At 34.4% G+C, this 288,358-nt stretch overlaps 8 protein-coding genes across 10 annotated transcripts; 3 read left to right on the top strand and 5 right to left on the bottom strand.

Annotated features, from left to right (window-relative positions):
* Positions 1-18,930: 18,930 nt before the first annotated feature.
* Positions 18,931-23,549, top strand: RpS4 (ribosomal protein S4). Its single transcript, XM_089634627.1, has 5 exons — positions 18,931-19,010; positions 19,814-20,072; positions 20,251-20,348; positions 21,575-21,876; positions 23,376-23,549. Exons 1-5 carry the CDS (start codon positions 19,008-19,010, stop codon positions 23,500-23,502), a joined length of 789 nt encoding a protein of 262 aa, XP_089490753.1. The 5' UTR covers positions 18,931-19,007; the 3' UTR covers positions 23,503-23,549.
* Positions 23,550-54,142: 30,593 nt separating this feature from the next.
* Positions 54,143-78,789, bottom strand: Rsph3 (Radial spoke head protein 3). The gene is made up of 10 exons (XM_089632628.1): positions 78,588-78,789; positions 77,795-78,488; positions 71,835-71,901; positions 70,416-70,565; positions 65,543-65,671; positions 59,705-59,908; positions 58,959-59,121; positions 55,692-55,778; positions 54,755-54,886; positions 54,143-54,347 (listed from the first exon to the last, which is right to left on the bottom strand). The coding sequence occupies exons 1-10, from the start codon at positions 78,787-78,789 to the stop codon at positions 54,316-54,318; spliced, it is 1,860 nt and encodes a 619-aa protein (XP_089488754.1). The 3' UTR covers positions 54,143-54,315.
* A 13,408-nt stretch (positions 78,790-92,197) lies between these two features.
* On the top strand, positions 92,198-100,004 carry LOC149426990 (transmembrane protein 115). The gene is made up of 3 exons (XM_089634652.1): positions 92,198-92,713; positions 95,197-95,569; positions 99,398-100,004. Exons 1-3 carry the CDS (start codon positions 92,203-92,205, stop codon positions 99,681-99,683), a joined length of 1,170 nt encoding a protein of 389 aa, XP_089490778.1. The 5' UTR covers positions 92,198-92,202; the 3' UTR covers positions 99,684-100,004.
* Positions 100,005-100,523: 519 nt separating this feature from the next.
* NaPi-T (Na[+]-dependent inorganic phosphate cotransporter) lies at positions 100,524-128,208 on the bottom strand. 2 transcript variants are annotated; one of them, XM_089634638.1, is made up of 12 exons: positions 127,990-128,208; positions 127,458-127,564; positions 113,105-113,334; positions 106,207-106,440; positions 105,272-105,356; positions 104,554-104,774; positions 104,082-104,228; positions 102,726-102,858; positions 102,425-102,580; positions 101,219-101,304; positions 100,982-101,119; positions 100,524-100,891 (listed from the first exon to the last, which is right to left on the bottom strand). In XM_089634638.1, the coding sequence occupies exons 2-12, from the start codon at positions 127,546-127,548 to the stop codon at positions 100,769-100,771; spliced, it is 1,644 nt and encodes a 547-aa protein (XP_089490764.1). In that variant the 5' UTR covers positions 127,549-127,564; positions 127,990-128,208; the 3' UTR covers positions 100,524-100,768. The 2 variants fall into 2 exon arrangements, with proteins under 2 accessions (XP_089490764.1, XP_089490769.1); XM_089634643.1 differs by lacking the exons at positions 127,458-127,564; positions 127,990-128,208 and adding an exon at positions 115,662-115,774.
* Positions 128,209-139,802: 11,594 nt separating this feature from the next.
* Positions 139,803-228,371, bottom strand: cdi (serine/threonine kinase). Its single transcript, XM_089634618.1, has 9 exons — positions 227,181-228,371; positions 156,785-156,906; positions 149,980-150,175; positions 149,538-149,626; positions 148,740-148,869; positions 147,919-148,044; positions 143,698-143,819; positions 142,993-143,213; positions 139,803-142,627 (listed from the first exon to the last, which is right to left on the bottom strand). The coding sequence occupies exons 1-9, from the start codon at positions 227,820-227,822 to the stop codon at positions 139,809-139,811; spliced, it is 4,467 nt and encodes a 1,488-aa protein (XP_089490744.1). The 5' UTR covers positions 227,823-228,371; the 3' UTR covers positions 139,803-139,808.
* A 1,097-nt stretch (positions 228,372-229,468) lies between these two features.
* Positions 229,469-231,472, top strand: mRpL55 (mitochondrial ribosomal protein L55). Its single transcript, XM_089634606.1, has 2 exons — positions 229,469-229,728; positions 231,151-231,472. The coding sequence occupies exons 1-2, from the start codon at positions 229,537-229,539 to the stop codon at positions 231,301-231,303; spliced, it is 345 nt and encodes a 114-aa protein (XP_089490732.1). The 5' UTR covers positions 229,469-229,536; the 3' UTR covers positions 231,304-231,472.
* A 117-nt stretch (positions 231,473-231,589) lies between these two features.
* Arl8 (ADP-ribosylation factor-like protein 8) lies at positions 231,590-241,855 on the bottom strand. Its single transcript, XM_089634597.1, has 5 exons — positions 241,641-241,855; positions 241,373-241,453; positions 241,087-241,160; positions 240,051-240,212; positions 231,590-235,512 (listed from the first exon to the last, which is right to left on the bottom strand). The coding sequence occupies exons 1-5, from the start codon at positions 241,761-241,763 to the stop codon at positions 235,389-235,391; spliced, it is 564 nt and encodes a 187-aa protein (XP_089490723.1). The 5' UTR covers positions 241,764-241,855; the 3' UTR covers positions 231,590-235,388.
* Positions 241,856-248,086: 6,231 nt separating this feature from the next.
* On the bottom strand, positions 248,087-288,033 carry cwo (transcription factor cwo). Of its 2 annotated transcripts, none has more exons than XM_089634580.1 (5): positions 287,430-288,033; positions 263,064-263,163; positions 254,016-254,193; positions 252,939-253,106; positions 248,087-252,088 (listed from the first exon to the last, which is right to left on the bottom strand). In XM_089634580.1, exons 1-5 carry the CDS (start codon positions 287,549-287,551, stop codon positions 250,911-250,913), a joined length of 1,746 nt encoding a protein of 581 aa, XP_089490706.1. In that variant the 5' UTR covers positions 287,552-288,033; the 3' UTR covers positions 248,087-250,910. The 2 variants fall into 2 exon arrangements, with proteins under 2 accessions (XP_089490706.1, XP_089490712.1); XM_089634586.1 differs by having other exon boundaries at positions 254,016-254,190.
* Positions 288,034-288,358: the final 325 nt, after the last annotated feature.

Below are 288,358 nucleotides of genomic sequence, written 5' to 3'. Positions count from 1 at the left end.
TATTGCGCCCATCGCTCAGCCACAAACATAACGCCAACTATCCAGCCGATACATCAGCTATCCCGGCCACACCGTCAAAAACCTCCGTCAATTAATTTCTCATCGTATTAAATCCTTTTACCATTTTGGTTATCGGCATCTAAATACTCGTCCCTCTCTCGCGCACGGCTGCTACCTCCCTCGCTCGACAAATCGTACGGCATTCCGCTGATCTTATCCGATTCTTATCCAACGGTTGCTTTTTATAATCGATCTAATTACATATCTGCTTAATCTGTCTGCACGCTCCGTTAGTCGACATCCGACTCGGTGTGATAAAACAATTGGTGGAAGCACCATACTAACTGAACCGTTGGCACGGATCACCGGAATCTGAGCAATGGGCATCCCTAAGAAGCCACGTTTCCATTATTCCTGCAAATGACATATCGTCCCTGCTCTGCCAGTGAACCGTAATTCCAAGAAGTTTATCCTAAAAGATCGATTCAACTAATTATCTTTATAAATGGCTTCTGTTAATCTGAAAAGGTTTGACTCGCATAAACTTGTGGGAAACAATATAAAGCACATCAATTCTCCTGAGATTTGAATAATACATCTCCACGCAATGCTTGCGTTATGTAAATACAGGAAGAATGTCAACAAAGTGATGCTTCCCGCGTCAAGAATAGACCCTAGGAAACGAGATATGTGATGCGATGTGACTAGATCAGATATTATAACTATTTACGATAATGAATTATGTATTGTTTATGAATTCGGTGTTTGTTTACTCCGTCAGAAGCCGCTACTGTGTCGGGTCGTCACTGGGAGAGTCGTAACAGATCAGTTGTTGAGTTTGGAATAAATCAAAATTCAAATTTTTGACTTGCTCGTCCATGGGAGCAATAAATAGTCAATGGAATCCACGACTCGAACAAATCAAACGTCAGATCGGCGATTATATCAACTCCTGTCTTCGCCTGTTGGTAATGTTTCATCGCGTGTTCATGGTGTTACTATTTTATTTTTCGCAATTGATAATGGAAAGGCCCGTAAGACCAGCAGTAAGCCTAAGACTATGTCAGAAGAACTGTGTTATCACAGATTATTTAAAGCATATTATATATTATACAATATAAACTAAATCAAACTTTCATTACGCATGAATCAAATACATACGTTCCGATTTATGGTCATAACATAATAATCTATGATGATACTATAACTTCAGACTATCATAATTATGAATGTTTCTACCATTCATTGAATGGTATCAACTGAGATATCTAATGTAACTTTTGGCTAAAGGAATTTTAGATACTCAGCAATAAAGTTATACAATGTACTTCCACTGGACAAAACACAAATTATTCGAAAGATTAATTTGACACCAAGTCATGGGTCGTCAGCCAAGACAGATCAAACATCTACGATTTTAATGAAACCTGTTTATTAGTATATATTTCCAATAGTACGATGCTGACTGTATTTTATTTTAAATATAATATTTTTTTATTAATGACTATTTTATAAGAAGTAGCTTTTTCACAGTCCTCCTCAATAGGTATTCCTGTTCCGAGACGGAGTGTATGTTGTTGTAAGGGTACATTCACGGGTATTTTGCAATTTAGGAGCAAACATTAGATTAAAGATATATTCCCCAAAAACTGTCCGTTTATGAATTGTTAAATAGACATAAGTTAATCGTTCATGTAAATAGCACCAAGAAGTGTTGAGATACAATCGTACATTTAGTATTAATACCGGTGCAATACAGAACAGTGTTATCAGCATCACACTCAGAATTTAGTTTTAATTTGCCAAGAACACTGTGTACATTTGACTATATTATTTAGTTCCCAAGAGAATGTGTTGAATGAATAATTGAGTAGGTGCCGATAAGTAGATGTATCTACATCGTGTTGTCGAATACAAATTTGTCTCTGTTAACATACATTAACTTTATCGTCATCCATTTGAATACGTTAACATAAAAATACTGAAAAAACGCCGTGATACCATTTTAAATCTCTCATGAATAATTCGTGTTAACGTTCTACATCCTTACTTATATTTTATGTGGTCCATTTCAAACGTCTGAAGCGGAATGGCTTCCGTTAGATCAGAGAAATAATATATCACCTATTTTTTTATATCTAAACCAAATCGATTCTAAGAAACAGAATTCATTAGAATCACTAACGTTTAACATTAACATTAACATAAACCCTTTTTGTATGAAATCGACGACTCGATCTAACTATGTTAATGTTGCCTTTTGTCTTTAAAGAATGCTCTGCTGTCAAACATGGTTCCTAGTTGTCATTCCCTAATAAAATCACATGGCAAAGTCAATTTAAAATCAATTCATCAATGGAGAACACCCTTAAAAATAAGAATCGATTGAATAATCGTTTCCCTCTTAGCCCTTAAAAGGCGCTTCAAATAACACTATGGATTTTGAACAAAGGGTTGCAATGAGACGCCGTTCATCAAATCGGATCACATGTCAATAAGTACAACGACGTCGCATATAATTAATCGTGAAATAAATGTGTTTATTAGCGCGCGGTACGGGTGGGGTGTAGCGACGCCGGCGCCATCGCTTCTAGAGCGGGCGTCGAGAGCGTCGCGTGTCAGTTTTGTTTTTGTTTTTACGCCTGCTCAGTTATGAGTTTTGAACCAGATTTGACAGACGCAGTGATCCGGAGCGCCGATTGGATGCGAGAACGTGACATTGAATAAAGCCGAGAAAATAAACAATAAACTCCCTCGCGGAAACTTGAAAGAAGCGCCCGCCACCCCTTGTTATTCTATTATATAGCGATATGGATGAGAATAGATTACCTTTTAAACAAATTGCCTACGTAATGTTCTCAATCATTTAGTCAAAATTTTATTAGAATTATTATTTAGAAAATATATTTATAGAATCCAATGTCTTACTTTTCTTGCTGATGTTATAAGATTTACATTTTACTCATGAAAATCCCAGTGAACCTGGTATATATTACACTGAATTCTCCAAATAACGACGTTAAATAACAATAAAAATGATACTCGCAGGTTGTGTATGGATCATGACTTAAAAAGCCCTGGACAGAACCTTAGTTCGATATTGTATGAATGACATTGAAACCAAATCTATGGTGAGGGGAAATTGCGTGGCAGCCATCTTGTATGATTAACTCTTGAACTGATTTGTATGCAGTACGTAGTGGACTATTATTATTATTTTATTTTTGTGTTGTTTTTGCAGTTATAACGGCTTATGATTGATTTTTGGGGTATTTGATGAGATAAGAAATGGAAAAAGTCATTAAAAAAATCAAGTAATTTTTGGCATTTACCATGCATCTTCCCCCTCACCCCGCGGCTTCAAATTACTCCACCCGGGGCATATTAGGTCCATGGTACGGGTAAATCACTGAATGTTATTACAATATCAGTGACATTTATTTAAATAATAATATTGTTACAATAATAAACACATCTACACAATAGTATAAGTGGTCTGTTTTTTAAGGACTAAAAAAATCATCTTAGTAAATCTGTTAAGAGTTGTTTGGCGGGGACACTGCGTAAAGGTTAGTTAGTTACTTCAAGACATCCCTTCTTAAATATAATTATTGTGCATTTGTTATTCGAAACGCCGCTCGCGGTTGCTTTGTTCCTTTCCCGTAATTCGTGGCTCGGCTCGCAGAAATGTTGTCATTTGAAAGAAACAAGTTTTTTTATTACATATTTTTATGCCCAGGGCCGGCCCTGAACCAAACAGCGCATGGCGCGAGTAAAATATCAAAAGCCGGACCCGCCTAGGAATGTGATAAATGTAATCAATAATTTTCTAATGATTTGTATTTTTGCGTAGCGCCGTTTTCACGAAAAATAATCTCAAGGGCGATATTTTTGGACTGTTAGGAGTGTTAGGTGTCAGATATATCAGCGCCTTGCACGGAGAAAAATGAGTATAGATAATTTATTAAGAATCCCTTTAAATTATTCGTAATCCGATCAAACACGGGATTTCGGGCCTTTAACGATTGAATTGATAGGTTTCTTGATAAAGTTTTAGCAAAACACGAATGTATTAACAACTTGTCGGCACATGTGCTCATAAAAATTATAATATTTTCGCATTTCGTCATTATATATTATCAAGACAAATGCAGGTGCATAAACACGTCTTCCGATATATTAGGAATTTACTAAAAGTTTATCAGAAAACGGCCACCAACCCCGTGTTTAACGTGATCACCAATATTTTGAAGAGATTTTTAATAAATTAGCAATACTCATTTTTCTCCTTGTGACAATTCGGCGCCCAGAGCAGACTTCTCCAATATCACCCGCGGAGGTCCGGCCCTGTCCATGCCTTAATGATAAAGTTAGTTTTGATTGTTTTAATATTATATTATCTTTGAATTTTTGCAATATTGAGCATTATATATCAATTTTTTGACAAATTTTGCTGATTGAAATGTATGTGGTTTTTTCAGTAGAAAACACCTTTAAAAGCTTTACAATTATTCATCCGATAAAATGTTCAGTCTAAATTGAAGAGTGGACTTACACGATTTAATAAATATGCCTATTTACTAATTCGCTTAATAAGCTCACATAAATATTTGTCCCTTTCATTTCATATCATGTTGGTGAATAATCAATTGGGTTGAAAACAGTTTAACTCGAAGTTAAAAGTATTCAAGAACTAAATAAAAACAGTTTTTATTCAACACTTCGCAATAAAACTTCAACCAGTGAAACTATGCCTTTTTTTCAAGAGAATAAATCATCTGTAAAAGTAATCAAAGCCGTTACCATAGTTACTACTGACCAGTGACCTTATATTTCAACAAGTGCAATTAACAAATTGTAGCTAGTATCTCTACTTGTAGATAAAATCCATCCCACGATCGTTTATGTGTGAAAATACTTGGCTAAAAAAGTTCTTAAAATCTGTAATAGACAATATCAAATATGTAAAGGACATTAATGTAATCTAAAAAGCCTATTCAAAATGAATGCTTAGGTACATTAGATGAAAGAAATTTAAAGAACAAGGTAAGGTTATGTAAATAAGATGATTAATATCATTGACAAAGTCAAGGGTGCCGATTTAATTTAAGGAGTGTGATAAGATGCAAGATTTGACAAATTTGAATGTCAGCTTCGGGACTAAGGATCATGTAGAGATCTGGTATCTCCGCACGCAGCGGCCGATATCTCGCATCTCCTGCCTGCCTACCTGCAGTGCCCACTACCTCACTCACTACCTGGCTAGTGGCTAGTGGCTAGTGGCTAGTAGCAGTGGCTCCTGGACCCAGAGAAATTAATGTCTCCGAGGCTGATTCCTGTAAACACGTCTTATCGGCCAGTTCCCATCTCCTGGAAGTCTGCTGCGGCTGCGGCTGCGGCTTCGATTTGGATTACGTAAGTTTTGGGAGTGGGTGTTGCAGTGTAACGATGGCAAGCTAATTCTCACCTCGAGGAATCAATTTACGATTTACTTTTTGTTCTAGCAGTTACATTGGTAGAGAGAATTTAATTTCCACAATCCACTGCAGTATTCCCTCAGTCAGAATTATGCTATTTGTTGTAACAAGATTCAAAGCTTTTTATCTAATCCGACGCAACTTGACGTGGGTGTCTTTTTTTTAATTCGTAGTTTTTTTCTGATTATTATCAATAATTCAATTTTCTATTTAATTAAAAACTTCAACTCAATTATCAATAACTTAATAATAATACTATTATACAGTACCTACATGCTACATTGAATAAAATCATCTGTGATTGATTTTATTTAAAATTATACGTTACAGAAAAACTGAAAAATATCTTCAGAGATCAAAAAAAATCATTGTTTCTACAACATATAAAATGACTAGATTATTATTATTTTTCATTATACGTTCATTTTAATAGTCTACGTCAAAGAAACCAATGACGATTATTTTTATTAAATAAAGCATTGATTTTGAAACATGACGTTATTTTGATTAAATAGTGGTACATACAAGGAGATTTATTTTAGAAGAAGTGTAAAAATGGTGAGATTGTATAACTTTATTACATTCACTGAATATTGGCATTAGTTTAATATTTAGTGTTTTCAATGCTCCTGCATAAAGTTAGACTTTTTTATTTAGTTTTCCAGGTTGTCTCGAAAACTCGCCCATTATCTATCTATCTATGTTTTTTTCAATTCAATGCCGATAAATCGCCGTTTATTTTTATACAAATTTTACATTTTACCATAGTGTTTTTTTTCTATATTTATTTAATTATATCATTTACATTACTTACCTCGTTAAATATTTTATTGCCATATAATTGATAGATTTTGGAAATGTTAAATTTAGATTAAAATTGATGCAGAAAAATTACAAATGTATGTAGTGTGTAAAAGAAGAAAATAATAATAAATATGAACCCTCTGATATGAAAATATCTGGAGTCGACGAATTATTTTCCCATTTGATCTCTGGTGAGTTAACGTGTTGTTCTTGTATTGTTTTGTATTTATTTTGCTTACATAATGCACTTGCATAATGTTGATTGACTAGATGATCATTTGTGGAAAAGTGTGTGGAAGGGTTTAGTTTTTCCTATGGGGAAGATTTAACCCGGACATAAAATCGGAAAATTAAAAAAAATATATATTATTATAAAAATAATATAAAAGCGCTGGGCCCAGCGCTCACTCAGGAGTGGCGTTTGGTGCTGGTAGGCTGCGGTCACCAACGTGTTGGCGGAGGCCATTAGCCGCATCCTAGCTCCAGTGACCCGGTTTCTCATCAGGCCGGCAAATCCATTTAGTCCTAATTCAGCAGAGATGTGCAAAATGGGTACCCAAAACCATTTGAAATGCAAAATGGAAATGGGTCAAAACTTTTACATTTGAAAATGCAAAATGCAAAATGGTTTTTAGAAAAGCATTTCAAATGCAAAATGCAAAATACCTATTTTCAAAATGCATTGAAAATGCAAAATGGTTTCTCAGGTTTAAAATAATTATTGAAATTTTAAACAACTTTGTCATTTAATAATGGACATCAATGTAGAACAACTTGTGGAATAACAAATCATGCATACTGATATGTACTGTGTAAAAAACAATTGAATTTGAGTGGAATATAATATAATCTATTATTAACTAAATATTGTCATTTTTAATGATTTTTTCCTAGGGCCATCATCATTCATGTAGTAACTCTCTAATGAGGGGACATCCACCAGTGAACAATAAAGAAATACAGGACAGTAATACAATCAGACAATATAAAATGTTGTTTTCTAGTGCGCACCCATTATTTGACCATAGATTGTCACAGAAAACTCCAAGCAGGCGCACTAGAAAACCCACAGATAATATAATACAACTTTGAGAAAACCAATATACATTCTATATTATGTAGGTATTATGTAGCCTTAGCCATTATTAGATTTTAGATGTACGAGCTTCTCAAAAACATCATCACTCATCTTTCTTCTATGAGGTCTCATGATTATACCTCCATATGAAAAGAGACATTCAACTGGTGCTGAACTTGGAAGACAAGTATTGCATTTGATGAACATGTGCTTAACAGTAGGGTAGTCATGAAACATTTCAAAATCGGTTATTTTGTCTTGAAGGTATTGCAAGGCTTCTAAATCCGGAGTTCCTGCTGTTGCTGCGGAAGAATCAGATGAATCTTCATTATCTTCGAAAAAAATAAGATTCATCTTATACAAGATTATTAGTTCCACTTTGTGGATTTACATAACATTTTTGGTACTTTCTTTTAATTTCCTTATTTGTAGTAAAAACACTGAACGGACTCTGTCCTTCTGTTCTTTAGGTGTCCACTTCATTTTAAAAAATGGATGTGACACTCTAACGCAAATTTTACTTGTAGTAGCGACCATGCTTCCTTTTAAAACCTTTGAACAAGTTGAGTAAGTGGCGGAAAAATTTCCATTCTCAATGCTGCCAATGATGGTAATATCTTTGAAGCAAATACTTCATATTTGTGGTAATGTATTGATATCTCTCACATCCCTGAAAAAAATTTTTTGGTTAAAATGCAGTTCGTACATATATTTATATAATGAAATAAGATAAGCAATGCCATACAAATTATCCATCTAAATCCATCTTCACTTGTATATTCTTAAACTACTGAATATACTAACATAGCATTCTACAATTCTAGCATAATATATTGGTTTTCTTCAGGAAGCGTGCATAGATAGATAGTTCGATATGAGATATAATAATATTAATTACAGTACTTACATGATTTTAAATTCAAAAACACCACGACCACAGATTATGAAACCATTGAAAACACTAAAAATTTGCGCGGGAGAATGTTAAAAAAAAATAGAAACTGCTATCTAAAATTTAATATTATAGCGTCATGGCCCCGTGTTCACTATTTGAATCTGTATTTTTTTAATGGCTACACTTAATTGCCAGGGCTCCTACCAGGTAGCTTGACAGACGTAAATTATCTCTCATAGCGAGGTTGAGGACCGACTGATATACTGGGCCTATGATGAAAAGATGAACGGAGATAGTAGGAAGAATGTTGCAAAAAAACATTTAAAATGGAAAATGCATTGAGAAAAGCATTTAAAATGCAAAATGGTTTTTAGAAAAGCATTTAAAATGCAAAATGGAAAATACCCATTTTGCATTTTGCATTTCCATTTGAAATGGATTTATTTGAAATAAAGCACATCTCTGTAATTTAGTGAACATTTTCGATGAGCTGCTGTATCTTCGGTATCCAAATATGGTTCTGCAGGCGTCATTATATTAAATTCGGAGTCGTTCCATCGAGCAAGTTCGGTAGTGACACCATGTCTCACACTTATACAGGCCAGTGCAGAATGCGTTAAACAGTATTTTTTAACGGTATTGCTGCATTTGCGAAATCTGCGGGCAATCATATTAGACACTATGCTTAGGCTTCTCCTTTGTCGTTCGATATCGCCATCGTCCGATAGGTCTTGTTTAATAATGTGCCCCAAGTATTTTACGTTCGAACATGTATTTATTCTTGCCTCGTTAAGGTATACGGGGAGCATCTTACTTGCATCTGGATTTTTTCCGTGGTGGAACGCAATCAATTCCGTCTTCTTCGGGTTATCCATGATATTATGTTGTTTTCCATATTCTTCACAAATGTTTAGAAGTAATCTTAATCCCTTGATCGACGGAGCTAGGAGGATCATTTCAAATCGTTCATTTTTAGATATCGTTAATAAGACGACGATTAGGATACATAAAAATAAATTAAATCACATACAGTGAAAATGCAAGACAGCCCTGTAAGAAAAGCATAAAGATAACAAGTTCTATCACATAAGGTCTTCAATTTACTTGTGATCTTTTCTCATTAGCCATAGCCATTCAGCGATGTTTTTCTTAAAGGGATACATATTTATTTATTACACGCCCTAGTGGGCTTTTCTTTAAAAAAAATACAAGCATTCTGTATCAGAGTAAACACTTAAAAATTAATACAATAAAGAAGAATGTAAACATAATGGCAAAAATGAATCCTCACGCATATAATTGAGTTTAAAAGATTTAAAAAAAATAGTAGAAGCGGAGAAGTTATATGGGTACATAGGTTTATTTGTGTCTAGAAGAATAAAAGTGATAGAATATACAATATTTATACTGATTAGTTTTCAAATGAAATATATCACACAGATCAGAATATTTGTTTCCGAGATTGTGAAGTCTCGGAATCGGAGAATTTTGGTAAGCTAGTGTCCTGGTGTTATTGAAATAAAAAGGTAAAATGTTATTAATATGAAATACAAAGGTGAGTATACTGTCGAACATAATGCCTAGATCAATAATTTTACGAACACAAATAAAATTTTCATCATTTAATGAATATTGAAAAAAAATAGGATTACTTATTTTGGAAAAATGAATGAACTGGCATTTATTTATGTTTAGTGCTAATTTGTTGATTGAGCACCATTCAAAAAGATATTTCAAGTTAGTTTGAAGTGTAATACAATCATTAATGTGGTTAATCTCTTTATAAAGTTTCATGTCATCGGCAAACAGTAGAACGTTTATATCAGTAAATACATCAACAATGTCGTTTATGAATACTATAAACAAAATAGGCCCTAGATGAGAGCCTTGCGGCACTCCACTTGTCGCCATAAATTCGTATGAATTCGTGCCATTTATTCTCACACAAAGACTTCTTTTGAACAAATAACTAGTAAACCAATTTAGTAAATTACCGTGAATTCCAAGTTAAGCTAATTTATTGATTAATATTTTGTGACACACCTTGTCAGTGACTGAGTCTACCTGACACCTGTTTGCTAAGGATGTAGATATAAAATTTTCGTATATTAGTAAATTGGTTAATGTAGATTTATTTGAACAAAAGCCATGTTGGTAGGGAGTTATAATTTTTTTTATGTTTGTAGATATTTTATCAAGTACTAACCTAGTAAGTATATATTAGTTATATCTACGGTCTGTAGTGGCAGTTTGTTGTATGCGTGTTGTTATCTACGTGAGCTTTCGAAAAACCACCCAATTCCCTTTTCCCACCCTTTAAGGCAGAATAAAGCCCGGATAACGCTGAGTATTTCAGCTAGTTCCCCATAAGGTAGGCAGCACATTACGCTATACGCATCATGGCTTGGCGTATTTCAGCATATCGCTCGCCATAGACTACCAATGGGAATATATGGCGTGCGATATGCTGAAATATAGCGCGTTTATATCGTGGTCTGTCACAGGCTTAAAGGTAAACTATTCTCCGCATTTCTCTTATCCCCCTCCGCACCCCCGCCAATCCTCGCCCGGCCGTGTCTCCTGGTCCATCCGTCCATTTGTTTATGAGTCCGGATCACATCCCCGAACGCGTTCAGCGCTGCATTCATCGTGCCTCTTTAAGTAAAATTAATTATGGCCATCGTGTTTGGCGATTGTGTTTGGTCCCTGAAATATGTTCATCATTCCAGAATGCCTTTTTTCCAAGATGATATCTGATAAGAAGCTGGATAGATTCATCACATGAAAGTGGGATAAAAACTAAAATACTTGTGAACAATAGTCCCTGAGTAATTTAGTCAAAGAAACGGAAAATTAAAATAATATTGGGAGATTTCAGATAAATTATTGTTCGGAAAATAATGACATGGGTAGATGTAGATTTTTTTTTTTTGGTTGGTAGGTAAGTACATGATATTGTCATAAACACTCTAAAATGCTAAGAATTAGGGTTAACATTGAATTGAACCTCTACCCCTATCTATATATAGGTACAGTATGTTAAGGTAACTTGACTTACAATACCAATGTTTTTTTGTTTCAAAAACGTACAAAAAAATTATATTTCACGTGTCATCACTGATCACTCAGACGAGTAACTGTACAATTCCTACTGATTTTCTATGAATTTAGTTGGAAAAAATAAAACCCATCGAAAATGTCATAGGAGATCCAAATTTAATTTTTTACTCCAAATAATGTCAGGGATCACTGGATAAAGTAAGTCAATTACATCTTTTAACACCCTGTATATGTTTTCCGGTGTTGGGTTTTGTTCATTTTACAATCTAATTCAGTGGCTTGCATTGCTCCACGACCAATGAATGGGTATTGGGTAGGTTGCAGTTTTTTCGACGGTTCATTTAAAATTTAATATTTTTGTGACCTTATAAAAAAAATTTCAATTTCATTTTATGTCTCCTGTAAAAATCTGCAAATATCTGTTTTCTTTCATAAATTTGAGTTTTCATGTCACAAAATTTCCTTAAATAATAATAATAATGATGTGTTTATTCCGGAACGTGGGGAGGTTTCTGCGATCCTACACACCCCATAAAGCGTAAACAACCTTGTTGTATTTTATGTTATTTGGTTTTACGCCCAGCCGGGCTTTTAATGGATTTTAAGAACAGAATATACCTAGTGAGCTATCGAAAATTATACAAAAAAACATTAAAGCGTGATATAAAAGTAAACTGATAAACTGAATACGAAACAATATTAGTAAAAGACGTAACAGAAACATAAAATAATATAGAAACTAGAAAAATACTACATATAAGACAAATCACTAAAACTACATTACCAACGTGACTATAATTTATAGGATTCATCAAAGTGCAGGTATAGTTTACGCTTAATTGTATAAATGGAGTAAATCAATATATCAAAAGTAAACCCAAACTTATTGTCCAAAGCATGCATCCTATTGGTTAGTGAGTGTGTCTGATAATTAGTTGTTTATGTATTGCAGAAGAATGTTACATTTTGTCTTGTGTTCCTAGTGGGCCCTTGGAATTTAATGGTGGCAACGATGGCAGGACTTTCAATTAAGTTGTTAATGACTCTGTGTCCCACATCCGGGTCTGACATAATTCTACTGTCAGACAGTGTTATTAGATGCAGTTGATTCATCAAACTGACATAAATAATCTATAATTATATTCCACTACACTTATGGCTAATGAAAATATAGGGTTCTCATAAAATCTAAGGAATTAAAATCAGTTAAAGTTCTGCAAAGGAAGCCAGGCATCTTTAAAGACTTATTAGTTATATGGTTAATTTGTGCTATGAATGTCAAGCTGTTATTGAATAATACACCCAAGTCACGAATTTGTGACACTGGTATTAATTTAATATTATTTAATGTATATTCATTTAAGATATTATAATGAGTTTTGTAAAATCGTATTACTTAACATTTCTGAATCTTCAAAATTAAACCATTTGTTCACAGCATTTATGAAGTTGATCCAAGTTAGTCTGAAAATCTGGCAATCGTATATCTATTTATTTTTCGTATTTTTTTATATATTTTTAAGTCGTCAGGAAATAGCAAGGCACACATCATTTAATTGGTCAACAATGTCATTGATGAATAGTAAGGAACATATTGGGCCGAGGTGGAACCCCACTTCAAATATGAAAATGATATTATCAATAATACACATAATATGCGTAAAAAGTAAGAATGTACTGGCCCAGCTTTTGTGAATTGAACGCCACCGATCAGATTCTACTAAGAATTCTTGGTTTTATTCTAATTTGTATATTATAAGCAAAGCTATATAAGCTAATTATATAGGTATTTTGTTAGATAGATAAAACTACCTTATTTTCTTATTTTTATTTTTGGATTAAATTATTGAGTAAAACCTCAATTTTCCCGTTTTTTTTTCTTCTAATTATAGTCGCATAAAAATATCAGTCGACCCATAATAAAATGATGTCAAAAGTCAAAACCATTTTATTTATCCATAAAACTTATTCGGTTAAATAGCAGTGGCGGTCCGTAAGTATTCAGTGAGCTAGAGTGGTAAGATGAAAGATGAATATATGTATATATATATATTTATTTTTTAAATTGAGATTTGAAAAAAAAAGGTTTTTGGCCTCTAGAAAATTCCCACCACACTTTTCAAACTCAAAAATATGTATTATAACCACGTCTTAAATCGGTTAAAATAATATTAAAATCATAGAAAAAGTGAAAAAAATTAAGATGTTCACCCAACTTATCTCTTATATTGTAAACATGAAAGTAATTTCCACAGTGTTATGAATTTAATTTAAAAATAAAACATGAAAACTCCGACCGTAAATACAGGCTTTGGACAAAGACACTATGAATACCATGCTATAAAAGCATTCAACAGTCTAACACTAGAAAATAAAATAGAAAACCACAATAAGTTCAAACACAAAATTACAAAATGGATTTAAGAACAAAAAAAGTCATTATAACCAAAATTTTATTATATAAAATAATAAAACCTACACGTAACACACAAACCAATATAAAACACACATCATTCACAAACACACAACATATTATATAAATATACCGATTTTAACTTTATTTGATTTTATTTCATTTTATTTTGATTTTATTTTACTATAATTCTAAATCCATATTTTTACTTTAAATTTTTATTAATCTTGAGTTTTTTTTCTTCACCAACCTTATGTTTATTTTTTTTAATGTATTATGTATATTTTTGTATTATAAAATGGAGCCTCGGCACGGGTAAGCCACCCAGTGAGGCCAACATTACTGGATTGTACTATGAAATGTAAAATATTGTATCAAAATAAAAATAAAAATGTTAAGTAAAAAGTAATCTCTCCAATGTTATTAATTTATTGTTATGTATCTGTTTTACATTACCTACTTCATATGAACTAAACCTATCCATTTGACTGTCCTGAAACGGGAAATCTTCCCAGTTGGACAGTCAAAACTCAATTATTCTGTAATTGTATTTTTTTGCTATTTAATAAATTAAAATAAAAATGGAAATGACAAAATAAAAACTTTTTTAAATATATATTGGTCTTTTAGATATACTAGTATTCTTTAATAATTTATGAAATCAAAAGCTTCGGCGTGATTTCCAGCATCTCATCTTCATGCCCCTCGATAGTTCAATAATAATAAAACAAAACGGAGAACCCTGACAACACCCAAAGGTACAAAATACAAAACGCCTGAATTATGGAATGCTGTTCAATTAATCACCGAGTACCTGTTTTACAAATATGCATTTATCATTGGCCTTTTATTGGCGGGGGCAGCCCGTGTCCCAGTGAGGCCGGGCCGCGGGGGGCCAGCCAGCGCCCCCAGCCCTTCGTCGGTAGGTACCCCCTTTGTATCCCCAGCTCATTTAGCCGGCTGGCAATATTGATATAGGTCCATCTTCATAATTTATCATCAGTGAATGTCCACGTTTTTATTTAAAATGTTAGAAATTGAGTGCCGATAAAGTGGATGCTACCCTTTTTTGACTTTATTGGGGAACACGTATTTTAATAAAAGATACTAATTTCGGTTTTGGGTATGTCAGGGAGTGATTGAAACTCTTGTTCAATAGCTTGAATAAGTGTTGAATTTAATCTCATTTTTGTAATTGGAACAGATCGTGTAAAGATTTCAGACAAACGATAGAGTAGGTACCTACCTGCAATTCTATATTTTAAAAGGAAAATAATTCTATTATCATTTTCAAAATTATAACTGATGTGTTAAGAATTCAAACTATCCAGTGTTTTTGTAATGGTCTGCGATATTGGTAGAACATATTCACATAAATATGACCGGGCGTCCACATTTTATAATTTTTTCGAGTATTTTATCTTTTTTTCTATCATGCGGAAATACGTATTTTTTTGACGTTGGAAAGAGAAATAATATTTCTTTGCAGTTTGTCTCAAATATTTATAATGAATGTCATTAATAAAATCCTAAAAATATTCAAAATGAATAAGTCAAATATCAAAAATGTCGTTTTAACTTTTTTTTTAAATATATATTATTTGAACGAGATCAAAGTGAAGTAAGAGTTTTCTTACAAATTCCCCAAACAAAACGAATGTGTTTTCGAAACATCGAATTCTCTCAAAATTTCTACGATTGGAGTTAAAAATTAGGTAAAAATGTTGTTAGCGTTTGTGACAAAATTTTTCATGTTTGATTTTGTAATTTTATTATTTAGAAATAGTAATGTTTATCTCAAATGCGTACACCGGATGGATAATTTCATCTAGTTTCTAAAACAGCATTTTTTTTACAGAAAATTACAAAATAAAATGTATATAGCGCATTTAAAATATATAGAAGAAATTGCAAACTGAACAAATTTGTTGAAAGTACTGCCAAAAATCAATTTTGTTAACCTGCTTAAAGCCCAATGGAGTCATATCTTTATCATGTAAATTATTGAAATTAGTTAACTTTATACTTAATTTACATCACACTTGGAATTTATTGTGTGGTCAGTGCAAAATAACCACAAACATTTATTTCTTTACCTCAACTAAAAAATCTATTGCATAATCTATTTCAAAATTATTATAAATCTATTTTTAAATGTCCCAGGCAGGAACTCGAGTCGACAATTCTACTAACCTCGCCAAATTTAATGTCAATCGGGTAAGAACAACATTTATTTCGTATATTAACTGCTCTAATGTCTTCCGATTTCAAAGAAATGTATTTGTCCGCGTGTTCGTGATTGCCGCCAAAAGTTGAAAGTCCCTTCGATAACGAGTCTACCTGTCGAGTTTCAGCTCGATCGGATGCCTTTAATTTCAGCTTCCAAGATTTACAATTAATTACCAAAAACAAAAGTGAAATTCAAATAGATGTACCTATTTAAAAAGTGCCAAAATGATTATATTCAACATTGGACGTATTGTTACGAAAAAAATGTGAAAAAACCCATATTATCTCATGTCCTCTGCGTAACTATCGTTCAATGAACTCTAGAACTAGGATTTGCGGTGTCATTTCCAAAATTGAAACTATTTGTTTGAAAAATTCGGACAAGCTATAAAGTACATACTTATAATATGATATTTTGAGCTGTTTAAATATTGGATTAGATTTTTCAAGAATTCAGACTATCCCGTGATTTTTGGTTCTGCGCTAGTTGTCAATAACCTACAGCATAAATTACGTAATATATTTATATCCAATAACGTTTTTTAAATCTCGCCGAACGTCAGATTTTATTACTGCCACCTGTGGGCACAAAGCCAAAGCTTTTGTCGTTCTACTACGGAACAAGTCTATGTAAAAAGAAGTGGTGAAGAACTTGGCTTTTGAAAAGTTTATAATTTTGGACACAAATTAATTTGATAATCGGATTTATATAATATTTTTACCATTTATAAATATAGTTATTCTCATAAAAAAATTTAATTATTTTTTTAATTTAATTTATAGTGATTTATTTGGCATATCCGCCCTGATGATGGACACTGTAATGCTGTCCGAACGTTGGATAAAGAAGGAGGTAGCGCAACACGGCAAAAATATATCACTTTTGGCCATGAAAATTTTATATCAAACCTGATAAAGAGATTAGGATTGTCTTTGGCGGGCAGGCGGCCTGGATTTGATTTTTTATACAAATCTACAATTTAATTCGGAGATTGATGAAATGTTGCACATTTGACCATCAAAATCAAGAGGAAGGTCACTGATTTCCAAAATTCTATATAAAACCCGGGGGGTGAAATGCAGATCACGCCAAACTCTGGGAATTGAATAAAAATGCACTTTCTAGATGAGAAAAGTGGGTAACGCTGGACAGTTTTCAGCTAAGTATGATAAATTAACACGAAGAAAAGAAAATAAACAACATGGTCCGACCATAAAAACCACTCACCTATGTAGGTATATTGACACGGTTACGATTGTCATGTGGAGATGGGATGTTCTTAAAATATCCCGGTAGTCCTATTTATATCTTTGATTTTATTTTATTTTACTACTTTATTCGATCGTCTGAAGAAATCTCATGTGTGTTTTCACTTTTGGTTTTAAATCCACGCGGATTACGAAAATGTTGACCTAACTTTAAAATGTTACCACTCCAAAAACAATTTATTCCCATGTGTCGGTTTTAAGAACCGGGGCTAGTAGTTTATTGATTTTATGGCTATCATCGTAAACAACTAGTTTAGTTGGTTTAGCGACTGCAGAATTATACGGCTTACAAACTTAACTTGAAGACGAATCATAAACTTCTCAGGTAATACCAAACTCTAAATTCAATTCAAAATTCCGTTTGTTTTAAACCATTGAAATGTATTATAAGGCAAAAGTGGAGTAAAATATAATAAGTAACTCCCGTGAAAAATATTATGGCTTAAAAATATTTGTATAATATATGTTTATATTTATATAGACATTGATCAATAAAAGCTAATTCTGAATGTGAAAACTGCAGAAGTTATACCACCCGGATCTTTCTTTTGACCTAAATACCCTTTTTCCATATAAAAATCTGCTAATGCTGACACGTTCTGACATCACAACTAGTCAATGTGAGTAATATTTCTGTGGTCTATACGGTCCACAGTCATCCCATTTATTTAATGCAGGTTTTTGAACTCACTTGGTTCTTTGTATCAGGTGCGGTCATGGGTGTAGTTTTGTCCTTTGGTTCAATACAATTACATTAGTGACGAGATGCTAATATTTTGCCTTGAGTTCTTAATTTTTAAAAACGGGTAATCTAATGAATAAAAAAACAACTCATTCACATACAAAATTTTGAATTCACTATATAATGCAATCAATGACCGGTCGGTGGCCAAGTTGACATCGCGTTTGGGTCCCACCCAGGCGTAGTGTGTTCAATTCCTCGGCTGGCTAAGTCCTCCATCACAACACAAGCAACATTTTCAGCTTACTGTGGTGGTAGTAGGAGATCTTAAAATATTGTCAGGTTATTCGTAACCCAGGAATGTTTGTCTTTATTTAAAAAAAAAAAAAAAAAATCATACTAGTTTTATGTAAAATTCTGATGAGTAAAGAAATAAAATAGCTTTCGTGAGACTGGTGGCTGGACTTTTATAGCTTTGGTGCGATTTTGGGAAACCCAGAATTTTAAAATTTTTAAAATTATTTTAACTGTTAAAACTAATTATCCCAATAAACAAATTTAATGTATTTAAAAACTGGTGTATACGTTAGAATGTCATTATAGATTTAAAAAAATATAGTAAGAAAGGACTAGAGTTCCCCATGCTACCGACCTCACAAAAATGGTAAATCTGAATGCCATGGCATACAAATAGTTTTAAAATCAACTTCTTGAACATGTTATTTTTTTATAAAATAATATCGTTCATTTCAATGAACTTAACTTTTCAGACAATAACATATAAAACGAATTATCCAACGTTTCAAATTACACCAGCTAAGATAGTAGATAATATTACAAGACCAGTGTTAAAACAATAATTTTATAATACTTTTATGTGCAAAATCCGTTTTATTTGAATTCTAAAAAAAAACAATTAAAAACAAGTAAAACAATTTTAAATATTAAAGTTTTCTGATTTTGAGACCGCTTCGCATAACACATTCTCCGTCTATGGACTAATTTGAATTTAATAAATTTTTGTACCGTGGCAATACTTTTTTTGTATACAACACTCTGTTTCCGTTTTATCAAATCTCTTTTCCGTGTGTATTTCCAAGATGGTGAGTGACAGTTTGTTATTCGGAAAAATCTAATATAATCCTATAAGTATTTGATAGTATGAAACTATAAATATTTTCGCAAAAATATTTAAGATGTGATCCGCCATCGATTTTTATAAATTAATTGTGTTTTTGTGAAAAATTACGAGTTTTGACAGCATGTAATTCCTTGTGTCATTTTCGTGTAAGCTAATGAAATTCACACCGCGAAGTAATATTTTGTGCTAATTCGAACTTAGAACGTCACTGTTAATTTACTTTTCGGGTAATTTGTGTAATCTCTTGCCGTGTTCATGTCGGAAATTACACTTATTTATATTTTGAGGTTAAGAAACAATACTCGGCCGATGTGTCTTGTGTCCTTATTTTATAACCTCTCCGACTTAACTACGCCGGCAATGATTACGTATACAACTCTCGTTTATCATTTATTCGGTGCTTGCACCATATTTGTGACAATTCAGTTGCTTTGTGGTAGTTTTCTCAGTCTTAAATTTTGATTAGATTTCGGAATAATCCTTCCAAACATTGAAGTGATTTTCCCCTTTGTTACATTACAGCTCTAACTCTAATAGAATATATTGCAAACAGGATTTATTGTAGTAGTGAATTGCAATTTCTAGCACAAATTAACTTATCATAGTTACTTGACTGTCAAAATAAATCTACCAATACAAATGAAAACTTTCTTAGTGTCAATTACTTGTCGACGATTATTATTGCAGAGTAATTTACTTTATTAGTGTATCTTTCGAACAAGAAAAGTTCACAGTTGTATTTTTCATATTTGTGTTTTATTGTAGGCGCGAGGCCCCAAGAAGCACTTGAAGCGTCTGAATGCCCCCAAGGCGTGGATGTTGGACAAGCTGGGGGGTGTGTTCGCTCCCCGGCCATCCACCGGCCCCCACAAGCTGAGGGAGTCCCTCCCTCTGGTGATCTTCCTAAGGAATAGGTTGAAGTACGCCCTGACCAACAGCGAAGTAACCAAGATTGTCATGCAGCGCCTGATCAAAGTTGATGGCAAGGTCAGAACTGACCCCAACTACCCAGCTGGATTCATGGGTAAGTCGACAATTCATATTAATCATGGTTATTCATCTACTTACAAAGCAATGCGTTTTAAAAAGCATCACAACATAGACTTGAATCGTCTAAAAGCAAAGTCGTTAGAATCTCATGTTTACACATTTAACCCATAACGAACTTCAGCCATAGTAATGAATGTGGTTGATTATTTCAGATGTTGTCAGCATCGAGAAGACCGGAGAGCTGTTCCGTCTGATCTATGATGTCAAGGGACGTTTCACCGTCCACAGAATCACCCCAGAGGAAGCCAAGGTAATTAATATACAATAACAAAATGTGCTACAATGTTGATAGTTCGATCCTTCAGTATTCCAACCTCTTGTTGGAGTTGAGTTTGTATTTTGAAAAAAAAAAAAAAAAACTGCTGTTAAATTCAATTGTATTTATAAGCTGAGTGAGGTATAAGTAGTTATAAAACTTTGAATTCTTATTTAGTGAATTTGAAGCAATACATTATTGTGCATTTTCTTTTTTTTTTTTTTTTGCAAAGATCTGAATACGAGTCGGCTTGCTGTTGTGAAATCTGACTTTCCACAATGACCACTGTCTAATTAAATAAGTTTGTAAAAACCATCATTATCAGAACGTGTTCAGTTACAACATCCTTGGTGTTTCAAGATTGATTTACATTCACTAGTTGCATTACAGTACAATGCTACTGCGATAGATAGAGCCTAATGTACAAAGCCCTTGAGGTGCTATACAAATTATTATTACCTTTTATGTGAAACTGCACAAGAGTCTCAACTTCTCCGAACTGTCTAGAGCCAGTAAGACTATGGCATCACCAAATTGGGGTATGTTGTGAGGCTGAAGACAGTGGGGAGGGGTAGTACCTTATCACAGGTGATTCTACATGATAGTAAAAGTAAACTAAAGTTTTAGAAATTTTAACAATCTAAGGTAGTTTTCAGGTACAAAAGTAGAATTGTTTGTATGGATAGAATAATATTCTATGGAAAATTATTTTTCCTTTTTAAATTTTGTGCACTTCCCCGGACACCACCCTGAATATTATTTTGAATGCGTGAATTGTGAAATAATACAAATTAATCAAATAAAATTAACTTGGGCACAATCGGATTTGAACCTGTCGAACACTGCAATAGTAATACTGCTGGAACAAAATTTTCATAAAGCATCTTGTCGATTTATTTACACATCCATATTTGTGCCATTCATAAATATGTAGCATCAATCGAAGAAAGCCAGAAAAGATGGTGATATCGCATTCGTAAAAGCATTTTCGGAGTGCGTCAAAGATTTCCAGTAGTGCCACATGCTATCATCTTACAAACAACTTTAATGCTGATAAATCAGTGTTTATTAAGAGTTAATTCCTATAAATTGATAAAATCACCATTGGCACTGTTCAATGGGATTTCAGGTTTCCTTGTATGGTGTTGTGATGGATTCTCACTGAATGTTGTGATTTTTCAACAGGAATGCATTGTTTAATGTTTGCGTGTTGTTTACAGTACAAGCTGTGCAAGGTGAAGAAGCTGCAGACCGGGCCCAAGAATGTGCCCTTCCTGACCACCCACGACGGCCGCACCATCCGCTACCCCGACCCACTCATCAAGGTGCACGACACCATCCGCCTAGACATCGCCACCTCCAAGATCATGGACTTCATCAAGTTCGACACAGGCAACTTGTGCATGATCACCGGAGGGCGTAATTTAGGGCGTGTTGGCATCATCGTGTCCCGGGAACGCCATCCTGGATCCTTCGACATTGTCCATGTTAAGGATTCACAAGACCACACATTCGCCACCAGGTAAACATGCTCTGTCTTACTTTTTACTTAAACAATTACATGCTAATGTATTTATTTTAGAATGATTGTGGGCATTATAGTTTGCGTGGTATTATCTAGTCGGCTAGTCTCACAACTAGTGCAATTTTTTTTTATTTTTTAATTTAACGTAACCTAACCTCTTGCAGTTACTTCTGCTGGATCCGGTCGCGTTTAAATCAACGGCTGAATTCCCTCAAAAATGCACGATTGGGTTGAATGTTGCTAAAATTTTTTCGAAATTTGTTAAAATTTGATGTCGAAACATACTTCTGTTATAAAAGAAATAAAAAAATTATGTTTAGCCAATTATAATAGAGTAACCATTGGAAACAGTTAATTATTTCTGTCCATGCCATACAGTGATAACCACATCTCTTAGATAGTTCAGTATTCCAACTACAATACTACTTGACCAGATTCATAATTTAAAATGTTTGTTGAAAGTATAATATTGTAATTTTAACACAGCATATGAGCCAATAATTTCAAGATAGGTTTTCTTTTTGAACAGCACAAATTGCATTATTGATTGGTGCTTTCGAATTTGACCATTAGACTGCTTGTACTTAAAGTCAATACCGCGAATGAACCATCCCCATTACATAAGCAAGCAAGATTGCATATATCGCTAGATAGTTTAGTCAATACTGCAAATAAACCATCCCCGTTACATAAGCAAGCAAGATTGCATATATCGCTATATAGTTTGCAAATGGTTTTTCCGCAGTATTGGATTTACACCAATGTTTGACGGCAATGAGAGTGTCCATAGTGAGAGTTGGCCTATTCCAACTCTCATTTGTTTCTATAAACACTGAAATACTCAACTTCTAGTTTCAATTGCAGAAAGTATAATTAGTGAACATCACAACCTTGAAATTTTTCCTGTAGTGAATGACTTATATTGCAATATTTTTAAATGGTCAACTTGATATACGTGCTGTTTTAAATTACCTCAAGGGCGCTCGAACAATGTTCAGTTACTTGTAAACACAAGTTATTAAAAATTACAGATTGCATTTCTTGAAAAATTTGGAATTCCTCATCCTTAGAAGAGTAAAAATGTTATCAGTTAAACCCAGATATTTGAACTCCCATAACTAGAACATTTCACCACCTAGGATTCTGGCTGCAGAGTCTCCATCTTCTATCTTCGTGTCACCTGTTCCTATACTTCATTTTACTTAACTTAACTTTTGTAATATTTATATTTTCTGTAATACCTGCATCAACTGTAAAGCGCCCCTGAGGTGATATCTCACAAAAGCGGCGCTATACAAATTATCCAATAAATAAATAAATAGAAATCACTGTGGCTATTAATCCCGTTCTTGGTCCTTTGACAACCTGATGACAGCATGACGGCTGATAAAACGCTGATTAAATTAATGCCCAAGAATGAAATGGTTCCAATTAGCAATTAGGAGTACATTTATTATTTAAAAATATGTTGCTAATTTAATTTTTTTCTTTCCCAGAATGAACAACGTGTTCATCATCGGCAAGAGGAAGAAGGCGTACGTGTCCCTGCCCCGCGGCAAGGGAGTGAAGTTGTCCGTGGCTGAAGAGCGCGACAAGAGGCTGGCCGCCAAGAGCTCCGCCTAATTATGCTAAAACTTTATTTACATAAATAAAAAAAAAAAAACAATAAATCTCAAGCTTTTTTTTCATTCGCAAATGCCTTGATCATTTATTTACATAATAATATAGTATTTGCTTTATTGGTATAAATATTTGGCCTGTTATGGCGGGTCAGCTGTGACATGTATCATTCAGAAGCAGTTCCTCGGTATGTGCATCTGCGTTGCACTTGTCTTCTGTCTTCACATAACTTGCAACCACAACTGTGCCCCAGTCATCAATATACGAAAGTACGCTCATATCATTATTTGAGCTCTTTTTTTAAAATGTGATTACCGCACAAGAGTCCCAACCGTCTGGAACCAGTGAGACTATGGCATCCACAACTGGTGTATATTGTGAGGCTGAAGGGAAGAGGAAGGTGGGGGAGTACCTGGCTATTCAGATCTGGTCACCAAACACGGCTGAATCCATTTCAAGCAATGTTTCAATTCTGAATGGTGGTCTTACACCAGGGCAATATAAGAGTATCTTCCGCTCTCAGTATCGCCCTGTCTTCTAGTACAAGGTCCCCGTGCAAGTGTAAACGAGTCACAATACTTTGTTTTACATACTACAGGGCCAGCGGGTGGTATCGAGACAGCTCGGCCCGCCGAAATGGTGACATGAGCGAGACTGAATACAAATTACACTCATAAGGCAAATCACATGTTGGAGCAGTGCAGATATATAACTCATCCCATGCACTGTAGTTATAACACATGTAGTTACACCAATTCTGAAAAAGACAACTAGACGCCAATCTGATAACTTAGGTAATTATCGACACGTTTCAAACTTACCTTTCATTTCAAAAATCCTGGAGAAAATTGCTGCTGCACAAATAACACTTCACTTGAATTCAAATAAATTGTTTGAAAATCGTTAATTTACATACAGGGAGTTCCACCCAACCTAAACCGGACTACTTCGTATGCTGTCAGTCATTCAACTCTTGCCATAGAGCACTTATCTCACTCTTAGACATGAGTGCAGCGTTTGACACGATTGATCACGACTTCCTCATTGAGATAAGAGTAAACATTTGGTTTAAATTCCGAAAAAAGTGGCTGGCATCCTACCTGTCCAATCGCTTACAAGACGTGAAGGTTGGAAATAAAATGTCTAACTTCACAACACTTTCTTCAGTAGTACCCCAAGAATATGTTAGGGGTCCACTTCTCTTGATACTTTCGCCAAAATAATTGAGTCATTTGTTCTCTTGTCTCACTGCCAGGCTGACGATCAGCAAGTTTGTTTCCACCTGCGCTCCAAATGAAATCAATAGTCTCAAGATCCGTATAGCTAAATGTCTATAAGCAACTCGTTGGATGTCTTCAAACAAGCTGAAGGTGAATCATCTAAGACTGAGTTTCTCTGGGCGGCCACAAACAAACGTCAACATTTCAACGATTCACCTATTTCTATTTCCGGCAGCTATATCATCCCAAAAACAACAGTCAAACTTCTGTGTCAATTTAGATTTGGACTTCTCGTTTAAAAGTCAAATAAATAGGACTGTAAGCACCGGTTTTTTCAACTAAGACAACTCAAGTGTGTTCGAAGAAATCTTCCTAAAGAGGCAACAAAAATACTTATCAACTCTTACGTAGTCTCATGTCTCGATTACTGCAATGGCATTTATGCCAACCTTCCAAAATATCAAATTGACAAAATCAGTTTTTAATGTTAAGCATGTTCGTTTCACCGGGGTTTATAAATATTCGCACATTTCACCTTCGTAACCTTCACTGGATCTTCAATTGCCCTGAAAGAATCCAGTACAAATTGTGCTGGATGGTGTTTAAATCCATCAATGAAATGGCCCCACTGCAAAGCACTGGTCTGAGGCAGTCAACTCTTAGATCAGCAACATCATCAGCTGTAGGCAGACTGGTGGAACCTAACTGCAAGCCAAATACTAAGTTTGGTGATCGCGCTTTTGGAGCTTCTGGGCCGAAGGCTTGGGATAAACTCCCCCGGTACTAAGATGCATAACAAATTGATGTCTAAACTAAAAATCTTTTTAAGCTCTCATACACAGACATAGGAATTAATAGACGAGAAGATGAAGGCGAGGGGTAAAATCAACTGTTGAAGAACGAAGGGAGTGAAGCTGACTGTGATTCGTCAATAAATCAATCTGACAGTAAATAGGCATCTCGCAATATAATATCACCATTTACTTCTTAAAAGTAAAATCTGCTTTGGAATGAATAGACATTTTTACATGGGAGCGCAAATTACTCGCCACGTTATGAACAAATTTGCGAAGTCCAAATTCGACAAAAAATTCGGTTCATTTTCAGAGTCGAATATTTCGTTTAAGTATTTAGTTAAGACACTTTTATAAATGTTCATAATTTACTTCCCAGCAACCAACCAGCTTTGTGTTTCGCGTCCAGACGTTTCTCGATGTGATAGTAACAACTGATTCATATTATACGATGTGAATATGCTTAAAATAAAGTAAAATAATGCTTATATATGGAATGTAATACGACAATTGGGTTTATTCTCTTTTTCACATCTATTTTTACAAGTTTTCATAGTACAAGTCAACATTTTGCCGTGTTATTTCGTAAAATGAACCGATGATGCCTCGACCATAGTTCGCACAAGAATGATGACGTCACGTTTTCAAATTTCACTTGAGGCCATATGCGAACCCAGCCGGCTCAATGGAACCGGTATGGGGAGTGGGGATAATACGCTTTTAATCACTTAGGGCAGGTCTACTAATATTCATATGTCTATGCTCTCATATTAGTAAATGCTCTCATATTATTCATAATGAGGTGAGCAATTATAGACCGATCTTCCTTTTATCAACTATTCCAAAAATGTTTGAAAAACTTCTTTTAAATAAAATCATTCACTGTATCAAGCCAGTAATTTCTCCTAACCAGCATGGTTTTACTTCAGGAAAGTCTACTTTGTCCAATCTCTTAATTTACCAAAACTATATATCAGATTCCATGTCTAAGAAGTTATAAGTTGATTCAGTCTATACTGATTTCAGCAAAGCATTTTACAAGGTTAATCACAATCTGTTGTTAAAAAAGCTTCATAAATTAGGAATAGCAGGGTATCTATACATGTGGTTTAACAGTTATTTAAGTAACAGGCAATTGGCCGTTAAAATTGATGGCTTTATTTCTTATAAATTTAAAGCTACCAGCGGTGTCCCCCAAGGGTCACATTTGGGACCAATTTTATTTTTGATATTTGTGAACGATGTGCTCACTATATTCAACGATGTCGAAGTTTCAATGTTTGCGGACGATATGAAAATATACAAAGCTATAAGAAATATGAACGACTGTCAAACATTGTCAAATAACTTGCGTAAACTATTTGTTTGGTGCCAAGAGAACTATCTAGAACTAAATATAAACAAATGTCTAATTATGAGATTTCATAGAATAAAAAATCCAATTATTTATGATTACTCCATACTCCATCAATGATGTAGTTCTAACCGCTGTAACCGAGGTAAATGATTTAGGTGTAAACTTTGACCAAAAACTGAATTTTATAAATCATATTGAAATTACTTCAAATAAAGCTTTGAAAATGTTGGGTTTTGTTATAAGAATTTGCAGCCAATTAAAAAATATTCAAACATATAAACATTTGTATGTGTCATTGGTTAGGAGTCAAATTGAGTACAACTCGACAGTGTGGGCACCTAGTTACGCTAGTCATTCACTCACGATAGAAAGAATTAAAAAAAAATTCTTAAGATTTATTAATTTCAGAATGGGTATTACAAGGGAATGCGTCAACTATGTTTATCTACTATGTCAGCTTAATTTATTAAAATTATCTGAACGTAGAATAGTAAATGACTTAAATGTTTATATAAATTCAATAATTGACAGCCCTGAACTATTATACTTGATTTCCTTACATATACGTCGCAAACCAACATTGCGGCATTATCTACCGTTCTATTGTGATTGATAACTCCAACACAGAATTTCAATTCTATACCCCCGTTCGTCGTATACAAAATTTGGGTAATGACTATAAAGATGTTGTTGATATATTCAACACATCATTCACCACATATAAACAAGTCATTACCCAATTTATTTTGGAAAAAAGAATATCAAATACAATATAATTTAACTACAGAAACTAAGTAGCTTCATTTTATTTCGTTTTTGACATTATTTTTGTTTAAGAGGTTGTGTTTTATTATTTATTCTATTTCCTTTTTTTATTTTGTTTTGTGATTTTACTTTGACTTTGTTTTATTTTTGATTTGTTGTGTTCTTTGTAAAAAATAAGAAAATAACATGTAAAAGCCCTGCCGGGCGTAAATTTATAAATAAATATTCTTAAATTAAATATACCTGTCTTAGAGCATGCTTTTATTACCTATAATTAGGGGTACGCAAATTTCGTTTTTACGAAATAGATGCGATAAAAGCGAAATATGCATTTTATTTGCGATAAAAGCGAAATTTGAAAATTAAATACTTTCGCACTTTTTTACGTTACGTGCTTTCAAATGTTGATCAGACGCGCTAACAATTATTACAACTCAGTTCAAAACAGACAGAGACGGCACGAGTTGTTGCGTAGATGAGGAGCGAGCGTATTGCGGGATCGTGTTTTAGTAGGCGCGAGTCAATTGCGCCTTTAAATTCGATTTCTGGTTTGCTGCTTAGCTAAGAAGTAGTGTAGATTGCAGGATCGTGTTTTGGTAGGCGCGAGCAATTGCGCCTTAAAATTCGAGTTCTGGTTTGCTGCTTAGCTAAGAAGTAGTGTAGATTGCAGGATCTTGTTTTGGTAGGCGCGAGCAATTGCGCCTTAAAATTCGAGTTCTGGTTTGCTGCTTAGCTAAGAAGTAGTGTAGATTGCAGGATCGTGTTTTGGTAGGCGCGAGCAATTGCGCCTTAAAATTCGAGTTCTGCTTTGCTGCTTAGCTAAGAAGTAGTGTAGATTGCAGGATCTTGTTTTGGTAGGCGCGAGCAATTGCGCCTTAAAATTCGAGTTCTGGTTTGCTGCTTAGCTAAGAAGTAGTGTAGATTGCAGGGTCTTGTTTTGATAGGCGCGAGCAATTGCGCCTTAAAATTCGAGTTCTGGTTTGCTGCTTAGCTAAGAAGTAGTGTAGATTGCAGGATCGTGTTTTGGTAGGCGCGAGCAATTGCGCCTTAAAATTCGAGTTCTGCTTTGCTGCTTAGCTAAGAAGTAGTGTAGATTGCAGGATCTTGTTTTGGTAGGCGCGAGCAATTGCGCCTTAAAATTCGAGTTCTGGTTTGCTGCTTAGCTAAGAAGTAGTGTAGATTGCAGGGTCTTGTTTTGATAGGCGCGAGCAATTGCGCCTTAAAATTCGAGTTCTGGTTTGCTGCTTAGCTAAGAAGTAGTGTAGATTGCAGGATCTTGTTTTGGTAGGCGCGAGCAATTGCGCCTTAAAATTCGAGTTCTGGTTTGCTGCTTAGCTAAGAAGTAGTGTAGATTGCAGGATCTTGTTTTGGTAGGCGCGAGCAATTGCGCCTTAAAATTCGAGTTCTGGTTTGCTGCTTAGCTAAGAAGTAGTGTAGATTGCGGCATCGTGTTTTGGTAGGCGCGAGCAATTGCGCCATAAAATTGGTTTGCTGCTTAGCTAAGAAGTAGTGTATGTTGGCGTCCGTCCATCTCTTGTCTTTCAAGCAGTCACTCGCTCATGCGCGTATGGTATAGTTGTGTTACTAACGTCAATATGGGCCGCCCGAAAGTAGAATTATCTGAACGAGTAAAAACGTTCAAAGAGGATGGCTTGTATTTAAGCGATACTAACATCGTAACGTGCAAATACTGCAACGTGCGTTTGGAAGGAAAGAAGTTAGATACTTTGAAGAAGCATACGACTTCTGTTACTCATTTAAGAAAGAAATCTGATCCTGATCCTCAACCAGGGTCCTCTGGAATAAAAAGGCAATCCACAATAGTTGGTGCTTTTGAAGTGCAAAAGCGTGCCAAAACGGAAAAAGAGGAATTTGTGCTTGGCACTGTAAAAATGTGTTTAAAAGCAAAAATTCCGTTGAATAAACTAGATCATCCAGCTGTTCGCAGTTACATGGACAAATATGTGCCTGGCTCGGGTAACCTGCCTTCTGGAGATAATTTGAGACGTAAGTACGTACCACAGTGCGATGTTTCGGAGAAAGATGAAGTGAAACAAAAACTAAAGGATCAGCCTGTAGTTGTGGTGGCCGACGAAACTTCTGACAAACAAGGCAGATGTGTCTTTGCACTTTTACTTTAAACTGTCTCTTCAGAACCACAGTAGTCTTGTTTCTTAGCAAGTGTAAATTTTTTAGACACTGCCAATGCTTCCACTTGTTCTCAAGCAATAATTGATACTTTGAAAAATACGAAATTCAATAAAGTATATGGTTTAGGACGGGTTGTTTCTGAGAATTTGGACAATTCATCAAATTTCAACGTTCATTTTTCAGTTCTGTGAAAGATTTTTTCAAGTTCTGTTTTAATTTCAGTTTTATCAAGCAACTAGCCTATAATGATATAGTAACAGAACTTGAATAGGACTTTAACAGAACCCGGAAATGAACGTTGAAATTTGATGAATTGTTAAAATTCTCCGAAACAACCCGTCCTTAGTGTCTGACTCTGCAAGGTACATGGGTGCATGTTTCAACTTGCTAAAAATACTACTGGATGACCATGCACTGCACTTTCAATGCTGGGCGCACAAAGTGAATCTTGATTATTATAAACATGAAAAGTTCCTATTTAAACTTTCTACGACAGCATGCTCCACAATTAACTCCAAAACTTTACCCTACGCCTGTTGTAACCAGGTTGAATTCTTGGTTTAAATCTGTGATTTATTTGAATGAGTATATGCAGCAAATTATCGATTTTCTTAGACGACAATTCTAGCACTATTTACCTCAAAGAATGTTTTGAAAATGACATTCTAACCAGTAAAATTCAACTTACATTCGTATCAGAATTCTGTCCGAAAATTATGAAACTAATTGACAATTTAGAAGGTTCAAACTATTCGTTTGCACACATTTTGTGGAGTAAATTAGAAGATTTGAAGTCCTCTCTTCAGCGTCAATGTGAAGGCTCTTTTGACGAAAAAACAATTAATATTTTATCAACCGAAAATTCTATCGATCACAGCATGATGTTGAAGACAGCAGCTCAAAAGAGCACATGGGGCCGAATCCAACAAATGAGTGCTACAAGCACATTGGCAGATTATTTTGTCCATCGAAAGCAGCAAATGTGCCCTCTTCTTCTGTCAATTCATATTCCATAGTGAAAAGCTTCGCAAAAATTCCGTTTTTCAAAAGTGTACCACAAGAAGAACTAATTGACGGGTACTCTCATTTTCACAGACAATTACTTCGATTGGTCGGCCAAGAAGCTCCTGTGGATGTAATGCAAGTTTTAGTTACATCAAAATCTTGCTATCCTGGATTTGCAAAAGCAGCTATTCAATTGCCCTGTCAATAGTGTTGATGCCGAGAGGTACTTTAGTATCTACAACATTGTCGTAACTGTACTTTTTTTGCGAAATAAATGCGAACAACTGTATTTTTTTTTGCGAAATAAATGCGAAATTTTCTATTTTGAGTTTTTTTAAATGCGGAATCAAGATTTTTTATATATTTACATATTTTCCCATATTTCCATCAAATCTAAATGCAACGCTGCTAAATTTCTTATCGGCTTAGTGTAATTTACAAATTTGTCTTATTTCTGAAAACAGGACATGTTGGCGTCCCGAAACTCTCCTCTGGAACAGGAGAGAACAGTACCGAAAAATAGGAGTTATGGTGAGGTTGGTAATACACTACTTTGGATTTTTTTGGTTATTTATACCTTTTTAAATTGCCAAAAAAATACTCTATTTAGAATTTTGTCTAGCTTGGTTTTTTTTAATCGATTTGCGAGACCATATTTTCCGCAAATCAGTTTATTCAATTCAGCTAAGCGCACTAATGCCAGCTCCAGACACATGTATGGTTTACTGTCACATGGATGGTGCTATATCGCCATGAGGTAAGCATGGCGACGATCACACTGGGTGTTGTCGGTTTAGCAGGCCTTAGACTCATCAATAATGGATGAAACCAGAGGCAACTCATGACTGATATCGCCAGCAGTGAATTTCACTTTTAAAATGTATCTAGTACAGTACCATACTTACCTGGTCACTGAGATTTACAACGTTTATTGTTTATTAGAGAAATTTAGATACGGTTCCCACGCACAGGACATAATTGGATTTTCTGGTATTTACTTTAATAATATATATATATTTATGTTCTGTAATGAGCGTGTTTAGAAAATGAAAAGCATATTTTATGCTGGGCGCTACTGCAGTACAAGGTTTTGATCAGAATTCATCATCCTAAACGTGATTCGTCCCTCGGTATAAGACAGATTTCGATTAATGTAAATCCAATAAGAAAAGTGTGATTAGGTTGTATTATAGGTAGGGGTACGTAAATTTCATCAAATATATATTTGATGAAAATATTCCCACATGGGATGAAGTACAAAATTAATGGATGTGTTAATTGAACTAATTGACGTATTACTATTTTAAGGAACTCTAGTGCCTGGTAAGGGAGCCAAGATTCTTACTTTGAATATATATTTGAACAGTTTATTTCGACCTGCAGTTGTATTTGCGATTAGGTAATTTTGTAATTTAATCATGACATTATTTTATAATAAGATGGAAATGCTTTTTATCTATACGCCATTATTTGCATTTTGTAGTTTTTCTAAACATAAGATGATTTTGGCATGTTTATGTATTGGTGAAATAGAAAAAAACGCCACACGCATCATGGCTTGGTCTATTTCAGCATATCTCTCCATACACTACCAATGTGAATGTATGACAAGCCACGACATTATAGCGCGCTTATAACGTGGTCTGTCACAGGCTTAAAACTTTTTAGTAGATGCAAAATGATTAACTTCTAAACTATGCAGTTTGCGGAATTTGTATTATTCGGGCGTTGGTCGAACAAACCAAAATAATAATCTCGGGTTTGGATTCACTAATTAATAGGTACATAATCTCTTCTGCCTAATAAGCTATCTAATCGTGTTGGTTGAATTGTTTTTATTTTGCCAAATATCTGATTACCTAGTAAGTACTTACATCAATATTTTTTTACATATTGTAAAAAGCATTAACTTTGTGGCTCTCCATAATTTACAATATAAACACATACCTACATTTGTGTTCACCACTTTATAATATAAATAGAAAACTAATTTATAAGTTAGTTTTAATATTCTCCTGGTTAAGGAAGGGTACTTCTGAAAACGGTTCAGTGTAATTAAAATAAATTGGTAAAAAACAAATTTGTGTTTATATTGTCAATTTTTTTTAAATGTTAAATTTAAGGGTTTTTTACTGTCGTAAATATATTTATTATTATTTAAATTTTATGCTCCCACATTTTAATATACAAATATTATAAAACCTAAAAACAATAAAATAGACTTATTTTTTATTAGAAATTATCACAGAATGTTTTCTCTCTTTATTAATATTATTTCGGCATTTTACTTTCTCGCTCCTTATTTAGAGTTAGTATTATTATTATTGTTTTTATTATGGTCTCTAGTGATTACTCGTCAATATCAATATTATCGTCACTGGAACAGTTGTTATCTTCGCTTCCGTGCTGAGACTTCATGTGCCTATCGAGGTCTCGTTTTCTAACCAACACCTTCCCGCACAGGGAGCACATGTAGGGGGTTAGGCCGGTGGCGTGCAGCCGCACGTGCTTGTTCAGGTTGCTCGGGTCCCCGAAGGGACGCTGGCAAAACTTGCACTTCAGGGGTTTGTACCCCGTATGGGTGCGAATGTGTATCTTTAAGCCATACTTCCTGGAGTAAACCTTCCCGCAATACACGCACAGGTGGCCTTGTTTCATCTTGCCCCAGTTGCTTGCGAAAAGTTCCACGTCTGCCGCGTAATTGCTGGATAATTCTTCCAGAGATTTTGATAGTCGAAGCTCCACCGTATTGTCTATCCATGAGTGTTGTGTCGCTGCTAACTTGTAATTTTCGTTGATCGGTTGTGACATGCAAAGATTGAGAGGTTGTGCAAGAACTGGAGAGGAGGTGGCGCTGATGTGTCTTTTGACGATCTCATATTTTGGTGAAAAAGCGGAATCTCTTTTATACGGAAGAAATGCAGATGTCGGTGGTTCTGATAAGCATCTTGCGCTCTCGGCAACTTTTATAGATATCTGAGGCAGGTAAGCGCTTGTTGGCCTCTCCAAGGTATTCAAGCAAAACTGTTCGGCTAATTTATGTTGTCCAGCGCGGAGGCTGGATACATTGTACTGCTTCCATATGGTTTTGGCAATCTTCTGCCATAGTTGCGCCATGGACTCCCGGCCGCAAGACAACAGCAGATGAACTTTGAGCGGGTTCGGATACTCGAAGCTCTCGTTGCAGATGTGGCATGAATATTTTTTGTGGCCTGCGAAGAAAACAAATTTAACATAACTAAGTCACGCAATAACGTGACATTGGGACAAATGATTTATGATTAGAAATAATTGCTGAGACTGTAATTATCGGTAAACAATTAATCAAATTATTGTGGAGCCAAATTCAAATTTGACTATTTCCATTTGCTCACTTTTCAGGAAGGAAAAAAAGCTGTATCTTGGAAATCAAGCGTAAATATTTGATGGTTTTATTTTTATTTATTTAAGTTTTTTCATCGCTTTATTGGAATTGGAAATAATTGTCATTGTCAGGAAACGTATTTTAAGACATTATTGAAATAATGGGAACCTATACAAATTAGTTCCCTTAAATGTTGGAAATAGTTCTTCTTGCATTAAATAATTATTTTAATATTTGAAAATGAACCGGATAAAGGTACTTTTTTGATAAAAAAATAATAACAGATATTCAGGATCCTAAATAAGTGCGAAATTATTGATTGACGTAACTCATTTGCGTCAAATATGTATATAATTAATTTTGAATTACAGCCCAGCGTAGTCAAATGTAGTCGTGTTGCAATATGTTTCGAGAGTGCGTATAAGTATAATATATGTAATTTTAAATATATGATATGGCTAAGTCCTCTAACACGGCACAAGTAATGTTTACCGCTTACTGTGATGGTAGGTTTTAGATTTTAAAATATTTTCTGGTTTACCTGTAATATTTTTCGGCGTTAAAAACGGCATGTCAATGATGGCCAATATTTCTTCCGAGAACCACAAGAGCAGTTCTCTTCCCAGAGGAATGTCCTTGGTGACCTTCAGCGTGAAGCTGTCCAGCCTCTTGTCCAGCTCGCCCCCAGCTGCCTGGTTGGCCTCGAGGTGGATATTGGAGCTGTGGATATCCGGAGCCAGGCTGGGGAAATTCCGCCAGACTCTGGAGGAATGTTCGCTGGTGGAAGTCATTATTTCCAGGTATCCTCGAGAGTTGGTGCCGACGTGAACCTACAATAATAATGTAAATGAACGATTAAAAACATATTCGAAAAGTTTTTTAAAAATCAAATCTATACAGTAATTTTTCTCTTAGTTTCAAAAAAAGTGTGCAAAATTTCATCAATAAGTATCCACATTCGGTTTTAAGAGGTGGGAAAAGAGTATGGGTGGTTATTATAAATATCATATAGGCCTTCCTGTTTTGAAGGTGCAAAAGTTTTGGTTTTAAACCTCGTGTATTGGTGATGGGTAGTTCGTTTTTCGCATTTGCTTCGGCTTTTGATAGTTACCTAACTTTAAGATAAGTGATTTTTTGGCTAACCTACTTAAGTAAAATATTTCTTAAAAAAATATTCAAATATTGATTATTATCATACAGAATAGTAGGGCCTTAATCCAAAGTAACGAATGTCTTCGAAAAGATGAGAAAAGCTCAACTGGTCCTGTAATAAATAACAGAAGAATAAGTACAGGCAAATAATTTTAAAAGGTCCTTTGCCTGTGTAGTAATTTTTGATTTTGTTTGGAAGCTTTTGTTTGGAACAGAACTTTCTTAGAACTTGAAGATTAATTTCGAAATTTAACCAATTGTTCTAATTCTATGAAACAACCCGTTCTAAATTTAAACAGAATTGGTCAGAAAGCATTACTACGCATCAAATATTTTTGGGAATTTGCGGGGTAAGAGGGGACTGCGGGCCAACTAGTTTTAAAAACTTTTTTGAGACTTTCTTCACAAAATGTTTTGCCTGTAGATTGCTCGAGTAAGATCTACAATACAAGAAAGGATTTCTTCCACCAAAATGAAATATCTTTATCACGCTCACAGTCCCCTCTTCCCCGCAAATATACAGAGATACTGGGTACGTAGCGACGTTTATCAATTTCGTTAAAATCTTTAAAGATTAAAGAAAACAAAATCATATCATTTTATTATGTATCATGTGTACCTATATAATATGTCGAGGATTTTATATTTAAAGTACCTTAATAAATACAAGGAAAATTTAAGGTAGTATGGAAAACTGAAAAAAATGTACTTACATCTTTTGTAAAGTCTCCGATACGACTGTTCGCCAGTTCACTGATACTGAACGGCTTCGACTTGGTTCCATTCCGCAACTCCTCGGAGGCTATCACTCTGCACTTCAGGGGTGGGCCACTACCCCTCACTCCCGGCGGACTACGCAACACTTCCCTCTTTACAATGTCGGACACCATAAACGACTTCTCAACCATACTGAAGGACATAGTGCAAAAATCGACCCAATTAATTACCAGACTTTATCCCAAAAGACGTGACAATTTTGAATTTCTGTCTATACTGAGAGAGCAAATAATGAATTATTATAGAGGTAAGTAGGTAGGTACTAAAGAACTTTGGAATACTGATATAATTATGCTTTATACCATGAACTACCGACATGAACCTGTTCGTCTGCAGGTTCAATTAAAACTGCAGTAGGATATTGTGATGCAGGAGATATTTATAAGTTGTGGGGTGGACGGAATGCCTACCGAATTAGAGTGCGGACATATCGCTTTACAATGTGATTAGGGCATTGTTATTGAAATTGTCCGCGGGGGATGCTGCGCGAGGGGAGGTACCACCCCTAACCCAGTGCCCAGGACGGCCGCCACACATCAGGAGTTCAGACTGAGAGATAAACATTCTGCAAGTCACTTTAGAAGAAATCTATATTTGTTTTTTATCCAAAATTAAAAGATGAGGTTGGGTTGAATATCTCGTCACACCTGTTGTACCTTTTGTACAAATTTTCTCAAAATTTAAATATTTTTTAAATTCTTATTTCGCCGTCTTATTAGAAGTACAGTTACAAGGGGAAATCCATAATTGATTTTATTTTGGCTGTACTACACGTGTACAAATTGATAAAATATGAACTGTCGATTTCCCGAAAATAAATAAATTCATCAAATCGTTGATCAGCGCCATTTTCAATTTTTTTCATTTTTTAAACGCTGATCGGTCCGTTTCAGCTTTTTGACAAATTGTAAACGTGGACCGTTCAAATGTCGAAAAATCAAAATGTCGCTGATCGTTGATTTGACGACCAAAGAGTTAACCTAAGGTACGTGGTAGGCACCTACATATATTCGATTTTACAAAAAAAAACGATTATTATACTCGTATTTTTATTAAATCATGAAATATACTTTGGTTTTTTAATCAAATCGTACCTAGGTAATACAACTAACTTTTTCGTGATTATTATATTTAGTACAGAAGTAAATAAAAGCAATTATATTTCAATTTTGTTAAAATCTTCCTTGTGATAAAGAAATTATTTTGTACTACTTTGTATTCATTGTGGTTGTTCATTACAAAAAAAAACTCTCAGTAAAACACGAGACTTTAGGAGTTTAGAGTTTATTTGACTGGTGAACCACCGTACCTTTATCAGGGTTAAATATGTACTGTAACAGGTTCTTTCATGAGGGTTAAATATGGACTGTAACAGGTTCTTTCATCAGGGCAATATTTACTGTAACAGTTCTTTCATCAGGGTTAAATATGTACTGTAACAATTCTTTCATCAATGTTAAATATGTACCGTAACAATTTTTTCATCAGGGTTAAGTATGTACTATAACAGTTCTTTCATCAGGGTTAAATATGTACTGTAACAGTTCTTTCATCAGGGTTAAATATGTACTGAAACAGTTCTTTCATCAGGGTTAAATATATACTGTGGCAGTTTTTTCATAGGGGTTAAATATAATTTTGATTCAATATGGGGTTAAAATATTTTTTATAAGCAAACGCTCTTCTAAAAGAGGCGGAGAAACTAAGTAAAGCCAAGTAATGTTAATTTTTATTTAATATACAGTAAAAATATGAGAATGAAACGGTGGTTTTGAAACCGGTCCGAAAAATACTTTTAATGAAATGGTGCTTTACTAAATGATTTTTTTTTTAAATTTAATGTATTGGCGTGTAGTGTGTGGTGGCTCCATGATCCCCACCGCGAATCATCTGCTAAATGTCCCACAATATTATAAAAGTGTTTGTCTAACAAGTGCCGCCTCTCGGTCACCGTGTCACGCGCACGTGCGCGTTCCCGCCACAACCAACCAGGCCCAGGGCTGCTCACTTTATTATTAAATTAATTTTTGCCATAATTTCTCTCCACTTTTAAGAATGTTATTAGAAACATAAGGCACTACCCGATAAACTGAAGAAATTGAGAAAAATTACAGATTTATTTGAGTTAATTTACAACTCGGCGTTATTACGCGTAAATCCACTTGTTCTGAAAATGTCTTAATTAATTAAATTCAATAAGAACACCGAAAAACTATGCTCCAATATCACTCATTCAACTGGGTTTTTTCTCCATTTAACCTGTCGTGCGCCGCAGTAGCCGATAGGCACAATCAAAAATCATTTCTCTGAATATAAGTAGCTCTTCTGTTCCGGTGGAAATAGTTGTTTATGATAGATTATTTTTTTCAGAAAGCAAGTTAGTTATTACGAAAATAAAATCATCTGGCCCACGGGAAAAAATTTTGCGTCGGCACACTATTTGCTAATACACACGCTGGTAATGTAATTAATGAGATAATCGAATAACGCATATTAATTATTCGATGTTGTTGACATTTTAGGCATGAAACCATCTTTACAATTAGGAAATAACTTTAGGAATCTATTACACATTCATTGGAATAAATTTTAAACGATTATTAATGAAAGAAGTTAAATTACCTACTAAGCCAGCCGACAAAACATGCAACCATTACACAGATCAATATATTAGGTAATCAACTGTGCCAAAAACTATTCTTAGTTCTATCGTTTTGAGATATCGATTTCAATCTTGATATGGTTATATTTAGGAGGTAATAAGAAGTTTTTTAAATTTGTAATTAATTCAAATTCGTAATAATCATATCATTAAAGTATCGTGTTTTGGCAACCCTGGCGATACGCAACAGCGCGATGTGTGGGGTACAGTGCGTACCCCCATGTTGTCACCTCACCCCTAACATTTGTACCGCGAACAAAACTTAATGTTCATTTGATTTGCGCACTATAATGCGCACTGAGGTACCTTTCTATTTGGACGCGTGTGCAACAACCAGGGGTGCGTAACATTACATTTTCTCATTCAAATGTTTATTTCAATTTTACTGCAAACACGTTATTTAGAGTGAAGGTCTGTGTGTGACGGCTATCATTCTAAAGGCTAGATTAACTAAAGTTCCAACTTTTTTATTAATCTAACACGGATGTTATTTATGTATTAAATTCATGTATATCGTTTTCTTTTTTAGAGGAAAACCATTGCTATCAAATTTAACTTTTTGTAATTTTTTATATTACAATCCCCTTCAGACTAATATTACATTATATACTAACATCCTTGTTCTTAACAGGAATGCTCGATTTCAACACCTTAGAAGCACGTCGAATAATATTTTTAAGTAAACATTTTTTTTAAACTAATCACTCGAACTATAGGTACTTAATCCACTTTTATATATAGTACTTATACTTAGTCAAATAAAACGGTAAGAACATTCGAAACGATAACTCAACAAGAAACTGTTGTTATAATACAAAACCTAAAAACTGAGTCCGCACCAGGTTTTGATGGGATCACCGTTGAAATTCTGAAAAAAAAACCTTAACCTTTTGAAAAAACCTATTACACATATCATAAATAATAGTCTTAAAAAGGGAATCTTTCCATCTATATTCAAAAAAATATTATTTCACCAATTTTTAAATCAGGTGATACTAAAGAAATTAATAACTACCGACCTATATCAATATTATAAAATATCTCAAAAATTTTTGAAAAGGTAGCTAAAAAGCAACTACTAAAATTTATTGAAACTAATAATATATTGAGTGACCAACAATTTGGATTTTGCGCAAAAATAAGCACACAGGACGCAATCATAGATTTAACAACAAAAATACATCAAGCACTCACTAGACAAAGGCAAAAAATCTCTTGCAGTGTTCATAGACCTAAAGAAAGCCTTCGACAGCATAAGTCATAAAAAAAATATTGTACAAGCTTAACAAAATAGGAATTATAGATATTGCTAAAATGTGGATAGAAAGTTTCCTGAACTCTAGAAATCAATATGTAAAAATAAATAACACTCTCAGTGAACCGAACACAAGTGACTTTGGAATACCACAATGCACCATTTTGGGCCCTCTTCTATTCATATTATATGTTAATAATATCTTTCAATTGCCATTAACAGGAAAACTCATTTCATATGCAGATGATACTGCAATTATATTTCAAGCGAATTCATTGAATGAACTTGTAATAATTGCTAACAATGATATCAATACGTTAAATGAATGGTTTGATAAAAACTTATTAACATTAAATATTGAAAAAATATATTAGGTACATAATTTTTAGTATAAACAAAAAAACCTTTTATTACCTTAAATATTAAAATACAATAAAAAAATGCACATAAAAAAAAATTACTTGCCAAAATAATGACTGTTTATGCATAGCAAATAAAAATGAAATTAAATATTTAGGTGTAATAATAGACAGTAACCTTAAGTGGAAAACTTAAGTAAACATAAATAGATTAAAATTAAAACTAATAAATATGTAAATGAGTTTTACGGAGAACATGAATAAATAAGTAAGTAAATAAATTAATGTATGATTATTTTTAAATCGGTTCTATTTTGTGATTCAACGTGGTTATCTAATTATATCCAATAACCGCTGGTTGTTCGCACCTGACTTTTTTCCGCAGTTTTCTTACGGCGCGTGCCGACGATATGTTTTCAGATGCACTTGACTTAAAGCGACATAAACACGTTGAACTTTTTTCTGTGTGTTGGAGCTTCAATTGTTAGGTGTTTACTGATATGTATTAAAATAATTTTCATAAAAATCGTAAACGTGGATGAAAATACCGATTTCATGTAATTTGATGTTAACTAAAAAAGAATTATAAAATTCTCCGGAGTTACCTATGTAACGGAATGGCTTATTATTTTTACTAAAATATTTATTATAAGCGATGGTAGATTCTCTCGCTGCAGCAGCTGGTCCAGTTTCTTCACCACCTAGGATTGTTGCTGTAGAGTCTCTATCTTCTATCATCGTGTCACCTATTCCTGTTCTTCATTTTACTTAACTTAACTTCAATTTATTTTTGTAATATTTATAATATTTATATTATAGTGATATCTCACAAAAGTGGCGCTATACAAATTGTCCAATAAATTAATAAATTTATTATTATTTATACGGGATTGTCGAGATTTCCTAAACCCTAAGAAATTTAAACAACCAAAATACATAATTCAAACATAGAACTAAAATAATTATGTTGTAAAATATAATATGTTACAGGTAGGTACTTAATCGTTTGTACGGATTCTTGACACATCTGCTCATAATCCAAGGTCATTGAACCAGAGTTACAATTACTCGCAGACAGACCCACAACCGAAATTAGTATGTTTGATAATAATTTAAATGATTAGGATATCTGAAGGTGCTAACTTATTAAATACATAATTTGCTTAAGATTTTTATCTCAGCTGGCTAGCCAAAAACTTTATAATACGTGGAAAGTAGTTCGAAGTCACCTCGTTCTACGGTAATATTTATAAATAGTAAATGCACACCGCAAGTAGTTTAGTGTTGTGACAGTTTAATAGTGGTATAAAGTTGAGTCTATCGAGCGCAGAACACCAGCCCCGAGACCCTTCCGTGCAGCAGGTAACCTAGTTTCCGTGGAAAATATTCTGTTATTCCCCGGGAAGTGGAAGTGGGCACGCGCTTCCATTGCGACCTGCGAACGATGGTCGGTTTTGTAGCTGTAAGTGGAAAAAAGTGTTTTTCGCGCTTATTTTTTTTATTTTTTTATTTTTTAAACACAGCAAAAGGACATAATTTGTCAGTTATAAAAAATTAACACGAAAATACACAATATAGAATACACTATAAATCTAGTTTTATGATAAAGTTTTGACCGGAATTAAAAAATAAACAAAATGATTACGAATTTTGCACGTAGAATATTGACATAAAATATTGCTAATTTATTAAAGAAAATCGAATTCCTGTTAAAAACGGTACTGCAGGCCTTAACGAATGATTTTATTTTTTATGTGACACCTCACAAAAGCACCCCTGTCTGTACAGTGTGGATGCAGGTGATCTATGGCGCCATCCGGTTAGGCAGCGTTGTGAGGCAGAATTGACGGAATTCCTAATAAACTCTCAGTAAAACACGAATGCGTTATGGCGATGTCGGAATACGTGTTCTTAAAAAAAACTAATATTTTCGCATTTTGTCATTATTATAATAACAGGATAAACGCTGCCGCAATGATACGCGTTCCGATATATTATGAAAGTACTAATAGTTTATTGGGAAATAGCCTGATATCACATATTTAACAGGATTTTAATAAATCAGCAATACTATTTTTTATCCGTGTGGGAACATTTTTTTTCGTATTCGAATAAAGCATTCACATTATGGCTTGCTATAATTACAATATTTATAAACGCATATTTTTTTAAACTATTTTATTTACCCAGTTCCTGAAGTGCTGTTCCTTCGTGAGGAGAATATTAAAACTAACAACATAAAATAAATATTCTCCTGATTTTTCTGAGTATTTCTCCGGGTATTTCTGAAACCAGCAGAGAAATGTGTTAGTAAGCGGCTTTAAACAATTTTTATGTTTATGTATTAATTTGTTTTCATTTCATGTGAACATTATTTATCTTTTCTCGTACTTATTTCAGAAACAATTGATTGATGAACTACCTTGGATAAGTAGGAGCACATTTTATCGATGGTCAAAATGAATATTTAAAAAAAAAATTATTTACACTTTGATGATTTGCATAATTCAATATGTATCAATTTCAATCGATTTTTTAATTATTGACCCTGAAGCCTACAACAGCGGTAAGAAGAGAGGTTTCCCTTTGATAATTCAATATGTATCAATTCCAATCGATTTTTTAATCATCGACCCTGAAGCCTACAACAGCGGCAATAAGAGAGGTTTCCTTTGACAGTAAAGTTGTCGGAGGTATTGCTCATTTTGAGATATTGTCTTCACCTGGGGGGATTTCCCGAGCACGGTCGCGCTGTCGATAGTCAGACTGATATTGAGAATGCAATAAATTAGAAATCTGCTGGCCAGCTGGCAACGCTGGAGACATTCCTAAACGTTAGACGACTACGTAAAAGTACAAAAGTACTTATTAATTAACAGTGTCAAATTGAAATAATAACTTTAATTTGCATTGGCAGTCCGCATGTACTTTTAACATTAAAAAGGAAGTTAATTTGTTCATGAGGTATTTAGTAATAACTAACTACTTTCGTTTTTTCAGACTGGAACGGAATTAATTGATATATGAATTTATTAAGTCTATGGATGGTGTATACCATCATTAAAAAATATAAAACTAAGCTGGGGTATGACTCACCTTTACCAAGAATGTGCCGTTATTTTAACGAGACATATAAAAGTCATCCCATTGATTTGTCAATGTCATCACTGGCCACCTTCAAATCAAACGTAAACAAGACTTAAAGCTACCTATCGTGTTGATCTATAAAATAATTACTGTTGCTGTTATGAAATGTATATGTAAGTGTATGTATTTGTGTATACATGTATGCATGTAGGTGCATACATGTACATTATTCTTTACGTATAGTTTTGTGTTCATCAATGTTGTGTTTGTCTGTAATTAGTGATAGTATCAACCAAGTTTAATTAATGTAATTGAATTTCGAGAGCTTTGATATGAATCACTGTTGACAAACCTAAGAAAAAAAAAAAAAAAAAAAAAAAAAAAAAAAAAAAAAATTATCCAAAAAGTTTAACATATTCACAGCTTATCCTTGGAGGCCCCGCTAAAAGCAGCGCTTTTGTCTACCGACTGTCCGAATTATATTCTGATCGTGTTGCAAATATTGCTAACTTTCCATAGATGACGGATTTCGCCTTTATCGATCTACCCTGCTAGATACCCAGGTTATTATATTGACCAGAATTCTTAACCTGTCATGTTAACTGGTTGTGGTGTACTTAGTTCCGCGACTCGCAAAGGTAAAAATAAAATAGAATAATAATTAATTTTGGTTTTCGCACATTTATTGCTTTTAGGGCGAAAATTAGTTCTAAATTAAAAAGTAATATCTCTCCATCACAGCTAGTGGGCGGAGGGTGGAACAGGGTTGGCACACCAGATGGAGCTATAGGCAGGGACTGGCTGCACCTTGCACCATCGCACCGCATTGGCTACGCGGCTCAATCGGACACGGTTTTTATTCAATTAATCCACCGTGTCACGGGGAATGCCGCATTATTGCAATGTGACAATGGAATCAGCCGCCATTATTCAAAATGCCCGCCAAAACTGCACACACACCACACATTATAAGTATTGAATTAGAATGGTATACGATACGGCCAGTAGGGCCAGTATCGATGCGGGGAGATGCAATCTTCACGGGGGTGAATTGATGATGATGATTTACTTAATGTCCGAGTTAGTTAAGGTTCGTGCCACGTGCAACCCCCACACCCCCTCACCAGACCCGGGGTGGGTACTACTGATAGTGACTGGGTGACTCCTGACAGGTTTGGAGACAAGTGTTTCATATACAACTCGTATGAGAGAAGCGAAACAAATTGTGTATCATAAATTATTATTTCTTTCACGGTTAATATTTCTGAAAAATATATTATAAAATCTATGTGTTGTATACCATTACGTAAGTACCTACCGAAAATGGGGTTTATATATATACTTCCTATTACAATTTTTCCTTTTTTTAGCATGTTTATATATTTAATCCATCTGCTTACACTTCATACTAAATAACTATATTTCATTGGTCACCATGAAACAGGCAGACGCCTAACATGGCGATGTATAAATTAAATACCATGTATTTTATAAATAAATAAAAAAGTATATTATACTTGTTTGTGTTTTTTTTAAATTTTTTATATACGAGAGTAAATTAAAAAAAGTGGGTGTGTCAAGCCTACGCAAGACAGAAGTGAAACTTCTAGTATTCCTCTCTCTCTATTTTCATTTCATCATCTCTATTTTCTCTCTTAGGTTAGTTTGAAAATTAGAGGTTAAATAATTCAACGACGAAGCATGGATTTGCTTTTTCTAATATTTTCTTATAGATGAATGACGTTCGATTAATGTATAGTTCCAAAAATTTTCAATTTATTCACAAGTATACAATATTACATAAATAACAATATTACAATTAAAAATTACAAAGAAATTACAATGACAATGATGTGTTCATCACCTCTATCTCGTCACTACTCATTTTTAACACTGAAATTCTGTACCAAACCGTATGAACCACAATCAATTACGTATTTCACTCGTATTACACTCACGACGCAGTATACTAACCAAGCAGCTGATGCTTGGCGTGGCGCAGTTCGCTGGTGTCTGAGAGAGAGGAAAGAAGAGAAGAGAGAGAACGTTCGTGAGCGGCTCCCCCACCTCAACAAGCGCATATGGTGAGAGAGGGACAGTGAACGGTGAGCGGTGGTGGGGGTACCCGCATTTTCGTGTCGATCCTGACTCGGTTTTACTCCGTCCCCGAAAATCCATTACGCGCCTAAAGAAGTTTCACTTCAAAAAAACATTTAAATTACCCATATAAAAAAATACAAAACAATTCACGGTCCTCCTCATTAGCGATGACTGTTCCGAGGCGGGGACTGTACGTAGTTGTGTTGGTATTACATGTCATTGTGATTTCCTCATCTTCATGTTAATTGTCTCATTTTATGTTTGTTGACTATGTTTTGTTGATTCCACATCTTCATAGTATAGTATTTTTAGAATGCATACTCTATTTTGTGACTGTTTTGAACATAATACATACAAATCATTCACTGTGTATAAATTTGTACTAGCGCAGACTCTCAGATCATAGAATTATATTATATTAGACCAAAATGACCCGTGAAAAATCTTTAAAAAAAATTATAACAATGAAAATTTTCATAGCCGAGAATTGAAACCCCATCAACTGCTTGGAAGAAAATTAGGCTGCTTTTTACTTCACCAACAATTTTATATATAATTTTAGGCATAAATTCATGATATTTTCTGAAAATAACATATTTTTTATACTTTTAAAATTTATTTTCACATTTTAGAAATTCACGTAAATAAAAATAAGAAATTATACTGTTTAATAATAATTAATAATGAAACATCTTTCTATACAAAACAAAGTGCGACCGTAATTTTTACACGAACTCTTAAATATTTATGAATTATGATTAATAAAACTGTGTACAAGTAAAAAATATTTTGCCCAAAAAATAATTCATGTATATAGATTAATTGCATTCTTTTGAAGAATGTTAAACAGAACAATTATTATAATATGTTTGTTTTCTGTGCAGGGGAAAATTTAATTAAGTCTACGGGTTATGGTAAGTGGTAGAATTATTTTTAAAATCTTTTTTGTGTAGGCCACCCCGCCACAGCTACGGGCGTCACGCGGTGGAATAATCCAAGTGCTATTGTATTGATATCTGCCATCCAGGGTTCAAATCCCCGGAAGGGGTATCGAAAAATGGGGGACGAACAATCGCCGATTTTTTTCTAAATTTAATTTTATTTACCGCCCTCGTATTAAAATAATATTTCAAACAGTTTATTATAAACCTCGCGATTTGAATTAGAGCCGGACGAACAATTAGAATTTTATTGGTGGGGTGGTCACGTGCCCTACTTAAAGTTAAAATCCACCTTGCAGAACTTGGAATTAGAAGGTGTGAGATTAAATGCAGTTTGTACATGTATGTGTTCTTTTTTCACTGAATTAAAAAAAATCTTGTTTTTCAACCTACCTACTTAAAATATCTACAGCTATCCGAAGTCGACAAATCTCATTCAGTCAATTTGATTGATAACGATAGCAACTTGTTTGTTTTTTGCCGACCACGAATAAAAATCTACAAAAACTTTTATTTATTTATTAAACTCAAAATATTATCACGTCATGTGGTATAATACGAACATCGGTACATTTTTACATTTTAATTTACAATTCTAATACTTTGTACATGGTAGTTGTTACCACAACATGTTCAAGACACTACACGGCAGAACAGAACACAGCATAGCTGTGAACGAAATTGATTATTGAATGAAAGTTTTAAAACAGTAGATTATTTAAATAACATTAAAAAGATTTTGCTTAACTATCTCAAAATTTATGAAGTTTATAATTTATGATTAATCTGTAGTACAATAAATTTTTTAAAAATTAACATCAAACTTACTCGTAGTTAATTTTCAGGGCTTAATGCGCTCGTTTCATATAATATTTATTTTATCTTCAGTGCATACTTACTAAATTTACCTTTCTGAGTATTGTCAATGGAATAATGGTCTATGTAAGCACGGAGCTAACCTGTTATTTTAGAGTAAAAAGTCCTACCCTCCCAACATGATCCCTGTCCTTATACCTAACCTATCCCTAATACCCAGCTGCGTCAACAGTCAGAACTGGGGACTCCCGACCTGCCCTCGCTAGACCTGTGCCTTTGGCCTGCAGGCTGTGATCAACTCTAAAGCTTTACAGGGGTTACCAATCTGATAGACATTATTAGATAGTATAAGGGAAGAGATGATTTTAAAATGTTTTAGGGGAAGATTCTAAGAATCGGAGGGTGGCCGAGTTGACATCGCGTTTGGGTCCCACCCAGGCGTATTGAGTTCAATTCCTCGGCGGACTAAGTCCTCCATCACAATACAAGCAACATTTTCAGCTTACTGTGGTGGTAGTAGAAGATTTTCAAATATTGTCAGGTTATTCGTAAACCGGGAATGTTTGTAAATTGTAAAATTCTTTCAAAAAAATTAAATTAAAAAAAATCTTCTTCTAAATCATAAGTTTTTTTTAATTTATGTGAAACTGACACAAGTGCCCAACTGCTCCCAACCGTCTGCAGCCAGTAAGGCTAAATCATCCTGTGACGGCTCGTGACTATTGTGTGAACTAAAGTGTTAATATCAGTTGATTTAGGCGAAAACGCTTTTTTAAGAAAATTCGGTTTTTTCTTTCAAGATTTTCAGGAAATAAAATTAAATTCCCTGAAAATCTTCATACGAAAACCGATTGAAAAAAACTTGGTTTTCGTCAATAACAACATGCATAATGCATTTTTTTTTAATATTAGCACTCTGCAACGAACTTGTTAAGTGTGCGAAAACAGAAATAATCTGTCGCATAATTTTCCATAAGTCTGGACAATCGCGATAAAAAGCAATTAATGAGAAAAATAAATCTTGACCCGCGATTAAACTGAATTCCAAAGGGCTCACAGACGTAATTGAATGAACGATTGTCGATCGATTTTCAAAAAATATTTAAAAAAATATATTTAAATTTGACCTAAAATTGTTTCTGGCTTGAGATCTTAATAGTCAGCAGTTAATGATATTACGGTAATAGCGGTGGTGGAAGTTTCACACCAAATTTTAGAATTTTTATTTCATTTTTTATTCCACTCAAATAAATATATTTACCAGTTCTAGATGTAAACTCAAGTAGTGGGTATGCATAGAATAAATAAGAGAAGTGCCTTCGGCTTAAATTTGACATGAAACAAATTAGCATTTAGCCCATTTAACGCGACCTTTCTCTCACTTACATCGTAGCCTGACATCGTAGATCTCCATCCTATACTTGTTGATATCATTTATCTATGATAAATTCTAGCTCATGCACAGATGAACTATAACTATGCAAGTAAAATTTCTTTCGAGTAAATACCGCACAAGAGTTCTAACTGCTCCCAACCGCCTGGAGCCAGTGAGACTATGATATTCCCATTTGGGTATGGTGTGAGGCTGAATGGAGGAGAAAAAGATGCGGAAGAGGTAAGTGGAGAATTAGCTAGCTTATTTTGGTCACCAGATACGGCTAAAGCCATTTCAAGCCATGTTTCAATTATGAATGGTGGTCTTATCTTATCTTTCACTCTTGAACGTGCCACAAAAATACTTTATATAATTTTTAATTGATTCATTGTGAAATAAAACAGATTAATCGTTTTTTGATATTTTGTTATCACTGTAAGCTGTAACTTTTCTTTTTACACTAGCGAGCACACCTTTCCTAAAACACAAGTACCAGCTTACATTATGAAATAATATAACAAGGCACAAAATTTTACCATGCAAAATCAATTAAAAAAAAAATACAACCCAATAAAGAAAAATAAAGGTAGGTAACAAAACACTTGTCGAATAATATAAGTACGATAGAAGTAAATCATAAGAAATTATAAAAAATTGAAACTGACAAGCTCTGTGATATTAATACCATAATAATTGAGTACCCCTGCCCCTGGCACTTGTGCACCCTGCAGCAAGCTGGACCTGATGCCATCTCTCCCGGGCCGAGTGTTTGGATTAGGGTTATCAGATTTGCAGGGAATCAAACGATTGTTAGTTTTATCGTATGCACTCATCGACACACTCAGTCGAGCGAGGAGGTTGGATAAACCAATTAAGGGCCAAGTGAAATGTAATAAGTCCCAATTGTATGACCATGTGTTTCCAATGACTGATATCTCATACACTTCCAACGCTTCGTTAAGTGCTGCAGATGAAATGACACCATCCATAGCATCCATTGTTTTTTTTTAAATTTTGTAAGCCCTTTCACCAAAAACAGCTAACGCTAAGTCAAGTAAAAAGAAAACACACACACACCTAAATTAATGTAAAATATACCACGAAAAGATAATTCTGGAAAGGAAAGAAAAATCTAAACTATTATTAAAACTTTACTGCAGAATAACAAAACCACACAATAGTGAATAGATAAGATATTTAAAATTTGCCTTAAAAATACTCATGAACAGAGTTCTGACATCGTAGAATCGGAACAGAAATATCGAATTATAATTATTTACTATTTATTGGATATCCAACACCATGGTATTTGGTGGTTTGGTATTTTTAGCAGGGGTGCCTGCCGGGCACTAGCCTTTTTTATTGTCAAACTTGTGTTATTATAAATTAACAATATTTTTGTGTGGTCTTATGTTATTTCATAATGAGTTCTGTTACTCATATTTTACTATATTATTGATATATGTATATATATGTTTTATTTGCGAGACCATAAAAATGATATATTTCTTGTAAGATTTTTTTCAAATTATCATTATTTAGGACAGGTTGTTTCGGAGAATCTGAACAATTCATCAAATTTCAACGTTAATTTGCGAGTTCTGTGAAAGATATTTTCTAGTTCTGTTATTATTTCAATTCTGTCAAGCAACTAGCCTATAATGATACGCGGCGCTTCTCGTCGGCAATTGCAGATAGTATACATCTGATGACCAGACTCGGGTCATAAACCAGGCTCAAGGCCGGCTTTACCGCATCAAATATGTATAACGGTTTGAAAATTGTATAAAATTGTCTGCTCGGGTTTATCGGGTAAGTTGTGTTCAGGATGCGCATGCCCACCAGCTGAGTGGTATGCCAGATCGGGAAAGGCTCACCTGGGCAACCCTTTGACCTCTCCTAGTACTCTCTCTATCTATCGCCTTGCGCCGCAGCAGGAGGAATATATTTGGATACACTGATCCCTAGATTCCTACCCACCCCTTCATCATACCTTTTTTCTTCCCAGAACTTCCTTTCCTTAAAAAAGACCCGCAACATATCCAAAGATGACATGGGCCCTGAGGGAAATTATTTTCCTCATTCTTATGTCTAGGACGAAGCATGCGTGTTGGAAGTGATTTGACGGTAGAGGGCATCGGGGCGAAGCTGGCAATATCAAGCGGTATGCGTGTAGCGACCTGATTGGGTTGCTTTGAACTAGTAAAATTGATAAACACCCATTCGTATCTTGACTTCTGGACCGAAAAGACGCGCGAAAGCGTTCAGTTTGACACAAAATTCAAGACATAAGGCCTCTGAAGATGAACAGTGAGATCTGTAGTAGAGGTGAGGAATTAAAAAGTCCTTTTTAAGGACTACGTTACGCGGGTAAACCGAAAAAAATATTTTACATCTTACCCCCATGAAAGCCTTAACCATAACATATATATAATATTTATTACATAATCACATCAATATTTAATCAAAAAAACTTTTCGTTAAGCTAAGCAGGGGTAAATAAGAGCGATAAGTAGGCACCTACATCAAAAATACAAATTTTACTCTATGGATATACATTTCGCACTCACTTTTAAGCGTTCAAATAATAATCCCACCATCGAGTTTCCTAAATGGCGCTCTGAATACTTTTTGATACTCTATTAATGCCTTAAATCCCCTTCAGTTATTTACTCTCGTATTAATGTCACTCTTCCCAACACGTGCACTGTGCAGGCTGTCACGTGGTAGAACCAATTCACGGTTCGAGGTAGTAGGTAATCACTATACATCGAACTTATTTGTATGTATAAAAATGAATGTTTCTTTGTTTGCCCCTTACAGGTTCTTAACTCCTACACCATTCATCCGATTTTCGCTGAAAATTTTAAAGTTTGTTCGTATTAGTGCCAGGAGTGTTTAATTTGGTTGGTTTTAATGGTATAAGAAGTAGGGGACGCTCTAAAAAGACCTAACGCATTACCTCTGCACTGTAAAGAGATACAAAGTTGAATTAAAGCCGACATAATTTAGTTTTTTGAAATCATTCTCATTCTCTTCGTGATGATACTACACGAAGAGAATGATAGAAAAAGTCGGGATTACCGAGGAAGATATGAATCAAATAATTATTTGTGGTAAAATGAGACAAGTAATGAACGAAGAAAGAGGTATAAAATGTAAAAATGTATGAGTTATAAGTGAATGGTTGAAGAGTTCGAGAACGCCCAAGAAAAACATGGCACGACCAGGTGAAACATTTGTTTACTTATGACGATAGAATAATATTATTTCTACCTTTAAATTAACTCAGTTGTCAGGTAATCTAGAATTCACAACCTCAAAACTTTACCCAAAACCATTTATAAGTCCCCGAGCATCGCCGGATACGCTAGTTGCTTATATAACCGGTGTACATCAATAATCAAAACGAAAACATACTGTTTTTGAAAAAACCAAAAACTTTTTTCTATCGTCATTCTGAAAACCAATTTATGAACCTGTAGATTTTTCAAAGAAAACCTATAATCCCTTGGTACTTCTAAATGTGTTTTTCTTTTTTTTCTTTTTGGGTAGGTACAATAGTAAAGATACAACAAATTTTAACAAAAAAATAGATAATCATTTATTTAATGCTCTACGCAATTAATAATGTCGATATAATGCATGAAATTTTATACATATCTAGTTATAATCAAATAAAAGTTTCGTATTATTATACTTTATTAAAACTGTACAAAATTGAAAAACATTTGAAACATGTTTACATCATATAAATATATTTTAGTAGTTTGATAAAATTTTCACTGTAATATTTTGTGTCACTAAAAATTTAATTCTTTTGGTCTTATCGCAGATTTGGTATATCGGATCGTGATTTTGTAAAATTGAATAACTTCGTTTGTATTGGAAAAAATCATTAGTTAACAAAAAAGAATTTCACAAAAACGATATGTTCCTTTAAATTCACACATTATATTTTTGTAATGGCTTCGCCGATAAACACATCCCTCCAAAGGTAGGTACTATAATAATTTTAAAATTGCGCTAAATATCTTATATTATTACTTATGTGTTTATAAATCCATAACTCCCTAAAAAGGCACTCCGATTAAACCGATTTTCCAAGGAAACGTCTGAGAATACACAAGAAGATATGACAAAATTGCACATTGACCATTAACAAAATTCTGTTTATTGTAGAACTCATCCAGTATTTTTGTTATATTTTCCACTTGGTCAATGTGAAAAAATGCTCGTGCAAACTGATCACTAATTAATTTACAATTGAAGAAGAAGGTAAAGATTATAAATCTAAACGAAACATGAAACAGAACAAGACACAGAAAATAAAAAGAAGATAACGGTCTCAAATGGGAATCGTACAGGATCTCTGTCTTACACACAACGTCTTTATCCACTCCACCATTGGGACCTAATTATTGGACGTCATATTTGTCGATCTCATATTTTAAATTCAGAATTAACAGTATAATATTGCAACTAATTTTTCCCATATTTTTGGCAGCTATCTTTTTGAATGATTGAAAGTTTTAATGAATCGGTCTGTAACCTAGATAGCGTCTCGTATAAACATATCCGATATTTATTTAAATGGGATACCTATTGACTTTTCGTAAAAGTCTAAATGAATATTTGATTTTTTTAAAACAAATTTTCTTTAACGAACAAAACAAGATACGGAAAATAAAAAGATAACTTTATTAATGGTATGTTAAGAAGTGACTATAGGGTTTTAATATTCACCAAGAGTAAACAGTATGTTAAGAAGTGACTATTGGGTTGTAATATTCACCAAGAGTAAACAGTATGTTAAGAAGTGAATATTGGGTTGTAATATTCACCAAAAGTAAACAGTATGTTAAGAAGTGACTATTTGGTTGTAATATTCACCAATAGTAAACAGTATGTTAAGAAGTGAATATTGGGTTGTAATATTCACCGATACAATGTTGTCAGTGCTTTTAATGGACAGTAAGTTTGTAAATGAGGTTTTTATTAATTTCGGGGACAAATTAATCTAACAGTGTATCCCCATGCGTAATAGAAAATCGGTAGCACTTTGTTATCAATCTCCACCTAAACTTTTTCATAATTATTTACTGATATCATAAGTTTTAATACTTTTATAAATAACTACACAGAATTCTACAGAATGAGAAACAATTTTAAAGCAAATAGTATATTCATGATTCAGTACCTACGACTGTAAGACGATTATTGAATCATTATAAATAGTGTAAATAGATACTTATACAATTTACTTGAATGTTCATAAAGATAACATAGAAATTTCAAATTTAAAGTATTCAATATGATTTAATTTTGATTATAAAAATATCTGGTTTTAACATTATAAATTCATATGAATTTACTTAAAATGTTCACAGTTCATTGGTACAGGTAGTTATTGCGAAAGTTTGATGTTTTAAGTTTTAATGCTAAACTTTCCATTTTTATCACTGATATTATTTCTCGATATCACCTGAGGCTTGCTCCATAAACGAACGATGAATCAATTTGTATTAACCATGGTCACTGATTTGGTGGATGAAGCACTTTTTGGTTGGACGGAAATATTATGAAAGAACGTTTTGATCCATTTACCCTTTAACCGCTTTGATCGCACTTGAACGTCAGACATCGGAGGCGTGTCCTGATTGATCGCCTGAAAAACATTGCACAAGTTAGTAAACAGAATGACAATAATTGCTTTGTAGATTTATATTTTGTTTACTGTTGTCATTTTGTTAACACGCTATTAATTGCACGCATAAACGACTATTTCGCGAAACAGCTTGTTTTTCGGATAGAGTTACTGAAACCTGACTAAAACTCGTGTAAACAAGAGTGTAACCTGCTATTAACAGTTTCATTGAAGTATCCGGACCAATTTTTACGTCATATTTGAGTTTCACTGTAGCCACGACTTCACAACCTAGTGACAATATGCATAAGACATCAAGACATGATTCTAGATTAAAATAAATTGGTATTTGTCCGTATTTCACTGAGAATGTCGCTATAGCAGGATTGTACTGTGTACAACGTAGAGTGTAGTAGAGGTTAGGTTACCTATGTCGTTGTAGTGATGGCTCGCCTCCTCTTCGCTGCTTGCCCTAGTGCTGCTTCTCCCGCTGCTGCTCTGGCCCTCGCCCATGGCGCGGAATACCTCCGCCCGCGTCTCCAGTACCTCTCGCACGATATCTGTACACATATTAAGGTGAATTATAGTGAGGGGGTGCCTAGGTTCACATTTAGCCAAGGGAGCCCCTTGGCTAAATGTGAATAGGACAGGCCGCAGAGTCACAGAAAGTGGTTTATCTATGAAAATTAATTCTTCCAACTAAGCGCAAAGACGTCTGTGATTTGTATGACAATATACACAAGGCGTAGGAGAAAAGACAGATGCAGGTGGTTATTAACAGCAGACAATAAACCTTTACGAATATTTATTTATAAATAAATTTAAAGGAAAAGAGAAAGTGTAGTCTTCCCTACCTACTATGTCAAATTAATGAAATATAAATAAAAACATCGTAATGCGTTTTTTTGGTGGAAATTTTAATTAATGAACGACATATTATATAGTTATTTGCCTAAATAAAGCTCATCAAAAAGCACGTTTAAATTATGTATTTTTTAAATATTACATATAGTAGGTAAGGTAAATTATTAGTTTTAATACCTACCATAAGCTCACAAATAATTGCCAAAGTTGCCTCTAAAATCGAAAAAAAAGTATATTTTACAATTTAAATCACAAATAAATAAAATTGCTTATACCCTTTCTAGATATATTCTACACCTTGTGATTTTAAAATAATAATTATTCATTTCGGTTGGGTATATTCACATCAAATCCAAATTTTAGTATTGTTAAATTTGAAAGAGGCAGAGCAGCCGTTCCTCTTAAGTGAAGGTAACGCGACGTCGCGTTACCTCCACATTCTATTTTCGACGCGATATCACATAGCCACAACATCATAAAATAATAATATCGAAGGTTCACCTGCTAGCACATCGCGACTGGTGATCATGCTCTCCACTTCTTGGGCCACTTCACTCATCAGCCAAGGCATGAATCCTTCATCCACACCTGCAAACCATTAACACAACATATTCAATTTAAACAATGGTACCATGTCTGATTCATAATTCCTTCACAGTATACCTCTAGGTAGCTATGGTTAAGTAAAGTTGCATGTTTTGTGCATGTAGGATCACCTAAATAGTTAACAATTCAACAGTCAATAGTCACGAATCACTTAACGTCGATAATGATAGCTTCTATGCAGTCAATTAATTATATATGACGATTGTCATGTTTGCGGTAAACCGTTATCGAAACGCGACTAAGCAAATATTATTACTCGTATTGCTTTATGACATAAATATTATTTTGACGTAGGTACTCTTTACGTACTTCTACGAACAATTATTACTATCCCAGACGATATTTTTTCCATCTTCAATAAATATTATCATGATTTCCCACTACAACTGCGGTTCCACCAATTACCACATTAATATGTACAAAAACGTGTTCCTGAATTGCAATTATTTCACTCTATCTGTTGTCTACTGCAGCAAATATCATAAGATTGTATTTTTGCATTAAATAATAAATAATTTGTATTTTCTTAAACACCTTTGCTTCATCGATACCTAAAAACATACTAAGAGGTAAAACCAAATATCAGCTCGAAAAACTTTATCATCAGTCACTAAATCGAAATCCTCCCCTTTATGCACGTAATAGATTTCGTAAAAAAATATATCCTAGGGCTTTTAGATACAATATTTGTTCTGATTTTGCAACGATCCCCGTAATAGTATTATTCATTCGCCTGTAGCCCGTAGTCCGTGGCCCACAGCCCAATGATTACACGAGAGGTACAGCGGGGGCTAATCAGAAATAAATCATATTATTATCTTGCAATGATCAGTCCTGGCGGGGGACTAGTCACGCGATGGGCGACAAGCGGCAAGCGGAAAGCGGCAAAGGACAAGCGACAAGCAACTTTCCGTGACGATGATAAATATATTTCTTTATACCTACTCCCACATCCGAAACACCCATTTGTGCGACAATGTGCGAATAGCTGATGGCAAAGCGATAGGAAACTACCCATTATTACTGTTCCCGAAATAGCACTGCTACTGAAACATTTGAATGTCTTTTGTAAAAATATATGAATTGTTTTCTGCTATCTTTATGTCTTTGCTAGAGCTAACAATGTGCGCTCACCTTGACCTGTCACACATTTGTCAACTTATTGCATTTTCCTTCTTAATAAATTGCATCGTGACAGCTTGTAGGCGATGGCGGCATGTGACTATTTTTAACGCTAGACGACTAGAAAAATAAAGCTGATAGGTGTTGAATACATCAAACCTTTTGATACAATATCCTTTAACAATTCGATTAAAAAATTCCGAGAAAAACGATTTGCATCTAGAAAGATTTCTTTCATTTTCATAATTTTAAAATTAAGTCCAACTTTGCTGGCTACTCGGTAAACATACCAACAGTCATCTACTAAATATTATCGACCCGAGTTCTTAGGGTCAGGAATATTTAAGTTTCTACGAAATGCTGTTACGAACAAATTAATTCTAACAGCGTTCTAATGGAAATAATGGTATACAAAACTCTCTCCGTAAAATAACGAAAATACATTGTGTTGCGTTAGTAAAAACATGAATAAATATTTTTATACGGTGTTACGTGCTTGAAGAATGAAGGCCATGAAAAATCTACATATTGTTGAATATTCAAATCATAGTTTTCAAAGTTATGTCTGTTTTATATACTTTTAATAGGATATATTATATCAGAAAGAACCAATCTCGACTTCTCAATAAAATCACGTTTCCAAATTCTAGGTTTTAGTTTTTAAATCAATGTTGATGACGCGTATGAAGTGTAGTTAGAGCCAATCATGAAATGTTTTAATAAAAAAACTGACAGTTTAGCAGGAATTACATCAAATTCCAGCAATTCTAGCAGTCTTTATCACTAATTTGAATGATGTCATTCGATGGCATTTGTCATTTTTCATTTTAGTAAACCTAAACATACTAGGGTAGTTTAGTAAATCCTACTCTACGATAAACCGCTAAGTGCAAAATGCACATAGGTACACATACAGAATGTACATATTCCTCGTTTTCATGCAATCATTTATTTGGTTTTGGCTATATCAATATTTCTGCTTGATGTGGAAACATGAACCATTAAAAGACACGCTCGATAGGCCTAACCGACAAACGAGTCCATCAAAAGAGAAATTTGGCATCTAGAAGCGTCTCTCCGCCATTTCCAAAAAAACGTATGATTCGATTCGGTAATGTTGCCTCTGGACACTCCAAAATACCGTGACCTGTGGAGTGAAGGGAACGAGGACATTGTTTCCGCTGGTCTTATTTCTCTACGTCAGAGGCCTCGCGAACTGCAGTAAACCAACCTGCTGGATTAGAATAGTTTATAAAACTTGCGGTTCACCATCTTCCGTATGAAGACCGGGACAGATACGAATTAGATTGGTTGTTGAAGGGTTAAAACAGTGAAAAAAATACCCTCGATGGATATATAACCCAAACTGCACAAATGCAGTTGAAAATCCACCCACCAGTTTTGAGCATACTTGGTCGTTGTTCTTTATAATATATATACACCATGTACAACTAGTGGTTCTGTGAACAGTAAACCTCGCATCCAAAAAATTATGTTTTTATCTAACCAAAACCAACTTTTTTTTTAAATAAGTAATAATACAACTTGTTTGTCCAATGGAATGTTCAGCAGTTACACTTTTGTCAATAGAATCAATACAGTCAAATAAAATAAGTTTTTGTTTTTAATTTGTAGCAATCTATTGGTAAATAAATGTTTATTTTTTTAAATATATTTACTTAAAGAAATGTCTTAGTCCCAATTAAAAATCTACTTAAAAATTTTCATCCGTCCGGTAGATACTATAATATTCCGATTTGACAACTCCTAGTGGGAACCACGATCATTTGAACTGTGGTGGGATAAAAATGTAGTATCCAACGAGGCCACGATTTTTAACAGGAACCGCAACGTAACAAACAAATGTACGAACGGATGAAATGCTAAATAGTCGTGTGATAACATGACTTGGCTTAGCCCAGTCAACAAAGGGATATATTACAGGGGAGCTTTCAGTGGCACCAAAGTTATAATTGCAAAATCCTGTCTACGTTAGTTGAGCAAGAGAAGGTTAATAAATAAAGGGTTGTGGTATTTTACCGGGGTCCTGGTCGGGCTGCAGATAGCCCTGGTCCTGCAGCGCGCGCAGCACGACGGGCAGCAGTGCGGGCAGGTGCGCCCTGACCAGCGCAGCGGCGGCCGCGCGCTGTGCTGCACTGCGCGCCGCCTCCACACCCATGGCGGCTTCTTCCACGCGCCGCTCCTGAGAATCAAATCCAACAAGGAGTATCAGAACATCATGTTTACATAACATTCATAATACTTCTTGTAAAGCCACCCTCGGAAGTTAATACACCTATTGATATACCTATCGTATAAACTGTCATAAGAAGAAGAATTTCAAACTGAAAACGTCCCGTCCTCAAGTCAAGACTGGTTCTGACAAAGCTGATTAAATTTTTGCAGACCTGGATCAGATCTATAGTACTACAAAAAATTATAATTATAAATTTTAACTTGCACCAGGACATCCAACTTCTACGAATTGTAGAAAAAAGTGAGTAATGCTGACGTATTCTGCGCGAAAACTTTTGACTTGTGTGATTTGATTGGACATAACTTGATTGCACATGACTTTATTGTACATAATGACATGACTTGACTCGACTTGACTTGACTGAAAATGACTCGTGGATGAAATGGACGTGACTTGACTTGATTTAATTGTCTGAACAAGACTTGACTTGACTTGACCTGACTGGACATGACTGGATGTGACTTGATTGGACATGACTAAGGCTAACTTGATAGATACGAGGTGTGGCGTGGTGTGGTGTGGTGCCTACCTTCTGCCTGTGCATGCGAACCAGGTGGCGCTGGTGATGGGTGGCGCTAGCGGCCGCGGCGTGACGCCGCTCGGCCTGCTCCTCGGATCTGCGGCGCACGGCCGCCAGCTCTTCCTCCTCCAGTACCTCCACCAGCGACTGTTCTACCGTCTTGCCCACCAGCACCTCTAGCACGGAGGCCACCTCCTCGTCAAAGTCAAACAGCTGCGAGGAGTTAAAGAATGATTAATGTTAATAATACTATATCGGTTATGCGCAAATTAAAGGTCGCGCAATTAGAGTTGACCCAAACAATACATAGTGTGCAATGTGCATTGGTACAATTTGAGAGACCAGGAACCTTTAAATTTATTGGAAAATCAACACCTCTGCCATAGGTCACTGCGGACCGGATAGGGAGAAGCAGGTTGAGAGAGACCCTTCGACCTCTCTAGATGGACTCCCTAGACCCATCGCCTTGCACCATAAGGGGAAGCATGGATTCATGCGTCCATCACTCCTAGAAACAATGACCCCCAGATTCCTACCATATATATATTTTTTTTCCTTATTCATAAAATATATTTGAATCCAGTTTTTTACATGCTTTTCGACTACCACACTAGACACATGTCCGTATTATTATATTATATACCCCTTTCCTTCCTCTACCTATAAATTTCTTCTCCTCCCCTTCATTAAAGAGACCATCCACACAGCATCCCCAAAGATGACACAGCCCTGAGTGAAATTATTTTTCTCAAGGCCTCACGGGTGGATTTAGGGTAAAAAAAAAATTATTTCTATTCGAAAATTGTACGCCGTGTTATTTTTAATTGTTAAAGTGATATTTTTCAATTTAACTGGAATTCTTTTTTCTGAAGTGGAAAAACAACTTTGAAACATGATGCACGCAAGAACTCTCGCTGTGATACCTACTTGTACGCAAAATATTGATTTTCATGAAAATGCTGCACAAATTTATTTTTTATATTAAGCGCGCCTCAATAAGATTTTACTTGTTTCTTTGTTCTTTAGAGCAGAACATACATTAAATATAAGAAGAATAGTATTTTCTACCACCTGTGGATTGTAAATTTCCCTACAAATTACGCTGTGATATTTCTGTAGGGAAAACAATCACAAAGCAATACATAATAATTTACGATGAAAAACTTAATGAACCATTACAAATACAAAGTAAATGTATGTTTTTCTCTCTTTTCAGTATTATTATCGTAAATATAGGGTGTGTGATAGAGCTGAGAGCAATGGGGAAAGGTAGGAGACGGGGAGAGAAAGACAGGGAAGTACCTGGCTATTCAGATCTGGTGACTAAACATGGCTATTTTCATTTCTGACAGCGCGTTTCGTCTCGAAATTACCTAAACATCTACGAATATTCTAGAAAAATACATATAAAAATAAAGAATGTAATATATCCGAAGACGAATACCACCCGTGGACAAAGACATTACCGTGATCTGGCTCCAATTTTTTTACAAAGATTAGAATTTTTTTAAAAAGACATCAAAAATTACATCTGACATATTAAAACACAATGTGCACACACAGATAACCAAGAAAGGCATTATCTTATGCTGACAGATTACTTCTACAATAGAAAAACATACTTCACGCTCACATTTTTCTCTTTTCTTCTCATTTCTTTCTCACTTATTTTAATTTATTTTCTTTTCGTCCATTTTTTGGTTTCGTTAAATTTTTTAATTTATTGTTTCTTCTCATTAATCATTGGAACTGGCTCAGTCTAGGTGTTTTATACCAAAACAAAAGTATTTGTGTAGGTATACTTGGTTAGTAAATAGTTTTTTAAAAATCAAGCCAAAAAAGCACTTTTTAAACTATTATGCACGGTTTTCCAATAAGAGGTGTTATTTTGAATAGCCCGCTATTTCGGTCGATCTTACATTTAAAGCTGTCATTTTTCAACATTTGACAAGTATAAACTACGCCATTAATAAAAATGAAACGATACACGCTTCAACAACGCATTGAAATTATTAAAATTCACTTGAGTGAATCAAATGCAAATCATCTTGAGTGATGAGGCCCATTTCCACCTCGGTGGCTTCATAAACAAGCAAAATTGTCGCATCTGGGGCTCGGAAAACCCAAGGGTTATTGTTGAAAAGCCTTTCTATCTTCAACGTGTGACTGTTTGGTGCGGCTTATGGTCCGGCGGGTCATTGGACCTTACTTTTTCGAAAATGAGGCTGGAGCAACAGTTACGGTGAATGAATCGCTATCGAGAGATGATTAATGTTTTTTATTGCCGGAATTGGATGGTATTGATCTAGACAACGTTTAATTTCAACAAAATGGCGCTACGTGCCACACAAGCAACGAAAGCATTGATATTTTACGATTGAATATCAAAATAACACCACTTATTGGAAAACTCTGTATAATCTATTTTAAAACAAAATCATTTTATAAAATAGGTTTGACTGAGTATTAAAGCTTCTTTTCCATGAACTAGAGTCGATAACTCTGCAAACCTTGCCAAATCCGATCGAGTAAGACCGACATTTATTTCGTATATTAACAGTTGTTATCCGATTTCAGAGAAATGCGTATATGTCCGGGTATCTGCACGTGATTACCACTAAAAGTTGATAAAAATGCATTGTCATTGTCAATGAGTCTCTGCCGAGTTTCAGCTTGATCATATGTCGAGTAAGTGGATTAATTTCCGCTTCCAAGATTTGCGTTTATTCATTACTAAAAACAAATGCAAAATTCAATTATATGTATTAAAAAATATATATGTCTTGTTGAAAATTAAATTGCAAGGACTATTACCGTATTTGGCGTTCCATCGTACGGCCCATCCTTGTGGAGAAACAACGAAATTGTTAGATGTTAAATTCATCAATTCTGTAATTTACTTAGTTGTTTGACCATGCTTATTATCTGCCGCCTAGTAACAGCAGACAGTGACAATATTATAAAGTACACGTCCCTTCATGACCTGCGTTAACCCTGTGCTGTGTGCCAAGTATTGTGTATTGACTGTCCTACATCTCCCAGACAGGTGTGCTCAATCCGTCCCCGGTGATATGTGGGGCACTGATCAATCCCACTTTAGTCATTCATTATTCAATCGTCTGAAACCATCAATACTTTAGTATCCACTACTCTGTCATGTCACGAGACTTACTTATAGCTTTATGAGTACCTACAGGAAATTGACAAGTATTTTATACATATTTTGTAAAATACAGTAAATAAATAATAATGTCTAGCTCGTTTTGACACTTTTTTTTCAAGCGAACTTATAAATAAAATGATACACGGTTAACGTTATAAGGACACTGTGAAGCTTCGTCGTAGTGATTATTTAGTTTGTCATATTCGGGGGTTTATGTGGGTGGTATTTTTAGAGAAAAAGTCTTCAAAAACTCAAATAATAGTCCGGCTGGAGATGTCAAAGAGACTCCCTCAACTGGCCTCTCCAAATCCGGCCCGCCACGCAATTGGTGGCAGAACTGGATGAACTCATAAACCCGGGCAACCCTGCTAATTCGCCAAACGTAGCGAACCATGATTGATGACCTACGGCAGAAGTCTTGGTTATCCGATGAATTGTTCCCAGTACGACGGTAAACATACCCGCCTCCCAAAATGTTATCCTATCCACTTTTATAAAGACTGAAGTAGTTTGTTGCATAACCATATCTGAATAGTTGTACACATCTGCCATGATGACAATCGTCTGGAGCTAGAACATTATGGCATCATCAATTGGAGTATGTTGTGGGGTAGGTTGAATAATTTGCGAAGGGCAAGGAGACGGGGAAGCGGAAAGCTGGAAAATACCTGGCTGTTCAGATTTGGTCACCAACCACGGCCAAAGCCATTTCAAGCAACGTTTCAATTCTGAGTGGTTGTCTTTCACCAGAGCGATACTGAGAGTGTACCACTCCACCATTATAATAATCTTCTGCTTTTCCTCCCCAGTATTAACCTTCCGGCATTCAAATGTGTGTAGGTACAAAAACTCAATCAATAATTTAACTTAATGGAACTGTATTGGTCTAGAACAAATGAATAATTATTGTTTATACTTTAATGTATGACTTTTTGTTTATTAATAAATAAATACAAATAATGGCTATTCGAGTTTCACTGGATCGAGGAAAAATTGTTTTATAATTAAAAAAAGAAGTGAAAAAAAAAATATTTTACAATTTTACATGTAACCAATGTCTTTAAAACTAAAAAAAAACTTTGTATGGCTGAGGATTATACCTTCCGTCCCAGGGACTGTAATCAACCGCGCTAACAACCTCGCCAAAAATCGATCGGGTATGGCGTATATTAACTGCTGTAATGTCATCCGATTTCAGAGAAATGCGTATACGTCCGCGTATGTGTACGCGATTGCCACCAAAATGATAAAATGCATTGTTATAATACCAACAAAATAAATCCCCAGTCGCTACTGTCTATCTATTATCATGGTATTTATTAGTCAACGAAATATTTTTCGATATGTAGTGACTACCTGGCTATGTTTAAAATCACTAAATTAAGGTTGATAATTATATTTGACCTCGTTATTTTGTCTATGTTGACGACATTTTTTATTTATCTACAGACCTTTTGTATTGTAAAAGCTCTATCGGTGTATAATAAAATATTAAGTGAACCGGAGCTCTGGCCGTAAAAGTGGCGTTAACGGAATAAAAATAAATTATATTACCTATACGACTAACAAAAAATCACGTGTATTTTTTAAACATAAAAAAATAATAATAAAAAAACCCTAATAAACAAAGTTTTTTTACTGTGATATGCACATTGCACATCTCTTTAAAAATGTTTTATGTTTACTGAGGATTGAACCTTCGACAAATGCCGGTCGGGTAGGACCGGCCTTTATTTCGTATATTAATTGCTGTGTAAATGCGTGTGTCCGCGTGATTGCCACCAAAAGTTGACAAAATGCATTGTCATCGAAAACGAGTCTACCTGCCGAGTTTCAGCTCGACCGGATGTTGGGAAGTGGATTTATTTCCGCTTCCAAGAATTGCATTACTTCATTATCAAAAACAAAAGTGAAATTCAAATAGAATCGCAACCTCGATCAACTGCTTCGAAGGCGACAATTCTGATCGTAACATTGTAGGATCGGCGGCATAAATTCATTATAATTTATTTTATATTTTTTTACAAATGTCGATAAGAATGTGACCTTACCGGGATACTCCGTTCATAGTTCACACTGTATATAATTTTGTGTGTGAATTATAAATTAGGTCAAGTTTTTTTGTATTATGTTTTTGTATTTTAAAATATTACAAAAGGAAAATTACAAAGCAGTCTCTAGAAGAAAAACATAATATCATCTTTGTCAAGTTGCAACATTGTGTCTATATTTTTCCTTCCCGTGTCCATAATTCATATCTTAATATTTCTTCGGTGGTTATTTGTTAATGTTTTTTATTGCAAGAGGGACGACATTAAATAATTTTGTACAAAAATATTGCATATTTCTTGGTCTAAATGTTCGTTTAGTTGTAGGTTGGTGGAATATATGTTGTAAAGAGGATCTTGTGCATCGACGCTAGTTTGTATGTGCAAATTTATCCTGGTTTTTGAATGCGTAAATTAAAATATTTATTGATTATAATTGTTTCAGAGACATTGGAAACACGGTCTACTAATAGTGTACTGAAAATGTAAGAACTTCCTATGTATGTTAGAATTTTAGAATGTTATGTAGATACATGTTTAACATCAGAAATTATATTCTTTAAAAATGCCATCGTGCGAATATTTTCATATATTTTTAATAAATAAAAGATTTGTAGGTAAAAGAAAACAACTTACGTCTCCCGGCATTATCTGTGTCGCCACGTCATATCCTATCTTGCTGGGAATAAATTTAGGGGTTGTCGGCCTTTCTACCAGCATATCTGTCTGAACTCCAACGTCGAATTCTTCTCCCTTATCAAACAACTGCAAAAATATAAAAATAACAATAATTACTATAAATTCTACAAACCAAATTAATTCTAATAATTATTGTACTGGAATGCCAGCCATGAGAGAATTAAAGCGCAAAACACTTATTCATACATAAACATACACTTTACCAAAATCTATACGATGGACACTGTAATCTATACGACGGACAGTGTAATCTATACGATGGACACTGTAACGCTGTCTAAAACGTTGGCTAAATAAATAGGAAACGCAACACGGCATAGAAACCCTAAGCTTCAAAACATGCTATTTTAGTAGGGTTTTTAGGTAGCAAATTTTTCCCTCCCGAGAAAATCCAAGGTTTCTAAGTCTATAATATCAAGGGAACATTTTAAACACCCATATGAAGTAAAAATTGTGAGGCGCAATGACGCCGTTCTATTTGTATAAAGAACAGTAACTGTAAATTCAGTAAATTTAAATGATTCACCACTTCATGGCAAATAAAAATCTAGAAAATTTAAAAAAAAATAACCCAAAAATAAATCATGATTTATTTGTGGTATGGCTGAAAATGCCATCTAACGGGTTGTTTTTGATCAATAAGGGTGTGACTATCCGCCTGCAACACCAAATATAAATTTTCACTAAGACCAAACCAAAGGAGGCTGCGGTTCTTAACTTCTGCATTAGGAATTAACGAAAAAGTTATTTTTGGAGAATCCAAATTTTGATTAAAGTAGTCTCTATGTATTTGACCCACATATACCACACAAAATTAAACTAATTGAAAAGATTTAGGTCTTCCGAAAGAGGTATAAAGTTTATAATTTTAATTTTAGATAAATGCAGTGAACGAATGAATTTATGAAATAAAAAAGTAAAAAAACAATATGTTAGTTTAAAATTTGTAAAAAATCTTATCCGATGCAAGGTTTAGTTTGGTTTCCTGCACTGCCTTAAAAGGGAATAATTTTAACAAAATTAGATTATTTTCAATTTTTCAAATGGTGCTGGGAACAATAAATCTAACGCAATCTTAAATAAATTAAGTGACAAACTATGGCATACTAGGCATCTTGCAACAGAGCTAAATGTTTTAAAAACTGACCATTTTTTTCGTGGGTCCATAGAGAAAACTTTATGAACTTTTAATATTTAATTTTTTTTTAAAGTTTGTCCGTACATTCTATTGTGCATTATGAGAAATGAAAAATGTACGCATTATCTAATTCATCTTATTTTCTTATAAACTCAATATATTTGTTTTATCACTTGTCAAATGGTCAAAATCCAAACAATAAACTTTCTAGTAATATATGTCCTAATTGTACTATCTTATTGAGTAATTAAATAGAAATGAGAAACAGAGTCAATAAGTATTTACTAAAACTTTGGAACTATCTACAACATTTGGTAGAATCTAGAAAGGTAAACAAGTATTTAAAAGAAAATAAGGTCAATATGGTAACGTATTTCTATTTAGGATTATCGTCCATTTACCGACCCGTGGAAACAAGGCTAAGTGTCACAGCTTTCTTTTTTATTTCGTCTTAATACTCATACTTGACCTTCGTTTACATAATGAAGCCTTTTTAAGCCAGCATTTACCAAATCTGCGCGAAGGAAATATTTCGAGGCATAATCGTTAAGAATACACGTAGGGGCAAGTTAGCTATATTATTCCTTCAGTAAAGGTAGATTGTACTCCGCATTGCGGGACCTCGACTGATATAAAAAAACGTATATTTTTAGGCGTTCATTTCCATTTTTAGTGTTAGATTCAAGGATGAAGTACCGACAGTCCAACAGCTGCTTGCTACACAACATTTGTATTTTAAACTCCGTCGCGTGTCGAAAGCATCAAACATCACTTTGTTTTTCCAGAATTATAATATTCATAGACTGTCTTTTCAGCTTTCCCACGGCTATTATTTAAAGTTCAACGTTCAAATGCATATATAAGAAAACTTGGTTTGCTTCATAGACATATGAATATTAGTAGACCTGCCCTAAGTGATTAAAAGCGTATTATCCCCACTCCCCATACCGGTTCCATTGGAGCCGGCTGTGCTCGCGTATGGCCTCAAGTGAAATTTGAAAACGTGACATCATCATTCTTGTGCGAACTATGGTCGAGGCATCATCGGTTAATTTTACGAAATAACACGGCAAAATGTTGACTTGTGCTATGAAAACTTGTAAAAATAGATGTGAAAAAGAGAATAAACCCAATTGTCGTATTACATTCCATATATAAGCATTATTTTACTTTATTTTAAGCATATTCACATCGTATAATATGGATCAGTTGTAGAAACATAATATATACTATCACATCGAGAAACGTCTGGACGCGAAACACAAAGCTGGTTGGTTGCTGGGAAGTAAATTATGAACATTTATAAAAGTGTCTTAACTAAATACTTAAACGAAATATTCGACTCTGAAAATAGAAGAAATTTTTTGCCGAATTTGGACTACGCAAATTTGTTCATAACGTGGCGAGTAATTTGCGCTCCCATGTAAAAATGTCTATTCATTCAAAAGCAGATTTTACTTTTAAGAACTAAATGGTGATATTATAATGCGAGATGCCTATATACTGTCAGATTGATTTATTGACGAATCACAGTCAGCTTTACCCCCTTCGTTCTTCAACAGTTGATTTTACCCCTCGCCATTATCTTCTCGTCTATTAATTCCTATGTCTGTGGTTTGCTTCAATTTTTCATTTGGTAAACGAGGAAATATTCAAATGTTTTTAATAAATTCTTGAATCTGTTAAATCACCTTGGGCCAATTCAATGTCTTTCTACTATCTTAGGGTTATAAATATCTCTGTGAATAACGTTGCTCTCCAAAGCAAACTAACCCTTAAGGAAGTGTGATCTTGTAACTGCATGATCAAAATTTGCCTACCTTAAATATTTATTCAACCATTTATTTATATACGACGGTGGCGAACCCATCGCTCAGGGAGTGCAAACACGCCCTTCAATAGCCATCCCAAGCTAAGGTGTGAGATACCGTGCTCAGGCTAAATGACCTGGAGAACATTGTTACGAATGGTACCTTCGAGAAACAGGGTCACATCTTGGAGTATTTAGATCTTACCCCAGCACTTGGGGCTCTGCTGGAGTTGACCTTCTAGATACTCGTGGGACGAAAATTGGACCATTCGAAAACTCCTTCTTCCCTCGTGGGGCCTTCCGGAAACCAAGAGGGAGTGGACTCCTCCGTCATAGAGCCTTCAGGAAACAAGTAGGATTAGAGAGGAGAGATGAGGCCCTCTTCCCACGTAGGGCTTTCAGGGAACCAAGGGGGAGTGGACTCTTCCGTCATGTGGCATTCAGAGAACAGAGGAGGAGTGGAGAGGAGAGATGAGATCCCCTTCCCCGTAGGGCCTCAGGGAACCAAGAGGAAGTGGCCTCCTCCGTCGCGGAGCCTACAGGGAACCAGGGAGGAGTGGAGAGAAAAGATGAGGAGACCTCCATAAACTCTTCCCTTGTGGGGCCTTGAGGGAACCAAGGGGATTGTAGAGGAGAGATGCGACCTGGGAAGACACATTGTGCAACCAGAAGACATAGCCACATATCCGATGACAACCCTGGTAAACTTTATAAAAGGGACCGGGTGACTGTTAAAGAAATGAGGTAAAATGAGAAATGGCACAATGGACCTATAGCCTAAGTGCTCACGGGAACTATATGCAAACCGTCTCCGCCCTATAAATAAATGAATATATACGACACGTCAATTCCATGAGCAGCACAACAATAGCATTTATGGTCATAAATTACTCGTATAACTCAAACGCCAGATTTAAAATTCTGAACAAAAATTTTAGTAAAAAAAAAAATCGTTTTTTTCTGTTGAAAACAACGATTTTCCAGGTCCACGGTATACCTTTTAAAAATAATCCAGATATACGTGAGCGTTTTCGCAAAAGTTTGTACATTAAGTTGTCAAATCCCACGATTTTCATAGACTTTTAAAAAAGTTATAATGTACTAAAGAATATTGGATATTTTTGAGGGGAATATTTATTTATTTATTTTATTCAAACTGTTAAATAATACTTTATTTATTTTAATCAATTATTTAGATCAAAAGAAAGAGTGTGTTTACCATGTCCCACCTGTACATACAATCACAAAGTCTTATTTCGTAATTAATTATGGTGTCTTAATTTAAATTATAATATAATACATTTTATATTGTATTTTAGGAAAATACAGGGTTTCCAGATGTAAAATGCACAAACTTTGGGAGATTATTCCTCATGATAATACAAGTAAAAATTTAAAATATTAGGTACAAAAATTGTATTGTTTGTGTGGAAAATAATATTCTTTTACGAAAAAAAAAATTTTTGTATGTGAAAAAACAACGGAATTTCTAACAAAGTTATTTACCTTCTTTACTTCTTACCATCATATTGAATTGCCTCTCAAAGATTTTGCATTTTACCCCCGGACACCCTGTATACAGTTTTTACGTAAATTTGGACCAACATTGAAAAAAAACACGTTTAACATTTCTGATTTGGAATCCGATGCTATATTGGTGGAAACTTATAAGTGGAACGTAACGGGGATGGAATGCATAAAAACATTCACAAACTTTGTGAATGTGATTGTTAATATCCAACTTGGTAAATCTTTCAAAAATCGTCTTTGGACGATCTATATTGGCCTCGATAAGGTCCAGGCGTCGATGTAGTTATTATATTTTTGGTGGATGGTATAATAAGTATTGGGGGTGAGGTCACCTCTTCCAGGTAGGGCTCAGTCTGCACGGCCTTGTAGGGCATGTTGTCCGGAGGCGCCGTGGAGCGCGGGGCTCTGCGGCGGGCCACCGCGCGGCGCCGCGCCTCCGCTGCCGCATCGCCGCCCCCTCCGCCCCCCATGCTGCCGAAACTCTAAACAAAACAACACAGAAATGCAATGAGGTCGTCCCCAATTTTTTTTGTTATTATTTCGATGAATATGTATTATGGCACTTCGTCCTACTATCTCGAACCGAATCGACAAAAACCTGAGACCCTGAGCAGAAAAGTCTGCAAATGACTGCGCTGCAAACCGTAGTGAACTTTACTTTTCTGCGCAGAGTCTCCGGTTAGTGGAAATTTGAGCCAAATACTAAAGAAGTTAAATTGCTCTCCATCAAAATTACCTATGGGCGTTTTACACGATGTACTTTTCGTCCTGTTTCAATAATGCAGGGCGTCTTTTCATACGGATTCGGGAAGCAAAAAGAACGGAAACGATTTTCGTACAGTTTAAGATGGCGGACATTATTTGTCGCCTGTTATTGTTTTACGTAACTACATTATGTGTATATGTTATGTTATATGTTTCAGTTTTATTTCAATTTTTATTCGAAATTACGTGTTTTTTCAATTTACAATTTCAATTTTTTATTTTTAAAAAATTGTAAAATTGAAAATTTTAATGACTTTTTAAATGCTTTTTGTACATAAAGTCGTTATAGAGACTATACTAGAAATAATAAGAGTTTGCCTTTTAAGGGCAGCTTCAATGATAAAAATGTCGATATCTGATTTGATTCTGTCAATCAGCAAGATTGCTCTCCCCACCATATGACTACAACTTAGTCCTGCAGGCTAGGACATAGAACATTCCATGCTGCCTTTGACGGAGATAGCCATCGGGAACACAGAATTGCTCTTCGCAATAGCTGAGTTTTCAAACCATCCACGAATCAGCCTGAAGAAATATACAGCATATGCGTACATCCTTTCTGACCAGTAGATGATTCATTCTGAGCGTAGCCAAAATAACTGAGAGTATTTATTACGACCGGTCAGTGACTGAGATGGCGTCGCGTCTGGGTCCCACCCCGGCGTCGTGAGTTCAATCTCTCGGCTGTCTAAATCCTCCACCATGACACAAATTTTACATTTACTGTGGTGGTAGTAGGATATTTAAAAAAATAATCAGGTTATTCGTAACCCGGGAATATTACTTTTTCTCTAAAGAACAAAAAAAGATGTGAAATAATGTCCGCCATCTTAAACTGTACGAAAATCGGTACCAAATTAGAACACATTCTTTTTTCAATCCGAATCTGTGTGAAAGGACGACCCATGTGGAAATCGAACGAAAAAAAGCATTGTGTAAAACACCCATTAGTTGTGTTTGTTGTCTTGTGTTTTGTTATTACTCACCATGGTGCTTCCACGCACCACCCTCCTGTCCGACATGGCGTTTCCGTGGGGCATCGCTGGGCAGCCACTGAAAGGAAGTAAATAAAATTAGCTCATTAATATTAAATGAATTAATAAAAAAAAATATCCCGGAAATGATCTCATGCACATTTACAGCAACATCAAGTTGCTTATGAAGCCATGTCTCTACTTGTCCAGGCTTTCAGATAATCCAGTCAGGGAATTAAAGTTGGGTTACAGAGGGATTATCTGGGTGTTATCATACCAGTTGTATACATGTGATAAACCCGTGTGGCGTTATTTACTGAACTTAAACTAAGGTTGAAAATTAATATTGCCACGAATTACCACGGTCTCCGTGGTAAAGGCGTAACGCTTTCGACTAGCAAGCTGGGGGTCTGGGGTTCAAAACTAGACGTGCGCAAGTAATTTTTATTTTTTTTATTTCACAAATTACTCTTTTAAAATTGATATATAATATATTTGCGGCACGTTCCAGAGTGGAAGATACTCTCAGTATCGCCCTGGTGTAAGAGACCACCATTCAGAATTGAAGCGTTGCTTGATATGGCTTCGGTCGTGTTTGGGGACCAGATCTAAATAGACAGTTATTTCCCCACCTTCCTCTGCCCCATCTCCTTCCACTTCCCACTATCTTCAGCCTCACAACATACCCAAATTGGGGATTCCATAGTCTCACTGGCTCCTAACGGTTAGGGGGAGTTGGAACTTTTGCAGTGCAGTTTCACATAACATAAAACATTAAAAATAAAAATAATAAAACAAATAAAAATTACTAAAAAAATAATAGGCAGGTCACTCGATTAAACACACATTATGGAAGTTATCGAGATTGATGAATTGCACTTGATTCTTCCAGAACTCTAGAATCCGGACGAAAAATAGTTATTTTTCTGCCTGACTTTTTGAAAGTATGAATGTTGAATTTGGCGTAATTTTATTAGTAGAAGACTTTGGAAAAACAACGGTTTACGACGTTGATGGAAATGCAGAGGTTGCCAGAGTGTCTACATCTGTGTACTTACAGTATAAACAGTTATTGTCGTAGAATAACCTCTTCCTTATTCTATGGGTATTTTGATAAGAATATACATATTTACGTATTATTTATATCTTCCAGACGGGTTATGGAAAGGATTAGCCGATGAAATTTTCATAGAATTCAACAATATTAACATGACAATTAAAGATTTCATGTTATTGCTAATTGACTTGACCTTCTCCAGTTGGACTATCTCAACCCATCGCCATCGATTTGCATCACAGTGGGATGAATTCATACGTCCGTCACTTCTTGATACATAGACCCCAGATTCCTACCCGCCATTATTTTCTTTTTCATTCCAGAACTTCCTCTCCTTCCTTTTCTTTTAAAAATAAACCCCATAAGCATCCCCAAAGATAACAAAAAGTATTAAAAATTAAAACTCTTTAAAGATGGTAGTCCACCCCTGGATGCGTGTGATTGATTGGGGGAAGGGTGGAATCATTCCAAGCGCAGTTGAAGTAAGGTTTCATTATAATATAAATCTCTATTGCACTGGCATTATAGAAAACAGATACAAACAAACACAACACTCATTATTAATGATTTCAATCTTCATAGTCCTATGTTAGTACTTTGTGTTATTTCCAACTCAACGTGGATTGCAAAATTTCGTGTTTGCGATAACGCAATTTTTACGCAAAATATGCAATTTATATCACGAATATTTTTTGTAATAAATTTATAGACAGTAATATTACGCATTCTAAGTATGCATTTGTCTATGATTTACAAGCTTGTTAGCCATAAAATGGAACGCAACTAAATTCTCGTCGGAAACGCCGCGTACTGCCTATTCATTTAATTTTTTGATTTTGTAAAAAAATAAATAAACAAAATCTGCGTTTTGACATTTGTGCAGGTTAACATAACATCACTTTTGTAGAAAAGTATTGCCGCTTTTGCTGAAAAATGACACCTCTTTTCGCAAAAATTCACAGAATACGCGACTTTCGTCAAAAAAATAACCCAAATTTCTTACAAAAATAACGCGAATGTTTCAGCTTCTTACGGATAGCTGGTTGGTGTTGGTCAAGGTATATACAGGTTGTTCTACTCTCAAACTAAAACGAAATAAAATATATAAAAAAACAACCCTGAGGATTGTACCTTCGTTCCCAGGGAATGGATTCAACCATGCTAACAATCTCGCCAAATGCCGATACAGTAGGAGCGACATTTATTTCCTATATTAACTTCTGTGATGTCATCAAATTTCAGAGAAATGCGTATATAATAGTGATTTGTTTTTGGGGTATTATGCCATGTTGCGCTACTTCTTTCTTTTGCCAACGTTTCGGACAGCATTGCAGTGTCCATCATCAGGGCAGATGTGTAATTTTAAAATACACATCTGCCCTGATGATGGACACTGCAATGTTGTCCGAAACGTTGGCTAAAGAAGGAGGTGGCGCAACACGGCATAATACCCCAAAAACAAATCACTATAATACTTTTGGCCGTGAAAATCTCAAATCATACCAAATGCGTATATGTTCGGGTGCAACTAAAGTTGATAGAATGCATTAACATCGACATTGGTTAATTTCCTCTACCAACATTTGCATTCACTAATTCCCGGTTTTATACTTAAAACCACTCGAACAACGAGTGAAATGACGTTTGGCGTATGTAAGTATGTACCTTCAACGAGACTCAAGAATAACAACGTCGACCAATGTATGTACTTTCGAAGGCGATTGCGAGCGGCCTGGATTGGAGAATCGATACTCTGGTCGTGCAAAAATCGATTCGAAATAATTTCCACGAAAGTTCCCAAATAAAAAAAAATGAAGGGGAATATTTCTGCAGCATGTAAACCCAAATATATTTGGTATATGGACTAATATTATTTCTAATATTTTGATTGGTATTACTTGAAGACGATAAATCATAATTTTAATATAGTATACGTGTGCATGCCAGCAAGAAAGGCGGAAATTTAAGCGATTTAATGTTATAACGATATTTTGCGTACGCTTATTTGTACAGTCAGCTTCATTGTTGCCAAACATGAGTAATGACAGAACGGATATCTGAAATAGAAAATTTATAACTTTTCTCCGGGATTTTGACGTTCAGACAATAATGAACCTGGCAGTAGAAGGAGCGTCAAAATAGGTGTATAATATTATTCGTCCCTGACCAAACACGCCTCAATGAATTATTTGGAAAGTAGGTACTTAATTTTCGTTACTCGACAGCACAGCTTTACATCGCACTTTTATCAGGTGATAAGATGTGGCCTAAGTCTCCTCGCTAGCTTCTGTTAGTATTAGTATTACAGTTAGTTGCTGAAGGTCAGATAATTAAAGGGGTGCGTGTAAAAACTATCGCAATAACTTGACTAATTATACTAAACATAGTTCAAATTATGAATGCTACTGTGTAAGTGAAAATCACGTCAACATATTTGTGTAGGTATGTAGTAGATATATAACAAAATGACAATTTATTTAACAGGCTCAAAATTATTTTGGGACATTATTTTAAAATATAAAATAATAATTAACAAAATTCAAGAACAGTAAAAATTAGAAAAAAAATGATCTTATTTTTTATGATTAAATTTCATAATCTAGAGATCTTACGGGGTACAAATAATACAATTTTTTAAGCGATTCGAAACCATAAAGCTTAAGAAAAAATTATATGGAAAATTAATCCAACCTCAAGTCTTAAAAATACCAATAAAAATGCTTTTCTCAGAATCGTCTCCGGCCACAAGCTTTAGTACATATTCAGAATTTTAATCGATTCGGAGTCAAAGATCCTAAGATATTAGGAAACGAATCTGAACACAATCTTGCAATCTTCCCACTAAACAGAGTGTTGACGCAACTATATGTATATATCTCCTTTAACACATGTTCCTTCATTCTTCCACCCAATTATACCTGTCCCTGTCTGACAGTGTGGAGTACCTGCATTCAGTGACATTGCGTAAATTTAATTATATAAGCCAGGCTCTTAAGAAAATGTGTACAGTGTACACGTCAAGTGTTCTCTCAGTGTGTTTAATAAAAGTCTATTGCGGAAGCTTGTGCAGTGGTAACCAAGCAGTCCGAGTCAAGTCCATAAAATCGACCGAAAAGACCAAGGCTAAGACAGAATCCTTTCCCAATTCTAACTATTAACCATAACTATCCCCAATAGTCGTGTCAAAAATTGATAACAGTCCACAATAAAACCATAAAATGATTCGCATACAACATTTGCGGCTCAACAGAGTTTTTTTCTAATCTTATCATTTTAAGTCGCTGATGCACAATCTATTTAACAGAAGGGGGACAGTTTACCTGTTTTTCGAACGGGATCTTTTTGATTTCCTGGATCTTGAACCGATTCTTCAAGTATTGTTTTAAAAAATGAAAGACATGGGATATTGATATTTAACAAAAAAATAAAATTGTAGATTTAAAAAAAAAAAAGTTATTGAAAAAGTGAATTTGACTTATTTAACTAAGCACCTCGCACATTCAAACCTAAAATCATTAAATAATATTCGCAAAATACATATTACTCTACACAGAATAGAGCCGCCCCCCTCATTTTCATCCCACCATCAAAACCCCGTAGACGATTGTAATTTTTTTCTGTTTTATATTCCCTTATAATTATTAAGAAACACTAGTTAAAACCTGTTATCGGTTCATTTGTTATAAAAATTTTAGCATACATTATAGAATATTGTATCTGTTGGTTTTCCCAATAAAATAAAATGAATAAATAAAAAGTATTTTTTATTTTGATTTTCCAGATTGACCACAAAAATGTTGATATATAGCCAAGTAGGGCGTGCGAATGACCCGCGGGCCGCGGGTTGCGCATCACTGTAGTGCATTCTAAGTTCATTAGCTACCACTGCCCGATATTGACACAACACTAGAACATGTCTTGAATTGACATTCCTAAACGGGGGGTTGCTTATAATGATAGGTTATTAATTTAATGAATACCATAATAATTTGTTTCAAGGACTCGGGGGCAAAAGAGTATATTTATTTATCATCTTCATGTTCTTCATAAAACGGTTATACAAAAATATACTACGGAGACGATAGCAAAATTGTAAGTATGAAAAGGTCATGGGGGCATTTTTACTATTTTGTGACATGTTTCAAAAGATAGTTGCTAAACTGTTTGTATGTGATGTTGAAAATGTCGATGGTCAATAATTTAATAAAAACAATTTTAAGCAATTGAGTCGCTCTGTTGATTGGCGCGTTCTGATAAGCAAAATAAGTGCATTAATTATGGTTTTCATTTTAACTAAAAATATTTTTCGACGGGCTTCTAAGGTGTTCACATGAAGCATATGTGTATCTTGCGTTGATATCGAATATTACACCAAATACTTTTTACCAAATAACGGGATGGCTTCCATAGTCATCAAGTGCAATGGCACATTTGCAAAATGCAAAAAATTATTTAAACTTTTTTTGTAAATTAGATCAATAAAGATTATAAGAAAGGTACTTGTTGTTTTATCAGCGTCATTTTTTAAATGATGTAATAATATTTTTTAAATAATTTCTAGTAGAATTGTATTGAATATGACCTCGCTGAAATAAATTTCAATTTCTAAAACATCTTACTGAATATAATATCATCGCGTGCTGCGGACCTATTATATCGCCTTCAGTATCAAATATAACGTCTTTTATTTCGGATCATGCGGCATTGCACGCAACTTGAACTAGAACGAAGAAGGTAAGAATTAAGAAGGATATTTCACGGTAGGTAAAAGTGCCCAACTTGATTACTCATCAGGATGTTTCGATTGCGTTTCTTGGACTGCTTCCTTGTCTAATGATAATTTCTGAACATGGAGACTGACTTATTATTATTCTAGGGTTGTTCTAGATGTCGAATGTTTGACCAGTAGTCTTACCTGGATCCAATAGCCGCGGTGCCAGCAGCAAGGGAGGCCAGGGCTGCGAGCGCCCGGGCCGCGCCCCCCAGGCCGGGCTTGTGGGGCGCGGGCGCTGCCGGGGCCGGAACGGGGGCCGCCGTTAGCCTGGCAGCCGCCCCCAGGACTTTAGGCCTGCTGGCGTAGGAGTACACTAAGGGAGACAGCCCGCCGCCTATCTTCCCTACTGTGCTATCCATATATCCTTCCAGACCCAAGAGAGACGCCATCTCTGGAGGTGGTGGCAAGAATTGTCCCTTTTTGACGGTGGTGATAAATAAAGGCCTGTTGTTGACGATATTCTCGTGTGATTGGGTCGTCTTCCGATTGGATCCGTATTTTAGTAATTCTGGAAATTTCACTTCGTTTTCTCTGCTGGAGGAACGCTCCGATTTATTGTCATAATTTTTCCCGGATTCTTTAATTTCCAAGTTAACGATGCTTGGTTTGACAAGACTAACGTTTGGGTTTGATCTGGTGAACCTTTTGGTATTTGGGGGCACAGATCGTATTTCAATCTTGGGGATGACAACTCTGGTACGCTCTTTAGCGCGTCTCGATATACGCTCGGCAATTATTTCTTTTTCTTTTAACCGCCTCAGTTTTAGATCCAAATTTCTCGAAAACCTCGGATCTAAAATGGTCTGTGATGGTGCCATAACCTCCATGGTTTTGAGTCGCTTTCTTCCTTGATTTACAGGTTCATCCGCATTATTTTCGACTCTACGATCGTCCGTAGGCGGTTGATTTAAAAGTGGGTGATCTTCTAGTTCATGTTGTGGTTTTCTCTGCACAGGTTTGACGATGTTGACGTTCCTCTGCCTTGCCGCCGCTGCTTCGAGAGATTGGCCGAGAGACATTCGTCCAGCGGTGCCCGGTCCATCAGCCAGCGATGGGAGATTATCTCTGTTGATGATCGCGAAGGATTCAAACGGTTCTAGAATATCATCGGAGGGAGCCGTCGATATAGAAGGCATATCGTTACAGTTAGAATGATTTGGCTCATGTATCGCGAATTTTAAACTGATTTTTACATAGCGAATGAATAGCGGAAATCTCACACTTTAACAAAAGTCATTAGGGCGCACGTGTAGCCGGCTTCGGTGTTATACTTTCTGGAGAGCGGGCCGCAGGCGATCGAACACGAGCCACGGCAATATAATATCAGGTTCGCACTACCACATCCCTGAAGACGAGTTGGATGGGTGCCGAAGGATGGTCGAGCAGCCGGTCGACAGAGCCGGTGGTATTGGAAACGTAAGACCGAGTGGTCGAGTATGTTGAGTAAGAATGCGTGAATCGATAGGTAGCAGGTAGCTGGTATGAGCGGCAGCGGGCGGCCGCCCCGCACTAGCCACTAGCCACTGACCGGTGGTGGTGGTGGTGACCACCTCACCCCCCCGGAGAACTGCCCATTGCGCAGGCGCCCCCAGTTTCCGGACAACGATGACGTCAAGTGAACTACCACTTTACATACCCTCACCGTTTCTTCGCCAACCTTTATGAGCCGCTTAAATCTAAGTAAGTGACCGCTGGTGATGCCTTTGACCTCCGGGCTTTCCGTCTTGGCAGACAACTGCGTCGACATGGTTTGATGACCGCGCTCATTAAAAGAAAGAGGTTATTTTGAAACTTCGACAAAAGCATGCGAACGTGAAACCCCATCGACCTCCTCCACTGTTGATTCTGTGTTAGTTGTCAAAAAACTTTGAATAAACACAAAACAAGAGGTAAATTCATTTTTCCTGCCAGCTTACATGTCGGCGCGATGGTATAATAATAAAACTTCCGAGTTCGGAGATAAGTATTTTTTCGATAGGTATATGTATTTAGATTGATTCTTACACAATCACGGTAACTACCCTGTAAAATCTAATATGTAATTTATTGTTAATTGAAAATATTTAAACACACAATTTTTAAATATGAACCACCTTTCTTTAATAACTTTTGAAGGTTTTACTCATCAATGTAATACACAGGGTGTCCGGGGGTAAAGTGCGCTAACTTCGGGAGGCTATTCTAAATAATGGTAGAAGTAAAACAGATGAATAACTTTTTTTCGAAATTCCAATGTTTTTTTTTCTCATACAAAAATATTTTTCCCTAAAGGAATGTTCATTTTTCCGTACAAACAATTCAACTTTATTACTTAAAACTATTTCGAATTTCAAAACAAATTATTTATCTCTTTTACTTGATTCCCAGTTGTGACCGTTATCTTTGCATTTTTTCTGTGTCTTGTTCTGTTTCATGTTTCGTTTATATTTATTAGTATTATCTTCTTCTTTAATCATAATTAATATTGTTTTTTGTTTCGATGAAGTAACAAAATTAATTTTCATTCCGGCGCAGTCTTCTTGCGATCTTGAGAATACATACACAGGTACATAGTATTATAATTAAAGTACTGCCCACTCTTTCTTTAAGGATTTATTATGCAGATTAGGTACTCATACTGCGAAATATAAAATCACGCCATGAGCCTGACCTTGTCTCGGCATTTCAAGTTCAAATGTCGGGTTCAAAATTTTTGGAATATAATTTTTAGCAACCGTCTTATAAAAATGTAACTGATCCTAGAGCAAGTACTCGTATATTATATCGCCACACATTTCTCTTTATACATCAGAAATCAATAAAGAGATACAATCTAATTCTGAAAATAAGTTTGTGTAATGATACTGGGAATATTCGTAACTGAATAAGCAAACTTTAGTTAACGCTTACAAACAAAATCTTGGCTGAAACATTTTTTATCTGAATACCGCACAAGAGTTCGAACTGCCCCCAGCCATCTGGAGCAAGTGAGACTACAGCATCCCGAATCGGGGTGTGTTGTGAGGCTGAAGGTAGTGGGTTACCTGGCTATTCAGATCTGGTCACCAAACACGGCTAAAGACATTTCAAGCAACGTTTCAATCCTGAATGGTGATCTTCCACCAGGGCGATACTGAGAGTATCTTCCACTCTGAAAAGTGCCTCAAATATGCTATATATTATTTATATGAGTAATCTGTGAAATAATACAAATTAACAAAAAAAATTAGTTGCCCACTGCGGGATTTGACTCCGCGACCTGAGGCTTGGTAGTAGAGAGCCTTACCCAACGACCTCGAAGGCCGTCAGTTTTTTTTTATTTGTTTTTTTTTTATTTATTTATTATTATTTAATATAGATATAAGTGGGTATAGTGGTGTTATATAAATTACATATCGGTACAAAATATATTTGTAATCGCAATATCACAAAAGAAAAAACTGGTTCTTGTGCTCGGTGAGCGAGTTACACTAATTATGAAGAAAATAGAATAACATTATCCAATAGGGAAGTATACCTATATATAATAGGAACAATTGAAACTTCTGGATCATCTATATGTGTAGGTGTACATACATATATAGGATTCTGTTACTCTTAAATACTGAGCAATTAAGAGAGTAATTAGAAACATCTAAGTAAAGTAGAGATGAATAAAGACTGATAATAAATATAAAGAAAGGGAAAAACAGGCAATTATTTAGTTAATTATTCCTGAGTTTGAGTTTCAGTTTGTTGATATGTTTTAATTTCTTTTTTTCAATCGGAAGGTTGTTGAAATACATTATTCCTAAATAGATATAATTGTTTTGCATTAGTTTGGTATTTTGATTTTGTATTGATATCTTTTTGATAGGTTGGTTTTTGATGATTATTCTCTTTGTGAATTTGGATAATTGCATTTTTCTTGGAGATATCATCTACTTGAGGCACCCTGAAATCTTGTAGTTGCACTCCCATTTGATCATTTTCTTTTTGAACAAAGCTTTTTTATTAAATAAATTGTAGGTTGGTAACTTTCATCGATACAATTGTTCGATGGTACCTACCTATTAGATAATTGCACTGGGTTTTGAATTGTGCTAAGTTCGGAGGTCAACGTTTGAGTATTCGTACTTTCAGATAACCCTTCAACCCCCCGTGTATACCACTACGAATATTTTTTGTTGATAAAAGGAATATTGTACATTGACGTTTCCATCAATGGTGTATGAGCTCACCCATAGATGGCTCTAGATTAGCCTATTAGGTTACCCATAGATAGCGTTAGCTGTCGGGAATAATAGAATAGTAAATAAGGTGAGAACCTCAAAGTCGGGGTCCAGATTTTTCCGACCGCCTGCTAAAAAAGATATCAGAGCCGTTGACAATCTCTCACAATCTCACAAGTATTTTGTTTTGTTTGAAAACCCCGGAGACACAATAGTTTTCTATGTAGTTTACCGTTGTGCATCAATGGTTACACATAAATCTTTAATTGAAATAAATAATAGTATCTGTGGCGCGAGGGCGGCGTAGATTTTATTTATTTTTAACATATCTACAGTTTTATTACGAGATTGATGATGTTTTGCAAACATGACCTTCAAAACAAGAGGAAGGTCATTGTTTACATCTGATTTCGAAAAACTCTGTATGAAGCGCGGGCAACGCCGGGGACTTTAGCTAGTCAGTAGTAATGAATACTTTCACTGAAAGCAAATTTAAAAACGAAACTGATTAATTTATTAGTTAAGTTAGGTTGATAATCACATTTTGGTTCTGAATTCGCATAAGGATCTACTAGAAATCATTTTAAAGATACCTTTGCTTGTGTAGTGGTGTCCTGAATCAAAAATTTAAATCAATAATCATTATTTATTTTTTTATTTAACACTTTTATATACTCAAAGTACTTTTTTATTGAGTAAATGAAATGGATACAGTTTTTAGTAATAAACAAAGGTTGCAAAATAATTACATATAATTCAAAAATACATTTAAAATTTTCAGAAATAATATTTTAACATAAAAACGTGTTTAGGTGTGTTAAACATAGAATTAGTTACTTCAATAATAATCATCTTAAATACAAATCGATATGGTTTCATTAGTGGTAAATCTTCAACCTCAAATATTTTATCTTTCGCTAAATATCTCCGGGATAACTTGGATAACAGAATACAAGTGGACACATCAATACCGACTACAGTAAAGCGTTTGACAATGTTGATCACCCAACTTTATTAAAAAAGCTTTTAAAGATCGGTATCCATGGCAATCTTTATCGCTGGCTTTCTTCTTATATCTCCAACCAGTAGTGGTAGCTTTATTTAAATCCGACTTCTGGATGACTTCTGGAGTTCCTCAAGGTAGTTTGTTGAGACCCATATCAATCAACATTCATATCAATGACGGTAACTGTTTTTTTAACTCACAGACCATCCTTTATGCAGATGACATGAATTTTTTTTCACCAATCAACTCAATCGGAGACTGTCAGAAGCTGCAAGATGATTTGCAACGTTTGAATACGTATTGCAGTGCCCACTGTCTCTAAATGTTTTATCGTGTGTTTTACTAGAAACAGAAACGTTGTCTACTAAATCCGAAAGTAAGGACCTAGGGGTTATGCTTCATTGTAAAATAAACTAAAACAAACATATCACATAGTCACAAACGCGTCATCTCTGCTTGGTTTCGTCATCCGTGCCTGTAAACATTTCATAGATCTTAGCACTTCAAAAACGCTGTAATTCTCGTATGTTCACAGTATTTTAGAATATGCATCCTAGGTGTGGAGCCCAGGCTACGCAGTTCACAAAAACAGAATTCAAAGCGTCCAAAATAGATTTTTGAGGTACCTTAACTTCCGCTCCATTCGATCTCGTGTTAGCAATGACAATTCTGCAAAATCTCTTCAACATACAGACACTAACTTGCCGAAAAAATATAGTGAATTCATTAATGTTATTTAAAATCGTAAATAATTTAGTTTATAGTCCTGATTTTCTTTAATGCTTATCATTCCATGTTCTAAATTACAACAGCACACAATCGCTTACATTTAATCTCCAAGACCAACTCTAAACAGAATTCCTTTACAAAGTCCTTGCCGATCTACATATTAATTTTACTTAAATTACTATGACATTGACTTTTTTAACTCGACTCTGCGGGACTTGAAGACAAAAATTCATCACAAAATTTCGATAAAACTAGACTTTCCCATCTACTCCCGGCCTTTTTATCTTTATCCTAAACTTGTATCCCCCCTCATCATGTCTTGTAAAATAACATCACTTCATTGTCATAATTCAATATCAGCAGAAGTTTCATGAGTTGCATAGATTCTATTCTTATTCTTATAATATGTAAGTTGTTTTAAGATTTGCTGTCAACCTTCCGACAAAATAATATTAACTATATGTTTTTGTTAGGAAGCTGAAGAATGAAACAAAGAAAAAGAAATTCGAGTCTACATTTACGGAATTGATAAACGTCGTTACGCACCCAGTATCTTTGGAAATTTTTGACGTATGAGGAGACTGCAAGCGGGTGTTTCAAATTACTTAGGTACGGCCGGTTTTATTACTTACGGAGTTACAGGGAAGGCCTCCGTGGTAGAGGGGTGCAGCTCTCGACTAGCAAGCCAGTGGTCGCGGGATCAAATCCCGTCGGCGGCGTACGCCAGTAAATTTTATTTGGTTAATTTGTGTTATTTCACAAATTAACCAAATAAATAATATATAACATATTTGCGGCACTTTCCAGAGTGGAAGATACTTTCAGTATCGCCCTGGTGGAATACCAGAGATTTCAGAATTTCGGAATTGAAACGTTGCTTGAAATAGCTTTAGAGATGTTTCTTGACCAGATTTGAATAGCCAGGTACTCCCACAACTTCCTCTTCCCAATACCTTTAGCCTCACAACATCCAAATTAGGGATGTTATAGTATCACTGGCGCCAGAGGGTTGGGAGCAGTTGGGACTCTTGTGCGGTATTCACATTAAAAAAATAAGTTTTAAAAACTTTTTTGAAACTTTCGATACAATCGGTATGCAAAAATATTTTGTTCAAACGCGTCCTCTTCGAAATAATTTTCCTGCACATTATCAGATCTAGCTTTGTAGATAGGATTAAAGATGAAATGGAACACGAAGCGTATTTTTACGAAATAAATTGATACGTGGCTTTGACAGTTCTAGCAATGTCTCATGAAAAACTATCCATCGGTTATTTGATAAAATATATTGATCGTGTTTTTAGTTCAAATCTGCCATATAGCTGGAAGTACTTTAAAATTGTAAACAGCAAGAGAATATATTTTTTATTTTGGTATTTAAATACCGTGTATTATGGAAATTATTGTTTTTTATACTCCCGTATGCTGGGTGGTCGGGTGGTATTGAAACCGAAAGTTGTCCTTATCAGAAGGTCATCTGGACTCTGGATCGTGGTAAGGGTGCAAGTCACCGCAAGAAGTCGAGGGGTGGCTGGGAGAATGTGGAATGGGGTTGGGGAGGGGCAGGAACGGGAGTTGCACGTTACTTGAGAAAACTCGCGTGACATGCGACGCACGTCAAGGGCGCTATACTCCAATAATATTTAATTTGAATTCAACCCCTTGTTTGTCCTGAAAACTGCGAGGTGTTTGCTTTGGAGTAAGTGACCGTATAGTACACCCACTTGATAGCCTTGCATTTGCAACTATGATGTGCGAAAAGAGCAAGAGAATAGCTTTAGTGCTGTCGCAGGGCAAGTTTGGTGGAATGATAAACAATCACCCCTTCTTGATAGCGTGTTTTGAATTTTAATTGTTGGCCCAGCTAGTCCAGTCGAAGGGGACATAATATGTCATATGGTTCAATACCAAAATCATAAGTCAACAAAAAAGGTTCGTAGAGCTGAAATTAAAAGCATTTTTTCCGGAATATTCTTTGAATGTGATTTGCTTTAATGATCCATTACTAATCACATTGATTTATAAAATTTACCGTAAATACAGATCACTGGCGATCTTTTAGTACAACTACCTAAGTTAACTAAAAAATGTTCTAAAATATAACTTTTTAAAATTATTTTCCACGACCTTGAGAAAAATGATTATATTAAGAGTTGAACCACCTCGAGGTTAGATCACAGGTTACGTACCAATAAAATAACGCCAAAAATATGTACCTTCCAGAATTATATTTGGAGAGTGAGAGATGGGGGCGCGAGTACTGCGAGGGCCCGGGCTGTAGGCTCTACCGCCCCCCACCCCCTTACCGCCCACTCCCATACCATTACCGCCCCGCGAGTCCGGCAGGTCATCCAAGAGCCATTCACCTCTCTCAAACTTTTATACACGAACAATTATGTTATTAAAGCCTTTGTATTGGCATCGTACACCGTATAAACTCGTAAAAAAATAATACAGAAATACATTTGTAGGTAGGAACCTTCTATCAAAATTTATCAGATATGTCTCGTCAAAAAGGTACCTGCATTATTTTTTGCGAACCTACTTATAAAATCAGATCCACACTCAATTACATATAAGAAAAAAGTTACTGAACATCATTTTTTGAAGTTGTCTTTGAAGATTTTAAACGGCTTTTCTTATACATATTCAAAAATAAGTACTTAAAATTGTGTTTGAAATATTTATTTAAAATTTTGTTAAACCTACAGTTTTGAAGAAGGCTATGTTTCTAATAATATATTCTTACAGTAATAAAATAGTCGTCTTAAAGAACATATTTATGTAAGACACAGTCAAGTGGGTTTGGACAAGTTCGTGGTTATGGGAGGAGTATGAAACGTCAAAAATAAGTAATTCATAAGTTTTTCTAGTTTCAGTAAAGTACAGCCCCGAAGAATGTGAATCCATGAACAAAAGTAGTCATGCATTAATCTTACTATATTATAACTTTTTTATTATTTTGAATATTGTAATATAAAATTATTGAAGACAATATTAGTGATTCTCAAACGAAAATTTTAAAAAGAATCTTTTTCAGTTTCAAATTTTAGTTTGAGAATCGCTATTATTGTTTTCAATAATTAAATATTATAAATTGAGTTTTATTCGTTTGGGTATTCAATATAAAAATGTTATAATATAGTAAAATTAATGCATGACTACTTTTAAATACGGAGAAATTTTAGTATGGCTGATTTATTAAAATCCTTTTTAAAAAATGATAGAATTCCATTTCCTAACAATCTATTAGATGTTTCATAATACATGCAGCTGCGCTTAATGACGAAATGGGTAAAATATTCGTATTTTTATGGACACGTGTTCCGATATCCTCATACACATTCGTGTTTTACTGATATTTAGTTAAAACTGTATTTCACCATGATTACGAAATTCAAATGGGATGGCGATATCCTATTTCAGGCAATTGTAAGAGAGACCGCGAGCTAAATTATTTATTTATTTCACGCCTAGTAAGGCTTTTACAGACATATATATGTATAAAAAATATTTACGATTTTATACATGAAAATAGAATCTTATCTTATCTAGAACCAAAGGTTCTAAGTCAGTTTCACATTTGTTTCCATTGAAGGCATTTCTAGTTTTCTTATTTATTCTATGTCAAAAATATTTAATTCTCATTTTCAGTAAGTATAATGAATTTATTCAGCCGTTCTTAAAATAGTTTTGGAAGCCGTGGAAGTTTTTTAAATTAAAATTTTTAGGTAGTTAAATTTTTTTAATGTGATTTTCGCGGGTGGCTTGATTTTTCACTGAAATAGCTGTTTTTTTTCTTATTGGTAGGTACTCGTAGATATTAAATTATGTACGTTTATAACAGACTTTTTCATTTTGTTTATACATAAATGTTGAATTTTGTACGTAATTTATTATTATTTGTATTTTTTTTTTAAGGTTTTAATAATCTAATCTCCTGTGGGGTTTTGCGTGGAGTAAAACGTTAACGAAATGACATAAATCGCCTTATCAGCGTTATTATCAAATATCGATAAAAGTAGCGTTGCTATCACAAACCGGGCAAACCCATTATTGCAGATTGACGTGGCAAAGTGGCGATTTGTCAGATTTCAGTCAAGGTGAATGACGGAGTTTGGGTTTACGGTCCGCGGGTTGTGTCCCGATTTCACAGATCTCAAAAGTGGGTATTGGGAGCGAAACAATTGGGTGCCATTTATCAGTCGAGGCTCAAACGAAAATTAAAGACAGGTTTCCGTTTTCCCAGTCAAGTAATACAGAGGCGTTGCGCCAATCCATCAAGGCGGTCGTTCTGTACCGCAAATACAACAATTGTGAGATTTGATAATTCCGTAAGGAGACTGGAGACATTATATGAAATGACTTTAGCTAAGATAGATTACTAACTTTGAACAATCAAATCCCTTTTTTATTTTTACACCAAGCCCGTCGTCCCACTGGGTCGGTAACGGTACGATATCGACAAAAACCGGAGACCCTGCGCTGAGCTAACTTCACAAAGGAGGCCTCGAGGAAAATAATTTCCCTCGGGGCGTGTGTATATTTTGGAATGCTGTGTAGAGGGTCTTTTTGAAGAGAGGAAAGAAATAACGTGTTTTTGGAGGGAGAATAATAATAAATCGTTCCTCAGCTAAGCTGTTGAACTCAACAACGAATCGTAAATATGACCTGTTCTCATGTGACAAATGTAAACCGTGTAATAATATTGAGCGCGCTTTTGGCGTGTTTCCCGACTATGTACCGGTGCCAAAGGAAACAATGACGCTTCTTTCTCAGAGCATCTTTCATTGAAATGCCGATAGAACAAGGATAGCATTCCCACCTGGTGCCTGTGTTCTACAGATTACAATCCGTTTTGGGAATCTATCAAACTGTTTATGTATAGAGTAAATGATTTTTTTCTTTATTTATACGTATTTTGGGGCTTCAGAGAGGTGGCAATACTGGAAATCTTTTTCTATAACTCTATAATTCTCCTTCCTCTCTCCCACATCCATCCCACCTTTCACCTTACAACTGTTAACAATGGTTTTGAGGATAGTGGTGTGAAATAGCCCCACTGCGGCTATGTAAGAGATACTGGTGTGAGCGTTAATTGAAATAGAAACATTTTTTATTCTTCGATTACCTACCTTTATTTTTATAGTAATTTCATATTCTGAGAGGGATTTCTCCACTTGGCCCGAAGCCTGGAAAAATCTGGCCACGCTACTGAATGGAACCGTGGCCGATTTTAGTCCGGAAATGCGGAGAAATTGGTATAGGTGGTAGTAGGTACCTACTACCTACAGAATATATTTACGTATTTATAAATACACGATATACAGCCAATAATTTGCATTTTCCGCCGGCATTCATTGGCACGATTTCCTAAATCAGGAGAATGAACATTGAATGTGGCTGAATTTTGCGTTCGCTGAAAGTCTACAAGGACTACCTGCCACAACCGCTTCACCCAAGAGATGTTTAAAAACGAGTTTTTTTTAAATATTTTTGCCAGCGTTAATTAATACACACTTAAAATACAATATATGTGCAAGCAGATGTCACACGTATTAATTAAGATAGATATGTGAATTTATATTTTTTAATTTTCATTTAATTAGTTACTACGACAAAGTTTGTAGGTAGGAACATAATATACGTATAAGTACAAAGCATAATAATATGAATAAGTTCAAAATTTCCAGTCATCCTCACTACGATACATTAGTTTATCTTCCTTTGAAATTAGTATCATGTAAAAAAAATATTTACAACTTCGCATACTTTGAAACTTGGAGTAATTAAATGATGTTCGAATATCTTTGTTTTTTTTTTTAATTACAGGCAAAATTTAAGAAGTAACAAATTTATTAAAAATGAAAAATGATACGTTTTTTCCCTTGACATCGACAGATCAAATTTATCTTCACGTGCTCACAAAGACATTACTTATGCAGTATAGCGATTACCAACCCGGGGTACGCGGTTGGTAGCTATGGCATAGGGCAGGGGTCTCCAAACTACGGCCCGCGGGCCGCATCCGGCCCGCCAGTGTCATCCATCTGGCCCGCGACATATTATGACCAGTGTCATCAAGGACCCGCGACAGCTAATGGCTAAGACCTTGCTCGGAAGGGGCAAGAACTCCGCGAATTTTTTCGTGCGAATAAATAAATGTGCGCGAATATATCGAGAGGATTTTTTTGAAAAATCTTTATTTGATTCGCAATGAAATCAAGGTCTGAGAAACGAGTATCAAAAATTATCTTCAAAGCTACGTTATCTAAATCTATATTTTCATCCCTGGAGTAGTCAATGTGGCCCTCCGGCTGAAAAGTTTGGAGACCCCTGGCATAGGGCATAGAGAGTATGGAATAATGGAAAATGGCGGACATACGGTAGGTACCCAAGCATAATGTTGCATTATTATTTGCAAAGCTATTACAAATATTGGAGGCGATATGAATTAGGGGAAAAATACTAGAACTTCTCAAAACTATTTAAAAAATCGACAGATAAAAGTAAAACTTTTCCAAACTTATATCAAGGCTAAATATATGTCAACAGGAGTCCCTCAGGGGCAATTCTCGGCCCAACATTATACACATTATTTGTGTATAATTTATCATGGATAAAATATTCATCTTAAGCCCCTACATACCCAATTTCTACAGATTTATAACAAGTATCTCGTTAACTCTTTAATTTTTTAAGTTCCAAAAAATAGTTATTTTCGAAGATAATTTCTATATTACATTTTTTATGCCGAAACGTTAATTAGGTTTATTAAATTCCCTCGATAGAAAAAATCGCAAAGCTCCGAAAATAATTTAAAACACTTTTTTTCTGTTTTTAATATATTATAGTCATAAAAAAATTCACAGTGTATCTCTAAATGCAACTATTTGCAAGCATTTGTCGAGAGATTTTTGATCTATTTCAAACGAGTCGTGTTTTATTAAATATTTTCACCATTTTCGCTTAGTTATTATCGTTGTTTTAATATTAGCGCACTCCCTCTAACATTCGTATTTACATATCTCCCTTTCAAACCATCTTTAAACGCTTACTACGGGGCCTTAAACACTAAACACTATGTATATGCTTAGTTTCAATCGTGGCCAGCGATCCCGAATAATTACTAAAAATAATCTATTTGTCACTAGCGGAATCTACTGTCAGATAGGGAAGAACGTCTTATAATTAATATTGTGAAATTTACCAGCTGACAAACCTGCTTTGACAGTTTAGCGGGTGCTTGTGACGAAGATTATTTTTAAATATGAAGGGTAGGTACTTAAGTACTATTTACCGAAATGGGCTGCCAATTCAATTACGGGTTTGGGGGTACCAAGATATATATATACATATATATTTTAATTTTACGTTTCTTGATTTCTGTAAAAAATATATATTTTGACCCCAATGAATTATTCCATACCTTACACTCAATGTAGTGTCATATAAATATTAATAAATATGTATATACTGAAGTTTCGATAGGTACCTCATCCATCGTCCAGTCAGTGATGAAATCTTAAAAGACTTACCAGTTCATTGGTTTCCTAAAGTGCATTTTCATATTGCTCATGAGCGCCCGGGGGTTGCTGTTATAGGTGTAGGCCTCTGGGGGGCCCGTGGGGGGCGCAGGGGGGAGCATTTTGGCAGCGGCAGAGCACATCTCCTCCCCCTCCCTGAATGTCGTCACTGGTCACTGCAGGCGGTAGGATTCTCATTTATTACGGTTTTTAATTAGACACACGCACCAACGAATTCTTTTTTTCGATATTATTAACAATACGTCAACAAAATAATCCAATATAATAATTCTAGGAAAAAGTGTTTAAGGATTTTTCAATCAGCAAAACCCATTGCCCTATCGTTTACACAAAATACACTCACGACCACTAATATTTTCAAAAACCTTTTTTGTAATAAATGCTTCTTCTTATAATTTTGGAATTTTCCATATTCTACCAACACAGCTTTTATTATTATTTACAGTATGACAGTTACACAATCACATAACATTTATTATAAACCACCGTTGCTTTACGAGTTACAAACAAAAAAGACAAGTATTGTATAAATAAATGAACACAGGCTGAATCAAAGTAATTATAGAATGTTATTTTTGACATAAACTCGAATAAACAATGGAAGATTGCGAGATTCGCCCACATGATGCTGTTTTGTTATTTTTTAATATCCGCATCGCCATAGTTACTAAATTTATTGATGCGATAATAAGCGCTAGACGATTATCTCCAAAAATTATAAGGTCATTTCTAGATGTGAAAATTTATAAAAATTTCTAACGGATTTTTTTTACTTTAAATGGACCCATTCAATACTGCCATTTTTAGTATTTTTTTTAACTGTTTTACAACAAAACAATCATTATACTTACTTCATTAATATAAATCTTTAATAGTATTGCTAATAACATTTCCAACTTGAAAATTTCAGTTAAAAATAATATTGTTTTATTTCAATAAAATATAAATGAATGTTGTATTAAATAATAATTCAGTGTTGCACAATAAGTTCCTACTTAAACGATGACACATACTATTTTTATTTTCGCCACCCTGCAGCCCACCGATAGTCAACATTAGAATGACAGTTAATTCAAAATGGCTTCTTTTAGAGTGTTTAGTCGTAACTTACCGTATTTAAAACAACAGTTCTCGGCTTTATTAGGAAACACATCTACTTCAGTGAAAATAATATGTTTAATAGTCATATTCAGTTACTTTTTGTCGTTTTCGGAAGGAGCCGTGAATGTCCTGAGCGTGACGCCAGGATATCTCATGCCTCCGTCATTCTGGTTATGGTCAGCCTTTACGTTTTGCTTTTTAGAACTTCACTTCTGGGAGGTGATTGTGGATGTCGTTACTGTAGGTTTGTGTGGAAAGTTAATTGAGCCCCTGTGGGGCCAGTTGGAAATGCTAACATTCTTCGCCATCACGAATTTCGGCGTCGCTGTAATGACGTCTACTTATTATTTATTTTTGTACATGTGTACTCGAAATACAGACTATCTGTTCACCGTCCACATACACGGCCTAGCGGGATACATCGCCGCTGTCAGTGTAGCAGTGAAGCAAGTGATGCCCGACCACCTTCTCATCAAGACTTCTCTCGGTATGCCATATTTTTTTTACATTAACCCCACACAGGTAACCAAACTCAGGAGGCCCTGAGGAAAATAATTTACCTCAAGGCCTATGTCATCTTTTGGGATATTTTTTGGAAGGAAGGTGATAAAGCTCTGGGAAGGTAAAAGGTATGAGGATTGGGTAGGAATCTAGGGATCAGTGTGTCCAGGAGTGACGGACATATGAATATATCCCTCCCACCGCAGCGCAAGGCGATGGGTCGAGAGACCAGTTGGAGAGGTCAAAGGGTCTCCCCAAACCAGTCACGCCATGCAGCTGGTGGGCAGGCGCATCCTGACCACACCTCACCCGGGCATCCCTGCTACATCTCCAAACGAAGCAAACCACTTGGGGTGACCTATGGCCGAGGTGTTGGTTTACAATAAATGGTTCCCGGAGCGGCCGTACCCAAACCCGCCTCCCAAATTGTAAATATACTTTTATTATAATGTTGTTAAGCTCCATTCTGTGAATTTAAGGCCGACTCGCCTATTTCTATAATTTGCTTATTTCTATAATTAAAATTCTTCTCAAAGCTCAGAAAATATGTAAATCGCACAGGCTTCATGTCAATACGTACATACGTTACTGTAAAGTATAAATTGATCTAATATCCTAGTTCTAAGGTCTGAAACTGAGGCTTTATGTTTCAAGGTTGCTTGTAAACAAAATTATAATATTATGATAATTACGGAGATTGTAGGTACAATTTAAAATTATTCGGGTAAAATTCGGTTTATGGGAGTCACTCGAATAACCGAAATTGAACTTGATTTAGACTAATTTAGGGCTGGGGAATCCGAATCTGTAAGAATTAGGTGGGGGTCGGCACTATTAACTGAGTTATAGGGTTTTGAAATTTCGTACGCGATACATAGTAACCATGGTTTATTTATCAATTATGACATAAGAAAATCAAATTAGTGACGATTTATTAGTCTCACATTTCAGAAGTGCCAACCAAAAAATAAAAAGTGTTGCCATATTATAATAATATTTTTTTACAAAATAGGTTAGGTTTTTAGTTTGGGTTAGAGTAGGCAGAAGAACATGGGAAAAAGGTATTAGAATTAAATCACAAACCAGTCTATACAAACCTAGCGTAGCCCACAAACTATTTGAAAACTGGGATGTAACTCTAAAGGGGACGCGAGCAGGCGTTATTAAAGGGGCAATTTTTGTAACAGGAAATAACATGGAAAAAAGGTATTAGAATCAAATCACAAACCAGTCTATACAAACCTAGCGTAGCCCACAAACTACTTGAAAACTGGGATATAACTCTAAAGGGGACGTGAGTGGGCGTTATTAAAGGGTCATTTTTTTGTTATAGAAAATCACAGTTAGGTTAGGTTATATATATATAAATTTAATATTTACAAGATTTTAAATAATAAACTACAAATCTGGCAAATGATATTTAATTTTCTGAATTTTCCATGCATTGATATTATTATTATATGGCAACACTTTTTATTTTTTGGTTGGCACTTCTGAAATGTGAGACTAATAAATAGTCACTAATTTGATTTTCTTATGTCATAATTGATAAATAAAACATGGTTCCTATGTATCGCGTACGAAATTTCAAAACCCTATAACTCAGTTAATAGTGCCGACCCCCACCTAATTCTTACAGATTCGGATTCCCCAGCCCTAAATTAGTCTAAATCAAGTTCAATTTCGGTTATTCGAGTGACTCCCATAAACCGAATTTTTTCCAATTATTCAAAACGTTTGGGGGACTTCATTCAAATTAAACTATTCTCTCAATCAAGTATTTCTTTTCATTTTATTTGATCCACTTTGCCTCTTATTATAGCGAAAAAATGTTTTTGTGTTAAATTAAAATTTTGTTACCGAAAACCATTTTGGTGACTTATAGGGGTCTTTGCTTGCATTAATTCACTTGGATTGTTTATTCTTTGGCGGTTCCTAAATTCAATCAATTTCTACAATGTTCATTCACCAAGCCACCGCGCTCTTGGCCTGCTCCCCGTTTGCAGACTCGGGCTCGGTACTTTTGTTTCCTGCCGCCGCTCCGATCAACATCCTCCGTTGAGTGTCACAGTACCACGTCCTTCTGATATTTATAATTGTTGGAGAAGTGTTTTGTTTTTTAACCTGTAACAATTCGAGTCGTTATTCAATACCTCCCTTCATAAGATACTCTCGTTTGTTTGTCTCAATCACAGCAGACATGTGTCATAAAAGCCTCCCGATCGAGTTTCTTTCTCTTTATAATCGATAGAGAAAGTGTATTGTATTGAATAATATCTTGAACTATCACAGATTTGATTTATTAAATATAATACACTTTCTCTATCAATTATAAATATTAGTATGCGATACTATGAGTATATTGAGTAGCTACAGGAAGTAAATGCTTGGTGAAACCAACACAGAAAATAGTTGAATTTAGGAATTTTTTACTTTTGATTTTTTCACTGGACATGTGTTTAATTTCAGGCAAGATGACCAACCGCATAATCCCCCTACTGGTACTGTGCGTGGCACTGGTGCTGTGGGCGGTGGGTGTGCTGGAGGGCAGCTACCCATGCATGTGGGCCAGTGGCACCGTGGTGTCGTGGTTGTACCTGCGCTTCTGGCAGCGCCACACAAACGGCACTCGCGGCGACACAGCTGACAACTTCAGCTTCGACAACTTCTTCCCGCGCGTGGTACAGCCACTGGTGCGCGGCGTGGTGGGTCCCCTGGAACGATGTCTGGTGCGTCTAGGCCTGTGCCCCGCCAGCCGGCGCCGCGTGCACCTGGCGCTCAGCCCCCGCGGCCTCACCATCACGCTGCCTGGAGTGCAGCCGCAGGACATGGAGAGGCGCAGGTTTATTACTATACCATATTCCTTCTTCACGAGGCTTACCATCTTAACTCCTTACTAATAAACATGTTTTAAATTTTACACAACGGTTTATATAACCGTTTACCAGTCAAGAATGGTTGTTTCAAATTTTAAATATGTTTATCACCACAGAACGATGATTATACCTTCTTACGCCAAGCTGTTTAAATGCTTCAAAAATTGCATTTTTAAACATACGCTTGGTAGTTGAAGTGTGGATTGGCAGCCATAGTTAAATTTCTCCTTTCTAAACTGCTAATTATTGGTACTGTTATTTTAGTTACCTCTTTTACCTTACCTCCTCCCGTACCTCCTTTTAGTTCTCCTTTCTATACTGTTAGTTATACCATATTTATCATATTGAAACCATACGACATTGCTTCTTACATGGAATTGAACGGGAATTAGGGAGAGTAAGAGGTTTTTTTTTTTTTTTTTTTTTATTGAAACATATAAACAAGATTTACAATTTTATAACAATATAAACACAAATATTTCAATCACTCTCCTAATAAAGCAGCTGCTTGTGTTTAGGAGAGGACAACAAAAATATTTTAACATTTGTTTAAATTAAACAAAAAATATTAGTAATAAAACAAAAAATAACAATAAAAGTAATAAAAATATAGGTTAGTTAATAAATGATTCAAAGAATTTAAAAGGCAAAAACATATTTCTAAACAATAAGTAAAGTTATGAGGTGGTACAAGAGTATTTTAATTTAATTTTTTTTTTTTTTTTTTCGAAGTTTTCTTCCGATCGTATATCAAGGGGTAATTTATTAAATAATTTTACACCCTTGAATATATAGTGATGCTGTGCTGTTGTGGTTCGTGCTAGTGGCACGGTTAGTCCTCCAACAGATATTGTTCTTTTGCTAATATTCAATTGTGGTAAATTATTTTTACTAAAGAAATCTTTATGTATTTGTAGGAGTGCAATTTTGTCATAAATTTTTGTAAGTGGGGGAACCGGGAAATCTTGAAAAACATTTATAGTTGGGTAGTAATATGGCTTTTTTAAGATGATTTTTATTAGTATTTTTTGGATAGTTTCCAGTGGGAGTAGGGATGATTTATATGCACCCCCCCAAGCCACGATTCCATATTGTAGGACAGAGTGCGCCAGTGCATAATAAATATCTTTTAATTATACAGTATTTCTTAGTCTAAAAAATATATAGATCAGTTTTCTCATTCTGTCTACTGTGGAATTTATTTGACTTTTCCATTTGATGTCATTATCAATAATTATTCCAAGATATTTTATTTCTTCTTTACTACTAATGTTTATACAGTTTAAGTTACAGGGTGCGATTCTAAGGAGGCAATTTCTTTCGTGAATTTTTATGTTTAGATTTACATTTGAGATATTCCCTGTTAGGCTATAAGGTATAAAATGGGTTTTTTCGACATTTAGTGTCAATAAGTTTTCGTCAAACCATAGTTTAACGATATTTATGGCATTATTAGCTGATACTTCGACCTCATTCCAAGAATTTCCTTCAATAGTTATCACTGTATCATCTGCGTAAGATATAATGTTTCCAATGATTGGGAGTTCAAAAAGTTCATTTACATATAGTATAAATAGTAAAGGTCCCAAAACAGTTCCTTGTGGAATTCCAAAATCTATATTTTCTATTTCACTTAATTCGTTGTTTACTTTAACCTGTTGAGTTCTTTGATAGAGATAACTTTTTAACCATGTTTTAGCTTTGCCAGTAATTCCTATATTATTTAATTTATTAATTAATTTTGAATGTGAGACACTATCAAAAGCTTTACGGAGGTCAATGAATATACTTAAGCACTTTTTGCCTCTATCTAATGTTTTGTAAATAAGCTTAGATAATTCTGCAATTGCGTCTTGTGTGCTAAGTTTATCTCTGAAACCGTATTGACTAGGGTTAATACATTTTTGGTTATCTGTATAATCAGTAATTTGTTTTTTTATTACTTTTTCGTGTATTTTTGCAATGTTGGATAATAAGGATATTGGGCGGTAATTGTTTACTTCTTTTGAATCTCCGGATTTATATACTGGGATTATAATGGCTTTTTTGTAGTTAGACGGGAATATTCCGTATTTAGTACTTACATTAATTATATGCGTAGGTGAACTCATACATGATAAAATCGATAAACCTTAAAAATTTCTTCATTAGAAAATCATAGGAAAGATGACATTTGCATCTTTAAAATTAAAATTACTAACCATATTATTGATTCATCTTCTTTGTTGCAACTCATGCAGTTTGAGATTCCTTGACTAAATAACGAATTGCTTTTCCTCAATCTACACTCTACTAATTATCGATCCCATTCTCCACTGTCGAGACTTGCTATCTGAATTCATGGTTTGAAATTTTCGTTGCCGATCTAAATAATTTTTGTTAGTCTTTACGGAATAATATCTAACTCAAGGACTCCATCAAAATGGTCAGGCTTTGACTTGAATATTCTCTATAATGTATTTATTATTTGTCCTACTTTATTTTTATTTTTTTTTTTTTATAGTGAATACCTCACAAGAGTCTCAACTGCTCCCGTCTGGAGCCAGTGAGACTATGGCATCCCCAATTGGGGGATGTTGTGAGGCTGAAGGTAAGTGGGGAAGGGAAAGAGGAAGGTGGGGAAGTACCTGGCTATTCAGATCTAGTCACTAAACACGGCTAAAGCCATTTGGAGCAACGTTTCAATTCTGAATGGTGGTCTTACACCAGGGCGATACTGGTAGTATCTTATTGTTTGCTTCGTCCATTTTTTATGTGTGTACTGTTCCTTTTCTATAACTTTATTTGTTCATTTTGTGTTGAATGTGTTGTATAATTGGACCATTGACCCTTGAACTGCCAGAGAATCCGTTGCAGATTTGCTAGGAACTCACCGCACTAGCCTGGATTTACAGTATTTTGAACCTTTAAAAATGCTTCTAGCATACTATTATTCGCTTGAAAGGGAAGTAATGCATCTTAATATTATTCTAGCTTGTCATTTCGTCACTTGTAAAGATTGGAATTTTATCCCTGAAAAAGCGCATGGGAAATTTCATGTCAGATGTCATAGTTTTTAATTTTTAAAAGCTATAGTATTATATTTATTTACAGGAAAGCCTAATATGACTTGTTTTTGTGTTTGTTGTTGTTATTTAGCTGGAAAACATAATAAAACTCAAGAATATTTTCACATATAAATATATGTATATTTTTTAAAGAAAAACAAACATTCCCGGGTTACAAATAACCTGACAATATTTTAAAATCTCCTACTATACCACAGTAAGCGGAAAATGTTGCTTGTGTTGTGATGGAGGACAATTGAACACACTACGCATAGGTGGGACCCAAGTGCGATGTCACCATTCACCACTCAACCACCGACCTGTTAGTAGTTATCTTCCATACATATATATATATATATATATATATATTAGTTTTTTTTAAATATTAGAGCGAGAAAGAAAAACTCTGAATATATGTAGCTCTCCTAGGGGAAAAAATATGTACGATTTTTATAAATACATAAATTATAAACACAGTATCTGGTAAGACGGTACAATTTACAAGAATATCATTTTGCAAAAAGCAAGTAAGTTATTACGAAAATAGTGCCAGCCAGCGCATGGCGGGGCGCTACGTATTTTAGCTGGCACACTAAGAGTAAAAATAATTGGCCATTATATGAGTTGGTTTAGTGGAAGTCGGTAACGGTAATTTTTAATATCAAGTGTAAAGGCTTAAACTACTTTGGCAAATCTTCAGTGAATCTTCTCTGTGGCCATCTTGATAATGTGTCATTATATTTTCAGGCAAATCGCACTCAAAGCCCTCAGCGAACGACTATCCAAAACAAGCGAGCAAGCTCGTCAAAAGAGCCATCCGAAGATGTCTAACCAGGCGGCGGTGGCGCAGTCGCTGAACCCCAGCGTCAGTATCCACCTTCCCTCAGAGCAGCCGGGGGTGGCCGCCTCCGGAGACAGTGCCCAGATGGCCAGCTTCATGGAGACGCTGGCCCCTCAGCCCCCAGAGACTGTACTAATCGATGTGGATGTCCCATCACCCAGTTCTCTGAACCCACAGACATTCAACAGTTGAAGTTGATCCGCGTTGACTGATTGAAAATGACAAAGTGATAAATGTGTTATATTTTGTTACAAGTTTGAAGAAAAAATAGTGATGGTTGATTGGTGTGCTAATTATTAATAACTTAGATTTTAATATTATGTTATACAATATCTTTGTAAAAACGTATTGTTTCTTTCCTTATTCACTTACCATAAATAATATAATGTTGAAATATAACCATGTATATATTTAATTTACTACTTTTCTTTTTCTTATAATACTCCTGTATCTCTACATATACCACAGTATGTATATAGAACTCTGCAATAATACAAAATGGAAAAATTTCAGTAAAAGGTAGTAAGTATATTTTGTCTAGAGAATGTACTATTACTGCTTTATGATTGTAATCCAGGTGCCATTCCTTTAATGTTAATGCAATATTCACGGCGATATTTGCATCAATCCTCTTTTATGTCCTGTGTGGAGTTATTAAAAAAAGCATGAGTTTGGGATACTTTATGTGGGGTCTTTTTAAGGAAAGGAAGGAGAGCTGGGAAGGAAAGAATCCGGGAGTCAGTGTGTCCAGGAGTGACAGACATATGAATCCGTATGATCAACTGGTCTTTTCCGATCCGGCCTTCATGCAATTGGTGGTCAGGAACATCCGCCGCCAAGACTTGGAAAAACTGCAACCTATGAACCCCGGCACCCCTGTCTATCCACCAAACGTTTCGAACCACTTGCAGTGACTATGGCAGAGGTGTTAATTATCCAATGAATGGTTCCAATCCAATCCTTTTCCCAATCACTGGGAAGAGAGCTGAAACTTTTTCATTTACATCATTTATTGTCTTTTGTAATGCTTTAAATAGTTTTCATTGTTTTAAAGTCACTTTTAGGAATATGTGGTGAGGGGTGCACAATTAATTTATAACATCGTGTTCACTGATGAAAGGCTCCGGTTGTTGTGAAAGTGCATAAAATAATATTTTAAATAGATAAATGCTTAGGTTTTATTTTATATTAATAAGAGAATATATCTTTTGGTTATATAATAAATATTTGAGATTGTTTAACTTAACAGTTGATCTATTGGCACTACAGTGAAGGCACTATGTCAATTTTTCACTTATTCTCTTTTCAGGGCTGCGTGAATCTTTTGACTTATCATCTGAAAGTTCCGGCGGAGAGATTTTCAAAAATACTTCCATTTCCTGACTCTTATCATCATTGGCCTGGAACAAATAATATTAAAATAAATAGTATTCTTATCAGAACAATAATAATTACATTTAGATTAATTTATAATAATGATAATTGTGTACCTCCAACTTGGTTTGTTTGTCAGTTAAATCGTTCCACGATGCCAAGTTTGAATCGGCAAATAAGACGTAAGCGATCCCTGTTGTTATAAGCCAGCCGGCTGATATCAAATAAACCTTCTGCCATTGTTCAACTGTTTGCTGTAAAATAAAGTGTTTGTGTTAAAATGTAAATTGTCATTGGAAATAATAAAGCAGTTGATGTCATAAGAATTTATTTCCGAATCATAGTATACTTACATTATTCAGAGTCAGCCAGCCTACTATAGCTGGAGATATAAAGCCAGGAATACTGGTTATCATTCCACTGAAACCCATTGCTACACCTGAAAGTAATAAAAACATCAGGACTGATGCACGCACACGTCAAGCGCCCTTGAGGTGATTTTTCACAAAAACGGCGCTCTACAAATTATCCAATTATTATTATTATTATTATCATACGTGAAAGTCAAGCCCGCAGCACAGCTGACGCAAAATTTGTGTGATCGAGCGGCACTCAAGATTCAAATCAAAATTTCATGGAATGTATAGGTCAAATCTTTCTCAACCTGGGTTTAAAATGTGGCTTATCTGTTGATATTCAAGAATAAATATCTTTATTTCATCCAGATACGTTAAAAGAAGTCCCCAATTCTCGGCGGTGCCGATCTTCTGTCGTTTAGTCTACGAGTAGCTTCACCTCTCGGTCTTCGGTTTTATTTATTTAATTTTATATGTTGTCTGTATCATAAATTATGACTATAATTTTAGACTGTCATGGGTTCGTAGCTTGTATGTTTGTAGTAATAATAATGTAATAAAAAATTCAAGGTTTCAGAATAAGATGCTTTAAATGATAAATAAATTATTTGAAAATCGAGCCGCGCACATCTGAACTGGAACGAGTAGGTGCTCTCAATATTATTCTGGTGAAGACCACCATTATCGGAGGCAGATATGGATACTGCCGCCCCGGGAACAATTTATTGGATAACTAACACCTCTGCCATAGGTCACCCCAAGTGGCAAGCTGCATTTGGTGATTAGCAGGGGTGCCCGGGTTCATCGGGTCAGGTGTGTTGAGGATGCCTCTGCCCACCAGCTGCGTGGCGTGCCGGAAGGGAGAGGCTGATTTGTTGAGACTCTCTAAATGGTCTCTCATGACCTGTTGTCTTGCACCACAGCGGGAAAGATAAATCATTCGTCCGCCACTCCTGGACACAGTGATACCTTTTCCTTCCTTTCCTTTAAAAACCACCACACAGCATCCCCAACGATGACACAGGCTCTGAGGGAAATTTTTTTCATCAGGGCTTCCTGTGTGGTGTTAATGTAAAACATAAAAAACTATTCAGAATTAAAACAATGCTTGAAGGCAGGTACCTGGTACATGTGATGTAAGAGTTTCCGGACACCATGTTTAATATTGATTTATAAAACTATATAGTATTGTTGAGTGCTTACTTGCATAATTAGGAGTAATATCGATGTAGGAAGCTAGTGGGCCGGTAGAGACGGCACCATTGGCTGCCGTGGCCGCCATTATTAGAATAACGGCAGTGATTTTGTCACACCCGACGTATGCTAAAGCTAATGTGCAGAGTCCTTGCCCAATACAACCTAAAAGGAAAAAACAAACCTTAACAATAATGATCATTTTACTATAATCCTATGATTATACATAGTTACTTGACAAGTAGTTATTTAACATTTTAGTCAGAGGTGGTGAAATACCCTCTAGTAATTTTTAGTAAAATCCACTTACAAACAACTGTGGCCATCTTCCGGACATTGGTCCTTGATAATTTGTTGGTGTGCAGTAAGTAATCTCCAAACTGTGAGAATATGGTGGCAAATCCCATACGTAATATGTGAGGTAGCCCTGATAATATTCCAGTCTGAAAGTTTAAATAATTCAGGTTTCAAATATATTTTGTTATCACTAAGTAATCAAATGTTAAAATTATGTTACAAAACTTAAATATGATGACAACTAAACAACATATAATGTAATAATACGTTAACAATGATTTATAAGCTTAAAAATAACATGCTCCATAAATATCTGCAAACTAATATTATGTACCATAAAAATGTTCACAATTATCCTATGAGGAGTTGCCGAGACTTCAGGCTTCCTAAAACTAAACTTAAGTGCACACAGAACAGCATGTTTTATAAAGGGCAAAAGCTTTATAATAACCTACTAAGTGCCATAAAGGAAGATATTGACACTTTCTGTAAAAAATGTGCTATAAATATTTTTAAAAAAATTATGAATTGTATACACTTAACACCTATGTCACCTTATCAGGAGTTAAATGTATTTCTCAAACTCTATTTCTTAAACCGGGGTAACTGTTTTTCTTTTTGTTGTACATACTGTATATTTCTTTTTCCTTATAATTTTATGATTCTATTTGTTATTTTATTTTGTATTTTATATGTTTTTATTACTAGATATATGACAAAATTTGTTTACATCTAAATAAAGCTTCAAAAACAAAACAAATAAAATCTATTTTCACTTAGAATAGCAATCAATAGAGCAAGTGCACTTAACGTTGATTATTTAATGTATTGTTACGCTGGTAACATTTACACTGATTATCTTCAATAAAACTGAACTCTTGTTTAGTTAGTTACGTTGGCTAAAGAAGGAGGCAATATGGCATAAAACCCCAAGAATAAATCACCATAATTCTTTTGGCCGTGAAAATGTCAAATCATATCTCTTGCTTAGGAAATTAGAAGAATTGTCGCTTAATATAAAAAATTTTGTTATCAGCGCAGCACTGTTATATAATAATTTTGTCTCTGCGTGGGAGATATCTGTTGAGACTTTTTTAAAACGTTGAGGTCATAAAAAAAGTACATATCTCTTTCGATTTTTAAGTTTTAATACAAAATTTTTTTCAATAAAAAGGAAATAGTATATACATTAACAAACAACGAATAGTATACTTTATATACATAGTGCATATAAAATAAATTATTCAACAATGTCGCATTTTTTTTTACAATTTAATGCGCAATAAAATGATATTTTGGACACGGTGTCACAATATTGCCAGCGCAACGACGACATATGTAGCAATGTAACCATTATAAATATACTCGCCGATCTGATGTCCCACCCATGAATGACTTTGAGATATGTTGGTGCTTGTGTCATGAGGGTGAAGAGCCCCCAGATGCCCCCCCACTGCGCCAGGGTGGTTATCCACAGCGAGCGGGAGCGCATTATCCGACCCCACGGAGGGTGCATCTGGAAAATACATTCATATTAGTCCAATACAAAAATGCAGTTCAATATCGCACCAATCTGTCATTAGAATTAAACAAATGAGTATCCACAACGTTTAGAGATCAAAACTTCTCGAATACTTGCAGTACGAATATTCAAGGGCACATTTCATAATCAATGTGATTCTCCACCTACACGTAATGTTTGAAGGTATCAATCATCTAAGAAAACGTAATGGAAGAGTCAAAAGTCAATAAGTTACAGTCACCATGTTAGCAAAGCGCAATAATTTGACAATCTTATTTTTTTCTGACTCTTCCCTATAATTTATTCAAGGTGAATGTACCTTTTTCTGTGAAATGGCGCTACCAATTGATTTAATAATATAATCTCTTTCTTCTATTGATATCCTGGGATGTTCAGCGGGAGAATCGTATACTAGGAGCCACCACAAGATAAACCACACAGTTCCTAAAGCCCCGCTCAAGTAGAACACTAGCGGCCAGCCGGCCCAGTGAATGATATAGCCACACAGAGGGAATGTCAGAGCCGCGCCAACCGAACTCCCTGAAATATAAACAACATGAATTAATACTTTCAGACAGCTTTGATTTCCTCAGGGGAATATTTCGGTTAAGGATTTGTGTGGGTGAATGAAATTATGATCTCGATGGTTCCCTAAATGAATCTGGAATTGTGTTACACACTTGAATAATATGAAGGGATTTGTGCATCTTAATAGGTATGTTCATTCAAAATGCAAAAGCCTTACATGGGGCAATGTTGCAACGGCAAGAGGATTCTGACACAAATCGGGGCAATGAAACAATAAAAGAGAAAGACTTTACCATTTATTTATTATTGGAGCAAGAGTTTGAGGTGTTCTACGGGAAGATTAATTTACTTTCTACATGAGATAGAAAAGCTACTGTTGTGCAAATGGGAGATTGAATATTTGCTAAAATGTATGAATGAAAAAATATTAATATGACATATTGATAAAACGAATCACAAGAAAATTTAACAGAAAGATATCTGGTAAATCTATGATAAAAATTATGTACCCAAATAAGCGGTGACAAATTTGCTTCTCTCATTAGGTGGGATCCATCGAGCTGTTAAACTATGCATAGCAGGCCAAGTGAAACCCTAAAGAAACATTAAAATGATGTAGATTAGAAAGGAGGGAGAAGGAATAAGGTACTGGATGGGGCTAGGTTATCCGGGGTTCTTCAGAAGCGCAAAGAGAACCGAGGCTGCTGTCAGGACCTAGTAGAAGGATATATGCATGGGGATTTTCTAAATTATGTACACTCTAGCTTGCAATATTTGAGACACAATTCATTATTATTATAGCAATATTGTAATTAACAAGAACACAAACATTTTTCATATCATTAAAAGTAGCGTGAATACCAAAATTTTGTTATGTGTGAATAGCAAATAACAAATTAATTTCTTCTTCCTTGTAACATCTTTAAGACCATTTTAGTAAGTTCAGCGAATCTTTAACATCACCACATCCAGGCCTGGCAGCGACGTAATGTAATTTAAAATGATATATCACATGTCAATATCCACTCAAGCGATTTTTGGCATATTATGGCAAGTTTGCAAAAACGTTTGAACGATCGCTCGTCATAATGAGCCAACTTCATAGAACGTAAAAATATGTGATATACGGCGAAATCTAGGTGGATTCACTGGCTTTAAACTGCGGTAAGCAATACATAATATGTTTCCATATTAATATTTTGAGGAATGATATTAATTAAATAATATGGTAAATATATACGACCGATCGCTCAAATGGATGTATTTTTTTTGACATCAGTGGGAATCGAACCCACAAAATTCGACTCAAAGTCAATGAGAGTTAAATCGTTGTTTAGCATAAAATAATGTAGCAGAAAGAGTTGAAAGGCATCTTATTTATATGGTGCTATAGGAGTGGTGTTGTAATTTTTAAGTTTAGTTATTAATTAAAACGTGAACTTACGCTGAACATTCCTTGAAGGCACCTGACGAAGATGACGGCCGAGTAGTGGAAGTGAGAGGCAATGGGGATAAAGAAGCAGCAGAGAGTGGCGGCGAAGTTGGTAATGCCAAACACCGTCTTGGTGCCGTACTTGTGTGCCAGCAGCCCACCGGGCAATTGCATCAGCCAGTTGAGCCAAAAGAAAGCTCCCAGGATAAGATTTTGCTGATTTTCATCCCAATCAAACTTTTCCATCTAAAATTTTAAAAATATTTCTTCTATTAATTATTTAAATAGCAACAGAAAATAAAAAAGGCTTAGGTCGCGACTGAGATTGTCTTCTTGTATATGATAAGATTTTTTTTTATTTTATGAACGTCACCTACTAACTTAAACATTTTTTTTACAATTGTTGTTTGCTTGGTTAAAATTATTTTCAAAGTTTGCATTTTTCAGAGCCCGCCAAAACGATTGAAATCTGACGGGGTATGCATGACGTCATACGTACCTCTGTTTTGTTGGTTAACAATAAGGTAAATCTCACTTGGTTCGGTTTGAAAACAACAAATCCCAATTTGAATATATAACAGGATTTCTTTAGAAATAATTTGTAAACCATAGTGGTAACCCATGTGCGAGTTGCCCGCATTATAATACACGCGGCCGGATGACCCATGTAGTAGCAGTGTAAGATCATGGTAAGATCTGTCTGAACCTGCCGACCAACCACAGGGCGTTTATGTCTCTTATGGTTTTAATTGTTTTTGAATGACGATTTATTAATTTAATGCATGATTGTATGTATTAATTCAATGTATATAATAAAACTTATATATTCAGAATCAGTGTTTGTTGATCAATATGAGAAATATGTTTTTCACTAGAAGTTCCTTTTGAACTTTTACCTATATAATATGTATATCAAAATATATTATAAGGAAGTAGGCACGTTAGATATAAAAATATGTGGTGAATATTTTCTTAGTTCTCGCCAGGAGATCCTGTGCTAAGGCGATCTAGGTTTTGAGAGGGTTTTCAGCAACTTCTATGAATAGTATTTTTTAAATCCATTCTAGTCAGTTATATTTCTAATAATTCCTTGTCAAGATCTGCTGGACTTAATGTAGTTATATATTAATCGATTTAATTTATTTTATAGTCTTCTGTTTCATGTACTTACTTATTATTTCCATTGAGAATGATTATTAACATTATTTTCAACAATTAACATCACAATACAGAATAGAGAGTACACTAAGTTAATTATGATATTATATTTCTCATATTATGTTTATGTCTTATACATCTAAGTACATAAAATAAACTTACAAGCAAAGCCATACTTATAAAAGCATGTAATTATACATTTATTTTGCAATGGCAGCACTGGTAAACACCTGTGGCAAAGGAAACAAAGTATTTTAATAAGACTTATGTAACATAAATAATATTTTAGATCTTTGATAAGATAACAAACATACACATATTAATACGAAAACTCTCAGGGACATTTCTGTAGCAACTGATTCATAATAATTACATGTCCCAGATCTTCTCAACAATATTTCAGAAATTAGTAATTTAAAAAAACTATTTTTGTCATAACTTAATGAGTAAAACCTCAAATTGTAGTATTTAATAATTGAAGACAATATTAGCGATTCTCAAACGAAAATTTGAAACAGAAAAATCAGAAAAAGATACGGTCGTATCTAGGAACACAAAGATAGCAGCCAATAAATAAAAAAATGTGTCAAGAAAAATGAAGATTAGGTCGGTAGCTATAATTAATTACTCTGTTATAATATTTACTAGATTATACATGTTAACAAGTCACTTTTTTATACATATTAATAACCTGTTCAAATAAAATATGCTCTGTTATTTTAACATTCTACACTTTAATAGAATTTATTTTATATTAATTACTATATATTATCATAAACAAATCGATTTATGTCAGGTCTTATACAAGCCTAGTATTCATTCAACTATTATTACACTAGTAGATATTTCTTTTAATTATGTATTGTCTCACTGCACTTCTATTAACAACTGTATAACTTGCAATAAAAAAAATTGTGTACACATTACTTGTTATGTAATTTATTACTAATATTCTCCTGTGTACCACTGTATGCGTATAATCCGATGTATCATTCTATTGTAAAAGCCATTTTATGGCGTTTAAATAAATACATAAATAAGTCTTAGTTTTAAATTCAAAGTTAAAAAAATATTTACTGCACAAAAATACAGAGTACAAAGGGTATAGCTTATAGGTTACATCCTATTTCTTCCAGCTAACCCAAAAAATCAAATAATAGATAATAATATAATAATTTTATGCCACTAATAGATCATAGTTGTTAGTTATTATATCTAAATAATTTATTTATTCAACCCATAACTTGTCACTTTACTTAGTCTAGGAGTCTAGGTTATTAAAATTAATTGAACAAATTAAGTTGTAAACTGCCGTTGGGGTAATTTTTCCACCAAAACGGCGCTATATAAATGATCCAATAATTATTATCATACATATTTTAAAAGTCAACATTGCAATGGAAAAAATGTATTTATCTGTTTATTTTTTAATCAGTTGCTATATAAGCTAAATTTGAACATGATTTTGACTTAAGTGGCACAGTAACTTATATAATTATTTCAACAAGAACTTGTGTAAAATATAATTTATTATAAAAGAATATAATATAAAATAGTAATGTCATAGTTTTCTCAGTCCTTCTCGCTGGGGTTTCCTGTTCTTAGGCGGCCTGTACTTGTTTTTTATATTATTGTATTAAGTATCCAGTGTCTTTACATTGCCCTCATAATGTTTGCAATTTGATTATCACTAAGCTCTCTCAGCCATGATGTGTTGACTTTAGTTTTAAATATTTAATTGCTAGATTGACTTCAGCACTGTCAGAGTGAGACAGCAACCGTCTAAGGTTTATATACAGTAGCATCTGCTCACACTTATTATATGAGATATGAGCGCGCATAGAATAAATCATTTGTCGTGTACCGATTTCTAATTCCGACACTGATCATTCAAATATTATATATAGAAATTGTCTATCTAAGAGCTCACGCCATGCAATTAGTTTATTTGTTGTAATTTATTATTTTGCTGGTTGGAGTGCTCCTAGCTCCTTCACATAGGCAAATTACATATCATAAGGAAACAAAAATACTTTTCTGTCATTGAGCATTTGTTGCGTATTTCATACCAAACTTTAATATTTCAGTACGAGCTGTATATAACTTCGTATTTAGATTACATCTATTTTATTTAATCTTTTCTTTCTACACATGGCTTAAAAAACGCATTTAACCTTAGTATTCATATAACATTTGATAAATCACTGTATTTTTATTTTTATTTGTTGTATTTTCAATTTATTGTGATTTTATTTTCATTTTTTATGTTTCAAAATTATCTGTCATCTATAAGTTGTATTACCTACACGTAAAAGCCCTTTGGGCGTTAAATAAATAAATAATTTATGCAAACATGAATGTAGTGAGACAGGCATCGAAAAATACATTTATAATCATACTTTATAGATATGAATAAATAAATAGAATTAAGACAAAAAACAAAATGAAAAAAAGATTTAAAGTATGATAGTGTAACACCGAAAAAGGCTTAGTAAAATTGGTTTATGATTTAGTTTGGAACTATCCAAGCGCACGTGATGGGGTAATCAGCTAATGGTTGACGGCTCATGATTTGAGTTTACCAGAATCTAATAACATAATTACATTAGAGCTATATTATTGTAGCCGAATAAGATTTACAAAATTTTAATTTTTGTATCACAATTTTGGCTTCAACTATAGTATAGTTGAAGCCAAATTATAGTTACTATACCGATAGTTACATAACTACTCACTTTCTAGAACACTCTTGGAAAACGAGCTACCACTGCAATCGACTTCCACCTGGCTCACACTAATACATGCAAAAGAAGGTCCACCGCAAGCCCTCACACCACCTCACATTCACCAGCAGTTTATACCTCTACCATGTTGCTGATTTATTCAAATCCTGTTAAAAATGTGAAAGCAGGCCATTTACTAATAAACTATCATCACATTCATAATATATTGGAACACGTGTTCTCATGCAGCTGTATTTATCCTGTTATTATATAATGACGAAATATGAAAATTTTAGAATTTTTATGAACACGTGTTCCGACGTCGCCATAACACATTCGTGTTTATTAGGAAATCTGACAATTTATTTGTTGAAATCCTGCAGTCCCGTTTTTAACAGGATTGCAAATAATTTGCAGGAATTTTTAATAAATTAGTGAGTTTTCTCCATTTTCCAAACATTTTGCTTTGTATTTTGTCTCAAATAATTTAATATTACATTCGTAATATTTTAAATACAATCATTTATTTTTAATTGTATAAGAAATACATATTTAACAAATAAAAGTATAAATTCCCACTATTTAACAATGTTATTCAGCTTCAAACTGATGATACCTAATGTAATTTTTTTAACTTGTGTGACTAATAATTAGATCAAAAAATGTGCAAGCTGTAAGGAAGTTCTAGGTCCAAAATAATTTAAAATTGTGTACAAAATACCTAATTTATTAATTTCATTTATTTATAGAGCGGAGACGGTTTACATATAGTTCCCGTGAGCACTTAGGCCATATGCCCATTGTGCTATCTCCCATTTTACCTTGTAGGGTAAATTATAGGGAGTTTACATCTCCCGAAAATAATAACAACGTTTACTTTTCCCCACATTTATGTGAGACTGGTATCATTGTAAACTCGCGCGGGAAATATTTCATTCTCTCTCCAGTAGTCTCAGCTGCCGGTTTGGCCCTAAATCCCCTCTAACGTACGCGATCTATTTTTGTTCATAAAATTATTGTAACGTGAGTTTGTTAAAATAAAACTAAATTTACAATATTCGAATTCTGATTTTACACACCGAGAGTAACCACGCAACCTTGGGTTCTCGGATTCGAGAACCACAGAATCATCCAGCCAACAATCCATTTAAATTGGCGATAATTCACAATCCTCCAAAACCTCATCACTTTACAGTCACCTAGTCCCTTTTATAAAGTTCACCAGGGTTGTCACTGGATATGTGACTATGTCTTCTGGTCGCACAATGTGTCTACCCAGGTCGCATCTCTCCTCTCCACTTCCCCTTGGTTCCCTGAAGGCTCCAAGAGGGAAGAGAGCCTCATCTCTCCTCTCCACTTCCCTTTGATTCCCTGACGGCCCCACAAGGGAAGAGAGCCTCATCTCTCCTCTCCACTCCCCTTTGGTTCCCGACGGCCCCACAAGGGAAGAGAGCCTCATCTCTCCTCTACACTCCGCTTTGGTTCCCTGACGGCCCCACAAGGGAAGAGAGCCTCATCTCTCCTCTCCACTCCCCTTTGGTTCCCGACGGCCCCACAAGGGAAGAGAGCCTCATCTCTCCTCTCCACTCCCCTTTGGTTCCCGACGGTCCCACAAGGGAAGAGAGCCTCATCTCTCCTCTCCACTCCCCTTTGGTTCCCGACGGTCCCACAAGGGAAGAGAGCCTCATCTCTCCTCTCCACTCCCCTTTGGTTCCCGACGGCCCCACAAGGGAAGAGAGCCTCATCTCTCCTCTCCACTCCCCTTTGGTTCCCGACGGCCCAACAAGGGAAGAGAGCCTCATCTCTCCTCTCCACCCCCCTTTGGTTCCCGACGGTCCCACAAGGGAAGAGAGCCTCATCTCTCCTCTCCACTCCCCTTTGGTTCCCGACGGTCCCACAAGGGAAGAGAGCCTCATCTCTCCTCTCCACTCCCCTTTGGTTCCCGACGGCCCCACAAGGGAAGAGAGCCTCATCTCTCCTCTCCACTCCCCTTTGGTTCCCGACGGCCCCACAAGGGAAGAGAGCCTCATCTCTCCTCTCCACTCCCCTTTGGTTCCCGACGGTCCCACAAGGGAAGAGAGCCTCATCTCTCCTCTACACTCCGCTTTGGTTCCCTGACGGCCCCACAAGGGAAGAGAGCCTCATCTCTCCTCTCCACTCCCCTTTGGTTCCCGACGGCCCCACAAGGGAAGAGAGCCTCATCTCTCCTCTCCACTCCCCTTTGGTTCCCGACGGTCCCACAAGGGAAGAGAGCCTCATCTCTCCTCTCCACTCCCCTTTGGTTCCCGACGGCCCCACAAGGGAAGAGAGCCTCATCTCTCCTCTACACTCCGCTTTGGTTCCCTGACGGCCCCACAAGAGAAGAGAGCCTCATCTCTCCTCTCCACTCCCCTTTGGTTCCCGACGGCCCCACAAGGGAAGAGAGCCTCATCTTTCCTCTCCACTCCCCTTTGGTTCCCGACGGTCCCACAAGGGAAGAGAGCCTCATCTCTCCTCTCCACTCCCCTTTGGTTCCCGACGGCCCCACAAGGGAAGAGAGCCTCATCTCTCCTCTCCACTCCCCTTTGGTTCCCGACGGCCCCACAAGGGAAGAGAGCCTCATCTCTCCTCTCCACTCCCCTTTGATTCCCTGACGGCCCCACAAGGGAAGAGAGCCTCATATGTCCTCTTCACTCCTCCTTGGTTCCCTAAAGGTCACAAGAGGGAAGAGGGTCTCATCTCACCAATACCTAATTTAACTAAATAATAAATTGAGTATGAATTTAAAAATTACCAACAACTAATAATTTGGATACCCACTATTTGTAAAGTAAATCAAAATCAGAAAAATAAGATTTACATCTTCCACACTTTTTGACGGTATCCATAAGTAACAATAAGCTTGTAAAAATATCCCACTCTGCAAATTCAAGCTGTACATGAGGGAACAAAGTGTTCATGTTAGAAAATATAGTGAAATTTTGTTTCCGATTTAGCTATGCATGTTGAGGTAGTTGATAGGTTATGTATATTGAGGGTATGATATTTACTTCTGTGGCATCATCAGCGGCTGCGAGGCTGGGTTGGTCCGAAAGGGAGGAGTTGGTATTGGCGGAGTCGCAGGCCGGCCCGGGGCCCCCAGCCTGCAAGCGCACCTCCGGGGGGCGCACCATGGCCACGATAGCGATGTTAAGGTTAATGCGAATCATGTAGTTGACGGCGAACCCCCAGAACACCAGGCACCACAGCACCGAGCGCGCTGACAGGCACCCCATTTCATCTAAACAACATACAACATTTTTTTAATAAATTGAACTTTTTACCTAGGCGTGTATTACAATTTAGGCAACCTAGGCGTGTATCATGGTAGCCGTAGATAAATTATATAATGCAATAGCTGTAATGTAGAAACATACATATATGACTTAATCATATTGAAATAAATAAATAAAAATAATGATTAAAATTGAAAACAATGATAAAAAATATTTTTTTAAATGTATATACACGAAAAAGTATACACAGTGTGTGAAAACTCGCAGCACAAGCGTGAAACTGATCAATCTACATCACACAGAAAACCCAAAAAAAATTGTCGTTTTTTTTAAACTTTTTTTTCGGCAACCGAAGGGTTAAAACAACACTCTAGGAGCCGGAACTAAGCTATGACGCATTTTAAAAGGCATTATACAGCTGATGTTAACTCCTAACAATTTATTTTCACATTTTACGGAAAAAATTCTAACTTTGAACTCAATTTATTCTAAAACGAAAGCTCACATCAAAAACGTTGCACCTACCACAAAATCGACTGCAAATGTGTTGAAGATTCACGATTACTACGAATTAACGTACACTGTGTATAATATATATGATATTATATGAAGAAAAAGAAAAAACGCTGTAAATTGTAAATAAAACAGTTTAATAATAGTACCTACCTAAGAGTGTACCTACCTACAACTTACGTGTTTATTGTCGCACTGTCACATATGAATTTAGTGAAAATATGAAAGAATGAAAGATAAACGGAGGTTATTATTATATTTTTTTCCAGAGTGTCAGAATTGAACTGTTGTTTGAAATGGCTTAAGCCATGTTTGTTAACCAAATGTAGCCTTGTACTTCGCTATCTTAACCTGCCTTATCACCTCCCTTCCCCACTCTCTTCATCCTCACAATATACCCCAATAATGGGGTTGCCATAGTCACACTGGTTCAGAAGAGTTGGGACCCTTGTACGGCATTCACGTCAAAAAGACTTGTTGCCATATGGTTATTTCTTCCAACTAACCATCGCAGATTCTTGTCTATGTATTCGTAACGTTTTACGCAAACCGTTAATGTAAATAAAAAATCAACCCGGAAAAAGTTTTTTCACAATAATACATGTATTTTATTAATGACTGAGGTTTGAACCCTCCTCCCCAGGGACTGGCTCTTAACTGCTGTGAACTTTATAAAATTGAAAACTAATAGGTAATAATAATTGGTTTGAATGAGTTTTGAACATTCCTACCCAGGAACTAAAAGTCGATAACTCTACCAGCCTCGACAAATACCGATCGGGTAAGACCAACATTTTATTATCTGTAATTTATTATGCGGACATATATTATACGTATTTATTTCAGATAAATACGTATATGTCCGCGTGTGTATATGCGATTGCCACCAAAAGTTGACAGAATGCATTACCAACGACAACGAGTCTATGTGTCGAGTTTCAGCTCGATCGGAAAATGAAAAAAAAAAGTGGGTAAATTTCGGCTACTTTAAGATTTGCATTCATTCATTCATTACCACAAACAAAATTCAAATTCAAATAGATTTATTTAAAAATAGATAGTACCTACCTAAGTTTTTTTTTAAATAATAAATACACGAACGTCATCTTTGTTGGGTGCCTTCAATGAAATAATCAGCGAAATTTGATGTTTTAAATGAGAAACGTATGTTGTATTACTACGAGTATATCGCTGAGGTGACGTGACGTTTTCTAATAAAAATCTTTTAATTTTATTTTAACGTCGGTAACATCCGTCTTACCAGCCAGTAGAGTTTTAACGTCATCTTTCATAATGACGTTGTAGCTATTTGGAACTGTTTCTGAATGTGCAGTTTTATATCGGGATCAATAATTATGAATGAAAATATTTCACATTCTTAGTCATTTCATTTTAAAGATATTCGTAGTTTGTGAAAAAAACCCATTTTGAAAACTGGAGTCGAGTTAGGACTGGAATGTTTAATGGAGGAAAGACAATTTTAGATAAGACTTGATAATTTTTAAGGTATTTAAAATACTAAAGTCCGCACGTCACAGGGATTCTTCCATGCGCAGGTAATTTGTACTCTTGGGCACAACCAAACTCAATCAAAACTCAAACACAGGTTGTTCCGTCGTTCCAGGAGTGGAACGGGTTGGTCTGAAAATGGTTACACTAGAACAGAAGATTTTTTACAAAAGTGTTTACAAAATATTTTTATTATTTATTATCATGCATCGCTGACTGAATACCTACCGTACAAAAAATAAAAATACAAAATATTACTGCTATGAACAATGAACTGGAGATGTTAAAAAAATGTTATTTTCAAACTTACATATTTTTTATGAAAACTGGTTTTGAAGCATCTCGTTCGTATTGAATTATTTCGATTATCAAACAACCAACCTGAACTTAAGTCTCTCACACACTAAATAGGTTCTCCTCCCACACGGGGTAAATGGGAAGTGTCTTGGATAAGAAATGTGTCTACCTGCCTCCCTCTGCCTCTGGGTAGTAGGTCTAGATCTGATAGCGGGAGCAGTTTATCTTGCAGTGACGTGCATTGCTCGGTAACCGAAGTAAGCTGGGTGTAGTTTGCAGACGATTTATTTTAAATTAGATCTATCACGAAATTTTCAAAACTTATGTAGCTCAAAAGATTCATTAAATTAAAAGGGTTAATTCATTTATTCCTTCTCCACAGATTGGCATTACAAACATCATATTTAAAGTTAACCGTTAATCTTTGCGGTGGTTTTGGAAACTAAAAAAAAATCTTACAATTTATGAAAATTGATTAAACCGTTAGGGAAGGAATAATATGTCTCTAATTTCAAAAATGAGATTTTATAATGATACAAAAAACACTAGCAGTAATGTAAAAACACTTTCTACCACACAGCTTTTAGTGCAGGCAGTAAGAGAATGTATTGCTTGAGGTTATGTAGGTATCCCGCAAAATTGTAGATTGAATTCAAATTTATCAAAATTGCAGATTAAATTGAAATTTATCAAAATTATAGGTTGAATTGAAATTGTTCAAAATTGTTAATTGAATTGAAAATAATAAAAATTGTAGATTGAATTGAAATTTATCAAAATTGTAGATTGAATTGAAATTGGAAAATGGAAAATTACTTTTTGATCAAAGATTTGTGGCAGTTTTAAATATTTTTGTAATCCTTTTACGGTTTGTTTTTTAGCGTATACGGAGAAAAATGAGTATTGCCAATTTATTATGAATCATTTTTAATAATATATAATCCGGTTAAAAACGGGATAACACCCTTAACGAATGAGTTAGTAAGTTTCCTGTTAAACTTATAGTAAAAAAAATCCTATTGCGATGTCGGTGTTCATAAAAATCCAAATATTTTCGCATTTCATCATTATATAATATCAAGGCAAATGCAGGCGAGTGAACAGGGGTTCCGAAATATTAGGAATTTACTAAAAGGAAACGGCCTGCAAGTTTAGGCACAGCTTTTCAGCCTTTATGCACTGCACGCCACTGCTACCTTGACAGACATTTGTGTGCACTCTGATAACAAATGCTTCTCGTGTTTGACAGTGAATACACATCACATAACCAACCTCTCAAAGACATATTAACAACATGCTCGAGAAATTACATCCGTATACTATACGGATGTAATATATATTTACTCGTAATAATAATGTATAAAGGTATCCTATAAAGGTATCCCCAAACTCATTAGCATTTGCCTACGTGGAAAGGTATGTAAAATAAAATCGAACGAATATATCTATAGCTCAAAATTATAAATAACTCATTTTGGATAAATCTGTCGGTCAAAGTGAAAAATAGGTAGGTACTATATTTTGTGGGTTTGCCCATCTACTGCGTGGCGGGTAGGGTCGGGAGTGACTGGTTGATTGAGACTTTTTGACCCACCGCAGTGGTAGAAATGGATTTATACGTTCGTCACTTCTGAACACATTGACCCTCAGATTCCTACCCACCCCTCATACGTTTTTCCTTCGCAGAACTTTCATTTGCCTAAAAAGACCTTCCACACAGCATCCCCAAAGATGACATGGGCCCTGAGGGGATTTTCTTTCCTCAAGGCTTCCCGTGTGGAGCTTATGTAAAAAAAAACTAACAGCTTAACATTGCCACACCCATACAGGCGGTCGAATGAGAAACTAACAAATAAAAGGACTATTTTGACATATTCTGGTAAATTGTTCTTTTTAAAGTTTTAATATGAAATGCCACTATATTTTTGTTAATTTTAATCAATTGGTATGTTGATTGTGCTTTGAAATAGTTTTACATAAAATAAAATATAACTTGTGCACAGGTTTGCATAGGTATTGCAACCAACGAATTTATTTAATGTAAGTGAATTGATACATTTTTAGCATTTGAATAATGAAATGATTTTTTATTCGTGTTGTGATTTATGATCGATTGAAATGCTCTAGTATAACCTTATAGGTGAATATTTTTAAAAAATGTTGTGTAGAATTTTATTCCTACTCCATTTAAAGCCAAAAATTGAAATAAAAACTTTTGGTAAAAATAGTTCGCTTTGGACGATAAAGCACATACCTTTAAGAATATGTTTCATGATTCAAATAAATATATAATTTAACGCTAAGTACTTATATAACTTGATTCCGCAAAAGTTCAAACACCCCCTACATAAATACAGCAACGTATACCTCCGTTCTACGACCCATCACAGAGTAATGCGCGCTCCGTATATCCCTGTTCTTCGACCCATCACAGAGTAATGCGCGATCCGTATATCCCTGTTCTTCGACCCATCACAGAGTAATGCGCGCTCCGTATATCCCTGTTCTTCGACCCATCACAGAGTAATGCGCGCCCCGTATATCTCTGTTCAGCTACCCATCTTTCGAGCGACCAAACATCGGCCACTGTGTGCCCCCCAACTGCAATGCCAAGTGTATCGATATGGACCCAACTCTCCGCATATTTTCAAATTCAATTCGATTGTTAACTTCGGAAGTAGGAAAAATGCCCACCTTTTCCGCTTTATCCTTTAATAAACCTAGGCTTTGGGAGAACAAAATCATTTATAATAAATTCAAATGTAGATTTCCTACAAAATCAATCAATTGTAATCTTATAGATTCCGAGAGCCAAGTACCAGATGTACACCTAGCTATTGCTACTAACTACTATTTCCTATCTACCTACATTATATAAGTGAAACAGATAAATATTTGTATGCTATATGGCTGGTGATATTATGAGAAAGAACTTGCTACTTGGTTGTTTATAAATATTAGTTTATCACCTTCATTAAAAGGTAATTAACCATCAGACGGTATCTGTGATGGAGGAGCAAGGTCGTTGACTGCAAATCTGGAGGTTTCGGGTTTGAATCCCGTGCGTAAGTTGATTTTATTGAATTAAATTGTGATAGTTCACATTTAATTCATATAAAATTCTATATAGTGTACTTGCGGCATGTTTGGTAGATACTCTCAGTATCGCCTTGGCGAAAGACCACCACTCAGAATAGAAACGTTGCTTTAAATCGCTTTAGCCGTGTTTGGTGACCAGTTCTGAATAATCAGGTACTTCCCTACCTTCCTCTCATTCATCTCCTTCCCCTCCTCATAACCTTTAGCCTCACAATATACCTCAATTATTGGGGATGCCATAGTCTTACTGGCTCCTATTAGCAGGGAGCAGTTGGGACTCTTTTAAAAATATGTATTTTGTGTAGGCATTTTTCAGGAGTGCCTACCTACCGAGATATGATAAAATATTATTCCGGCATAACGATTTACGCACGAGATAAAAATGCATACGTAGTTCCTACGATTTTTTTACATTTGTAGAATTCCCGTGTTCTCATAGAAAAAATAATGTAGGTAAATTGAATGAATTTTTCATGTTATAAATTGAATAAATTTTTCATGTGAATAAATTTTTAATGTGAATAAATATTTATTTATTTATTTATTTTATTTATTTATTGTTTGTTTGTAAATATTACATAATAAAATTAATGAACTTAAAATGTCCAACTAGGCGATTGCCCGTTTTAGGACATTCCAATATGATAATGTTTTTACATGTAAATTATGGTACATTATAGTGTTGACTATTCTGTTGTTAAAAAAAAATACATATGTATATTCATATTCTAGAATACTTCCAGTTATATCACGACATATTTTACTATTATTTAGCTGACATAATAACTGAATTAACATAACATAAGCTGAATTAATAGATAAAAACAAGAAAATGAATTTGAAAATGAAACTGAATTGAAGAAATTCTGTTGGTAAAGTAATACAAATGTATGTTCTTTTTTTTTTACTATTGTTTAGCTGATATATTAAAATAAAGAAATATTAATATATAAAAAAAGGAAATGAAAAATAACAAAAAATAAAAAATGAAAGTAAAGAAGGAACTTTTCCTTTAAGGAGAAATATCACGAAGAATTGAACAAATTTTCGAACTTTCTTTATGTAAAAATACAGTTCCTGTAATGCTAATATAATACCAATATAAGTTAAAATGTAAAGAAGAATGTAAAGAAAAACAAAATTTACAATTTAATTACTGTTTTTTAGCATATTCTCGCATTCAACTCTCCCCAAGACCAGAAGCCAATTGTTTACCTGCATACGCAGAATATTAGTACTCTTTGCCTTCCATGCATCAGATATGAGATTGAGCAGTTTAGGGCCTAAGTATGAGAATTGTCTCTGTGCTAAAGATGAGGAAGTGGTGGGCGGAACTGTTGGGTTTTTTTTGCATGTCTTGTATTATGACAGTGGTTTACGGAAGCTAAGTAGTGCCTCTGTTTTTGAGTATGTAAAATGATTTTCCTCATGTATAATTGTCTTACATCAAGAACACGAAACTCTGCGAACAATGAATCGCTGGGGTACCTGAAAGGTTTTTTCAGTATGACTCTTATAAGCGATTTCTGGGATTTAGCTAAGGGATCGAGTATGGTTTTAGCACAACCTCCCCAACCTAAGGAAGCATAGTCTAGTATGGAATTGCACATTGCAAAGTAAATTCGTTTCAAATCATTTAGACATAGAATATTTCTTATTGCTATAAACAGATGTGTAAGTTTCCTGACCTTTGTGGAAGTAAAGGCTATGTGTTTGTCCCATCTCAGAAATTTATCAATGATAATTCCTAGGTATCTTATATTGTCCACACATTCTAAGGTATTGCATTTACATGTAATAGTGTCGTAACAATGGTGTATTCTAATGTTAATAATTTCTTGTGGTTGACCCGCTTGAGTTGAACTGAAGCAGATGAATTTCGTTTTATCCGAATTTAGAGTGAGGAGATTACTATCTAGCCACTGTTTAACTTTGTTTATGCCAAATTCAGCTTTAAAGCAAGACTCATTCCAGGTTTTGCCTTCGAATAAAAGTACTGTATCGTCAGCAAATGTAATAATGTGGTCTGCAAATGAAGTATTACATAAGTCATTTATATAAACATTAAACAATATGGGACCTAGTGTACTTCCTTGCGGTACGCCATATTTAATATTGGCTGGATCACTTAGAGTACCGTTAATATCCACTATTTGGCTCCTGTTTTCTAGGTAACTAACAAACCACTTGAAAATTTGACCCTGTATCCCAATTCGCTGTAGTTTATTCAGCAGAATTTTGTGCGAGATAGTGTCGAACGCTTTGGCTAGATCTAAAAAAAGTGCAATGCATTTACTACCTTTATCTAGATTATTAGAGATGATTTTTGTCAAATTAGCGATGGCGTTTTCAGTGCTTAAACCTTTGCGAAAGCCGAATTGTCTACTAGAAAGGATGTTGTTATTTTCGAGATAAAGGATGAGACGGTTCTTTACAATTTTCTCCATAATTTTAGAGACAGAGTTGAGCAAGGAAACAGGCCGGTAATTATGTATCAGTGATTTGTCCCCACTTTTATGCAGTAAAATGACGATTGACTGTTTTAAATGGTTAGGGAATTTCCCTGAATTAAAGCTAAGATTCGCAATGAACGCAATCGGTATGGCTATGTATACTTTAATGATTTTTAGAAGATTAGATGAAATCTTATCGGGACCACATGCTTTTGATGACTTAAGGTCGTCAATTATCTTCATGACTTCTTTGGTTGAAGTTGTGATTGAGTCTATTTTGTGACCTATCCTAGGGATAGTTAAATTGGCGAGAGCGGTTTCTGATTTCTTACACTTATCTAGAATTTTTTTCGCAAGTGTGTCACCCACAGATGAAAAGTAACTGTTTGCAAAGTTTGCCATATCTTTGGGGACTTCAGAGTTTGATGTGTTAATGTATAGCGATTTTATTTCAGAAGATTTATTGATTTTGGATTTGGTTATGTTGCGAAAGGTATCCCAAAAACGTTTTGGATTGCAGTTGTTTTCGTAAATGAGTTTTTTATAATAATTTTCTTTCGCCGATGTAATTAATTTCTTACACAAATTCCTATATTTTTTATAATAACATTGTAATACCAAATTCTCAGGATATGTTTTTGCCTTTTCATGAAGATGATTTCTTCTGTGAATCGATTTAACTAGCCCCAGGGTGATCCATGGTGTGAATTTAATTTGTTTATTAGATACGGTTGTATTACTTGTGTGTTTTGATATATACTCGTGTAGTTTGATAATAAATTCTTTCATTGCTAAGTCAGTATCTGATTTATCTAGAACATTTAGCCAGTTTTCTGCGCTCAAGTCCTCAATTAACTTGTTGAAATTAGTTTTAGCAACGTATTTAATTTTCGAAGAAGTGGGAGGCTTGTTTTTAAGACAAAGAGATGTTGTATAGTGGTCTGAAATAGTTGAGTGTATAACAAAAGTGTCAATAAAGTTAATATTTTTTACATTGATGTGATCAAGACAGGATTTACTCGAGCCCTGTTCACGAGTAAAGCTGTTAATAGTCTGTGTGAAACCATTTTCCGCGAGTAGACATAGATAATCGATTGATTGACGGTGGTAGTCAGGGATAGTGTTAATGTTTAAATCTCCCATTATAATTTGCTGTTCAAATTTTTTCGCATTGTTTAAAATTGCTTGCAATGAAGAAAGGAAGGGGTCAATATTGATGAAGGATGGAGATCTGTAAATGGCAAATATGCATATGTTATTATTCAATACTATTTTCATACAGTTTGATTGTGCTAAAGTAATTTCCTCTACATGAGCTTTAATTCCGTCCTTGATGTAGATAACAATTCCACTGGATTTGTTGAGGTTGGTTGTGGTGTGATATTCAGAGTAATTGTGGATTGATTTTACGGTGTAGTATTTATTTAACCAGCATTCGGTTAATATTATAACATCGAAAGATGAATTAAATTGATCAAGAAAAATTGTAAAGTCATCGAGATTTGATATGCTTCTAATATTCTGGTGTATGATTTTTAGACTATATGAGTCCCAGTTATAGTTGTTTAAATTCTCCAGATCTCGAATTATATTCATATTAATGCTAATTACAGAATCATTGTAATTATCCGAAGGTAACTGAAACATAATTATGATTAAATTAACTATGATGTGTGGTGGTGAACCCGTAGTTCTTTTGCGAAAAGTCTGCAAACAAAAAGTTAAAAGCGAAAGTGTAAATTACTGTGTTGTTAAACAGTGTTTTATTAATATATTGTATAGTAGAATGTGAGTTCTGATTATTCGAGTATGATGCGTATTTTACTTCGAGATGAAAGTTGAATCCACTAATTATATTAGATGTAAAAGATGTTATAAAAGATGATGGTGTTGGTATGTTTCGTATAGAGCAATCTAAGCAGTTGATGATTATGTAGATATCTGTCGTGAAGGCTGCAAATACAAAAAAATATGAAAACAATAAAATCAATAAAATGGCCAAATGCAAAGTATGTGCTGATTCTGTAGAGGAGTTGATGCGAAAAAAAATGCCAAAAAACAATAATTAAATACCATAACATGCGAAAAATGCAAAGAAGAACCAATACTAGGACATATTTATGTAAATTAAGATTTTTTCCAGATTTACATAGATTTGTTGGGAACATAATCTTACAAAGACTCTCGCTGCTTGTGATACGTACATATGAGTTTGATTGAAGCACAGAGAGAGGGAATAGAGAGAGTGCATTATTATGAGATAATGAGAGAACATTATATAACATGAATGATAATGTTGATACATAGTATTCCAACTTAAAATATATTTTAACTGTAAAGTGCATACTATAGTGTATAATGCTTCTGATTGTAATTGTTAGGTGTGATAAAGGACAATAATTAAATTTATTAACATGTGAAAAATGCAAAAGTATGATTAAAAATGTGCGAATAAAATATGTAAATAAAACAGTAGTAAAGGTTTTTGAGAAATACAAAAACATTATTTTGACAGAGCTCGAGCATTTGTAGTTAATGTAAATTCTGTAAATACAAGTGAATATAATAAAAGTTAGCCAAAATAAAAAGATTATTGAAGAAAATAAGAGCATCATATAGTGAGTAAATAAGATATTACTACTCTGATTCCTACGAGAACATGAAGGAAGAATAATATTTACCCAGTAAACAGATATTTTAAAGAATACTAAAACAGCGTGGTTTTTGTTGCTTAGAGGAAGAGTATGGTTAGATTTTTTAATTGTAAGATTCGTAATTTTTATAATAATTTTGATGTTACTAGGGAAAGCTACTAATGAAAGTAAGAATGAATTATTTTGATAAAAATTAGGTATTACGCTTAGGGTGTGTGAAAAGTATATAGCGGTAATATTCAAATAAAAACTTGAAGTGAAAGTATTATTTATGGAGATATATAATTTTTTTTTAGAGAGAGCTAACGAAACGTGAGATACAGTCGAAGGAGGTAAAGTATAATAAAAATAGTGAATACTGATATAAACAATTTTCACACTGATATTGTTGCTACATGAAAGAACTCCTAAAAAGAGTAGGAATGCATTATTTTCAATTAAAACATTATTATTTATAAAGACAAAGAAATAACTCATGAGAAAACTTGCGATGAATATGATATTATCCGGATTATTTTTGTTTAGCAGTGCAGTAAATGTTGAGGTACTTTTTATCATCTGTCATAGTTGTTGGCGTTTTTCTCGATCAAGATCAGTGATGTTTTTAATCGTAATAATTTTGGATGTATCCGTATGTCTTAGCAGAATGCGCCCCAAAGATGACCAAGAGTATTTGTAGTTATTTTCTCTGGCGAATTTTTTAGTTTGGGAGAGTAAGAATTTTCCTTTTTGCGTTAGATGATCTGACACGTAAATCCGTTTTGCTTCTTGAGATAGCCCTAGATCTGCTGTATTGAGTTTGCTTGAACTGGAGGTAGAGGATTTTTTATAGTCTTTGATTTTGAGTGGGAAGTCATCTCGAGATTTAATACTATTGAACGACACTATTACAGATCTGGGATTTTTTTCGGACAGTTTTGGTCCTAGTCTGTACATTTTATTGATTTCAGATTGTAAAGGTATCGAGGTATCTCCGTAATTTATGATTTTTGATATCTTTTTAAGAGTTTCCATAATATTTTCATTGTTTGCTTCAGGGATGCCTCTGATGTCGATATTGCACATCTGTGTAATGTACTCCAGCCGGTCAATTTTGTCGTCCTGATGAGAAGTAGTATTTTCTAATACAGCGTTTTGTTTTTTTAATTCTAGCATATCAGTAATGAACCTTTCTTGCGAGGATTCAATGTCAGTTAATCGTTTTTTTAGAAGGTCTTGCTGATCCGCTAAAAATTTAAATGAATCAAGGATTTCTTTGTTTTGTGCGATAATCGAATCATATTTTTGTTCCACAAAATCCATTATTGTTTTTTTGAAATTGTTTAATTCTAAAATAAACTTTTCTGACGTAAGAATGCCGCTTGCGCCATCTATGGTTGATGAAGGAAATTTCTCTGCGTCTGTTGACTGTTGAGTTAGATGTTTGGTAGGTTTGCCGGTAGATGGTTCTTGAACGATTTTTTCATCACAATAATTCATATTTCTGGTCTTTTTTTTAGAAAAAGCTTTAGAGCATTTTTTACATTTCCACTGAGAATTACGAGCACCACGTATGTTTTCACCAATCTCTGCACAAACAAGATGATAGCCATTATCACAGACAACACAAGATATGAATTCGGCTGGACTGTCAATATTTTTGTCGCAAACGATGCACAGAGTATTCATGTTGAAATAAATTGATTTCGCCGTGAATAAAATTGATTGAATGATGTTTAATATTGATAGTTTCAACACCGTTTAGGCACTTTTGTATTTTTTAACAGCTGGCTCGTTTTAGTACAGAATGACAGATTTATTTTTATTATTTGGTTTTTTTTTTTTGACAGTTAACATGCAGTTTCTTTGTGAAGACAAAAAAACATGAAAAAATAGCACTTCACAAGATATAAATGCACTGATTTGAAGCGCGGTCTTTGATTTCTAATAGTTTAGATTTTTGAGTTTAGTACACTTCAATTTTATGTTGATTTTTATAAAATTATAGCAGACGTAAGAATATGTCAACACTAGACTCAGTAGGTAGGTAGAACATGTAAATACATTTTCATGTGAATAAATTTTTAATGTAAATAAATTTTTCGTGGTAATAAATAGTTCATGTTAATAAATTTTTCGTGTGAATAAATTTATACGTATAATAATAAATTTTTAATGTGAATAAATTTTTCATGTTAACAAATTTTCATGCGAAAAATTATAATGTGAAAAAATATAAAGCATTTTTCGAAGTCAATTGAAAATGCTCGCAAGGGTTCCATTTAAATGTCAAACTAGACTACTAATAACTAATACTGCACAGAGTAAAGTTAATCATTCTGAGAAGAACTTTTTTCGGTTAAATTAATGAATTAGAGGGTAAATGGCGGTTATTATTTAGTGTTTATTAGACACTTTGACAGAGTGATAACTAACTAATAATAATTCATTTTCACTTATGTATTATTTTTTGTTTAAGTAAGGTCATCAATTCATTTATAAAATGTCCTTTTAATTTTTTGTTTTTATTCTTCATTATAAGCTAAATTACTAAAGCAGTTTGTCAGCAGCTCAATTACATAATATTAATTATAACACTAAAGCACGCATGTAACGAAAATCCACAATATATAGAAATAGATATGGAAGAATAACATTTCAAGTGATATACAAATACATAGACAGACAGATATAACATAGTCTACATTCTACACACTACACACTAAAAGGCATATTTATAGAAGTACATGCATACAATCAATGGATACTAATGTGCTTATAAACAATATATCTAGATATAAAAAATCTTGATCTAACATTTCTTTAGCTTTTTTTCAGTTCAGTGGTGCAGGTTGATTCGCTTTTTACGTCTATTGGCATTTTATTAAATATAGATAGTATAATATAAGTGAATGTTCGTTGGCCGTATTTATCAGTAATTTTTGGAATGGTCATACCTTCATTTTGACTAAATCTTGTGTTGTGTGTGATCTACTTTTTCTTTATATGTGGAATCAGACTACAGGTTTTGACATACAATTTTTAACCATATCCCTCGAACGGGTAATATTTTAATTGATTCATATAATAATTTTATACCTCTTCTTTGTGTATAAATACTATTGATTACCATAAGCTTAGTCATAGAGTTTTGGATTATTTGAATGTAGCCTGTATTTGTCTTCTACGAATGTGTATTGGAATTGAATACAAAAGAAACAACCATATTACACTACAAAGTAAAAATAAAGAAAAATACACAGTACAAGAACAAAATCAAGAATCATTACATTATGTTTAAAGTAAACGTGCCATTTAAGATTTGTTCTAATTTTACAGGTAAGTTGGAGAATATATCAATTTCATTGAACATACCATTTTTCTTACACAAACGACACATGCTAGAGACAGGGTTGTATGTAAATGCCAAATTTCATATTTTATTTTCAGTCGAGTTGTCGCATTAAGATTTATTTTAGAAATTAGTTCCGATTCAATTAATTTATTACTTTGTATTTGTATATTAATTTCTAAGCAGTGGGTGTGCCACTGTTAATAAAATAGAATCTGATAAATATGGTAAAATAGTTAATTATTTATTGAGAATATAAAGTTCACGCTTACATTTTTTGCTGACATTTTCCCTCAGTATTTGTGAAGACCCTCTCACGCCCACCCCCAACATCAGATCTTCTTGCTCTTCATACTCCGCCATCTACTGAGATGTTTTCCTGGGAAACAATAAATAAATTAATTCATTTTACGTATATTACTTTTATAAATTAATCAGCGCGTGCCCGTTCCTGCAGCTGTGTTTTGCAGTTTTTGATTTGAACCAATAAACTTTTGATGCATTTTATAAAATACTCTCGTTCAAGTGTTTAGTATTTATTCTCTGATGAAAACTCTGATTGATGGTATTAGCATCGATTTGAAAGTGGGTTTTACAACTGCTCTTAACTGAAAAATTCAAAATATCGCAGTCATAATAATATAATATAATAGATGTTATTCACTGTAACGGTTCAATGCTAATCATGGACAAATTACTGAAATATCATTTGCGCAATCCGTGCATGTTCTTGTTGTGTCATTCTCGATCGCTTCAAATAGGGGTTACAGATTGAACACTACACCAAACACGGAAACTACCCACCTTCTCAGCTGCTGACATATCGTAAATGATAAATTAGAATTATTTACACAGCCTTTCGACTTGAAAGCGAATTAAGCCTCGAATTACGCGAGCATGGTTATATTGACTACACCGCTTCAGAAAGCGAGTAAACTAGGAAAGCATTTGATTTAAAATAATATAATAAAGCACATTCTTGTGGCGTGCGCGGTGTGCTGTGTGCTGTGTCGCTAGTGGTAGGGTAGTTAGGGTGTAAGAGCAGGCTGTAGGCTACTCGCAGCTCGCTGCTCGCTGCTCGCTGCCCGCAGGGAGCATGCGCGAGGGGCTCTACGGGTCGGGGGGTGCTACATGTTCGCTTTACTTGCTACACTGCACTCCCCATTGATCCACTCTTCACTGGCGCCGCACGATGTGTAATTTCTCAATCTAGCTCCACATTAAATACAAAAAGATGTATTTCAAATCGTTTTGGAGTATTTAACATTTAATTCTTAAATATTCCAGGTAATTTTTTTGCGGCCTGTTCGGTAGGTTTGGCCTCAGGGTAAGGTGCATCGTGTTCGTGATTTCATATCATATTTAATTTACAATTACAAAAAAAAACATTTATCTGTTTTCAAAAGTTTACATGACCTAAAAGTTTATTTCTATGCGTTTCCATAGGTCCAAAATAATGTAATCATTGAGTTTACATATCTTCAATATTATTGTGCTATTTGTTTACTTCTGCAACTTCTGCATCCCTCATACATTTTTTTTCACATTTCAATGACGCTGCCATCTAATAATAAAAATCTAATGTATAAACTTATATTACCCACGCACAGGCTGCGCCTTAGTGGGTTCCCTTTCCTATTATTATAAAACTTGTAATGTCAAATATATAAATTGAGAAAAAATAAAGGAAAAAAAATAAAAAATAAAAAAAATCTAACCGAACGATATACGATATTTGGTTACGAAACCCAGTGGAAGAGCGACATATAACGTCATGTTGTCTTTCTAACCGAACGATATACGATATTTGGTTACGAAACCCAGTGGAAGAGCGACATATTACGTCATGTTTTCTTTCTAACCGAACGATATACGATATTTTGTTACGAAACCCAGTGGAAGAGCGACATATTACGTCATGTTTTCTTTCTAACCGAACGATATACGATATTTGGTTACGAAACCCAGTGGAAGAGCGACATATTACGTCATGTTTTCTTTCTAACCGAACGATATACGATATTTGGTTACGAAACCCAGTGGAAGAGCGACATATTACGTTATGTTATTTGACATTTTAGTTTTATTGATTACGCTAATGATTTAATTTATTAAAATAGAAAAATAAAACATTTTTTAACTTATTTCCACTTGTTTATTTTACCAGTACCGGTTTCGTCCTATTATGGACATCTTCAGGCTGGCAATTGAAATTCTTTTGTTACAGAATTTATACAAAATTAGGTACACAATGTCAAGGTAGGTACATATGTTTGGGTTATTAAATTACAATGGTTCTTTAAGGTTAATATGTCATAAATAAGAAATAATAATATAACAATGGTCACTATAGCAGAATAATCGATAATTTAGTAAATAAAATAATGAATTTTCCTGCATACCACGCAGGACAATCCGGAAGAGAAGAATCAAACTGTACAAAAGAACACCTCCTTAGTTGGGCAAATCAAAAAGTGGGGGGGGGTTATGATCTATTGAACATAATTTTGCATCTACCAGAAAACGAAAATTATTTCCACAAAGATAGAGATGTCAAAACTCTTAACGTTTGTAACAAAGGATCAGAAGATTACATAATTAAATTACACAACTGTTATTTAAGGTAAATAAGTCATGAATAACAAAATGTTCAATAATCATCAATACATACATCGCAAATTACTTAGAATAAAATGTTACCTCAGAGTCTAAGGTAACATTATTCAAATTAATTACAATGGATATATTAATGGTGACTGAGCACCATGTTCCAACTGTTTATTCATGACATATTTACGATCAATTTTCTTCGTTAGGCGATTAATTTCTAGTAATTCTAATCTGTCTAATTTCTGTCCCTTTTCACAAACGTGAAGAACCTTGACATCTCTATCCTTGTCAAAAGTATGTTGGTTCTCTAGCAAATGCAAGGCTACGTTCGATAAATCTCCCTTTCGATTTACCCAACATGCGAAATGTTCCTTTATACGGGTCGATACTGCTCTTCCTGTCTGTCCCACGTAACATGCAGGGCAATTCGAGCAATTTACTTGGTAAATTCCAGAGTTCTCCAATTTATCTCTCTTATCCTTATTGTTTATTAATATCTTATTATTTTTATTATAATATAAATTATCGATTATTCTGCTATAGTGACCATTGTTATATTATTATTTTTATTTATGACATATTAACCTTAAAGAACCATTGTAATTTAATAACCCAAACATATGTACCTACCTTGACATTGTGTACCTAATTTTGTATAAATTCTGTAACAAAAGAATTTCAATTGCCAGCCTTAAGATGTCCATAATAGGACGAAACCGGTACTGGTAAAATAAACAAGTGGAAATAAGTTAAAAAATGTTTTATTTTCTATTTTAATACTATATAATTCCACCACGTATAACAGTGTAATAAATAAACTCATTTAATTTATTATTTTATTTTATTATACTCAGGAAACAAATAGTTTTATAATATAATAATAACGCTGTGAAATAACACAATATAAACCAATTGAGTTCCAATGAATTAATACGTTGTGTATACATAGCACATTACAAACAAAAAATAAATAAACAATAGATACACATTTTAATATGTTGTTACATATTTTAATATCTAATATACACAATAGATATTATAATATTTTGTAAGTCAAGTTGTGGCATTAAATATGTTGTAAAGCAGTAATACAGAAAGATATTATCTGCGATGAGAGATTAATGAAAAGAAAACTTATTATTAAATAGTATGTATTAAGCATGCCATAACTTGACGTACAATACTTACTGTGGTATAAAACTTGTAACAAAGCAAAGTTTTAGAAGAGTACTACGAGTGGTTGTTTTAAAACCACTACGGAAAATTAATTTAGTTAATTATACAATTAAGATTAAAATAAAATTCCAACATTTTTTAAATTGTTCCTATAGTACAGGGTTTTCCAATAAGAGGTGTTATTTTGATATTTAATCGTAAAAGATCAATGGTTTCGTTGCTTGTGTGGCACGTAGCGCCGTCTTGTTGAAACGAAACGTTGTCCTGATCAATACCATCCAATTCCGGCCATGCCATAAAAAATCATTAATCATCTCTCGATAGCGCAATCCATTCACCGTAACTGTTGCTCCAGCCTCATTTTCGAAAAAGTAAGGTCCAATGACTCCGCCGGACCATAAACCGCACCAAACAGTCACACGTTGAGGATACAGAGGCTTTTCAACAATAACTCTTGGGTTTTCCGAGCCCCAGATGCGACAATTTTGCTTGTTGACGAAGCCACCGAGGTGGAAATGGGCCTCATCACTCAAGATGATTTGCATTTGATTTACTCAAGTGAATTTTAATAATTTCAATGCGTTGTTGAAGCGTGTATCGTCCCATTTTTATCAATGGCGTAGTTTCTACTTGTCAAATGTTAAAAAATGACAGCTTCAAAAGTAACATCTACCGAAATAGCGGGCTATTCAAAATAACACCTCCTATTGGAAAACTCTGTATTTCAATTGATGCCGTGTGTGTGTAAAAAAATAATAATTACAAACATTTAGTTTACATTAATTCTTTATTTTTTTAATTATCTTAAATATGACACAAGATTCAAAGCTGTAAACATATTGTTCACTAAAATGAAAATTGAGTTGAGGAAAAAATGAGTTATTGAAAAGACAAGAAAATATTCCAAACGTATTAAGTTGTATTTAAATTGGTTCTTACTTTAAAACATTTTTCCGTAAACACTTTTTTTATTTAACCACCTCAAAAATGACACAATATAAGATTAATAAATGATGAAGGAGTAGAAAGATGAATTTATTAATGGACAACAAAGTGTTCCGGCACTTAATCATTCGTAAACTTTTTTGTCTATCTCTGCGTTATTTTTTTAATCACCTCTTTATTGAATTATCTTAGAAATTACATAAGATACAAAGCTGTAAGTATGATATCTTGTTAGCAAATGATAATGGAATAGAGGGATGAATTATTAAAAAGAAACAACAGCGTATTTCTACGCGCATTAATTTGTACAGCCATTAAATCTATGCCCATCTATGTATATATATTTTTTTCCGTAAACTCTTCCTTATTTAGTTACCTTCAAAATGACGTAACATGCAAAGTATGGTATGTTGCTAACAAAATGATAATGAAGTAGAGGGATAAATTAAATTTCCCTAAACTGAGAAATGACACATAGTTCGCATAATACGCGGTGGAATATGGCTCAGTCAGATAATAATAATTGGATTATTTGTACAGCGCCGTTTTTTGTAAAACAATCACCTCAAGGGCACTTTACAAATTTGACTTCCCAGGCTCTGTCTACTTATATATAAACAGAAGTATAACTTATTATTTTAAGAAAAAATTATTAGCCTGAAACATATAAATTGAAAAAATATTCCCAAAAAAATGCCGCTGACGGGAATTGAACCCGCAATCTTCCGATTGCCGGTCATTCTTTGAACTATGCATAAAACTTTGTCTTTTAAACAGTACTTTATCATTGAAAATAAGAAGAATAACTATCTGAAGGGCACAACTGCAACTATTTGCACTTATTCTAAAAATGTATGCCAACGCTCAAACTGTATCGCCATTCGCATTCGCAGAAACATTTTTCTTTGTATAATAAAAAAAGGCCATTTCAAGATGAATGCAAAATTTACAGCAATTTAACTTCTTTTAATTTGCAATCCATTTTTTTTATTAAAAAATAATTTTTTAAACCTATTCTAATTTACAAGTTAAGAACATAGCGTTTTACGAACTATCAAAAATAACAAGTCCACGATATAAGGTGGATCTACTTTAGCAAGTCAACTTGCCGAAGTTGGTTCAGTAACTCGCGGATGTAAGCCCGCGTAACCTAGTTCCAGGGGGGAGTCTGTCTGTACGTCTGCGCGGGGCCAGTGACGTCACAACGACTAATGTGGGATGGTATATAATATATTATTTAGATACCGTTGTGTTGTGGACGTTTACTAGAAAACATGACGAACTTGCGAAAATTTTACGGAAATGACCTCGAAAACGTATCGCCTTTTTCATGCATAACTTACCTACTCCAAAATCGTTAACTTGTTTCTCTTTTTATTAAAACATTTTCACATTTGTAATTGTTTTGGTCGAGAGATGCTTACTTTGGTACTAACTTTAAATATTTTTATGTGTTCACACGTAGATTTTAAATTTTCTAAACAACAAAGAATCTATCTTCTCAGATAATCTAAAACCACGATTAATTTTCGTGAAAAAGTAGGAAAGTACCTACATTAATTCCTCGGAAAATTCTAAACTAAAGATAATAATAATATAACTGTAGGTGTTGTAGTTCATTTCAAACTAATAAAATTTAAAACACACAGATTCACAGCACATTTATTGTATGCTGCTAGGAAAAAATACCTAATACAAGTGTATGGTGGTTGTGGTTAAAGGTTTAGAATTACATCAGGTGTTCCTCAAGGTTCCCACTTAGGACTTGTGTTACTACTTGCCACTAGTATCTAAAACCATGATTGGAAATACGCGAAGTATATATTAAACTGTTATTGATTTTAATCGCGAATACTGTGAAATTAAAAAATTACCATATTTTCGCAGCAAACGTTAGCTCTTCATGTAGTGTAAAAATGGGACCCAAAACTTCAGTTACTACATAATGCAAATCTTGATATGCAGCAGAAATTTCCCTATGAGGCCTTCTCTAATCACTGTTCTTCAATTTATATTTTAGTTGGTAGGTACTAATCAGAGATGTGCAAAATGGGTACCCATAACCATTTGAAATGCGAAATGGAAATGGGTCAAAACTTTTCCATTTGAAAATGCAAAATGCAAAATGGTTTTTAGAAAAGCATTTAAAATGCAAAATGCAAAATACCTAATTTCAAAATGCATTGAAAATGCAAAATGGTTTCTCAGGTCAAACAATTAAAATAATTATAGAATTTTCAAACAGTTTTGTCATTTAATAATGGACATCAATGTAGAACAAACATATTACATGATGGTAAATCAAAAAATGCCACGACTACAGATTATGAACCACAAAAAATTTGCGCGGGACAAATTTTGCCAACGTAAAAACATAGAAACTGCTATCTAACATTTAATATTATAGCATCATGGCCCCGTGTTCAGTATTTGAATCAGTTTTTTTTGTAATGGTATCACTCGATTGCCAGGGCTTCTACCAGGGAGCAACTTGAAAAATGTAAATTATCTCTCATAGCGAGGTTGAGGACCGACTGACATTCGGGGCTTATGAAAAAAAGATGTAGTGGAGTTAGTAGGAAGAATGTTGCAAAAAAGCATTTAAAATGAAAAATGCATTGAGAAAAGCATTTAAAATGCAAAATGCAAAATGGTTTTTAGAAAAGCATTTAAAATGCAAAATGGAAAATACCCATTTTGCATTTCCATTTGAAATGGATTTATTTGAAATAAAGCACATCTCTGGTACTAATTATTACTTGCATTCTGTTGTTATCCAAAATGACATCTCCAGACTTGCCTTTCAACACTCAGGCACCCAAATCCATCAGCCACCAATAACTGGAAAACTGAACAAATAGAAATGTCGAAATATAACAAAATTTATTAGGGAAACAAACAGTGAAATTCTATTGTATGCAGATTCTGTCATTGATTCCACTTCAGACCATAATTCTTAGTAAGATTTAAAAATTACTTGCTTTCAAAGTTCTAAGCCTTGAATTCACAAAGTCTTGCATTTGTGCCCGTAAGAACGATGATTTTTCCACAAATGCTACTCTTCCCATAGTTAAGTATGTGAAAGTATGTTAAGTATGTACCCAGGAGGGCTTGAAATTCAAAATGAATACATAATGTAAACTAACCTTGATAATGTAACTATAAAAACAATACATACTTATATCTATGTACATAAAATAATATTCAAAGATAAAGAAAATAAAGAAAGAAAAAACAAAAATGAAAATGAAAAAATAACTTAAATATCTTACACACAGCAGAGATAGAGGGTTCATAATTAACAATTTGATTTAATTTTTTCCAATATACATTTAGTAAATTGAACCAAAGACGAATGGAAAATATAAGGGTGTGAAAAGATATTATTATAAAATGATTTAAGATTTTCACGGCCAAAAGTATTTTGGCTATTTGTTTTTGGGGTGTTATGCCGTGTTGCGCTAACTCCTTTAGCCGACGTTTCGGACAGCATTGCAGTGTCCATCATCAGGGCAGATGTGTTATTTAAGGTTGTGGTGAAATGTGAGCATAATGGTTCAGAACATCCCTTAATTAACAAAGGATGGAATAAAATCAGGACCATACAATGTTGTTGGTTTCAGTTTCTTTACTGCTAAATGGAAATCTACAATTTCAACGCTATGAATAGATATATTTTAAGCATTTGTTGATCTAGTCTGTCTTGGCACATAAGATTCAAAATCAACTTTTTTTGAATTATAGACAGATTGAAAATACTTTGCGAAGGATTCTGGTATGTCGGATCCTTTGTGTGTGCGATCATTCAGATTAACATGACTTAAGAAACCTTTGTCACGTTTCTTGTCAGAAATATATTTCCAGATTTATTTCGGATCGTTTTTCACATTATTCTCTACCTCCGAAATATAATTTTTGTGGGCTATTGAAATATTGCGTTTAATTCTAGTACGATAAGTTTTAAATAATTTGTGTTCACTTTCCAGACCTGATTGTCTCCACCGCCGGTAGTGTATGAGCTTCATCTTTATGTCCCCAATAATTGTGCACGTCCTTCTAAAAAATTAATTTAGTGTGTAGTTAGTTTTTGAGTGTGGGATGTGGATAATTAGTTTTTGTTTTTGTTGTTATTATTATTTTTGCTATTACCTACTTCCCCCATAATTCGTCAATTTATCTAAATGACTAAAAAATTAGTAAAACTAAATAATTTTAGACATGCATTATGATACCCAAAAAAAACATGATTGATGCAAAATGATGGTTCCATGATAACTCAACACAGTGACAATTCAACACACTTTTAAAAAGTGATATAAAGTCATTAGAACGATGAAAAAAATTTTTTCAACCTAACCTAACCTACTTAACCCAGTTAATAAAGTTTTTGTTTCATCACTTTCCATGACTTTATATAACTTTTTAAATATGTGATGAATTATCATTGTGATGATTTATCCGGTCACATGATATGTCTATCACGCTAAGCATAAAGAGTACTAGTCAAAAACAACAACTTTCAGAATCATTTAAATCAATTAAATAATCTATAATTTCATATTTTTGACTTATACTCTTTATACCTAGAATGATAGATTTATGCTTGCATAATTTTTTTCGTTTGTAAATAAAGTGGGAGAAAAACAGGGTTAGAATCACAAGAAAATTGGGGTATGTTTCAATATATATTTATTGTACATTTATCTATGTATACAAACCAATCAGTTGATTATTTAAGACAAAAATATAATAATGTGTTTCATAATAATTATCTACTTAAAAGCAACCTTTTTAATTGAATTATACAATAATGTAAGAAAAACTTGAATACTGTTGCCAAATTATTATCTGTACAAAATAAGTTTCTATTCATCTATTTAACACAACATGGTAATCCGTTTAAACTAATAAAATAAACCATACTATACTTTATTACTTCAATAGCTCCATTTGATTTCCAAGGTTAATACATTTATAGATAACTCAAAATATAATATGTATATATTTAATATATTTGTACAATAATCAACAGATTAACCATTTATGTAGCAAATGGCTTTTAAAAGTCAATTAATTCAGGGGTATAAAACACACCTCTCCATAGTTCCAAGCTCCCCACAACAGAAGTGGAGACAACCACAATCCGGTCGGTTGGGTTTATCTTTTTGGCCACAAAACACGGATGACATGTCCTAACGGTTAACTAAAATAAAGTTATTGTTAACAACAAACTTGTTCTACAGCCTAGTGTTAGTTTGTCACAACGGAACCTTCTATTGTACTAGATCACCGTCAACCTTTAGGCCATCCGAATTACACCTAGTAGTTGCTATTTTTCATTTCTTATTTACAAAATATAAAACCTATCTTTCCATAGTATATAATTATTGCAATCAGCCCAAATGATCATTTAGGAGGTTTATAGAACTGTGGCATTGGTTGTTTAACTTTGCCATCACCGCAGCAGACACGTGAGGCCGTACTCAGCGGACCGCTCGACGGACTTGTCCACATGTTCTCAGGACAATGAACATTACATTATTAATACTATTATATTATTCAAAGGAAGGACTCGTTCAATGGAAGAAGATATGTATTCCAATATAAATATTCAAGTTGCATAAATACAACACATTTTAATATTTTCTTTGCATCGTTTGCTGAATAGGTCTCGAGGGATTCATTTATATGGAGGTTTGAGGCTTACAAATTATGTAAAAATTCTATTTTGATGCAACTGAATCCTGGATTTAAAAAGCGTCTGAGTTATTCCTTCCTTTTTTCACATTAAATAAACATTTCTTACGCTATACCCTCACATTTGGACAGTTATCGGATACTATCGGGATCTGACAATTATTGTAGGCATTTTACAGAATCAAATAAATTAAATTAAATATAATATTGATACTACCATATAAGTATGGACAAAATTATATCCCAGTGTCATGTAATAACTGAAATTTATTAAAACGCTTACAAAAAAAAGAGGAGGATGTATAGTACAGAAAACAAGTCATGAAATTAATGATGTTAGATTTTGGGTTTAAATCAAGAGATGCGTATTACTGTCAATGAAAATTTTTTGTTCTGTACTGGTTGGTACACCGTTTCACATAAAGTGATTGGTTCGTTTAATGTTTATGTATATACTATTGCCAGATGCCGATTGCCTTCGACTGTTAAGTACTGTAACTATCTACAGCTGGGGATAAAGCACACAAGTACAGAATGAACTTAAGCAAACAATACTATTTCATATAATACTGATGTTAGTAATGATTATCGTAAAACAATTAAATTAGGTTAACGCTTTTGTCCAATAACAAAACAATACAACCAATTTATTTGTATAGGAATAAAAATATTATCTTTCTAATAATACAATAGTCAACCATTTAGGGATTTTCAATTATTGTATTGTATTATTTCAATTGATGATAATAAATTATGAAAATTTAAAAAAAAGTTAATTATGTATTACAAATCGTACAATAACAACTTTTTAGTGGGTTTTGTTTTTTTTGCTTTTATTTTGGTGTCCAAAGTTTGAATTGAAAAAATATATCTTTTAACAATGAATCCTTCCACAATGTTTTAAAAATGAATGTTGCATCATTTCACTGTGTTTTTACCAATGAATGTTGCATCATTTATCTAATTTTTAACAATGAATTTCATTATGTTTTTATCAATGAATGTTGTATGATTTCACAATTTTTTTTTATAATGAAGGTGGCATAGTTTCATTATTTTTTTAACATTGAATATTGCATCATATCACTACATTTAAAAAAAATTAATGTTGCTTCCTTTCACTAAGTTTTTAATAATGAGTGCTGTTGCAACCATTCACTATGTTAAAGCAACTATTTTCAATGTAATCTGAAAGTGTTTGAATTTGTAATGATGTAAATTTAATAATATTCATATGTGAAAATTATTTAATACAAGACAAAATTTAAATTTAATTTGGGATAAGAACAAATTGAATGGGAAAAACACCCTTGTGCTACTGGTCATAAATAAATAACAGCTGCCAAGTTAGCACAAGTTCATCAATCCACATTTGTAATGCAATTATGTATTGTAAATAATATTATGAAATCAACCCAATTATGTATTAGAAAGTTTTATTCCATTTACTTAATGTTTATATGTATTTTTATAACACAGAAATAAATTAAACAGATTCAACATAAACAATTAGAAATGCCGTAGACTGTAACAGGGTTGCCACAAAAAAACATATTTCACAATAAATTCTACGCTAATTCCAGATAATCAGAGCAATTCTAATTCATAACTTTTTGCCAGATAATTTAAATTTGTTCTAGGGCATAGGTAAATCTGTTCTAGGGCATAGGTAAATCTGTTCTAGGGCATAGGTAAATCCCTACTTTAAATACATTTTTCATTTACATTCCAATTTATGCTACGCCTTCTGGAAACGATGCATGAATTATTGTGAAAGATATTGGGAATTAAATAGTGGTAGAAATTTTGAAGAAAAATAACATTGAATCATTAGAAATCTACTTAACTTATTTATCCCTGAAAACCTTATACGTTTAAATCACCTAATAATTTCCAGTTCAATCAAAATCATTGTGGCCACCCTGTATAAAGATAGGTACTTAATAAACTAATAAATAAAACATTTCCGCAAAAAAATAATAGCTCGTGGTAGGACTTAACATACAAAACAAAAATTTATTAAGAATAAGCGGTTCATATGACGTGGGTGTTTCATTTTCATAATAAATATTAGTACAAACAATATAACTTTAAAAATAGTATTCATATTTTTGACTGACATGAATGACAATCATACAGTCTCATTTCTTTAAAAACACAGTACATTTATTTAAAATATAAAATCATAGTAAGACTTATTTCTTTCTGTCAAACAGTTGCAACTTGGACTTGACAGCTCCCTCGCAGACCATCAGTCTCTGCTGCGACAGGCACTTGCGGGCACAGGAGGGAATGGAGGGCCCCTCCTCGCGCCGCCCGGGCCCCATGTCGGGCCCCATGTTCAGGCATAGGTTGTTCTGCCCCGTGAGACGGTGTCGCAACTCCGCCATTCTGCGACCCGTTTCGCCAAAGTTATACTCCTTCTGCGGCTCGGATATATTCCTGGCGTCGTTATCCAGGTGTCTCTTCACATCCAAGAACTCAGGTTGCAGTCCGCCTTTGCGCGGGTTTTTACCGGAAAAGATGATATCTCCGCTGGATATTTTTGGTACAAAACTGGCATTTCCAGCTAATTTGAATCGTGAGTTGGAATAAGCCGCAGATGATGTGGGAATAGATAGATTTGGCTTCAGACTGGATGGCTTAAAACTAGAACCTTTTCTTTCAAAGTATTCCACTATTTTGGAAATCTGCGCCGACCGTGCATTATTGATTCCCGAGTAATTTATACGATCCTCAAAATATAAAGAGTCGGAGCCGGCTAAAGAGGATATATCATCGGAGCTGTCCGTGTAGATACTGGACGTCCGTTTACTAGAGGAATAGAGTAATTGATTAGTGAAAGTATTTCGTTGCAGCATCATGTTCCTTATTTCTTCATCCATGGCTAATCTGTTGATGAGGCCGAGGTCGACACTGCGAGCGTCAATGTCCACGTTCATGTAAGACCTGTGACACGGACACACGTCGTGTCTTCTATTGTGATAAAACAAGCAGCACCTACTCAATAATTGACATTCTTTGGATGGCAGAGGGGCCTGGCCGACCCTAAATAGATTACACTGACCACAAATAGTTTCCGAATCTTCAGAGACGGACTGGTCGTCGCTGTTATTCTTGCAATCCGCCTGATCCAATCCGTCCATTGGATGTTTGGGGCAGGCGAAGGATCCCCGCAAGTATTCTCTGGAAGAAGATGGGTTTAAGCAGTCCAGGTCATCCAGACTGCGGAGAGAGCTGACGGTGGTGGTGGAAAGGGCAGAGTCATCATGAAGAAACAGACTGGAGTTAGCCGAGCTGCCTGATAGAGTGCCGCAACCCAAGGCATGTTCCACATTGATATTTTTAAAACAGTATTTATGATGAAAAATATTACAGTAGTTATCTAAGCAATTATGACATAATGATAAATTTGAATCACAACCAGTATTAATTTCGCCTTTCAACTGAGTTTTACTAGAAAACAGTCTACAATTGTTACAATCTTCCGCATTATCACAACACTGATCCTTTCTTTCTCCGAATGTTTCACCTTTACCGGAGGTCTTTCTATGTTCACAATGTTCGTGTACACTTTCAGGATCCTCACTACTGAAGTTACCTAGCGGATTATGCACCACATCTTGGGTAAATGTACCGCAAGTATCTTTACAATCGCACTCACTTTGGAAAAGACTGTCAGGATTTTCTGTGTTGCATTTGGGACCACCTTTATCTCCCGAAGAGCTGTCGGTCGTGTCTGTGGATTGGGGTAAGTTTTGTGAAAAAAGGCACTTCTCTGTATTAGGACATTTACAGTGACAAAAATATCTTAGTACACAAGGACATATGGTATTGAAGTTGTAACAGTCTATCATGCAATTTGGTGTTGAAAAGTCTTCATTGACCACAGAAAAAATACCACTCTCGCAGGAGCCCCTCCTTCTGAGGATATTGGCGCCATTCTTTATGTTCATCAAATTGGGGGTAAAAGAATTATCTATGGACAATTCAATACTAGAGCTACTCTTCTGCAGTAATACTGGGGATGGTTTGTTTGGGAAGTGTGAATAATCTTGCAAATCATAATTCCCCGCAATGTTGTTCTCATGCGGATTGGCAAACGGTCTGACAGAATGGCCGACTTTCTCGGTATCCATTACATTTTTAAATAACGGATGAGTAAATAGTGACTTGGCTTTTCCTTTGTTGGCTGAGCTTTTACTAATAGCTCCGGTGCCGACCATTTCCTTGGAGCAGTTGGAAGAGCTGCCGTCTGATACTCCGTCGGCATTTCCCGAATCGTAGCAAAGTTTTCTAGACGCAGTACAGCAAGACCCGGAATCATTATTACAAGAATCACTGGCATCATCGTTTTTGCCACAACCTTCCGGACAATCTTCGCAGAAGTTTAAATTAACTAATTTGTTGACACACTCCTGCAGCCTTTCTCCTGTAACGGACGAACTGGACTGCGGAACATTATCAGGATCCGGGCGCACAAAGCTGTCTTGTCTCGATAGCACCGGAGATACTGGCAAGGAGCTCGTTTGCTTGACACTGAGAGTGTTACTCTTTTTTTCCCGCTTGGATTTCTTGCACATGTCAACTTCATCCACAGTTTTAGGCAATTTAGAGGACGGCGTTCCCCCGTAAAATGGTGATGGCAGTTCGAAGCAGGATGAAAAGAGATCACCGACTCCCGAAGCATACGAGCTCGGGGATCCGCCAAGGATCTTCTTAACACCTCGGAACTGCGCAAAGGTGGTGAAGGGGTTTGGGGCCGGTGGTGCAGCATCTCCCTCCAGCTTGGAAGCGAGGCGGGGCTTATAGTGTGGGTCCTTGAGCAGCATGATCTCGGCAATCTTGTTGAGCGTGGGGCGGTTGGACAGCGGCAGGGTGGGGTGGGTGGGGTGCCGCGGGGGGGACGGGTGTCCACGCTGCAGCAGGTGGCAGCGGGCCTTGTCCGAGGGCGCGGTGTGTGGCCAGAAGATCAAGCCACTCACAGTCTCTGAGAGAGATCGCCGATGTTGCACTGAAAAGAATTAAAATGTTCATTATCATCCATAATAATGTGTACTAAAATGTACATGATTCAAAATACAATAAACTCATTACATATATTGAGCTCGTGCTCAGCATTATGTCCAACGCTTCTTTAGAGGCAAATCTAAAGGACAGGAATGCATTTTGTCGATTTAAAATTTGTTTGAAATACACAATTTATTAATGTAACATTTCGTTGGCGAATTTATTAAAAAATTATTACTGGCAGTGCCGTAGAAAATTAACTGACAGTTAAAAGAGCCCTGTTAAATTGTGTGCAAATACTGTGTCACATTGTTTTATGTACAACAATTATAGCAAATCGTTTTAACGTTTTCACAAATATTCACTCACATTTTTGATGATAGCTGAGTTTCTGTTTCTTAGCATAGTCCTTGTCAGCCTTGGAAGCAGAGCTTGCGGTAGTGGTGGTGTGCACCGTGTGCGGGGTGGCCGGGGATATGTCGCTCTCCACGGAATCAGAGCTGGTGGCCGCATAGTCACGGAGCAGAGACACGTCTACAGAGTTGCGCTTCGACACCTCAGACTTGACGGCCATGTGCCGAACCGGTGAACTGGAATTCAAACGAGTATTGAAAATAAATTATATAGACACTAGCCTTCTGATGTCCTGTTTTGAACGAAGGCTTTGATCAAACGTCTCCAGCTTTATCGAATTATTAGTGAGTCTTATTCATTCTAAGTTAGAAGTTTCTCTCTCATTCTGGATAACCTTATTTCATACCATTAAAAGGATATTACTGGTACTGCCGCCCCTGGAACCATTCTTTGGATTACCAACACCTTTATCATAGTTCACCCCAAGTGGTTCGCTAGGTTTGATGACTTAGCAGGGGTGCCCGGGTCATGGAGTAAGGTTTTTCCAGATCTTGGTGGCGGGCAGAATTTGGAGCTGGCTATGTGCTCAGCAGTCCTTTTTGTGTAGATTGTGACAGTAATGTGGGCAGATTGTTCTTACTTCTAGTCTTCGCCAGTTTAACAGACAAGACTACAATCTTCACAGTGCAGCTATAAGAATAAGCAGTGTTAATGGCTAACCTGTGCAGAGAGTTGTTTTCTGAGCATGACCAAGAAGCATTTTGTTTCCTGTCCAAGTCTTCCATCAATATTTCCAGTTTTTTTATGATGTCGGAGAAAAGAGGCCGTGACTTGGGATCAAACTGAAAATAAAAAAAATGATCAATTCGGTGCAGAATTCATACGTTTTATGCAAATACTGAAAACCTTAGAAGTGCTGCAATGTTTCGAACATAAAATAATATTGTGAATACTGAAAAACAAAAGTTTCATTACATGTGCAGATAAATAGTTTTTTTTTTATTACGTGAATACCGTACAAGTATCCCAACTGCTTCCGACCGTCTGGAGACAGTAGGTCTGGCTTCCTCAATTGGGGTATGTTGTGGGGCTGAAGTTATCGGAGGGGGGAAGGAAATGGTAAAGAGGAAGGTGGGGGAGTTCTATCTATTCACATCTGGTCTTACACCAGGGTGGTATGGATGTATCTTCCACTCTGGAATGTGCCGCAAATATAATATTTAATTTTCACAAACTAATGAAATAAAATTTACTTTCGCACTCCGGGATTTGAACCAGCGACCTCCGGATTGCTAGTTGAAAGCACCTCCAACATGAGGGCCCGTCATACTGATAATCTAATGTAATGATACATCAAAATAGTAATTGACAAACTTTATCACTTATTTAACCCTTTCCTAACGGCTATGAGAAAAAAGTACAAAATTAATGGTTTTATATGAGATTCTTAATAATATGTTGTAAAGGAAACACATAAATTTTTTTTAGATTTTTATTTGCATTCTAGGTATTATTACTGTGACCTGGACTAATTTGTACCGTCAGGAACTTTGTGTATCATAGTAATGTGTATAATAGGAACTTTTAAAACATAAGTTTTTTTTTAAACTAATTAAATCGTTAAATAAATATTAATAGTTATAAATAATTAAAAATGAATCTCGTGGTATTCAGTAAAGCAGTTTTTCTTTTCATTTAGACATAAGAATACATTGCAGTGAGAACATTTTGAGTGAGGCTTTGACTGTATCTTCTTGATGCTGCATACTTCGCATCTGCCTCTGTTTTCTACAAAAGTAGGCCAGTGTATGCCTCTGTTACCCAACCTAACATCTTTCAATGTCGAATAGTTTGCTTTGCGCCTTTTAGATGGGCCAGGGCTGGGTTGGTTTTCCCTCGATAACCTTTTTTTCTTGTCAAGATCTTTTTTGTCATCAATCCTTGTGCAACTGACCGTCTAAACTCTTTTACAGAAGTCTTTTCAAGTATCAGCCCATGAACAACATATGCATTTACAAAAGCTATATCCAGAACTCCCCAAAACAATCTGTGCCACAATTTTGGAGACTTTCGGTCTACACAGTACAAGGCCCTCAATCTGTCAGCTGTATCTACACCGCCCATGTAAGAGTTGTAGTCTTTGATAGATTTTGGACAAGATACTGTCGATTTGGATCCAATTTTTTCTTTGCGAGTTACAGTTTCTTCTTCGTTGCCATGAAAATTCGAAGCAATGTTTACGACTTTGTTGTCCTTCCATTTCCAAAACCCGATGCCCAAATTAGAAAATCGATAGTCACATTCTCCACGTTTCAATTTAGAGTCAGCTAACAGATTGTTGGGTACACCCTTACGATTAACCCTCATTGTTCCACATCCGTAAGTTCTTTCAGTCTTCAGTTTCTCCAGTAGAGCTACCGATGTAAAAAAATTGTCGAATTAAACTACTTTATCCTTCCCCCAGTCAGATTATGTCAATTCCAAAACCACTCTTTCTCCTAAAGTGCAATCGGAAAATTTTGCATTCATTACTTCGTCTTTTCCTTGATAAATCATGAATTTTTTTATAAAACCTCTTTGGTCAACCAGACACCATAGCTTATAGCCTCTCTTTATTGGTTTCATCGGAAGATATTGTTTCAAGACTGACCTTCCCTTGAATTTTATCATTGATTCATCAACACTCACTTCTCTCGTTTCGTGGTAGCACCCTTGAAATTGTTTGTTCAAAGCATCAACTATAGGTCTGATTTTGTATAGTTTGTCTTTGCAGTTAGGAAGCAGTTGAGAGTTATCATTGCAATGGAGGTTGGACAAAATAATTGCAAATCTATCTCTGGGCATGGTCTTGCTTACCAAAGGATTGTTCAAATCAGGGGCCGACGAAAAATGATCTGTCCATGAAGGTCTAGTATTGTAGGCCATGTAAAAGTTCATTCCAATAAAAGCCATCAGTTCTTCCTTTTTTAGGTTGAGGACCTTATCATGTTGGACTGCATATAAGTTACTTTGATATATAATTATATCCAGAATATCATCAATGAAAACTAAAAAAATATCGGTGGGTGTATTACATCCAGCAAAACATTCTTCGACCACACCCGTATTTGTAGAATATTCTGGAAGATAAGTTTCTAAATCGCGTTTTTTCCATTTACGATTCGGCTCAATATTCTTCTTCTTTTTAGATGGTATCAAAGCAACAGTTTCTGAAGAACCGGAGGGTAATGCGCATTGACTTACTTCTCCATTTTTTTCTTCGATCTCATTTGTAACCTCAAGTTCAGCTTGATCTAAAGATTGTTCCAACGCTTCCTCGAAAATTTGATCAAACGTTCTAGATGTATGTAGTTGCATATTTTCAATATTTTCTTCGTGAGACAACTCCACATCTGAATTCGCATCGCAATCCGGAAGGTCTTCTAAAAGTAATGCTTCAATCAAAGCATTATTTTTTGAAATATCCATTTCGAAGACCTGAAAAAAGCTTAAAAAAATTGTACGGGACGATTGTATAAAAAAAATTATTTTTAAAATACCCACATGAGGTAAAAATTGCGAGGCGCATATGACGCCGTTCTATTTGTATAAAGAACATTAACTTTAAATTCAGTAAATTTAAATGATTCACCTCTTCAAGGCATATAAGAATCTAGTAAATCAAAAAAAAAAATAAAAAAAATTGTTGTCTCATATGCATTCGTGGACTTGTTCGATATAAAAAAAAGAAAATTTCACTCATGTCTCAAACAAATAAAGTATAACAAGAAGTTACTGACGGTACTTATTAGTCCTTAACGATTTTTCGAGTTATTCAAACACTAATAACTAGAATTATGCACTTAAAACACATTTACTACATAAACAAAACCTTAATTTCCAAGTGTAACAAACAATAATAGCACTTACCAAGTAATAACTATTTTTAAATATTTTCTAAAACAACAGCACGTCACCACGCATTACGGTCGTCGTTGCGAAGACTTATTATTTGCCCTACTTGGCGCCAAATCGCCGTATGTCAAATACTTTGCTGTTATTGGCTAGCTAGACGGTACTAGAAAGTATTGTCAGGCTTAGCAAAGGTATAGACGATAATGCGGCATAGATTTTAGGCAGGAAATCAACAGGTACAAATTTGTACCGTCAGGAAGGAAAGGGTTAATAGGAGATTGGTGAATGATATGAAAAAGGTGTCACCTTACAAGAGCGCCCCTGTCTGTGCAATGTAAAGGCAGAGGAGCTATGTTGCCACCCTGTTGGCCACCCTGTTGCCACCCAGCATTGTGAGGCGGGATAAGATTGGGGCTTTAGGGAGGGATTTATTAATGTGGGTCTTGAAGAGGCCCAGAATATGTGAAGAAGAAAAAACAGATGACGGAAACTCATTCCACATAAGTCTTACATAAAAACGAGTTGAAGAAGCGACCCATCCCCATGAAGCCAACATCAACTGCATGTGTGCCGGGTGCACCAGGGATTAATGCTACTGGTTCTTTAGAGCAGGCTCTATTAAAATACCTGTAGAACAGACTCGGCATGCCCACAATGCGTCTGTGCATTATAGATGGCAATCGGCCTGTTAACAATGGATTGTCAATCAGACAGACTTTGCCCTCCTTTGCACAGAATCAAGTAGGTTTGTCAAGTATTGTGGGCCGCCAGCCCAGAGGTGGCTCCCAAATTCAATTTTTGTGCTTGAGATTTGCATAGGGTTTGCAACTGGTTACTATTGAAGAATAGCTAACCAGCCCTATATAAGACGCCCAGTTTCTTGGAATCCAGATTTAGTTGGGCTTCTATAGAGCCCCTATACTTAAGCCGGTTTAATACACTTACTCCAAGCATTAAATGGAGTGTGAAAGGAATAACAGAATGAATGAATATTGAGTGTATGCATCTAAATACATAAAGATAAAAAAGCAATAAATGAAAACTCACAATGCAACAATGGAAGGTGAGCCTGAGGAAGTCTGGAATAGTGTCTCCATCACAGAGCTGCGCAAAGGCCTGGTAGTCTAGCCCAAAGTTGTCAGTCCGGGGCAAGATGTCGGGATCAGCATCCAACTAAAACAATAATAATGTTTATTGAGAATCTCCAAAAGGATCTCAGAACACTTTCCGGCGTGAAAACTCTGCCATCCTGACAAATCGGCAATTGCCGAGCACTAAATTGAAACGGGTCATTACTTTGGATTTTTTCCTGAACGCCTGGGAAGACCCAAAACGCATTGAGGACAACTTAATTAAAGAGGCAATTGAAAGCCGACGGGGCTAAGCTTGGTATCCGGTACCTGATAACTACACCAAAACTAAACATGGAAAGCCACATTAATTTAACTAATTATTATATTGAAATTCCCGCCATATGAGGATTAACGCGTGCAACATGTTATCACCTCACTTGTATACACATAAACACGCACTTGATAATGGAAGCGCAAAATGGCATAAAAACCCAAAAATGAATCACAATTATAATGTTTATATAACTGATAATAGGCATATAATAATAGGAACAGAAGGCACCACTTAATTGATAGTGTTGTTCAGTCACCATTTTATCTATACAAATATAGACAGGAGGGGGCACTTCATGTAATTTAGCTGCATTTCATACAAAATACTACCAGAGAAAAAATATGAACTAAGAGTTATAGACAATCTGAAATGGAAGAGCCTCGTTGTAATGACAATAAAGCCTTTACTTGTTCCAAAATGAGACTGATGAAGGAAAGTAGGTAACGGTGTTCAATACTTACTCTTGCAATAAGCTGACAAAGAATGATGCCGTAAGAGAAGATGTCGGAGCGATGATCGTACCAACGCCCCTTCAGACACTCGGGGGACATCCACCATGGGGACCCAACGCTTGGTAGCCTGTAGCCATTCCTACAAAGCAAGCAAATTAATATAAATTAAAAGGGCAAACATTCTACCACCAACTAAATTGGAGTGAGTAAAAAATCAACGAAATGAACTGTCGAGACTGAATGCCATTTTTCATCATTTTTAATTGTAGTCCCACTGTCTGGTTATAGCCAGAAGAGTGTGGCTGAAGCAAATGAAAGGAGGGAAGAATTAAAGAAATACTTGGGAAGCGATGAATGATTTTGAATGGAGGTCTCATCAGTTTTTCAAAGTATCTTTTTAAAGTGCCTTTTCGTTAACGCAAATTACTTTAGATTAAATAGTCCGCCATGACATGACATGACATGGCAGGCCAACAACCTTATTTTCATGTAATAAAAAACATACATAATTCATATTGTATAGTAGTAGTATGTAGTTGTATCCCAGAGAGGGGTTGTGCACACGTCGTTAATGAAAAATCAACCTTCTCACAGGTCTTGTATGAAAATTAAAAAGGCAGAAGGTACTAGAACGATAAAGTCACATACAAACTCTCTCCGTGACTACTATGCATAGTGGTTAATTTGTATATTAATGATTAAAAGTTCCGCAATGCAATAATTCTTTAGAATCTTCTGCTGCCAACCAGACTTTCGATACAATTCAGTAAAAAAAGAATGATAACGTATAAAAGGAAATTTACTCACACTGGGTGTGGAATTTTCGCAGCAAGTCCGAAGTCTGCGACGACGGCTGTCATATCATTGTTGGATTCATTTATCCTTATCAGGACATTCTGTAAATCAATAATATAATATTATACAATATGTATATAATAAGAAAGAATTCTTAATTTAGAGATCACCCCAGAAGACAAGTAGACACTCGAATGGCTATCAGGAACTTAAGATAAACCCATCTTGTACCAACGGACTATGATTCTCCACAGTCTATGTGTCCATTCGATGCACAGATAGTTTTGAGATTGTAGTGGGTTGAGACAGTGACTGATTGTGACTGCATATTATAGTAGATTGAGTTCCATAAGGTGGTGCTTGAGGCTCTAGACTAGCTCCGGGATCTTTTATTTATCAGGATATAATGGAATTGGACAGGGTGAAGTATCAGGGATGTTGGTTTGCTAGCCACCTTGCTGGTGAGGTCCCGGTGGAAGACACCACAGGAGTGCAGGTAGTGCATGCCCCGCGCCACGTCGCCCGCCAGTGCCACGCGGCGCCGCTGCGGTAGCTCCGCATCCCCCTGCAGCACCTGCTCCATGGAGCCCCCATTCATGAACTCCGTTAGTGCATGCAGCTGGCACTCGTGCACACACACGCCCATGAATCTGAAAACATTACATGCCCATTATTATTTTGTTAATGACCAGCAGCAATAGGAAATTTGGCATTTTTGAAAAGGTACGAATTTGGATTGAATGAAAAGTAGACTGACAAAAGGTACTCGAAAATCAAGATAATAAACATCTTGGCGGTACCTTTATTATTATTACGTACGACTAGTGATGTAGACCCGGGAATATTCACCGGGTAATATTCCCCGACCTGAAATAAATTCCCGAAAACGGGGAATTTATTTTTAATGAAATGGTTTCTACACCTCTCTTGGATGCTTTATTGAGTGTTAGCAGTTATCTAAGACGACATCCTCTGATCTAGGGATTTCCCTGCCACGATAAAATCACGCCAGTGACCTGGTGGAAGGGGATGTGCGGATGTTCTGATTTGTCACAGGTTGCCATAAGAATATTGACTGCTCCCATTACTTCAGCAGCCACTGAGAGATCTTTTAGCATGTTTAGTCGCATTCATACAACACGGAGGAATCGTCTAACAACTCAATTAACGTTTCAAACCTATCTGGTACTCGCAAACGCAAACATCTAATTGACTGTGCTGAGGAAGAAGAAAACGTAGATAATCCTGAGTCGGCAACAACTTCGTCCGGGTCCATTGATGTAGTATTTAGTCTATGTCCGGGTTGGATGAAGAAGAAGAATATGAAGGTGAAAATGGAAGCGAAATTGATAGTGTCAGTGTCCAATCGGTATCATCAGATGAACAGTAACGATCTGTGAAGTTGTGTCATTTTTACGATTGATTTTTTATATGTACCGTTTACTAGCATAAAGTGTATATAGGCTATTAATACTGTACAGTATACAATTATATAGAGATACTACTCACTTTAAAATAATTTTGATTGGTGTTTTTTTGTTATTTTTCTCTTGGATCCTATTCCTATATATATGGGAATAGTTTTTATGGATCTATCCTGCTCTATATGTACCATATGTGTGTATATTTTATTTTTATTTAATAAATATTATTCTTTTTGAGGTATTTTTTTGTTAAAATCAAAATTCCCCATCCAGGGGAATATTCCCCAGAAATAAATTTCCGGGAATTTATACATCACTACGTACGACCCTGTGTTATGGCGGATGATTTTTACAGTTTGCAGACATAGAATCTATACATTCCTATAATATAAAAAAGAAAAATGATGTATAGCTAGTTTGGGTCGCAAGAAGAGGATGGAGAAGTTAGAGAATTATAAGATGAAAAATTTGAGAAATTATTAGTATATAGATCACACTAATTAATTATGTACACACTATACCGCTAAGTTAAGAAATAAGTTTATATTATGTTTTGTCTGAAAGGTGATTAAATTGATAGAGTGTAGAATGAATGGGTATTGTAGTTGTAATGCATTCCGTGTGTAACGATCCATATTGTAATTTGTTTTTCAAAGGAATGGGGTTGACTTACGGTTTTTAGATTTTAGGAGCTAGGAAGAAAAATTGTCTTTGAGCTGACGTTTTTGGTATGTAGTGAAGGTACTTTGTAGTAACTGTTGGTTATTGTTCTGGTGGTGTATTATATATAGGAGTATAGCTATTATAGAGGTTAGAATAAAATGCAAAAATTAAAGGTGTATATTTTTATCATTAATTTACGATAATATCAAACATTTATAATTTCAATCATTTATAATAAAAATAATGGGTAAGTTCCTAAGCTTTTTATGATTCAGGCTTATTTCATTTGTCCTTTCGTCATTTTACTTATTAGTAATTCTGAATTTAATCCTTATTCCACATCAATACACCAAAAACCAATATCTACCATCAAAGTTATCATTGTGTATTGTATAGCTCTATTTGTGTAATAAAAGAATTACACCATAGATTAAACAAAATTAAAGAACAAAGGAGATAAATGCATATTGCGTATCCTCCCGTAACCATGACCTTTTAACTCAAATTAAAATAATAAACTTTTTTTTTAATAAAGAAGCATCCATTATTCTATTGTAATGATTTAAAAAAAATACTAATTTCGGTTATGGGTCTGTCTGCCTATTCAAGAGTAATTTTCAAAATTGGGAATGATTAGGTGAAGAACTCAGACAACCGATAAAGTTGTCAAACCTACCTATAATATAATATTTTAACTGAAAAATGTTAATTGTCATTTTCAAATTTGAACTGATGTATCGAGAATTCAGACTATTCATTGATTTTTCACGGGACCGTTTTTATTTTATATTATCTCCACACAGGAGGTCCTGAGAGAATAATATCCCTTAGGGCATATGTCATCTCTGGGAATGATGGGTGGAGGGTCTTTTTGAGGAGAGGAAGGAGTGTATATAATTTAGGTGTTTATATTGTTATGAATTAATCAATAGAAAATTATAATTGTTTTAAATCTTCAGGTTAATTTAATAATCATATAGGTCTCATAGAAATCGTATGTGTCTTCCTTACTGTCATGGTGAGAGATATGATTTTTTTTTTTTTTTTAAAAAGAAAGACAAACATTCCCGGGTCACGGATAACCCAACAATGTTTGAAAATCTCCTACTACCACCACAGAAAGCCGAAAATGTTGCTTGTGTTGTGATGGAGGACTTAGCCAGCCGAGGAATCGAACATGCGACGCTCGGGTGAGACCCAAGCGCTATGCCCACTCAACCACTGACCGGTCTAAGATATAAGTGGTATTAGAAAGAGAAATCACCACGCTTTATATTCGAATCTAAAAAATTACCATAGAAAATTTAAATGTCCAACTTTATGAAATCAATGTTTCTAACCGCAATTTGAAAAAAATTATGAAACCTGGTGAATTTTTTACCAATTATTTTTGCACAAAACTACAAAAAAGTAAGGTGACTAAAGCGTTTATAATACATTTGTCTAATAAAATGTGTGTTTTATTTTCATTATCACTAATTTTAGTTAGTTTAGTTAAAGTTTAGTTAAGCGTAAGGTGAGCATTTTAAAAATCTTTTTTGTTGGCAAAAAAAATAATTAATGTTTAATTCTAACAATAAAATTTGGAAGCGTATTTAATCATCTATCAAAAACAGTTTTTAGTTTCCATATATGTTCAGAAATATTTAATTTATTTGGATTTTACTGCAATGCGGAAATACTCTGACCATCTGACAGAATATGCCAGTGGCCTGAGGGGTTTAATCAAACACACTAATTTCGGTTATCTCTGACGATCATCATCATCACTTTTGGCTCTACAACCCCTGGTGGGTCTTGGCCTCCTCAAGAGTCTTCCTCCACTCATCTCGGTCCCGCGCCAGCTCTCTCCAGTTTCGAAGCTCCAAGGCAGACAAATCTTTGAGGACGTTGTCGCTCCATCTTAACCTTGGCCTTCCCAGGCTCCTTCTCCCTATCGGTCTTGAGCTCAGCAGGGACTTTGGTTCTTGATGCTCGGTCATTCTCTCCACATGACCTAGCCACCGAAGTCTTCCCAGTTTTATGAATTTTGTGACGTTTGGCTCCTTAAACAGAGTATAGAGCTCATTGTTATAACGTCTGCGCCAAAATCCATTTTCTAGAACCGGTCCGAAGATGCACCTCAAAATTTTCCTTTCAAAAACGTCCAGTGCTCGCTCATTCTTCTTAGTTAGAACCCACGTTTCGGCTGCGTACGTAAGCACTGGTCTAATTAGTGTTTTGTACACTAATACCTTGGTGGTTCTGGAAAGCAGTCTGGATTTTATATGTTTTTGTAGGCGGAAATAGCAGCGGTTTGCATTCACGATGCGCTTCTGGATCTCCTCTGTGGTGTTGTTATTGTTTGTTATCAGGGAGCCCAGGTATGTGAATCTTGGTACCGTTTCAAAATTTTGGCTTCCACATACGAGAGATGGGGTTTGTTGGGTACATCCTACGGCCATGTATTTGGTCTTCTGCTGGTTTACTACAAGACCCATATTTTTGGCAGAACTTTCAAGATTTATGAAGGCATCTTGCATCTCTGACGATATGTGTTAATTATTCCTGCGTTGAAAATTCAAATTTGCTTTGAATTTAAGTGTCATTTTCAAAATTTGTACGTGTAAATAATAATTCAGTCAAGCAATAAAGTAGGTAGCTACCTAAAATTTATATTAATTGATTCATTTATAATTCTATATTTGAAATACGTATTTCTCTTGTTCAAATTTTTCACAGATTTCGTGATTTTCAAGTTTATTAACGGTGATCATGCGAAAGATATATTTCTAATATTTTGTCTAATTCTTACTAAAGAAAAATTATAATATTTGTTTTTGAAAGGCAAATAATTTATAAATATATTTTATAGTTTCAACTTCTCAAATTCTACAATTATAAAATCCAGTGATTTTTTCCCGGGTCTGCCAGTAGTAAAATAAAATATGTCAAGACCCGTAGTAAGCGTTCAAAGATGGTTTGAAAGGGAGATATGTAAATATTGTTAGAGGTAGCGCGCTAATATTAAAAAATGATAATAATCAAGAGAAAATGGTGAAAATATTTAATAAAATACGAATCGTTTGAAATAGAGCAAAAATCTCTTTGCAAATGCTTTAGTTGCATTTAAAGATACACTGTGAACTTTTTGATGCCTATAACATATTGAATAACAGAACCAAACGTGTTTCAAATAATTTTCGGACCTTACTTAGCGATTTTTTTCTATCGAGGGAATTTCATATAATTAACGTTTTGGCATAAGAAATGTACAGATATTATATTCAAATCAATTTATTTTTTAATTAAAAACTTAAAGAGTTAATGAGAAACTTGTTATAAATCGGTAGCAATTGGGTATGTTTAAGAGATGCCAAACATATGAAGAAGAAAGTGTTTATAATTTTCTAAATAGACCAAGTAAGGTGATATTCATTTCAATATGATCTGTAGAATTGATAACGCAAATGCTTGGAGTCTCTGGCTTATCAACATTTACATATAATGTAACAAAATTATAATTTTATGAGAAAGTGATTTGTTAGAAGATGCCCTACAATAGATACGAAATGATGGGTATAATCAAATTGTCCAGACGAAAATATGCTAACGAAAACATAATTGAAAATTTGAACTTTCCATCAATTTGAATAAATAAGTAATAGAATTTTTGGAGGAATTTAAATTCGAAGTTCTTTTTTTTGTTCGAAGTTGAAAAGTGAGCGCACGGAAAAAATGAGTATGGCTGATTTATTGAAATGTAATTTATGTAAAAAAAAAAAAACTGATAAAATTTGAGTCCATTCAAAATATATCAGAACACGTGTTCATGTAGGTGTGCTTCTCCTAATATGACAATATTAGTATATTTAACACATTCGCGTTTTACTGATACTTTGTTAGGAAATTTATTCGTTTAAGGCCTGCAGTCCCGTTTTTAACAGGAATACTAATAATTTGACCAGATTTTTAATAAATTAGCAATATTTTACATCAGTAAGTTTTCTCCGTGTGTGATCTATCTTTAATTTACTATCACCTATCTCTAATTTAATAAGGTAGATACAGGGCCGGACCTGAGCCAAACGGCGTCTGGTGCAAGTAAAATGTTGCCGCCCCTTGTTAAAGCCAGTGGAAGCCTAGGTAGGTAGAAGTAATCTATAATATTCGGATGATTTGTATTTTTGTGTAGGTTTTTGTGAAAAACAATCTCGACTAGGACTGTTAGGTGTACGATATTCTCATCGCCTTGGCGCCTTGACAATTCGGCGCCCGGAGCGGACTGCTCCAATAGCGCCCGCATAGGGCCGGCCCTGGGTAGATAATACGTTTAGATCATAACCGTCACTAATAAAAACCAACTTAACAATGAATTTAGTAATGTATGGTAATTAACAATTATGTATTCCGCCCACAACACAGAAACACGGATCCGAGAAGAGATACTACATATAAAATTGTAATTTCTAAACACATGTGAAAGTAAGCAGATTAATAGAACATGAATGTCCATCTTAATTACCATTATTATAATCCGTGATCACTTCAAACGGTTTTATTTGTTGAATTTATATTATTACACTTGGGAAGTATTTTGTCAATCTTTTCGAAAAATAACATCTAAAATGTTATAAATACATACCCAAAATGTAGGTCCCTACAACGTCAATTGTTTTCTTTCATTTTCTGACTAGCAAATTTTACAAAGTTCAACAGAAGAGCAAAAAAAATTCGGTCATGAAATTTGCAGTTTTTTCTGTCCGTAATTACTAGGTCAACGCAACAAGGTTCAGCTCGCAATGTCATTGTCATTTTACACGACTAGGGTCGCTCGCGAGCCACTGGCGAAGTGATCGGGTTAATAGAACTCGATCTTTGATCGGGTACCTACTATTGAAATAATGTGAAAAAATTCCATAGGTAAATCGATGCGCCGCCGCAGTGTTGGCGTCATTCGTAGACGGCCTACAAATTATATACATCTACGGAAGCTCACCACGCCCGGGCGCTGACTGAGCTGAAAGCTCACCATAAAATGGTCGAATCTTTTATGAAAAAAATTCCGATTGATCATTGGTGGTTCGTGATCGGTTCAAAATGATCTAATCACGATCGACCCAGAACTACTACAATAGAAAGAATAGGGAGGAAGGTTTTGTTGATTAAGAAGTGAGTTGGTTGGTTGCTCACCCTAAGATGTTGGGATGGTTGAGTTTGTTCATGAGCTGCACCTCCTTGAGCATGTTGGGCCGGTTGGAGCGCTGCTGGTTCAGCTTCAGCACCATCACCTTGCCCGTCGTGCGGTGGGTCACCTAAACAAACAAATAAACATATTAAATCATACGATATAATTATTTAGATACATTTAGAGGTAGAAAAAAATCGTGACAAAATTAATGGCTAAAAAATAAATCAAAATTAAAGAAGCAAGCAATTTGAAAACAGGAAGAAATAAATAACTGTAGGAGCTAATTCAAACACAAAAATGATAAATTAAAATGCAAATTTTGGCGTTATATTTGTGAAACGAAATCGAAAAATGATCAATTAAATAAACTGTTTTTATTATGCTCTCACTATTCAGCTCACTGTTAACTGCTCCTATCCGTCTGGAGTCAGTGAGACTACGGCATCACCAATTGGGGTATGTTGTGAAACTAGGGTGAATAGTGGAGATGGGAAGGAGATGGGGAGGAGGAAGGTGGAGGAGTACCTGGCTATTCATAGTTGGTCACCAAACACGGCTAAAGTCATTTCAAGCAACGTTTCAATTCTGAACATTGGCCCTACACCAGGGCGATACTAACGGTATCTTCCACTCTGGAACGTGCCGCAAGTATACTATATATTATATTTCATTAATAAATTTTGAAATAACACAAATTCAGCAAAAAAAAATTAACAAGCGCACACAAAGATTTGAACCCGCGACCTTCGGATTGTTAGTCGAGAGCCAGAGATCGTCCGATCACGGAGATGTTTTAGTGATGATTTCAAACATGTGCTATGAAAGCTTTTAGTTCTTGAATTGAATAGGTAGGTACGTCAACCACCTGAACTGTAGAAAAATGCGGTAGTAAAATTCTCATGTAAATAGATAATTCAGCAGTAAAATATAAGTACTTATTTATAATGATCACTTGTCGCCCCCTGGACATAAACACCTGGCGGGCGGCCAACCATTAGTCACGGACCCAGCGCGGCCCTGTACACATAGTACACACTAAAATAATGTACCTGGGCACTATGGATAGCGGGAGTGAATCACCGGCACAAGTCTCCAAATATAATAACTAATAACATTCAGAACACCCGGTAGGCCAAAGGATACGTCTTTGACTTCAAAGCTAAGGTTGAAAAATACGTGTTTGGAATCAAAACCGCAAGACCTTGTTGATAAAAAGTCCCGTCAAAAAACTCAAAATAAAGGTAATGTTTGTACTGTAAGTTAACAACATCCGTTTTAAAAATAATAGTGTATTATCTGAGGTACGTTTAACGACACAGTTACAATAACAATGGGTAATTAAGTAATTATTTATTATATTATGAGTCGAGGTAGGCGATAATGCAGAGTGCAGCGGATAGGATGTGTATAACGACCATCACGTTTATCCTTACCTTCTTCTACAAATCTTTACGTGTATAGCATCCTATTTCTATTTAAGAAATTATAAATAATATTGTGATGACATAACAAGCAAACATTTTGACGACTTGGCACCTATTCGATAAGGCACTCCCACATTTTCCTAACCATTTTTACGCCTTAAGGCGATGCCATACGTAGTAATGCAAAATCATGTGTTTTTGGTTTGAAAATTTGGTCGCCTGGAAATGTTTCAGATGCTTTAATTAAATACTGCGAGTAGAATACATCTTGGCCTTTGTAGTAATCGAGTATTTTTTAGATAAGTCTTTTGATAAGCCCAGAAAAAATAATGTATAAGGCCTATGAAAACAGCTATAAAGTTCCAAATCTCCTACTTACGAACCCATTTTCGGTTATGATTTTATTGTATAATGTGGCAAATTAAGTTATTTATAAAATGATCGGAAAAAAATTAAATATTTATGCCTGAACATCCACAAAATAAAATAAAAGGCAATTTTTGACCATGTTTTTTTCTTGTATAAATCAAAACATGCGGATGGTGTTAAGCGGGAATTTAAACCTTATCGCCATCTACGTAAGGGTTGTTATTGATAGCGGCTCAATTTAAAATATTACACGACGTATTGCATCGCCTTAACAAAATGGGTAAAATTGTTGTCATATTTTCAGATTTTGATGCAGTGCTCTAGTAAAAACGTCTAATTTGAATGATAAAATCTTGAGACACGAATAAGGGCACTTCTGAAGTTATTTTTAATGTTTTCGAGCATTTGTTAGTTTTGAACATAATATGTTATATTTGAGGCTATCTTATTTTTTAACAGCTGATCTTAGCATTTAGCTATTTCGATTAGTTTTTTCACAGTTACATATTGTAGAATATTGGAAATTGATATATTTTTAACACGCAAATTTATTAATTTACTTTATTTAATCAGTTAAACGCAATTGTCGAAACTTTATATTAATATATTTTTAACTAATTATTTAAATGAATTGTGTATTTACGATGTAAGATTAATTTTGTGACGTCTTAAATAGCTTGCATAATAACTTAAATTAAATTTAATTACTTAAATTACATAATTAATTAAATTAATTAACATAATTAATTAAATTAATTCATTTATGCTGTGTTTACATACCTCCAGGAGTCAATCACTCACAAAATATAAATGAATTCATGGATAAATTATGTGAACTTCGAGGACTACATCACGATGATCATTTTGTCATATCGGGTGATTTCAACTTACCTCAAATTAACTGGTCTTTAAGTAATGGTAATAGTATGCAAATTACGAATGGCTCTAAATCTGAAATTATTTCCAAACTATCTGACACCCTTTCATTTACTGATCTATCACAGTATTGCACCTTTCCAAATAATAATCATACATACCTAGACCTTGTTTTTAGCTCGATCCCTGTAATTGTATCAAATACTGACCAGTATCTCATCCCTGAATGTAAACATCATAAAAGCATTCTTGTTGACATTAACATATCTCTGGAAACTCCTATGGTGGACAACAAACGAACAATCAATCTTTTTAGGAAAGCTAACTATGAAACAATAAATAACGTCCTTAGTAGTATTGATTGGGATGCAGAATTTTTAAACCTATCAACCAATACTGCTATTGACCGCTTTTATACAATTTTATATGAAATCATTCGATTAAACGTCCCGTCAAAGGAAGTTCATATTAATAATTCTTATCCCTATTGGTTTAGTCCAGCCCTAATAAAACTGACTAAGGAAAAATATAAAGTGTTTAAAATGTGGAAAAGGTGGTCCAATCCTTTAGACTACCATGAATTCTGTATCCTTAGATCAAGGCAAAAGAAATTGTCTAGAGAATGTCTTAAACAATTTATAACAAACGCTGAACTTAATATATCTCGTGACCCTAAAAACTTTTGGTCTTATGTTAAAGGAAAAAGAAATAATTCTGGTTTGCCTCATGTTATGAAACTGGGCGAAGTGACTGCTGAAAATCCTTTCGCAATATGTAACCTGTTCTCACAGCATTTCGTCTCCACCTTTAATTACAACACTATTTCCGATGTACACTCTACCAACTATCATTTTGACAATCAAGTTAATATCTCCTCGGTATCAGTTTCAAAACAAAAAATAGAAAAAATAATCGATACTATTTCTAGCTCACTGGGTGCGGGTAGTGATAAAATTCCGGCTTTCTTTATCAAAATGTGTAGCAAGGTAATCTCGAAGCCCCTATTATTGCTCTTTCAATCCTCATTGAAAGAAGGTATCTTTCCTGATCGTTGGAAGAGTGCTCTCATCACACCTGTTTTTAAGTCTGGGGCTAAAAATGATGTCCAGAACTATCGACCGATATCTAAATTACCAATCTTTAGTAAAATTTTTGAAAAAATTGTTCATGAACAACTATATAACTGCATCGAGTCTGTAATACTCGTGAACCAACATGGCTTTATGAAAAAAAGATCGGTTGTATCTAATCTTGCCATTTTCATTGAAAATATTACTAAATCAATGGATGATCAAATCCAAGTTGACGTAATCTATACAGACTTCTCAAAAGCGTTTGATAAAATTGACCACAGTCTTCTTTTGTCCAAATTACTAGCTTTGGGAATTCATGGGGATTTATATAGATGGTTAGTCTCCTATCTTAATGGGCGCACTCAGGGAGTAACAATAAATGGCTTCATCTCTGAGATTGTAAATATACCCTCAGGTGTGCCCCAAGGATCTCACCTGGGACCGTTACTGTTTACAATTTTCATCAACGACATTATAAAATGCTTTAATTATGCAAATGTTCTACTTTTCGCTGATGATATGAAAATATTCCTGCCTATTAATTCTATAATTGACTGCTTTAAACTACAAGAAGATCTGTATAGGCTTAATGATTATTGTATCCGCAATCGTCTCAACATGAACACTTCTAAATGTTATGTAATTACCTTCACTAGAAATAAAATTAAGTTTGACCATAATTATCATATAGCTGGCCAACTACTCAAAAAAGTTACACAAATTCGTGATCTAGGTGTTATACTTGACAGTAAACTTACATTTGAGGCTCATATTGATATGATTGTTAAGAAAGCCCTTAGAATGCTAGGATTCTTATTCCGTATTGGAAAAGAATTTAATAATATCATAACACTTAAAATATTGTATTTTTCTTATGTTCGCAGTCATCTTGAATTCGCTTCTCCCATATGGAATCCTCAATATAATATTTACATAAATCGCATTGAAGCCATCCAAAGAAAATTTGTCCATCATTTAAATTTCAAACTAAATTCAAACCTTGACGTAAACAGCTCGATGGACCTTTATGGACTTAAGCCATTAAAAACTAGAAGAGACTCCGCAGATATAATATATCTCCATAAAATTATCAATGGCTTTATTGATTGTTCTCCCCTTCTGTCTGAAATTAATTTTAGAGTTCCGAGCGTTAGAACTAGAGAAAAATCACTTTTTCATCTCCATAAATGTTCTACTAATATAAGACAAAATGCGTTTATATTCAGAGCCTGTAGTATATTTAATAAGAATTTTAATGATATGGACATATTCTCAAGTAATTTAGGAACCTTTAAAAGATATGTAATAACTAACATTAAATAATTTTAAATATTCTACTTGAAGTTATCATGTTATTGCTTTGAATCCTTTCCAGTTACTTACCTTCCAATTTATACTCATGTGTTCAATTTAGTTGTAGGTATACATTTATTATATTGTTATTATTGCTATTGTGTAGTGTTATTGATTGCTGCTGTGTTGAAATTTTACAATACATTTTGTTTTGAATTTTAGTTGGTTATTAGTATATCAGTTAAATTTAAATTTTTGAAATTTAGCTGGTTATTAGTATATTATTTGTGTTCCTAGATCTGTTATTATTTTTTATTTATTATTTACAATTTTGTATTTTTTGTAAATTTCTCAGGCCACGGGTACAGAACCCTTAGTTTCTTGTTTTAATATTTTTTATTATTATTATAATTTTAAGTGAAAATCTGTTATTGGATTTTATCTATATTATTTAGTTTATTCTTATATATGTAAATAATCTGTTGATTTTCCCAAATAAATAAAATAAATAAAATAAAAAAACTGTGTATTTTTTCAAAATATACAAGTTTAACATTTCTGGTTAAGAATACGTTAGTTCCATTCCGTGACCACATTAATTTACTTTTAACACCCTTTTTAGGGACCTTTACTTGGGAATAGTTTCTGCACAGAAATCCAGACTTCTAGTAATCTGGTGTTGGTGGAAAATTGTAATAAAACGTAAAAGTAACGGAATATAATGTAAGTATGAGCAGCTAGCGATAGTAAAGGTTAAAACACAACACGTTAGAATTACATTTCATATTCTTTCTATGTTCCCGATGATCAATCACTGTAATTCTCCTTCAGTGACAATAAAGACTGATTTATCTCCCGTCCTGTAGGACTAACTTGCCAATGGTCATTCCGGCGGGGAGAGCAAACTTGCTGTTGAACAAAATCAATTTAGATATCGACATTTTGACATCAATGAAGCTGCCTTTAAAAGGCAAACTCTATTGCTACTAGTATAGTTGATACCCACTTTAGCCCAGTCAATGAAGGGAAAAAAAGACCCAATGTCGGAACTAATTCCCCGGAAGCTGAATTTTTCGCAGATGTTAGAAGACCTTTAGACATGTATTTTTACAAAAGTCCCCGACTTTCCCCCTTGTGCTTCCTTCCCCACCCCCCCTTGAATATATTTTTTAAAGCCTTTCGGAATACTCTAATATCTCCTTAATGGTTTTATAAAATCAAATTATTTATTTTTTGTTTAGTTTCTTATTAGTTATTCTGAAAAATTGTATTCTTTCATTTTTGCAAGAAAAGCTATACAATCTCTACAATTTATTAGTAAAGGAAAAATATCAGTTTTTAAAATAGTATTTCAGAATATATTTGCACATAACTTTTTTCTGAGCCTGTTGACGAAAAAAAATAAATCAACAAAACTTGTAGACAATATTTCTAGCGTTAAAATAATGTATATAATGATGGGTTTTAATTTACAATAAGGCACATAGGCTGTTAATAAGGAGCACGGCGCGCGGTGGCTCGAACGCGAAGCGGTTCGCGGCGCAGCGAGAAATTACAAAAACCTTAGAAAAGTAATGATTAATTCATGTGTTTGCTTTTTTTATAACAAATTCATCTAACGTTGAAGAGTTTTATTGTTATTTACCAGTTTTAGTTCCGAGGGGAGGGGGGAATATAAATATTTCCCCTGCCCAATGAAGCGCTTTCATTATCCACCAACCGCCGTGCCCAGGTCTGGCTAAACAGTCATATTATGTTGTATGATTGTTTGTAACTTATTATTTAAATAAAGGTATGTGGGAAATTTATGGGAATCAGTTTACGCGTCCTCGACAGTAACCTAGATGCTCCAGGGACATGAATATTCTCGGGCAAACAGAGCCTACACTTTAACAGCAGCGTCTCTTGTCCACGTAATCAGAGAAGAATACCGAGATATTGATGGGAAATTAAGACAAATAGAAAATATGTATCAAGATTTTACGTGTTACGTGGAAAAAAGATATGGAGGAGGTTTATAATGATGACAATCTAAAAGAGACGATTGCATATACTGAAGCAAGTGAAGACAGGATTAAGGAATCATCGAGTAGGACTGCCAAGTAGTGGCTTTACCTTCTACATTGCATCGACCTCATGTTTAGATTTATATTTGCAGAGAAGTCCGGGAATCGGAAAATGCACCTAAATACTATTGTTGATATGCTTCCATTTTTCCACCCGGCAGGACATTTACTATACGCAAAATCAGCACATATGTACGTTCAAAGTATGTTGTAACTCGAATCAAGAATCACTAAAGAAGAATATAAACTATTCACTGAAAATGGGTAGTTTACAATAAGAAGAAGCGACAGATATTGGTCCGGTACATGGACGGACATAATCATCGAGCAGTGTCTCATGCGACCAATGAAGTCAGTAGGAGGTTTGACACATGGGCGTGGAATCACTGACAGCGCTTTGTCAAAGTGGAAACTTGGAACAACTTACTGCGTGAAAGTGCAACAGAGCATTGAAGAATTCATCGGAATAGAATTTAATTTCACTGAACAGCATGTTGAGCTGCGCGAATCACGGAAGAAAAGGGATGAGCTAGATAAAGGAAAATATACATCATGTCTAAGACAGCACAGCCCGTTCACCAAGCTCTCGGGGGAGCTGGTGTCTTTATCTTCAGGGTTTATTTCGGATAATAGTGTCAATTGTGATAACGCTTATGAGGTGGACCTGGTAGCTATGCAAAAAATGAAAGGATGTAATCTCGGAGATATACGACTGAAAAGGAAAGACATGGTGACTACCCAGCAAGATTCAAATCCGCAACTGTTAGGACGAGACAAGTTGCAGTAAGCCCCCAGCAGCTATTTACGCCTAGCAAGCTTTAGACCTACTTAGGATATGAATTGGCTTCAAGACCCATTCTATTTTTGATGAAGTCTCCCTTCGTAAAGGAACAAAATCATGTATGGCGAAAGTATTTATCGAAAGTATTCATGACGAAGTTGATTTGGAAAATGCTGCAATAGTCATCGATGGGGGATACCTCCTACACTCTGTTGTTTGGCAAACTTAAACTACTTACGGAGACATCATTAAATCATACTCACGTTTCGTCCCTACTAAATTTGGCAAACATTCTATTGTTGTTTTCGATGGATACCTTGAAGAACCAACTGTAAAATATGAAGAGCAAAGACAAAGGTCGGCTAACAACTCATCGTGCGATATTGAATTATACTGCACTACACGTTGTTTGACTAAGAAGGAAGCTTTTTTATCTAATAAGAAAAACAACACCGCCCCCCCAACTCTAGCCAACCACAATTTCTTAATGAAATATCTGCCATTCTGCATACTATAAGCCCCAAAGAAAATGTTTTACTTATAGGAGATATTAATCTAGACTTGTTAAATTGTCAAAACCCTATTATTATGGCATATGAAAATATAATGTCGGATAATTATTTAATCAAATGTATTTGTGACGTAACTAGAGAAGCAGTTTTAGCAGGAAAAGTTACTCGTACTTGTTTAGACCACATATTTGTCCGATTTAACAGTGGATGTAAACAAAGCGATTCTCTTTCCTCATGTGTATGTAATAATATTACTATAGCGGATCACTTTTTAACTGCAGTTAATATTAAATATAGTGCAAGGAAAGAAGCCCCAGAACACGGGGAAAGAATTTCGTTTTTATCGCAAAACAAAATCGACAAAAACATTCATAATTTTAAGTGGTACTCCTTGCTTGAGGAACAAGATTGCAATATACTATATAGTAAAATTAAAAACAACTTTAAGAATTTGTATGAACAGAGTAAAATCGTTATGAATTATAAACCCAAAAAAAGACCTCTGTCAATAAAACCTTGGATAACTTCTAATATCTTAGAAAACATTAAAAAAAAAGATTCATTGTACAGAAGGTGGAAGAATTTTCCTAGCAATCAATTCTTTGAATTGGAATATAAAACTTTCAGAAATAAGGTGACAAAAGAAATTATTAAATGTAAGTCTACCTTTTTTAACAATAAATTCAAAAATTATTTTGGAAATACAAAAAAAACTTGGGATGAAATAAATAAATTATTAGGACGCAAGTCCAAAAGTAGTTGTGACGAAATAATCTCGAAATATATGTTAAATACGAATAATGAAGAAACCGTAGCAGATAAGTTTGTTGAATATTTTACAAATAGTGTTAACTCTATGATACATAAATGTGATTATTTAGCATCGACCGTCAGGCCGAATGAAGTGCAACATAGTATGTACCTACCCAGAGCTACCTGCCAAGAAATCAATATTATTGTTAGCAAATTAAACAATTCAAAGTCACCAGGGATTGACAACATTCGAATGTTTGACATTAAGACACATATTAATATTTTAGGGCCTGTTATAACACACTTTATCAATTTAATTTTATCGCAAGCAGTAATACCAGATGAACTAAAAAGTAGCATCATTAGGCCAATTTACAAAGGGGGCAAACATACAGATATTCAAAATTATAGGCCAATAAGCATATTGCCAGCCCTAGAAAAAATACTTGAAAAATACATTTCCATAAAACTTAATAAATATCTAGAATCTTTCTCTTTGTTGGATCCCAACCAATATGGATTTCAAAAGAAAAAAAGTACGGAAATGCTGCTTCAGGAATTTTCAAAGCACATAAATTATGAATTAAATCTAAAAAAACAAGTTTTGGTTTTATTCATAGATAACTCTAAGGCATTTGATACCATTGATACAAATAAACTATTAGAAACACTGGAGGCAATAGGAATTAGAGGAAAGCTGCTAGTTTTATTAAAAAATTTACTAACTGATCGACAAATAAGAGTAAAAATTCTTAAAAAATTTAGCAAAAGAAAATATATCTCAACGGGTGTTGCACAGGGGTCAATTCTAGGGCCAACCCTTTATATTATTTATGTCTCAATTATGAGAAAATTGTTTTCATTTGTTAAACATTTTGTATATGCAGACGATACGGCGCTCGTAATATCGCACGAAGATCTGGTTACTGCAATGAACCTTATGCAACATGATTTTATTGCCCTACTGAAATGGTCGCATGATGCAGGCCTCTTTATAAACGCCAAAAAAACTAAAATTATGCACATCAGATCTCCACACGCCAGATGTAATGTAATTCCTTCATTATATACACACACATTTGACTGCATACATAAAAATGTTGCACAGCCCTGTTCATGTGAAACCATTGATTTTGTCAAAAGTTATGTATATTTGGGTGTTACTATTGACTGCTACATGAAATGGGATGTACAAATTGCTAATGTTTGTAAACGTCTACGAGCTATTGTGGGTAGGATTTATAAAATAAAATATTTCGTGCCTATAAGTACTTTAAAGTTAATCTACTTATCTCTGGCTGAATCCACTATACGTTATGGAATTACTTCTTGGGGACATTCTTGTAAAACTAATATAAGCTATATACAAACATTACAAAACTCCATTATAAAATTGTTAATCCATAAATATGACAATCAACACAGAAGTAACATTAAATTAATATACAAGTCTCTGAATATTTTACCTGTCAGAGGATTATTGTTTTATAATATTGTAAGTCAACATGTTATATTGTCTGATTCATTGTATAGGGAAAGAGTTTGCCATAAACATAACACAAGATTCACTCAAAATGAAGGACTGGTAGTTCCGAAATGTACTAATAAATATGGTGAAAGAACTTTAAACTATATAGTACCCAAAATGTTTAACTTATTACCAATGACAATTAAAAATAATAACATGTATACTACTAATGTTAAATATAATCTAAGGAAATGGTTATTGGATAATAATGATCTATACTGATGCCCCTGAAATGGAATTCATATTCTTAGAAAATGGAAAAACAATTATTTTGTAATACCTGACTACCTACCTCTATTTATGAAACTATTGATGTACTTGTTGATAATACTAATTTGTTCATACATTTATTTTTACTTGCTTATTTTATAAGGCTTTTATGTTTTATGTTGATAATACTAATTTGTTCATACATTTATTTTTACTTGCTTATTATATAAGGCTTTTATGCTGCTATTTAAACTTTTCTGCAATGTAACCAATTTATGTAATTATGTACCGTTCAAATTGTATCTTATGAGTGTATAAATGTTGTCTCTATGTCCCTGCTGACAAACTACACAAGTAGTTTAGCGGGTTTAAATGTGAATAAATAAAAAAAAAAAAAAAAAAAAAACAAAAATAATGATTGAAGCACTGTGTCATGAATTTAGTGAATCTGATTTGAAAACAGTCACGGCCGCAGGTGATGCCGATATTGACATTGTACTAACCGGTATCGAACAACTCAACATCTTCTCAAAAGTGATTGTTGTTGGCACGGATAGTGATCTTTTGGTATTACTTGCAAGTCTTGCTCCTGGAGGAAAATCTATTTTTTTTCTGTAAAGATGTTGGTGGAAAGGCCCCTTCAAGAACTTTCTATATCATAGAGAAACCTATAATGTTACATAAAGATATTCGAAAACACATGTTATTTACCCATGCCATTACGGGCTGTGATACGACCCCATCTTTATATGGGTTAGGAAAGATAAAAGTTGGTGACATGATGAAAAACAATCCCGAAGCAAAACACGCACCTGAGGCATTTCTGGAAAAAAGATGCAATTGAAGAGAACTTGTTGCAAAATGGAGAAAAATTCGCTCTCGCCATGTATGGTCTTGGTAGCTACTCTAATTGAAACGAAGCTCGATACTATAAGTTTACCAGACTAACGACAAAATCAGCTTTTAAATCTAAATTTGACTTGGCAAAACTACCACCGACTTCAGAATCGTGTCATCAACATTTGTTGAGAGTTTATTTGCAAGTACAGTTTTGGTTTCCAAACAAACTAAACCCTATAAACTGTGGATGGAGGTATGGAAATGTAAATGAAAATGGTGGAAAGAAGAAATTTTTGAAACCATTTGCTCCTAATGACTTTCTTTCTCTGGTGTCCTATTCCTGCAAGTCTGGATGTAGAAATTACTGTGGCTGCAGAAAATCTGGATTTACCTGCTCTGCCATGTGCTACAACCGTAACGGATTATCATGTCTGAACACACCCCAATATGACGAATAAATGGAAGACTCTCTTGACTAGAAAATTATTTAAATATTTGTAATTTTGTCATAGATAATATTGATAAGTATATAATATAATTTACAAACCGTTTTGTCATTGCGTTCGAGCCGCCGCTCGCCGTGCTCCTTATTAACAGCTTACGTGCCTTATTATAAATTAAAACCCATCATTATATACATTATTTTATAGCTAAAAATATTGTCTACAAGTTTTGTTGATTTATGTTTTTTCGTTAACAGGCTCAGAAAAAAGTTATGTGCAAATATATTCTGAAATACTATTTTAAAAACTGATATTTTTCCTTTACTAATAAATTGTAGAGATTGTATAGCTTTTCTTGCAAAAATGAAAGAATACAATTTTTTAGAATAACTAATAAGAAACTAAACAAAAAATAAATAATCTGATTTCATAAAACCATTAAGGAGATATTAGCGTATTCCAAAAGGCTTTGAAAAATATATTCAAGGGGGGGTGGGGAAGGAAGCACAAGGGGGAAAGTCGGGGACTTTTGTAAAAATACATGTCTAAAAGTCTTCTAACATCTGTAAAAAATTCAGCTTCCGGGGAATTAGTTCCGACACAAAACCTTCATTGACTGGGCTACTTATTATATTAATGTTATTCTCTTTTATAAATTTATTGAAACATACATTAAAAATAAACAATTTTGTAATATTTTAGAAATAATAAATTGAATTGAATTGAATTTCACGCCATTTCAAATGTGGCTCATGTTTGTGTGTGTTTTTTTGTGAAGACCGTCGATAGTAAACAAAACCCACTCAAATGTACTTAAACTCAAAACCTACACATTCCAATAACATTTTGAATAGTTTTATTACGAGAAGAGAAAATCTCACTAGAAAAATACATACCGAACAAAAGAAAACCAATCTATCATAAAAAAACGTGTAGGTACAGCAATCGTAAGTTCATGAAAAATCTAGGAACAAGAAGCTAAATTTGGTACGAATTTCTTACATTCGTAGATTAAACATATCTATACACGAAATTATATAACATATACCTACCTATCCAAAGAACATAACACAGGTAAGATAGAAAACCCATTACAGCTTGACATACTTAACCTTGGAGGCAGCCAAAGGGAGGAAACTAAAAAATTACGTAATATTTTTTTAATCCATTTTTTGTATCCAAAAAAATGTACTCTAGCGACGCCACCGCCTGCAAAGTTAAGTACGTCGTATTTAATCTATTTAAAATCACGATGCTCCTATTCATAAGCAAACATTCCGTAGATTTCTCAATAAAGTACGAAATAAAACGCCTTCGTATTAGCGTAATGCCTATTATTAATTCAGCGTTACAAGCAGGAAAGCACCATTTACGTCAATAAATAATGATGAAAAAAGCGGATAATTGGTGATGTCTCGCAGATTGCACTGCGCAGGCTGCACTTCCGTGGAAACAGTTATGAACTTTATCTCTCGCTCTATCTCGCTGAAAAGTGCAGACGGCGACCTAGCGGAAAATTACCATCTTCCCGTGTTTCTAAAGAACCGTATCACTCCCGTATTGTTGCAGGCGAATGCTGCCGCTGCCAATTTTCTGGACAGTAACAATTTCTTCTACCCTGCTTCTCAAAAATATCAAATGAAGAGAGGACAACAGGCACGGAGCTCTATCGAAGCCAGAGTCAAGTTAGCCTCTCAGAAGCTGGACGCATTGCGCAAATCGCATGTTTGCTCCACTGTTGAATTTGGCAGAAACCTCTGGTCTGGAGCCCCAAAGTACTTATAGAAACGAGCGGTCCATCTGATAGATTCCCTTATCATAACAGACGGATTTCAATCTTAGAGCAGAGGTGTCAGGTGGGAATGCTGTCCTTGTTCTATCGATATTTCAATGGAAGGTGCTCCGAGAAACTTTAAGGATTAGTGTGGAGTTCGAGTAAAAATATATATATATATTTACACGAATCTTCGTAGTATGTAAATATACTACGAAAAAGCCAGTTAAAAAATGTACCAGGACGGGAGCACTACGAGAATCGTCCCTCAGACAATGAACGGGTTAGGAGCTTAATACGTATGCGAAATAAGACCCCTGGTGAAGTAAGTCACCCACCGGGACGATCCAACACGCGACGGTTTACTTTGCTAAGTACCGAGAAATGTGGCGACCTCTGGTCTGACTAGAACTAGGACAACGCGACCCTGAAACTTGAAGAAAACTAGCGTAAATTGCTAGGGATAAACTAGGGGTTTGATGTTTCGACCAACGATATTTTGTACCAAAATCGCTCAATAGGATAAAAAATATAAATCCGCTTTATCCGTTCTTCCAATCCCGTTACAATTTGCACGCCACCACTCGAGATATTTGTGCAATTCACGATTGATTACTCTGCACCGTCTTTCCAATGTGGGACCCACTTTCCTTTCACCCATTGTCTACTAATACCAATACGTTTATATATTACGTAATTAATATTTAAAATAGCGTGTTTCGCTTTCTACGTGTCAATCAAAACAAGTCTGGGAACGGGAGGGTTTATTAACCCGCTCTGGAAAAAAAAACTTTTTAATGTCAATTCTCCAGAAGAGTTACAAACGCTCCCAACTGGAAGCAGTGAGATTATGGACTATGGCATCCCCAATTGGGGTATGTTGTGAGGCGGAGGTTACTACGGAGAGGAAAGAGTTAAGGCAAGGGAAGGTGGGCAATTACCTTTCTTAATAGTGAGTGGCCTTTCACCAGAGCAATAACGAAGGTATCGTTTTGATTTTACACTATCGATTAACTTTTAACATCTTAGGACGGTTAGTTTCACAGAATTTGAACAATTCATCAAATTTCAAAGATGATTATCAAGTTCTCTGAAAGTTCTGTTATTATGTCAGTTTTGTGAAACAACCGCCAAATACTAATATAGTAACAGAACTTGAATAGAACCTTCGGAGAACATTAAAATCAACTTTAAAATTTGAACAATTCATCAAATTTCAAAGTTTAATTTCAGGATCTATGAAGCTTCTATTCAAATTCTGTTCTTATATCATTATTGGCCAGTTCTTTCACAAAGCAAAAAATAATAACAGAACTTTAATAAAACTTTCAGAGAACTTGAAAATCAACTTTGAAATATGGTGAATTGTTCAAATTCTGTGAAACAATTTGTACTGAATTGGTGTCACAGTGAAGGTAGATGTCGATAAATAAATATCATAAAACCTCTTTCGGGATAACGCTCTGATGTTAGATAAAATATGAAAAGATATTATGTCTAATCTAAGGCATGTACTAAAAATTAAGCCATCCAAAAAAGTACAGATTATAAAATGTGGTATTTTTTGGATATAAAACACTTCTTGACGTTATTTAGTTAATGGTAAAAATGTTTCATGGATTGATATCTTGACGTAGCGAAAATATTTTTAAAATTAACCCGTAAAAACCATAATGCATCTATTTTTAAATGTCTTTTAAAACATAAAAAAAAATGGTTGGAATGAGCATTCAGCCTTCTTACACAGGAACTGGAGTCGACATCTCTACCAACTCGCCAAATACCGATTTGGTAGGACCGGCATTTATTTCGTATATTAACTGCTGTAATGTCATCCGATTTCAGATTAAATGCGTATACGTACGCCCAGAAGAAAATGCATTGTCATCGACAACGAGTCTATCTGACGAGTTTCAGCTCGATTAGATATCGGTAAGTGCTTTCATTTCCGCTTCCAAGATTTGCATTCATTCTTTCCCGAAAACAAAGGAAAAAATTCAAATCGATGTATTGAAAAATGAAAATTAAGATAATTATTTTTTTAAATACAAACTAAATAAATATATACTTAATTGTGCTTTATTTAAGATCGGAAGATTATTTAAATGGCGCCCACCACCGCTAGAGATCACCATACAGAATCCAAACGTTGCTTAAAATAGCTTTTTCCATTTCCCTACTCCTCCACGGACGTCAATTTAGTCCCACTAGCTCCGGCATCGCAATCATCGCGGTCCCAATAGGAAAGAAAATCACAAGCTTTGAGGGATTCATTTTTTATTAAATTGTTAGAAACCTTTAAATCTGTCAACCCTTATTTTATGATAATAATAAATATTTAAACAACATTATATTTGCAGTTTTACTGTACCCAGACGGACGTTTTAAACTATCTATTTTTCGTCCTATTTCAATAGACGTCGTCTTTTCATATGGATTCGACAAAAATAACGTTTTCTATTTTGGTACGATTTTCGTACAATTATCTCGATTTATTTTTGGGGTATTATGGCGTGTTACGCTTCCTCATTTTTTAGTTAACGTTTCGGACAGCGTTATCTACAGTGTCCATCTTCGGGACAGACTAAAGGACGAGGAAAAGCTACCCTTGTCATCAAATCTCAAATCATTTCCGAATTTCGTACATGGACATTACTTGACATGATTGTCGTCTTTCATTGTTTCCGTAACTATATTTTATTGAAATGTTTAATGTTTTTATTTCATTTTATAATAATATTAATATTTGGATGATTTATATAGCGCCGTTTTGTGCAAAATCACCCCAAGAGCGTTAATATTTAAAATATTGATGAAAATACTAAAACATGTGTTTATTACTGTTAGGTATTGTGAATTTAGCGTGTATTTTTGATGACGGCAACAGCAAAGCCAAATGATTTTGTTATCTGTGGTTATGTTCAAGCTGTTGGCATAAGATTTATTGCCGTCCCAAAATATTATGTCCATTAAATAATATTATCCATTCAATAAGTCCACAAAATAATATTATCCATTCAATAAGTATGAAAATAATGATCCCGTAAAACAAAGATTTTCCATATGGAAACTATGTCGGGTTCCATATGGAAAATCTTTGTGAGATCGGTATGAAAAAAAAGCGTCGTGTAAAACGCCCAAAAGAAAGAAAACCCTCAAGAAATCAACATGCAACTGGTTCTCTACTGACAGTCTGACAGCCTGATCCAATAGCTCCAGGTGTTCCTCTCCAGGGAGAGGCCGCACAACAAAGATGGTTGGTTACCTGGAGATAGTGGGTCCGTCCATCAGAGCACAATAACGTCAAACTAGACACAAAGGGCGATAACGAGAAATTAATTGATAACACCAAAGCATTTAAAAGCAATTTCGATCCCTGTAGGTACTAAGTACTAAGGCTTTTATTGGCCTGTCTCAACAAATAAGCTGTTTCGCTGGTGGCCATAGTTTTTACAACTGGAAGTTTGAACGAGAAACAAAGCGAAAAATAAAAGTAGCAAATGATGATCTGTGGATTTTCTTGTGAAGGTTTTTAGGTCATACTTTATTTAAGTTAAAAAATCACCACGTAGAGTGAACTAAGGGTGAAAAATGGATTAATTCTCCACAGAATAAAAAAAAGTTTACTAAATTGGAATGAAAATGAAGTAAGAAAAGCGGTAGAAAAAGCTTTCGTACGTTGTATGGGAACTCTGTTATTCGCAAAAAAACATAGAATATATTTATAAATATGTAATATTTATTTTTTAGAGACTTTGCTTCATTTTAATTTTAACGACTGCAAAAAGGCTCCGTAGTAAGCTTCAGAATTATTATTAATTATTAATTCAGACTTTAGAAGAAGTGTGTTTGAAAGCGATAATTTTAAAATAAAAAAGATTATAATTAGACAGGTGTAAGCGAAAATAAAAAAGCAGAACTGATATAAAACAGAAGAAAAATTTCTCGACAAACGTCTTAACCCCTCAGGCATCTGGCATATTAACCGTTATATTTCTTAAAGATAGTGTCTGAAAGTCTGAGAATTTGTGTGTATTTCCTTTGCGCTTCTCAATAAAATCTAAATATATTGGATATTTCTGAACGTATCCGAAAACTAAAAATTGTTTTTGAAAGGTGATGAAATTTCAAATCTCTTAATAGTATAAAATGAAGTCGCTATCCGCGTGTGTCCGTTTGTGCGCTTAGTTCTTCTAAACTACGCAACGGATCTTGATAGGGTTTTCACTATCATTTAAAGAATTTCTTCCGAAAGGTTTTTATACACAATGTATATACATGTATAGAAAGTAGAGAAAAGTCGATGTTTTGTAATCAAATCGTAAAAAAAATATTTTCGGGCGCTTACATTGCGTACGCTGGCTAAACCTTATGGGATACATCAAAATAATGTACTACGGAATATAAATAGAAATATCTTTAAAAAAAGCCTACAGAAAAGTCCGCGATGGTATATGTCTATCTCCTAAGGATAAAGTCTGCGATGGTATATGTCTATCTCCTAAGGATAAAGTCTGCGATGGTATATGTCTATCTCCTAAGGATAAAGTCTGCGATGGTATATGTCTATCTCCTAAGGATAAAGTCTGCGATGGTATATGTCTATCTCCTAAGGATAAAGTCTGCGATGGTATATGTCTATCTCCTAAGGATAAAGTCTGCGATGGTATATGTCTATCTCCTAAGGATAAAGTCTGCGATGGTATATGTCTATCTACTAAGGATAACCCCCAGCAACGCCGGGTGCAAGTCAACTAGTTAATTATAATAAATAAACGTATCATTTATGAAATATTAATTTTTTTAAATCAAGCATTAAAAAAGCTGTATAAATGCCTCTCCTTCCGTTTTTTCGTCTAAATACTAAATTAAATCACAGATAGATAATTTAAAATAACACATTTTTACTAAACAAATGTATTATAAACATTATTGCCACCTCACTTCTTGTAGTAATAGTAAGAGAGACAACGATTTCTGAGATCATATTAAACTAACAAATTGACTCTACGGGTAACTCTTTATTCGCAAAGCCAAACAAAATAGCATGAGTATTAAGCAGCATTTAAAGAAACACCGTAGTTTTTTTCATACCTATAACATGTTAGAAAACAGAACCAGAAGTGTTATTTATAATTGGTCTTAATTATGTAGTAAAATTAGATGTTTCCTCGTGGAATTATAATGAAATCAGCACATTGTCAGTTCTATAGGGAAACATGTCACATGTTTCCAAGTCTGACACGCACAACTGTAGTCGTGTAGGTTCAATAAAGAAACATTTTACTTGTGTCTCTACTGAGCAATTTAATATTATTAAATTAAACCACTAAAACCTTTGAGAATTCTATGGAAACAAATTAAACATGAAAATTGATTGGATTAGAAGTTCATGGTACTAAACAAGTTATTCCAGGTTGTAATTGTTATGGTCACATATTTTTTGGTTGTACCTATCTAAACAAATATACCTTCTTCTGTCAAGTCTTTTCCAATTTTTTTATTTAATATATTAGATTATATTACAGGTTTAGATTCAAAAGAAGCGTGTAACTAGGTACACGGATGAGACTCCAGAATGTTATTTTTAGTTCAGAGGAAAATCACAATTACTTAAAAAATTAGTGAATACCGCACAGGAGTCCCAAATGCTCTCAACCGACTGGAGCCAGTGAGACTAGGAGAGGAAGGTGGGAAAGTGCCTGGCTATTCAGATCTGGTCTCATTTTTAACTATTATTATTTAGTGTGTGCGAAAGAGCGAAGACGCTTTTCGACATACTTGCCTATAACAGCTGTTGAACACGAAAAGCAATGCCAATGACAGTGATGGAGTGTGGAAATTTTTATTTTTTTTGTTCTTAATTGAAAAAAAATGCTACCGGACAGCAAAGTGCCCATAACATTTTTTACTCCAAATGTGCTAAGGAATAGCTGGTTAAAGTTTGTCGGGTTAGTGCCGATACACCCTGTATACTTTCGTTCCTTTCTTAACCTTATTATTCTATTCCATGTCGTGTATTCTACTTACACTCCTTTCTTTGTTCATCCGCTCTGCATGCCCAACCATCTAAGTGTCCCTTTCTTAACCTTATCCATTACGCTTACACCAACCTTGCAAGAATTTACATGATCTCCACATTATTTACACGGTCATACATGTTGTTACCACACAAACTCCTCAGGGATCTCATGTCTACAGCATTCAGTCATGTTCATCCTTCCTCTGCCAGTTCTATGCCTTACTGTCCACGAAAATCATGATTTTCTAGAAAACACTAATTTAGAAAAACATTCTTATGAAAGTGTCTTAGCATTACATATATATGACAGGTTGTTGAATTACTATTGTGTCGGGTCTACTATTATGTAATAGATTTTCATAATAGGTTTTTACACGGGAGCGATGTATTTGGGATATATTTTTAAATTCAGTTTTCTCGAAATGAGGCATTTTGAGTTGATTCCCTATAGAGCTGAGGTATCGATGTATATCTTTTAAGAGCTTACAAACTTGGAGTGTTCAAGGGAAATATATATTATAAATCGTTAGGAATTAGGAATACGGGGTCTCCCAAACAAGTGCTTCTCCTCATTTCCCCTTTCGACAAGAATATAAAATAAATAAATGAGATTTTAAAAGTACAAAATCAAATACCTACAAACAACTGCATTCAAACCGCAACAATTGAAGTCATATCCTTCAAATTCCAAGAAAGATAATCTAAAATCTTATCGTCCGTAATTCTTGGGGTAGATTAGATAACAAAAGGTCGAATTACTGCCGCTAATAAACATTTTAACAAGTTGTTAGCCCAGATACTGATTTCCCACTATAATGAACCTAACTGGAACAAGTCACCTAAAAGTGATGTCGGTATGCGATATATCGGGCCAAAACTATTCCGGAGCTCTGAAGGCCACGGGAGGAAATGTTGGGTCTGCAGAAAAAATAAATGTCACGCAAAGCAGTCTGAAAGGGCGCTGCGGTTAGGAAAATGCGACGCATTTAAAGGTCAACAAACACTTCCTAAAGGACGTGGAAGAATCACTCGACAAAGACGAGTACGTTCGTTTTGTAGGGTATTCAAAAACATATCGGTTAAAATTTTATTTTAACCTAGCTTAAGACCCCGGCGGTGCCCGGGCTTTAGATAGACAGTGACTTTCCTCTTGTTTTGCAGGTCAACTGTGCGAATTTTCATAAATTTGTATACACCAATCAAAGCCAAACCGCCCGCCACACGAACTCTTTTTATATGATAAAAATTGTTACATAATGTATAACGTATTTTGGTAAATGAGTATTAACCAGAAACACACGACCAATATAAAAGGAAGTTCGTAGTTATAGAGCTATATACAGGGTGTCCGGAAACTCGTAGTACAAGCGGGAAACTGGTGAATCTACATCACATTTGGAGTCGATTTTGTAGTATATTTTTTTTTATTTGAGCTTTCGTTATCGAGTAAATCGAGTTTGAAGTTGATTTTTTTTTTTTTTTTTTTTTTTTTTTTTTTTCAATCAAATTCTTATAAATTATTACTGAAGATCAAAGTACCCAACTAATTAAAACTATTTGAAAGTAAAACAAATGAAGAAACTCGGATTTGAAGCATTATTTTGAAATCACCCTTCATTTAACCCAGTGTAATCATAAAATATTTCTGCTCTGCAGGGTTAAAACATCTGTTATTCAACCCTAAACACCAGAAAAAACTTTAACCCTAAAATAGCCGAAAAATATTTTTTTTTGGTTTTTTTTTTTTTTTGAAAATGCTCAAATCAAAAAACTTTATGTTTTTTTGGGTTCCCCATGTGGTGTAGATTCTCCAGTTTCCCGCTTGTACTACGAGTTTCCGGACACCGTGTATAATACGTCTATTGTCGTAGCTAAGATTTCCGCCATAAAAACGCGAATACAAAGATCAATAGCTCCTGAAATAGCGTATTAAGCATTAAGGACGGGTTGTTTCGGAGAATCTGAACAATTCATCAAATTTCAACGTTCATTTTCAAGTTCTGTGAAAGATTTTTTCAAGTTCTGTTTTTATTTCAGTCTTTTCAAGCAACTAGCCTACAATGATATAAAAACAGAACTTGAATAAGTCTTTCACAGAACCCGAAAATGAACGTTGAAATTTGATAAATTGTTCAAATTCTCCGAAACAATCCGTCCTAAGTAACTAACAGTTTGAGGGCATTCCTTTACGTTTTACATGACGTTCATTCAACTTGGAAGCGACTCTACGAAACAATGGCATCCGAGGTGAAAAATCTGTGCGAATGTTTAGCGCCTGGCGCCCATTCAAAACTTCGGGAAAAGAAAGTGAAATAATAAAGTGTGGTTAAAGTAATCCGGTAACAAAGCGATAGTGAAAGGATTTCCCAATTTTACGTGTTTTGTTAATACGTAACATTTTCCCATACAATAATTGCTTTTCTTTCACGCCATGGTCCGTGACTTCACACGAAATTCTTCGGTCATATGAAAGTGTACGTTTCTGCTAGCAATTAAGTTGTAGTACCGGCGGATCATAATATACATTCATACATACTTACATGCTCATACTCATCATTAGCATACATGCCGCTTGGATGCAAATACCGAAACGGATGAGTTTTCAACTGAAATTATTCATAAACCATTTCTAAACACCTATTACTCCAAAATAATATTGCTCAAAACATAAATGGATAATAGCGGAATCTATTAAATTGCTCAAAACATAAATGGATCCGATACTAGGGGAATCTGTTAAAAATCATTCTGCTCAAAATATAAATTGATATTAGGGGAATCTGTTAAAAACCACATTGCTCAAAACATAAATGGATATTAGGGGAATCTGTTCAAAAACATACTGCTCAAAACATAAATTGATATTAGGGGAATTTGTTTAAAACCACATTGCTCAAAACATAAATGGATATTAGGGAATTTGTTAAAAATCATATTAATAAAAACATAAATGGATATTAGGGGAATCTGCTAAAAATATATGTATTACATTACATTACAAAATATATTTATGTTCGCAATCTCACCAATGAAGAAACTGGTTCTTGTGCTTGAAGATAAGCAGTGGCGGCTCGTGACTTTTGGGTGTACTAGAGTGCTAATATTATAAAAAATGGCATTTCTGATGTTGTTATAGCTGAAAATGATTTTTTTTTTTTTTTCGAAAATCATTTTTTTGTATGAAGATTTTCAGGAAATTTCAGTATAGCCGTGCGCCGCACGGAATTCCTGAAAATCTTCATACAAAAAATCAATTTTCGAAAAAAAAATAAAAAATCGTTTTCAGCTACAACAACATCAATTAAGCCATTTTTTGTAATATTTTGTAATACTTAATCAATTTACAAAGTAAATGTATGTTAATTAATATAATCCGTGAAACTAGTTGTCATTGCTTTTGTTTTTTTATTGGTGGTTTTATTATACCCATAAAATGTAATAACCAAACATACTGAATGAAGAAAAATTAAAAAAAAAAACATTAAAATGTTCCGAGGATTTCAAAACTTCAAGGAGGGACAAACATAGAATTATTATTAACATAATATAACCTCAACAACAATTGTTTTCGTGCATTTTTGGGTTAAGAATAACAATAACAGTATACAGGGTGTATCGGCACTAACCCGACAAACTTTAACCAGCTATTCCTTAGCACATTTGGAGTAAAAAATGTTATGGGCACTTTGCTGTCCGGTAGCATTTTTTTTTCAATTAAAAACAAAAAAATTTAAAATTTCCACACTACATCACTGTCATTGGCATTGCGTTTCGTGTTAAACAGCTGTTATAAGCAAGTATGTCAAAAAGCGTCTTCGCTCTTTCGCACACACTAAATAATAATAGTTAAAAATGAGACGAATGGTGCCGTGCTATTTCGTTGTGACTGTAAACGTGCGCCAATATAGGTACACACGTGCATTATTCAACGGAATTCGAATAAAATATTTGCCAGATGGGTTTTCAAACTTTGTCAAAGGGTAAAACAGTGGTGACATGTGGTGAAAATATGAATAGTAAAATTTTTATTAAAAAAAAACGTTACCGGACAGCAAAGTGCACATAAGATTTTTTACTCCAAATATGCTAAGGAATAGCTGGTTAAAGTTTGTCGGGTACGTGCCGATACACCCTGTATATGCGTGTGGCCCTGTGGCAAGGACGACAACGATAATATTATCTTTATCCGTATCCGGTGTTAGGTATCAAAACCACAACAATAACATTGCACTATTTGATAGTATCAGTTAATGATTATTTAGTCTAGACAGTTAAGAGTAATTCGGTCAGGTTAGGACATAAGATTCATGATTATAGCGGCCACAAAAACTTAAATATCGACTCCGTAAATTGCATATTGAGACACTTGATATTTTCTCTTCGCGTTAAAAACCGCAACCAAAATCACATAACCTGAATTACAAAATCCATAATTCGCGCAGTTTACATAATTTAATGAACTCGGCAACATCAGTAATTCAACGAAATAACGTTCATTGAAAGGGATCAATGAACCCATCGCAGAACGAATAAAATCATCCAGATTCTACTTTGCAGATTAGCCAAAGAATGAAGGCATTATGAATTTACAATAATTTCTACTTTGCAGATTAGCCAAAGAATGGAGGCATTATGAATTTACAATAATTTCCCTGAGAATAAAACACTAATTTTTTTTTATTAAAGTCATACGAAAATAAAGATAAAACAGCTAAATGCCTAAGATTATGAAAAAGAATATTGTTGACATGCCAAATCTTGGAAAGTTATGTCTGACACCGCAGCGGTACTTCGTATATTGTGTGTTCGTGTCACACAAACTGCGTGACAGTAAAATGTATGATATAAGTTTATTAGCTGATGTGATAACATAATTTATCGGCGATATGAAAGAAGAGCATTATATAGCGTGAATAATCTGAGAATAACTCCGGTGCTAGTATCATGTGATGCAGGTGACGTGTTCAGTGCTCAGTGCTCGGTACTCACCTCCTGCGGTAAGATTCACGGGAAATGGAATTATCCTGTTTATAAATACTCCGCTCAGGTGAGATGAGAGTCGGTGTCTCCCGCATTCCGCCAGCCCGAGCCCGAGCCCGAGCCCGAGCCCGAGCCCGAGCCCGAGCCCGAGCCCTTCACTCTCTAAGCCCTGAACCTGGATACTGTTTCAATATCACACACACTGTGTCAATCAAAAAAACTCGATAAAACACTTCACCACGAATAATAAAAAATAAGTAATCTCACACAAGACCTTCCCAGCGACTTTTTCGTGAATTTTATCATGTTTATACGGAAAAATAAATCGAGACATTTATTTTTTCTCTTCCAAAAGCTAAGCCAATTTCAACCAATGTGAAAATATTCTAGCTGTACGTTACGTGTTTTAGCAAATTTTCAGGAAATATGAATAAACCAAATGGACAGCTTATAAAAATAACTTGTTTACTTATTTCTGTAAAAAAATTCAAGAGAAGGATGTTTGAAAGCAGGTGCGTGCGTACAGCGTCATGTGCATATTTGTTTGCGCCACTCATCTGTACTATTTACCAGCAGGTACCGAGGATCATTAAATAAACCATAAATTCAGTCTAACCGGATCCCTATAATCCCACACGGTTTTAAAACTGTTGAATAATTCTCTCGAATCATTACCACTCTCATATTATAACCAGGTTAGTACCTCCCCTTGAGATCTCAGTGGGGAGTGGGACGGCCATCAACCACCAGAGGTAGCGCCCCGTCAAGGTCAGTTAACTGCAGGCCCACCAGCTAAATACTAACTGAACCTACATCGTGTACACCTAGAGCAGCGCAACCACAACCAAAGATCAATTAACACGATATTCATACCTACAATCATTATGGTAATCTTTACGATGTAATAATGAGCTTTTATCATTGATACGCAGTTTCAAGACATGAATTCTAAATCAATTTTTACTTGCTTGTTTCATTACTTCAGCATTAACGAACGCCGAATAACAGATGGTTGGTAAAAATCAAAACGTAATGCTAACTTTAATCGTTTGATAAGAGATTATTCTTTAGCAGATTGTCGAATAAAATCAAACACCATAGTAAAAGAGCTTGACCAAGTGGTTTTCCGGCGGAATTAACGTAATTAATTGCGAATCCCTTTCGACGTGGGAAGTTGCCCTGCGTGAGATGTTATGATGTAAAGGTATAGATATAGAGGTTTGAGGTGTAAAGGTGTCAGGCCACTGAGAACTGAGACCTAAGAACCCGGGCTTGGCTGTAAATGTAGATGGGAGATGGTAGGCGGGCCAGGAATGCAGCGAGGCGGGCTACTAAACACACGTTTTCATCCGGATTCAAAAATCTACATTCGTTGCAATATCTCAAAGTAATCGCCACACGAAACGGTAAATACAAAGAATCACTAATAAAATTCAGTGCGGTGTTCAATCTCGAGGAGTGCGTTTTATCCATCACACCTCATTATTAAATCCACAAAACTGCAGGTCTAGTGGAGCCTGAAAAATAACAGTGTTTACAGTTTATGTACTTGCTACAGTATGTACTTAACAAGAACAAGTACTGGAAATGAAGGACTTTAACATTAATTAAATAAACACCTTTGTTTTTTTACAAATTAGTAATTCAAAACACACAAAAGAGAAAACAAGGCAAATAAGGATTAAACTTGATGGGGCTTTCAAATTTGAACAAAGATGTTTTCGTTTTACGGTGTCGTCGGCTGTAAAGCGATTAAAGGACAAGGAAACGCTCCACAGCCAATAATTGTGTTGTTTTATCAACAAGCGTGTTGTCATAATTTATTTTCGCTGCCTGAAAATTTTTTTTTTTTTTCATATTTGCGGAAATCTTCTTAACAGCACCGGGTTTTCAGCATTTGGAATTAGCTACAATCAAAGAAGACATTAAGAAATGAAAACACAATCAATCGATGAAACAAGTGTAATTCTTCCCTAATGAGGCACAGCCCAGGTAAAGAAAGTATGGGAAAATGCGCCGAAACGTAATGTAATTAATAAGAAAATAACGGCGGTTTTCCCACGCGATGATCTTCGCCATTTTTTTATTTTTACTTTCGATTTATCTCCTGAACCGACAATAACAATAACAGCACTCGAAAGATAGTAATAATCGTGAACCGTGAATTAAGTTAAACATGCCCAGCACTTTGCGCATTAAAACAACACTCAATCTTCTTTTAATTCATCGACAAAACGAAGAACAAGGCCGGAGACCATTTCCTTTATACATTTGCGTAGGTTTTGCTCTCTTAAACTTCTAGATCGACGCAAATTTTTGCAGCAGTTCATCATTAAATAAGGAACTTTTAAATTGTAGGTATGTAACAAACAAACAATGTGAACTCCTCGGGATAATTTATTCGGTTTTGGGAACAAACAGCTGTAATACCCGAGTCAATCTGTTCGCTTTTCGGAACAGCTGTTATGGTCTTATAGAAATCGTTGTATCTCACTTCCCGTCATAGTCAACTGAACGGTGTTAGAAAGAGAAAACACCAAGCTTTATATTCAAATATAGAAGTTAAACAAAGAATAATTAAAATGTACACTTCTATGAAACCAAAGGTTCCGACCGCAATTCGAGAAGAATTTTTTTACAAATTATTTTTATATGAAATGACAAAAAATTGAGGCGGCATTTACATTAATTAATTTCTAATAAAATTCGCGTTTCTGTTAAAAACTTGCGTCAAATCAGTATTTAGACGAAAAAAATTAAGGGTGAACCATTTATAAAACTTTTTATGATTCATTTCAAAAATTTTATTCACCAATTAACCTTACATTATCAAAATTACATGTTTATTTCTAATAATAAAATTTGAAAGTGTATTTCATCACCTTTCGAAAACAGTTTTTTTTTTTAATTTTTGTATACGTTTAGGAATATCCCATTTATTGGGAGTTTATTTAGAAGCGGTAACGCAACCAAATTTCTCGAATTTCTTGAAATACTCAAATGAATGTTACTTCAAACCGCGGCCCTTTTTCATCCACCTTACTAGGGAAATACTAAAATGAATGTTATAAAATGTGTCAACCTAATGCTAATGAAAACGGGAATGTTCCAGGTCACATTAAGCAAGGACGCACTTTAACGAAAATAGCGAGCAAATTCCACATCAGCGCCGATTGAAATCTCGAACCCTGCTGTTCAGTCAGTGAGCCAGTGTTCTTAGCTGAGATAATTGAAAAGGCCACTGTAAATTACAAATTGTTTTGTTTTCGAGAGTATTTCTAAATTAATTAAACTGGGATGACGACGAGAGCATGGGATGTTTTACATTATATTAAACTTTATTACCTTTTCAGAACATGTGGGAATAAATAATATATCTACATAAACCAATTGAAAATAAATAATAAAGATTATGTAAATAAAACTAGCATTTTCGTTCAAATGGAATGGTTGAAAGCATCCCATGAAGGAAAATAGCTATCAACATCTTTGGTATTTTGCCAATCGCTATAATATCTAAACACCTACCAAGGAAAATCTACTTCTCGATGGAGTTTCAATGGTGCTTCGAAAAGATAATTCTATTTCAAAATCATAATATTATCATACGTACGCAGGTGTAGACCCAAATATAAGGTGTTTTATCGACAAGTCTACGTTTGTAGATTTGGCAATGACACAAAATTTGAGATTTGGCGCAGTATTGTTAGAATTTCACGGAAAAGTGTAATTATACTTAAAGTAATGCTAGCTATCAAAGGGTATATTGAAGGGGTGCTCGGGTTTGAGGTGATTTGGCAATGCGGTAGTAAAAACATAAACAAGAGAAAACATAACTCGGCGAAGTATTACAATTATACCTAAATAAGAAACAAATTAATTATTGAAGACAATATTAACGACTCTTGAACAGAAAAGCCAGAAAAAGATTCAGTCGCATCTAAGAATTGAGCCCAGGACGTCTTTCTTGCCGGGGAAGTGCTCCGATCACTGAGCTAATTCGACCATATCAACGTAAGTCATTTTTAACTGTTCCACTCTTTGACTGAAAGCTACTAACATAATTTAAATTTTCTTAACGCATTTTTTATTTTATTGGCTGCTATCTTTGTGTATGTATTAAAATGGATATATTTATCCAAGACACTACCCACATTGCATTAGTTCGGGTAGAATTATACATAAAGATAAAAAATATGCGGTATATTAAATGTTTAAAAGTTTTTAGTTTTATCTAATATCAGAGAAATGCTTGTGTGCGCGCGCGTGTGTTAGTTAGTGAGTACCATCAATATTGATAGAAGCATTGTCAGCGACGAGTCTATCGCCAGAGAAGTTGCTGGAAATACCCTATTCAATCGTTGAAGTTTTATAAAAGACGCTGAATACCTTTATCCAAAGCCTAGTTCGACTCAGCACAGGATCTCCTAATGAAGACCAAGGAAATATTACACATCTATTCTTATATTTATAGCTGACAACATACCTTTTTAAATTTCAAAATGATGTAATTAATCAATCAAAAATAAATGCAAAATTTAAAAAAAAAATGTACTCAGACTTATAAAGAGTCCTGTATTACCTTACATTTGCCAAATTATTGTGCTGCATTCATCCAAAACTTTCATCAGTACAAATGAAACGGCATTGGATTGTTAGAAACCTTAAAAGGGCTCTTCCTCAACAGGACTGTAAATAAACCAACATGATTCATCGTAGTAAGATCTGATGACAACGACAGTTGTTTGACCGACTACCACATTTAACATCATCGCCATATACAGGTTGTCCGGGTGTAAAGTGCACAAACTTCGGGAGGTTATTCTACATGATGGTAAAAGTAAAAATAATAAATAATTTGTTCGATATTCAAACGCTCAAGGGTAGTTTTCAGCTCAAAGGGTGAATAATTTGTTTGGAAAAATAAATGTTCTTCTATGGAAAAATATTTTTGTATTGGTAAATCTTTTTTATTTCTACCATCATGTAGAATCACCTCCGGGAGTTTGTGCACTTTACGTCCGGACACCCTCGGCCCTATTTAGCTTTTGATCAAATTTTATCGGCTGACAGGCAAAACAACATGGCTGTTATTTATTAAATTGAGCATACCCAGTCTGGTTCTGGTCATTTATAATTGGATAAATAATCAATTCATGGAGGTGATGATGTAAACGTTAACGCTGGTGCAAGAGAGCAATCATTAGTACGGAATTATAAATGTAATTTTTTTCATATCAAACACCTGAGTGGAAAAAGAACATTAAAATTACAGTTTTTACTGATTCATCACACAGGACTGTATAAGACTAAATGCTGTAAAAATGAGATCCCTGAGGCGTACGTGTGGTAAAACCATGTATTATCGTGTGAAAAAAGTAGAGATCCGCAAAGAATGCAAGGCTTGATGTAAGCGTAATGAGTAAGATTAAGAAAGGAACGCTCAAATGGTTCGGGCATGTAGAGTGATTGAACGAAGAAAGAAGTGTAAGGAGAATATACGACACAAATATGAATGGTAAAAGGAAGTCTGAAAAATGAAGTCGGGCCATTTCACGAGTCAGAATAATTGAGGAGTATGTATGAGACGACGGATGAATGTGAATTAGGCAAGAAGTGTCTGCCAAGACCGACTTGTTTGGCGGTCTGTCCTCTCTGTCTACCCCTGAAACGACGCGATGGTTAGTTAGTTAATTAGTTATCAGAAAGATTGAAGTGAGAAAGTTTATGCTGAAAGATTGGTGGAGCGTATGAAAAATCTTCTTTAGGCTGATTTTAGTGTCACGCTCACCGTCAGCGCTCATAGATCAGCGCGTAGTTCGTCAGCGCTGAGGCTCAGCGTGGCTCGTTTCAGTATCGTACTGACCGCCTTACTGTACAGTCGAAGACCAAAATGCGGAGTGTATTAGTTATTGCTGCTTTGTACTACCTATCCCAAAATAATAAAAACCGGCGACGACGAAGACTCCATGTTCATCCATTGATTGAGCAGAGAGCCGTTTCTGGAGACTTTGTCTTGTTATATGGCGAACCTCATCGATAACTCGACCTGTATCCACTTCGCGATTCGCCATGACTGTACACGCGATGACGTCTGCTCCGCTCGACAATAGAACGCTCGCTGAAAGCAGGGGCGCTCGTGCGATCGTCAGCGCCGACAGCTACGCGGCGCCGACGCGCGACGCGTACGGCCGCGTAGCCATCAGCGCTGACCACCTTGCGCGCTGATAGATACGCGTCATTCAAAAACGCTTCCTAATAGTTCATATATCTCGACCATCAGCGCCGACGGTGCGCGTGCGGTCGGCGTGACACTAAAATCAGCCTTAAGGCTGAACTAAGTAACTAAGTAATGTTAACTATAGTGTTCAGTTATTTTATAGTTTTGTAAAGGGCCCTAAAGGTACACAAATCAGTAGTACAAAATGATGCTATAAAAACTACTAACTAATAATCTAATAACTTATTCGGTAAGTACGACTTCTAAACATATTTGTTTGTTTACTGAGGTTATACTTAAAATATATTGATTTCCATGAACATAAAGCGCCCTTGGACGTGCAAACCTACGTAATACGACTTAATATTGTATCGCAGACGTTCAAGGCCCAATAAGAATTTGTAGCTCGCTTCTTCAACGATTTAGTTGTTTAATGTTCACGGAGAAAAATGAACATGCTAATTTATTCAAAATCTCTTCAAATTATTGGAAATCCGGTTAAAAACGGGATTGCAGGCCTGAACGAATGAATTAAAAGGTTTCCTGATAAACTTTAGTAAAATACGAATATATTGTCACGATGTCGGAACACGTGTTCATAAAAATCTAAATATTGTCGCATTTCGTTATTATATATTAGAAAGGAAAATGCAGGTGCATTAGGAAACCGCATGCTAGTCCGTTTTGACAGGATTTTAATAAATCTACAATAATCGTTTTTCTTCGTGTAGAGAAATGTGAAACTTCCTATTAAACGAGGATATTATAAAGAGCCATATTCTGCCGGAAGTAGAACCCAATAGGCTTTGCCACACGTACACTTTGGAGCGGCGCACAGTGGGCTGAAAATCGGCTTTCATAGACATAGAGACTTGAATTTTCAAGGGTATTTTTTTTGGCTAGAAATGGATTCTGCTGATCATTACTATGCTATAAAATGTCGTACGAAGCAATTGCGTGTACAAATGAAGGAGTTATAATTTTTTTAAGAAAAATTTGTATGGCGCTGACATTAAAAATGAGGCTATCTCTGGAATCATAAGGTTGGCCGTTCTATCCTTACATACAGATAATACTACTATTTATTTGTATTTTTTTGACATACTTCATATTGTGGCGCAAGGTGCGATTTTTTTTTTTTAAATCCTCAAAGTTGAAAAAAACCCTTTTTAATGTTGATGATTCATTTTAATGCTTAAATGCTTTTAGGCTTGCAGTGTAAATAAAATATTGTCAACTAGACAAAGCATACTCATATGTAAAGCATTTAAGCATTAAAATGAATCTTCAACATAAAAAAGTTTTTTTTTCAACTTTGAGGATTTTTTTTTAAAAAATCACAAGTTTCGCCACAATACGAAGTATGTCAAAAAAATACAAATAAATAATAGTATATTTGTGTGTAAGGATATAATGGTCAACCTTATGATTCCAGAGATAGCCTCATTTATAATGTCAGTTCCATACAAATTTTTCTTTAAAAAATGATGACTCCTTCATTTGTACACGCAATTGCTTCATACAAATTTTTATAGCATAGTACAAATAAATAATAGTATATTTGTGTGTAAGGATATAATGGTCAACCTTATGATTCCAGAGATAGCCTCATTTTTAATGTCAGTTCCATACAATTTTTTCTTAAAAAAATTATAACTCCTTCATTTGTACACGCAATTGCTTCGTACGACATTTTATAGCATAGTAATGATCAGCAGAATCCATTTCTAGCCAAAAAAAATACCCTTGAAAATTCAAGTTTCTATGTCTATGAGAGGCGATTTTCAGCCCACCGTGCGGCGGTACCACGCGCCGCTCCAGGCCGTCGCTCAGAAAAGTCTGACAATGGACTGCTCTGTAAACCGTTACCTTACGTTTCTGCGCGGCGGCCCGAAGTGGCGCGTGGTACCGCCGCTCCGAAGTGTACGTGTGGCAGAGCTTTGTCTCCAATGAAAAACTCCCTAAATACGTTTCCCGATGTTACGTGTAACACTGACTGAATGCAACATCATCACTCCAAATAATACTATAAAATATCGTATTAATGTACAGGCAAAAGAATAGACATTATTCATAACAAACAAGGTAAAATGTTTTCCTTGTCGTGATTCCTGATAATCCATCAATGATAATGAGGATCGTGACAAGTGAAGTGACACGGAGTCACTTGACCTCAGGGACTAGGAAGAGAGCACGCAACCAGCCAACGGGGCCTCGTCAATAATGGGATTCATTTTCACGCAGTTTTATTTAATCAAACCAAGTCATTTAAGTGATTACGATTTTCTAACTTACGTTACAAGGTCAGACTAGAAACAATAAATATTGCGAATTGATTCAATGGGAACAAAACGAACATAAGACATGACATGACAAGGTGGAGTTAAAGGCTGCTTTCGGAAGGTGAAACCGCTGTATGCAGACTCACAACATACCGCCGGGTATGTTGTGAGTCTGAAGCTTGCTAGTCGAGGGCCTCACCACTCGACCACGGAGGCCGTCAAACCGGCGTTTACCCTTAAGAAACAAATACATTATACAAAATTATATGTCTACAGGGGGATTTCTTTAATCTGTATACAAAGGTGGGGAAATATTCTTATGTGTGCTATATAAATGAACAATTTTAAGCATTCTTAGGACGGAATTTTTCACAGAATTTTAACAATTCATCAAATTTCCAAGTTCTGTTATTATTTCATCATGGGCCGGTTGTTCCACAGTACTTGGCTACTAAGAGAACTTGAATGAAAATTAACTTTGAAATTAGATTAATTGTTCAAATTCTGTGAAACAACCCATCCTTATATTACATAGCGGAAGACGGTATCTGCAGGACAGTGGTCTAAGCACTTGGCTGTGAGTCCTAACTACAAAAACTGGTGTTTTGACTTAAACTTGGTTTCGGTAATGCCATAATCATATTTATTAGTGATACGAAGCTCTATCTCGTACTTACAGCCGTTTAAGAGTTTCAGTTGCGTATACCGTTGGACATACGAGCATTCCAATATTTATTTGCGTTTATCTCAAAACCATGTTATTTTTGATAGGCCCCTGTGATCCTAACCCCCGAACTGGTCCGGGTGAAATAGAGCAAAAGAAGATTAATTCGAATAGATTTTTTTTAGTAAACTAATCTGTATACCCAAGTAATTCTAAACATTAATTGTGATGGTCATAAAATATATAAAATACGGGTACGGACTCAAATTTAAAACAATGTTGAAGTCGAATTACGGCAATAATAGCATATATATGCCTAATGTTGACAGTTCAATGGATCGTCAACATTCCCAACGTAATGCGTGTCACTTTTTCGCAAAATTCAGATCATTCGAGCAGCAAGTCATGCAAAAGCATCGAAGTCTGTACCAAAAAAAAAGTGTTTTTTTTTTATTGGGGTTGATGTCTCTCAGTAATGTTAAAAGTAAACACAAATGCTTTGCAATTAAGATATTGGTAATAATTGGCTGACGATAATTATAAATAAATAGATTTGGAATCCGATTAATTACCATGCAAAAGAGCATTCTTGTCTACTAATTCGCTCTCAAAATAACTGTGCAAGACGTATTTTTTCAAGAAAATATTTTACAACCGGAGAACAAAACAGGTAAAATATTCCAATCACGGTTGGTATTTATTTATTCTAAAGGCCTAAAATAAAATTTTAAAAATCAAAAACTCTTGATGTATATCTTGTGGTAGCCGAAAAGCAATGAGGATTATGAGGATTTTATGATAGCAGGTACTGCCCCAAATAAATGTATCCAAAATATAACGATGATTATTCATATTTTTGATGCTTTAAAAATATGAATAATCATTGTTTTGACCACGTTCTGACATTTCTTGTGAAGAAACAAACCTCTCACACCCTCTTGTGAAGAAACAAACCTCTCACACCCTCTTATGAAGAAATAAACCTCTCACACCTCTTGTGAAGAAACAAACCTCTCACACCCTCTTGTGAAGAAACAAACCTCTCACACCCTCTTGTGAAGAAATAAACCTCTCACACCCTCCTGTGAAGAAATAAACCTCTCACACCCTCTTGTGAAGAAACAAACCTCTCACACCCTCTTGTGAAGAAACATATTTTAAAAATTTAAATACGGCTAGGCGTCTAACTTTACCTTTAGAGGCGATAAAAATATGCACTGGAATGCAGTGCCAATTGGAATCGAAATACATATAAAATTAATGAAGTTCACGTGGTAACCTTTTGGGGTCTTACTACATTCTAGGAAACTCTACTAAGCAGCAGTATAACCGTCCGCTTAAATTGCACATTGCTGTGACATAATATGATGCTGAATCTAGTTTTAATAATGCTATTATACTTTATTTAGTCAGCCGTACCACCGGGCGTTGGACGCCTGGCGCCGGGCACTGCACTGCACTGTACTGTACTGTACCTGTAAGTCTGAAGTACTGGAGACTGGCCGTGAAACAAGTAAGAAAAGGCTATTACAGTTAGTTATCCGGTAATGCGCTGTTCCAGCCCCAGCCTTGAATGACATTGACACAAATACATAAAAATAAATATTAACACACAACACTGCGTACCGAGTGCGTGTAATGTGTACACATCGTTTAACCACTCGGGTCACATAGTGTAATATTTGTAACCAAATGACACATCCTCATAAAACTGATTATATCTCCTTTTCTATTATGGTTAGACATTAAATTTTAAATTAAATCAATACGCTTAAATTGTCTGACCGAAGGATTTTCACTGACTTAGTATTTCTATATAAAATTCTAAATGATTTATTTGATAGTCAAGAATTACTTGCATTTATAAGCTTTCGGATTCCACCTAGTAATACTAGAAGTCGGGATTTATTTCAGTGCAGAAATTCTAGTACTAGTTGTAAATAAAAATGGAAAAAACCATTGGAAAGCGATTTTTCAGGCCATGTTAGCGTTCAATATTTAATTTACGTGTGTTCGTGTATAATATTAAAATCTGAACGAGCATCTGGATTAAAAAACTTAATTTTGATTAAAACGATTTCATTTTGGGATATGTTCAAAAACAGCGAATCTATTTGAAATTGAACGTCAAGCGGAAATATTCGATGAAATAATATTTTTCGCCAAGACTCGGGGGGTTAAGATCGGACAGCGAAAAGCGGTGTATTTAATAAATAACATGTACATGAATTAATAAAACGAAGATATTATATTATAAAAAAAGTAAAAATATATTTTTCATGGAATACGGTACATTTGCTCCTTGAAACTAACCCACAGCCCATTCCCCACGGCGTCGTAGCAAACGCCTGGGAAATCAATGTACGTATCAAGAGACCTAGAAATTTAAATTCTCAATTTAAGAAACTTTTTCTTTGTGAAGATCATTTTGAAAATCAAACAACGAATTTTCAGTTCTTGTGGTAGATTTTACTTTAGAAACGAAATAAATGTAAATGTATTTTGTTTTTTCGAGAGACTTCAAGTAATACGCCATCTCCGAAAATTTCTTTCAGATAACATCCAATGACAAACAGTCTGAGATGGAATGAAATCACGTCGTCAACACGTCTAAATAAACACCAGCTGAAAGCGCGCCAATAATAATGGAAAATTCTCCACGTAACACAGCAGGTAAAATCTTCAAAAAAAACTTAATACGTCAAAATTTCATCTTTCAACTCTTTTTCCAACTAGAAAATGTTGTCCTCTTACAAAACGTATATTCATCAGTCTAGTCATTATTCATTATTCAATGTGAGCCGAGGCGAATAATTTTTGAAAACTTGATGTTTTTCTCATATCCATTGATTCATAATACGAAAATCAAAAATTTGCGTGTTGGCTGGCTTACTTTCAAATACCATTCCACTATTGAAATTGGTACAAATGTATTCCAGGTATAATATTGCAATATAACCTACTTATGTCACCTGAACACAAATAAGAAATAACGTATATAAGTGAAAAGCAACAAGGTATAAGAGGCCGCAGGAAGGAAGAGTGTCATCAGCAAGCGGCAGTCGGAGAGGAAAAGGCGTGCCCATCCTCGGTTTCATTGAAAGCAGGCGAGGTAAAATCTTACTTGTCTAATGGGCGTTTACACAATGCTTTTTTTCCATAGCGATCTCCGTATAGAATCTATAAGGAAACCATATAAAAAATCTTTGCTTTTCACGATTATGATTTTCATACTAAACTTAAACGATTTAATCCGATCTGCCTTTTATCAACTATTCCAAAATTTTTTGAGAAACTTCATTTAAATAAAATCATTCACTGTATCAAGCCCGTAATTTCACCTAGCCAACATGGTTTCACTTCAGGAAAATCTACTTTGTCCAATCTTTTAATTTACCAAAACTATATATCCGAATCCATGTCTAAGAAGTTACAAGTTGATTCAGCCTATACTGATTTCAGCAAAGCATTCGACAAAGTTAATCACGATCTGTTGTTAGAAAAGCTTCATAAATTAGGAATAGCTGGGTATTTATACATGTGGTTTAACAGTTATTTAAGTAACAGGCAATTGACCGTTAAAATTGATGGCTTTATTTCTTATAAATTTACTGCTACCAGCGGTGTCCCCCAAGGGTCACATTTGGGACCAATTTTATTTTTGATATTTGTGAACGATGTGCTCACTATATTCAATGATGTCGAAGTTTCAATGTTTGCGGACGATATGAAAATATACAAAGCTACAAGAAATATGAATGACTGTCAAAAATTGTCAAATAACTTGTTCAAACTATTTGTTTGGTGCCAAGAGAACTATCTACAACTAAATATAAACAAATGTCTAATTATGAGATTTCATAGAATAAAAAATCCAATTATTTATGATTACTCCATCAATGATGTAGTTCTAACCGCTGTAACCGAGGTGAATGATTTAGGTGTAAACTTTGACCAAAAACTGAATTTTATAAACCACATTGAAATTACATCAAATAAAGCTTTGAAAATGTTGGGTTTTGTTATAAGAATTTGCAGCCAATTTAAAAATATTCAAACCTATAAAAATTGTATATGTCATTGGTTAGGAGTCAAATTGAGTACAACTCGACAGTGTGGGCACCTAGTTACGCTAGTCATTCACTCACGATAGAAAGAATTCAAAAAAATCTTAAGATTTATTAATTTCAGAATGGGTATTACAAGGGAATGCGTCAACTATGATTATTTACTATGTCAACTCAATTTATTAAAATTATCTGAACGTAGAGTTAATGACCTAAAATGTTTATATAAAATCATAAATTCAATAATTGACAACCCTGAACTATTATACTTGATTTCTTTACATATACCTCGCAAACCAACATCGAGGCATTATCTACCGTTCTATTGTAATAACTCCAACACAGAATCTCAATTCTATCCCCCGTTCGCCGTATACAAAATTTGGGTAATGACTATAAAGATGTTGTTGATATATTCAACACATCATTCACCAAATATAAACAAGTCATTACCCAATTTATTTCAGAAATAAGAATATCAAATATAATATAATTTATTTATTTATTTATTTATTTATTTATTTATTATTTTATTTACGCCCTAATGGGCTTTTACATGAAAATATACATTTACATTGATTACAATAATTGAACATAAGAAGATAAATGGAGTTAATTGTAAGAAAGCAACACATATAATAAAATTTTGTGCAAATTAGCAAAACACTAATAAGATGGATTCAATATAAAATATACCCAAGCATGAAATAGTAAGTAAAAGAAAGTTCAACATAAAAAGTAAGTAAGTGGGTGTGTTTAAACCCAGTATTAATTGTGAGTTTAACAAATCGATAAACCAATATAAATTAGAGTGTAACTTACTCGTGAGGTAAAGAACATTATAACAGAGATTTAAAAAAAAAATAACAAAATAAGAGTTGCACCTGTAAAAAGCAAAAACTAATAGAATTTAGCAATATCGACATGAATAAGAAATAATAAGATCTGAGATGGAACATAGTGTTATGTATAAAAAGTAGTTAGTAGGTATATGCATACAATTATAAGTGTATAGTAGAGCAAATAAAAAACAAACAAATATGGATATAATTTACTTGAAAGGTTTCGAATGGGAGAAGATGTAATAAAATTATTAAAGCTATAAAAGTTAATTATTAGCCGATAGAATCGAAATAAGTTGCCTTTTAAAGCTCACAAAATTGTCAAAACCAAACATATCTATAAGTTCACAGTATTTATTCGCAAGGTTGTGAATTCTAGGAATTGGTGAAAAAATAGAATAATTAGTGTTGAGGTTCTTGTTAAATTTAAAAGTATCTTTACTGCGAGTTTGCCTAGCAGGAACATTAATGCAAATAAGTTCCAACAAATTAGGGCTGTCAATTAAAGATTTAATAATTTTGAATAAAAATAGCAAATCAATTAACACTCTTCTATCAGATAATTTAAGAAGTTTAGTTTCAGCAAGCAAGTTATTGTAATTTATAAATTCGATTGGAATTTTCATTTTAAAATTAATGTACCGAAGGAATTTATTTTGTACTTTTTCTAATGATTGAGAATGGACCTTGTAGTACGGTGACCATACGGTGGAATTGTATTCTAATTTGCTTCGTACTAACGAGCAATACAGATGTTTTAATGTTGACATACTTTTAAAATTTGCTCCCATTCTCAAAATAAAACCTAGTATTCTCATCGCATCGCTTGTTATTTCATCGATGTGTTCGTTAAACTGTAGACTCTCGTGGAATATAACACCAAGATCACGAATCTGTGATACACGAAGAAGATTAGCACCATTCATAAAATAGGAAAAATTAAGTGGATTTTTGCCTTTGTAAAAACTGATAATCTGGCATTTACCTAAATTTAGTTGCAAATCATTGACAGAACACCACGCACATAGTTTATTAAGGTTCAACTGCAGAATTGCGCGATCGTCATCGTCTTTGATTATTCTGTATATCTTCAGATCGTCGGCAAATAACAGGACTTTAACATTAGTAAAAATATTAACAATATCATTGATAAACAAACAAAATAATATTGGGCCCAAGTGAGATCCCTGTGGTACTCCGCTCGAGGCAGCAAATGTATAAGAAGTAAACGAATCTATCTTGACTGCTAAGTACCTTCCTAATAGATAACTCTTAAACCATTCCAACATGCTCCCTCTTATTCCCAACAATTTTAGTTTACGTAATAATATTTTGTGGTTTACTTTATCAAATGCCTTACTGAAGTCAGTATATATGGAATCAGTTTGATGTGATGCATTAAGGGCATTAACAATATCATTCGTGTACAATATCAAATTGGTAAGAGTAGATCTACCTTTAATGAATCCATGTTGAAGGGGAGAGATGGTTCGATTGATTCGGGATATCAACTTATCTAGTACTAGGCTTTCAAAAAGTTTGGGTAAAGTAGACATTATACATATTGGCCTATAATTTGTTACTTCGCTCTTATTACCTTTTTTGAAAATGGGCGTTAAAAGACTGAACTTCCAAAGGTCCGGGAATACACCTGATGAGAGTGACTTTGTAAATAACTTATGAATAGGATATGACAATGTATGCATACAATTTACTAAAAACCTGGGCGGAACATTATCAGGTCCTGCGGATTTTCGGGAATCAAGACTCTTCAGCTTAGATATAATATCGTCTATGGTTACATTACAGTCAGATATATCAAGAGTTTCAACCAAATCAAAGCACGAAATATTGCTGTCTTCACTTGCATTAATGTAAACGCCGCTAAAAAAAATCAGCAAAAAGATTAACAGTTTCCTGAAGATTTTGGGATAATTTAGAATCGAATGACACACTACTAGGTATGTAAGTACCATTTTCTTTTTGGGATTTAACATATTTCCAAAAGAAATTTGAGTCGTCCATGATAGAGCCTTCGACATCACTAATGTAATTTTTGTAACATTTTGCGGAGAGCTTATTGCACTCTGCCCTCAATTTTTGAAACGCAGTATAATCGATGGCCAGGCGACTTTGTTTGAATCTCTTATGAGATAATTTTTTGAGGTAAATTAAGTCTATCAGGTCTTTTGAGAACCATTTTGGGTATAGAGTTTCTCTGTAAGTCGTTAAAGGAACAAATTGTTCAATTGCAGAATTAACGATGAAGTAAAATTTTTTAAGGTGTACATTAATATCATCGTCGCTATCAAAGAATGACCAGTCAGTCTGTTTAAGGAAATTTGAAATTTTAACATAGTCAGCTTTTTTGAAATTTCGAGTTTCTACTACCTTTTTTACGATAGGAATTGGTTTAAGATTGGACATGCATATTTCTAGTGGTGGATGGTAAACATCGACAGGTAATAGAATTTCGGTACTTCACACAACACAGATGTCAGACACATTTGACAGTGCCAAATCCAACGTACGACCTCCTATATTAAGAACATTATTACACTGTGTTAGACCTAAGAACAGTGCCATATCTCTAATAACACGAATATTAACATTAGAACAAGAATTGACAGAATTCATATTACACCAATCATAATGTGGCAGATTGTAATCACCAACTAGAAGTAGTTTAGTATTAGGATATTTAGCACAAATTGATTCAACCTCGTCGCAGTGATTGCTGTAGCTTTGGACATCAGAATTTGGAGGTAAGTATGCACATCCCACTATTATTTTACCTCTAGAAGTGTTCACATTGACAAATAGTTGCTCGATGGATGTGTTTTTTGTGGATATTTTTGAAGAACTGAGATTTTTTGAGATAGCAATGGCTACACCACCTCCTCTCGTTTTGGCACTTGTTTTAGAATTCCTATCCATACGGTAGATGTTGAAATTAGGGAAGCCTAATTCGGCGGAATTGATTCCTGAGTCGAGCCATGTTTCGGTTAAAATGAAGATATCACTGCAGATAGTTGCCGCCGAAGTCAGCAACATGGGAAGTTTAGTGCGGATCCCTCTCACATTTTGGAAGTAGCATTTTATTTTTTGTTGTTTCAGTTTTTTGGCGCACATTCAATAATTTTAGGTACAGAGTTCACATATTTGATAGTTATATTGGTTTCACCGTTGTTCTTCCTCGTCTCGAGTTGTTGGCGTAAATCTAGAAGTTGAGTCCTCTGCAATGGTGTTTGGTCGTTACTGGCCTTTATACCGTTTTTCAGTTTTGCGTTCCTGGTCAAAACCTCACGAGCCGAGACAGAGTCATTGAATTCGACCTTAATCGGTCTAATTTTGTTGGACTTTTTTACACCAAGTCTGTACGACTTAACCACACTCGGTATTAATTCATTATTTATATCACTAATCGCTGAAACTACTTTATCGCTGTCCATTTTAATAATTGTTGTTGTTGATTCTGAAATACTTTCGGGAACATTAAATAAAATAATGTTCTTTGACCGGGTTTTTCTTTCCTCGGCCTCTGCGAGCAGATCATTTATTGAAGATGAAGTATTTGTCGGGTTAGTAACAATAGACTGAGTATCCGTTACACTTTTTAATGTTGACAATTCTCCTTCCAACATTCCCATACGAACAGCCATCAATCCTGTGGTTCCTAACAGATCCGTTGTTATCGGGGTAATTTTACCCATTTGCTCCTTCGTAAATTTGTTGCCGGGGTCATTAATAATTTTTATCAGCGAACAGAGTAGATCCTTGGCCTTGGTCATATAGTTAAGAGAGTTCTCGTTTAAATCCATATTAAAATTTATTTAAAAAGAGTTAAAAATATGTTAACTTTATTCGTAATTAGTTTATACACAAACGCCTGTTTCCCGCAAACTGTTTAGCACTATTCAAAAGTGACGACACTTTCGACCAATGGCGATAGTAATGACGGACTGATAATGCGCCTGCGCGTTTGGTATGTTTACCAGTTGAAAATTGTTATTTTAATATTTTTAAAACACAGCACTGCACAGCACACACGATAATTTAAAAATCTAACTGATTGAATATTTCGAAGATGAAGTGATTTAACTACTTCGACACTTTATGTTGTGTTTACTTGCAATTTTCTAATGTTTTGGAAGTTTTAATGTGGAGCGTATTCACTATCTGTGTAATCAATGACGGTAGGTACTATACTGTGATTTAACTATAGAAACTACGTAGATCTGTTTATCTTACCAAAGTTTTGTAATTTTCCTAGTATTATATTTTTCCATCTTGCATGGTGGAGTGTCTAGTTTCCAATTTATTTCGTTTTGACATGGTTTTTGTTTAAGAGGTTGTGTTTTATATGTGTTATATTTTCTTTTTAATTTTTGTTTTGTTTTTGTTTTTTTTTTTGTTTATTATTTAGATGTTCTTTGTAAAAAAATGAAAATAACATGTAAAAGCCCAGCCGGGCGTGAATTTATAAATAAATAAATATGGTTGATTAGATAAGAAATAATATTTTGCAACGGTAAATCGTCAAAAAATTGCAACACCTTGAACATAACCACAGATCACATGAAAGTGTCTGTCATTATTTGCCTTTTTATTTATTTAAGTTTTTAATCTATCAGGATTGACGTTAAATAATAATTGCCGTTGCCGTCAACAATACGCACGAAATTCACAATATTTTATTACTACACTCTGTATTTTTCTGTATTACTGATTTGTGCATCCTATATTTTATATTATATTCTTAGTTTTATCATGCGTGCAATGTACCCATAGATAATTATCTACATAAATAAAAAAATTAAATGTCCGTTGGTTCAAAATCGTAAACTTCGAAAATATTACACCAATTGCTTTGAAATTTTGACACAACGTTGCACTTAAATACGCCCTTGTTTTTATATACATATATTATATAGATGTCACCTGCGACAGGCGAAAACATGTTTTTTTAACAAAACAGCGCCATCTGTTGGACAAACAAGCTTTTTTTTAAAAACGAATTCACAATCAGTAATAAACACGTGTTCTAGTATTTTTAATAATGTTTTAAACGAAGTAAACATGCAGCATTTCCACAAAATATAGTTACGTAAAATAATGACAGACGACAGGTGTCACAATAATGTCCGCCATCTTAAAACCGTACGAAAATCGGTAATAAGTAATAATAGATAACTGAGTATAAAGTCTACAAATAATGTTAGTATTTATACGCTGCGACAAAAATGAACATTCGTGAATAATAATAATATAGTTAGGCAAGCAACCGCAAGAAAATCCCCACGTGAAGAAAAGCACTCCGGCAAACCCCTTCGCTGGAAGCCAACTATTTCCGGAGGATGACAAAGCAGCCGTGACACTCATAATAATATTACTTCGCATTATCATCACAAAGCAGATACTTTTATCAAATGCGCCAAATTCTAAAAATAAATTATGAGTTATCCTTTAAACTTCATGTCAAAACATTATATTTATTATCTATTGTTGACAAATTAAATTCCAGATCTGCTACTCGATTTTATTGACACTGTGACAATAATTGCTGATTTTATTGAATAGCTTGTTTGAAAACAAAAGTGTTTTGTTCTGAAGTTGCCAATAAATACTGAATATCTAGGTTTACAGAAATTTTTGACAAAATGGAAAATAATAACTTAGCAAAATATCTACACAGAGAAAAATGAGTATTGCTGATTTATTAAAAAATCTCGTCAAAATATCCGATTAAAAACGGGACTGTAGGCCGCGTCCTGATAAACTTTAGTAAATTCGCAATAATGTCAGAACAAGTGTTCATGCACCTCCGTTGGTCTTAATAATATATGTATAGTAACGAAATGCGAAAATGTTCGGATTTTTAAGAACACGTATTCCGACATCGTGACAAAACATAGGCCGCGTCCTGATAAACTTTTAGTAAATTCGTTATAATATCAGAACACGTGTTCATGCACCTACGTTTGCCTTAATAATATATAATGACGAAATGCGAAAATGTTTGGTTTTTTAAGAACACGTATTCGGACATCGTGACAAAACATTGGTATTTTATTAAAAGTTTATCAGGATACCTATAATTCATTCGTTAATAGCCTGCAATCCCGCTTTTAACCGGATTACTAATAATTTGAAGGGATTCTTAATAAATTAGCAACATTTTTTATCAGTAAGTTTTCTCCGTGTATAAGAAAGAAAACAAAACAGAGACGAAGAGAAAACAAGAAGACGCCCGCAAACCGTAAGTAGTTGATAAGAAACGGTATTTTTATTTTATTTCACAAAACAATTTTTTCCGTAAAACATAGGAACATTAAATAAAAGTATTTAAATAAAGTAAAAAGGCATACATAATTATAAGACAGGTTGTATGTTATATTACTTATTCAGAGGTATAACTATACCTCTGAATAAGTCACCGATCCACAAACTGTCTAATCACTAGAAGGCATCCGATTAACTAAACGCAATTATTATTTATGCATTATTTTACAACGCTTTTTCATTTATTTTGTGTTTGTCTTGAATTGATATTTGAATGTATTGAAGTGATAATGGGGTAGTTATGAGGTGGTCATGTAAGAACATACATGTATAGATTACGTAAGTGCCTACTAACTACGGCCGAAGAACGTATCTAAGGAATGCTGTAGTATCTGAAATACAATAGAGCGCTTCGCAATCGCCTCCAGTACCGATAAGCAATTTAAATATTTACAGTTTGTCGTAGAGTCGACGGGCCTAGCAAGAGTAAGTTGCAAGCTTCATGTTGCCGTCAGTAGCGCTGTACTCTGCTATTTTAGTAATGACTGCACAGCGTTCAGTGAAAAAACCTTATTTTGATATGGAAAAAAAATATTGGGACTTTGAATTTGAATCGGAAAAAGTGTAAAAAAGATACATACTTGGTATAAATATTGGAGAAAGTCAAAATAAAAACATATTGTCACGATGTAAGTCGGTTCCATGACAAATCAGAACACTTTTGAAAAGTGATATAGGTTGTTAGTGCTAAGTAATGTCAAATCATGAATGTGTTTTTGGTTTGAAAATTTGATCGCTTAGAAATATTTAGATTTTTTACTAACACACTGTAGTAGAATATATCTTGCACGGAGAAAACTTAATGATATAAAATATTTCTGATTTATTAAGAATTTAAATATAATACATGCATATTAACGCAGCGGATTTTGATAGTGTTATCACTATCATTTAGAGAATTTCTTCCTAATCAAAATAAATAAATAAACCTTTCGGAAGAAATTCTCTAAATGATAGTGAAAACCCTATCAAAGTCCGTTGCGTAGTTTAGAAGAACTAAGCGCACAAACAGACAGACGCAGATAGCGACTTTATTTTATACTATCTAGAGATTCGACGTTTTTATAATCGGTTGTTCTAAGGTGTGTTAAATTGACTGTCATTCGTCACAATTCATGATTATAGTATCAAGTGATAATATAAACAATATCCCAAAATTAATATTTTTTAATCGGATGATTTTTGTTCCATTACAGTGAAGGTATGTAATTCATATTCTCATACTTATTAATTATAAGAAAAATTATTACAGCAGAAACTAATGGGGTACCATTGATGTATTATATTTAGATGAGACATGAATGGAAAAATATGTTCCGCTTTTTTCCTCCAACTGACCTCCAACTCTCCCAACGCTGGCGCTGTAACTAAAACTACCGAATTCGGTCTACGCGCACCGCTTATCGCGTTCTAATAGTGGAACAAGTGTCGACGAGAAATATTATAATAAAATAAATAATTGTAGCTCTATGTGGGTTACATACATAGTACAACAATAAAAATTAAAGTCCCAACTGTCTGAAACCAGTGGACCATGGCATCCCCAATTGTGAGGCTGAAGGGAGTGGGGTTGAGAATGAGATGAGGGAGAGGAAGGTGGGGGAAGTACTAGCTTTCATATATTATCACCAAACACGATTAAGACCATTCCAAGCAACGTTTCAATATTTCGATATTCAACGATGGTCTTTCGGCAGGGCAATACTGAGAGTATCTACCACTAAGGCAGTGCTACGCAACCGGTGTGCCATGGCACACTGGTGTGCCGTGAGCCGGACACAGGTGTGCCGCGGTCAAATTCAATGTATTTGACATTTTACAATATTTCATTATGTATTTACTACATAATGACAAAATATTTTTCATAATATTGTCTATTTTTCATTGTCTGCAAATACTGTTAAAAGACGTATTCACAATATATTAGAAACACTGATTAGAAAACTGTTATTGGCTGAAAAATTTGCGCTTCAGATCAACGAAACAACCGATATTAAAAATAAAGGATAGTTGATAGCTATTGTACTTTTCGTTGACGAGGACTTTATTAAAGCAATTGCATTGCTGTTTGCACGGATGGCACTGCGGCAATGACGGGTAGTAAAAAGGGTTTTGTCTCTTGTGTAAAACAAAAAATTCAACGTTACAATTTACACACTGCTGCATACATCGAGAAGCATCGATGGTCAAAAATTTACCGGAGGAACTTTTGAACACGATGAATGAATGCATTAAAATCGTAAACATAATTAAATCAAGAGCCCTAAACTCGCGAATCTTTGGAATACCGAATATGAATCCTTATTGTTTTATACTGAAATTCGTTGGCTATCCCGAGGCAAAGTTTTGACTAGATTGTTTGAGCTTCGTCAAGAGGTGTGTGAGTTTATTTTAAATCAAAATATGCCCGAACTATATCAGCACCTCGATGATAATTACTGGATAGCCAAACTTGCATACATGGCTGATATATTCGAGCATTTGAATGAACTTAATAACGAACTTTGGCAGAAAGCACAGACATAGGAATTAATAGACGAGAAGATAATGGCGAGGGGTAAAATCAACTGTTGAAGAACGAAGGGAGTGAAGCTGACTGTGATTCGTCAATAAATCAATCTGACAGTAAATAGGCATCTCGCATTATAATATCACCATTTACTTCTTAAAAGTAAAATCTGCTTTTGAATGAATAGACATTTTTACATGGGAGCGCAAATTACTCGCCACGTTATGAACAAATTTGCGAAGTCCAAATTCGGCAAAAAATTCGGTTCTATTTTCAGAGTCGAATATTTCGTTTAAGTATTTAGTTAAGACACTTTTATAAATGTTCATAATTTACTTCCCAGCAACCAACCAGCTTTGTGTTTCTCGTCCAGACGTTTCTCGATGTGATAGTAACTGATTCATAATTATACGATGTGAATATGCTTAAAATAAAATAAAATAATGCTTATATATGGAATGTAATACGACAATTGGGTTTATTCTCTTTTTCACATCTATTTTTACAAGTTTTCATAGTACAAGTCAACATTTTGCCGTGTTATTTCGTAAAATGAACCGATGATGCCTCGACCATAGTTCGCACAAGAATGATGACGTCAAGTTTTCAAATTTCACTTGAGGCCATACGCGAGCACAGCCGGCTCCAATGGAACCGGTATGGGGAGTGGGGATAATACGCTTTATCACTTAGGGCAGGTCTACTAATATTCATATGTCTATGGCAGAAAGAGTTGCAAAAAGGATGTTTGGAAATGTACCAAAGGATCAACCATAGTACAATTGAAAACAAACAATTAACTGTGGATCTGGCCCAACAACATTTAAGTAAGCTTCAGCAGAAGTTTGGTCATTATTTTTATTCCATTAATACGGAACAATACGATTGGATTCGAAATCCTTTTGCAACCAATGCAATAAATTCTACGGAAGCACTGCCTCTGCAAATTCGAGTGGAATTTACAGATTTAAATAATGACATGACATTAAAAATTCACTTCTCCGAAGATCCATTAGATGTTCTCTGGATTTACGTTAAAAAAGAATATCCTCACATTTCCGTCAAAGCATTCTTAACACTACATCCATTTTCAACGACATATTTATGTGAGCAAAGTTTTTCAACGCTTGTATTAATTAAAAATGATAAGCCATGCTTAAAAGGTCTTGACCAACGGGTTGTGCTGTCAAAAATCGAGCCAAATATAAAACTTTTGTGTTCATTGAAACGAGCGCAGATTAATTTAAAAAAATAATCGCTCATTAATTTATTATTATTTCATAATAATTATTAAGATTTCGTAAAAATAAATATGTTATAGTTATATGTATGTGTGTATGCTTTTCAAATAAAAAACAAGAAATTATTGTAAAATTTGTATATCAATTGAATATCTATACATATTAGCTTTTGGTGTGCCGCGGAATTTTAGGACGAAATTTGGTGTGTCGTAGGTGAGAAAAGGTTGCGGAGCACTGCACTAAGGTATACTCAGGATTGCACGTAATAAAATAAGAATTATAGTAGAACTAACGATGATTATTTACAACTGTAGACTGTTGCAGGTAATAGAGTATATCTGGGAAATGGAAAATAGTTGTGGCAAGACGAGTGAGAATTGATGACTTCAAAGCAAGTTTCCTTTTTTATAGCTGGCGTGAAGTAATGACATTAATTAGACTACAAAACATTTACATATGGAAGAGTAATATGTACGTATTAAAATTAGATTCGGTTAATTCAATTAAAATGGAAATTCGCAGCGTGGCGGAGGTTTTCCTTTCAGCCGTATATTTTCCAGCGACCAGAGACCTTTCTCCAAGAAGATGTAAGACGAAGACGGTCGTCTCAAAAAAACACAAACACAAGAATAACTCATACGTATTTATGAGAGAGCTCGCATCGTAGGAGAGAAAGTGAGATAAAAAATAATTGGAAAATAATACAATCAGAGCGAAAAACGTCGATTCACGCGAACCCGGTTGGTGAGAAGCGCGGACTATAGAAACTGATGGACGACGCTTATTATTTTCAACATTTGAATTTTATTGCGGCACGCGCGCCGTGGATAGCACAATGTCCAATCTATATAATGCTTTGCATAATAATAATAATACTGCCTAAACGAGCACAGCATGGTGTATTTATAAATGTCTGGGCAAGCAAAGAGTAAAAAGGGCAGTGATTTTTCTAATGCTTAGTAACGTAGGTAGGTACATCATATTTGATTAGTTATTAGCAGTAACACTTGCTGTGCATTTTTGTGAGCTGATTCTACCGAGGCCACCCGAAAGGTCGCCGTGCCACCGAAAAATCTAAAAGTTGGCATGTGGTGATAACATAAAATGGCGATAGTATATAAATTAAACGAAGTATTATTACGCAATGCCTTCAATTATTTCCATTTTTTTAAAATTTTTAATTGATACACGATGAATACCATTTATTTGCTAATTCGTAGAACCGATATAATTAAGATGTTTAATTTAATTTAATTTATTAATGTTATTCATTAGAGGTGTATTTTTTCTATAATAGCGATGTGAATTTGACGTTTAAATTTTAGAATACGGGTGTTCGGCATTAAAATGCACCCCCGGAATCCCTGTATAAATAATACTTAACCTGTTAACCGGGGAGTTCAGTTTTGAATAACGCAGCATATAACGGGCGCGAACTACTTCACTAGGACGTATAAATACGTCACGCCCGGTGGACGTTAATTTTTTTATTTATGCATCAAAAAAAGTGAAAACATTGAATTAAAAAAATAGAGTATTTACAAACAGTTATAAAGATTACAAAAAATATAAAAAAAAAGGTTATAATTACAGAACATTAAATAAAAGCACACAGATAAAAGAGAAACATTGAGTTAAACAAAATTAAAATATGTAAAAATTAAAAACTCAATTTCCGTGTGATATGCTTGGAAATATACGTCCCGCTCGTTCCAGGGCGCAACATATATTTCAAGGACGTATTTATACGTCCCGCCCGGTTAACAGGTTAACGTATTTTTATCATTGATTTTCTTGGGCTGTTTGTAGCTTCAATCAATCCTCAAAGGAAAATCCGCTCGGAAAAATAGACGGGCTGCAAGTCCCGTGGCAATAATTGCAGCATCTAAGCCCGCTCCTTCACGGGTAGGTATGAATTCAACATAGCCCGAGTACAGCAAAAATGCGGGCAATGAAAAGAGATATATATATATGGAACGTGGCGCTCTCGGTATCTCGCATTCTTACTGCACACTTATGTTAATTTCTTACCAAGCCGTGAGAGAGCGGGCTGACTCCCGCTCTGAACGTAGCTTTCCAACCGGCGTTTGACCTTTCTCAGGTAGACCTCCATGATATTGTGAACTCTTTAGCGAGAACAGAGCAACGGGAGCTAAGTACTGCGTACAACTGCATGCATACACTCTATTATATGAATCAGTGATGAAAGAGGTGTGGAGGACGTGTGGATTGATCACTACGGAAACGGTTCATTATTTTCACTGGGCGTGAGTGATCAAGCATGAAGGGGGTATTTCACCATCCCTTTGATAGCTTATCCATAGGATAACGTATATTTACGGTGTATTTATTCCGAGTTTACCATTCTGCACTTGAAAACAAATTTTATATTTTCTTGAAATTCTCTAGCCACCCCCCCATGATTTTTTTTATTTTCTGGGGACAAATTTTATTTTTTTGAAATTCTCTAGTCACCCCCCCCCCCCCCACGAAATTTTTATTTTCACGTAAAAACATCAATTTTAAACATGTCCCACCTAACAGCAAATTCGGGTACTTTACGCTACCTTATGTATGAGAAACGGCGAAATTAGGTCAAGATCCGTTGGCAACACTGAATTACTGAACGGAAATTTCCGAACGTTTGCGTCGGCACAAACTAAATGTATGCAAGAGCTGCGTTCCACATGACGTCATTAGGTTTTTTTCCATTCGGTTTCTCCGAACGCGCCGGCTTGCATTCGGAACGTGCGTAAGGAATTTGTTCCGTTCGGAACTAAAACGAACGTGTGCGGCAGTTAATGTATTTTCTACTGATTCCGTGCATTCGGATGTCCGAATACGGAAAACGAATTCGGAAATCGAATACGGAAAACGTATGTATGCGGCCAGCCTAAATTTGAAATCGCTCTCCTGAAAGTTGTTGTTTTTGACTTGTACTCTTTATGCTTAGCATGATAGATATTCCGGATAAATAATGCGAGTTTTCTACGTATTGCGAGTATTAATTTGTTTATTTATTAATATACGTTATCCGACGGATAAGCTATCAAGAGGATGGTGAAATACCCCCTAAATATATTATGGTATAAATTTTATGGTACGGTAATTATTTATTATTATAAAAGAATGAATGTAAAAATCATAGGCATAACACTGCCTTCACTCCTTCAGCTGTACTTGGGAAGCTTGGGAGACGAATGAAATACCTACAATTCCTGTGACCGCAATATCTATCTGCTTTGTTTTAATGTGAGTACCGCGCTCAGAGAAGTAAGAGTCACAACTGCCAGTGGTAACAGGGCATCCTCAATTGGGGTATGTTGTGAGGCTGCAGGGAGTGGGGAGGGGAGTAAGTACCTGGCTAATCGGATCTAGTCAAACAAGGTCACAAGTCACGTTTCGACCTGAATAGTGGTCTGAAGAGCGATAGAGATAGATAGAGAGAATCTACCACTCTGAAATTACACTCATTAAGGGTTAATTGATGCTTTTAAATGTATCATTATAAAACCAATAACTATCGAATTATGCTAACATTTTAACTAAAATTAAAATTAGACGCGTACCCGGCGATGCTCGGGGTTGTGAATGATTTGGAGTAAAGTTTTGACGTTGTGAATTCTAAGATAAACATCGACTTTTTTCTACATTCTATAAATATAACATGCAAGTAAATATGTATATTTAAACCTTCCGGAAGAAATTCTCTAAATGATAGTGAAAACAATATCAAAATCCGTTGCATAGTTTAGAAGAACTAAACGCACAAACAGACAGACTTTTCTTATACTATTTAGAGAAAATTAAATGTATAAAAAGAGAATTCATCAAAAGAACCATGCTCATTTTGTGTATTAGTTGTGTTCGGTCAGATATATAAATCCTCTATAAAGCCTTAATCTGATTACAAATTAATAGGTATATTGAAAATGTACAACGGTGGATATATTTATAGTATATAAGGCAGTGGTGACTAGTGACCTTCGCTCTCCAAAGCGGGTATCAATATCACTGCAGGTTCGAGGTACCTTTGCCAGTACAAAAAAAGTCACGTAATGTATCAATAATACAGAAATGTCACGAGCATCATTCATAAACATCTGTTCAACTGCCATTGTTTTTATTAAATGCACATAATATTATCCATTTATATTGTGTTAATGAGAAACACCCTCCGATTAGCAACAGCAAAACCAAACTTCGTCATATTTTTCACACAATTTATTATTGTTTGAATACACAATGAGACAATTCAATTCAAAATATGGATGATCATAATTCAAGTGCCAAGTAAGTTTTTTATACAAAGAAGCGTGTTCTAATCAGTGGCGATTTTCTCTAAAGTGCGTTTGCGCGGTGAACTTCCATAAAAAATATAAGGAAATATGACAAACTTGTATTATAATTTAACCAAACTTTAAACAGCGCGCCATTTAAATTTCGTGCTAAAAAAAAGCACCCGTCTGAATGAAACTCATACTACCCAAGAGCGAGTTCGAAATAAATCCCATACGTGCGTTATAAATATCTGCACCTATGGTACCTTCCGCCATATTTCTTAGGTTCGTCCTAAATCATACTAGTAGCGCCAGAGAGCAAACTTATGAGATTTGTCAACACTAAATTTTGTAACAATTATTTTTATAAGCAATAATTATTAGCCTGAAACACTCATCCACATTGAAAAATCTCCTGATAAAAGATACATGACGCCAACGGGACATGAACCCGTGTCCTTTCGATTTCCGGTCGACAGCTCTCACCACTGAGCTATGGCGGCTTATCTCTTCTTCTCTTTAAAATAAAGTTGGTTGTTTCAGGTGAAAAAATGTAACAAGCAGTAATTGTTGAATGAAAAACTAGTATATATTGAATTATTTCGCGGATAAGCGATAAAAATTGCGCAATTTTAAATATCCGATGGGTAATTTTTTTACGAAACGATTTTTCTATTTTGTACATCAAAAAGTTGAAAGAATATATGAGAAATGTGGAAAAATCATGAAAAATAAAAATTATCCGGAAATAATTCGCAAAGATGCAACCGTAAAGCGTGATATTTTAATCACTCAATATTATGGTGTTGGTGTGTTTGTTCTATGGAATGATAACAGGTTGGATTGAACCAGCAACCACAACATCAGAGTTACGTATAAAGGCAGAAAAAAATAAGAAACCACCGCTGCGCGCACATCGAATTCCTGTCAGTTAGCATTTTTATGGAAATCTCATAACGCGGGTTACCATCGCGGAAGTCCTACCGCATTCGTGAATCGCCTCTGAAGATCAATGGCCCGAGAGAAATAGAAAGTGGAGGCAGCGATACACTATACACTATACAGCGCGCAGTGCCTGCTCTGGGTGCACCACGCACCGAGCGCCCGCCACGCACCACGGGGGTACGGTCGCTGCGGGGTAATACGGTTACAGCGTACGGTGCTTCTTGCGGTACCGCCTCATCACTGATGAACTGATAAACTGGTGAGCATTGTGAGCAGAAGCCACATGGTGACACCTCGCAGCTCGCACCAACTCATACGAATGTGGATGAAGAAATGAGTTTATCTCGGCTTGCTGGAACTGCTTTTACTGACAGATTTCAGAACCGTCCAAAGCCGAAGTTGAGAAGTCGTGCCTAGCACAATAACCAAATGGCAATACCAAACATCCGAACTAGAATTTACACATAACACGTAATGATTCATAGAATAAGAAACTGGTACAATATTTGTACGTGTTCAAGTACACATATCCAGATTTCCCAACCCTCTTTTCGTCACCAGGGATTTTAGTTGTAGCAGTGGCAGTTCTCGATGCCGAAAGCTTTCGGACAGTGAAGATTCTAACTCGGTCACATACTTAGTGAGAACCTCGGAAATCTCTTAAAATGAAAGGGGTTCACTTATTAAGCTAGATTTTGCCGTGAATTTGGATGCTGGTCGTAAAATAGCATGGACCTAAAAAGCCATGGACGGAGCAAATCGCGAACAGTTTTTAGCCGCGGGGTGAGGAGGAAGTGTATGGAAAACGCCAAAACCTACTTAAATTTGAAATGACGTTTCTCATTCCTTTTAACTGCGTTAACACAAACATAAAATAAATATAGTTCATTATGCACTTTACATACAAATCAGTTCAAAAGTTAGTCACACAAGATGGCTGCCAGGCAATTTCTCCTCACCCTAGATTTGGCTTCAATGCCATTAATGCAAAATTGCAATAATGCTCTGTCCAGGGCTTTATAGGTCCATGTTTCGACAGACTTGAGAGCAATAACTACGCTGATGTAAAAGTAAATACCAAGGGATAAAATTATGAATAAATATCTCGGTTCCAGTTTTTGTTGATGGCCACACTAAATTTGACAATCGGGCTGTGGCGAAGCGCATGTTGTACATGTACAATAGACATGGTTTACCGAAGTGGCGCAAGAAAGCAAGAGGAATCACATATATTATATAATCTAAGTAGTTACTGGAATGGTCAATTTTATATTCGAGAACATTGAAGTGTTCAAAACAATTTCGAATAAGAACATCGTGATTTTAAAGGACTAAAATGGCCAAATAAAATGTTTTTTTTTTTAATAAAGTATATTTTTTGTTTATCTTACAGAATAAACAAGCAATGTTGTATTGATAATAAACAGAAGCAATAATAATACTATGGTGATAAAAAAACATCAATGTTTTATGTATCGAAAATGTTATGATTGTTAATTAAATAACATTCAAATGAAACAATCGACTGGTAGAGGTGAACAAAAGGAAGCATTTGCAACAACAACAACAACAACAAAAACTAAATCATTTTTCCGTATTATTTTAAGCTTAATCTTGGAGGAAATCATTTCCCTCAGAGGGGGGAACCTACTTTTGGGTTGCTTTTTTATTTGAGTTAAGTTCGATGTGTAGAATTCTTGGATATGCTGTGTAGAGAGGCGACAATTCCCCAAACTACACAACACTTAACATTTAGAATGAAAAATTGTGCGTAAGTGAAATATATGCTAGTGACTTTTACATTTTTTCATATCATCGCATGAAGAAAATTAGCACTAATTAATATCAGGAGACAGTCTGAAAGTGCAAACTTCACTCATAAATATGATCCAAGGCGAACCATCATACTATGCAGTCTATGCACAATAACAAAAACATTCGCATGCGATTTGAGAAAATATATATCAATTATAATTTTTCATCAGTGAATAATACTTTCGTCTGCAAAAAATCTCACGCAATGATAAACAAAGATGAATAAAAACATAAAATAACCTCATAATAAGCGAATAGCTGTGTGGATATATGTATGCGATGTGTAATAGAGATTACATTTAGAAATGATCGATTACTTTTAAAAAAAATCATTGAAATTAATTGTTATAATCAGAATTAGCTTGCAGATTTCTGTTTGACAAAATACGGTCGTTTTTTTTAATCGCCATTCAAATACGCACAGTGGCGAAAGATTGAGCGCTGGCGCGACGTTTGTTCCTGATCGGCGTAGTCCCGAAATGATTTTTTCTTCTTCTAATGAATTCTCAATTAACCACCGACATTAGAAATTTCACTGAAAATAGCAGAACTTAACTACTCAAATTTACTGTAATCAGTCGCAGTACAAAGATATATATGAGGCGTGATATACCCTGCGGTATTTAGGTGCGTCTGAAGGTGTGCGGAATCAAGTTGTGTACTTATCATTAGATAAGAGTAAAAAAATAACCACTTTAAATACTAAGCAATATTATTTTTTTTATAAATTACATGCATTTTCTTGGTTCGAAGTAAAAAAAATTCCATACTTTTTGTCTTTGATGAAACTGGAATAACAAACTTCACAATTCTTCACTCAAATTTTAAAAGAATATTAATATTTTATCTGTTTTTACACAGAAAAAAATGGTAGTCAAATTCGATAATTTACTACAATAATTACATTTTTAAGTAATGACTGTATTTTTGTCAATGTTTTTTATAATATTCATCTTTGCACTCCATGTTTAAGAATGATCGACTTATTTGGACTTACTGCTTACCAATAAAAAAGTTAAATTTAAAGTTATTCTCAATTAACCACTGGCAAATAAAAAAATTCACTCACTCACTTCAATCCGGAACTGAATTAGTCTGTAATCAGCCTATGTTTTATTATCTATGTTTGATGTATTGTAATCAATAAATTACAGTACATCAAACATAGATAAAACAAGTGCACAAGTTTCATTTTATTTTATGAAAAACTATTTCAAAGCATTTTCATCAAAGTAACATTTAATATTTACCCTTAAAAACAACAATTACCAACAAATGTTTGGGCGCCGAGAGTGGTGTCGCGCCAAATCATCAAAATCCGCCACTGTGCGACGTTATAATATGTATCCGAGATGAATTCGAAATATAGATTGATTAATAAAACGTTTCAGAATAATATTTGGCAAATTTATATAGCGCCGTTTTCGTGAGAAATCACCTCAAGGGCGCGAGAATAGCATAATATTACGCCCAGTTACCAATAATGAAATAAAAATGTCATATTTATAATTATTTTAAGACAAGATATACATCATCTACAAAACATTTAGTCACCAGTTAGGAGAGATTTATTTAAACAATTATAGTTTCTTGTGACAATTTCAAAACTGTTTGTATAAGGTTCATAAAAAATATCATTATTATAAGACCCAAAACCCGCACTAGAAGCAATACCATTATTAGAATATAATTATAAATAATTTTGATTTTTTAAATCCATGTCAAATGTCGACATAACTGCGATGCGACCTCTCCAAAGCGGGTTGGATTAAAAGTCAAAAAAAGACTTCAAACGAGATCAAAAGTTTGAGAAAAAGTTATAAGAGATCAATACGGTAGAGGGAGGGAATATGAAAAAAATCCACCCACAAGTTTAATAAGGTGTCAAAGATCAAGGCAAAAGAACACGCTGGGAAAATATTCTTCGGTAACAAGCAGGGAGTAAGTAGTTACTGGTTCTAGTTACATTAATAAAACTGTGAGAAAAATAACAGCTACTCACAATCATTTTCCTACGAGTAAATACCCATGTATTTCCTCATGGCAGAAAAGTGATGTTATTTTACTAGCTACTACATATATTTATATATTGAGTAGGTAACATTGATTTCAAATGTCCTATTATATATTTGCGAAAGAATGGGTAAGGGAGGGGAGAAAGGCTATATTGGCACCGACATAAAATTAAAAAATATAACTAACTAACTTTTGATTAAATATATATTTGTAGATATCCGAATATGAGATGTTCCGACCAGCTCAAGCGTTGGCTTCTGATAAGGAAGGACCGTCAAGAATCAAAAACGTTAAAAAAATATACGTCAGAATAATGATGAAGGATGGCTTGAGACTGAGATGGCTAGAAGCCGGTGAAGGGAACTTGGTGAAAGAGACCAAATCCCGCAGTCGGATGTAACGACTATGACGGAGTAAGGGAGATGAAGAATTTAAAAACAATGGAATCATTACAATATTCAGCTCCATATCAGGTATCTGGAACCAAAACAGAATGAGCTGGAGATCATCGAGAAGAAGATTTCAGAAAGTGTTATTTCGTAAAATCTCATCGAATTAATGAGACATCTTACAATCACGGTTAATCGGGGGACGGTCAACAGTAAAAATACGGCAGCTGATCCGGTTGCAAAGAACGGTAAACAAACTATCTTCTATTGATAAGCCGATATTATTAATTTGTGGTTTATATTAAATGGCCCAGTATGATGTGAAAGAATTATTGCCACTAATTGTAGGTTATGGTAACTCAAACCATGAATTAAAAGTTCTATTTAAAGATGCCGCGTTTTGCATGTGATATTATTTACATAGAATAATACAATAACTTAAAATCGTCATACCTTATTTGTTGCATTATCAAAAGAAAACATTAATTTCATAGAAAATTATTAAAATTAGAACTCATCCAGTATATAATATTGGATTGAATTGACAAATTTCTATTAGATATTAATTAAGTGAAAATATTATGTAACCGTTTACTTCTGACTTATGGCGGGCTAACCTCTCTTTAAATTATTATAACACGGTTAAGAATAAAGACATTTAATGTGTTGGAATGCAATGCTTGTAATTCGATAGTTGCAGTCATCTAATCTGGGAAAAAACTGCCAATTTACATATTCTAACACGGAGAAATCGGATATTACAAATGAGTTGGCAGATAAAGGTAGAAACACACGATGGGAACACATTCTAAGACGCCCATAGAATTAATGTACATATTAGATTAGACAAGTGAAATTGTACATTTAGCGTAGCGTGTAGATTGTAGAGCGTGACAGATCAGCTGAGTTTTGAGTGACTGCAGGAAGGTTCATCACATCTTCACTACGTTTCAACGGCAGGCACTCCAGAACCCTCGTCAGGAATCTTCTTGGCTGTAATGTAGACAGTTCTTTGGGCGGAGTATAGTCTAGGGCGGAAACTAACTAACTATAAGCGATAACTTTGACGACAGGTTAAAAGGAGTCCGGAAGTATGTTAAAAATGCACAACTGCTGGGAAAATGCCAACACGCAGATGGGCGGCTTCGCGGAGACAGACTCATCTCGTGGCGGTGGTCGTGTCGTCTTTTCATTCAGACGATTCAGGCATTCGACCGATCAACTCATTCATACACAAATATTTCTACATTCTACGTAATTATTCAGTATTAGAAACTTATTCAATTCCTCCGGGTCTGTAAACTAGTGACGGGTGCTAATATAATTTTAATTACTAATATGTAAATAATTTTGTAACAAGCGTAGGAAATAACGCTTTTAGGAAAATTATAGTTAAAATGAATTGAACAATCCTAAGATCTTGAATATATCCGGGACAATGAGACTTTTTAGCGAATAAACGATGAAGATTTAGGGAATCTTGCCATCACCACCACCCAAACAAACATCCAAACCAGTAAGTTTGTGGTTTAACCTTTCCTCGCCGGTGCTGTCAACTGAGTGGACATCGTCTCTAATTACTATATCTATGTAAATGTACTAAACACAGAGTTCGTTTTTGAGGTATTCCTCCGCAAAACATGTATGTATTGAATGAAATAATTACAACATATAAATATTTACCGAGTGTATAGCACCGGAGCACGATGATTTTGTTAACACCGTAAGTGATGGGTTAATACGGGTTTGTGACGTGGCTAAACCGGCGGCACGGACGTTTTGAAAGATACATACTAGGCCCCCTGGATGGATGTACCTTCTCGACTCGCTTAAAAAAAGATGATTTTACCGAAATTGCTGACATTAGCAATTGCTTCATAGAACTAGAAGAATTTGGGGTACAAAAAGAAGGCATCCAGATTAACACGAGAATAGAAGAGATAGGTGTTATGAAGAGAAAGAAAGTAGGCGAGTGGCCACTTTACGAGTTGTACGGTATATTCCCCAGCACCTGCCACATGCAAGATCAGCATAACGCGAACCGAGCACCGTGTACCGTGTAGTGTAAAGTGTGATACCCGTCAACTTAACCTGCGTACACTAGCACTGTGAACTGTGCGTACTGCGTACCTGCAGCCTCAGAGCCTGTACGTGTACATTCTGCCTGCTGATTGCTTCCTGAACAATCGACAAGAGCACCCAGTTCTGAATGGCATAAATTACCCGATGCCTTTTCCAACCTGTTAACTGATCTTTCCCAAACCAATAATTTCATCTAAAATCCAAATAATAACATTGATGGAACTCGAAACACGCTCCTTAATTTATATCATTAAACCTCGAGGGTAATTTGTTTGTTTTAGGGAACAACTCATATAGTCTGACAGAAATCGCTGTCTTACTGTTGTAGTTAGAAATATAATCTAAACGGTGTTAAAAAGAGAAAACCCCACGCTTTATATTCATCTAGAAGTTAGCCACAAAGCAATTAAATTGTGAATCTTTATGAAGCCAAAGGTAGCGACTGCAATTAAAAAAAAAACTTATGACACTTCATGAATTTTTTATTAATTATTTTTATATGAAACGACAACAAGTGAGGTGATAATAACGTTTTTAATACACCTGTCTAAATAATGGTGTGTTTATTTATATTTTTCTTTATCAGTAATTTTAGTTTAAAAAAACGTTAAGTGAGCCATTTTTTATGTTTGCATTAAAAATTCTATTTTTTCCAGGAAAATGTATATATATTTTTTACTAATAATAAAATATGAGAGTCACCGTTGATCACCTTTCAAAAACACCTTTTAGTTTTCGGATACCCTCCAAGTAATGTAAGTAATAGCCGCGTAACAAGTCGGTAACGATGGGTGTCGATCAAGGACGAGAGAAGGGTTCGTTCCAAGTAATGTACCTACTAGCCTCGTAACAAGTCGGTAACGATGGGTGTCGATCAAGGACGAGCGAAGGGTTCGTTCCAAGTAATGTACCTACTAGCCTCGTAACAAGTCGGTAACGATGGGTGTCGATCAAGGACGAGCGAAGGGTTCGTGCGAAATGTACCTATGTACCTACTAGCCTCGTAAAAAGTCGGTACCTATGAGTATCGATCAAGGACGAGCGAAGGGTTCGTTCCAAGAAATGTACCTACTAGCCTCGTAACAAGTCGGTAACTATGGGTGTCGATCAAGGACGAGCGAAGGGTTCGTTCCAAGAAATTTAAAATTAAATAATTATAGTATTTTCAATGCGTAAATATGTACCAAATCAATTTGTACGTCATCTTATCGAATGGGAAACTGTCTGAAGGTTCTTATACTTACTAAACAAAACATCTCTTTAAAAAATATATTTTATTCTAATTATTATAATCTCTAACGTTTTAGTACAATTCCAACGACGTATTTCTACTTCGTAATAAGAGTCAAAAAAATAATCACAAATAAATTAGCTTAATAAGGGCGCATTTTTGTTCAATCCATCATACAAAATTCTAAACAATTATTTTTTCTAAGTTATTATTGTATAGTACATTGTAGATATATCATGCCCTTTAGTGGTATCAGAATATTTTCCATATTTTCAGTTCAAGAAAATGCATCATAAGTTCGGTGTTATAATTATAAATACTTATGTATATATAAATACTTATGTATTTTACAGATGTATTTTGAGTCGACAGGAAAAAGCTATGGAAGGTGTTGTCCAAATATGGAGTGAATACAAATCTGACTCAGGCAATTGCGTCTCTGTATGAGGGAAGCGTTGCATGTGTTAGGGTAAACGGTGGTTTTACGGGGTGGTTTGATATCACAAAAGGTGTTAAACAAGGCTGCGTAATGTCACCGTGGTTATTCAATCTATACATGGATAATTGTATGCAAGAATTGAAAGAGGTGGGATTGGGCGCGAATTTGAATAATTTGAAAGTATGTTGCCTGTTGTATGCTGATGATGCGGTGCTGATTGCTAATAGTATAGAAGATCTACAGTCTCTCGTGTCTAGGATGAACGAAGTATGCATGAAGAATGAGTTAATGATGAATGTAAGTAAGTCTAAAGTAATGGTGTTTGAAAGAGAGAGTACGAAAACAGTGTGCAATATAATTGTGAATGAGGAATACTTGGAGCAGGTGGATGAGTTTGTGTATTTAGGAAGTATGTTTACGAGAGATGGGAAGGCCGACAGAGATATTGAAAGAAGGGTAAATGCAGGTAATTCCGTTAATGGAGGACTGAACGCCGTTGGCGCTAACAAAAAATTGTCCAAAGAAGCGAAGTTAGCAGTCCACAACGGAGTGCTGGTACCTACCTTGATGTATGGAAGTGAGGCATGGAACTGGCAAAGAAAGGATGAAAGTAGATTAAATGCTGTTGAAATGAGATCCCTGAGGCGTATGTGTTGTAAAACCATGTTTGATCGTGTGAGGAATGTGGAGATCCGCAAAGAGTGCAAGGCTGATGTAAGCGTAATGAGTAAGATTAAGAAAGGGACGCTTAGATGGTTTGGGCATGTAGAGCGAATGAGCGAAGATAAGAGTGTAAGGAGGATATATGATGCAAATGCGAATGGTAGCAGAAGTCGGGGACGCCCGAGGAAGACATGGCACGATCAAGTAATCAGATACTCGAGTCGGGCCATGTCAAGAATCAGAATAATAGAAGAGTATGTATAAGACGATGTTTTTTTTTTTTTTTGCCGGTAACCCGGGCGTTTATTGACATCAATATTTGTTTACTATATTAATATTTGTTTTTTATATGAATGTGAATGAGGCAAGAAGTGTGTGCCAAGACCGAGTTGTTTGGCGGTCCGTCCTCTCTGCCTACCCCTGCGGGGAAACGGCGTGATGGTTAGTTAGTTAGTTAGTTATTTTACAGAAAAAAGAAAAAAAAACTAACCGGATTATGATATTCATGAAACTTTCTAATACGAAATAAGAACGAAAATCGGCAAATACGAATACTTTTGTTGATGTTGGGGACTGCTGTTGGACTAAAAAGAATCCAGTTGATAGGCTTTGAATGGCCCCGACCGTGACAGAAGGCAGGAGACAAGAGACAAGCAGCAGCTAGGGGTTAGACAATCAGTTCTCGTAAGCAGTTTCAGGTAGGTACCCAATCGATTAAATCTCCTTCTTTCTCGTAAGCAATGCAAGTAACAGAGGTTATAGCGGAACTCTCGACAGCAGGTCCGTAAGAACCAGCACACACCGCCAAACCTGGTTTGTAGTTCCCCAGCATCGCACGAATATAAAGTCGAACTTAGATTATCGAAATCAACAATGCAAACTTGAGTGATTTGTTTGCGAGAGAAACCCATATATTGGATCTAAGGAAAAAAACTAGTGCGTTCCACATCAATTTAAATCGTCTACAATCTACAGCATTTAATGCACTAGGAGATTGGTACGATGTGATATATTGGAGAACCTAACAGGGGAGACATTTAATGTAGAAGCAAAAAATATAACGTGAAAATGACAACGTAAAACCCCCCACAGACGACTTGGTTGGTCCAACCGTTGCGTTTCAACCGTTTTTGCGTACAGACGACGCGATGGTAGGTTAAATTTTGTCAGTTCCTACTCTGGGGAACACACGCAGCATAATTCACATTTAAAAAAAAATATTATCAAAATGGTCCACGGAACGAAAAAAAAAAATTCAAATAATGCAACTAAAATAATTCAGTAGCGATTAAATATATGATCGTAGTATCCCACAAGCAAGTTAAATCCTTATAGAATGTCAAAAACTCCCCTTTCGTTACTCATTCCTGGCATTTTATTTATTTAACACATAGAACGACGGCTCCCTAGGCAGACTGAGTAAGGTTGGTTCTACCGCTCAACCACGCTACACGATCCAACTTGGTTGGACGGTTAGGTGGTTGGATGCTCTCGCGGTACAACCATTCAACTTGATTGGCATGCCCCTTACCGCATACAAAACATCTCCGCACGATTCAACTTAACGTTCAACTCAACCAGATTGATACAACCGCACAACCAAATTGAATAAGTCACTCTCTTACTCATCAGTCCACTTGCTCTTGCCAGAAGAAATCTAGAATCTGTGACATTCATTCGGATTGTGGTCGTCCGGATTATCGGAGATCAATTGATCTCACTTGCGGCGACAGCATACGGCCATACGGATAGGGCAGCGGGCAGTGGACACTGGACACTAGACGCACTCCTCACTCTCGGCATTGCCGCTATTATTGTGCTGTGCGGTTGTTAAAACGTGCAGGGTGGACAATGGACACTGACAGAGGGCGGTGGAAACATGAAGCAGGGGTCACCAATAATAGATCGATTTCAAACGACTCGATTCAAAATACTTTTTTCATTTCAATTTCCTCAAGAACAGTTAAGTTTTCCCTATTACTACAACTGCTAAATAGTATATCTACACATGAATAGTAATACCGATAAAGGTTATTTTTATTATGTTTAGGAATATAAGAATAATTATTTGTAAGATTTTAAAATCAATAAACCAACTTCACAATAGGGTTATTTCACTTTTTTTAAATTCTTCATGTTCGTTTTTATTAGTGAATTCGGCGGCGCACAGTGGGCTGAAAATCGCCTTTCATAGACATAGAGACTTGAATTTTCAAGGGTATTTTTTTTGGCTACAAATGGATTCTGCTGATCATTACTATGCTATAAAATGTCGTACGAAGCAATTGCGTGTACAAATGAAGGAGTTATAATTTTTTTAAGAAAAATTTGTATGGCGCTGACATTAAAAATGAAGCTATCTCTGGAATCATAAGGTTGGCCGTTCTATCTTTACACACAGATAATACTACTATTTATTTGTATTTTTTTGACATACTTCATATTGTGGCGCAAGGTGCGATTTTTTTTTTTAAATCCTCAAAGTTGAAAAAAACCCTTTTTAATGTTGATGATTCATTTTAATGCTTAAATGATTTTAGGCTTGCAGTGTAAATAAAATATTGTAAACTAGACAAAGCATACTCATATGTAAAGCATTTAAGCATTAAAATGATTCATCAACAAAAAAAAAAAAATTTTTCAACTTTAGGATTTAAAAAAAAAAAATCGCACCTTGCGCCACAATATGAAGTATGTCAAAAAAATACAAATAAATAGTAGTATTATCGGTGTGTAAAGATAGAACGGCCAACCTTATGATTCCAGAGATAGCCTCATTTTTAATGTCAGCGCCATACAAATTTTTCTTAAAAAAATTATAACTCCTTCATTTGTACACGCAATTGCTTCGTATGACATTTTATAGCATAGTAATGATCAACAGAATCCATTTCTAGCCAAAAAAAATACCCTTGAAAATTCAAGTCTCTATGTCTATGAAAGGCGATTTTCAGCCCACAGTGCGGCGTCGACGTCATGCCAGGCGACGTTGGTGACAGCCGCCTTACCAGAAATCGGCGTTTTCTATGTCATAACGACGCTGTATCCAGTTGGAACCGTTTCAGAATGTGCGGTTTTAGATCGTTTTTAAAATCATTAATTATGAATGAAAATATTGAAATAACATATTTTTAGTGCGCTGATCAGAATCAGAAAAATAAACTTTAAATATTCCACACATTTTTAAAGGTATTCATAGTTCGTGAAAATACCCCAATGAGGTATAATTATATATAGGTACTTTTCGATATTTGGTCGATCTACATACCACAATGTAAGCAAAAACCGGTCGGTGGATGAGTTGACATCGCGTTTGTCAACTTTGTGTGTTCAATTCCTCGGCTGGCTAAGTCCTCCATCACAACACAAGCAACATTTTACGCTTACTGTGGTGGTAGTAGGAGATTTTCAAATATTGTCAGGTTTTTCATAAGCCGGGAATGTTTGTCTTTCTTTAAAAAAAAAATAAACAATAAGAACAGTAAAAACAATAAAAGTAAGTACTTAATTTTTTTTCACCAAGAGATGGCATTCAGCCAGTTTGATTTTATGTTTCAAGGTACAGTTGAAAATGTCTACATCTCGTAGGATATTGAATGTTTTGCAGATACGTCCCATTAATACATTGCTCGCATTATTAGACATAATATTAGTATGTAGATGTCCAACCATTGTGTTATTGTAAATCAAATTGCGACATCAATTCGGATAAGTGTTCATAATACGTCATATGATGAAAATGAATTGGACGAAAGCAGGAAGGACATCCCTACTCTATTGACGGAATGCTATTTGATAAATACAGTCATTTACTATCCTTCACCTCCCTTCTAGAAGTTCGTTCCATGGCAGAGAAACCTTGTTACTGAACCCGCTTGCACAGCGCGGGTGTAAACTAGCGCCCTTGTTTAATTATAGACTTACGGAATGCAATACGTCTGTGTGAAAGCACTGTGAAACAATACTTAACTAGGGTTAGAATGCAATGGTCAATAATCATATTCTTGTGATGATTCACATAATTACATAAAATTTATTTGTGCTATGCTGAGGTATGCTGCATATATCCCTGTTATGGTGGAGGAATGATCATGAACATGACATGCACACACACAGTTGCATATGAACAGTTCCACACACACAAGTATTCAGAAAAATGACATTGTATTAGTACATAGTAGGTTGGGATAGTTTCTAAAGAGTTTTATGTTACTGCCAAATAACATAGATAGGCACTCGGGCGATTGGTGTCATATATATATATATACACATATGCCATATTATTTAATTAATACCATTCTTTTACGATTATGCCTGGTCTGTAAAATCCTCGGAAATGCAAATTACCCAATTTTAATGACACTTTATTCGAAAATACTTATTTTCCTAATATTATTAGATTCTCATATTTTGTCATGTTTTGTCTCAAATTTGCCATTTACCTCCAAGCTATGACAACTAAGAAAAAAACATTCTATTTTTATATACAGGTGTCCGGAGGTAAAGTGCATTTCGGGAGGTGATTCTACATGATGGTAGACGTAAAAAAATAAATAATTTTTTATAAAAATGTACTATCATGTAGAATCACATCCAGAAGTTAGTGCACTTTACCCCCGGACACATTGTATGTAGATACTGCGCCCGTCGTACGTGCGCTGTCCATTTATTTTCATAAAATAATAATGTGGTCACTCCCAAAGCTTAGCTTAATTTAAGGTTTTCAATTGCGGAAAAATATTACGACCAAACTAACGAAACATGTACAATATGTATAGTCCCCAAAGGGTTTAAGACAATGAATCCACCTAGCCTAGACTACTGTATTTTTAGGTTCTATAAATTTGGTGGGACCTTCTGGAAACCAAGGAGGAATGGAGAGGAGAGATGAGGCCCTCTTCTCTCGTGAGACCTTCAGGGAACCACGGGGGATTGGAGAGGAGAGATGAGGCCCTCTTCTCTCGTGGGACCTTCAAGGAACCACGGGGGATTGGAGAGGAGATATGAGACCTGGGAAGACACCAGTTGGAACCAGAAGACATAGCCACATATCCAATGACAACCCTGGTGAACTTTATAAAAGGGACCAGGTGACTGTTAAAGGAATGAGGTAAAATGGGAGTTAGCGCAATGGGCCTATGCCTAATGTGCTCACGGGAACTATGTGTAAATGATGAAACATGCAATTAATATACACTTTTTTTAAATACGTATAATGTATACTATGTATAAGGCTTGTATTAGGACACAGGTAGCTATGTATATAATTAAAAGCTATAAATAAACAATAAACTGAGTATGAAAGATACGAGTAGTTACAATACAAATAAACATTATAATAGAAAGTTGTACAAAGGATTTCAATAAGTGTGTATAATAGTACTAAAGAAGTAAGTAGGTACTATGAAAGTAGGTAGTACACATAAAGAAGAGGGTCGGTGGGTGGCTTTGTTTTTTAAACCCTTTAAAGCAGAATGTTGATACTTCTTAGTTAAATTTTGCAAACCTGATGTTCAAAATAATAGGAAAATCATCGTCTTCATCTGAATAATATAAATAAAATAAAATTCAGATTTCAAAGATTGGTTGCACCTGCATTGGGTGGGAGGAAGATAAGAGTGGGTTGAAAGGCTGTTTGGTGGTAATGTTGTGTGGGTGGACTACTAAGGGAATGTGGAGGAAGAAAGAAAGCTCATGTGGGTTAAACAAAACATAATCACACAATATACCTATATTACTCTATGCGATAAACAAGAGAAAAACATCCAAAATAATGAGATTTATATCAAACAAAATGCAATACAAATGAAAGTTTATCATCCAAATCTTATTATACATCACACAGTACAAGCTATAAACTGAAGAAAATAACAATTACAATTTAGTGGCATGGTAAAGGAAATAAAAATAATTATGTATAGAAGTAATAATACAAGGTGTGTTTGGAAAAATGGTAGACTGAATCACAGGTGGAGGCTGGTAGAACTATAATAAATTAGTAAAATTAATTATGTAAAGGTATGTTTAACCCTTCCAATACCAGCGTTCTTCATCAAGAACATAAAAGAATAGAAAATGTTGATTTTGTGAAACAAATCGTCCCGTATTTTGCATATCGCTCGCTTGTGAAAGATATTCCTTACTACGTCTATTTTTTCTGCTAGGTTGCAATCTTTAATCCAGCGACAAATAATATGGTAAATATTGCTTGGATTGGGATTCATTATTTTTATTATTATTTTTATGTTATTTTTATATTTATGCATTATTTTTATGTTAACTTTATATTTATGCACGTTACAATGTAAATAAATATATTTTTTTAAATTAAACATTTGTTTGCGTGGTACTTTTGGTTAAGAAGATTAAAATAAGAATATTCTAAATAAACTAGGAAACAACCAATACAAGAGACAGTTCTCAAAAGATATTATTCTACGCTGACGCAGTCTTCCTTAGCGTATAGTCTAAAATTCAAGTGGATTAGACGTAGGATGCTCAGATGCAGTGAGACAGATCCAGATTAATCTTATTACTAAAAGAACTGCCTTACTAGCCTTTCAGAAAGAGTTATGCTTAGCGAACACTTCTGTATTGTTTATGGTTATTTTCATTCAACAAAAGAATAAATAATGTTCGATAAACCAAACCAATCATTTTAAATTGAAAACAAAATCTACACTTTCCATGCAAAAAAAAGACAAAGCAATAAAATCCTAAATAATAGTACAATATGTATAATAATCAGTTTGGCGGGTTTCATAAACTGTATGAAACAACCTACGTAGCTATGAAATGATAAACTAATGTTTATTAGACAAGATTATTATTAATTAAAAGAATAATTTTGATGCAATAAATAAATAAATCAGTTTTTTCGGGCTCTATGGTACCAAATGGGCTGAAATTTTGGAACAGTGATAAGAATCATGCTCCAAATCGAAATCAGTCACAAAATCTCCTGGTAAACAACAAACGTCAGACCGTTTTGTTAACAGCTTATAAAATTTTAACCATTTAAATTAAATGTAATGAAATAGATAGATCACCTATTTGCATTTTTTAAGGGAAATTCAGTTCCTAACTTTGGAAAAAATATTTTTTTATATTTTTTAAGGAACTGCGAGTAACAACATAATTATGATAACTCAATCAATTATTTGAAAACCACAAACAAATAATACTTAAAATGATTATGAATGATATGTAAACAATATTTGAAGAAAAAAATATTTATTGAATAATACCTTTATTTATAAGACAAATAAATGCCAATCAAAAAATATATTTAAATAATGGTTTATCGTGCGTGGACAAAAGTTTCCTGCTGATCTGTAAATTTTTCCTGGGAATAAAATTTACTAAGAATGTATGTAAGTGTTGTGTCTTTTGTAAATAAAGAGAGGCAATGAGTAATTAGTATTTACCTTAAATACTTCAGAAAAAAATCCCGATCCAATCTTCTCGGGTATGAAGTCATCGAAGGGGTAGAGAGCCGCCACGGCGGTGCGCAGAGCCTTGCAGGAGGAGCCCGTGACCCGCCGGTCGCTAGAGGGGCCCGTGGCGGCGGCCGGGCCTCCGCTGGCCGGAGATCCAGTGCCCAGAACCCCCTTGCCCCCCTCATTCACTGAACCACACTGTCTCTTGCTATTGACACTAACTAAGGAACTGCTACTGCTGTTTGCAGAGTCTGAATCAAAAGATTGCAATTTGGGGTCGCTATCACTTTGGCTCGGATCAGTCAGTCTTGTAACGCTGGAGACGGTGCCCAGGTCTCGGCTGAACTTGGTCAGCTTCCGATGCTTGTGGGAGCCTCCTTCCTTGTCCAGGCCCTTCGCCGATCCAGGGTCCACCCTCGTCCCTTCCGCTCCACTACGTGCACCCTCATTGTGATCTTCATTTATAGGATCTCGGTTTCTTTTGAATTTTGACAGTTCATGATCTTTATTTGTGAAACTTTCCGCTATCTTCAAAACTTTGGACGATCTCAATCTAACGTTGTTTTCTTCCATCGGGGGAGACTTTTTAATATTCCTGTAGCCCCCATCGCTCGTTTCATTCAGTTGCATTATAGATAGGAATCTTTAATTGAAATACCGTAATTATGTCTCAAAATCATACCTGGTTGACTAGCCGATCTCGTACATGTTGACTTACTTCTCTTTGCGGTGGCAAGTTGTACAATCGGACGAGATAACACTTATTATCATATCGTCAGGCTGTCTTTATTTTACGAAAAGTTATTGTCTTCTTACGGTGTTTTATTCGAAAATAGGGTACGCTTTAATAACGAGTAAATCTTTGAAAAGCCAACCACTGGAAATGTCATCTTTATTCGGAGAAATTCTCGACACTTCAATCAGATGATAAATAACACAAATGTCAGATAAAATTTGATCTGGATATTTTTGATACCAATACCAAAACACACGAACACGCAATGACACAATTAGCTGCCAAAAATATCTGTGTGCTGGGATTTGAATAAGTGCAATTACGACTCAGCAGTTTCAGCGATTAATTCAATCCAATTCAAATTACGAAGAGAACAAAATACACAAATGATGCTTTCACCAAACGAACTATCAACTTCTGTAGCTGCCATTTTAGACCATCTCTAGTTCAAGTAATTTTATGCGTGACGCATGTTTTGTCTTTTTCTCTCATGTGATTTTGAGAATAGCTGAAAAGAGATAACAAGTTCGTATGTTGACAGCACATGAAGAAATGTATTTATATATATCTTTCTCAACTAACATAGAAGGCGAATGAGAAGGATGTAATTGTTACTTTTTTGTATTTATGGCTGTAGATCGGAATTTTATCTCACCTACAATATTTAAATTAGGAACTTCTAAAAATAGCTTCTCTGGATGTATATAATATTTTTGGAAAGATTTCGAATTCCGCTGCACGCAACACAATAATTTTTAAATTAACACTTGGTTTCAACTTTATCACTACAAGAACCATTTGTTTATGCCGGGAGAGATGGAAAGACATGTATTAAAGTGTAATTTTTTCTCCATAAAAGTTAACTTTAAAGGTTTGGAAATACGCATCAATTATAAGAGGAACTTAATAATCTGTTTTGTGCATTTTTTCCATCTCCACTGACTTAAGTTGTGGTTTTTAGTATTAATTAAGTTGAAATCAAGTGTTATTTAGTTTCTTAAAAGCCGGCATATCTTTAAGGATACGTTATAAATAATTAATTGAATTATGAATATAACTAGCTCCTCTGGGAAAAATATACGTGTTATGACGAAAATTTTTTAGCGGCACGCACAGAGTTAAAGAAAATTGCGTGCATGCAGCGGAATTTGGCAACTTCACAATTTTTTAAATGAGTCGTAATATCAAAAATTTTGCAAGTTTATAGCCCGAAAGTTTAGTTACTCTTTATGCTCGCTAAAAAAATTATTTACGTCTGTGAAGTTGCTCTCTGATAGTCGTTTTCAAAATAAATGTAATGCGCCTTTAGCGTAATTCTTCACAAAAGCGGTGCTTTAAAAAGGGAGAAAAATCTAGCATAGTTGTGTGAAAAAAAAAATTAGAAATAAATACAGTTAAGGTTTCAGAAAACCCAGTACCCAATAAAAAATAAAATAAAAACATTGCAGGTAGATACTATTTCCAAAGACAACGAAAAACGAAGTAACATTGTGATCTATGGTGAGTGGTTTTATTGTTTATGCATCTATGATTTTACATTTTACAGTGTTACCGACATAACCTAAATGTATATTTATTTGACAGTTCTTTCCTTTTTATGCCACTAAAATGCTTAAAAATATTTTAAATTCTTTTCGTTTATCGAAATTTACTCTTCCTGCCCGTTCATTGAGCGCCAATACTTCCGCTGTTACAAAAATTCACAGAAGTATTTATGCGAGGACTTATCCTACATTGGTCGTTCTTTCAGACGGTTCAACCATAAATGTTCGCTATCACGAACCAAGGAAAATTATAAAGGTATTGTATTTTTGGTTTGCTGGACACACTTATTCACAAATTCCTGGATATTCAACCCATCTCTAACGTAGTTGACTACGTGCCCCACTTTCATTTAAGACTGTATAATAGCTTACCATTTCAGTATTCTCTCTGCCTATAACTGAAAGAGTGCTCAATAACTTAACCATCACACTTCATGACGAGGTCGGGGTGAAACTTGGGGTGAAATGCAGATCACGCCAAACTCTGGGAATTGAATAAAAATGCACTTTCTAGATGAGAAAAGTGTGTAGAAACTCATTAAAAAAAGAATTAAGGCGCGGAAGAATAAATTGAGGGAGATACAGCCGATCAAAGTTTAATAAAATTGCACTTCGCGATCTGAGGGTAAAATTCGGTTTATGGGAGTATAACCGAAATTGAACTTGATTTAGACTAATTTAGGGCTGGGGAATCCGAATCTGAAAGAATTAGGTGGGGGTCGGCACTATTAACTGAGTTATAGGGTTTTGAAACTTCGTACGCGATACATAGGAACCATGTTTTATTTATCAATTATGACTTAGGAAATCAAATTAACAACTATTTACTTTTGAAATTTCAGTAGTGCCAACCAAAAAAAAAAAAGTGTTGCCATATAATAATAATATTTTTTTACAAAATAGGTTAGGTGTTTAGTTTGGGTTAGAGTAGGCAGAAGAACATGGGAAAAAGGTATTAGAATTAAATCACAAACCAGTCTATACAAACCTAGCGTAGCCCACAAACTACTTGAAAACTGGGATATAACTCTAAAGGGGACGCGAGCAGGCGTTATTAAAGGGGCAATTTTGTGTAACAGGAAATAACATGGAAAAAAGGTATTAGTATTAAATCACAAACCGTCTATACAAACCTAGCGTAGCCCACAAATTACTTGAAAACTGGGATAAAACTCTGAAGGGGATGCGAGTGGGCGTTATTAAAGGGTCATTTTTTTGTTATAGAAAATCACAGTTAGGTTAGGTTATATATATACATAAATTAAGTATTTACAAGATTTTAAATAATAAACTACCAATCTGGCAAATGATATTTAATTTTCAGAATTTTCCATGCATTGATATTATTATATGGCAACACTTTTTATTTTTTGGATGGCACTACTGAAATTTCAAAAGTATTAAAAGTTTTTAATTTGATTTTCGTGACAAAATATGGCGGCGGACTGTCCGAATATGGTGATAATATCAGATCGCGAAGTGCAATTTATTAAACTTTGATCGGCTGTATCTCCCTCAATTTTTTCTTCCGCGCCTTAATTCTTTTTTTAATGAATTTCTACACACTTTTTTCATCTAGAAAGTGCATTTTTATTCAATTCCCAGAGTTTGGCGTGATCTGCATTCCTCCCGAAACTTGTATTGCCTTTTGTTAAATAGTCTGATCTTGCAATTTCAGATGCCGCTGGATCTCACCCAGCTCACCGAGCAGGAACGCAAAGCGCGTGTCGAAAAGAGGAAACCCAAGGTCAAAATTGTCATGGAGGATGATATTGAAGATAATTTCAACGCTAGAAAATATTTAATAAATATGAAAAATAAAAAAAAGTGAAATGTTTTTACTAATTAAAGTTATGTAAGTAGTACTGTAGTCTAATCATAATTATTAGCACATCTTTCTGTTACAATAAGATTTTTTTATGAGAATCTAAATAAAGATGGTAAGTCCAGGTTTTGTGCTGTATTATATTATCGACTAAATATATTATGTTCCGCCTCTATTTCAAAATTTGATTTCCTCTTAGAGTTCTTCTTGCAGCAGAATCATTATAAATAATAATAATTGCCAAAGTACACATTTATTTACACATACGCAGTTAAATAAAGGAAGAAAGATAGAGAGAGTTTTAAATAAATTAATAATGTACAGTTATATCATGATTAATATATTTACTGAGAAAACATTGAGCTTATTATACAAACTTACTTAACTCTAAAATCTTATTTAATTCATAATTTTGATAGGAATGCCATTTCTTTACTAATAGAAAATAAATATAACAATTGGCGGTCTCTGGAAACAAAAGATAGCATTTGGGTATTTTCTATAAAAGCATACTTTGTGCTCTGCTTTTGGATTAATTGAAGAAAATTTTGTTTTTCTATTTATGTTTTTGTATTTATTTGCCTACCAATGCATCAATTTAAGAAATATTCATTTTACATTATAATAATTAAGTCAGTTTTCAAACATACATCAACAATTTTTCAAAGAGAGCTTCGATCTGTGGCAAAATAAACAACAACTTTACTGATTTGGATAAAGTAAAGACAGAAAGTTACCTTTAATTATTTTACTCAACATTCTGTATTAATTATTTTAATATGTAATAACTTTAATTTACCGGCACTTGGATAATTGATTAGTATTTTACTGAAAATAATATTATATATGTAGTTTGATTTATCTTATGAAAAGATATACAAACTCCTTTACTGAATTAGAATATTTATGAAGTATTATCATATAGGGTTTGGCGAAACCTATAAATAAATCTACAGAACATGGAAAACTACACGCGTACAAAGAGAAATGGTTGAAACGTAGAAGATTTAGCACTGGCATTAAGTAATGTCCTTGAATGGCACCCTCTTATAACAATACAGAATCATCAATAGTTCTTCTATCATTCAATAAATCAATTATAATTATAGTGATGTAATATCCATCCTTAATTTGCCATTTACTTTTGAAGCTGAAATAAATATCAACTCATTCTGTAACCTCAAAAACTGTACTTTTTATGCTACATAATATATTCATACAACATTTTGGAGCTAATATTTTATTTAACGTTAATGCGTGATGAATTTTATAAAAAGCAGACTAATCCTAAGCTCGGTTAAAACTTCATTCTCTTATACAAATAATCAAAAACAGCATTTCTAATATTAATTAATAATAAATGTACAATATAATACGTAGTATGCTTATAGGTACAAAATAACTGTGACAAGTTCGTGCATTATCAAACAAGGCCCTATTATGATATTCGTTCCTCTTTCCTTGAAATCTTAATACAAACGGTTGATAATTGAAATTTAAACACGGTAAAACATTATAATTATAAAAAAATTAGGATGTTAATACCAGTGGCGGCTCGTGACTTTTGGATGTACAAGAGTGCTAATTTTACAAAAAATGGCATTATGGATGATGTAGCTGAAAATGATTTTTTTTTTCGGAAATTCGATTTTTTGTATGAAGATTTTCAGGAAATCCGTGCGGCGCACGAACAAACTGAAATTTCCTGAAAATCTTTCTCAAAAATCGAATTTCCGAAATAAAATAAAAAAATCATTTTCGGCTGCAAAATCATCAATAATGCCAATTTTTGTAATATTAGCACTCTATTACACCCAAAAGTCACAAGTCGCCACTGGTTAATACCATTTCAGTGATTGATGCCAATGGGGAAATAAAACTGAGATTTAATACAAGACAAGCATTCATTTGGGATTTAAATTAATTTATGTAGGTGTGTTTGTGGATGCTTGGTAAAAAAAAAACACAGAGTAAACAAATGTGAATGATATTATGAAGCTATTGTAAGTCGGAAGGAAAAGGTTGTAACTATCAAATATGGGGGCAAACAGCAGGCAAAAGTTACAAATTTATTGTCATTTATAATACTCCTTGAAGCGGAAATAGTCAAATATACATTTTGTAAACTTTGTGTATTATCTTCTGGGAAGCCTCATTCACAAAGGAGTGTTTACTGCAATACAATTTTCTGCATCCTGAATATTCATGGAATCTGCACACAACAATATACCAGCCTTATTTGCCTTTGCGGTTCCTAAAAATTCTAGAGGCTGAAGATAGCTATTATTATTATCTTGGTAGCTTTAATCATCTTGGCACTCCAACTTTCTGCTCTCAAATTCATGAGAAAAGCATGACGATAATTTGTACTGTACTCCATCTAAGTATAAATGTCTAACTGAAAAGCTTCCAACTCTCGCCGAATGGCCGAGTGTCAAAGCTCGGTGATAAATATACTACTCCCATGCGAATGAGCCTATACACATAACATATTACTATTTATAGGTACATCAAAACATTTCTTCTCTATTAGAGATCATTGTAATTAAATTTTATAAACACATCATCCAGAATCGCAAGTTGTTCCCCATCAAATATTTTACTAGGCCTCTTAATATAATACGTAAGAAGTAAAGTAAAAAAAAACACAAGGTAAAATAAATATTGTAAGTGGGTGATTATAATTTAATACGCAAAAATTTTTATTCTGAGGATTAAAGTTTGTTGTGGTGTGATTACAACAATTAAAGTATTCATACAGAAATAAACCGAAAGGCACAATACACAGAGTGAATTCATAAATGAGAATATTTCAAAAAGTTTTTTTTTTTAAAGCTCCTTTTTCAAATTTTCGTGTGAAATAGAATAATGCTTCCAATCAACGTTCTGAAAAGATTATTGAGATTATTCCTTCGCTGCAAAATAATTACATTTGACAAAAATCGCTGCGTAATTTATATTGAAATGATGATGTTGATAAAATCATTATGTGATAATAAATTTTATCCCTCATGCGATGTAACCCCATGCTGTTGACCAACATAATATTTTACTGAATAAATTTCTGTAAATGAAAAATAGTTACACATTTTGTAAATCCATGGTCCAGGAGAACCGAGAATATGTCAGCAGTTGATTATCTGAAAAAGGATTGCCATCCCTGACCTTTTCTAACTTACACTCAAATATGTAGCTGCTATTTTATGTCAAAAATGGACATCACATTCCCAAAGATTTTCAAAAACAAAAAAGCAAACTTCAAATGTAACAGGATTCATTAACAGTTCATTTTTATATGTGCTATTTTTGGTAGGTAGGGAATATTACTTTGATAAATCCTGTTAACATGATAGTTCAAATTATGGTTAAAGAATTATAAAATGTTACAAATGTATGAAACCATGAATGGATAGGAATAATATAATCGTCTAAGGTTATAAATTCAATAAAATTACATTCATCTCAACGGTAGTCATGACTAGAAAACGATAAATATTAAATTAACAATATATTTGCTGAACATTTATTCCCATTGCGAAAATGGCGTAAATAAAAATATGTTCTAAAAAAATTATTCAATTTTGTTTGACTGTCAGTGAACCAATTACTTCAAGTTTAATGAAAGAATAAAAATTACAAAATGATTTCCATGAACTAACAATGTCACATGACCAAAACTTAATCATTGAAAAAATTGAAAAATCAATTTTAATAAATTAAAATGTCAAAACAATAAGAAATTCCAAAGCATTTTTTGCAAATCAGGAATTATTTTGTTAATGAAACGTGTCACTGCTTCCCGATGGAAATGGTATTTGAAACAGAATCGGCAATATTCAATGGCTCTTAGATGTAAGATAGAATTCTCTATTTCAATGTGATATATTACATAATTTGAACAATGCGCAAACACAAAACATAGACAGAACTAGATGGATTTAGTGACAATTCTCCGATACAGCAATCCTTACAGATTTCAGATATAAGCTTAAATAAATGTACTATAATAAGTATGTATCATTATTCAACTCTTCCCATATATTCATTAAGAATAATATTACCAACTAAATTCTTCCCAACAGTTATTTACATTAACGGGTGGCTCCAGACTTACTGTGTGCAATCAGCCATTGCAATGTGATGTCAATATTATCTTTTTCCTTACACGAGATAGAATAGCAGCATATTTCACGATCTTGAATAGCTGACAAATTCCTGCAAACAAACAATGTTGATAAGGTCATTCATAGTTCAAAATTGGAAGATATTTGGTTTTATCACAACACGCTGATAACCAAAACAAAGTGAACCAGAGTTTCTGTGCCCACATTAGATTAGGTTGTCTTCATTAAATAAATTATTACAAAATAGTTTATTTAAAATGACAGTCGCACATGATAATAATAATTAAGCAGCTTGATTATAGATAAACTGGCTAGATAGCTGGCCACGCTTAATTGAATTATTGTGAATGGCTGTCATCGCATACAATGAAAGCGAATTTTCATTTTACTTAATTGAAAATTATAATCTTAACATTTAAATTTGCCAAATGCAAATGCAGATAGCTGCCATTTCAATTAAGTTGAATCAATTGGTTTTATTTTTAACAAAAACTCTTATAAAGCGTGGCAAGCATTGATGTGTGGCAAGCGATCCCAAATAATTAACCTATTTTTTATAAATAGAAAAATAATATTACTGAATATTATATAAAATAAAAACTTTTGAGAATAATTTGCCGTCATAATAAAGTGTCAGGTATTTGTCCCCTTGGTTACAATTCTGAAGTTCGAGGGTTCAAATACCGGCATGCAAAAGTAAATTTTATTTGATAAATTTCTCAATTTATTAATTTAAAATAATATATTTCCAGCACATTCCAGAAAGGAAGATACTCTCAGTATCGCCCTGGTGAAAGACCACCATTCAAAATCGAAACGTTGCTTGAAATGGTTTTAGCGCCATGTTTGTTGACGAATTCTGAAAAGCCAGATACTTCCCCACCTTCCTCTTTCCAGTTTCCTTCCCCTTCCTACTACCATCAGCCTCACGATATTCCCCAATTGGGAGTGCCATAGTCTCTCTGGCTCCAGACACTTGAGAGCAGTTGGAACTCTTGTGCGGTACACATACAAAAAATACAGTCAAACATGGTTATAACGAGCAAGAGGGGATTGACTAAATTTGCTCCTTATAACCATTACTAGTTATATTCAAAATAGGTTTATTTTAACCCATTGACACACGAAGCCGGCGAATCGCCGGTCTACTATATTATGGTATTAAAGCACCAAGCCGTCGAAAAGCCGGTCTGTCTTTGCGTAGTCAATTTATGCATAAAAATATGATACGGGTAAAAATGACTACAAAACTGGGAATCCTATTCTAAAACCCAAGGCAGTCATCGATTATAATCGTGGGATGGGTGGAGTTGACAGAAATGACCAGTGCTTGGCTTCCTTTCCACTAATGCGGAGGTACTCCAAGGGTTAAAAAAAAAAAAAAAAAATTACTTGGCTGACATGGCCTTTTATAATACCTATGCATTACACAAAAATATGTCTAATGTGCAAAGGTTGACATATAGCGACTATAGGATAGGTATTGTGGAAAGCATATTAGAGAATATTGTGCTAAAAGAGGTGAGGAAGGGCATCTGGAGGAGCATGTCCTTTACGATTACAGGCTGTACAATGGGCACATTTCCCTAGACAAATTCCTCCAAATCCTGTCAAACAAAACCCGTACAGGCTTTGTAAAATGTGTACATTACTGAAAAAGAAAAGTGAATCACAATGGGAATGTGAGAAATGCTTGGTGGCTCTCCACAATGTTTCAAAAAATACCATACCCTTCCAAAACTACCAGGAGATGAAGATTAAACAAATATCCAAATAACAAAAAAAATTATAGTTCTATGTTGTACAGTCTTAATTTTATGTGAAGTTTAGTGTTAAGGTTTTGTTGAAATGAAAGTTGTAATAATTAAATATTGTTTTTAATTAACAAATTAAGTCATATTATTAGTGGTGGAATGGGTTAAAGTCGTATGTACCTACCTACCGTTACTATCAATATATTCGCAAATATACAGTATATATATTTATATTTGAAAAAAAAACGATTAAGTATTACTTATTAAAAAAATTAACTTAGAAATACACTTTTAGTAACCAAATTTATAATCAATGGGTTTTTTAAAGATTTAGCTTTCGAGCTTCTCAATTTCCTCCTCAAAATAATCAACGCATTATAACTATCATCACCTGGTTCAAGGCTTCCAAGAAAAATATCACTAAATTGTCTTATTGTCAGTAGCTTGTGCGTAACATACCACATATAAAATCTCACTTGTCATAAATAACTTAAGTTTTCGGCTGTGAAATTTTACTTGTCACAAACCAGTGATGCACCCACGGCCCAATTCTTGCGGCCCGCATGTCATTTTCATAAGGCCCACTTGGCTATAGAGAAAAATCGAAATGTTTGGGGTAATTTTAGAAAACCTGGCTGAAAATATTTTTTTATAGAGCTTTGGTTAATTTACGCTGCATGTCCTAAATGGAACTAAATTTGAAGAACCGGTTTGCATAAAATTCTAAAAAATCAACAGAAACTCTAAATCTTGAAATTCGCTGTCAACCCCTCCCCCTCGATGAAAACAAAAAAATCCACTTGAAGGTCGCAGGACTGTTTGAAAAATAGGCAAAACCTCTGCTGAAAAAGTTGTATCATAACTCATAACTATCATAAATTTACCCCATACAGGGGTGTAAGTAGTCATAATTAGGTACATTCATAAACATATTTATTAATTTTAAAACAAAATTGGCGAAAAGACAAAAGAAGGTGTACAAAAGGAACAAATTTGAAAGCCCAAATTTACGACAATTTTTCATTTTGCCGATGGATAGCAATGTTTCACATTGCTTCATATACATCCAGGAGCCGAACTGTTGAACTGAACATTTTCCCTCTAACAATACTCAGATCCATATATTTTGCACTGTGTCAATCCATTGCCACATATGGAATACTAGCTTGGGGAAGTGCTACAAGAATGACAATTAACCCAATCCAAAAAATTCAAAAGGCGATAATTAAAATAATCCTAAAAGTACCATTCGACACAGAATCAAGCGAAATTTACAAAACATTAGAAGTCTTGTCAATAAGACAACTTTATGCCAAGTCTGCATTACTACACCTCCTCCAACACAAACTCCATATTCCAATTCAACCAAAAACTTCGTTAAAAACCAGATCCTTAACAAATAAAACATTAAACATACCTATAACACACACCACACACGGACAAAGACACTTTAAATACTACGCTACTAAACTGTTTAATTGTATGCCCATTACTCTGAAGCAACTACTAACTGCAAATACATCCGCAAAAATTCACAAAAAACACATCACAGCCTGGATCAAAAACCAAGATATTTTATTTTTTCAAAACATAATAACTCCAAACCAAACATAACTAAACCATAAAAAGTGTATAATAAATAAACACGTTTTTCGAGATTTTACCAACTATACCCACACTTACAATACAAATATATGCTCTTAATATATATTAATATATTTTTTTTACATATACATTATGAATATTCAATTTTCAAAAACTATTAACATTTTATGAATATTCAATTTACAAAAACCAAAAAAAAAATTATAACAATTAAAATTAAAACATGTAGAAAATAAAAACTTTCTTCTACAACACATAAATACTTGTCACACCTATACATAACCACGTAAACACCTCAGCACAGGTTCTCCTAGTGAGGTGTTCACGAAACATACAATATTAATCACATACAGTTTCACCTTCTCAAACCTACCTTACACACAACATATTATAGTTATAAGTTTGAAATGTATCATGTACAAATATAAATAATTATGTGAACACTGTAAATATTATATAGAAATAAATTAAAAAAAAAAAAAAAAGAACCTCAACTTATGGGAAAGAAACGAAGCAACCGCAAATGGCCGCTTGCAGTTGATTCGTTCCTTTCTCGTAATTCGTGGTACGGTTCGCGTTTTGGTTCGCAAATGTATACGAACCCTTACACAGGTAGCACCATAAAAATATGAATCTGTCCCGAACGAGATAGGAAATTCCCGCCAACCGCCGTTGTGCATCGGGCCGCTAACCGCCCCTTTATTTGTTACTACTTACTTTGAGAATAATTTCCAATTAATTGTATTTTTTTTCAGACCCAACGACCCATTCAAGTATTCAGAAATTGTGTTCACAAAATTATTTGCACGGTATATCAGTGAAACAACTTCGTTATAAAAGCCAACAATTATATGAAGATAAGCCTGAACTTAAATATCATTTTGTAATTGCTCATTATAGCCCTGAACTCGATATTGCCGTGATCGTTATAACCAAGTTCGACTGTATGTTTAAAAAAGTAAATTAAATGAAAATGATAAAATTTGTACAACAATAAATATTTTAATTAAAATGAAATAAGTACACTTTGTACCCTAATGAAGGAACCTTTGGTTCTGAAAAATGTGGTTATTCAAATAAAATTAAAATAGCATTTTAAACAAAGATAATCATTTTCATTTAATTAAAATGATGCCAGAAAGTGAATTTACAATTATTGAAGAAATAAAAAAGTTTTTCCACTGCGCTTTTGACAACAAACGTAGTCATAAAATTCACTTATTTGAATAGACAACATTGTTACGTACAATACATATGAATGTGTACTTACATTCGCTCTATCAGACCATTTTCATCGAGGGCATGTGGCAGGTCCCTCTTGTTGCCGAGCACCAGCACAGGGATGCCGGCCAGCTGCTGCTTGTCCAGGAGGCTGTGCAGCTCATTCCGCGAAGCCTCAATCTTGTCTGCATCAGCTGCGTCCACCATGTAACTGTGGAATGTAATACTTTTCACTATGGGATACTCTTGATTCAATATTAAGACCCTTCGTCCGAAAGGAAAAGGCAAGTATCCAATACTCGACGATTCAAGTATCTTGGCGACTACCACCATACATCTGCGCGGAGTTTCGTACACAGTCACACGTTGCCGACATTTTGTAAACTCGTCGACGACTCCAGTCTCCGCGACCAGCTGGGTGAGCTCGTCATCACACGCATCGTCGAGACTTTAAACATGGCGTCACTTTTGTCAGACATTTTTTAACAATGCATTTGCTTCAGATCAATACAAGGAACACAGCAGTCAATAAAGAACGACAGGATATAAAAATGACAGCTACAGCAACTGTTTGGTTGTGAGTAAGGTTATGGCTTAATAGTTTTGGTGTTTCGAGAATTCAACAATGATTGGTAGTGAGCAACAAGATGAGCGATGTACACAAAATAAGTATTGGATATTTGCAAACACCTTTGGATGCAGGCCTAATGCAACACTATTATGAATCAACACGAATAGCAGTGTTAGGGTTGTGATGACAAGCCTAGAAATTATCAAGATACCAAGAGTTTTGCCAATACACAAGTTACATAAACTCTGTATAATTAAATAGTGCTTAGACCATATACTCGTAATATTTAAAATACTTTGCATATAATAATAAATACACAATTTTGAAAGTGACAAAAATACACTAATTGCACAGCTATAAATATCAATGAACGAGTGATAATAATAATAATAATGTCAAAATTTTGGATCAAGAGATAAGATTTATTATTTTGTTCAAATACAATAACTTCATTATGACTCATAAGTGATGACTTAATTTTCTCTGTGATTTTATAATAATAATTAATACTTACACTATAGCGTTCACTCCTCTACAATATCTCTCCCACATAGATCGGAACCTAGGTTGACCGCCGATATCCCAAACCTGAGGAGAAAGTGTGTTAAATGAGTCATCAACTTTAACAATTTTGCAATAAATCAATAACATCAAAATAATTAAGGAAAATTGTAAAGATATTTTTCAATAATAATAGCAACTCCTTGAAATGTAAACATATGACTTTTATATGCATTGATGATAAAACAGCTGTAAAGACTTTCTGTCAAGTAGGGTACAAATTCAACAGCGAAACTCACCTTTATTGTGACATTTCCTTTGGTTATTTTTCGCATGTTAAATCCAACTGTCGGAATCATGTCCTCGTTGAATTGACCAGACTGAAATAAAATATTATTATGAGATCAATTTTTAGCACTGCAAAAAGTATTCGTATCAAAATGGAATCAAAAGAATAGCCCTACGCATTACTATTGTATGAATAAAAATTAAACCTAACAGAAGCAAATAGCGATAAATGGAAACAATGAGTGAGCAATTCTTATTACAAAGGCAATATTCACTTACAGCTATAACATTAACAAACGTTGTTTTTCCGGAGTATTGCAAACCGACTAGGGTTAATTCCATTTCCTCCTTCCAAAAAAGACTTTTAAACCAATCCAAAATTCGATTAATTAAAGCCAACATCTTTGCGGTTTCGTTTGACGAGCCCTGTGAAGAAAGTCCTGTATTTATTCACCAAAAATGACACTATTGACAACATGCACTTCGCCACAGCCCGATTGTCAAATTTAGTGTGGCCATCAACAAAAACTGGCACCTAGATATTTATTAATAATTTTATCCCTTGGTATTTACTTTTACATCATCGTAGTTATTGCTCTCAAATCAGTCGAACCATGGACCTAAAAAGCCCTAGACGGAGCATTAGTGCGATTTTGTATGAATTGCATCGAGGCCAAATGTAGGGTGAGGGGAAATTGCCTGGCAGATGGCAGTGCTGGCAGCCATCCTGTATGACAACTTTTTAATTGATTTGAATGCAAAGTGGTGCTATTATAAATGAACTATTATTATTTTATTTTTGTGTTGTTCATGCAGTTATATCGGCTTATGATTTTTTTGAGTATTTGATTTCACAGGGAAGGGGATATAGTCATTAAAAATTTAAAGAGATTTTGGCATTTCCATACATCTACCCCCTCACTCCGCGGCTTCAAATTGTTCCATGGTTCGAACGATATTTTTTCGTAAATCTGGTAATTAAAATAAGCAAAATGGTTAGGACTGGATAAACCGTCAAATGTATTAAATAGCACTTATAAAAATGTAAGCTGATTCGTAAGTTTTTTTTTAAATTGCTCCAAGCTGATATAGGTACTCCTTAATAAGTTCTTTCGTAAATTTATTGACTGCATCGATGAAAATATTATATATATCTCTACCGATTGTTCTATGTATTTTAGTTATTAAATGTATAGATAATTTAGAAATATAAATTACTAAGAAAATATATATAATCCTTAACAACCTGTAATATCATAAATGTATCTAACTAACGTTTTTTTCCTCTTTCATTGGTCAAAAATTTTATTCACATTTTGTATTTTGAAATTTTGTTTTTTATCTAATGATATATAATCGTCAACTAGAAATGCATTTTGCTTATTATATACCTACCTTTAAGCATATATATATATATATAAAGATAAGGATATATATACCTCATCTTTATGTTTATACATATTATTATTTTTTTTTTTTAAAAGAAAGACAAACATTCCCGGGTTACGAATAACCTGACAATATTTGAAAATCTCCTACTACCACAACAGTAAGCTGAAAATGTTGCTTGTGTTGTGATGGAGGACTTAGCCAGCCGAGGAATTGAACACACTACTGAGTGGGACCCAAGCACGATATCAACTCGGCCACCGACCGGTCTTATATTGTGTAAATATTTTTTTAATCACTGTATTGAGTACAGGATTTCAATGTTAACTTTTTTTAAAAACATTTATTATGTAAGTTGATGTTGTACACCAGGGGTGCTCAAACTTGAACTGCTGGCGATCTACCTCAATATTATTAGATTCCGATCGATCGACTCTGAGAGGCTGCAAGTATGTGTGATGCAGGATTGTCGTCTATGTAGGTAGGGTGTATCGTGGCGCAGGTATAAGTGTATATATAGGGACGTTGCACAATTGCATGGCCACGAATCCACATAGAATTTGGAGGAACGACAGAAATTAGTTCGCAATATGCATTTTTTTAGTCAAGGTAGGTGGAGGTCTGCACTAAAAAGTCAATAAAAAACTTATATTTATCCAAAATTGCAAGTTTATTGGTTCTTACAAAAAACAAACGAGTTCTAGTTTCTAAACATAACTAAATAGTGACTTTGGATGTTGAAGCGTGGCACTGCATGTCCTCAGCATACTTTTCATACGATGGTACGTAATTACCGAGTGCTAATCGCAAGCACGATGACATATGTTCGTCAGTTAGTCGATTGCGATATTTTGACATAATTATCTTCATTTCAGAAAATGCAGACTCGCACAAGTAAGTTGACCCAAACATTGCCGTCAACTGAAGGGCGATTTGCCTTAGATTCGGATATTTATCTTCAGATATAAAATACCAGAATTTTGTGTCAGATGCTGTGGCTATGAGATATATATCTGATATTATCTGCAATGTTCCAGAACACTCCGTTCAGTAACTCAGTCCGCTACAAGCTACAAATAAATAATAAAAAAGAAGGCATGAAAAATGGAAAATTTTTCTCGAGATCGACTTAAAAAGAACTCGCGATCGACCGGTCGATCGCGATCGACCGTTTGAGCACCCCTGTTGTACACGGTCATAAGACCTGTTTATTATTTACACAATTCTTATTTAGAACTCTTCAACTTGAAATATATTTTACTTACTATCCACCTACCTATCTATCTTAAGTCAGTTACTTGAGATAGATAAGGTAATACATATATATATATATATACTTTTTTATAAATAAGTTCCCAATTAGTAATACACGTACCCCCAAGGATTAGTGAGGTTGCTTGAAGGAGTACACGCAAGCGAACATTAAAATTCTAGTAAGTACCTAAGCTAACCTACAATGTTTTATATAGTAGTTAAAATAAAATAAAAGTTATGCCAGAATTCTGCACTGAAATAAATCCTAATTTCTAGTATTATGTAGTGGAATCCGAAAGCTTATCAATGCAAGCAATTCTGGACTATATGGCAATTCAAATGCATCATTTAGAATTTTATATAGAAGGACTTAGCCAGTTAAAAAAAATAAAAATTTAAGCATATTCAGATCATTATTTAAAAGAGTTTAGTACTCTTATTCAGTTAAAAGAGTGTAGTTCATGAACTTAAAATTAGAAAGTGTAAAAATTTATTTTGTATTCTTCAATAGATTGATTGTACTTACATGACTATTGTATTGTACCAGACGGGAGAATTGTACTCAGTTGACTTCTAACAAAGACAAAATATAACAGTTTACAATACAAACTCAATATTGTTGAATTTTCTAAATTACCCAGTTATAAATCCCAACATATGAAAGCCTCTTTAATCACCATCACAGGGGAAGAACCAGGTAGATAAAATTAATACAAATTGGTAATGTTTTATAACATTTATTAACAACATCAACACATTGTATAAATTTTAACATTCAGTATAAGAATTAGATAGAAAATAGAAAACCTATCTAAAACGAAAAGCATTTGTTTATAAAATTTATCACATAATTTCATAAAAGTTATCTAAATTATAAATATATCATAAAACACAAATGTATTTATAAATCAATAACAAAAATAATGTATCATTTGTTTATCATTGAGGAAATGCTTCATTGTTTCACATCCAATGGCCAAGTTTTTTGAGAGGAACGGTTGCATGGCCTTTTTCATACAAAATGTAAATTTAGATTTGAGTCCAAAATACTTAACCAAACTGAATAATTTTTTTTTTAATCATTCCTCTTAAGTCGGTCAAGTAACATGATGATCAAAAAACAAAACAAGACGCCATGTTTCATTAAGCATAAGAAATACAAACATTTTGGAGAGAACAGGAGTTCAGAGGGTTTGCCAACTTCAACATGAAGATGACCCTTTATAGCGACGAAAGGGACTTGACTAGCGACAGTTGTAAGCAGAGGCTTTTTCTACTTAGATTTATATTTTCAATGGAAAAACTGCCTTTCAAAAGGCAAATAAAATATTTTTTCAGACCATACACAAAAATAGAATTTCAAAAATATATTTTTTATTTATACACGGTGTCCGGAAACTCGTAGTACAAGCGGGAAACTGGAGAATCTACACCACATGGGGAACCCAAAAAAACATAAAGTTTTTTGATTTGAGCATTTTCAAAAAAAAAAAAAAAAAAACCAAAAAAAAATATTTTTCGGCTATTTTAGGGTTAAAGTTTTTTCTGGTGTTTAGGGTTGAATAACAGATGTTTTAACCCTGCAAAGCAGAAATATTTTATGATTACACCGGGTTAAATGAAGGGTGATTTCAAAATAATGCTTCAAATCCGAGTTTCTTCATTTGTTTTACTTTCAAATAGTTTTAATTAGTTGGGTACTTTGATCTTAAGTAATAATTTATAAGAATTTGATTAAAAAAAAAAAAAAAAAAAAAAAAAAAAATCAACTTCAAACTCGATTTACTCGATAACGAAAGCTCAAATAAAAAAAATATATACTACAAAATCGACTCCAAATGTGATGTAGATTCACCAGTTTCCCGCTTGTACTACGAGTTTCCGGACACCCTGTATATCTCTACCGATTGTTCTATGTATTTTAGTTATTAAATTTATAGATAATTTAGAAATATAAATTACTAAGAAAATATATATAAACCTTAACAACCTGTAATATCATAAATGTATCTAACTAACGTTTTTTTTTCCTTTTTCATTGGTTAAAAATTTTATTCACATTTTGTATTTTAAAAATTTGGTTTTTTATCTGATGATATATAATCGTCAACTAGAAATGCATTTTGCTTATTATATACCTACCTTTAAGCATATATATATATATATATATATATATATAAAGATAAGGTATATACAGGGTGTATCGGCACTAACCCGACAAACTTTAACCAGCTATTCCTTAGCACATTTGGAGTAAAAAATGTTATGGGCACTTTGCTGTCTGGTAGCATTTTTTTTTCAATTAAAAACAAAAAAATTTAAAATTTCCACACTACATCACTGTCATTGGCATTGCGTTTCGTGTTAAACAGCTGTTATAAGCAAGTGTGTCGAAAAGCGTCTTCGCTCTTTCGCACACACTAAATAATAATAGTTAAAAATGAGACGAATGGTGCCGTGCTATTTCGTTGTGACTGTAAACGTGCGCCAATATAGGTACACACGTGCATTATTCAACGGAATTCGAATAAAATATTTGCCAGATGGGTTTTCAAACTTTATCAAAGGATAAAACAGTGGTGACATGTGGTGAAAATATGAATAATAAATTTTTTATTAAAAAAAAACGTTACCGGACAGCAAAGTGCACATAAGATTTTTTACTCCAAATATGCTAAGGAATAGCTGGTTAAAGTTTGTCGGGTACGTGCCGATACACCCTGTATATATACCTCATCTTTATGTTTATACATATTATTTTTTTTTTTTTTAAAGAAAGACAAACATTCCCGGGTTACGAATAACCTGACAATATTTTTAAATCTCCTACTACCACAACAGTAAGCTGAAAATGTTGCTTGTGTTGTGATGAAGGACTTAGCCAGCCGAGGAATTGAACACACTACGCCTGAGTGGGACCCAAGCGCGATATCAACTCGCCCACCGACCGGTCTTATATTGTGTAAATATTTTTATAACCTACAATGTTTTATATAGTAGCTAAAATAAAATAAAAGTTACGCCAGAATTCTGCACTGAAATAAATCCTAATTTCTAGTATTATGTAGTGGAATCCGAAAGCTTATCAATGCAAGCAATTCTGGACTATATGGAAATTCAAATGCATCATTTAGAATTTTATATAGAAGGAAGGAAAAAAAATAAAAATTTAAGCATATTCAGATCATCATTTAAAAGAGTTTAGTACTCTTTATTCAGTTAGTTCATGAACTTAAAATTAGAAAGTGTAAAAATTTATTTTGTATTCTTCAATAGATTGATTGTACTTACATGACTATTGTAATGTACCAGACGGGAGAATTGTACTCAGTTGACTTCTAACAAAGACAAAATATAACAGTTTACAATACAAACTCAATATTGTTGAATTTTCTAAATTACCCAGTTATAAATCCCAACATATGAAAGCCTCTTTAATCACCATCACAGGGGAAGAACCAGGTAGATAAAATTAATACAAATTTGTAATGTTTTATAACATTTATTAACAACATCAACACATTGTATAAATTTTAACATTCAGTATAAGAATTAGATAGAAAATAGAAAACCTATCTAAAACGAAAAGCATTTGTTTATAAAATTTATCACATAATTTCATAAAAGTTATCTACATTATAAATATATGAGTCGTGTAATTTCTATACCCGCTATATCAACTTTCATTGATTTGGAGAAAACCGCAAAAAACTGTCACATCTCTAGCGTACATAAGTAAATGCATTAAAATTTTTTATATAATGAATTGGAGTAATAAAATTTCGAAAAGCATTTATTTTTCTATATATGTCTAGCAATAATTAAGTAATTTCGATAAATAAAATGGATATAGCGGATTTTGATACTCACTTCGTGATTTTGAAAGTCAACTGAGGCGACATGGCGGGTTTAGCGTGGCGTCAGAGCGGCGGCCATATTGTATTTTGGCAAAATAACTGCTTGTGATTCGTTGAATCCGATATAGCGGGTTTTGATAGTGACTTTCTGTATGATATAGCGGATTTGGTTTCTCACTCGCAGTTTTAACATGGTTTTTGGTCATGATAAGGAGGGTTTTGAAACTCAATTTTAGGCTCCTCTTGTTGCTCGCAAAAATGTGAACAAGATGTCATACTCAGATCATTTTGTCAAAAAATCGGATATAGCGGGTATAGAAATTATAGGATTCATATCATAAAACACAAATGTATTTATATGTAAATCAATAACAAAAATAATGTATCATTTGTTTATCATTGAGGAAATGCTTCATTGTTTCACATCCAATGGCCAAGTTTTTTGAGAGGAACGGTTGCATGGCCTTTTTCATACAAAATGTAAATTTAGATTTGAGTCCAAAATACTTAACCAAACTGAATAATTTTTTTTTTGATCATTCCTCTTAAGTCGGTCAAGTAACATGATGATCAAAAAACAAAACAAGACGCCATGTTTCATTAAGCATAAGAAATACAAACATTTTGGAGAGAACAGGAGTTCAGAGGGTTTGCCAACTTCAACATGAAGATGACCCTTTATAGCGACGAAAGGGACTTGACTAGCGACAGTTGTAAGCAGAAGCTTTTTCTACTTAGATTTTTCACAAAAGAAAGCTTTTGTTTTATATTTTCAATGGAAAAGCTGCCTTTCAACAGGCAAATAAAATATTTTTTCAGACCATACACAAAAATGGAATTTCAAAAATATATTTTTGATTTATATAATTGAAATTAGAAAAAGTCACAGCACCCCCTTGAATAGTGCATAAATAATAATGTTGTTCAAAATATAGCTTATTCGATTGAATGAAATTTTCAGATCTAAGAATATGAAGCAATCGGTGGTGCGGATGTCAAATTTGAATGTATTATAAATTTTTTATCACCTTGATTAGAAGAATTACCGAAGAACGAAAAACACACTGATAGAGAAAAAAGTAATTTCATTGATACAGTATTATTCTAATGCCGGGTTTTCACCTCATCTATTCTAACGTTGAAGTGGATTCAACTTATATTTCTATCAGTTATTCCATCCTACAGAAAGCCTGTTCTCATTAATTTACGAAATAGATCATAGAATTAATCAGGTGGGAACCAAGCTTATTATTTACAATGAAGTAGCTTTGATTGAAATGAGCATACTCCGAGTTGAGTAGGTAAACCTTAACAAAAGAGTTTTATAAACTCACTAGCCTATATAATATTTTTATTAGGAATATCAAATTATTAATACTAGATGACAAGCAGAACAAAGAATTCAACATTTTGGTTAGGTAAAATTATACTTACTGTACATATATCCGAATGTACATAATAATTAAACATTTGTGTCATTTAGTCTACAAATTTAACATCAAACCGAAAAGAATTGCATTATTATATTTCTAATACAATATAAACCACTCACAGCCATACTCTTCCAAAAGGAAAATCAAAAATCTATCTACGCACCAAAAATGCACGGATGACAACAAGTAATACATTTACATAATTTAACACATCAATTACAAAAGTGTAAAGTATAAAGATCTGGCTTACAGCAGGTAGCAGTAACAGTGTCACCAACACTGTTCCACATAAATGTGTGGTGTCACAATGATCTCCTGCCAACCACTTACAGCCATCGATATTGTATACATGCATGCGGGTATGTAAATTTTATAACAAATTAATATTTAAAATATTTTTCAATAAGTACCGACTACTTAAATATGAAAATAAATATTTCATATAAAATCTAATAAATGCAATATATTTTTCACGAAAAGAACTTGTCGTGTGTGAGAGTTACATATTTAGAAAATACTCATTATTTTCCCTTTTTTTCAAACATCCTAAACCCCACTTAGAAATTTAACATTTCATATATTTTCCTTACTATGTACATTATTTTGCTGACCAAATAATATAAAATAATTAAACCAGTAAACGCTTGGTGACAATAGTACGAACTCCAATTTTACCGTTTGTTTTGTGTTTTAAAAATGGTTTTAGTGGACAATGATGCAGAACTAACAACATTTTAACGGCATTTACAAATCACATGTAACAAGCAATTATAGTTTGATTAAGCAAAACGTCAACATAAACATTAACAGCATAAAGTAAGACATTATTCTTAAATTCACAGTAAGCATTAAAGGCACCTTGCCTCCCGCAGACAACTTAGAATAAGTAGTTTAAACCTTATACATTAACAATGCCCTTGTTTGATTAAGGATTTACACACTGATCATGTTAGCCATCGACTAATAATAGATAACACAAGACACAAGGGAAGGTTTCAGAACTTAAATTTATTAATATACATTCGTAATCAAAAAGAATATTTACAATTTAATAATAACGTTTGATTAAAAATGACAACTTCAGTAATAATATTGACTCAGATTTGTTTTCTGTTATAGCAGTGATCCCAGAACTACACCACCCCCTTTAAAACAGGATCAATCCACAAACTCTTATGGCCTACATAAAGTTTATAAAAAAGGCAGAAAACTATTTGTCGAATATTTGATGAAATATTTTGGTATGAAGGGGGGCAGCAGTACAAAAGGTTTTGGTAACACTGTCTGTAAAATACTTGTGCTATTTCATGTGCAACCTGAACCTGGTATTTAATCAGAGTACTTTTTATATTGGTTTGAAAAAACATCTAATTTAATTGGTATGTATTCGCAAATAACAAAATAACTTCTCAATTTCTCAATACATAACCATAAAATATATTTACACGTTTCTGACACATTCCCCAAAGTACCTACCTACTAAAATAATGAACTTTTCAAGTTAATTAACACTCCAATCAATCGTCAGATCAATAGGTTCAACAAGCAAGTTTATGGCACTGTTACTTTTAAGAGTAACTAATAATCCCCTTTCATAGTGATTTAGAACTGTTTAATTAGGTTGGTTGAAAATTAACACTGATGGTGACCGGATGCAGAGATATATTGGGGTGGAGCCCCGCAGCCTCAAGGAGATTATACGGGCCGAGAAAAGGTATCAAACACTCATAGTCTATGTTCAATGGCACATAAAATGATCCCTTCGCATGTAAAGCGAACACTGGTACCCCAGTAGAGGGGAACGCATCATTGGTAAAGTTTTCACAAAACTTATTGTTATCTTTCTTTTCAACTAGCACAAGCCCTTGTTTGTTTTCAAGTTTCGTATCTTCTTTTACTTCAGTTTGTTGAGCTGTATTGTTACACCTGTATATAGAATGTTTTGCTTTGATTGGCATACTACAGTTGGTTCCAGTTGATGAAGTTTGATAATAGAGGGTTTTCGCATGCCTGTTGTGGTGATCACTGATTTTTCTTCTCTTGTGCATGAATTTGGTGTTATTAAGGAACTGTTCTCTTCTGACGGGAGATGGATTGTCAGGACTCAGGGAACCCATATTCATAACGCCATCACTCGGACTGGAAGAACTATAATCAGTTGATTGTGATTGTGAAAACCTTTGCTTAATTGTGTTTTTAAATTTATACAAATGAATATTATCTGCATCGGCGACTTCTTGGATACTCAATCCACTGTCACTGGGTTGTGAAGAATCCACTTTCCTAACACTTCGCAGGGAGGGCTCGTGTAACTGTTGGATGGCGTAGGGCTGCCGATACTCGGAAGAGATCACGGGATAGTTGGTATTTAAGATTACATCCTGTGGCAATCTGTAGACATTTCCATTCTCTAAACTCAGGATGTTCCTCATGTACTTGGACCTAGTAGACTCTCCACCCTCCTCTTTGTTATCATGAATCTTCTTCGTAAAGTTATTAGTCATCAAAGATACTGTTTGTGGGGCAAATTTCTTCTGCAGTGGTTCGATGGTATTTTCTTCAGAATTCTCATCTTGTTGGGAATGTTCAATGTCTGTCATTGAATTATTGTAGGGGTTTGCTTCACTATGTCCTGTAAACGTATTGTAGTGGTTGTGCTGCCTATCTTTAGTGTCTGAATCGTGATATATGGACTGATGGGCATTGCTTGTGGTGTGCGGAGCATAATTAACGGAGCTGCCACAGGAACTGCTGTTGCTGCCAGGAGTTGGGTGAAGTTTCATTAGATAATCAGCTGAAAGAATACACACTTCATTAATATTTTAGACTAAAAGCGTTTTCATGAATAGAAGGGTCATGTCGCCAGACTTTATAAGGTTTGTGAAAACTTGATTATTTTTACATCCGAGGCTGGCTTAAACCAATCAAAAATACTAATTTAGGTTGTGCGTGTGTCCTGCAAAACTCTGTTTCAATGAACTCAAATTTGGCTTCAATCTTAGCGTCATTTTCAAACTGATTTTATGAAGAATTCTAGGTAATAATTCTAGAGGTAATATAATTTTTTTAACAGAAAATTATTTTAATTGTCATTTTCAAAATAGGAAATGATTTTTCGAGAATTCAGACTATCCCGTGATTTTTCACAGGTTTGTGCTCGACACAACCGTGTCATTGAAAGCCAATATAAAGAATAAAAATAAAAAAATAAACTTTTCTTTTGTGGGTTGAAATTTAATTTTATCATTATATTAAGTTTACTTATATGTAGGTATTTTTTAAATGATGTAATTGTAAAGCTGCACATCTTGACACAGGAACGCCCTAGTGAGATGTGCAGATTATGTAAAAAAAAAAAAATTATATTAAATATTTCTCTAGGGATTTATGGAAAGAATCTAAATCGTTCTGGATAAAGAGTTGGAATGAAAAAAAAACAGTATTCCAACAATTAAATGCAATTCAAATATTATTTCAATAAATTGCTGAGCACTGGGTTCCATTCTGCAGCGCCTTTCTCCAGGACTACGGAAGGTATTCCCCTAGGTTTGAGAACCTGACTTGGAGATTGTTGTTTGCTTGGCTAGTGTTGCCGTGCTATGTAGGTGCTTCCCATATTATATTAAACAAGTCAAGTCATTTACCTGATAATTTATCAAAACGGTGCTCCAGGTGATTCACAAGTTGGACACAGAGAGAGTCTGCAGGGTAGTGAACCTGACTTTCTGTCAAGAATTGCATCACTTCAGATAAGCACTCCTTGTAGCCAAGTCTAAAGTTGTTTTTCAATTTTAATTCTTGTGATTCTGTATCTGGAGGGAAAAATATAGTTGATCAATATTTTTTTAATAAATAGGAAACTAGACATAATATAAAAAAAAACAAATATGCCATTATAGTTAGCAGAAGGATAGAACTTTATGCTGACGATGATGAGGTTAGAGTTTTACAAATACCAATAATAACAGTGATTTTCTGGCACAACTAGTTGTATTGTCGAGCGAGTCGTTCAAATCTTTATCTGGATTCACCATGGGGAGAGCGACTCGCTCTCTGAATACGGTAGAAGACAAATTTAGGACATTCTTTGAAATAATCCACAGTGAGTTTACAAGATTTTTGGCATTACATTTAAATATTACAATGGTACTTTTACAACAAATCAGGTATTTAATGTTATATAACCTTTAATTTTATGTAAAAGAATTAAAATGAAAATATAAAAATAGCTTCATCCAGACTCGGAGAGGAGTACAACGAGTGACATAATGTACCAGCGAGCAAGTACATCCTTCCCCCAAATATAAAACGAATGGGAAAGTTTATTGAGGACAAGTCAAGAATCAAAGTCTGGCTGAAAAGAGGTCAATGAAAAAACTTTAAAAACGACATAGAAGACGACCTAATTAAATAACTTTAGTCCGCCTCAGCACAGAACCTCCTAATGGGGAGACTTAAAAAATACCATGGTTATACATTTCTACAATCTACACCATAACATTTTGTATGTTCACATGCCTCATATAGATGCTAAAAAATATTTTTTTGTTGTAAAGGCCAGAATATATTTCTATAGTCACAATCGGTTTCATAACTTTATTTTGACTGCAAAAAAACATTATTGTTTATCAAACGTGAGTCGCCTGGTGCGTGGACTTTTATTGAAGGATTTTCATTTTTGATGAGATAAGAGATAATTAGGAATGAAATAATGTGCTTACTTTTATCTTGAAGAGTCTTGATATATCTGGTGGCCATCTCGATGATCTCTGTCTTCTCGATGCGTCCCCGGCCCTTCTTCAGGTAATCCGGGGGGATGAGACGAGACAGGTCCGCGAGGCAGTTGTTCATGCGATCGCGCCGCCTCTTCTCTATGATTCGGTGAGAAGTAGGATTCTGCTGCAAATAAAAAATATCATTTATTACTAAATCGTCAATGAAATAATTATATCCAATAAGGGAACAATGACCAGCTGATAAGACTTGACAAACTTATTAAAAAATAATGAATCTCCTTGAATCGAGGTCCAAAACTTTTTATTGAAGTTGAAAGTAATCAAGTGTGATAAGCGAATTCTTCAACCTTTGACGGATATTTTCAGATAATGCTCAAATAATTTACCATACCTACATAGTAAGAATCTTTTCGGTTCCATATATAAAGTAAAAGATTTTGACATTAAACACATTCCGACATCTGTAAGCAATGTTTTATATAGATAGTAATAATTCGTAGAACATGATAAAGAAAGTTGACTACAGTAAATCTAATGCTTATCTATTCATTATAACTGTTTCAATAGATAGGCGTGAGGTGTTATACCTAACTATTTCAAACACTAATAATATGAGTGACTAAAAATGTTATAAGTACCTTTTTAAAGAAAATTGTAATTGAACATTTCCCAAACAATGTGAGGCCAGTTTAGCTGTTGACCTCGACAATTTCAAATTAAACAAAGGTTTTATTTTCCTCATTGAATTGATTAATTAATTTTCATCTTACAATACCTTGCTACGATGATTGTTCCAAAATTAAACCGAGGGTGTTATTTAACTACCCAGGTTACTGAGGCTATTTCAGGCCTTTGTTTTCATCTGCCTACATATTTTTCAGCCCATTGCAGGTTTTAATTAAAAAATGAGTTTTGTATAGATTATTTTTAACCTAATTTAATTACAAATTAAAATATTCTTTATATATTTATTGGTCATGTAATGCTAACCGTTCTTGGAAGTTTTTCTTTGTGAAACATTTCTTGTTTAAAATAAAAGAAAAATGAATTATATTTAACCTGTGTATAAAAGTTTTTTTTATTTTTAAATAAACCTGTGTTTTATTATAATTTTAAATTTCTTTATTGCTTTTTATATTTGAACTAGTGCGCTCGGGCAGATGTTGTCCTGCCACAGACCGCCTTTTATCAGGTGGCGCTGTTGTCCGATATTTTATGCATTTGACATACATGCGCAAGTCACATGCATCGTAGCTATTGTTTTGATGTTTCATTTGATATCGATCATTTCAGCAAATTGTGATTATTTTTTGTTGTTTGTTTTTGGGGTGTTATGCCGTGTTGCGCAACTCCTTCTTTAGCCGACGTTTTGGCCGTGAGAATCTAAAAACTTACCAATTGTGATTATTGTTCAGTACCCTTGAGTTGATTTTTCAAAAAAACGGCGCTTTAAAAATCAGCCAAATATTATTATAAAATAAATAAATTGATTGACCAAAATATTGATTGGCACCGTTCTATACATGCTCAACTGCCTTGAAGTATATGTCTTTGACAGTGTGACAGATTGCCGTACAAATACGATCCATAGAAAACACTTTCGATATACATTTTTTATTCATCTCACTATTCAAGTGTAATAAATATGGTAAAAATTCTTATTTGATAATGGATAAAAATTATACGTTATAAATGAGGTAAATAAAGGTTGAAGTCTAAACAATGTTGTTGCTATAAATTATAGTAATGCATTCAAATTTAATGTAATGCGATTTGGTAAATAGTATTTTTTGTCTTCTTTTGCCAATATGAATAGATTCGATGGTTTACCACACGCGAGCATGCAACTTGTAATTGGCCATGGGAGAAACATGGATTTTCTAAGACCAGGTCACAGGGAAGTTAAAAATTGTGGTTGAATGTATTTTTGGATGAGAAATCTGAAAAAAAAATCTTTTTTTTTAGATCTCGACAACAACGCCACCTATCGGGTCCCAAACTAACCTATATTTCAATCAATCGGTTGGGCGGTTTCAGAGATTAAAAACAAGCAAATATTTTTTCTGCTATTAGTCATCTCGGTATCCGTTTTTTATGCAAATCTACATTTTTATTCCGAGATTGATGAAATTTTGCACCACTTTAACCTTGAAAACAAGATGAAGGTCAAGTCAAAAAACCACCCCGTCCCCCTTTTCCACCACATAAAGCAGAACGATAACTTCGTTGCGCTCAGTGGCAGCAGAATTCACAGCTCGGTGGCGTAGGGAGCAGTTTAACAAGTCAGAAAAGGGTTTGAAAGAACTTATTTTTAATGAACTTACGACAAGTTCAAGACAAATAATAGTTTTGGCTTCATAATCGAGTTGAGGTGAGAGCGAGTCGCATGTTCCCCACGTGGCACGTGGCAAGTCCGCCCCGCACCACGCACGTGACGGCCCCACTGGACTAAACTGGCACCGCACGTTGTCACTGAATATGGAAAACTCCGATCCAGATTACGTTCTCTCTGCGCTGCCGTAACGACCTAACAACCCAACAAGTGTGAACATATCGATCATTATTATTTTAGCGTAACCTCGTCTCGTGTCACGACATTTATAATATTCATTACACAACCACCAACCACCGCACCTTTACCTGGAGAGTGTGGTCGTGGTGTACAGTGTACACTGTGCCTACGCAGCGCAAGGCACGCAGCACATGTTTATATTTGATACTCGCCAATACAGAAGCTTGTTGGTGATGTGATGACAAATTATGTATTATTTATAGCAACAGTACAAAGTAAAATTCAACTACTTTATCTACCCTTATCACAGACTCCGGTAGTAAGCGTTCAAAGAGAAAAAAAATGGTCTGAAAGGGAGATACGTAATTATGAATGTTAGAGGGAGCGCGCTAATATAAAAAAAACGATAATAATTAAGCGAAAATATTTAATAAAACGCGACTCGTTTAAAATCTCTAGACAAATGCCTAAGTTGCATTTAAATACACATGATTTTTTTCACATCTATATATAACATGTTAAATAACAGAACAAAATGTGATTTTGTTCAATTGAGGGAATTTCATAAAATTACTGTTTCGGTATGAATATCTCACCTTTTGTACGATTGAGGGAATTTCATAAAATTACCGTTTCGGTATGAATATCTCACCTTTTGTACTGCATTTACAAGTATATAGGTACAATGCCATCAATGTTTTACCATCACACGAAAAATTTGTGATGCACTGAATCCAGTTTTCTTAAAATAAACCAATCTATTGGGGTATTTCGCCAATTTTTTTGTTTCTTTCATGTTAAAATATTACTTTTGAAAATGTAAAACATATTAGCCAATGTGAAATTATATGAAACCATTGCTTTTTCTATTATTTTATTACTAACCCTTGTGTAAAAAAACTGTATATACCCAGTTTAAAAGCCACGTGGGCGTATAAAAATGTAATAAATAATTATAAAAATAACCACGATAACTCCCCATTTCATAAATAAATATTCGCAACAGAAAACTCAGCTAAATTATTCAGTATAATATAGTAACTATTCATATGTAAGTACTGCATGTTATATACTTTATAAATAAACAATTCGCAAATAATACCTTATTCTATTAATGGTGCTTACCGAGAAGATGGTGAAATACTACTTGAATCTCTATAAACTAAACCGTCAAAAAGAGTGCTAACGCGTAAATAAGCAGTTGTCAAGGGTTTCCAAACCTTTTACCCCAATTTTACTATTTACCATAATTTTACGCTTTACCCTAATTTTACTATTTACCCCAATTTTCACGAGAAACGATTTCTAACAAGAATCTTATAATAATTTCGGATTTTCCTTTTTTTACCGAGAAGATGGTGAAATACTACCTGAATCTCTATAAACTAAACCGTCAAAAAGAGTGCTAACGCGTAAGTAATCAGTTGTCAAGGGTTTCCAAACCTTTTATCCCAATTTTACTATTTACCCCAATTTTACTCCAATTTTACTTTTTTACTAATTTTCACGAAAAACGATTTCTAACAAGAATCTTACAAGAATTTCAGCTTCTCCTTTTTTTAGTTCTTCAAAACATTGACCATTTTAAACCGTTTTAATATCATATAAGCAAACATTTAGGAAAATTTCGTCCATGGATGTAAATTTTAGGTTTAAAATATGGAAATAATATTATTTATTTTCAAAATTCACAATCATATTTATTGGGATCAACCGGTTAGCCTTTGAATTAGATCTTTAACCTCTGTACGGACCCTGACAAAATCACCGAGCTTTAGATCCCCACAATATGTTAAAAGCTATTTGGCGCACAAAACTAAATATAAATTTTCACTTGGGAGGCGGGTATGGGTACGCCGCCCCGGAACCGTTTATTGGAGAATCAACACCAATGCCACAGGCCATTCCAAGTGGTTTGCTACGTTTGGTGACTTGGCAGGCATGCCCGGGTTCATCGGCATAGGCCGCTTTGGGGAGACCCTTTGACCTCTCTCACGACTAATCGTCTTGCATCTCAACGGGTGGTACTTGAATTCTATTTTTTTTTTCATAACGTGAATTATTTAATAGTAATTTTTCGGTAGGTGTGTACGTGTAGGTGGACAAGTGTTAAACCTAACATCCCTTTAGGACACTTAAATCACCCCTCGTTGAACATTTTTAATATTCCAACTTTAGAAAACAGATGAAAAATAAACGATCTAACTTTTTAATTATAATTGTTAAGCTCTAAATTCGATTGTTCTGAACTCCTGCATTTAATCACCTAAAAAACGTACCTAAACGAACGAGTTATTTTACACGTGTGTATCTCATTCGAACTATGGTTTGCAATCCCCAATACAATGTTTACACAATAACACAAACGATATTGATCCATTTGACAATAATAAATTTGATCTTGGCAAACTCCAAAAGCATTGAGGTATAATAAACTTTTTCTACCTATTTTATTAAGTATTAGATGACGTGTACCCGGAATAGTTTGGGGTAAAGATTTGAGGTTGTAAATTCTAGTGGACCTGTCAATTGGGTTGTTTTTATGAATGGAAAACAATTATTGTATTTTATAATTATTTGTTTCACTTGATCGTGTCACGTCTTCCTTGGGCGACCTCGGTTTCTGCCACCATTCACTTCCACGTCATACATTGTCCTCACACCTATTTATTCGTTCATTACGTACGCCTCATTCTTCAGCGAAATCGGTTTATAAGGCAAAAACAAAGAAATATTAATTTATATATATATGGATGGATTGAACAACAATTTAATACATTTTTATATATATGGATGGATTGAACAGCAATTTAATAAATTTTTATATATATGGATGGATTGAACAGCAATTTAATATTAATACATTTGTAAATATATGGATGGTTTGAAGAACGTTATCATTTTTACTAATATTACCATTGATTTGGTGGATATTTTTATACTATTTATATTTTCTGCATCCTGTATGTTGTTCTCTCTTGTATTAATTAATATAATTGTAGTATTTTTAAACTGAAAGCATCTATAAATATGTATATTTGTCTCAGGATCGTTGCATTTCAAAAATAGAAACGCACATTTCGATTGTTGGTAAACTTGAAAAATTACGACATCTAATTCAACCAATGAAATTATAAATATACCAGACTCGTTATATTAATAATAATCGAACATAAAGCACCGCTTGTGAAAAGGATATCTATTCAAAGAATACGTGTGTACGAATGAAATAGCTATATGAACGGTCCGCTAAAGTATGTCCACTGGACCAAGTTCTGTGAAACTACGCGCGTTGTCTCAGAGATGTGTCTTTAATTTTATTAATTCATCTAAGCATCTGTCAAACATTAAAAACCACACATTTTCAATAAAGAATTATTAAATAATTAAATTATTTCAGTATCTACTTTATTGCTTGTCTGATACGATATCTTGCTCCAACTTTGAAAATTAAAAGTTTTATTGACTAATGTTACGCATTACGCAGGAATTTTTCACATTACCCATGCACAAACAATCGGAATTGGAACGTTTAATTATTCTCACTGTAATTTCTACAAAAGATGCACTACATAATATTGTGTAAAACCACTCGTTTAAATAAATACAAAAAAAATTTAAACATTCTAATAAAAATAAACGGGTATTATATTTTCACAAGAAAATGCATAAAATAGTCAAGGGCGATCACGCAAATATGCGTGAAAAAAAATTATACCATTGCCGGCTTTCACGCAAATACGTATGATATCTGAAAAGGATTAAATCAATGACATAAAATAGATTTTTTAAAGATTATTGCGAAATAATTGGCCTGGGAAACGGGTTAATGTTAAGTCAGCGGATTAACAGGCCAATCGAATAAAAAAAAAACAAAATACAAAATAAAAAATACACAACATGACGTGTCTGTCACGACCGGGTTACGTAGCTAAATTATGTTATTAAAAAATTGTCGCGAGGGTATCTGTTGAAAAATTGATAAGGGTGTAAAAAAGACAACCATCAAAACAATGTTCCAACTTAACTCAGTCGTTAATCAAGATGCTCACAAGTATAGTATTATATATTTAGTAAAATGTAAGGGAAACTTACGTCTTTGGGAATAAAACGGTTGTGTTTATTGGCGAATTCCATCATTAGACGCACAGCTTTGATTCCGCACTCGTTCGAATGAATTGTTGTGAACTGAATGTGTTGTTTTATTGATGCACTAACACTGGATTGTAAACACTCGACTGAATGAAGCACTGATAGCAGTGAACGTCGGTGGCGTAGTGTGTGCCTCTGTACAGCGAAATAGTCAGTTCGTCGGGTCGTCAGTACGCCAGTATACGAAACACGTGATAACGCACGTGAATCCTCTTTCAGAAACGGAGTATTTTAGCGCAATTCTATTTTAGTAGCGTACGCCGCGAACAAGGGGCGCTATGTACCCCCGGGGTGAGCGGTGTGAGGGTTATTATTAAGTTTGCTGCAGATCGAGTATGCAAATAGAAAATGTTATTATTCAAATAACGCCTTTCATCAACGACTGATATTATTTAAATAATATATAAGTTTAAGTCATCATTATAATATTATTAAACTTCATGATTCTGGTACTACTGTTTCGCGATTAAAAAGTTAAAATAAATAATGTATTTTCCTCCCCGTCTGAATGCGGGCTGACTTTAGTAGAAATAGTAACCGAAACTTGTTGCAGTAGGAGTGAGCTATCGGCGGCTTCCTATCGGCAATAGTAATTAATGTTCAAACCGCAAACTGCATGCGTCACTTTATTATATGTATTATCACTCGAAGATAATAAAAAAATGCTATCGACACAAGGCCAGTTCAAATTTGAAATGATTTTCAAATTAATGAAGATATCTTTACGTCAAAAATATATGTTATTCATTTAATTTGCATCATTATTTATATTTCAAGGTATTCTGCTTTCGACTATGATGAATTGACCGAACGCTTTGGCTATCGTGTCGACAGTGAAACGAGATGCAGCCGGGGATGCCTTATAAGGGAGGATTTCTCTCCCCCTGTGGAGAGGGTGGGACCTCGCCCGCCTTCCTTCCTTCGCTGGTCACCTTTGGCGTTTGCCAGAAGGACGGGACCCACAAAGGAATAAAAATAACTTCACTGTTCACCATTCAATGTACTAAACGTGGGTTCAGAGTTTAAAAGTTCGAGAAAAGGCGTTTTTATAAGGTTGTTTTTTACACAATATAAATACGATTGAGTCGAAAGAAGCGATACGAAGTTGAAAGAGTGAAGGTTTTTAATTTAATTTTAAAAGTTAATCAGGATTTTATTTACAAGCGAACGCGATGGTACCTACCTACAGTTCGCCGATTGTTTCTCGATTCTTGACACGTGCAATAAAATTGTATCAACGTACCAAAGTATATCGTATTGTTTATAAAATAAGCTAACTTATTTTTAAAAGTCTATAAATTCCAAATATTCTAACTTATTTTTAAAAGTCTAGAAATTCCAAATATTGTAAAATATTGTTTCAGTTCCGTTCCGTATATTGTCGTGACGAAATCTTAATTTAATTGATAGAAAGTGGAATGGAAATTTAACAGACACACAAACAAATACATGATTCCTTACTAATACACTCTTAAAAAGATAGTGCACCAATATGCATGCAATTATTATTATGCATCCATTCCTATGCTTAGAACGACCACGGCTCAGCACCACTATTCGTATTTAGGTGTGAGATGGTACAATATATTATTGTCCAAAAATAAAATTAGTGTAACCGAAACTGTGAATTATGAACAATTCAAAAAGTTAATTAAGTCCCTAAAATTGGATAATGATATATTGTACCCCTAATTTTCTTACACTTACTCAAACTGTAAAAAGTATATATTAATTTGATTGTCTTTAAAAAAAACTACTTTTCTAAATTTTTCTTGATATATTGTACCCTTAATTTCCTCACGCTTACTTAATCTGTAAAAAGATGAATTATTTTAATTATCTTTAAAAAAACAAATTTCTAATTTGTGTACCTATGTTAATATTATGTTTGTATTTATTTCAAAAGTTTTTGATTATTGTTAAATCATTAGAACTAAATGTAAAGACTCCTCCCATAAACACGAGCTCCTGGAGCTCAACTTATGGAGAAATAGAATAATAATGAACAAATTATTTATAAGTCTGCATATTGTTATCATTTATAATGTTAAATAATAAATAAAAAAAAAAAAAATAAAAATAAAAAAAAATTGTAATATCAGTAAGGGTTTAAGGCAGAGGCTCCATAGTGGTATGTATGGACAGGGGTCGATTTCGACCTGTGGTCCACGATACAGGTGGGATACAGGACCCCCATTTAAATCTTGTGGAAATTGTTTATTGAGAGGCATCTGTTTTTGTCTACGGCAAAAAAATCGGTAAGAGGTCCACGAGGTAAAAAAATGTTTGGGAACCTCTGGATTAAGGTGTTAGACAAGCCAATGAGTGTAATGAGAATAAGCCATGAACTATGTATGTAAAATATTTACCCTACTGCTGCCGGACTGCTTGGTGGTCCTGAGGAAGTCCACATCCGTGGAGAAGTCCACGCTACCGTCCCCCACTATGTAGTTCGCCTCGCTTTCATCACTGCAACAGGAAAACATAACACACTGAATTAATGTGTGCAATGAGAACCTCACCACTGAAATAGGACAACAGACATTACATACTGAATTTCTGGGTGCCATGAGAACCTCATCAATGAATTAGGACAACAGACATTACATACTGAATTTCTGTGTGCCATGAGAACCTCATCACCGTAAAAGGACAACTGACATAACGTCCTGATTGACTGTGTTCCATGAGAACCTCATCCTTGCAACACGATAACAGACATCACATATGATTCCTGTGTCATACGAGATCCTCATCATTGAAATATGACAACAGACATAACACACTGAATTACTCATCAATGCAACACGACAACAGACATAAAACACTGAATTACTCATCACTGCAATACGACAACAAACATTACATATTGGATTACTGTGTGATGTGACGAAAACCTCCTCACTGAAGCAGGACAGTAACAGGAAACTGCGTGCCATGATAATTTCACATTCAACGGGACAGCATTGCATCACAATGGACTACTCTGAACTGTAATACCTCAGCACTGCAAAAGGATAACATTGTATTCTGAATTATAACTGTATGCCATGAGTATCTCTGCAAAGGAACATTACATACTGAATCACCGTGTACCATCGTACCACGAGAACTTCATCACTGCTAAACGACAACAACTCATACTGAATTACTGTGTGTTATGAGATCCCCATCACTGCAACAGGACAACATACATTACTGAATGCTGAATTACTGAGAACTCCATAACTGCAGCAGTACAACAATACATACTGAATTACTGTTTGTCGTGAGAACCTCATCACTGCAGTAGTACAACATTACGTACTGAATTACTGTATGCCATGAGAAACTCATCACTGCAATAGGACAAAATTGACAAATATCGAATTACTATGTTCTATGATAGTTTATTTTCTTTATTATTAACACCCTTTTTAGGAGCTTTTACATAGGAATAGTTAAAATTACAGTGGTATTTTTTTTAACCCTTTATAGATACGTAACACTGCCCCAGTAACAATTTTTTGTATTTGTTTAGTGATAAATTGAAGATGTTCACTGTCCACTGACTAGGCATAATTATTTCCCTTCATTAGTATTCTGGGCAATTAGGAGTACCTATGGTAGTTAGTCACAGAATATCTGCGCTGAAATACATCCTGACTTCTAGAAGAATTAAGTAATAGAGTACAAAAGCTTATCAATACCAGCAATTCAGGGCCATCAAATGCATCATTAAGAATTTTGTATATAGATATACCAGCTCAGGGAAAATCCTTCTGTCCGATAATTTAGGTATTTTCAGATCATTTAAAAGAGTGTTGTCGTTCAACAAAAATGTTGGAATACCCATTTTTAATCTTAGAAATCAATTATTATTTATTTTGTATTTTTAATAGCTAGAGCATGAATATTGTAATATGTGTTCCAGACGGGAGAATTGTACTCAAGTTAACTTCCAACAGATGCAAAATACAAAATGACATTACATGTCATGCAAATACTGCATGCCACGAGAACCTCAGCATTGCAACAGGATACCAGCCATTACACACTGAATAACGGTCGGTGGGCCACGAGAACCTCATCCCTGCAACAAGACAACATTGCATATCGAATGTGCCATAATAATTAGTAATCTTTTCCGTTGTACCTCATCACTGCAAAAGGATAACATTGCATAATGAATTACTGTGTGCCATAAGAGCATCACTCCAACAGGACAACATTGAATTTTGAATTACCGTGTGCAATGATAGTCAGACAGGACAAAAATACGTCAGACTGAATTATCCTGTACTGTAGTACTACCGTGGTAAGTAAAACCAGTGTATTTCATGAGAGTCTCGAGGAAGGCACTGTTTTTACTTACTACGGCAGAGTACCTCATCACTGCAAAATGATAACATTGCATACTGAATTACTGTGTGCCTTAAGGATCTCTACACTGCAATATGACAATATTACACACTGAGTTACTGCGTGCCATTAGAACCTCATAATTACAAGAGGACAATATACAGTACACACCGAATATCTGTGTACCATGAGAACCTCATCACTGCAACGATACAACATTGCACATCGAATTACTATGTGCCACAATAATTTCACATTTAACAGGACAACAATACATCATACCGAATTACTATTTACCGTAGTAGTACCTAAGGCCCTGCAGGCGACTATTTGATGGGCTTCGCCCAATTTAGTCAAGTTCTTTTATAGTAGAGTTTTGCCCCTTTGTATGTATAACAGCAATTATTAGAATGTGTGCAAAAATTTACTTGTCACATAGGTATCTATTCATTTTCTATCCAAATAAAAATATTTGTGAATGCCTACGTAATATACGTATCTTGTATAACTTCGTTCATTTGAAATTCACTGGACGAATAAAAACTAATTTCTACTAAGCCCGTTATCCCACGGGTCGGTAAGCAATCGACATAAACCGAGTGCTGAAAGACCTTGCGCAGAAAATTAAGTTCGTTCTATTAAGGTAACGGTCTGCAGCGCAGTTCAGTGTGGAACTTTTCTGCGCAGTGTCTTACAGCATTAGGTTTATGAAGATTGCTTACCGAATTTGCGCATTTTTACAGAAATTCTTAACCAAATCGGTTTGAGAGCTCTGACATTAAAAAATACTATTTACATATAAAACATCATTTTAGATACATTTTTTTTCATAGGCACAGCTCAAATTTTCGTATTTTATAATATTCGAAAGGAACCGATTCAAAAAAAATATCGGGCGATCCAGTGGCTCACCGGGACAGAAAAACCGCGACAAGAATATCGTCGTACATGAAGTTGGGTTCATAAGTTAGATTCTTTCTTTGCAATATTTATTATTATTATTGACATTTGACTTTTTCAATATTTGTTTAGTAAGACACTATCTTTTTGATTTTGTTATGCGATATTTGTAAATTTTTCGTGTTTTGATATTGGAAAAAAAAATTCTGAGAAAATTCTTATGGGAAAATTATTCCGAATTTTTTTCAGACACCTTTCAGATATTATGTTAAATTTGTAAATTTCTATCTAAGGAAAATTAATTTTATATTTCCTGGAAAAAAAATCAGGAAAATTTGAAAAATGAAAATTAAGCTCGTAAAATAGGTCGGGAAATTTTAATAAAACCATTTATCTTTTAGATATTACATGAGGTTTGGGAATTTTTCATGTTTAAATTTTTTAAAGGCATTTATCTTTTTGATATTACGTGAAGTTTGGAATTTATCAATGTCGGGAAATTTTTATTTTTCTGAAAAAAATTCTTCGGGAAAATTGGAAATAAAATATTTGAAAATTGGTCGGAAAATGGTTTAGTAAATTTACACAAAAATATTTATCTCTTTGATATTATGTGAAGTTTGAAAATTATCAATATTGGGAAAAAAATAATTTTTCTTAAAAAAATTCTTTTGGGAAAATATGAAAAAAATCGAAAAATCATTGGTTGGAAAATGGGTCCGAAATGTTTGCAAAAGTTTTTTTGAAAAATAACAGAGGGCACCACTTCCGTCTACAACAATCAAAAATGTTCAGGCTCTGAGATACTAATACTATTAGATTACTGCAAAAGGTTAAAATTAAGTACATAATCAATTACTGCTTGCCATGAAAACCTCATCATTGCAACGGGACAACAGACATTACATATTGAATTACTGAGTGCCATGAGGATCTCATAATTACAAGACGACAATAGACATTACACACTGAATAACTATGTGCCATGAGTACCTGATCACTGCAACAATTGCTATGTGCCATAATAATTTAACATTCAATGGACAACAATAAATCGTACTGAATTACACTTTACCATAGTACCTCATCACTACAAAAGAATAACATTACATAATGAATTACTACTCTGTGCCATAAAAGCGTCATTATTTTTATTGTATATACATAAATATGTATATTCTTAATACGTTGGTACCTACCTACTTATTTTACATGTCTTAGTTACACAAAATTAAGTAAAAATTCATGAATTCGTTGTTATTATTATTATTATTAGTTTACCCATAAAATAAATAATAACACAAGAAGTGCCTTGTAAGCGTGTTTCGTGATCCAAATATTTGCCTAATCGAGGCTTAAATTTCCAACACAAAACTGTGTTTACGAAATTCAGATGGGATGGAGATCTACGACGCGACGTCAGGCGAGTGTTTTGTGATAAATGGAACTTTATTTGTTTCCATTCAAATTTGCATGTAAGGCACTTCTAGTGTTATTCTTTATTCTATGGGTTTAGCTAAATCTAAATCTTAGAACACCCTGTTTCCCAATTAAAAAAAATAAATAACGTAAAAAGTATTACCTACTTTGTTCGTACTTGAAAAATTAAATTTGTATTATTTGAACGTTTCATAATGTCCGGTTGTTTACGTGGTTATTGGGTTTGAATATAACAGACTCAGCCTTCGGAATATTATTTATATAGGAAACCTACACACTTTTAATATAACACAATATTGAATAAGCATGTCGCGTACTCGTGTTACAAACAAAATGTTAAATAATTCCTTTATTGAAAAAGCGAAAGGAGAAAAATATTATTTTATGAAAACAGTGCCAGTGGTGTAATTATTATTATAAAAATGAAAACTTGCATGTGCACTTGTAAAAAACATGAAACAATTCAAAGGAAAAGTCGAAAATAACCTCATTGTCCCATAAAACATTCATTAAAAAAATCTCCAGTAGCTTGAGGTAGAAAAACAAGTCCATAAATAAAATGTAATCAAATGCTGGGAATGAAAATATTATGTCCGTTTCTTTATCATGTTTCTAGGCCCTTCAAGGGTGTTTTAGGCCATCATTTCTAATTATGGAGAATGGTAAGGCGAATTTATACTCGTCAATTCATTTGATTTAAATGAGATAATTTCATAATTATGTGGAAGATTTGAGTCGATTTCAGACTTGGATGATTTGAGGTGTTGAACGGAGGGGAGCCTATTTTAGATGAGGATTAATAGAAGTTAGGATATTTGTTTAGGGGAAAACAACCAAAAAAATATGTCAGTTAGAGTTCCTACTTCTAGATCACAGAAAGTACAATTTGGGGAGTGAAGCACATGAAATTTATAAAGGCGAGGAAAGATGAAATGTACAATAATTCTCACTCGAATAAGTGAGGAAGTTTTTTTAATTTTTTTATTGTTAAAACACCGGTCGGTGGCTGAGTTGACATCGCGTTTGGGTCCCATCCAAGGCGTAGTGTGTTCAATTTCTCGGCAGACTGAGTCCTTCATCACAATACAAGCAACATTTTTCGTTTACTGTGGTAGTAGTAGGATATTTTTTTTATATATTGTCAGGTTATTCGTAACCCGGGAATGTTTTTCTTAAAAAAACGGTTTTGATGGTATAGCCCTTTAATCGAGGCATAGCACCCTTGGATTGACTGGCAACGTTCCCATACTCTGACCGAAAATTGAGGGATCTATCTTTGAGGATGAAAAGGTTGTGGGGTTTATGAGGGTAATCAGTAGGGTTGGAATGTACAATAACATTACCCACGTTACCAACTTGTCAAGGAAACAAAATTAGAGGTGATTTTCACAAAAACGGCGTTTTAAAAATTATATTTTTATCAAGCACGAGTAAAGAGGGGATTATATTCTAGTTAGATCCAATCCCATCCAAATTATCTAATAGAATTACGGGGAAACACGCACATCAAAGTAATTAAAAAAACTTTTTAACTATAATCCAAATACCTCCACCAAACAGGTATACCACGAAACGGACATACTGAAAATCGGAAAACTCAAAAAATATAACGTATGCCTATTAATCTACAAAATCAAAAACAGATTTATACACACGAATAAAACATCACAACTATCTACATGAACTCTACATAAAATAATATAATAAATTAATAGTAAATAAGACAATATACAAATTCAGTAAAGGTCATGAAGGTATACGAGTACACACATTACATAATTTACTTCCCGATAGCCTGAAAACAGATTTCTTTTACGCTTCACATAGGAGGCCCTGAGGAAAATAAAGGCCTATTTCATCTTGGGGATGCTATGTAGAGGGTATTTTTAGGGAAATAAAAGAGAGGAAGTTCAGGGAAGGAAACAGGCATGAGGGCTGGGAAGGAAAAGAAGGTGGGTTTCCAGGAGTGACGGACGAATGAATCCTTTTCTCCCACAGCAGTGCAGGGCGATCGATGGGACGATAGATTCCCGTTGGAGGGGTCAAAAGGTCTCCCTCAACCAGTGTCTCCCGATCTGGCCCAAGACTCGGCCAAACCTCACCCCATGAACCCGGGCACCCCTGCTCCAAGTCACCAAACGTAGCGAACCATTTGGAGGGACATATGGCAGAGGTGTTGGTTGTCCAATAAATGGTTCCCAGAGCGGCGGTACCCATATCTGCCTCCCCAATTGATGCGTGAGCAAAATCAAAATGTACTTTAAAAAAAATAAAAAATTACTTAGGTAGTAAAACACCTATCTCATAAAGCAATCATCAGAATAAAGAAGAGGACTGGAAGTCATTTTTAGAGGGGACTGAGAGAGTCAAGATAGAATAAGGGAACGTTACAATTTTTTTTATTATATAAATATCATCTTCGGCTGAAAATATTGAAAATCTTTTTGAATGAAATATTGTATGAAATATTCTGTCATCTGTTTGTATTATTATCATAATATCTGTACAGTTTAGTATTGTCGTAAACGGAAGTGGCGCCCTCTGTTATTAAAATAAAAATAACCGTTGAAAAAAAAATTCAACTTATACACACTGTCCAATTTTCCTAATTTAAATAATTTTCAAACTTCTAATAACAAAATCAAAAAAATAAATTATTTTATTATTAAACTTTCCCGACACATTTACCGACTAATTTTCCGATCAAACATTTTCTAATTTTCGAAGACTTAAAATACAATTTCTTATTAAATAATCTAAAAATACATACGTTAGAAGATAGACGTAAAATAAACGATTTAACGTTCTTATTCAAAATACTTAACTCTAAATTCGACTGTTGTGAACTCCTGCAACTTATAAACATACATACACCCACAGTAACAACACGACAAAATACAATATTCTACAGCAGCACACATAAGCGTAACTACATTGCCCACTCTCCGATACAACGAATTCACACCATGGGAAATCATTACTTGGGTGATGTTGACATATTCCATACCAACTTGGCAAGTTTTGTGGATCATTTAAAACATTTATTTCAACAATACTCCTAAACACATCATGTAAACCAACAAATAGCTGTAATTTTCTGTTTTTGTTTCTTGTGTTTGTATAACTTGTTACATAGCTTTTATCAGATGTAATTTTATTCTTATTTTTTTTGTTTGAAAGTATTTGTCAAATTAAAATTATACTACCAACCATGTAAAAGCCCTCTGGGCGTTAAATAAATAAATAAAATTTTCCTGGAAGAATTATTTTCATAAAAATAAAAATTTCCCAATTTGGTAAATTCCCGAACTTCACATAATATATATCATATATCAAACATAAATGTTTTTTAAAAACATTCCAGATTTATTTTCAGAGTAATTTTCCCAGAAGAAAGGTTTTACAAATAAATATCTCTAAATAGTATTAAAAAGTCACGATCCGCGTCTGTCGTTTGTAGTTTGTCTGTTTTGTCGTTTGTCTGTGTTTGTGCGCTAGTTCTTCTAAACTATTTATTTTATTTTATTGATACATGATTTAGAGAGTACATGTGGTTTTTTGTGATATTTCACCCTCCATGCTAGGGATGACCCTGTGTTATGGCGGGTGATTTTTACAGTTTGCATACATAGAATCTATACATTATTATAATATAAAGAAGAAAAATGACGTATAGCTAGTTTGGGTTGCAAGAAGAGGATGGAGAAGTTAGAGAATTATAAGAAGATGAAAAATTTGAGAAATTACTAGTATATAGATCATACTAATTAATTATGTACATAATATACCGCTAAGTTAGGAAATAAGGAAATATTATGTTTTGTCTGAAAGGTGATTAAATTGATAAGGGTGTAGAATGAATGGGTATTGTAGTTGTAATGTATTCCGTGTGTAAGGATCCATTTCGTAATTGACGGGGTTGACTCACGGTTTTTAGGTTTTCAGGGATAAAGTTAAAGATTTTAGGAGCTAGGTAGAAAAATTGTCTTTGAGCTGACTTGGTATGTAGTAAAGGTACTTTGTACTGACCGTTGGTTACTGTACACCAAAAGAACAATAACCAACGGTCACTACAAAGTACCTTCACTACATACCAAGTCAGCTCAAAGACAATTTTTCTTCCTAGCTCCTGACAACCGTGAGTTGTGTTATAAGAGAGTTTTGTTTTTATATTAGAACAGGAAATGTATTAGCGAAATTTTTTAGGTGGAGTTGTCGTATGTTTAAGACCTTATACTCTATGAGGAGTCGAGTGGAGGGGTATCTTGTCGGTCGCTTGTTAATGACGCGTATTACCATTTTTTGGCCTTTTAGTAGAGGATCGATGATAGATTGTGCACAGCCACCCCAGATTATAATGCCGTAAGCTAGTAGGGATTGGCAGAGAGCGTAGTATACAGTTTTAAGAACTGAGGTGGTAAGAATATTTCTTAGATTTCTAAAAGCATAAGAGAGCTTGCGGATGCGTTGGATTAGACTGGCTAAGTGCTGATCCCAGCGAAGATGTTGATCGATGATGACCCCCAGGTATTGTATTTGGGTGACTTCTTCCAGAATTGGGCAATTACAGGAAGACCAAGTTCTCAGACAGGAGTGAATTATTATCTTCTGGTTGTTGGTAGTTTGGGTTGCAGCTGACAGACTGAAGGTTAAGAATTTTGTTTTTCCAGCATTAAGGTAAGGAGATTATCATATAATCATTTTTTATAAGGTCCATGTCGTTTTGAGCTATGTCGAATGCTCCTATTTAACGCTATTTTACGGCTAAGATTATCTGTGACAGTTTCCCTTGATTAAGATATTGTTTCTTATTTGTAACTTTATTTACTTACTAACTTTATTTTTATATTTACTTTGTAACTTTATTTGTTTTCTTCAAAAAAATAAATATAATCACTTTTGCGCTTAACTCGACCATTTCTAGACTCCATTTGCCAAGCGATTTTTAAGTCTATTAACCATATTCTTAATGATATAGGACGAATAGACATAAATTTGGCATCTATATTCAAGGCTTCGTGGTAAGCATTCAAAAGGAAGAAGAAGATGGTTTGAAAGGGAGATATGTAAGTTACGGAAGCAAGCTAATATTAAAAAAGAATTACAATTAATAGACGTAAGAGAAAATATTTAATAAAGTATGACTTATTTGAAATAGAGGAAAAATCTCTCCGCAAATGTTTTAACTCGACAGGCTAATTTGTTCGGTTTAGGAAACAAACAGCTATTACCCGCATGGTCAATTTGTTCGTTGTCTCCCTTACCTTCGTAGTTAGAAATATGAACTAAACGACGCTAAAAAGAGAAAACACCAAGCTTTATATTTAAATGTAGAAGTTAACCACAGAATAATTAAAATGCACACCTCTATGAAACCAAAGGTTCCGACGGCAATTTGTGAAAAATTCATGAAATTGTTTTGAATTTAATATTAATTACTTTTGTATGAAACGACAAAAAGTGAGGTGACAGTAATGATTATAATACATTTGTCTAATAAAATATATGTTTTTTTTCGTTATCAGTAATTTCAGTTCAGTGTTTAGACGAAAAAGTGGGCTATTTTTTAAACATTAAATGTTTTTGTTCAAAATTTAAAAAATTATATGTTTATTTCAAAAATATTTTTTAGTTTTCGGGTAAGTTCAGAAATATTGCATTTATTTGGATTTTATTGAAAAGCGGAAATACACATAAATTCTCCGACTTTCTGACGGCATAACGTACGGAATAAAATGTTACGATCAATATGCCAGAGGCCTGAAGGGCATTTAAAGAACTCTGTGAATTTTTTAATATATGTTAGGCCCCGTAGGAAGCGTTCAAAGATGGTTTGAAAGGGATATATGTAAATATGAATGTTAAAGGAAGCGCTTAAAAAATGTTAAATTAAAAAACGGTAATGATGAAAATATGATATTGATCTTCATACAATAGTATATGCTAGTGCTATTACTATTTGTAATAAGTTAGGAATTAAATAATAAATTACATGTTATTGTGTTATTTATCGATAACTCTAAAGCTTTTGACACAATTAACTCTAAAAAACTGCTAGAAACCTTAGAAAAAATTGGAATAAGAGGAAATGTGTTAAATTTATTTAAAGATTATCTTAGAAATAGAAAAATATGTACCAAAATAAATAATACTTTTAGTAAAACAAAGAATGTATCTGCAGGAGTTCCACAAGGTTCCATATTGGGACCTACACTATATATAATTTATGTAACTATAATGAAAAAACTTTTCTCTTTTGTTAAACATTTTGTATTTGCAGATGATACGGCATTGGTCATATCACATAAAGATCTAAAAATTGCAATTGAACTCATGCAAATTGACTTTAATCAACTTTGTAAATGGTCACATGATGCAGGACTTTTAATAAATGCTAAAAAAACAAAGTTATGCATATAAGATCACCTAATGCCAGATTTCAATTTAATCCTAATATAATTTCTCATAATTTTAATTGCATCCATAAAAATATCCCGACTATTTGTAAATGTGAAAGCTTAGAATTAGTTACAGAATATGTCTATTCTGGTGTTACAGTAGATTGCTTTTTCAAATGGGACAAACATATTAAAAAATCCTGTAAAAGACTCAGATCAATTGCTGGCAGAATGTACACATTAAATTTTTTCCTATCAATTGAAACACTTAAAATAATTTATATGTCAATGGCAGAATCTATTATAGGTCCAAGTCCAAGTTGTACAAAACGCAATTGTAAAATTACTAGTCGTCCCTAATATTTTTAAACAGAGACATAATACACCGTTGCTGTTTCAGAGTGCCAAAAGTTTACCTGTTAAGGCTATTCTATGGCAAAAAATCATAATTCAATATATATTTACCCCGCAGCATAAAAAAAATTAGAACATAAATACAGTACTAGATTCACGCGCAATGACGGGTTAATAGTTCCGAAATTTAATAATAAATACGGACAGAGAACGTTTGAATACAACATACCAAAGATATTTAATTTATTACCTGACACTATAAAGCAATGTAAATCTATGAATAAGGTTAAATATATAGTGAAAAATTGGCTATCGGAAAAAAAATATTTACTTTAATATGTATGAAAAATTGTATGAAAAAATTGTTGGTTCTGTAGATATAAGATGTAAATTATAACATATAAAAATGTATATGAAACTAAACTTTAAGCACCTGTTGACAAGCCAATTCAATTGGCTTAGCAGGACTTGTTTGTTGATATGTATTAACTATTTATTTCAATAAAAAAAATAAAATAAAATAAAAATAAAGAAAAATTTAAAAAAATTATCCTCTGATGATAGATCATATAGTTATAGTAAACCAGAATGGCAGATCAGATTTGAAAATTATGTAGTATTTTTAAGAAGTAACATAGCTAGAGTAATAGAATATAAAAATGGAAAAAAAAGTAGGAAAATTTTGAGACATGTAGATGAAATTGGGAGAAAATTTGGTTATAGCATTGATAGTCATAATAATTAAAATATAATCAATGATTTATTGGATTTATTAAAAAAAAAATTAGGTGTTTTTACACCTTTTTACAGCTTTTGCTAGTAGACTTAAAACATATTATTATACGTATAGTAAAAAATATAATAATAGATTATTTCAGAAAAATGAAAAAATATTTTATTCCAAACTTGACGATAAACAAAATATTATTTCGAATAATAATATTCCGTTGCCATCTGAATCAGATATGTGCGATTTTTGGACTAAAATTTTGAGTAAAGATATAGAACATAACGAGTCAAGTCCCTGGATAGAAAATGAAGAACTCAATTTTTCAGACATTGAACAAATAGTTTTTCTGATATATCGGTTGAATTATTAACCAAAATTATTAAAAATACTCATAATTGGAAAGCCATGGGTTGTGATTGGATACATAATTTTTGGTAGAAACGTCTGACTACTTTAAATCCTCTTTTGGCAAACAATCTTTCAAAATTTGTCATTCAACCGCAAAATTTTCCAAATTTTCTAACCAAGGGTATTACTTATATGTTGCCTAAAAGCGAAAATATTAATAATCCTTCTCATTATAGACCCATTACATGTTTACCGACAATATAAAATTTTAACCTCTTGCTTGAAAGATTTAATATAGATATACTCATTTAGATGAAAAAAATATTTTATCTGAACAACAAAAAGGTTGTCGCAGAAAATATATGGGATGTAAAGAACAATTAGTTATTGATTCTGTAATTTTAAAACAGATTCAAACTTGAAAACGTAATTTACATACTTGCTATATAGACTACCAAAAGGCTTTCGATAGTGTCCCGCACTCGTGGCTGATCAAAGTATTGAATATATATAAAATTAACCCCATTATTATAAGCTTTTTGAAAAAGATTATGTCCTTTTGGAATACCAATTTACATACCAATTTAAAAGGTAAGAAAATAGTAATACCGGGCATCTCAATTAAAAGAGGAATTTTTCAAGGAGACTCATTGAGTCCTCTTTGGTTTTGATTAGAATTGAATCCTCTATCTAAAATGTTAATTAAAAGCAAGTTTCGAATAAAACTTAAGGGTAACACAAGGGAGAGTAGTATAATTTCGCATTTATTATATATGGATAATATAAAATTATTTTCGAATTCTGAACAAATTTTAGAAAAAATGATCGAGGTAGTTAAAAACTTTTCAGATGATATCAAAATGACTTTTGGTTTAGATAAATGTAGAACGATCCATATAGAGAAATTTCCAAATTACTAATATGAAAAGGGATGAGGTTTATAAGTATTTAGGATACCCACAATCAAATAGATTAGACCATACTAGTATTAAAAATGATATTAGGATTAAATTTAAAACTAGGATCAGGAAAATTTTAAAATGCAATCTATCTGCTAAAAATTTAGTAAAAGCCATCAATACTTGGGCAACACCTCTATTAACGTACTCATTTGGCATAATTAAATGGTCCAATACAGATTTAGATAACTTAGAACGATTAATTAGAACTACGCTAACAAAGTTTAATTGCCATCATCCAAATTCAGCTCGAAAACGAATTAATTTACCTAGAAATTTAGGAGGTAGAGTCAAAATAACTTCTTTGAAACATAATCAGGTAGAAATTATAAGAACTTTTTTCCGTAGGAAAGCTCATAGCTCAGAAATGCACAAATTAATTTGCAAGGCCGATAGGAATATTACACCTTTAAATTTATACGACGAGAATGCCAATATTTTTATAAATCCCAACCAGGAATTATTAGATTCCTGGTCAAATAAAATTTTACAACGCAAAACACTTCAATTATCTCAACCAAACGTGTTGACAAATTTTCGTCAAACAAATGGTTGAGTATTGGAGAGTTGAGCGCAGAAATAGAAGGATTTATGCTTGCCATTCAGGATAGAGTCATTAATACTAAAAATTATAGGAAGCATATAATCAAAGATACAAATCAAATTCATGTAGAAAATGTTTGGCTTTTCCGGAAACTATAGAACATATGATATCGGGATGTTCTATATTAGCACCGTCCGAGTATACATTTAGGCACAATCATGATAATCAATCGATGTCGCTATTCCAAATTCCTGTAATATTCAAAAATCTTTTAATGAAAAAATAAGAAAATACACAGATTTAGGAAATGAGATAAAAATAATTTGGAATTCTCAGACTATAAAAATATTACAATTTGTTATTTCGGCTACTGGCATTATACCTATCTCTCTCATTAAAAATTTAGTCGTATTAGATCTATCAAAAAATTTATCATTTTAAATACATGTAGGATAACGAAAGATTTTTTTAAATATTTATGTTGAGGGATCAGTAGGATTTATAGGTCCTGTTAGGAGTTCTACCGAGCCGAACCATCTGATATGAAAATATCTGGAGTCGGTGAATTATTTTCCCATTTGATCTCTGGTGAGTTGACGTGTTGTTCTTGTATTGTTTTGTATTTATTTTGCTTATATAATGCACTTGCATAATGTTGATGGATTAGATGATCATTTTTGGAAGAGTGTGTGGAAGGGTTTAGTTTTTCCTACGGGGAAGATTTAACCCGGACATAAAATCGGAAAAAATAAAAAACACGACCTGTTTGAAATAGAGAAAAAATATCTCGACAAATGCTTTAGTTGCATTTAAAGATGCACTGTGAATTTTTTCATGCCTATAAAATATTAAATAACAGAACAAAACGTGTTTTTAATAATTTTCGGAGCTTACTTTGCCATTTTTTCTGTCGAGGGAATTTCATATAATCAACGTTGTGGCATAACAAATGTATAGACATTATCTTCAAAAATATATTATTTTTTTGTAATAACATAAAAACTTAAAGATTTAACGAGAAACTAAAATAATAAATCAGTAGAAATTCTGCATGCGGGGGCTTAAATAACAGAAGCAGATGCGTAAATAATTTCCGGAGCAAACTGTGCGATTTTTTTCTATCGAAGGAATTTCATATAATTACATTGTCGGCTCGGCAAATGTACAGAGATTACATTAAAAAATAATATATATTATTTAAGGGCTTAAAAATTTTAAGTGTTCAAGGGAGATATGGTATAAATCGGTAGAAATTCGGAATGCGGGTGTTTAGGGCTCCGTACTAAGCGTTCAAAGATGGTTTGAAAGGGAGATACGTAAATACAAATGTTAGAGATCAAGTGAAACGAAATGTAGGGTTAAATACTTGTTTGGTCAATACTTTACTCAAGACCATCCATACCTCTGAACAACGCCGGGTACACGTCAGCTAGCAGCTAATACAAAACTTTACTCAAGACCATCCATACCTCTGAACAACGCCGGGTACACGTCAGCTAGCAGCTAATACAAAACTTTACTCAAGACCATCCATACCTCTGAACAACGCCGGGTACACGTCAGCTAGCAGCTAATATAATCAATATATTTTCATTATAAGTTCCTTTAAGGAAATAATATAAATGCATCGTCTATACGTAGCTCCACCACAGTTTGATAATGCCTTCAAAAGACGAAACACCTGTCACGCGTAATAATAATTACACAACAGACCTTGTTTATAAATAAACCTTTTTTATAAATTGAACATTAAAAATTCTTGAATATATACAACAGAAAGGAGTTCTACAAAGTAAACTTGATAACAATAAATAAAAAATCCTTGTGTTACATTGAATGACGTCAGGGTCATAAATAAACCACTCTTCAGGGTGGTGTGTGGCCTGACGTGGCGTAGGTAGTTGGCTAACTTGGGGCGTGGTGCGGGGGGCGGGGGCCGAGGGTGCACGGGTGCCAACACCAGAGCGTAAACGTGCTAATAATTATAACTTTGCGTACAATGTATCACGTTGAATTCGCAAACCCACTGCGAAAGATATTTCACTTAAACATCCTACTGAAAGGAAATAATATGAAGTAAATCAAATTTGATAATATTACATACTCGTATATTTTCAAACTTTAAAACGTATCAGCTTAACCGGCTAGTAGCCGAGTGTACAAATACGTCGGATTCCCACAAACGCGTCGCGAGTTATACCACTGCCTAGCTAAGTCATCCACCATTTCAAAGGCAACATTTTCCGCTTACGTGTAAACGTAATGTGAATTTTTTTGTGGACTTTGTCCTAAACGTGCAACATTTTGGCACCTAGCTGGGGCCCCTCTGACGTTGGGACCCTATGGAAAATTCCTCTATTCTATGAGTCCTGTGACCTCAACATGTACCATTTTCACAGCATCCCCAAAGATGACATATGTCTTAGGAACTTATTTCTAATCGGGGCCTCCTGTGGGGTTAATGTTAAATAATTAAAAATTCGGTTCCTGGCCGAGGCCCGCCTACCCGTAGGTTAAAGCTCTAGGCCGGAGCACCTCAGGCCTAGGTCGAAGTCCGGCCCCAACCGAAACGATGCGTAACGTCTGTATTCAGCTGACACTAAACTTATCAAATTTATTATTAAAAAACATATTTGTAGTTTTGTCTTTTTTCCTTATTTTTTTGTAAATCGATTTGTCTAAGGGGGCAGCTGCCGAATTGAATTTAGGGTTGAGGCATGGTAAAACACACTACCCTTCTCGATCCAACTAATTAATTAAAAATACATACAGGTCCGACAGTCGCATTTAACCGACTAAATACAGTAAATTAATAAATGTTCCTATTAAAAATATAAAACTTTTCAATACTCATCATACATACATCAAACTATGAAAATATCAAAGTCGTGGGATACGACTAAACCGCAATGCACGAACTTTGGCGAAAATACCCATAAATAAAAAAATAGTACAATGATATGCTATGATATACCTAAATACAAAAGCGCGTTATAATAACGAAACGCACGACAGTTACAACGAATTTGTGTGATTTAATGAAATGGCTACAAATAACATCATACATAACTGAATGAACTGAAAGCATTAGAAAGAGATAGCCATTCAAAGACGTGTACGGGTGAGGGCCCGTTCCCACTTCCGTTTTCAAATCGGGGGCGGGTCCCGTTTTAAAATCGGATGCCCTAGTGGCTGTAGTGGATGTATGGAGCTGTTCACACTTGTCCGACACGATTTGAAAACGGATCCGACATTTTTTGTCGGATGGCTCGCCTACGCAGCGCGTCCGTTTTCAAATCGTGTCGGCACACGCTCGCTCATAGTGTTGTATGGAGCTGTTCACACTTGCCGTCCAGTCGTTCCGGCAGAGTCCCCGCCAAACCCCGACCCCTCCCCGCCCGCTCCCTGTCGCAAGGAAGCAGGCACACTGCGTGCTTGTATTTGGTTATTTTGTTAAGTAAATAAATCAAAACTACAATAATGGATAAGGAAATAAATCCCGAAAATTTAATACCACTGGTCGAAGAAAGAGTATGGTAATATTTTATCTTTAACTAAATAAAAACAAAACACTTGGTGTACACAACTTTTGTACATCAAAATTTTTATGTTATTTTATTTAAGTTTACTTTTTTTTAAATTTTAAAGCTTTAATGAGATGCACGGAAGAGCGTATTAGTTAAATAAACACATAATAAAAAATATTTGAGTGTTTATTGTTTTCTTACTTTAAAATATCGATAGCCTTTCTTCAGGACAAATGCACTTTCTCAATTTTGTATTTTGATATGTTAAGCTCTCTGAAACTCATTCCAGTAGATGGTTAAAGGAAGTGATAGACATTCTCTTAAGCCATTAAGCGCCCTTGAGGTGATTTTTCATGGTGAAAACGGCGCTATATAAATAATCCATTCATTATTATTCTAAAATAATTAAAGAACTTTAGTTCATCACTTCTCAACTCACCAATTAACACTTGGAAAATTCCTACAGAAAATCATTCGGCTATGATTGGGTGTACCCAAAATTTTCCTTCTTTTTAATAAGTACCACATGACAACAAGAGCTTCATCGTCGTCCATTGCGCACCATTACTGAAGAATGAGCAAATAACATGTTTTTGTTGAATCGACAATTATTTTTTTTCGTAGAGTATGGTCCGTTTTCAAAACGGATCCGTTTTCAAAACGGAAGTGTGAACAGGGCCATTGGCCATCCGTTTTTAAAACGGGACCCGCCTCCGATTTGAAAACGGAAGTGGGAACGGGCCCTTAGTCATAAATAAACCACTCACGGGTGAGTGCATGCGAATGGAAAGAAACTCCATATCAGATTTGGTTTTTGCTCGAGAATGATTTGTGCACATCTCAAAAGCACAGGAAGGGCCCGTTCCCACTTCCGTTTTCAAATCGGGGGCGGGTCCCGTTTTAAAATCGGATGCCCTAGTGGCTGTAGTGGATGTATGGAGCTGTTCACACTTGTCCGACACGATTTGAAAACGGATCCGACATTTTTTGTCGGATGGCTCGCCTACGCAGCGCGTCCGTTTTCAAATCGTGTCGGCACACGCTCGCTCATAGTGTTGTATGGAGCTGTTCACACTTGTCGTCCAGTCGTTCCGGCAGAGTCCCCGCCAAACCCCGACCCCTCCCCGCCCGCTCCCTGTCGCAAGGAAGCAGGCACGCTGCGTGCTTGTATTTGGTTATTTTGTTAAGTAAATAAATCAAAACTACAATAATGGATAAGGAAATAAATCCCGAAAATTTAATACCACTGGTCGAAGAAAGAGTATGGTAATATTTTATCTTTAACTAAATAAAAACAAAACACTTGGTGTACACAACTTTTGTACATCAAAATTTTTATTTTATTTTATTTAAGTTTACTTTTTTTTAAATTTTAAAGCTTTAATGAGATGCACGGAAGAGCGTATTAGTTAAATAAACACATAATAAAAAATATTTGAGTGTTTATTGTTTTCTTACTTTAAAATATCGATAGCCTTTCTTCAGGACAAATGCACTTTCTCAATTTTGTATTTTGATATGTTAAGCTCTCTGAAACTCATTCCAGTAGATGGTTAAAGGAAGTGATAGACATTCTCTTAAGCCATTAAGCGCCCTTGAGGTGATTTTTCATGGTGAAAACGGCGCTATATAAATAAAAATAAATAAAATAATAGCTTAATAGATAAAAATGTTAAATGGAAAGACCATATTAATCTCACTGTTGAAAGAATAAGAAAACTTATCTATATTTTCTATAATATACGAAATATTTTAAATAAGAAAACTATCAAAATTGTCTATTATGCATTAATTCAGTCCTTATTGCAGTACGGGATTATTGGGTGGGGAGGGGCTTTTAAGGCTTCTTTACAGCCCATAATTACAATTCAAAGAATAATTATAAAAATCATCCTTAGAAAACCATATGACTCCCCTACTTTAGAGATATTTCAGGAATTTAATGTACCATCTATAACAGAATTGTATAAGAGAATCGCCTTATATCAAATTTATAAAGAATATTTTATTTATAAAATTCACCCCTCAGATAGCATAAGCAATAGATTCAAAACAAATGGCTTAATAGCCATTCCTATGCTTAGAACGACCACGGCTCAGCACCACTATTCGTATTTAGGTGTGAGATGGTACAATATATTATTGTCCAAAAATAAAATTAGTGTAACCGAAACTGTGAATTATGAACAATTCAAAAAGTTAATTAAGTCCCTAAAATTGGATAATGATATATTGTACCCCTAATTTTCTTACACTTACTCAATCTGTAAAAAATATATATTAATTTGATTGTCTTTAAAAAAAACTACTTTTCTAAATTTTTCTTGATATATTGTACCCTTAATTTCCTCACGCTTACTTAATCTGTAAAAAGATGAATTATTTTAATTATCTTTAAAAAAACAATTTTCTAATTTGTGTACCTATGTTAATATTATGTTTGTATTTATTTCAAAAGTTTTTGATTATTGTTAAATCATTAGAACTAAATGTAAAGACTCCTCCCATAAACACGAGCTCCTGGAGCTCAACTTATGGAGAAATAGAATAATAATGAACAAATTATTTATAAGTCTGCATATTGTTATCATTTATAATGTTAAATAATAAAAAATAAAAAATAAAAAATCCATTCATTATTATTCTAAAATAATTAAAGAACTTTAGTTCATCACTTCTTAACTCACCAATTAACACTTGGAAAATTCCTACAGAAAATCATTCGGCTATGATTGGGTGTACTCAAAATTTTCTTTTCACTTTTTTCCTTCTATTTAATAAGTACCACATGATAACAAGAGCTTCATCGTCGTCCATTGCGCACCATTACTGAATAATGAGCAAATAACATGTTTTTGTTGAATCGACAATTATTTTTTTTCGTAGAGTATGGTCCGTTTTTAAAACGGATCCGTTTTTAAAACGGTAGTGTGAACAGGGCCATTGGCCGTCCGTTTTTAAAACGGGACCCGCCTCCGATTTGAAAACGGAAGTGGGAACGGGCCCGAAGGTATTTTTTCACAAGAGCCAAGAGCGACGTGTTTGCGGCAGCGGGTGACGGCTTGTCTGACCGACGGGATTATGGGCGATAATAAACGCTGTAAATCACCAGCTTGTCCACTGGACCCAGTTCAGTTAAACCACGCGCAGTAAACTATCGTACCTATTAATTCATATAGGATGAAATGGATCGTTTTGGACATTTTTTATAGAAACACACTCGGCGTCACAAAAATCACATCTATTGCAAAATCTTATGGGGAATAAAGCGATCGCCTTTGGATCGTCTCCGGATGTGCAGCGTCGTCGTCCTGATCCACGCCTCCTGATGAGGCCACCAGTCTCTTGACACCGTTGGAAAACCAGTCGATCGGCAAAACGGCTCAAGTTCAGTTGCCGAGCAACATCACACTGTCGCATCCCATGATTGATTGCAGTAGTGCCACCACCTCGTCATCAGTGGTGTCCATTTTAAGGATTTTTTCTAGCGCTAATTATTTAAGCGTGTTCACTTCAACGTTCGGATAGTGAATGACCTACATTAGACTTAGACTGCACTTTTTATAGCCCAGGAAAATGACACAAGTTGTGGCACTTTTAAAGAGAATCAGCGCAAGATTTTTTTAACGTCCAGTACCTACTCAAAAAAATTGTATTGTTTATGAAATTAAACTATTGTCTGATAAGAGGTTGTTAAAAGCAAATTCAATTAAAATCAATATTGTTTGGGTTAGATGTATTGGCTCGGGGCTCGGGGAAAATTACGCTTGAAACATATTTTCGAAGATATGCGATTTTTGTGACGTCGAGTGTATTATACATATTAGGTTTCTACTTACTAATTTTGTATTTTATTAGTAAAAAAATCATACCGTAAAATCTATTTAAAAAAACGGTATGACTGTGTATTGAACCTTCCTACCCAAGAGCTAGAGTCGGAAACTCTGGCAACCGCGCCAAATGCTGATCGGGTGGGCCTGACATTTATTTCGTATATTGATCTAATGTCATCCGATTTCAGAGAAAAACATATATGTTCACGTGTGTGTACGTAATTGCCACCAAAAGTTGATAGAATGCATTGTCATCGACAGCGAGTTTATCTGCTGAGTTTCAATTCGATCGGATGTCGGTAAGTGGGTTAAAATCCGCTTCTAATATTTGCATTCATTCATTCATTATTTTTTAAAAGTTGACAATGATGCAAATATGCAGGCATGATTTTATATTGCCTAGTGCGTCCCTTTCCGGTTGAATTGTGACTTTTCCGAAATAATAATAATAACGCCCAGTCGACAGACCGATTATGCATTACAGAACCATTCAACAATGATAATAGACTATTTTCGGAGTTAGGTGGCACGAGGTGAAAACGGGAAGAATAATCATCAAAAGAATCAAGTTTACCCAAATGTTCGGCCTCGTCACTTCTGACTAGGTGTATCGCTTTCCCTCTCGCGTGTTTCGGTTTCTCTCGGTACGGAGCGCGACGTGACGTCACGCCGCCAACATGGCCCGGCTGCGCTATGCTTCACATTGTGCCAAACGTGACCACGCGCGTGGCGCCCCCATCCCCCGCCCTACCACTTGCCGCTCCACCCAACCGCTCCCACGCATTCCAAAATGGTTGCGATCAAATTGGCGCTCTATGGCAGGCGTTGAACGGGAGGTGCGAAGCGCAATTAAAATACTCACTAAATAATATTTTACCATTTGCATTTCTAATAATTATTATTTATAATTTATATATTAACTACTAGTAGTTCTGTGAGCAGTTAGAAGACCTCGCGTCCAAAAAAAGTATGTTTCTAATTTTATCTTATGTTAAAAGAAAACTAAAATTTTCCTACGAAATAATAAGATTTGTACGTAGGTATTTAAATACCTACCTACTTAATTAATAAACACGACGATCACACAACTGAAAAAAGAACCTTTACTGTACCACTAAACCGCAACCGGAACGTAACAAACAAATTTACAGACAGATTAAATGCCAAACGGTCGAGTTAAAACAGGAATTCAAGGTGTCAATAAGTTTAAAACAAGTGAATATATATTTCCTTTAGCCTTCAGCATTGACTATGTATAATATGCCTACATATGACCAAACAAGTTCCAAGGCGTCTGAAGAACTCCGTGGTCGAGCGGTTCTATTCATCGCCGTTTACATAATTCGTTGGTTCACCCTAATCTAGAATATAGTATAATCTAGAAATAAATAAATATGCCTGCGTTATTTGGTCTCCATTCTATGATGTTCACATTAATCATATCGAATGCGTACAGCATCGCTTCTTAAGGGGAATTGCTTGGAGGTTGGGGTTAGAAAGAAGCGATTATTTATACGATGAACTTGAAATAAAATCTTTCTTCTGTAGAAAAACGTAGGAAGGATCATATCGGCATTTTCAAAATTATTATCAGTATGATTGATTCGTCTACTTTGTTGCAACTCATCCCTTTCAATATCCCTTCCTGTATACTCAGAAATAACGATTTGCTTTTCCTCAATCAACACTCAAATCGAATTATGGATACCATTCACCAATGTCCAGAATGGTAAGATTTGTCAACTCAAGTCAGGACCTTGAATTTTTTGGTGTAAGCCTAGATGATTTTTGTCAAAATAATCTAGGCATCACTTCGCTCAAGTAATATTTTATATTGATATGGCACAAGTAGTGAAATCCATCAAAACCTTGTTCCTGTCTTGACTTGACATTATCTGTATTGTTTTTGTGACCTATTTTTGTCATAGCATATTTAATTGTAACATTCAAATATTGTCAGGTTATTCGTAACCCGAGAATGTTTGTTTTTCTTTTTAAAAAAATCTAAAATTACTGTTGGTATTAACTTCGTTTAATATTTAATGTGTTAATTGGACTAAGTCCATTAGTAAATAAATAAATCTTTAAAAAAAGTTAGACACTCAGGAAATTAGCTACACTGAGCATACCTATTGAAAATATTGTACAAAATAGACTAAATTTTGAAGACTCCAGAATAACATTTTCTTCATTTTCTTAACGCGTCTTTTTTGTTCCATTGTATTAAGTACGGGACCTATGGCAGACACCGCTTCGGGCTTAAAAAAATTGTTTAGTGATATAATTAGAAAATTAATTTTATTCTTAAATCTCTTCTGATATAGGAATATTACCATCGAAATTACTCGACTAAAACGATCAATAAAGTTATTTAACACCAAGAATTTTTTTGTAAGTTTGTTGTTATTTAACAAACTTGCTCAATACAGTGTGCGCTGTAATAGTTTTGTGCTCTGTTCTCAGCACTTATGTCACAAAATCTTTTATATTGACTGAAAAGCATTTATTTGATGTAAAAAATGCAATTTAAAAAAATCAATCCATAAAATTTAAAAATTTTGAAAAACATTTTCAGTTGTCGACCTAGTTGGGCCACCTCTTGAACCGGTTAGTAGCCAATTTCAAAGATTTTTTTAAAAATACGTATAGACGAATAAATAAAATAGAATTTCACTTTTGTTTCGATAGTGAATTAATGCAAATTTCGGTAGCTGAAATTAACCCACTTCCCGATATCCGATCGAGCTAAAGTTGGTAGAATGCATTGTCATTGAAAATCCACCTGCCGAGTTTCAACTCGATCGGACGTCGGGAAGCGCATTAATTTCCACTTCCAGATTTTCATTTGTTCATTCACGAAAATAAAATTGAAATTCGAATAATGTATTTTAAAAAATACTTAAAATTGGATAATACATATCGACTCTTCCTTATATAACGGCAGTTTTGAATTACAAAATTGTGAATACATATATACTGGTTAAACCGCACGCCGTAGAAAGAAGTACATATAAAACTTGACCTAGTCAATATCATTTATAATAATGTTAAACATTGTCATTACCAGAACGAACTGGTTTTAATTAAAACCACATATTTATAACGTTCATGATTATTTGCATCGCGGATTTGTATGTATTTCTAGAAAATGTGTACAATGTGGCGCTCTTTCGTAACGAAATCAACGCCGCGCCACAGGTGCTCATCCGGGTGAAGTCACGTTTTCTGGATAGTGGTCGGTTGTTTTGACGTTACTCGAAAAGACTAAAATAAGCGCATTTCCACCGCCGAGTGCCGAGTGATCTGGTGGTGTATTCACTTGTCACTTGACTTGTACCTTGTAGGTAGTCCTTGTACTTACTTCTCACACTTGATGGTTGGCTGCGGAGTGCGGCTGGAGCTGTCCTCCCTCTCTCGCTCCAGGCTGGTCACACTGCCCGCCCTGTCTGTGGAGCATGCTAGTTCTGGCGCAGTTTCCGACATTGTCACCTATCTCTGGCCCGGCGGGGCACTAATAATATTCACTAGTAGCCGGACACGTGCTTGCTAGTCGCTTTGCGGCTAAACATAGTCGCTCCGTCAGGTTTTGCTTTCGAAAAGGCCGTGTCCTTGTCGCAAATAGATTACGCCAATTGTCATTTCGCCCGGGAAAACTGTCTCAAACCGACAAAATTTTCAGTGATAACGGAATGTTTGGAATGAGTCGGGATATGTTTCAGCGGATCGTTTTCAGGATTTGTGATGGAACGAGACCGAAGGCGACGACAGAGTTCAGAGAGCCGTCACAACACATTTACCACTACAACTACAGCAGGCGCTGTCACACTACACTATACACTATTGTCACAGTCCGAGTCTAGTTCACGTTCAGTCACTACACACTGCCAGTGTCCATGTCCCACTATGCTGTATGTGCGCCGAGTGCGGGCACGCTCGGAAACACGTGAGCCCCCCCACATCACCCAGTCGCGTCACGTTTTGGAGATATCGCTACCTACTTTTAACATCGCATCGCATCGCTACTAAATACCAGCGATTCTATGGCCTACACCAGGGGTTGTGAACCTATGGTCCGTGTGGCTTTATGATGCGGCCCGCGAGCACTTTCGGAGCGGCTTGCTGACCACAAAAAAACCTTCACGGGGTTTGAGATATATTTTTAAGACATTGTTATAAAACTTAGAGAAAAGTATGTCATAGCTGACAGTTACACGTATGCACCTACGTTACTGAAAGCAGTAACGAAGTTTACACACTAATAAATAGGTGATCCAACATCCCCTTTTAATT

This window comes from Hesperophylax consimilis, chromosome 1 (assembly GCF_061612785.1).
Source record: "Hesperophylax consimilis isolate HC1 chromosome 1, BYU_Hcon_1.0, whole genome shotgun sequence".
Lineage (NCBI taxonomy): Eukaryota > Metazoa > Arthropoda > Insecta > Trichoptera > Limnephilidae > Hesperophylax > Hesperophylax consimilis.
This window is presented reverse-complemented; position numbering and strand designations above follow the sequence as displayed.

Coding starts and splice junctions, on each gene's coding strand:
- RpS4 (XM_089634627.1), top strand. Junction 20,073..20,250: donor CTACCCAGCTGGATTCATGG/GTAAGTCGACAA, acceptor TGATTATTTCAG/ATGTTGTCAGCATCGAGAAG. Junction 20,349..21,574: donor TCACCCCAGAGGAAGCCAAG/GTAATTAATATA, acceptor TGTTGTTTACAG/TACAAGCTGTGCAAGGTGAA.
- Rsph3 (XM_089632628.1), bottom strand. CDS start 78,789: ATGCCTTCTATATCGACGGCTCCCTCCGATGATATTCTAGAACCGTTT. Junction 54,887..55,691: donor CAGTCGCGATGTGCTAGCAG/GTGAACCTTCGA, acceptor ATATGTGTACAG/ATATCGTGCGAGAGGTACTG. Junction 54,348..54,754: donor CCATCACTACAACGACATAG/GTAACCTAACCT, acceptor AATGTTTTTCAG/GCGATCAATCAGGACACGCC.
- LOC149426990 (XM_089634652.1), top strand. CDS start 92,203: ATGGCTTCTTTTAGAGTGTTTAGTCGTAACTTACCGTATTTAAAACAA. Junction 92,714..95,196: donor TCTCATCAAGACTTCTCTCG/GTATGCCATATT, acceptor GTTTAATTTCAG/GCAAGATGACCAACCGCATA. Junction 95,570..99,397: donor CAGGACATGGAGAGGCGCAG/GTTTATTACTAT, acceptor TTATATTTTCAG/GCAAATCGCACTCAAAGCCC.
- NaPi-T (XM_089634638.1), bottom strand. CDS start 127,548: ATGGCGGAGTATGAAGAGCAAGAAGATCTGATGTTGGGGGTGGGCGTG. Junction 104,229..104,553: donor GCGCCATTTCACAGAAAAAG/GTACATTCACCT, acceptor TGTATTTTCCAG/ATGCACCCTCCGTGGGGTCG. Junction 100,892..100,981: donor ACAAACAAACCAAGTTGGAG/GTACACAATTAT, acceptor TATTTGTTCCAG/GCCAATGATGATAAGAGTCA.
- cdi (XM_089634618.1), bottom strand. CDS start 227,822: ATGCAACTGAATGAAACGAGCGATGGGGGCTACAGGAATATTAAAAAG. Junction 149,627..149,979: donor ACCGGGACCTCACCAGCAAG/GTGGCTAGCAAA, acceptor ATTGATTTACAG/AATGTCCTGATAAGGATAAA. Junction 148,870..149,537: donor GCGAAAATTCCACACCCAGT/GTGAGTAAATTT, acceptor CTTGCTTTGTAG/GAATGGCTACAGGCTACCAA.
- mRpL55 (XM_089634606.1), top strand. CDS start 229,537: ATGCTTAAAAATATTTTAAATTCTTTTCGTTTATCGAAATTTACTCTT. Junction 229,729..231,150: donor AACCAAGGAAAATTATAAAG/GTATTGTATTTT, acceptor TTGCAATTTCAG/ATGCCGCTGGATCTCACCCA.
- Arl8 (XM_089634597.1), bottom strand. CDS start 241,763: ATGTTGGCTTTAATTAATCGAATTTTGGATTGGTTTAAAAGTCTTTTT. Junction 241,454..241,640: donor CGTTTGTTAATGTTATAGCT/GTAAGTGAATAT, acceptor ATTTTATTTCAG/TCTGGTCAATTCAACGAGGA. Junction 235,513..240,050: donor AATGGTCTGATAGAGCGAAT/GTAAGTACACAT, acceptor GTTTGTTTGCAG/GAATTTGTCAGCTATTCAAG.
- cwo (XM_089634580.1), bottom strand. CDS start 287,551: ATGTCGGAAACTGCGCCAGAACTAGCATGCTCCACAGACAGGGCGGGC. Junction 254,194..263,063: donor AGCAGTCCGGCAGCAGTAGG/GTAAATATTTTA, acceptor TTTTATTTGCAG/CAGAATCCTACTTCTCACCG. Junction 253,107..254,015: donor CAAGACTCTTCAAGATAAAA/GTAAGCACATTA, acceptor TTTTCCCTCCAG/ATACAGAATCACAAGAATTA.